Here is a 288,326-nt window from a genome sequence, read left to right as displayed (position 1 = left end):
TTAACACACTTCAGTTCTCCTTGTTGCACGTTCGGCTTTCACTGGAAATATTTCTCAGCCACTGACCTAAGGAGCATTTAAATTTCTTTAAAACACCTTTCGGTGAAGTTACAAACTGCCATTGTGAGTCAATTAAAAACAAATGGGAATGTTGCTGTAACTTTAGAGATTTTACAAGCGGTTAGTTTCGTGATTTAGTACCAACTCAGCTTGTTTGGAACCATAAGCGAGCAGGGACTAAAAAGTGCTTGGTTCCAGAGACCAGGTACCAGAATTGGCTAGTGGAAAAGCAAAAGAGCCATGTCAAATCTAGCTGGGTAGGTTCCATGCAATGGAAAAGTGCCATTAGAGTTCCCTAAATGTCCATTGCTTTTCTTGTCTCCAGAAAGAGAGGTGAATATTATTGATCTGTGTAAAAAAAATTTGGAGAGTGTACCTGTCGCATATTAAGCCAATAAATAGGCACACAATTCATATATAAGTCCAGAGACAGCACAAACACAATTTTACCCAGGAGGACCTTAGTAGTTCATAACGAGCATAAACAGAAATGGGAGGCCACTATATAAGCACCATTGCCAGGATTATTCTTGGTTATATATTTGTGTAAATAATTAGTCAGTTTGCTTGTATATGTGACAATAAACTTAGTAGGCCAATTTTCTTTTTCTTATGGAGAATTAAAAGTGTCCGTAGGTGTGAGTGTATGTGTTTGCGTCACATTGTGAAGGATTGGCACCCCTCCAGGCGTGTGCTCCTGCCTTGCACCCAGTGACTCCGGATAGGCTCTAGACCCACTGTGGCCCTGAACTCAATAAGCAGCTACTGACAATGAATGAATGAATGCATGAATCTAATTTTTTTCAGATGCCATAAACTTGCACAGTACTATGTAACTCAGCCTTTGGATGGCATAGACTGTGTTATGCTTCTTTAAGTTCCCATAATTGAGAGACAAATACACATAGATAAAAATAAAAAGTTTGAATACACTTCAATAAAATGTCAGTTGTGGCCCAGAACTGTTGTTTTCTTTTGCTTTTCTTTGGAGGTATTTTTAAGGCTTTTTAATGTGATTCCTCAGTCCATGCACTTCTTTATATTGTGGTCATTTGAAATTCATGGGTGTGAATTATGGGAATTGAATGCTAATTTTAAATAAACCTGCATGTCCTCCCAATTTGCGAACATTTCATATTGACTTACATATATACTTTCTCCTAAAATATCAGGACTTTACACAGCATTCAAAAATCTGGCAGGAAGTTTTCAGGAAGGTCCATTTTACTTGTAAATTATGTGCATCTGCTCGTGTTTTTACGAAGGTTTCAGGAATGAGGCCCATTGTATTGTGAAAGTTTACCAGCACACTGGACGTTTTTATTTGTTTTTTTATGTTTTGTTTTCTTTTCTTTTCTTTTTTTCTTGAAAAGAAAATGTCATTGTTTTCATCCATTTCTTTTTTTATTTAAGTTATTAAGTTATATATACAGTTTCACATTTTTGAACAAGTTAAATTTCTGTTTTTAAAACTTCAGGATGTGATCAAAATAACTGATATGGTGTCATAGACAGCGTGAGTCATTTAAAAAGATTTAAATGTCATTTTAAATGTGGTCATTTATAAAAATGTGTCTTCAGAAATGTGAAAAAATGACCGGTGACAATAGGTTATTGAAATAAATGAGTTAATCATGATGTTAAATTCAATTTCAACTATTTCTTCTGAGAACAAATTTAATGTGGATGGAGTAAAATTCAACAGAAAAAAGGCTGCTCCCTTACAGGCAGAGCCTTCCTTTCCCTATAGGCATAAAGTAGCCTGACAGGTGTGTCTGACTGATCCATCACCTAGACCCACAAGTTCTTTTGCTGCAAAATGAACTTTCAAATGAATCACACACTCAGCCGAAGATGCACAGGGCCATCGCCACAAATCATCACCCCCTACGTTCACTGTTATGCATCATCCAGCTGCCTTCTGTGCACAGGGTGGCTACTCATTGCTTTGTGCACCTGTTTAACTTGACTTGATTGGATAAATTCGGCAAGGTGAGGCTGAGGTCCCCAGGAGATACCGCTATGCCACTCCTTAAACTTTTTACTTCTTCACACCTCTTTGACTCATCTCTCTCTCGCTCTCTCTGTCTGGCTTTCTCTCCCTGTCTCTATGTCATAATTAAAGTGAGGAAATTTTGGCTCTCACATGGGTGTTGCCAGGGCTGGATGTAGCCTATAACTTGGTCACTCCTAAAATATTTGTCAGATCAACGACCTAACTTCCAGAAGAGGATTTTTGCTCTCACAAAACAGACCAGGGAAGAAGAAATCTTTTTGTAATTGGACCTTTTTTTCTTCAAGGTGAGTACAAATATTCTCTCATTTCATGTTTGTTTGTTGATTTATGATAAATATCTTAATTTGCATTGTTGCAAATGAGTACAATGTGAAAGAATATATCATAAAATATGATATTCAGTTCTACATATTTCAACTGGGGCAGCATTGTGGCGCAGCAGGTAGTGTCGGAGTCACACAGCTCCAGGGACCTGGAGGTTGTGGGTTCAAATCCTGCTCCAGGTGACTGTTTGTGAAGAGTGTGGTGTGTTCTCCCAGTGTCCACGTGGGTTTCCTCCCACAGTCCAAAAACACACGTTGGTAGGTGGATTGGTGACTCAAAAGTGTCCGAAGGTGTGAATGTGTAAGTGTGTGTCGCCCTGTAAAGGACTGGCGCCCCCTCCAGGGTGTGTTCCCGCCTTGCGCCCAGTGATTCTGGGTAGGCTTCGGCCCCACCGTGACCCTGAATTGGATAAGCGATTTCAGACAATGAATGAATATTTAACTTGTCAGAGTATGTGCAAGATCCTGAGCTGGACCCAGCATATGTTTTTAATTAAAAAACAGACATTAAAAACTACTATATCTTTCAGTAATGTAATAAAAATTAAAAAAGTATACATTTACATAGATGATGATGAGAATGATATAAGTTAATGACACTCGTTAATTTTATTTGTAATAAGATTCTAATTTTAACTATATACTACTACTACTACTAATAATATCATTATGTACAGTTTAGAAAGGACCATGACAAGATCCATAGTTGGCTTAAGTAAGTGTCTGTTGTCATGGCAGTAGAGCTGGATTAGTAAACAAGGCTGATGCAGTTATGCATGCTCCATGTTCTCTCACTTCCGTTTCCATGCACAGGTTCCACAACAAGCACTGTAACCTGAGACAGCCAAAGCATGGTAGCCACACCTTTTATCTGTCTGTTTCCCTTTCTGTCTCTTTGCCTCTTTAACTTTCAAGATAGAGTGCAAATATTTTGAATGATAACAGTTTAGATATGCCAGGGTGAGTGTGCATTTCCTACTCGTAGTTACATGTAGGACAGACAAATATAATTTGAAGATTGTTTTGATTGTGAATGATCAAAGATCTGGGTAAAGTGCAATGATGAGAGGAAAAGATTGCTTTATAGATACTCTTCCATTTAATCAATTTTATTTTTTTGGCTCCTATAACTCATTTTGCCATTTTTCTGATATTGGTTCAAATGCAGCCAAAAGCCATGTTATTGACACACAAAATGTACTTGTATATATTTTCACATGGCATCACTAGAGCTGTCGCAGTCACACAGCTCCTGGGACCTGGAGGTTGTGGGTTCGATTCCCGCTCTGGGACTGTCTGTGAGGAGTTGGTGTGTTCTCCCCGTGTCTGCGTGGGTTTCCTCCGGGTGCTCCAATTTTTTCCACAGTCCAAAAACATAGATGTTTGTGTGTGAGTGAATGTGTGTGTGTGTCTGTGTTGCCCTGTGAAGGACTGGCGCCCCCTCCAGGGTGTATTCCCGCCTTGCACCCAATGATTCCAGGTAGGCTCTGGACCCACCGCGACCCTGAACTTGATAAGTGCTTACAGATAATGAATGAATGAATAATCCCTAGAGCTGAGACAGCCTTGTATTTAAATAACTTTCACCTCCCCACACCCTGCCTGTTTCACAGTGGAGGAAAACCCTGTTACACACTCCAAAATATAGAGCCTAATAGTCTCAGACTTTATACCCTGATGTACCCTGGATGTACTAAGAAGACCTGCTGTTGTAAAGTGATTTCACGTCTCGAGTGCTCCATATTATCTTTTTTTCACTAAATCTCTATTCAGTCGCTATCAAATTGGCTTTCACCTCTACCTGAGTTATTTTATTGATGTATCACTTTAACTGGCGATGGTGTTAGGTTACTCACCATTGACTACAAAGTCCGATGTGCTCTAAAGCGGTTATAAGTACGCTATTGTGTTTATTCCAAAGCTACAATAAAGGAAGTTTGAGTCTGGACTGTGATGACACGCTATCATTGTTTATCTACCTAAAGTCACAGGCAGAAATCCGTCTGGTTCCCTTTAATGATCTCACTCTGCTCAGGTAACCGGCGATGAATCACACAGGCCCCGCCTTCCCCGCCCGAGGCGCCACCTGAGAGACAGGTAGACTCAAACCGTGAACTCACACAGGAAATCTGCTTTCTCCGCGGCCGTCGCCATTAGCCTCCCTGATCTAGTGTCCGGAGCGCGTCCGTTCAGAGCGCGCGCGTCCCGTTTCCTTGTGTTTTGAGGCTGACCGAAGCTGTGGCAATGAGCACGGCGTCCGAGGGCCTCTTCTACTCGGCTCTTCAGCCCAACTCGACAGTGAGCACCTACGCAGTGCCGCCCGAGTCTCATCTGAGCCACGGCAGCGTCTCCACGGATGCGGCAGCCCGAGCCAAGCGAGTGCAGGCGCAGGTTGCGCTCAGGCTCGCGGAGAAATCCAACACCATCACGCGCCAGAACGGCGCAACGCAGCAGTACGCGAGCTCAGGTCTGTGCGTGTGTTCATATTTAAACCCTGCCGATATGTGGTTCCAGAGAACTTATGATAGTATGTAAAGTGTCTGTCCAACTTTCTCTTTACTGCTCAGTATAGTCCGTATTCGAGGCACCCGGCTCACAATTTCCTTTGCAGTGGTCTTATTCTGTGTGGGGGTCTGATAAAGTGTGTGGTGTCTGCCTGCTTCCGTCTTTACAGCCTCTCAGCGTAGTTACTTTGCTAACGCTATTTCTGTGAAGAAACCTTTCGAAGTTGAGATGATGAGTTTTTTTCCTTGTTATTCAGCCAGTGCTTGCTCAGATTTATATTCTGTGGCTGGTATGGAATTTGTTGACACGAATGTCTAAGGCTTGTTTTTCAGTTTGTGGTATGTCACAGCCGCTGCATTTTGATGAAAATGAACAGTGCTGTAGCAGCAGAAATGCTATGTATGAAGTAAATGCTTTGCTATTTTAACCGCAGGCCTCCAGTGATGTTTACAATCTTTCCAGCTTATTTGTTGTTTGATTAAAGGATATCTTTTGGGTTTTTTATGGTCTTGTCTATCAAAATGTCTTCCATGTAGTCTTGTTTATGAGAAGGTGTCAGCATGAGATAATATATGAAAATACTCTGAAATTGTAACTTTGTGCTTGTCTTCTGTCCACGTCAAGGTACAAGATGAACAGAAAATATCAGTCACACCCTCAATTAGAGAGAAAACCCTTCTGTGTGAAATGTTGGCCTTGCACAGACATACCCAATCACTTCACAATTTAATGTTTAACAGGTTGCAACCGGCACAGTTCTCCTGTACCCTTAGGTGTTTTCAGACTAGTGAGTGTGAGAGAGAATGTTAGTGAAATCTCTCTATATGTGCGATTGGGTTACCGCTCTTTGTCAACTCTCAAAGGACCCGACCCACACAAACTACTGTGTGAGAGAGGTGAACAAAGTGCTTAGCGAAGCACAATAGAGAAGACCTTCCTTACCATTATAAATGACTATTCCTGGGGCAATTCTAATGTAAAGGAGTGCTACTTTGAAGAATGAATACAGCTTTCTTTAATATAGAATTGGGCTGTTTGATACTTATCACTTATTTAATTATTGGTCAAATAATATAAACAGTTAAATTTTCATTTTTGTTGTATCAGCCTACCCCAGTTCCCCTTTCAATTAACAACAAGCCATATCCATTTTTAGTAGCCCTGCTTACCTGTCCAATCTTGGCAATGGATATGGACAGAAACCTTTTGTTTTCATGCATTTAAATGATAAAATATTGCCCAGTAAACTGAACTAACACTTTATTTTTTGCTTTATTTTTAGTTGATACTTACTAAAAATGCTACATATAAGAGTTGAATAATTAATTACAGAATAATATAATATTGCATTTCTATTTTTTTGGGAATAATGTTTTTATAACCTTAATATTACTAAATAACCACAAGGTCAGATGCTCTAAACTTTCAAATATGGTGTGCACCATACTCTGTGTTAGTAAGCAACATAAAATTCCACTCAGCTCTAACATAGTTAACATTGTGTGAATAGTATTTCAGGATGGTATAGATGGTTCACTGTGAAATTCCTGCAGTTATGAAATGCTGCAACTATTCAAGGGTTAAACCTCTAGTCTTAGCAGCCATGAACCTGTGACCTGCATGCTTCTTGAGCTCAGATTGACAAGTCAGAACAGCCTTGCATTTCTGGGCCCTATAGTCAGCCTAAGAAACAGCACATCTTGAAACTTTTGTTGAAGTCTTATGGTGATACCAGTCTCACATAGATGAAATACCAAAAATGGGTTCCAACTGAGAGAGAAAGAGCTGTGAGATCAGTGTTTAGTTTAGTTGTACAGATCAATGGTGAAGTATATAAAATGGGCAAATGGCATTGAGAACATCAATGCAGCAGGATTTCAATATTTCTACTTAAGTTAGCCTCTTTTATATTCATCCAAGAGCTCATAACCTCAAATTATGCGCTAAAATGAGAAGAGTACAGAAAAATTAAGGTGTGGCAAGGGGTGGAACTTTTTCATTGGGCGTTTTTTGTTTCTGCGTGTTTTGGGCAGGGAAAGGAGGAGTAGTTCAGAGTCATCAAACCGGTTTTCTGTCCCTTTCCCCTCGGCTCCTGTCTGTCACTTTGTTATTAATAACCAAGCCTGTGCCTCACCCAACTAAAAACACACATACATGCGCATAGACTGACTGATGAGACCCTCTGTGCGCAGACATTTTGTTTAACATTGAAATTATGGCTGTTTCACACTAATACTGGAATGGTTAACTTTGCAAGAGAATCATAAGCAGTAAGCATGTGTAGACAAGCAGGCAAATTATCGCTGAGAAAACATCATGTAAATTCAATATGTTTTTTTCAGAGCTCGGAAGTGTAGCCATTTTCACTTGAGCTCTTTTTTTAATTTGTAAGATGGTTAGTTAAATTAACAAATTCTTACACACAGCACCTGCAAATCTGCAACTGCAGTAAATCATTTGAACAACACTTTGCTAAGAGTTGGTCCTAGGGTGTTCTTGGCAATCTTTTAACAGTTCACAGTTTGTTTACTAAAGCAAAGCATCAGTCTTGATCTTTTTATTTATATATTTATTTATTTATTTTTATCTTTAGTGTAATCTCTCCAGCTCTACCGTACATTCATGTTTCATGGCAGCTGAACAAAGCACCTAATACTCTCTTGAGATTCTAGACATAGCACTTGCATGTGAAAACCTGCAGTAGCTTCTGTGGGAATGCTTGAACAGATCTGGTTCAGTGCAGAGGTCTGCCAACCTCAGCGTCCAATTAAAATCACACCAGTGATGAAGCCTGCTGAGGTCAAGATGAATGCATGGCCACAGTAACATCAAGCTCTTGTTTGTCAGTGGAAAACTACATCCACGACTACAGTGGAACATGTTAATAATTTTTTCAAGACAAGATTAATCATATTTAGGATAATGGAGAAGTTAAGTAAAGACAATTTACCAGTTGACTTCCAGTATATGGAAGTTTGTTTATCAATATGTGTACACCATTGGAAAATTCATAGTTTCAATACGGAAACGAATGTGTTCTTTTGTCTTGCAGAGTACGGAGGTTCTTCAACAATGACAAAGTACCAGACCTACAATCCCGGCTTCAGTTCAAAGTCCTACATGTACAATGCCAGCAGACCAATGACGGTAAGAAGTGAATCTTTTTTACTTTACAACATTGATTATATTCTGCCTTTGTTTTTGCCAGGTTTTATGGTAAAATTATGATTAGGCTTAGATGTGTAATGATAGAAATGATCTATGAACCAGCCCCTCCCTAGATTGAGAAATAGTTCATAGTATCTTTGAGAAGTTTGTGAGTGTGTGTGTGTGTGAGAGAGAGAGTCTAGATATTTATGAGCTCGAGGTTGTCAGTGTGTGAGGAGTGATTGGGTGTAGATCAATTGTGATATTTCACAAGTCCACAAAAACTTGAAGCAAACTGACATAGCAGCATATTCCTGTAAAAGCCATTCAATAATGATCTGTTTATTAAATGCTACCTCTGTTTTTGTAACATTATTTATGACATATATTAATAATTCTTTAATGCCAAAGCTTATTCTGTAGTTAATAAGCATGAGGCTTGTAAATAAAATAGGCCATGTTCAGAGTGGCTGTCATTTGTCATTTTCATGAAAACTAGAAGGGCAACATATATTTAACTTTGATATTTTTGCCATTGGTGAGGTTCCTATATTCAGTTCCTATTTGTTCCAGCACTGCAGATTGGAAAAATACTTAAAAATACTTAAAACAAAAATTACAAACAATGCAGTAACCTGAGCATCCATAGCATGACTCCTTTTTCACGCTCCTTAATTTCAATATTATAACCACTATGTCACAACAGTACAATTACATATAAAACATTATGCTGAGTCTGACACCAAGCATGAATTGTAATAAAATTACTGGGGTTGGGGTTTGTTTTTTTGCACAGTTGGTTGATTGTAAAGGGTTGCCAAAGGAGAGATCCACCGATAGACATTGAAGTTTTGATACACTATCTGTGCTGTATTTTAATTTTATGCCCTTATTATTATTATTATTATTTTAATATGGGTTGGTAGTCTTTGAAACAATTTTTATATATAAATTAAGAAATAAATAATATTTAATAACTAATATTTCATTTATTATCAGTGTCACTGTTCTAACACTCTTCAACTCTTGACTAGGCCCAGCGTATGTCCACACACTCCAGCAGCGGCTACTCGTCTCGCTCGGCTGTGGATTTTGGCCCCAGGGCCCAGATGAGCAGAGGAAACAGTGGGGGAATGATGTATAGCCATGACGACAGTACAAGGATGACCATGGGAGGTGGTGGTTACCAGGGTGGCCAGTCTCACCGCCAGCAGTACGCTACAGTAACTCGGACCATGAGTCGTCCTCCAGGCCCTGACCCAGAGACAATGTCTCTGCGCTCCTTGCGCATGCAGTCTTTGCCCCCGCAGCAGCAGCAGCAGGTTGCCATGGCCACGTGGATGACTCAAGATGGTGGTGGCAGTGAGGGCAGCCTGGTGTCAGATAATGAAGCCAACTACTCGCATCAGGACACAACCTACGCTATGAGTAATGGCTACGCGTCCACATACCCTCGACAGACCTTATACTCCACCACCAGCAATGGCTTCAGCTCTGTGGGGGGGGCTGTGCCAAACTCTATGACGCTCCCTATCATGAGTCGCTCCCTGAGTGGCACTCTGGCCCGCAGTGGAGGAGGAGGCGGAGCCATGGATGAAGAGACATATGTCCGGCAGTCCTTCAAAGGCCCCTCACAGCGAACCATCAGCAGAATCACCCAGCGTCAGGGTCGCTACTCTATGTCCACAGGGAGTGTCCAAGGAGGAGGAGGAGGAGGAGGGGGGGGAGGGGGCTTTGTGATTGGTGGTAGCACCATGGACAGAAACCTGAGCATGATGCAGCAAGGCAGACTGTCCCGCGCCGCTTCTATGAGAAGTGTGTTGAGTGTGGGTAAAGGCAAGGACGTGTTTGATGGCATGGATATGGCTGGAAGCATGGGCAACCTCAGTGGGTAAGACATACAAGAAAACACTGCACAGGAAACCACACTGAATTTACTTCAAATGAGTACATGATTTCCACAAGAATAAAATGAAGCAATACTGTTGAACAGAAATCAGTTATCTACGGTAACTTAACCAGAGTGAAAACAAATACATATTATTCCTCTGTTTTTTAATCTGTAACTTCTCCAATTTATTAACAGCCTTATCCACTTATTAGCTGGACTCCCCACTGCCCACATTGCCTGCTGATTTGCGTTCTGAATAATAATGTTCTTGATAATGTTATTAATTTAAAATGAAGGTTGACTATTTGTAAAACTGCGTTTATCATGAAACTTTAACAAAAATGAAAAATGTAGTTAATAGATTCAATATCAAACAACTACAAACAAGCGTAATGCACATCCAGTATTTTGGTATATTCTATATTTTTTATTCTATACTATATCTTATATTCAAACAGATTTGTGAAAACCCTTGAAAAAAACTTACATCTCCAAAAATTGTTAACAGTATAGGAGAAGGAATACATCTTTAGATCATTATATTTTAATTAATTGGTTATAGATTGTTTTTGTGAAATTGTAAATATATGGATTTGGAAATATTTGATTTGGTAGCAACAGGTGTGTTGCGCACACACACATACACACACACACACACACATGCAAACACGCAACCCTGTGTGAAATCCTTACCCATGGTTAACATCAGTAAACATACTAAAAAATGTAATTGACTAGATTCAGCTCCAAACATGATCTCAAACACTGTTTTCTGCTGAACCCATTTTGTTTTTGATGTACAGTCTGATATATCAATGGATTAAGATAAGTAAGTTGCAGGAAAGTTTCAAGGAAGTTTTCTATTTTTTTTTTATTAAAAAATGCGGTACAGACAAATCCAGTAAAACAATTTCCTCAACAAAATGAATTAAAACTATGAAATAAACTACTCCAGGTTTATGAGTCTTTGAGGCGTTGCTGAGCACAGTTTTACTATATTGTCGTTGTCCAATTAAAAGCATGTATCTCCATTTTTGTGGATTTTTTGTTTACTACAGTATTTCTGCACAGTGTGTGAACATTGCATGGTGAATGGATTAATAGAAATGTTCCAAAATAGCAACTTTACAGCTGAAGGAATAGCCTTAACTTTCAATGAAAGTTAATGTAATAGAATTTCTATTAGTCCATTCTTCATGAAACTTTTACACAATGTGAAAGACAGCTGACGTGTTGAAATGCCATATTAAACAAAAACTGACAAAAATGGAGATGTTTTTCATTGGGCAGTGTAGTTACACATTTCTATACTACACACTGTGTTTAACAGTGATTAGTGAATGCAGTATTAATGGAAGGAACTGTTTCATGCTTGTAACAGTTTTAACTGCTGGGAAAAAAATCTTTCTATACTCCAACAAATGCCAAAACTTCCTCGTTCTTGCTGTTGAAAAACAGACTGTTAAAATATGCAGGGTATTTCAGCTTGAAATTAAAACTTCAAAATTTCTAGATGAACCAAAGCACAGAAAAAAAAGACATGAAATGGAAATGGATAAAAAGGAAACAAAAACATAAACTGACCTTTGAACCTGTCTTACAGGTTATTTTTGTGTTTGTCATGCACTTTACAAATTCACTTTCACTGCCCTTACTGCTTTATCAGCAAAAGTTATTTGATGTGGCCCCACCCTGTGCTTGTGAAAAGTGAAGAGTGAAACACACCCAAACCTGTCAAGCCAATTCTCTTTAACACACCCTGGGAAAAAGTTAGCAACTTACACGTTGCAAACGTTAAAGTACAAAAAGAAAGAAAGTATTTATTGCACTCTCAGTTTTTCATTGTCAGACAGTAGTAGATTTACCATGTAGAATGTGCCTGTAGAAACCACTCTTGTCATAGAATGTAATTAATGTAAATGATGAGATAAAAATCATGTTAATTCAAAATCTCTTTTCAGTATTGTGTGATTTTATAAATATTTTATAAACTTTTTGTATCACACAGAATCAATGCCCTGGACATGCCCACTGCTGTGTCCTATCTGGATTCACCTGAGGTAGGAGTGCAGGTTCTGGGCGCTGCCTATATCCAGCATGAATGCTATCACAGCACTGACGCCAAGAAACTGGTAAGATCTGCCGATATCACTGTGAAGTGGAAAAATGGACTGCCTGTGTTCTGCAGAATAATCCTAAGATTATATTTTTTTAGAATGGAACCTTGTAATGATATTACACAAGTCCCTCTTTTTTGTTTGTCTTTCAGGTGAATCAGTTGAAAGGAATAAAACCTCTGGTTCAGTTGTTTAGCAGTGAGAATGATGAAGTGAAGCGTTATGCCACTGGTGCAGCCAGAAATGTCATCTATGAGGACATGGCGAATAAACTGGCCCTGATCGAGGCCGGTGGAATCCCCTTGCTTACAGAGGCCCTAAGAGATACAGATGAGGAGCTCAGAAAGAACATCACTGGTAAGCACCATTGTATAAAGCTGTGGCCTTATTCCTCACTGCAAGTCCACCCTTTTGTCGATTGGATCCCACATTCAATGAATATTTATTAAAAATTAATATTACTACTACTATATATACTACTATTTAATAATAATAATGATAATAATAATAATAATAGTAATACATTTTATTTGTAATGTACTTTAAATTTCAAAGAAATTATATTATCTATTTGCACAGTCTAGATGTTGTTAATGAATATTCCTGAGAACCTCCTCCTTTCTCTAGTCTACACCACCTGACTAATGCACTATTAACAATGAGAGTTAGAACTATGAATAGAGCTTAAACCTTTTCAATATCATAAATAAACGAATTTCACTTTGTTACTTTTTTGAAATGAAAGAATTACATTTTGTATGGAAACACTGTGAACCTCGTATTTGTGATATAAAAAAAAATCAAATCACTGCATCACTACACCAGATAGCCATTCATGATGACGTTATTCAGGCCAGGTGTTTCAGGCTTCGTCAGAGTTGAGCTCATTTCTGTAAATCAGTCTAAAAGTCTAAAAAACAGCCTGTTTAATTCACAGGGACAATATAATGTAGATAAAATAAACAAAGATAAGAGTATTTACACATTATACTTTGGAGTTAAAAGGAAGATTCTGAACAAAATCAGTAAGCCACGGTATGTACATGTGTATTGTCCTTACTGTTCAGTTTCTTGCATCGCAAAGCAGCACAATCACACAGCTGATCTTGAGCTTGACTTGCTATCCGAGCAGTGTTTGCAAAGGCTGGACTGACATTATAGGTGTGGTGAAATAGAACTGCTGATAACAATTATAAAACTTAATCACAACAAAAGAGTGCATTGTTGATTAGGTGCAATCCACAAAGGAGAGGCACTGGATTAGATATCATAGTCCAATCTGCATATCTATGTCTGTTTTTATTGTGTGTGAGTGTGTGTCTGGAAGGCTTGAGCTTTCAGTCTCTGTGTCACTTGCACTGCTACTGAAACAGTCACTGAATTAGCACGATGCATGAAGGTAGTTTGATTTCTTTTATGGGATAAATGAGTTGATACAGGTGTGTGCTTGTTCTCCGGGGCCGTTGGGCGTTGGCCATTTGCGCTGTCTGAACTTGTGTTCCGGACCTATGACAAGTGATGTGTCAATGCTTAGTCTTTAGTCCTCTGTGCGTAAGATGGATGATTGCGTATGATAAAAAAATGTCCAAAGAACCCTTAAAAAAATGTAAAGTTATGAGGAGTGACGGTGATAGGTATTCACGCTTTAACACAAATCAGAGATGTATTGATAAATTGTTTTTACCTATTAATTTCCATTTATCATATCACTCTTATTTGCAAAAATGCTGATAATTTCCCAATCAATTTATTTGCAATAGTAGCTTTTGTAATTACTTTTAATGTAGATTTGTATCACGCTTCTTTACAAACATCTTAAGTTTAACATTTATTATTCCTCACTGTAGGAATTCTGTGGAATCTCTCCTCTAAGGATAATCTAAAAGAGAAGCTGGCGAAGGAGATTCTTCCTAGGCTGACTGAGGATGTACTGATCCCTCTCTCGGGCACTGGAGACAAAGAGATACTTGCGTTCAATTCCTCAGAGTCTGATATCTTCTTCAACACTACTGGTTGCCTCAGGTGCTTTCTTGCCCTCCCACATATACAAAAAAAATGCTAATCCATCTTGTTCTGTCAAATCCTGCAGTATTATAGAAGTACATGTAGGCCTAATCTTTCCAATGTTTAACCAGGTCTTCTTCTCAACCTCCCAAATTCCTCCCCCGTCTCCATTCCTGTCTGTGTGTTTATGCTTAAACCTTATTGCAGCAATATTTATCTGGGAAGTAAAATTACTGAGGTTTCAAATTCTACTATAGTACAGTCAGTAGTGGTTTCTATTTAATGGCTGGAGATATCAAAAAACAAACTCTAATTCTCTGATTTTGTTAGCAGTACACAAGGTATCGAGTGCTCCTTTGAAACAAGCACTGATGCTGACTTGTATTTATTCTACTGATATGTTTTAAAACACTTTTGTTGTAAATATTACTGGGTCTTATAGATTACAAAAATGTTGATGAATCTATGAAAGATTCAGGACCTTTTCTTTGTTTTTGATATTGAAGATTAACTGTTTTTTTTCTCTTTAAAAATGACTCACAAACAGTTTTCCAATCCTTCTATCCTGTTCCCCTACAGGAATCTTAGCTCAATAAATGACAGAACCCGTGAGAAGATGAGGGAAACTCCTGGTCTGGTGGACGCTCTGGTGGGCTACATTGAGAAGTCTCTAGAAGAAAACAACGCCGATGACAAGGTCCGCTCTACATACATTTAATATAAACATATTTTTTGTTACGATTTATTGTTCTGTAATAGCATAACATGTCTTTGATTTAATATGTAAATATTGTAAATATATAATATGTACTCCACATACTGTACAGTTAATAATTTTAAACGGTCAAAGCAGACTGTTTAAGTTATTTTTGTGAATTCATGAGAATATTGTGTTTACACACATTTGGCTTTAGTTTTTCAGCCAAGACTGCTTTTCAAATTCAGCACAATATAAGGAAGCCAATCAGATCTGTCTTTACTTAGTTTAAAGAGGGTAGAAAGTGGTCACGTAAAAATTAATGAGAACTTTTCATGGTTCATAAAACCTACCATCAAACTTTGGGGAAAAAAGTATGACCATGTATGTAGAGTCATGGGGAATATGGAGTACAATGTGTTAATCCAACACCAAAGTGGGAATAAATATTAACTCTCTCTGTCTCTCTTGCTCTTTCTCTGTGTGTTTGTGTGTGTCAGGGAGTGGAGAATTGTATGTGTGTTTTGAGGAACCTGTCTTTTCAGCTGTACAATGAGATTCCTCCCTCAGTCTCCATGCGTTTGGACGGTCCCACTCGAGCTCAGGCCTCATCTCGTGGAGAACCAATTGGCTGTTTCACTCCTCAGAGCAGAAAAGCTAAAGATGTAAGAACCTCCTTCTCTTATTGACCATAACTACTTCACCAGATTCAACCTTTCGTTATTTGACTTTTCATTGTTCAGTTTTTGGCTTGTACTAAACATTACTCTGCTAAAATTGAGTTTATGAATTCAATTACTTGAACTAGTTGGATAACAGTTAAATTCTGAATGCATCACTGTTCTGTATCGTAATTGTACAATGGCAAAATTTTATATATGAGTAATTTTGTTACAAAAGTAATTTTATATTTATATTAAGAACATTGTTATGAAATAAATCATATGAAAGTTTGGAGGGTTTTAATGCAGATTTCACAAATTTCTCTTTCCTGGTGCTCAGAGGCAGGATAAGGATCTGCATACGTTTAGTGAGGTGTCTCGTGCACCGAAGGGCATGGAGTGGCTGTGGCACCCTCAAATTCTAGGGCTGTATAACCGTGTCCTGCAGCGCTGTGAACTCAATCCCAACACCAGAGAGGCTGCTGCTGGAGCCCTGCAGAACATTACAGCTGGAGATAAGCGGGTACCTTTTAGTTCATATATCTATATATATATATATATATAAACAAACAGGACACATTACAGACACCACTTGTTCAATAAAGTAAAAATTTAAAGTGATTGTTACAAAGTAAAAAAACCCTATAGCATGTGTTAATCATATGTTAAATGTGAATATTAACATGAATTTTGGATTCATATTTCATTGTTAATTTCTGATCACTCCTTTTTTTCACACACACACAGTGGGCATCCATCCTGAGCCGCATTGCCTTAGAACAGGAGCGCATGTTGCCTGTGGTTCTAGATCGACTCAGAACAACTAATGATTCAGAACTGAAATCAATCACTGGCTTCCTCAGGAACCTGTCTCGCCACGCCAAAGACAAGAATGACATGGGTGAGATCACTTTCTTTTAGGAGCAAGCGAAATGAAAAAAAAAAAAAAAAGTCTTTCATTATCTCACATACATCAAAGTGCTTTTCTGAGGGTACTGTCTTTAATGGGAGTCTTTAATTGGATTTTGTGTAGTGTGTGAAATAGTATCACTGGATTTATAGTGTCTGATAGCATTTTGCTAAATGTGTAATTACAGCCTCTTTTTGTGTTCACTTATTTTTAATATTATAGTACAGTTAAGATACACCGATCGATCATAACTTTATGACCACCTCGTTTCTACACTCACCGAGTTCTACTGACCGTACAGGAGCACTTCTACAATTCTACAATTACAGACTGTCGTCCATTTGTTGCTTTGTATGTTTTATTTTCCCCTTTTCACCCTGTCCTTCAATGGTCAGGACCACCACAGAGCAGCTATGATTTGGGTGGTGGATCATTCTCAGTGCTGCAGTGACATTGACATAGTGGGGGTGTGTTTGTGTGTGTTGTGCTGGTAGGAGCGGATCAGGCAGAGCAGTGCTGCTGGAGTTTTAAAACAGTTTCAACTCACTGTCTACTCTGTTAGACACACCTACCTCATTGGTCCACCACAGCACTGCTGTGCCTGATCCACTCATACCAGCACATCACACACTTACACACCACCACCACGCCAGTGTCACTCCTGATGACAGTGGAGCTGAGAGAATGGACAGTGAGTGTAGAAACAAAGAGGTGGTAATATTGTTATGTTTGGTTGATGTACATTTTATCAACCTCCAAAATTTTGAAGAGGGGAAGCAGAAGCACTAACAAGAAGGATCGTTTGTATATCATTTCCTCATAGATAATAAATCAGTTAATAACTCTGCAAAGTTTTATGAATTAACAAACTATGAACAAGTTTCAATTAAAAAAATGTATTACTTTTAAGCTTTCATTATTAGACAAAAGTCATGATGTTACAGCACTGATATCCAGTACATTTAACTGTCAACTGACACTATCTCCTCTCTGTCTTCATTTAGCCACTAAAGTGGTAAATAACCTGGTGGAAAAACTGCCAGTGGATGGCCTCCAGAAGGAACCTGGCCCTGAATCTGTTATAAACATCTGCGGTGCCCTTAACAACCTGGTAATCTGCAGTGAGCTGGCAGCACGGGACATTACCTACTTTGATGGTCTGACCAAACTTGTCGGCATCAAGAACTCTCACAATAATGAGTAAGAGCCAAAAGATTCTCTGATTTCTTGTAGAAAGTAATCTAATGAACATTAACATTCTGTCCACAATATTCACAAGGAATTTACTAACGTGGTCCTCTTCTCTTCAGTCCATGGAAAGTGAAGGCATCCAAGGCAGCAGCAACAGTCCTCTGCAACATGTTCCAGTATAAGAAACTACACAAAGAATACAAAAAGGTAACATCTCTCTGATCTGTCAGATTCATTTATTTAGCCATCCCCTAGTTAGCGAGTGAAATATCAGACAAGCAACCTTTTTTTGAACCAAAGTCCCACTAGCACAGCTCCCCTCAAACGAAGCCTGTGACTTCATAAAAAGCACTATCTCTAACAGAAGCCAAGGGCTATAAACCACAAGAGAAGTGGTGATGTTGAGCACTGGTCACTCATGTATTCACGTATTGCTTTTATGTTCTGGGACTGAACTCAACTATGTGCCTTAGCTCAGACAGAGCAGTGGTGTTTTTCTGTTCCTTATTGCTCCTTCCAGCTCTCACTGGAGTCTTATGTCATCCACCAATCCAATGAGCCTTTGTGCTGCTTCAAAACCCTGACGTATTTTGTGAGTCAGAGCAGAGTAGACGCGAGCCAAGCTAAGTAGGTGCCATACAATGGAAAAGTACCATGAGATTATGCTTTGTGTTCTTTGTTAACTGAATTGGTTTGAATAGAGTTGAGATTTTTTTTTCATTTTTAAAGTGAAGAAAAAACATGGAAGATTAATATACACTAAATGACAAATGTCAAAAGACTCCTGCTTGTCCAAAATGTCCTCAGAAATGAAACGTATCAGTAGGTTGTTTGTCGTCACTTACTGATGTTGGATGATGATATGTTTGTCACTCAAGAAAACACAGTTCCACTGCTCCACTGCCCAATGCTGAGTGGCTTAATACCCTTCTTGACTACATTTGACATTGGATACATTGACCTTAAGCTCTTCTGCTTGCCTCTCATTTCATTTTGTGTTTTTCTATGGAGATTACACAAGCCATGCAAGCAGTAATAAACCGGTGTCTACTGTTAAAAATCGTGTTTTGGACATATTTGTTTCAGAATAACTTTCAGGTTACTTGTTTTTGCGTTTATATTTATTTATATATTTTTATATGTGAAATATGCTGTGTAATTTTGAATCAAGTAAATTCAGTGCTTCACATTTTTATTTTCCAGTATGATCCTTAAAAACTGGTTAAACAACACTATGAGCGTCTTTTGTATTTTTAACAGAAACCCTGGTGCATGTTCAAACAGTGGGTGGAAATGGGGGAGTTCCCTAGTTTTTTTCTTTTTTTCTATTTTTTTTTTTTTTCTTCCAAATCCTCTTAAGTTTCTTTCGTAGAATTGGGTTGGAATACTAAAAACTTGCTTGTCATTGGACATTAAGGAATCATTTTGAAAACAAACTATCCGAGTGTAACTGTCAACTCAGAAAGCTCCTCCTTTAAATACTGTGTGTTAATGTGTTTGCTGAGGGACTATGAGCCTGGGGTTATAGTACATCATCTTTAAGCCATGTTCTCCACCCTGCCCTGCAGCTATTTTCCAGCTATAAAACTGACTAGTTTGAAAAAGGACATACACACATAGAAACACACACATACAAACACACTCACTCACACAAACATGCTCACACACCACATACACATACACCTAGATGCATATGGTTCTGTCAGGGCAGGTGGAGGTGGAGCCACACACTTAACTTGTCAGGTGATTTCCTCATGAGCGTGTCCCAACACACCACAGTATGCCTCCATTTCACAAACCTGCCTTTGTTAACACGTAAAAAAATGCAAATGATTTGCAGTTGCTAGGATAGTTCTAACCACATTTACACACTGATTTAATCCTCTCTTTTGATTTTACTGTTTGAATCTTACTGTCTCCATAACACAGCGGAAGGGTTTCTGTGGCTTTTCAGGCTTGTGCTTGGATATTTTTAATTAGCATTCAGAGAATGTTTAATCACAGTCATATGATCATCCTGAAACAATGTTATCGTGGTTGAGTTCTCCACATTTGCATTCCCTGATTACTGTTTGCCTTTGCTCATGGGTCATTTCACTTTTGTGCTTTTTAGAAAGGATACCAGAAAGAAGAATTTACAGACACAGTCATCTGAACAAGGCCGAATGCTGGGAGAATGTAGGGACGTGCATGTGGACAATTTTGTAAGTAAGGACTGACATGATTAAAAAGAAGAGTGTGGAGTTGGACATTTCATAGCTGTCTGTATGCTCTTCGGCTGTGTTTGTGCATGTGTGTGTTCCACCATGGCTGGCTCAGCACAACCGGATCTCGAATATTGAAACAGCACATATCAAATCTAACAATGGAGTTAAACAAACCATCAGACAATACTTGACTTTACTGATGGATGTTGCACCTTGAAACTCCTCTTGACCTCAGTTTTTATTTTCTTATTGGATTTTGGCACAGTAATGATAGCGACACAGCAGCATGGAGACTGGATTTTTGGCTGGACTCACTCTATAAAACACTGTTTCCAATGACGGACACTGGGTCACCTGTCAGTTCAGTGTTTGTGTATTTCTGGATTGTAAAGTTTAAAATGACAATGTTTTTTAGAACTTCAGAAGCGATGATGTTTAGATAAGTGGGCCGTGGGATGTATGTTAGAACTGTGTTAGAAATAGTGTATTACATATATTGCACATAGATTAGAAGGGTATAAAAAATAAAATGCATGTTTGATTCTATTAAAGTGCCTACCATATTTCTGATGTATTCTTATCAGCCTTCAATAATCTAAGCAGAAACTTGCATTGCCTAATTTTACTTAATAACTTTGATTTTGTGATTGATTTGTGTACCTTATTTGTAAAATTGCAGATTAATTTTACCAGCTTGTGTAAATTCTGCTCCAGTGCCTTTCAGAGTTCTAGCTTTAACTATTTTCATAGCACTGTATTATACATAGATAAGGTAATAGTCCTTATGTTAATTTGATTGTAAAGGTTTCTCAGTGGTGCACTGGAAAGCACTGCAAACTCTTAGACCAACAGTATGTAATTATTTTTACATTAGATATATAAGAATACATAAGATGTCTTGCCAAATTGCCTCCCCATCACATGTATTTCTTACATTTCTGAGTAAGACTTTAGACCATATGACTGTACAAGGTGCATTAAATGGGATAACTTGTCCAAAGCTTTTTCACAATGTTTTATATGCACTGTTTTTATCATAAGGTTTGGTTGATTCAAATTGGTGTAGGTTTGTACATTTAACTTTGTATATGCAATAACTAAACATTTTATGCATAATATTGTGTTCATTATAATTATACATATTGTAGCTGTCCAAAAAAATAAAGAAAACACTTTTCTGTATTATTTTTTTTTACTTCTTATATTTGAACATGGCAGCTGTCCTTTACATTTACATTGTGTTAAAAAAGTCATGATGTATGAACCAATACAGTTGCTCCAAAATTAATTCGAATTAATCAGAATTATTGCTAATTTTTGGTAGGGTTTTTTTATTTTTTATTTTTTTTTTGGACAGTGACAATATGCTCTGCTGAGTAAGAGACAAACTGCCTGTTTTATCAAATTCTTCAGCAAGTGCCATCATTACCCCTCTCTGTCTGCATTACTTCTTACTGTACAAAGTGTCATATGTTAAATGCCATGTTAAAGCAAATAAAGGGACGTTTTAAATCACCTATGTTATGGTCTATTTAAACAAAAACAGACGTGCACAGGTAAGGAGTGGCTGAAAGTTTTCTCTTGATAAAGAAGCCTATCATTATCCCTCACTCCCCACTTCATGCCCTGCTGTGTGTGACTCATTGCGCAGCCTTTTTTAAATACTTTCTCTCTGCTCAGACATGACCTTCCCAAACTTTCCCCAATGGCAAACGCGAGGCTAGAGGACATACTGCATACAACAATGGGTAATCAAACTGACCCATTTTTTTGTTAATACTTGTAATTCTGCATTGCTCTACCTATGGCCAGAGGGTAGCACATCTGTGTGCCTTTCACTAAATTGTAGGGTACATATTTTCAGTCTCAAACAGACACATTATTGCTGTCACGGTCCAACAGTCGTCCACAAATTTGTTGTAAATGAAAAATGAGTAAAGATTTATCAATACAGCCTGCAAAGATTGTCGACAGATACCTTTTTAAAACTGCGTGCTTTCACATGTAACAGATTATTTTAATCTAGCATACATTACAATATGTAGCTTTGAACTCACTTTTGCTTTGCTGCCCTCTGTAGGTAGAAAATGGCTGTTACAATTACGTCCTTTACAAAGGGGCTTGAAAATTAGGGCAAATACTGTGAAACCAAGCAGTGCCACGATCACGATGATACCCTAACATGATGAGGGGCCAAAATAATGCAGTTACTCACAAGCTACACCAAATTTTAATAAAAATATACATTTATATTATACATCAGTTATTCCAAAATGTATTGAAATACATAAATATATATTATATATAGTAACCAAACATAAAATATTTCCCAACATAGTGTATTTCATCGTATTGTTTGCATTGTGTGCTGAAATTATAGAGTTAAATATAAGCCAAAATGGACAACTGTGATTCCAAGCCTGGAATATGATACCTGTTGGTTTCTATACAAGTAACAAAAAGGTCCTTGAAATGTTAACAAAATATTGCTTTGTTAGAAGTACTAAGATGTTGTACACAATGCTCCAGAGCTACACACTGACGTCCTGTAAATCCCATTCTCTCTCCACATTTCAAACTTTCTGTATATAACTTCAGAAACATAATCAGATTTTGAGGGAAGGACATGAATCTTGTGTGCTCTGATCAGTCTTCATAAACACCAGCCCTTGTAAATAATGAACTACTCTAGACTAGCTCAGCATTTTTTTTTTCAATGAAAGACTGACTTATGAAATGATTGAGGGTGTCCATTTGGCCCGAGACGCAGTGGAGTGGAGCTTACATATCATCCTCAGTAACCAGACAGTAAAAATCAGTTCGGGCAGCGTAATTCCTGGAGCCCAGATCAGACACATCTATCTCTGCCTCTCTGGCTTCAGCTGCTGGATCAGGGACTGGAGGGAGTACTGGAGCTTTAGAAGGCAGCACCTTGTAGACAGGCAAATGCAAGCCTACAGAAAGTGAAAACAGATACATTTGTTAGTGCGATGTTAAAATGCAGAGGAATCATATCCGAACAAAAGCAGGTAATTATGAAATGTAATGTTTGTTGTTTTTCAACGTTTTGGTTTGCATATTGGATGATGATGGGTCAGTCTGGGTCATGTTCAGACACATTGTACTTCAGCTTCAGTTTCTAATCAGATTCAAAAACAATGGGCCAGGTTTAGTACTTTTAAGGTTTAGTACAAACCTTTTTAGGGCTCAGGTCAGGTTTGGAAAGTTCTCTGTGCTGTATTCTGATTCTAACCAAAAATACAAGTGTGATTAAATCTCTCCAGTGGGCAGTATGCAGTCAACATTAAATAAAATAGCCTCTTCTTTTTTCCGATAAAACCCACAAAACTCTGGAACAATCTGCCAGCTAATGTTCAGGACTCAGTTACTCTGTTATAGCTAGATCTGCCACAGTCACTGGCCACACTTTCAAAACACAATTCCAACTCTCCTCCTTTCTGAGTGAATGACTGCACAGCTGTTCTACCTGACACAGATGGAAGACTAATTCTTGGGGTCTCGTTACCGACCCCAAACCAGTTGCTTACCCACCCTCCATATACTGTTACCAACTCCACTGAAGTTTACATGGACTGTAATTATCAATCATTTAATATGCTACTGTTTTTATTATAGTCATGAATCACCATTATTTGATTATCCATATCATACTACTATGATCATAAAAGCAGATATGAGGATAACAACAGGCCTGTGTGTTGGTACTGTGGCTTTTAAATAACAACCTACAAGTGGGTTTGCTCACAGGAGGATGTGTCCCACTTGTGTGTTTCTTCCTCATGCGGGAGGGAGTTTTTCTTGGATTGGTCACCCCTGCCTTTCTCACCCCAGTGGTTTTTGTTTTAATGTTGTTGATCATTTGTCCTATTACTGGATTTTTGTAAGTTCACTTTAATTATAGCACATCAGGTTAAACAAAAGCTATAAGAATTTGATATGATTTGACTTCAGTGTTCGTACCTAGGTCTCCAGCAGGGTCAGGGTCTAGCCTACAGTCCAGGTAATCCGGCTGCAGGGTGAGCATGGGGTCTTTATCATTTTGCAGCAGAGTCTGGGGGTCTCCAGTTAACTTTGTGCGAAACACTACTTTACGTGGCATTGCCAAGGCCAACTCCTTCCAAAACCCAGACGATGGAGTCTGAGGGAGAGAGAGAATGTGTGTCTGTGCGAGTGTATTTGTGGTTACTGTGGAGAAATGATTCATCTAGGAGCTTGTCATGTGTGTGATGTGAGAGTGGTCTCACCATAGAGTGTGGTCCCCATACCAGAGTGGTAATGCGTGCCTGCTGCTCTCTCAGTTGCTGGATAATATCCAGACTCAAATGCTTCTGCTGAGACTTGAAGATGATGAAGATGGGCTTTCGAGAGAGCTCCAGCAAATGAAACATCCCCTGTCTAACAACATATCAAAACCTCATAGAATAAACATCTCACAGAATCAAAATATCTGAGATGAGCTTTCCAGTCAGTGGATCCACAGCATTCTCCTAGCATACTCCTGCTCCTGATATTTCAATACTTACCTCCTACTCTGGTACTGGCCTGACATGAATCAAAAATTGCCCCCTTCTACACATCATGCCAAAATACAGACTTATGATTGGTCCGTTTGTGTGTCATTCAAATTTCTATTCCTGCAGAAGTAGGTGGTTCTTGAGAGAGTCAGGCAGTTGTCAACACTAATTGATCAGTAACTTTCAAAGACCTGACTATAACACTTTGTCCTGAAAGCTTGGACTCCACCAGCGCAAAGTGTAAATCCAGCCAACACAGCTGCACAGCAATTGACAGAAAAGTACTTAATAACAGATCTAATGTCTAAACATTCAATTATTCATTTATTCATTATCTGTAAGCGCTTATCCAGTTCAGGGTCGCGGTGGGTCCAGAGCCTACCTGGAATCATTGGGCGCAAGGCGGGAATACACCCTGGAGGGTCTTCACAGGTCATGTCTAAACATCAGTTTGAATAATGTGCTAATCTTGCTATAGTTAGCAGCCACTAACTCTGAGGCACTTTAATCAGTAACTCTCAAAGACCTGACTACAACACTTTGTCGTCAAAAGACTTATCACTAACGAACACAGCAACACATCGAGAAAGTGCTACAACATGTTATTACTTACTAGTCCAACAGGAAGAAGGTGTTTGTCTTTTATACTTGTGTTTTTTCTCAGCTCACTCTATTGAGAAAAGTCAATCCAATATTAACTCTTGTATAGCCTCTCTATTACTCTATAATTATCTCCTCCTTGTTTCCCCTTGTTTCTTTTCAGTCTCTGCCACAATGTCCGTACTGATAATTAAAATCTATAGTCTTTTTGTAGCAAGTGTAAGATGTGTGTCTTAAATCTATACGCAGTTCTCACCCTGTGCTGCTGAACTTGCAGGGTCTAGTTTTAGTAGACTCGACCCCAGTGCAACAATGACAGAGGTGCTATTCTCCTATTACAGGTTGGTGGAGCATCACAATCATTTTCAAGCTGTAATTTTAAGGTAAAAATACTACACAGTGTTCCTTAAAGTCTATGTATTTGTATAAACAATGCTGCTCACTGGTGTATGGCACCACCACTCCCTGAGCAAAACCTCACTGCAGTCATATGAGGGTCTGTGTAGCCTTTCTTAACAACACACCAGCTGAGCTCTTTCCTTTCTAACTTTAATTCTTTTGTAATATCCTTCAGAATAAGGCTATGAAAGAACATGTAAAATTTCCTGTACTTGAAACAGTATTACCTTGTGAAACCTCAGAAAACATGCATTACCTGTGTGTTCTTATATGTTATTATCACCAAAACATCAACATACTTGGAATTCTCTTAAGACTTTACAGTGAATGCGCTATTCAGTGAAATATGATCTGACAACATTGTGCTGTGGAAAAACGTTTCAGTAAAGTTTTTAACTTTTAACAGAAATACATTCGCAAGTGGAGTGGAATTAAGTAAACATGCTTAAGTAAATCAAAAAATCATAATTGTGTCAGAGCAGAGAAAATAGTCAAATAAATAGAGCAGGGGTACTTCAAGACCAATGCTGGAAACAATGGTTCTAAGTCAAATCAAAGAACCACACATCCACACTAAATACCACCAAGATTCAAATTCCATTTCAGTCTCTCACTGAAAAAAATTAATTTGGTCACCATTCCTACCTGAAATTGGTGGTGCACCATTCTTGCTCCAAGTACGGCTGTGACAGTACCACAATGAGCCTCCGACACCGACTACTGTCCATCAGCAGCTCTGCAGATGGCTCTGAGGAAACAACCCACGCAGCGGCATTCAAGAGATAAGAAATAAGACAAGAGGAGAAGCCTTGAAATTATTTTAAATAATAAAAATATGCCATTGATACACATACAACCATAACATTAAAGCCACCTCCATGCTTATACACTCATTGGACACTCAAAGATTAGAGTGGATCAGAAACAGCAGTGCTGCTGGAAATTCTAAACACTGTGTCCACTTATTCTCCACTCTGTTAGATGTGCCTACCTTGTAAAGTCAGAGAAAGTAACCCATCTTATTTTGCTCACTTTGTGTTGGCCATCATCTAGTCCTTCATCAGTGGACAAAGGACACTGTTGGCTGGATGATTTTTTGGCTGGTGGACTATACTCAGTCCAGCACTGACAAATATGTTTTAAAACTTGAGCGGTCCTTCTGTGTCTAATCCACTCGTTTCAGCGAACACACACTAACACACCACCACCGTGTCTTTGAGTGTCCACTGAGTGTATAAACATGGAGGTGGCTTTAATCTTATGGTTGGTATGTGTGTCAATGACATATTTTTATATGAATATAGTTGCTACACTCTGATAGTAAAACCAGTCCCTTTAGTCAGTTGTACTTGAATGGCTGTGGCACAAACGCAAGAAGAAAGAAAGGCTTTAAAATTGACCTCCATCATTGATTGTAAGAGGTACTTACCGACTGCAGGGAGAATGTTTGTTTCATTGAGGAGTAACTTGTGTCCGTACTTATTCTCCAGGTGAGGTTTCAAGATGAAATTGACAAACTTTCGATCGTTCTCACTGTTTATGTATGAGATGTAGGCATCATACATTTTGCCATCTGAGTGTAAAAGAAAAGATTAGAGCTTTAAAAGAAAGCCTAAACCTAGGCTATGTGTCTTCATAAAGCAGATACACCACTGATTGTGCAGAATAGTTCAGGACTAGACTTAACTTCACAAACAGGCCTTTAATGAAGCACTGTATAAAAAACATAGCCTTAAAGTAAGAACAAACAGGAAAAAAGAAGCTAGGGTTAGGGTTAGTAAAGTAAATCAACTGAAGCTATACACTAACACTTGCAGAAAATGTCATTGTTACATGTGTACAATAACTTACCATTGATTTCATAGTCACCATATTTGCTTTTATACCAAAGTTTGAAATTGAGGTGGCACTTGGTGTAGATTAAAGTGGCTAAGACCAAAAAAAGCAGCAAAACCACTGACGCAACCACTGCCCCTGTGTGACTTGGGAAATCTGCAGAAAGGACAAAAAGGTTGTGTGTTATTTGTGCTTTTTCGTGTTTGAACATTTCTAGACTTGTTCTATGAGGAAACATTAAAAGTGTTTCACAGTTAGTTATAAAGAGGCTGGCAATGCTGATCTGTAAATAAAGTGTCACCTGATCCAAGAAAACAATGAGCACTGATAGTAAAGTATACTTTGCTGTAGCGTATGTTTGCTCGTATTTGTAAAACATTAACTTTAAGAAGAGTTAAAATAGTCATTTCACTGCACATTGAATACACAGTTCATAACAAATACATAACAATATCATGTCTTATTAGTTGAATGGTGAATTATATGATGTTTATATTTTGTGTTAATGTCTGCTCAACTTTATTTTAACCTAATGGCAAATATATCCAAAGAAAATAATAGATATACAGGCCATTAATACATTTTATACAACAACACAGACATTAAATCAAGTTTACAATGATTTTGATGTTATTTAAAAACAATTCTATTGACACTTTTTGACCTGGATTTTAGATCCTACATTAAATCAATTTTCAACATGGCCACCCTAGAGGAGCCGTTCTATGGACAATAAATTCCATTATGGACTACTAAGTAATGTCATTCTTAATATCTTGTAAAATTAATTGAAAAAATTATGAATGATCACTTTTTTAAATACAGTCGGCTTCTTGTTTTATTGTTTGTTACTTATCACTCCACGTAGCAGGGTAACATTGATAGATATAAAAGAGTAATATAGTTCTTACTGGTCTCCTGAAGGTTGTATGTCACTGTTCCATTCCATATTTCACAAGAGTACAGACCAAAATTAACTTGTTCCTTTAAGTTTACAAACAGAGCACTGCTCACAACTTGGCCATCAGCAACAAGCCTGCAAAGCAATCAGTCAAATTAACTTCTGTCACATAAAATTTCAAGATCAAATCAAATAAGTCCTGATTTTACCAACAATCAGACATATCGTTGATTTCCAGTTAAAATCATGTATCTCCATTTTTGTGAAGTTTTAGTTTACTACGTCATTTGAACACAGCATTTGTCCTTCACATTGTGTGAAAATTTCATGACGAATGGACCAAAAGAAATGCTCCAAGAATGACTGTGTTACATCACCTCTTTTTTACAGCACTCAGGGAATAGTGGGGACAAGTTGCTGTAGCTCTGAAAGTCATATGTTAACACATTTTTTCTTTTCATGGGTGTTTAATTCTTGTAAAATCATACACTGTAATATGCTTGTAATTGTCATTGTCAAACCAAACTTTAAAATTAATTTACAAGTTTAAAAAAAAACTATTTATTTCAAATTATTTTTTAAATAATTTGTGTTGGTCCAATTATCATGAAATGATCACATTTCAAAGAAATATTACGTCTTTTTTGTACGTGGCACTCACCAGTGGGAAGTGTTCAGGCTGTAATCACTGAGGTTGGTCAGAGGTTGTCCATCTTTTCTCCACAGCAGAGTTGGTTCACAGTTGGATTCATTCTTATTGTAGACAATCAGAGCCGTGCAATTTAACTCAACACTGGTGCCCAGGGTACCCCACACCTCCCTCTGATTCACATCAGGCTTAAACTGAGGCGTTTGGCTACAAACAGGCTCTGTGGATGAGATGGAACTATTTAAAGACCACATTAATGTGGACAACATTTTTTATGGTGATTTAATTTTGTCTGGGTGATTGATGGTTTCATATTTGTGATCATTTGTATGTGATTTAAGATGCCTTCTGGTCAGCTTACAAAAACAAAAACTTCAATTAATAACCACTTTGATGTTCAAAAGAATCTAGACAGAAAATTTAAAAATGGTGACGCCAAAAGCACGCTGTAAACAATGAACTACCTTTAGTCTATTAAAGCTGAGTATGATATAGATAGATGATATGGTATATAGGTGCCAGACCTGTGACTCAAAACTGAGAACCAGTGAGTCAGCAAGCTACATGCTTTTCTGTCCATTCCACTTGCTTAAACATCAAAATGCAAAATGTGGGTCATATTTATGCTTATTCAAGACAGGTAGAGGACTGCCTGTGTCCAGTCCATGCAATGATAGTGTAACTGTATTGTTAAATTAAAAATTTAAAAATTTAAAGTAAGACCCAGAGATCAATTCACCTTTTAGATCAGCACCTCAAGCTACCTTTCTTTCCTGTTTTGGCTGAAAAGTGGAGTCATGGCAGTTCTTGACCTGTATATCTCTCCCTAAGGAGTGTGTTGCTAAGGCTTGTCACAGTTCTGTCTGCACAGTTGTGCCCAGAGCCCTAGTGGCATGTCAGCACACCTCCTCAGACATTGATTTTCACTTTGTCCTCTTCTACACTGCATATGACACTTGAGAAGGCATGTAATATGGAAGTTGACTATATCTTTCCCACAGTTAAGACTCTAAATGAATGATAAAAGAGAATGCAAGGCTACTTATGCATTCGTGGCTTTTTGAATCAGAATGTCTGACATAGGAGCTGCCAGATGTGGTGCCATCTGTGTTTCTATGGTCAGTCACACAGGGAGCGTTTTCCATAGTGAGATACCAGACTTTTAATTAAAAAATTATGTAAATGACCTACTTCTGAGTGCAGTGTCACACTAAAACAATGATGTCTTTATAAGTCAAGTCTAGTCTGTGGAATATTCCTGGGATATCTAATCTCAGCAGAACACAATATACGTATTCCCCTTAAAAGGTGGCTGTAATACACATCACCTCTATTTCATACTCCTTAAGCATTCCCTTTCACCACCAAGTAGTTGCATGACTAATTTCAGCAGGGTGCAGATTAATATGAATATGATAATGAAATGATAATATAAATACACATAAATATCAAAAACATTATCCATGATGAAAATGAGTGTGATTTAAACATATTTCAAGATGTTCTTTGAGAAATGCACTCAGGCAGATGGCTGCAAGTGTAGAGAAGGAGCAGAGCACATTTCTTTTGTCCTTTTATTCATGTCTGCTCTTCAGGATAAAGTGGAGGCTTGGCTATGAGCTTGGGTCATCTGTTAGCAGGCGGAAGTTTCTGAAAAACAGTGCATACTCTGTGTCCTGCTGCTCGCTCACATATGACTGATATGAGGTACAAAAGGCACAGACAGCACTTTCCTTCATTATTTGAAATTACCTGCTGCATTATCATTGTTGTATATTCCTAAACCAAATGTATGTTCATGTGGACACAACAGTGATAGCTTTTGTTTTGTCTTTTATGCTGTAAGTATAACATGGCCACATTTACTGTTAGCTTCCTAGTTGTCAATACAGCGTAGTTCATCTACCAACAAAAAAAACCTGAGACCAAAGAAACAGACTCAGATTTTCATATGCTACAATCAACATGACAAATTGTGTTACTACTGCAGAAATGGTTCACTTCTGTGACTGTTTTTACTGTGATCCAGGATCCTCAATATCCAAATAGTATTCTGCATTAACAGAAGTACGAGTGCAGGAGAGATCAGCTGAGGAGGAAAAGAGAGAGTGTTTGCACTGCAAACAAATTCTGAGCATACTATAATTAGGTCCTAATTGTTATCCATGCCATATTTCCAGTTGAGGACTCGGGTGTTTTAGCAAGGACAGGTGCACATGCTTTGCTTTGTAGGAAAATGTAGTAAACCATGAGTTATAATTACATCTAACTCAATTTAAAGTGCCTGCATAATGTAAAATGCATTTTTCTTTGAGAAAAAAGGAGAGCTTGATTTTATATTCAAAACATATTATTGCTCTCCTGTCATTATTTATATGACATGATTTATAACACTTTCTTATTTATTTTTGCTTTTACATGTACCTACAACTTGAAAATGCTTTAAAACAGGATACCTACCATGTTATGCCTGACTTATTCCTGGTTTAAGACATCAGGAAATAGAGCACAGAAAACTGAGAATGGTGAATATGAAAATTACACTCAAAACAGTATTTACATATATTCAAAACAATATGTGGTACTTTTTTCAGTGTGTATGAGCAGAGAGGGGAGAAACAAACAGAAACCATGCCTTTTTGACACAGGATAACACTGAAAGTGACTGATAGTAAATTCCATGACAAAGGTCAGCTCAAACCAGACTGTTAACTTTCTCAGCTACATGGCCACTACAGCATTTAACAAGTGCTAACAACAATAGATGTTAAAAGCTCCTGACACTTTTGACATAACATTCTTGTTATCCAGGTAACCTTGACTATTAAACCATTAGCCCAAGGCTTGTAACTAAATAAACAGTAGACCAATGCACTACAATTAGCATGTAATTAAACTGTAATTGTCAATTTTTTTGCAGTTACTTCACTGACATTACATAAAATCTGTCAGAGTGAACAGAGGAATGTGAATTATTTAGAAACTTAGGAGTGGTGTTGACAGGAATCAGGAATGTGTACAATGCTGTAAATATAAGCGTTCTATTAATTATCATTTGAAATATAAATAAATATATATATATATATATATATATATATATATATATATATATATATATATATATATATATATATATATTAAACTTACACTAAAAATTGTGTAGGCCTTACAATTTAATGTAATAGCTTTGTGTGAAATGGCACTAAACCCCATGAACTGTGGTTCCTGGTATGTTTCTGAATCAGGAAGTTTGCCTGAAATACCATCATCCTGAATGTTTGTATTCTTCTTACCAATGAAAATATGAAAAAAGTCTGAAATTCTGTGCAATCCTCCCTTTAAATACAGTACTTATTACAGTACAACACCGTAAACTCACAGTCTACAGATTTTGTATAGTGCTGTGTTCATTCTCCCATTGCTGCCCGACTGTCAGTTTAAATTCCATTAATCATTAACCAGAGACACCAGCTGTTCACTGGGTCCAAGGGTCGTGCTGGCCTTTCCTTCCTAATAACAACCCGTTTTGTAAAACATTTAAGGAGGCAGAAAATGCGCAGTCTGTATTTATACAGGAGACGTCCCTTCGTTACCTTTCCTCAAATAAACATAACAAGGGCTATCTTTTCGAGTCTTGTCTTCAGTTCGTGTCTACGTGTGAGCTTGTGGTCCCGCTCGTAGATTAGGGGCCACTCGAGTTCAACCCTGCACACTAAACCCGCAAAGAAACGCACAAGACGAAGCAACGTGAATTAGATAAGAGTCTTACCTCCGAACACGACCAAAATGTGGCTCCACAAACACAGGTACAGAAACATCTGACTCTGCCTCATTGCACCTCCACAAACTACAGCCTTGTTCTCGGTAGTTCATTCGGGGCCGACAGGAGAGAGCAGTAACGGGGCAATGATGATGATGATGATGAAGTGAGGAGTACCTGCTCACTGTAATGAAGGTCAGAGCTGATGCTGCTAAACTCCAAGAGCCGGAGCGTGGGTCACGTGACGGACGTAGCTCTCACCTGTTGCGTTGCTTTTCCGCCGGTGTTCACACGAGCCCCGCCTTTTCCCTCACCACGCTCTGATTGGTTATTTGCCCAAATTTTTCACCGTGATTGGCTAATGGTCTTGAATATATGGTGCTGGGATTGGCTGAGGATTTATATTAATTCAGGCTACTAGTATAAACAAAGTTAATTGTTTCTAATGTTATGATAAGAGCTTAATTGTACGTTCTAAGTAAACAGTAAAGCACTCAAAACTTTTTTGCAGCATTGAAAATATTAACAAGTACTCAAGACATCTCCTCTCACCACTATTTAACGACCACAGGGTTTTACTCAGAGTGGAAGCCCTAATAACTATATGCAATGACCCATAATTTGTCAACCCAAAGGCCAGTCTGTACTTTAATTCTTTAATGTTGAATAAAATTATATCTGTCATGTGACTTGATTTTAAGTCTGTGTGCTGACACTGTAATAATGAATAAATCTAAGCCAAACATTTACTAAGAGCCAGAGGTGCAATAAAAACCTGTCTGGTCATATCTAAGTTTGATATAATGTAAATTAAACACACTGAGAGAACAGATAATCTATAATCATAGGCAAATGTAAACTGCTTCTGGTAAAATCACTTGTTTAACCCTCTGGGGTCTAAGGACATATTCTCAATTTTTGAATATCTCCCTTTGGGAATAATCCCTCTGGGAAATTGCTATACAATAGTGGTTGTGCTGTTTTATACCTGCTTAATATGTGATATTTTATTTTAGTTTTAGTGTCCAGATATTTTTGTGTTTCAACATTTGTGCATGAACAAAAATGAATTAAATGGATTAAGCTGAAAAAAGGTTGATGGTGATAAATAAATAAATAAATAAATAAATAAATGTAGAAATGTAGCAATGGATACATTAAACAGATCAATAAATACATCCAAAAATACAGTTAATTTAATTAATCTTGCAATTATTCATGCCAAAAATATATTAATATAGATTGTTATTTGTGCATGTTTAGCTATCCTTAGAATTTTTATGGAGGGCTCTGGTCCTTCATAGGCTCTGGACTTACAGTGACCCTGAACGACTACACAATGCCATAGCGAGTGAAGAGCTTTTTAACGTTAGGAGACAAATATATGGAGAGAGATTAGTCTCAAAATACTTTACAAATGCGTAAATGTTAATCCACAAATTAAACACAAGTCACAAATATGTTTCATTGTTCACAAATGAACACATCCCAATCTGTGTCTCACAGTCTGCAATTTGTACAAATACACCGCTAGGGGGCACTGTTGTTTTCGGACGTGGGGGCCAACTTAATCGGAGAAGCATTTGCGCAGCATTTAATGTGGAAGTTTGAACAAAAATCCCCCAAGCCGCTGAATTCAGCTTCATATCACAGACCGTTAGGAGCGAGATCACTGTGGAACACTTTTGAAGGTGCCCTAAATTTAACGACGTTAAAATCCAGCGGAACTTCCCTAATTTCGCTGCAGACTAGGGTTGTCAAATAAAATACGTTAAAATCATCCCGTATTTGGACTAAAACCGTGTTGCTTATTGGACTGATACGGGACTGATATGTTTCGTAATGTTGAGATTGGATTGTTAAAACGGGTGATTTGTTTCAGACAGATGCTCTTCCTCAGCCGCAGGGAGGGGCAGATACCCCACGGCTCCGAAACAGAATATGCGCTTCTCATAGGTCATCACTTTTATTTAGCCAATCAGCATCCAGAGTTAGCTGTCTATCATTTACTGTGGCAGCCAATGGAGTCATAGTCCCGCCTACAGGGGGTTGTTTCGCTTCGGCCCTGAGAGTAAAAGGTGGCTTGTTCGCCTTCTGGCCACATTTGGATCAGGCTGCATTTGTATTTGGAGCGGGTGAAATGCGAAAGTAAAGCCTCAAAATCCAAAAACCCGCGAGAGGAAATGAACAAATGCACGTCATGGAGAATACGTGAGTGACTTGATCCACAAACGCAGATTCTACAGTTTACAAATAAATTTTAAATTCGAGACTTCGATTTTACAAATATTTGCAATGTAAATTTAAACAAATGTATTTTTTTTCGCACAAAATTGTGATTATATCTATGAAAACCAAAAACATGTATTTATGAATGTAACTGTATTTGTACAAATTGCAGACTGAGAGACACAGATTGGGATGTATTCATTTGTGAATAGTGAAACATATTTGTGACTTGTGTTTTATTTGTGGATTAACATTTATGCATTTATAAAGTATTTTGAGACAAATCTCTCTCCATACAAGTACAACCAGATGAGAACGCTAATAAAGTCACATGACACTGTCAAAACTCTGGAGAGTGAGACCCCTAGTGGTGCTGAGTGGTTGTTGCTGTACTCTGACACAAACTGACAAGAGGTAAAATCCGGTTATTTATTTATTTATTTATTTATTTATTTATTTATTTATTTATTTATTTATCATTATTATGTTCATACATAATGTCCAGTGATTCCTAATTCACTCTGCACTCTGACCACAATGAAGTGATAAGACAAGATGTAGGAATGATTATTCAAAGAGTGAAATTAGTTTTAGATGCTTATAATCATGCTCACCCATCCAAATCACTGAATATTCAAGTAATTAAGAAAAATGGATGAAATGGATTTAGGCAGTAAAGGCTTGTAATTCAGGGGAAATGGTGGCCACACATTAATTTTTGCCTTTCTCTAGTGTAGGTAGATGTTCTAATGAAATGAATACTTTTCTAGCCTTTTAGCTATTAGCGTTATTACATTTTGTGCTCATTCGTGTATGTTAAGTTTTTCTCAAACTGGCAACCTGGCTGAGCTTTACATCTGTGGAGGAGGGCAGACAGCTGTGTGAAGCTAATACACTCCTTATATTTCCCCGTCAGGTTTTCTTTCTCTTGAGTCTCTCATGCTTCAAGATGTGTGTTGCCCTGATCCAGCCCACGCCCCATGCATCCAGTTTGGGCACGCAATGATGCAGATTTAGCTCAGAACATTTTTTGCATTTGATGTATGTATATATATATATATATATATATATATATATATATATATATATATATATATATATATATATATATATATATATATATATATATATATATATATATAATATATATATATATATATAATTTGTATATTCAGCCTTAAATTATTCTACATATATATATATATATATATATATATATATAAATATGTATAAAACATATTGTATACATTATGTTTTGCACTAAATTCTATTCTATTCTACCTTGCTTATATTTTGTATGTTGTGTTTAATTGTAAACTGCTGCAACACGCTCGTTTTGGGGAACAATATACAGTAGTTCAATACAAGTAGCTTATCCTTTACCATTAAAGATGATGGTTTCCTTTGTAACAAGAACTGAGGACGTCTGCCTCGTTGCTGTGGCCTGGACAGACTGTAATAACATATATAGACATTTGACTTATACCTAGCGAAAAAAGGCCAGACTATACACAAATGACACTTGATATAGGGCCAATTTTTATTATAAAAAACATTCTATGACATTCTTAGTCCTGTAACACAAAAGAGTACATTTTCATGTCTTCATTTCTAAAGATTTATACAGTTGAATTCATTTTAAATAGTTTTTGAGTAAAGTATAATTTAATTCAACATTCCAACATTCCATCCTCGTTTGTCATTTAATGGTAACAGTTGTGTAGTATTAGAAACATCTATTGTCATTTAATAAAAAATAAAACAACAAAAAAACATTTATTTAATAATAGTATTAATATATTTTACATCAAAATCACAATCATTAAATCATCTAAACCAAAACATGCTTGTACTTTGGATACATTATTATCCCAGAGAACAGAATAAATAGAAGCATATGCTTTTTCAACACTTTTTCCTTATGGGAAAATGCTCTGATGAATATATTAATTCATTCATTATCTGTAACCGCTTATCCAGTTCAGGGTCGCGGTGCGTCCAGAGCCTACCTGGAATCATTGGGCGCAAGGCAGGAATACACCCTGGAGGGGGCGCCAGTCCTTCACAGGGCAACACACACACACACACATTCACTCACACCTACAGACACTTTTGAGTCGACAATCCACCTACCAACGTGTGTTTTTGGATTGTGGGAGGAAACCGGAGCACCTGGAGGAAACCCACACGGATACAGGGAGAACACACCAACTCCTCACAGACAGTCACCCGGAGCGGGAATCGAACCCACAACCTCCAGGTCCCTGGAGCTGTGTGACTGCGACACTACCTGCTGCGCCCATGGATATATTCTTCTTGTCATTTTCAAACTACTATTTTTTTTAAATAAAAGAAAACTGTTATTTTTATTACTACATAAGTTACCATAAAAGTACAACTATTGATTAGAATGAATAGTCTTTGAATTACAATTAAATGTTACACAAAAACACTTTAAAACTTTTTGTACACCTAAAGTTTCCAGTGCATGAAAAGTATATGAAAATAAACAAGCAATATAAAATGCAAATAAAAACATTCAGTAAACAAATAAAGTACAGCTTAAAGTACAAAATTTAGCATAGAATCAAAATTCATAAATGTGTAAGGAAATAAAAAACAATTGCATTGTCATACTTTTTTTTTATCATGAAATTGGTATTTACATAGTACACATCTGTGAGCATTTGTTCGGTTAACTGTGCACAACACCTAGTGTTTTTCATTCATTCTTCTATTTTTGAAACCTGCCCTCTCTTCTTGGAATTAAGTGTTTGAATGCTTAGATCTCATACTGACACACTGTACAATAGTTTCTTATACTCTTGATGCTTATGCTTTCTCTTAGTCTACTTGGAAATCCCTTTGTACTTTATGTCGTCCTTTTCTTTTTCTTTCAGTTCTGTCAAGAAAAAAAAGTAAATATTAAGTTAAAAGTTAAATATCTATCTAGGTTTATCCATGGTTAAAATCTACAGATCTTGATCCAGAATGTACCTGTATGATAATGTTTCCTTCTAACAAATTAAAGTAGCATAAATCTCTGGTAATGGCCTTCTTCACATAAAGTCTACACTAATAATGAATAATAGAGGTACATAAATTGCAGTTGCAGATTCAGTCACTTACTTCAGCTCCTCCTTCAGTCTGCTGAGTTTGTTTTGTAGCCTGTTATTTTTCACCTCTAAGGGAGAACCAGGTATAAACCACCCTGCTATAAATTTACACATCACCACCACATGCTGCTCAGAAAGGAGAGTACATTTGTTGAGAGAGAGAGAGAGAGAGAAAGAGAGAGAGAAAGAGAGAGAGAGAGAGAGAGAGAGGATAAAGTCAGTTAAAAAAAATCATCCCATAATGATACTACAAGTTTACGTGTGTCTCATTTATACAGAGACTGAGAGCTATCATACCTCAAATAAAATAACAAAGGCAAACCGGATGGCCAGAATGACCCAAAACTGACTGGTCAACGAGTAGTCCACATCACTCCTATAGTCTCTATAGCTACAGAAAAAAAAATTTAAATGTTAATTTATTTTAATATAACTGTTAATGAAAATGCAGTGATTCTTCCACAAATGCTAGTACCAGTACCTGCAGGATGCTACATTCATGCCATTGTGAATCATCTGATGAAGCGTAAAGCCTTTTTCATGAGTCATATTAGCAATGGAAAGTGTACTATTGATATATCCTGCCATACAACTGTGTGAGAGATAAAGGAGAGAGGAAAAGAGTGGGATTATGGAAGTGACATTTCTAAATACATAACAAATGTATATAGTGTCTAGGCCAGATATTTTGCTTACTCGATACCAGTGGCATTAGAGTGGGCACAGGGTCCATAGCGGTAAAGATACACCAAGCGTGGGATAAAATCAGAGGTAATACCAATGACTAGTCCATTAGCAATGACGGCTAACACACCAATGGTTTCAAGTATATCAGTCCAGATACCTAAATATATGAAACACACAATATATAAACTATTGAGTGGTTTATTCTTTAGACTTCTGTGTGTACCATGGACAGTCACATTAGCTCTCACCAATGTCGTTAGCCTTCCTGGGCACGAGCCTCCGCTCCAGATTAACCATCTTTATGGCATCCAGTCTGATCTCAATAATGTTGTTGAGCAAAGCAATCAGTGGAGCCAGAGGGAATGCTGCCACAAAGATGGTGGTAAAACTGAACTGGAGTACTGTGAAGAGATGAAGGAAGGAGAAAAAAAGTGGTAAGATTCCATTGAACAAATTTGCTGAAAACTGAATGTTTCTTTGAAACAGTGTCTGTACCCATTTCTAGGAACTCATTGAAGAGACTGAATTGGTCCACATTTTCAAGGTCATAGTTCCTAAGCAGATCCTTCATTTTACAGTTTTCACAGAGTTCACCTAGTGGATTGGCCGTACACTTCTGTGAACACTTCCGAATCTTTCGCCGCAGCTTTCGGCTCTTCATTCTTTTCCTCCAACCTGTAAACCAACTATGGAAGAAATAGGCCCATAATTTAAAATTCAAGAATAAATACAGCTTTGGGATAGTTGTGAGCAGATTAATAGATTCTGACTTACGGGCCAAAGATCTCAAACACATTGTTGATGATCTGTTTGAGAATCAGGATGATGGCCATCTGAATAAACAGATCTGTCAGACATCCACTAGGGTGGCACTGCAAATAAGACAGATCACTGAAGTACACTGAATAAGTATAGCTCTCTCTAGTGGAACATTTGAGTAGCATATTTAATTGTGATTCCATTTACCAAAGCAAAAAAGTAGGTTTGAATAAACAATTACTAAAATTCAGTTTCAGACTAAATATATGACGTTACCTCTTCTAATCTCCAGATTCCAGCTATCCTAAAATATCCTCCTGGGTGTCCATTTATCCTGGAATATAAAAGCACAGATTCTGTATTTTTTGCGTGAACATCCACTAAGCATAAGCCACAGTGATCATCCCCAATTACCACATACACTTTACCTGCCAAGGAAGAATGCTGTGTAGATGAGAGAGGAGAAGAGTGTGAAGAACTGGAAAATAAACATCTTCACTGTGAAACTCCTTTCAACAGCTGCATGGGAACGTACATTCTCTACAAGAGAGAATAAGGAATTAACTAAAGTGACCTCAGTGACCTCAATAGTGGACATTTTAAAATGCAATTCTTAGTGAAACTGCCATAATCACTTTCCACTAACCTAGTTCACATAGCTTCATGGCCACACAGCGATTGACCTGCACGATGTTATAAGAAAAAATAAATTAGATGTTAGATACCGGAAGGTTGCCAGTTCAATCCCCAGCACCAGCAGGAACATCCATGGCTGAAGTGTCCTTGAGCAAGGCACTGATCCCACAAATGCTCCCAAAGCGCTGGGGATGTCTACCCACTGCTCTGAGTGTGTGTTCACAGCCCATAGTGTGTTTGTGTGTGTTTACTGCCACAGATGCGGAAGATACATTTCATTGTACATTTTATAATGGCAAATAATTGCACATTATAGGATTATTCTTTAAAACATTTTCTTAGAAGGAAGCATGATAATGTATAAAACTGATAAGAAAGTATATCTTACCCGGGTCATGACTGTTATTGTGACATAATGCAGCACAGCTCCCAGCATGAAAGCCACTGTACTGGAGTTCTCAGACAAGAATTTCCAGTTGGTGGGCTTAGCAAACTGGACGCTGGCTATTACCCTGAAAACCACCAGAGCATGCGCCAATCCAATAATTAACAGCAACTGAACAAATGCACAGATAGAAAATATTAAACAATAATGCCGGGTGCAGGAATCTCACAATCTTTACACGCAAAGCCAGCGTTCACTGAAATCTGTTTGGTGCATCATGTCCTAAAGGAGTCCTCACCATGAGTGTCACCAACACCATCACTAGAGTACTGCGCAGGTATGAGTGACTGTGCTTCTTTGATTCACAATTAGGATCATTTACAATCTCCAGAATCAACTCCTCCTGCAATTACACACATGCACATAAACACAGAGAGCCTCTCTGAGCATTTGTATGTATCTGTATGCAGTATGTGATATGCTAAGGAAAACAGAAAGCTGTATTAAAATAGAAAACAGTAAAAAAAACACATTGTGTGATGTTTTCCTGTTTAATATACATTGTTTTATCTTTACTGTAAATTCAAGATTAAAAAAACAATCCAAAAATGGGCACTTAAGCATGTTTATCACTGTGTTACATAGAATTATCAATGCTTTCCCAAACCCAAATGGTGATATCCACCAAAGCATTGCATCATTTTATAATGTGGGCCCAAATACAGTCATTTATGGTTTAAGAACTTATAAAGTACATTATAATTATTAGCATCAGACAAAAATGTACAAAGAAAGGTGTTATATCTTAGTCCTACCTCTTCTTCACACCAGTCAAAAACCTTCCACTCCGAGACATATGATGCCCGATGGCGTTTCCAGAACTCCAGAAACACAGTAGCTAAAAGGTAAGTCAGTGTCAATGTAAACAGATCTGCTGTAGAAAGATTTAAAGTCAGAATAATAAGCAAAACTTACCCCACACTGCCATGAACATGGCAAATGCAACTGTTCCCTCATTGTCGAACAGTATGCTCACCTACATGGAGTGAAACAACACAAACTGTGAAACCTGAGCTCTCAACACTGAGCTTCTGGGAGCTGTGTAACAGTGGCTCCTGTGAAGATGAGTTCCTGATTATAGTGTTTTCTTAAAGTACAGATTTCTTTTTATTTTGCTTTGAACTCTAGGAACCTATATCCATTCTAAAATTTCCTGTGTTGTTTTTACATTATAAGCAGTTCTTTTAAGAAATAACTAGAATTCCATAAACCCTTAGCAAAAAACAATAACCTATTTTTACCAAAATGTTAACCAAAATACTTTGAATTATAGCAATTGTTTACAGTGTACATAGACTGCCAGCACATCACTCTATTAAGGGCAGGATACAATCAAAAGGAACTCATTAAATAGGAGAATACCTTTGCATATAAGCAGGTATCAGACAGCTGCCAGACCTTGCATTTCTCATCACAGAGTGGGCACATGAGAGTGTCTGATTCACACACTTCATGACTGTAAAATACACACACACACAAGGAAACACTTATGTAATTACTCAATGAACTAGAATGCTGTGGAACAAAACAGAGGTATTTCAGCTATGCTGTACCTCTACTGCTGTATCAGGTAGGAGAAGTTATGCAAACTTAATAATCACCGATAATTGCAAAATCAACCAAAGCTCTTATTCAGAGCAGCATTCAAATAGCTGTAATAAATTGTTGTGTTTTTTTCTCAAACCTTCTGTTGTGTCAAATTATGAACATAACAATTCTGTTCTCTTATCAAAACAGCTTAGTTCTGCAAGATGATATGTGGTTGTAATTCCTACCAGCCTTGCTTTCGCGGATTAGTTCAAATAGAGGATATGAAACCTCTGTGGCATTTGCATCTCTGCTGGTGATTCATCACATGAGAGTCTTTGTCAGTCTGAGGGTGTGAACTCTTACAAATGTGGCAGAGTGAGAAAAATTTGCATGTAGCTAAAAACTTGTAGCTACTTACTGGAACCAGTAAGGAGACACTGGTGAACTTGACTCCAGCTAGATTCTATAACTTAACTATAAACACATCTTGGTATTGTAATGTCTGTATTATCAGACTTCTCTGAAGCCAAAATCTTGTTGATAATGTTAGGTCCTAAAATGTTCAATAAATGTACAAACCGAAGGTTACAAAATAGCCACGAAAGAAAAAAAGTGGCATGAATATGACATAGTGGAATTTAAATAAATAATCAGTCACTAAGGCTTATATTAGTGACCATTAAAAAAGACATTTGGTAGGCTTATCTACATTGAACCATTTCATATCAAACCACTCTGTTTTATTTTTCATTTTATTAACTGAATGATGCACAAGTTGCAAGTTATTGAAATGCATTTCTATAAAACAACTGAACACTGATTGCATCTTCCCTACTTCCCATAATTTCCTTATTTACCACATAGCATACAGTGACACAGAAAAGACAGTCTTCAGAGTGCAACGTACAGTCATGTGATTATCAAAATACATTAAAACAAAGTGTAAAATTAAAAAAAAAATTCTCAAATTTCTATCATACACTCTCAGAAAAAATGGTAAAGTGGAGGTACCTTATTGGTTACTAAAGGTACATACAGTTTAAAAGTACCTTTTAAAAGGTACAGTAGTGGTTTTAAAGTCCAGTTGTGTTCCTTAAATGTACATTACATTCTCTTCTCCACAAGTGTTGGTGAATATTTGTAAGATTTCTTTATAGAACTGTGTAAAATAAAAAATAAGAAAACATAATATAAGTCCTGGAGATGAAATTAGGCATATGGAATCAACACAAATATATGGTAGAATATGGTTCAATAATGTTCCCTAACTAAAGGTACTGAAAATGTACATGTAATGGTACCACCGCAGTGCCCACTGTTCTGACCATGTTTTGGCAGCTCAGTATGTTATATAAAATAAAAACAAATTTTAAAAACAGTTTGTTACTATCTGACTACATCCTACATGATCAGTATCACAGAACTCACATTAGAGGGTTGGTTTTGAAGAAGGCCAGGCCATAGAGGAAGACTATGACCCCCAACGCAGCAGCAGGGATCAGCAGAAAAGTGTACCATCCCAGCCACAGGAAATACAGAGCCACCTTTTCCCCAAAGTAGTCTCTGGAAAAGCATACAGAAATGTACTCTCAGCCTGTTTTCATCAGAGTGCATACACTTCACTCAGTGTATTAAGTGTGATTTATGCACTGTACCTTACAGTTGTGATGGGTTGCCCATTAAAACAGGCCGACCATCGAGCCCAACTGCTGCTCAGCTCTTTCTGTTCCAATTTCTAAAATTAAAAATTAAGCAGAACATGAGACCCAACTTCTGCCAAAATGCTGTGCTAAATTGATTTTTTTCTACTCCTCCAGAAACAATGTAGTGAATGTATCATGGAAGGCCTGGAAAACATAGTACTTTCAGGCTGAGTTCAGGCAAGTCACACAGCTTTTTTCAAACACCCCAACACTATTAAAACACACAAAATGCAGTGGGGTGTGTAAAACACATGTGAAAGACACATGAGGTGGGCAGTATTTATATTGCACGTGTTCAGACAACTTGTATGTCCCTCAGGTTTTTGTTAAGCACACTGTGTTGTCACAACAGCAACAGGCCACACATTCATTTCTACTTAGCCCCATGAGTATGTAAGTGAGCTAATGCCTTGAGGTGTTTCACATCTAATATACCTAAACCTATGTTGATGATAATCTTTAAATTAATATTTAAATAATATTTTAGTTTGAAACACTGACTGTCATATTTCTGTCCAGTACAAGGCATTGATTGACAATCTTATATGACATGTGTTTGTGTGCTGTTTGTGTGTGTGTTTAGAAATGGATTGCCTAATATTGCTTTATCATTTTGCCATGACGTAGATTCAAACAGTCAATGCTTATCTCTCTGTCATTACACAAGTCATAGATGCTCCATGACAGTGATTACATTCACATAGAATTGTGAAATGTAAGTTGTTATGAATTCCTAACGTAAAGTTGCAATAGTAACAAAAATAATTGTATTGTATTTTACTAGTAATATTGTGAGTGTGTTCTGTTTGACTACATTTAGATGAAAAGTGTGAGGTTTAGTGCTATAATGCAATGCTAAGGAAATTTCCAAAACAAACTAGACAATTAAAGAAACCGCCTGATAAAATGAATCCTTAAAAGAATGCTGGCCACATAGTGCTGTATGTAACCAGGTTAAATTAATTACACCGTGTTGACAACCGACAAACACACTGGTATTTCAAATGCAATGCAAATGCCAATGTGCATATATAAAACATACAACAAAATGTGTCTTGTTCTCTCCTGCCCCTGCTCTCAATTTTCCTGCTGGTTGTGGGAATCAAACCAGCAACTTTCCAATCCCAAAACTACTTCTCTAACCCTAACACTAGGCCACAGCTGCCCCATAATGATGACTGCAGGCAAATACTCCCAGAAAGCAAATGTCAATTACAAGTGAGCACTTGCTTCATTTTATATTAACACCTTTAAAACTTAAATGCATATTAAAGGATGGCAAGAAGAGTGAAGAATGTTAGTAATAGTAGTATATATATATATATTACCTCATGAAGACAAAACTGAGCCTCGAATACTTTCTTTTTAATGAGATCTGACAGGTACTCTTCCACACCTGAGACTAAGGAAGACACAGGATGTATTAGAGTTGTGTTCTGACAAATGTATTTCTGTCAAATTCAGTTCATTTCCAAAACTTTGGGATAAGGCATAATAACTTAAGAATCTATGAATAAGGCAATAACACAAGAGTCTAAGAATCTAAGAAATTGATCGCATTTAACTGACAAAAGCAGAGATAAAAGCTTCCCAGAATTTTCACTGACATTGTTAGTGTTATTGTTTGTTTAAAGCTGGCAACACTAAAAAAAAGTTGAAATTGGTAAAATAAGGGGATAGCTGATAAAATATAAAATAAAAATATATTTTAAAAACAAAATATTGAAGTTAAACTTTCTGAAACATTTTTCAGTGAGCAAGTGAATATAAAAGGTTTAAAGGAGCATCCACCAGGCTTGGCTTTGCAACTAAAGGTCCTGGCTTCGCAGCTAAAGATATATCATGGCTCAAAATGTCTTGCTATTCGTGAGAGAACTTTCAAAATGTAAATAAGAAACTCTCAGCGCAAGATTGCAAATAATTTAGGTCTTTCTCCATCTGCTACTCATAATATTGTGAAAAGATTCAGGAAATGTCTTTGCAGAGAAAGGTGGAACAAGAGTGTTTGAGTCTTTGAGTCTTCAGATGCTGCTTGGCTAAACATTGTCAGTTGGGCTTAGGAGAACTTTAGAAAACCACAAGTTGGTTTACTGAAAAAATACTGAAAAACTTTTATTTGTGCAATTGCCATTTGTCATTTAATTGCCATTTAAAGACATGTTCAAACGTATTAATAAATTACAGATTTTTTATTTTATTGCCTTATACCAAATGTCCCAAATTTTCTGGAAATGAGGGATGTATTTCAGCACACAGATAACTCAGGCAATACTGAGCAGCAATGACAAGATAATGTTCCAGTCCTTACCATCAGTCTTAATGCTTGTGTGTTCCACTATGAAGTTGACTATTCGTATTCTGCAATAGATCAATCAATCAATCAATCAATCAATCAATCTTTTAATCAATCAAAATTTTGTTTATATAGCGCTTTTTACAACAGATAGTCATCACAAATAACTTTCCGGGTCAAAAACTTCTATGATTAAGCCATGGGCAACAGTGGCAAAGAAAAACTCCTTCACGGGGAAGAAACCTTGGAAGTAACCAAGACTCATAAAGCTGAACCTCCTTTGGTTAACACTTCTGAACACAACATATAACAGAACAGAAATTAAAGAGAACTGATAATCATGAGTCATAAGTAATATGAAGGTAAAGCATTAGTGATGAAGATGTATGGGAAAGAAGAAGGTAGTCTGTGGTTCTGTGGGTTAAAGCAGGTGCAGAGAAGATTTGTGCTTTGCATGACCAAGCATGGTGCTGAAGGTTGGACAAAGTCAAGACCTTGTACAGGGTGAAAAGAGGCAGTCCTGGATCAGGGCATTACCAGGGAGAGCAGCAGGATCAGGACATCTCAAAGCATGAGAGAGTCAGGAGAAATAAGGAGTTTAATGGGTTCACCGTAAAGCAGGAGGGGAATAACCCTGCAGAAAGCATCCAGGGGCCAGGCAAAGTAACACAGCAACAAACAATAAACAAACATGCAGGAGAGAGAGAGAGCATGCAGTGCTTTTTTTTCCCCAAAAAACTAATAAAAAAGCGGGGCGGCACGGTGGCACAGCAGGTAGTGTCGCAGTCACACAGCTCCAGGGACCTGGAGGTTGTGGGTTCGATTCCCGCTCCGGGTGACTGTCTGTGAGGAGTTTGGTGTGTTCTCCCCATGTCCGCGTGGGTTTCCTCCGGGTGCTCCGGTTTCCTCCCACAGTCCAAAAGCACACATTGGTAGATGGATTGGCGACTCAAAAGTGTCCCTAGTTGTGAGTGTGTGAGTGAATGTGTGTGTCTGTGTTGCCCTGTGAAGGACTGGTGCCCCCTCCAGGGTGTATTCCCGCCTTGCGCCCAATGATTCCAGGTAGGCTCTGGACCCCCCGCGACCCTGAACTGGATAAGCACTTACAGATAATGAATGAATTAATTAATAATAAAAAAGATATAACAGCCCTTAACAGTAACAAAAAGGCTATTGCAGAGGTAAGGAGCTTTGTGAGAAAAGCCATTTCCTCTTGAACTGTTTTTCCTAATGCGAGGAACTAAGAGTAAACCGACATCCTGTGAACAAAGTGTACATGATTGGTGATAAGGTATGAGACATTCAGAAAGATACTCTGGGTCTAAATCATTTCAAGATTTCTGAGCAAAGAAGAGTATTATATAATCAATGTGAATTTATTTTATGGGTAGCCAGTGTAGGGATGAGAGAACTGGTGTTTTATTGTCCAATTTTCGAGCTCTTGTGAGCACTCTGGCTGCTGCATTGAAACTAACTGAAGCTTGTGTAGCACTTAAAAATGCATGGATTAGTTTTTCAGCATCATTTAAGGATGAAATAGGACTAATTTTGTCCATACTGCCAATAAAGTGGAAAAGGCGATTTTGAATCTATTGAATATATAGGTGTCAAATGTGACAGTCGAAGCAAAAGCTATGTTTTTAACAAAGGTACTGGGTATTACCATAAAATTATCAAAATTCATAGCCGCATTTCCAAGTGAACATTTCTGTATCTATACCTAGACAGGCTGTTATTTTATGTAGACAAGCAATGTCATTAGGTCTGGCTGATATATACAGTTGGTTGTCGTCAGTAGTGGATCTGAACCCAAACCGTAGCAGCATATAGAGGCTGAATAATAGTGGGCCAAGAACAGACCTTTGTGGAACACCATAAACTTGACGGCCTTCAATTTTTCATATACCATAATGAAAAGTGTGTGTGTGTGTTTGGTGAGTGTCTGTGTGTTAATACCTGGTCGATGGTGGAATGGTACCCTGTTCTTCACAACTCCAGTTATAGGCATCAGACACACAGAGCAGGTATCTGTATGTCTCAAAGATCTCGTTTGGGGCAATAATTCCATAAAAAACTTTATCTTCATCTGGTATTTTCTGCCACATAATTAAAAAACCATACAATAAATATATGCTATTAAATGTTTTAGTAAATAATAATTAATTATTGTTGAGAATATGATGAATTTAAGTATATTGCTGAAATTGCATAGATGCAATATTGCAATGTATGAGTTTTTAAGAGGAAAAGAATTACAGAAACAAAATATAGAGACCCACCTTTAATCATAACACATCATCAATCATGTTAAAAAACTGCAAAATCATTCTTCAATGGAAAAAAATACCTTTACGTCTAAATTCTTTTCTTTTAAAGCACTGATGAAGTCCCTTTGTTTCCTGAAGCTCTCCGTGCCATCATCTTCTGTTTTATGGGCCACCAGAACGTAGTCAAAGGACTGTGAAGTGTTCTGAGTATAAACCCAGCAATAAAGACATGTTTATCTCAGGTCATACGTGGCCTAAAATAGATGTGCTATTCCAGAACCATCACATAAGCAACATTCCATCACATTCAGTTGGTGAGTAATCTGACTGTAAAATCTAATCAGAACGTTTTTTCTTTTACTTAAACACTGTTTAAACACTGACAAAAGATTATCCACCACTTTACAAACTGTAATGCAACAGCTTAAGTGTATATTGCAACATATTCTGACTACACCTTTAACTCACACAGTGGGAAGCTTTCTGTGCTAATGGTTTAAATATGGCTAACATACATGTACTTATTGGAGCAAATCTGATTTTGCAGAGGCAGGATGCTTAATTTATGAAAGGGCAGTCACATCTTTTGAGCACAGTTCAAGATTATTATTTAGTACTAAAATGATAATGACATCAAGAGAAGGCTGCATATATCTGGACATGAATCACATTGGAATAAAACTAGTCCTTATTTCCTTTCATGATATTTTGATAAACTTAAGATTAATGGTGTCCAGGGCACTCTGCAAATTTTAAACTAAATGTAATAATGTTTGATATATTATGATGTATCTTACCAAATGTAGCATAGAGAAGCTCCCATGGCCATTGTCTTTCGTTACTATTCCGATGGCTTCCAACAACTCGATGCTTCCCTGTAAAGGCATCTTTATGAATGCATCTCACAGTACCTCATCATAATACTAACAATCACTAACAATGGCAAACTGACTTCAGGAATCTTAGTGACTAGCCTAACACAATCCAGCCAAGCATTACTAAAGTATTACAACAAAACAAACAGAAACCATTTTTAAACATTGAAAATGACCTTAAATGGTATTTAGTAAGTCAAAATTAATCACTTAAGAATGAAAGGAATGTGCACACCCTGGCAGGTGCCATTAGATGCCTGGCATTAGACATTATATTAAAAGAAACTGTAAAAAAATGTTGCAAACTAATGCTTTTATTAGACAAGCTCCCTTCCCTTAAATCTCAACTTTCAGTTTTATTATATCGCATTGACCTTAAGATTAAACATAAACCAAAACTAAACTGATGCTTCCCTAGTGATTTAGAACTGCTCTCAATTCCACAGAATTAGTATGAATGGCAGCAAGTTATAAGACATGTGATAAGGTCTGTTTCTATGGTGAGAAAGTATTTTTAGATGAGGGAGTTTACATACTTGCAGACTGAAGAGCTAGTTCAAGATGTAACATTAGATGACAAAGAACAATTACACCTGACATATAGTCTACAATAGATTTGAACGTGTTTCACAGGTGTGTCTCAAAATGATTCAATTGATTCGATCCTCTAAAGTACTAAGTTTCCCAATTTTGTCTGGACAAGCCCCCAGTAAACCTAACTGGCAAAAGCATAAGTCTGGACGGTTTGTACACCCGTTAAACCAAACAACAGAACAGCATAGCGATTTACCATAAGCATAAGAGACTTGCAGCTTCCTCCAAAACAATAAAACACCTTCAAATATTACAATAAACTTTAACAGTTTCAAGATGAAATCATAAGTGGATTTTCAGTGAAGATTTCAAACATCCACACATCTATATATTTTAAAAAAAAAAGCATAAGGGATCACACTGATGTCCCCTCGTTAGCACACGGGGCTTTGATTGTCCATTTGGGCAGGAACACCACACTACATCAATAAACCTTGGGCCAGACTCCTAACTGTGTGTTAATCCACCTCTGTAACATGAATAAAACTGTAAGCCATTTCGAATAACAGCATCTGCTTAATGCTGTTCACATATGTTCTTTTCAGTTATCTTAAATCCTCCTCTGAAAACTGAAACTATTTTCAGGGCCTTTGGGGTGGTTCATGGTCACTTAGGCATTTCCTTGTTCCTTATCAAATAATAAAAAAAAAAAAAAGCAATTTTACACAGCCTCGGGTGAACAATCTTGTTACAAGTTCCTGCATTTTCTCAGCTGGAATTGGGCAGAATAAATTCCAGGACATATTTTCAGTGAATTTCAATAAAAGGGTACGGATAGATGAGTAAAACCCCAAAATCTATCAATAATGACCGTCGTAAATAAATAAATTAAATATAAATAAAGAACCTGTTTTGTTTTTTGCCTGTATTACGTCACTGAAACTCAGCTCCGAGCCTGATAACCTTCAGATTTACATTGAGTCTAGTACACGTAAAAATTGCTTTCAATTATTAAGTAACCAGAATAGCTCAAATATTATATTTAATGGACTTTAAATAACACTTTAACAGAATATAACTTTTGTTAATTTAGACTACCATTTGGTAATCTTTTACAGCAAATTGAAGGCATCCAGATTCAGTGTATTTCACTCTGTGTTCTGGTTACTTTAGAGAGTGAGGCGAATCAATGTTAAAGCAGAGCGAGTGTGAATGTGTTGGTCTCTCACCGTTCTCTTATGTCTGAGGGTTTGCCTCGAGCGTGAAGGGACCCCCAGCAGTGAGCTGGACGTTTCTTGCTCCATGAGAGTTACTTCATCCCCTCTTGGAGTTCAGCATTTACTCCGATTCCAGCTCTCAGTAGCATTGAACTCATTAAAAAGTGTCTACTTCCGCGCTGTGTGTGAGGAGGAACTCTGGATGCTCGCTGGTTACTGAGTTGTTCTCAGAGCTGGAATGTCACCTGTTGACTTGTCATTCCTCAGGCATTCGGCACTGAACCTTTTACATATTTGTACTTTAACGGCCTCTTCTACTGAGGAGCAAACTCACTATTTAGCACAGGCAGACGGTGTGTCAGAGAATTAAGAAATAGACTACAATTACAATTTAAAAAATCCAATATATCAGCATAAACTTGATGGGAAAGCGGTAGTGGGTGTCTGCCACAAGATGGCGGCAGAGAGTACATAATTGCAAGGTTTGTTGTATTTTCGGCCGGATTTCTCAGGATTTTCTACCGGAAAGAAAGAGGCAGGATAAAAATAATTTTTAATGTTTTAACGACAAAATAATGAAAACACGTAATGGTTCCACATCTCTGTTGGAGGGACTCTTACAGGAGCGACGATATTTTTTAGCCATTGCCTGAAATATTTTGGTCAATAACTTTTCATCTAATTTTCTTTATGTATTTTCTGATTTTGCTCATTTTGATGTAGGGACTAAGGATATTGGATGTAAAAGTCAGCAAGGCTCATTCAGATTCAGATGTGAAGAGCTGTACAATACTGTGTATATTAACTGTGTTTTTTCCAGAAGAGACGTTAACCGTGACACACGTGTTATTGAGGAAAACAGCAATATAAATATTAAATAAAAATATTAAAATTAATTAACTGATTCATTTTACCCGGAATCATTGGGCGCAAGGCAGGAACACACCCTGCAGGGGGCGCCAGTCCATCGCAGGGCAATATTAAAATATTAAAATTATAATTTATATTGCTGCTTTTTAAAAAAAACATTTTGAAATGTAATATTTCCTCTTAAACAAAAAAATAATAATTTTATTTTAATTATACTGAGGGACAGACTGCTATGTGGAATGACCTGTTACAACCTAATATTTGATGATTACACGATTCTATTTAGTGGTTTTATTTTTAATGATTGGCTAGATCTGTTGTTTTTTAGGTTAAAATGACATACTTTAGCTATTTTATTCCTTTGATGTGCTTGACAAAATATTAATCTCTTTTTGATACATTTGTAGGATTCTGATCCATATTAATGTGCCTTGCATCTTTGTAAGTGTGCACTTGTTTCCCTCAGGAACTTAATTAATTACAAAATGTTATTCACAGCATTACTATAAGGAATGTTTCCCTGAAAGATCTATTTTCCCCTGTTCCCTTTCTCTGTCTACCCAGAATGTTTCTGAAGTCTGTTTCTTTAACTTTGTATTCAAACTATGAGGAACAGCAGTTATAATAGAGATCAAACCATACAAGACTTTCACTCAGAGTTGCGGCCTTTGTAACTGTGATAGTTATAAATTGGGGAACTTTGCAAAATGTAAAGGAAAAGAGATTGCATCAATGCATGAATCATTAAATCCCTATGCTTATGTATGTAGTTATAATAAATGTTGCCACAGAAACATGTGTTTAATAATTTGTGTGAGCAAAACATATCAAAAGTTTGGGGTCTCCTCTTTCATAGCTTTCATTCATAATGCAGCAAATAAATACTTTCTATTGATGACAGTCCTGTACTGCAGGCAGGCAATTTTAACACCTGTTTACTGTTGTAAACTGTTCACAATGTGGATTGGCACTGTTTGGAAAATGTGTTCATGGAAATTTTTGACCATTCCTAATGAAGCCCAATTGTGAGGTCAGAGATGGATGTTGGATGAGAGCCTGGCTCACAGTAAACACTCAAATTCATCCCAAAGGTGTTCTGTTGGGTTCCGGTCAGGAATCTGTGCAGACCGGTTGGGTTCTTCCACACCAAACTCGCTCATCCATGTCCTTATCCATGACCTTGCTTTGTGCACTGGTGCAAAATCATGTTGGAACAGGTAGGGACCATCCCCAAACTGTTCCCACAAATTTGGGTGCATGAAATGATCCAAAATCTCTTGGTATGCTGAAACATCAAGAGTTCCTTTCACTGGAACTAAGGTGCTGAACCTAACTCATGAAGAGCAACACCACACCATAATCCCTCATCCACAAAAACTTTACACTTGGCACAATGCTGTCAGACAAGTGTTGTTCGTCTGGCAACCACCAAAACCAGACTTGCCCATTGGATTGCCAGATGGAGAAGTGTGCTTCCAGTAGCGGCATGCTTTACAAAACTGGCTTTGACGCTTTACGTTGCACTTGGCGATGTAAGGCTTAGATGCAGATGCTCAGCACTTGAAACCAATTCCATGAATCTCTCTAAAAAACAAAGTTTGGAGGTCTGTAACGATTGATTCTGCAAAAAGTTGTTGGCCTCTGTGCACAATGCGCCTCAGCGTCCATTGACTCCACTGTCATTTTACGTGGCCTTTCATTTTGTAGCTGGTTTCCTGTCATTCCCTGTCACTTCCACTTTGTCCCATTATGTTGTTATATTCCATTAACAGTTGACTGGAATTGTTGCACAGGTGACATCCTATCACGGTACCACTCTGGAATTCACTGAGCTCCTGAGTGAGACCCATTCTTTCACAAATATTTGTAGAAGCAGTCTGCATGCTTTCTTTCTTTTTTACATCTGTGGCCATAGAACACCTGATTTCAATGATGTGGGTGGGTGAGGAAATACTTTTGGCAAAATAGTGTATATTGCTCAACACTATCAGTGCCTTCACAAATGTGCATGTCACCCATGCCATGTGCACTAATGCCTCCCTGTATACCATCATGGATGTTGATTTTTGATCTGTATTTGAACCCTCTCTTCTTTAGCCCATAAGATATGACATATATGATTTTTGAAAGAATTTCCATTTTTGATTTGTCAGACCACAAAACATTTTTCTGCTTTACATTAGTCCATTTTGAGCTTGGGCCCCAACGAATGTAGCAGCATTTCTGGACCATGTTTCTATGTGTTTTTATTTTTTCTTGGCCAATATTTTTAGATGCAGCCTCAATTTATTTTTTACAGACAATGGTTTTCAGAAGTGTTTCTGAGCCCATGCAATGATTTTCTAGTCTGATTTTAATGCAGTGCTGTCTAAGTGCCTGATGGCAATCAAATGGCCATAGCCCTTGCAAACAGAGATTTCTCCAGATTCCCTGAATCTTTCAGATCTATTATATATCATAGATGCAGAAATCCCTGTTTTTTGTTATTTTACATTCAGGAGCAATGGTTTTGAATTGTTCAACTATTAGCCATAAAGAACCATTTTTGTTTAAAAATTGTGTGAAGAACCTTTTAAAGGTTTAAATATACATCACTCTGTCTTAAGATTAAAAATGTTAGCAAAATGGTTCTTTATGGAACCAAAAGAGGTTCTTCTATTGCGTCACTCAAAGAACATTTTAAGAATGTAGATAAAATAGTTGCATAACACATTGCATATATATAAGTGTACATTTATGTTCCAACTGCTCTGTTCTGTTCTACTACACAGTTAATGCCCTTTATAATTAAATTTACCTACCCACGACTACACCCATATGTGTCCTTTCCTCTATATGTACGTCTACAGAAGACATGGTCATCAGATTGGAGGGGCTGAGGTTTGGAAAATGAGCACCTATGGGCCTATTTCTGCACTTTTGCCACACCCTTAGCGAAACCATGGTGTAATTACTAGGGTAAAGGGCTGTACTAACCACTTGAAGGGCAGAAAGTATCTATACTGAGCCACACAGACTCCCTGCTTACATTTGTGGCAAAGGGAGAGAAAGAGGAGAGATTTTATCATTTCTAGGAAACTTTAGACCGCTCAGACTCACCTGCTTTTGAACAAAGACTGGAAGGAATATTGTAAATAATATACCAACAATACAAAAAGTTTAATCTGAGTAAATGTAACATTTTAAAGGAAAAATATGTTGATTCAAAATTTCACAGTGTCAACAAACCCCAAAAAGGTTGGGACAAGTAGCAATAAGTGGCTGGAAAAAAGAAATTGAGCATATAACGAACAGCTGGAAGACCAATTAACACTAATTAGGTCAATTGACAACATGATTGGGTTAAAAAGAGCTTCTCAGAGTGTCAGTGTCTCTCTGAAGCCAAGATGGTAAGAGGATCACCAATTCCACCATTGTTGCACAGAAAGATAGTGCAGCAATACCAGAATGGTGTTACCCAGCGTAAAATAGCAAAGACTTTTAAGTTATCATCATCAACCGTGCATAACATCATCAAAGATTCAGAGAATCTGGAACAATTGCTGTGCGTAAGGGTCAAGGCCGTAAAACTCTACTGGATGTTCATGATCTCCGGGCCCTTAAAGATCACTGCACCTCAAACAGGAATGTCACTGTCAAGGAAATAACAGAATGGGCTCAGGAATACTTCCAGAAAGCATTGTCAGTGAACACAATGCACCGTGCCATCCGCTGTTTAGCTGAAACTCCACAGTGCAAAGAGGAAGCCATTTCTAAGCAAGCTCCACAAGCTCAGACGTTTGCACTGGGCCAGGGGTCTTTTAAAATAGAGTGTGGCAAAATGGAAGACTGTTCTGTGGTCAGTTCAGTCACGATTTGAAGTTCTTTATAGAACACTGGGACGCCATGTCATCCGGACCAGAGAGAACAAGGATAACCCAAGTTATTATCAACGCTCCGTTCAGAAGCCTGCATCAGTGATGGTATGGGGTTGCATGTGTGCTTGTGACATGGGCAGCTTGCATGTCTGGAAAGGCACCATTAATGCAGAGAACTATGTTCAGGTTCTAGAACAACATATGCTCCCATCTAGACATCATCTCTTTCAGGGAAGACCTTGCATTTTTCAACAAGATAATGCCAGACCACATTCTGCAGCAATCACAACACCATGGCTACATAGGAGAAGGATCCGGGTACTGAAATGGCCAGCCTGCAGTCCAGATCTTTCACCTATAGAGAACATTTGCGCATCATAAAGAGGAAGGTGTGACAAAGAAGGCCCAAGACGATTGAACAGTTAGAGGCCTGTATTAGACATGAATGGGAGAGCATTCCTATTTCTGAACTTGAGAAACTGGTCTCCTCTGTCCCCAGACGTCTGTTGAGTGTTGTAAGAAGAAGGGGGGATGCCACACAGTGGTAAAAAATGGCCTTGTCCCAAATTTTTTGGGATTTCTTGACGCCATGAAATTTTGAAACAACATATTTTTCCCTTAAATGATACATTCTCTCAGTTTAAACTTTTGATCTGTGATTTGTGTTCTATTCTGAATAAGATATTAGATGTTGGCACCTCCACATCATTGCATTCAGTTTTTTTCACGATTTGTTTAGTGTCCCAACTTTTTTGGAATCCGGTTTGTACTACTGTCCCACTGATTACTGCTATTACTAATATTATAAATAACTCTACCTCTACTACTGCTAGTGCTATTACTGTTGCTACTATTACTAATGATCCGTCTCCTCTTCTTCCTCCTCCTCCTACTACTACTACTATTGCTACTACTAACCCTAACCATAACTCCTACTGATACTGGTAGTAGTTTGAAATAATTTGGTGAAATATATACACAGATGAACCACAACATTAGAGTCACCTCTTTGTATCTACACTCACTGTCCAGTCTCTCAGCTCCACTGACAATACAGGAGACCAGCCAACAATGTCCTGTGTCCACCGATTAAGGACTAGTGGACGACCAACACAAACACAGATAAGCTACTATCTCTGACTTGACAGCTACACGGTGGGCCAATGAGGGATGTGTGTCTAACAGAGTGAACGATGAGTGAACAAAGTATTTATTAACTTCAACAGCACTGCTGTGTCTGATTGACCCCACACAACACCCACTAACACAGCCACCACATCACTGCAGCGCTGAGAATAATCCTACAGCAAAATAATATCTGCTCTCTGGTGGCCCTGTAAGGGGGGCCCATTTAAGAACAGGGCGAAAGGGGCAAAATATACATATATGATACAATATAATAGCCTTATTTTAAATACCTCAGGACAGAATCAAGTGACTGTAGGACCCAAATGCTGAGGGGTGTTTGTTGACATGCCAACGATCTATGGCTAGGCCTATATTTTAATTTTGATGCTTACTTATGCCACAGGGTTTAATTGAGCTATTCGAAAAGTACTTTCACTTCGTGGCTGTATTTGAAGGATCTTTCATATTTCATAGATCTGCCCTATAGAAGCAAACAATTTATCCTACACTGACAGCAACAAATACGATTTTTAAGATACGCTTATCCAGTTCAGGGTCGCGGTGGGTGCAGATCCCAGTTCAAATTAATTAATGAATAAAGCTCAATTAACTGTTTATTGTTTCCTTTGGCAAACTAATGTGAAAATAATACAAAAGCTATTAAAGGACAGATTTACTGTCCAATTTTATAAGAAGTGTGTGTGTGCTGTTAGTTTCCTCCGATATAATATTGCGCCCCTATCTGAGCTCTTCCCCTTTAACAACGGGTGGTGTGTCAGAGAGAGAGAGAGAGAGAGAGAGAGAGAGAGAGAGACCACTACTGGAGAACGCCGAGCTCGAGCTCAGGACTTTTGGGCGGAGGCTTAACGGAGTTCTAGACACACCAACGGCAAACGGTTTTCTTTTCTTTTCTTTTCGCGGTGTATGAGCTCGTGAAACAGCTCAAAGATGACTCGAGGAGCGGGGAAATCTAAAGAAGAGGCTCTAATAGAGATGAGCGAAGCGGGTTCACCGAGTGGCGGTGAGTGTCGGGGAGAACCACTGTATAACGGTGCGTAGTCTCCACAAATTAACTTCGTTCATTCACTATTTAAAACCAAATGTGTCTTTCTGTTCTTCACTAACACGCACATCTCTGCAGTTCTTAAACTTCTTCTGTTATATACATAGGTAACAATGCGGTAAAGTGTACTTTTAAAGTTAACAGACTCCAGGTAAGTTACCACACAGTTTTAAGTTAGATTGAAATTGCTGCTTTTATGATTTATTTAAAAGTCTCACAAATTATAATTTATATGTTTTATAGGCGCCTTTTTTCGTCAGTAATGAAATAAAAAAACGTTTATTTACCATCTACACAATCAACGTAGAGTATTAGTATCCTGTTTAAAAAACAAGGCCATCACATGTAGATGTGGGCAATACATATCTGTGTTAGCCTGGTTCAGATGGCCTACTCATCCACTTCCCCTTTAAAAAGTGACCGCCTCATGATCTGGAATCCTATTTAGGTGAAACCCCTCTCTCTCTCTCTCTCTCTCTCTCTCTCTCTCTCTCTACTTTTTCAGTGGAAATACTTTGTCAGACAGGGCTCTGGCTATATTTCTCCAATTCAGCTTGACTGGGATAGCCCTTATGCACAAACACTGAATCATAACCCTCCACTGCCTGATACATAACAGGGATAAGCCTTTAGCACATATTTTACAGGCCTTCAAATCAAAAGATATGAGTGAAGTTATTAACAGGAGAAGAGTGGCCATAACTGTTCAGTTCTACAACTGGACATAGGGTCTGTTAAGGCCAAAGGCTTTTATTTATAAATAGCTGACCATGTGCTATGGCCCTAACACCTAAACTATGTATAACTCTGTGGGGCAAATATAATTATAGTATGTAAGAAGATCTACGTCTGAATATGCTAAAAAAAAAAGGCTGTAATTAATGAGCACATTGTATATAGATGTTACATTTTTAGGCAGACTAAAAAAAAGGGTTTGAAAAAGATATGACTAGATGTAATAACTTGTGATGTTTCTTGCAGCTGGGTCCACAAACCTCAGACCATTTGAACATTTTATTTATAACAAAGAACATTTATGGAACGTTAGAGGAAATAGACATGTTCAAGATTCTGAACTGTGTCTATGTCAGTACTGAAATTGAAATATTAGAACTTGTATTGACCATGATAAGACTTTATACACACACACACACACACACACACAAAGTTGTCAAAGGCACTTGACAGTGAACTTGCAAGTCGTTTTATACTCACAACCGAGAAGATTAGAAAGGTAAGATGTAAGATACAGTTTTGCAATATAATTAATAATACAAAGTCTTGGCATTGTTTTTTCATCAAAATACATGATAAGCACATCATCAGTTTATCCTCAACATCTCCTGACCATGCACAGATTAACACACTTTAAACTCTGTTATCACTGAGCAGTCTTCATTTACTACAGAGAGTCAGCTCGCAGGGATATTTGTGTTAGTGTGTAGCAGAGTGGTTGCTATGGTGAAGAGAAATACAGACTCGTAGTGATTTCAAACTCACAGGCCAAACCACCCAACTTCTGCACCAATTGTTTCCTGTCTGAGTAGATTTCATTTCCGTTTTTTGCACTTGTAGCGCTGTAGGCATTACAGACCAAAGAAAACCAACCAAACAAAACCTAAGGTTGTTAGTGTAACAGAAAAGCCACCTTGGTTTTTAGCCCCAGTAGAGCTGTCCTCTGGTGGCTCATTCTTTGCAATCTCTCTCTCACCAGTGACCTTTCATGTGTAGGGTGTGTTGTGGATTTATTGGGCATGGAGAATTGCCTTGTTTTGTGGCAGTGATTCTAAAAACATGTGATACTTGAGGCTTTAAATTGTCTATCTACACTGACAAAGATTTGTTATCTGAAGGCTAGTTTTAAAGTTTTATATGTTGGCACCATAAAGGATAAGTGCAAAGTTATTCTTTACTTGTTATCTATGACTTTATAGCTCTACCGCCATTTAAAGTCCAAGAAACCCATGAATCACTAATTAACACAAAGTATTGTCTCATCATGTTATTTCAAGCTATGTTTTTAATCTTTTAAACACATTTTTTGTCAGCTGTGTCTATAAAGTTTAGGAACGATTGTTGTCCTTTAGCTGCACTTGTAAAAGCGAATGGGGTCTCACACTTTGTACAGAGGGCAGTTTTGCTTCCACACAGCTCCAGGTTTCTGGGGTTGTGGAATCAATCCCTGCTCATTTGGATCATTCACCCCATGCCTGCTTGGATGCGATGGCCTGTGAAGTGAAGAATCTTGACCTCACAAAACCCCAAACAAGATGAATCATTTAAAGAAAATTAATGACTGAAAAAAAATCAAATAATTATATATTTATTTATTTATTTATTTATTTATTTATTTATTTAGTCTGTACTAGTTGTATACATTTTTAAATAGATTTTTTTTAACTCTGTTATGTCCCCACTGTGTGTTAATGTAATGTCCCTTTAAAACCTCACTACCACGCTGTAGTCAAGTGATTCTGTCCCTATCTGCCACATGGAAGCAACATGGAGGAGAACCTAAATGCCAAGGCCGACCAAGCAACTTCAGCAGCTTGTACCAAAGACAAACAAAGTGTCTGCACTTTACAAAAACAAAATAATCATTCAATAATCATATTCATGATTGAATGTGGGGACTGGCGCACACTCCAGGGTGTATTCCTGCCTTGCAGCCAGTGATTCTGGGTAGGCCCCGGACTGACCACCACCCTGAATTGGATTGTTACAGACAATGAATAAATGAATGAATAATCATAATCATAGTAAAATGTACAAATAATCCTGATATTGATTTGCACACATATTACCCAGCACTAGTTTATTGTGTACCTATGTATAGTTCACAAATGTCAGCCATAATAAGGGTGTGAAATTTAACATGATAATAATATGTTAATGCACATTTATCAGCACTAATTTTTAAAATTCCATTAACACAGTTCCATAGTTTCTTAAGAGAACCATTCATCGTCCTACCCTGAGACACAGTGCATACCAGAGACCTTCCCTGAAAGATAGAGGGCCATCTACTATAAAAAAAAATAAAAAAGAAAAGGCCTGGCTATGTGTCGACTACCTTTGTTGATTAAGTCTCATAAATATGTTGGTAGGCTATCTGGAAATTCCAGGATATATTTTCACTACATTCTTCCTTTTAAAAATGAAAAATCTTATGAAACAACATGCCATGCCTATAATCAGTTTGCTCTGAGAATGTTTTAATTTTTGGATGTTGTTCATTTAAAATGCTAATCATGTACATTTTAAAATATAACCTATTTGAAATAAGGCAGTATTTTGTATGAGAACTACTGCAGTATATCTCAATAATTCTAATAGCAATGTTACTTGAAATATGAAACAAATGAGTAGTAAATAAAGCAGTGGTCTAAGTGTTAACCCTTTTATTTGGAGATCGCAGAATTAAATCCAAGTGATTCCTCAGCATGAGTCATTTTCACATATAAACTCAGGAGAAACTTCAGAGAATCAGATCTGGAGGTTTTCTGGAGTGGTCCTTTCACACATGTAGTGCATATCAGGTGATTTTCTGTGTCAGATGGGTTTTTTCAAAAACTAGAACTAGAAACAGCTGTGCAGTTTTGTCACTGCAACTCTGTAAATGTGCAAACAGGCAGGATACTACAGAGCCCCTTCTGGGTTCAGGAAGCCGCTATACAAGCTGGGTTGCTTGTATACTATTATTGTTGTGGTTGTTGTTGTTGTTGCTATAATTGCAATGATAAACATTATAAATAGTAGTGTAATGGAATATGTTTATTCAGTGTCTAATGAAGTATTAAATTACTTAAAGTAAAAGTGTTTCTTGAAGGCATGAATATTTATAGAATTAAGCTGGAGTTTCCAGAAGTCCTTTCTTTACACAACCTCACTTTACAAGCACAGGAAATCCATGGGAGGTGCATATGCTCTGTAGCTAAATCTAAAATTATAAAGCTTAGATAAAAATAAGCCTTTCCCCAAACATTTGCTCTGTGGTGCTGCAGCCTTTATACAGATAAAGCTGACCGTGGTCTGTATTTTAATCAAATTAACCTTGGCATGTGTTACTTAATTTTAAAGATTTTTTTGTCAACTACTTTTTTTAGATTATTACCAAGAAATATTTGAATTAAGGTAGAAGACGTTTGACTGGTGTGACTGAAAAAAATGTTGTAATACCAAGGTGGGGCAGGTTTTTTGTTTAAGGAAGGCTATGTTCTTTACACACTGCATAGAAGAAGCAAATTTTCATCGTTATCCAAATATACACATTACTCAAATGCTTTGCTTGGACTAAATATTTACACATATTTCATAAATTACTTCATTGGCATATGTGTTGTATTAAAATTTTAACTCAAATTGATTGAAGTTTTTGAGTCTATAGAGAGAACTGAGCTAAGTTCAAAGCTCCATTGTCAAACCTTTCAGAGGATGGGTTTTGAAGATTATTTTTCTCAATCCATTGTTACAGTGCTAACGTTGCAGAATCTTGAGTTTTTATTGAAGACTGCTAGTTGCATTTAAGAAGGCATGTGGTAGGTTTTGACGGATATTTCTAAACAGCGCACATTAACATTAGCATATCTCACTAAAATCTAAAAGATCATTTTTTCAGTGTTTTGTGTGAAATCATCTGTTATATGCATAACTAGTTTTTGTTATTTTTATGTTGTATGCCTCTGATTCTTGTAGAAGAACTCTGGGCAGATTCTCTGTATGCTCATAGATTCATGGATCATAGGATGTCTGCAGCTCATCATTAAGACAGGTTTTGCCTAGTGTAAATTTAAAATGACAGAAAACATTTCTCCAACAACATTCTCCAATATCATGTTTGAGATAGGAGAAAATAATGTTTTCTGTTTTTTCATTTATGGTTCCTAATTTTTTGTATCTTACCTGCTGTTGGTTTATGCTTCCCATGCAAATGTTGATTCATTTATAAGGTTTGGGCCCGTCATGTTGTGTAGGCCTTTGTTTGTTTTGAAAAGCTGCTGCTTATGTCCGTGTTTGTAAGTTGTGTGACTTAAGGGCATACACATGTACAAAGACCTTTAGTTATACTTACTGGAAAACAGCTAGTTAGTGATGGACGTGTGTGAATGTGAATAATCCCTGTGTTTAACAGGGGTTAATGGTTTGAAAGTGTGCTTAAATGAGAGAACAGCTGCACCATGGCAGTTACATGTGCTGCTCTAATTCTTTACAGAGCTGATAGGAACAAGATAAGTTTTCTCTTCTGTATTAAATGACGTTCTAAATGAGTAAGATACAGGAAATGATTGCCAACTGGATTATTAGTAAAGATGTGTATTGTATTCTAAAGGCTAAATGTTTCACAATGGTTATAGTTAAGAATAAATGTATATGAGAAATGTGGGCAGACCCTGAAATGTGATAGTTTTCATGTATATCTGTACAAATACCAAAACATAAACACTTATACTGAAATTGGGTCTAAATTTGGATTAACATTGCAGTGAAATGTAACATATCAGAAGTGATACAATTCAGTAAAATTAATGAAATGCAAATATTGTAGCTTTTGTGACCAGAATTGCCCTGCTACATACCCACAAACCAAATTTCCACTGGGAGATTCAGAGAGGTCAAATGAGCAAGAAAAACGAACAAATGTTTCAGTCCCTTCAGTCTTTTAACAAGGCATTTGCACTATTTTTATATGTACAAGGAAAAGTTGACATACTAACTGCCTGCAGAGCGAGGTCATTGTCATGAAAATAATTGTACAAGCTCTGTGATTGGTCTACAAGAAACAAAAGGAGATTACACTAAATTTTGATTTATTGTGGTTAGTTTTTTAATATTGGTTTGTTTGTTTATTTTTTGTTTGCTATTTATTATCAATATCATCATTATTGTTGTTGTTGTTATTTTGTTTGTTTGTTTGTTTGCCTCAATGTTGTTTTGTTTTTGGCCCATAATAAATTGTATTTAGGTCTAGATTCAGACCAGACTCCACACCTATTAAGTACCACTAAAGTACAATAAATACATTCTGAAAAATATATTCAAGTATCAGTTTGATGCTGACAATCAAACAATACATTTGGAAATCAGTTATGTGATGATAATTGTTACCCAGCTCTTTTTGATACCTGGGATGGGAAAGGAATACAGGAAATAAAATCTTCCAATAGTGATACGGACACATCTCATTAATTCTGTCAGATAATTTTATTGTTCTTCTGTCTTTCACAGAGGAGAACAATGGTTTCCATTCCAATTTGGATAGTGGGCAAGATGATGCTCAGGTAAGATATGGCACATTCACAAATATGCAACGTATTTCACAGTAAATATGATAACATTTTAGCCCTTTAGATGTAGATTAGATTACATTCAACTTTATTGTCATTACACATGCACAAGGCAATGAAATGTAGTTTAGCATCTAACCAGAGCACAGTAAGCTGTAAGTGCAGAATGTACATATATACAAACATGGGTATACATATACATATACAGACATGGGTATAGTGCTGGTTAATATTGTATTGTAGGCTTTTCACTTATTTCTAGGGAATGCAGAGTGGTTTTGCAGGTAGAGTCACTGTCGCCCAGTTACGGGGATCTGAGGTTGGGGGTTTACCCCAGGCCTCAGATCAATGTCTGTGAGGAGTTTAATGTGCTTTCCCTGTGTCTGTGTGGGTTCCCTCCAGGTGTTCATAGATGCGAGTGTGTGAGTGAATTTGTGAATATTCGGTGTTCTGTGATGGACTGGCACTCAGTCCATGGTGTGAAACTACCTTGTGCCAAGTGATTTTGTTTAGGCTCAGGATCCACCGTGACCCTAATCAAGATAAAGAAGTTAAAGAAAATGAAAGAATGAACATATTACAAATTAAAATAATTACAATGAGTTATAAAATTGTTTAATATCTTACGATAGATAGCAGCATTTTCAGCTGTTAAGAGTGGTATATGAAACATTTATCAATTATGTGAGGTCTAACCTCAAAATGTTTTGTGCATTTTGCTTCTGACCTTGTGTCTTGCAAATGATCCCACATCTGCAATATAAATATTATTTACATATGCAAAATATATTTGCAAGTTATATTTGTAACCAGACAAGCAAGGCATTGTTTACTTTATAGGCGTGGTTAATTATTTATAATGCTGTGCTGAACAGAGTGTTCTATTCTGTGTCAATATCTGTATACACAAATATCTGTAAAAAAAATGTTGACAACAGAAGTACATGAGTCAAACAAAGGAGAATAATTTAATATTCATTATCATAATTTATGCATTTTTTGAAAAGTTAGATTTTTTTTCCTTTTATCATTTAAGGCACAAAATTAGAGACACTTTAGTGGATTTATGCCTGGATCAGACTACACGATATTTTTGTCTATCACGATGTTCACTATGTCAGATTAGCTCTATAAATTTGTGCCGTGTCTTGGTCGGAAGACTGGCAACACTACATGTTTGACAAGGACTGTTCTTCATTTGAGTCATTGTGTGAGTTCGGAGTTTCCTGGGGAGGCGGGTCAAGAAACTGTCAATCATGGCTATAGAAGCACTGTGTTGTTCTATACACGATTGTGGCCCCGTTCATGTGTGTTTCAAAGAGGAGAGAATAGACTGTCTTGGGTTGGGCGGTATAACGATACTACAGTATACCACGATATTTAAAAATGTGGATGGTATCATAAAATTTATGATGTTTGTGGGGTGTGTCAAATTTCGGTTCTGTGTCTTTAAAAGTCGGCTACAACGTTCATGTGCATTTAAGAGACCCACAGGGAGGGGGCGCTGTGGGAGATTAATAACTGCTGATTTCACAGTCTGAAAACTTGTGGAGAAAAGCACAAGCCGCGTAGCCCACCGCAGTTTTAAATTGAGTGCAGAGTTTGGGTTAAAAGAGAAATGATTTAAACTGTAAACAGACATAAATCTCAGAAAATCCTTCACTTGACTTTGTACTCACAGGTATATCACTTTATCCTCTAAATATGTGTTTTGAGCCTCAATTCACTGAAAAATCTGCTGCGATGTGCTAAACCACAATTGCCCATGTTTCTAAACAGTGTACACTGTGTTATTTCGCTTATTTTCAAAATTTTCGGTTCCTTCAGCACTAGTTGCTGAAATTTGTGCTCTCTCAGAAAAGGGTTTTTATCGTCAACACGTGTGTCGGTGTGCACTGTCGGGCTGTGTTTAGCTAAATTCACTCGAATTTCTTCTCACAGATATAAGGCTCAGTGCAGCCTGACAGAGCCCCCCCTTCCCCACGGTATTACTGTATACAGAGATAATATTACGATATGAAAAATCTGGATACCGCCCATCCCTACTGTCTCCTGCCAAAGAGAACCAGTTTTGTTTTTCCACCTGACAGCTGCAGCAGCAGCCTCCCTCTTTCTCTCTTTCTCTGTGTTTATGTATGAGTGTCAAACAGTGCTCTGTCCTCCTATTGGTCATAATCAAGGAACATGCTGTAAATTATAACATGCTAGACTTGGAGCATCCCAGACGACACATCACTGATCTTTGATTATGTCACACTACATGGCCGGTACTCATCCCTGACGCTCATATTCGGTTCAGACACTCTACATTTGTCAGATACAATGAAATTGGGCCTAATTCGTACTAAATTTGTTTATTCTGATCTCAGCATAAATCCTTAACACCTTTATACGAAATTGTAGAGTCCAAACCAGCTTGCACACATGCTTTTGTTTCTGAGTAACCATATCTAAGACAAATCCTGACATATATGACATATTTTAAAATGTGTAATGTTCACTGTTTGTGTATATCTTTATTCTGTATGCAATAGACTTGGAATATACTGATATTCACAATCTTGATTTACAATTTTAAAAATGTAAATAATTGATTTAGTCACCCAGACAGGATAATAAAATAAACTGGCAACAAATCAATAAATAATTCTTAAGGCCAAGAAATGCCACATCTGAGTATTTTCTAGTTTTATTTATATTTGTGTGTGAACAAGAGCTTTTTTTTTAACATTGTTGGTGTGGATGCCTTTTTATAAAGACAGAAGAGAAAAAAAAACATTCTCAAAAATATCCAGCTGTGTGTAGACTGAGCCTGAGTGAAATATCACTGGCCTGGTAATTCAGATCAGTTATCTGGAGTTGCAACTAGATCCTGGTACTTTTGACTGTTCACAATAATAATAAAAACAAATTAAATTTTTAAGGTTTGTGCTTTATGTGTTTTAGTTGTTTGTTGCCCCCCTCAAACATGCTACAATGCTACTAGATACTGAGGCAGTGTAGGGGCAACTAGTCAGGGTATAAGCATTTCATAGCTGGATCAGGAAGGCCCCTTGAGTGTGTTTTGTTTATGGCCACCGGTAGAATATTGAAGCAACAACCATACAAACACACTGATAGAAAACATACTACACAGATTTTGCTTAGTGTCATTCATTTCATTAGAAACATTGTGAAATAGCATTAGCATTGCTGGTATCAGAATGTGGGATCTTTTATCTGTTGCAAGCATGGCATGCTCCATCACGCTCTTCCTTCTCTTTCTCTCTTTCTCTTTCTCTCTCTCTCTCTCTCTCTCTCTCTCACACACACACATTTGACTGTGTTCTTTTTAATTTTCTTTAAATAATTTGCCTTTCCTTAGTTTAACTCAGGATTTCCATACTCCACCTTCCTCTCTCTCTTTAGTCTTCAACAAGTCTACGTTCAGAGTGCTCTAGAACACTGTCGCAAAGCTCCAGTCATTCTTCGGTTTTTATGTGTGAGCAGTGTGAGAAAGAAAACACTGAGCCTGTTCAACATCTTTCCAGTCTTGCAGGGGTAAGAGTGTGTGGGTGTTGTGTTATTCAGTGACCCAGGAATGTGTTTTTAGTTGTGTACTATTCAATATTGGCTTGTCAGAAATGCTAGAAATGGAATAGTTAGATTTTATGCCAGTAAGAAATTGATATACATTTTTACTTTTTTGACCAAAAATTTGATTTAGTCTGTCTGTTTCTCTGTCTCTCCTCTTCACATTTTATAAATATTTCATGAGGAATGGTCCAATAGAAATGTTCCAGTATTACTTGGAATAAAATCTTTTTATTTTTTTATTTTCATAATTTTAGCATTCTCCTATAAAATTAATATTTTGTGAGATACAGGGAGGTTTGGAAATTATTTTAATCTGTCAAAATGCCTAAACTCAGGCTTGCTGTGGTGCCTGTGTAAAACCATGCTGCACAGACAGTGTGCCCTGCTGTATGTGTGTGTATCAACTTCTTTTAACACTTTAATTCCCCACAGATATGGAGGAAGAGAACACTGTTTCTGAAGTATCGCTCAAGGGTACGCCATGGTAAAGAGGGCTGAACCGAGTCTTGCTTGTGGTTTTTTAGAAAGTCGTGCTCTGTTTGTGGCTTGTTTGCATGATAACATTGTGTGTCATGGTGTTTTACATTTACAGAAATGCAATAATGCACAAATCTTCATGTCCTAAGAATTTAAGATGTGTTTAATATGCAACATTGTATTTGCTTCCTTGATAATAAATTATGATTTGATATGACACTTAATATGGGAATGTTGAGATCATCAGCAAGGGTAAATTTCTCCCTTTAAAGCTGTACACACTCAAAAACTGTGTTACTGTGGAGGTACCCTCAAGGGTACATATTTGGTACCTTTAGTTAGGGAACATTATTGTACCTTATTCTATATTAATTGTAGATTTTATAATTATGTTTATTTCATAGACCCAATTTAATTTCCAGGACTTATGCTCTTACATTATACACAGATTTATAATGAAATAATACAGATATTCTTGTATCCTTCTGGAGAAGAAAATGTAATGTAGCTTTAGGGAACACAACTGGACTCTAAAACTACTGCTGTAGCTTTAAAGGAACATTTAAACCTATACCTTTAGTGTTTATACCTTTATACCTTTAGTGACAATAATGTACTTATATCATACCTTTTTCTGAATGATTTTCCAATGGTATCAAATGGCACAGAGACACAACCTAGCATTAGGTCTTATCCCTGCCTGTGAGTCATGGTTAGTTCCTGCTCCCTCAAGCAATTTAGTGAAATCATTTCTACAGGTCTGGAATATGCTGATTTGCGTTTGCAGTTTTATCCCAAATGAGTCAGATCCGGATTTCTCCTCTATCACATAGTTGTCACAGTCAGTTTCTTCTAGATTGCTACCACCATGAGAGGGTGAGGCATAACACATTTTTGCTGCATGAATAACTGTGTCTTCTTGGCAAACATTAAAGTATTGCTTACCATGCTTTGAAGAAAGCACTGCTTATATGTTTGGGAAGCTAGTTTCATCTGTCAACTTAACCAGTGTGACTGTGCCCTGTTGTAATCTTGTGATCATTCTGGGAATCCCTGGGAATTTAATATTTTCAGCCCCATTTTATTTTTTGTTTGATTAATGTTCACAGGATTATTTGTAAAATCTCAGAGTGGTTAAAGTAGCAAAATCAACTATAGCACCAGCCATATGTTATTAGTAATTACATTAGACATTTAAAAATACCAAATATGAATTAAACACCCAGAACTCTTATTATATGTGTTTCAAACAGGGTCATTTTTATCCTAATATTTTAGGAAATACGCTGAAAATCACATTTACAAACTTGGTAAAGCACATGATCCATTCTTGATGTATGTTGCAAGAAAGCTTTTTTTTTTTTTAAATCTGCAGTACTGTATGTTGTCAAGAAACAATATCATGAGCTTAAAGTTATGCAATACTAGCCCATGTTTTGTAACTGGGGAATATTGCGTGAATCAAAGAGGGTGGAATTATCCATCATATATTTTTATTATTTAATAGTGTTGCATGTTGTTATGGAGAGGAATTAGTGCCAAATTGAAAGCAATCACTGCAACAGAACGATGTGAAATGCATTCTTCAAACGTCATTGCTTTTTCACCCTAACTGAAACCGCTTATCCAGTTCAGGGTGGTGGAGGGTCCCCACCCCGAATCATTCCCTGGAGCAGGTGCCAGTCCATCACAGGATGACACACACTCACAGAGCCAATCCATTTCCAATGTGTGTTTTTGGACAGTGAGTGGAGCACCCAGAGGAAACCCACGTGGACACAGGGAGAACACACCAAACTACTCACAGACACAAGCATGGCTTGTACCCACAACTCCCAAACCCTGGAGCTGTGACAGCGACACTACCTGTTGCACAACTTTGCCACCCACACAAGGATTTGCACTATAAAAAATACATGCTGAATTGAATACAATTCACCTCGAAATGTAATCAATGCACAACTGTATTGCTTTACATTGTGAAGTACACCATCTCAATGAAATGCAGTACACGTGAGATTACTTTTAAATGAAAGGCAAATATTCATTACATCGATTTAATGCCACTCTCTCTCTTACCAGAAAAACAATGTGTGATTTGCATTTAACGAAGAAAATGCTGAATTTGTGTCAGAATTGAACACAAACTACCTAAAAAATGCAATCAGCTCAACAGTATTATATTCCACTGTGTGGCGCTGTGAATGTGCCAAAACAATATGCAAAGCACGGGATTGCATTTAGCTAAGGGCAGTGCTGTATTCATGCCACAATGAATAGTAAAGCATGCATGAGCGTAGCCACGAGTGGGGGTGGACCCACCCAAATTGGACTAAGGCCCACCCAGTCAGCCACATTCTCGGACACACTCTCCTTTCCGAATCGTCCACACAGACTCACATTCCCATGAGTGAAATTCAGAGCTAGAGCGTGTGAGGACATGTTTAGGGTGGCCACCTGTGTTTAAAAAGAAATCTCACGAGTATTGCATTTCAATGAGACATTTATTTCTGAAGTATCTCACAATGTAAAGCAATACAGTTGTGCACTGATTAAATTTCGAGGTGCATTGTATTAAATTCTGACACTAATTAAGCATTTCATTTTTAAAATGCAAATCCTTGTGTATTGTTTTTCAGGGAAGAGTTCAAGCGACGTGAAACTATGTAACAGGTTTTGCTTTTCATTTTGGCATGTATTCTGCTTGTTAGTGTGGAAAAGCAATGGTGTATGTGGATTTAATTTCACATTGTTCTATTGCAGTGATTGCTTTTCAATTTGTCACTAATTCCTCTCCATAGTTGTAACCCAACACAACTACAGATTAAACTGTGAATTCATCAGCATTTAAACAGTCTGGGGTCATACAGTTTACAGTAACATTGAAATGGACATTATAAGCTATGTATTTCACATTGTAAGTGCAATCACATACATATCCCCATGGATTAGCATTAAAAAAAAGATTCAGAAATACAACAACATACTTTGTGGGTTACAGATGCAACGACTTGAATACAATGCAGACATTTAAAAGGAGTATTTCAATGTTGTCCAAACATTCTTCCCCTCAGTTAAGCAGGTCATTCTGTTCTGCTGAATATCAGCTTGAATATGATTCGGTCAGTGGCACAAGGCCAAAGTTTGCGACCTGATAATAATGTTAGCCATGCTGATTTTCAATAACAGCACAACCTTGAGTGTGTTATGTCTTTTATACAATAGTTCTACAAACATCATTCAATTAGTAACTGTAATAAGCCATAAGAGACTTTGATTTGTTTATTTGGATTTATTTGGCTCCGTCTTTGGATTGGGACTGGGCTGTTGGTAATCAGCACAAAATATTTTCTTGCACCCTATCTTGCTACTTTCTATAGGTCTACATTACCATAGGCTAATTATTTTGTACTACTCAACTACTCAAGTCCATTATTGTATATAAAAATGTAAACCTACCTGAAGAACTTCTCTTTAAAAAACCCTCGCATGATAATGCAGCTGTCCTCTGTCCTGATACCATAGTGCATTCCTATCTAAAATCCCTGAACATTTTAGGCAGTACATTTCCATTGTATATGTAAAACATTTGGAAATGTTCAGTAGATGTTTACATAAATTATTGTGCCTGTTACCTTTCCCTGACACACCATTCGCAAAGCTCTGACGAAATACAATAATGTGCTCAGGTATGGATTTACCAAAGCCCAGTTAAGGCTGTGAACATAAAACATTTGTTTAATAGCTATTACAACAGATAAAGGTAGGGCATACCACAAAAGTTCTCATGACTGCTGCATCTAAAGACTATTAAAGGTGTTTTAAAATCACTAAAAGACTGCATTAAGACTACATTATTGCATGTAAAGAATAATTAAGCTTTAATGAAGGTACATTTGCCATAAGTTGTGGAGTGCTAAGACACTGAAATGCTTTAAACTGGTTAGATACTGAGCATGTCTGATGAGTGCTGTTGCGGTAATGACCTTGTGTTGCTGTTAGTAATAGGAAACCACCTGCATACAGTTACAGAACTTCTACAGCCTCTGTTGGTTTGTTATCATTTTTGATTGCAGATTGAGGTAATAACAGAAAATAATAACAAGCAACACACATAGTCGGACATACAGAGATACACACACACAGATACTGAAACGTCAGCTTAAATTCTTTACAGAGCTGTACAGTGCAGTGTACATGACCTTTAATTTGGGTCTTGAGGAGAATATACAAGCTTGGCTGCTCTCATCTGAAATAGCCTTGGTATCCACCCATCTTCTGATGATAAGTTAGGCCTCAACATGAAAAAGCATCAGCCAGCATGTTTCATACACAGCAAGTCTCTAATTTGGTTGTACTGCATAATTATTAGGTATCCATTTGTTGGAAAACGTTCTCCTGTGTAGTTTCATGTGTGGCAAGTCATATGATGACTGGGAAAAAGTATTATTATTTTTTAAGACACAAACGTTAATGATAGGACATAATGTCTATGAAGTAATAGTATAACAGGAGAAAGAAATATTTTATTCTTAATTTTGGACCAATTCTATTTGTTCATTCATCAACAAATGTAGAGTTTTTATGTGACAGTGACAATATTTAGGAAGTCGCACTGAAATACTGCAGCTGTGGGTTTTTGTTAGTTGACCAGTGATTTTCTTCATAAGATCTATTTTTAAATATAAACATAGTGATCTCACATGGTGATTTTTTAAAAGCTATTGACTAAGTCTGTAAATTGCTCTGATAAGTGTCTAATAGCAGTATAACATCTAATTTGCAGTATGTAATTATGTGAAATGAGAGGACTGTGGAAAACACCTCATTGCTAGGCTTTACTGCACTGGTAGTTGTACTGTAGTGTAGACAAGCAGAAGAGAGTTAATTTCAGCACAGCTTGTTACAGAGCCTGAGAGTGTGAGAGCACATGCTTTATGCTGGTGGGATGTGCTGTCTTTTCATGTCTGTAAAGTTCTGCCAATATTCAAATTAACATAGCTGATCTAGAATCAGTTATTATAGAAAAAGACTGTTTGGGGCATGACCAAAAACTACTTGGAGCATAACCAAGAGCAGTGATGTCTGTAACGATACAGTAGAGTATGAGATTGCACAACTTGTTTGATGTGATAGAGATTTGGCAGGAAGAGTCAGGAGACTGGAGTTCGGCATTGACTGGAGTTTATTTGCAATACAACTGAGTACAACTGGGTGTTCACAGTCTATCCCAGGATGATCTGAACTTTGGAGATTGGAGGTTCAGAGGTTTCCTCACGTGCATGCAGATAAGCACAGGCACAGCTTGGTCATCAGTTTGTCACCAGTTCAGTCTATAGCCAGTTCATTCTGCAGCCAATCCAGTCTGTGGCTGTTACCAGTCCAGTCTGTTCCCAATACAGTCTGACATCAAATATTTTAGGAAGGCCTTAGATACATTGGAAAAATTGGGGTAGGAAATTGGAGGAAACGAGGAATTTGAGGAGGGGTAAGGGGGTTGATGAAGCTGATCAAAGAAAAAAGCAGATAAGCTAGAGGAGGGAATGGGAAGAATAGGTGTGAGAGGAGGGGCATGTAAGGGGGAATGATTGGAGGGAATGGGGAACGGGATTATGAGGGGGAGAACAAAATGTCACACAAAGATCCAAAAAGACCATCTGAGTTTCTCTCAGATGGTAGTGTCGGCTGTCACTACCCTGCTGAGGAGGAAAGAGGAAAGAGGAAAAAAGGAAAAAACAAGAGGAAAAAACAAACAATAGAGCCCCTTTTTTCAGTTTGCATAGAATAATATAATTTTCAGTGAACCTTAAACATTAAACTGAAGCTGTTGTATTTTCTCAAATGTTTCCCTTACCTTCAGGATGCCTCATCTGGGAGTGTTTTGTCTAGTCTTTAAACTAGAAATCTACAAACAACTACTGCAGTACTGCTGCTGGATAAAAGACATATATACAGCAGATGTTGCAGTCATTGAATTTCTTCATTTTGGCAAGAATGGCACTTTAAAGCAGGTGTATGCCAAATTTTAAAGTCTGATTTCTACATCACACACATAATATCAGTGTTTTCTTTAGACATGTGGTACTGTTTTTTGCCAAATGGCAAATTTTATTAGATTAAATTTCCTTAGTTAACACACATTACAGAATGCTAAGTAGTGTAGGTTAATATTAATCTCAGCAATCCCATCAGTATGGCTCACCGACCAAATGACTGACCTTGTTTGCTTGAATGAATAGTTTTGTTTTATATAATGTATCACTTATTATTCTGTAACAATATGGAGAATATGAGTTAAATGCTTTATTCATGTGGAGATTTGTAAATGTGTGTGTGTGTTTATATATATATATATATATATATATATATATATAGGCTCCACCCCTTCCTCTCCTCCTTCTTTGTATGTTTCTTCTACTGAGATCAGATTAGCAGGGCTGTGTCTGCCCTGCCAGTGTGCTGATGTCATCACTACCAGCCCCCTCTCTGGATATCCTGGGGATGACTGAGCAGGCTCAGTCTTGCTGTACTAACACAATATGGATGAGTAGACTGGAATGCAGCATATTTGTGAATGAGTGTGCGAGTGTGTCTAGTCTGCTGCGGTTTCTAGGAGGGTGATTGTCACTTATAGCTGGGTAAAGAGACAAGGATCCAAATTCATTTAAAATAGATTATCTAATGCAGTGCCTCATGGAGGAGAACAGCATGGAGGAGGTAAATGAGTCTTTGCTCTCTTCTTGTCTTTTCACTAAGAGCCCTGATGGCTACATTACATTGGATAGTATGTGCCTCTAGAGAATGAGATCATAACAGAGACTGGGCTGGCCAAGTTTGGTTAAGAGGCTAAGCACTGCGATGCTAATAGTGCATGCATTACTCAGACAAGAAACTGTGTGTGTGTGTGTTGTGTGCCCTAGGAAGGAATTTGAGAGCTGCTGCCAAATATTTCCAGCAATGAGGGGAAGTCTCTGCCTTTTCATTGTCTTTAGTCTGTAAGAAAACATGGTCCTTTGAAGGAGAGGTCCAGTTAAAAGTGTTAACAGACTTTGACCTTGGCAATATATTTTTTTTGACTTCTTGTGTTTACAACACAAACAAGAGCAGGAGAAAAGGACTAGACTGTGTGTGTTTTTTGAATTGGGCTAGTGGAAAGGCTGGCTGTCTTGCTGTTCTGAGCTACAATTATTTGCTATTTATGGCTCTTGAAAAACAGCTGTAGAACAATACATCTGATCCCACCCATGTGTAGCCAAGGCTTAGAGGACTAGAGATGCTCCAGAGCTTTTGATCCCATGTCATTTACATCAGAACTGCTCTAGGACCAGGGAACTTTTTGAAAGTTGCAGTAAAAGGCTTATTTATGATCAAACGTCTTTTTGGCCTGTACACACTTCCTAACTAGAAGAGGCCCCATTGCTCAGTTTAAACTAATTGGAAACCGTTTGTTTAAAATAAAAAAAATACATGAATATCTTGACCTCAGTGTTAATGCTGAATTAAGTGTGATTGTAAAGAATATAATTTAATAAATTTAAGATGTGAATATAATTGCATTAAATGAATATAATTGCATTAAAATATTATTTGAATTTAATTAAAAAGGCAGTAGATTTGTATTTGGTATGGGTTACAATCTGGATCATTTGGAACAATAAAACTTAAAAAAATAGTAATTTTTGCTACCCTTTATTGTTAGAAAAATGAGAGATGATGCAAGATAATTGTTTTTTCTGACAGTTGATATTTTTTAATGTACATATCTGCTGATGCCTGTATAAATCACCTGTAAGAAAAAAAGCAGCCTTTTAGTTAGTTTGTTTAGGGCACGTGTCAAATGTGTCATTTGATGTGGCCCACAAGAGCTTAAAAGATCTGATTGACTGCAATCTAGTGGCTTAATGTCGTCGCTTCACTGGGAAAATAATCGGCATGAATTGTGGGAAATGGAGTTTATGGTCAATGCACACTTTTAGACTAAATTATTAATTATTCAGCCACTAATTCTACAGCATGCATTGACCTTAAACTACATTTCCCACAATGCATGCTGATTATGTTGCTCACCAAGTGACGGCATACCACCACTAGATTACAGTGTATCCTCTTCGATGTGATTTTTTCAACAAGTGGAATTAAGAAATAGCTACAAATATTGATCCCAAAATGTCCAGGAAAAGAAAAATTGATGCCGATGGAAGACAGTTTCAAGAGAGATGGGAAGGCGAATACATGTTTATGCTTCAAGATGAAAAACCGGTATGTCTTTTGTGTTATGAGGCAGTGGCAGTTGTCAAGGAGTACAATTTACGTCGGCATTTTGATACCAAGCATGGAGCTAAGTATGCCAAAGTTAGCCTTCAAGACAAAGTTTTGAGTTAGTTAATGTCATAACTTGTGTTTGATGATATTTTTCTTTATTCACTTGGATAGTTTGATTGTTGATTGATGGAGTAATATGAGTGTCGTAACCTGACAACAGGATTTATGTTGTTAACAGAGCAACAAGCAAACATATTTTTACCACAGAGTTATTTAATGTTAAGGAGTACTTACATTTGGTTACATTTAGTTACATTTATACTGTCTTAGAGTTATATCTGGCCCTTTGAGGGCAACCATTATGCTGATGAGGACCTCTGTGAAAATGAGTTTGACACCGCTGGTTTAGGGCAAGAAAGTACTACTCTGGTGGCATTTATGTAGATAAAATTGACATCCCCATCTTTAGCTTTACAGGAAAAAGAGGGTTTCACTCTTTGACGTCACGTGGGTCATCTGGTTGTCTCAGTAGCGAGTAAAGATCAGAAATTATTTTGGTAATATAGTTCTGTAAGTTGGCTAAAGTCTTTTGAAAGTCTTTGGAGAACATTACTGTATTTTCTTGCCCATGCTTGCTTCTGAATGCTGTTTTCACTGTTTGTGAGCTTTCTAAATCAGTGTATAGGGCACTGTAGGGATTCTTAAAATTGTGGTTGTCAATAAAATCAACGTGTTGCTTGTTAAGATGTTTATTAAATGCCTCATTTATATAAATCAATTAAAAATGAGGAATTTTGGCTCAAATTCAATGTGTGAGCATGTGTTTGTGCTTGTGTGCAGGTGGATAAACATCAACAGAGTAAGGACTCTGTTTACTTCAGGGATGGTGTACGACGGATAGATTTTGTTCTCTCGTATGCTGAAGACAAAGATAAAGATGGCGACAGAAAACAGGTAAGTGTATATTAATATCTACTGTGTCAGACAAATCTAAGTTACAATGTACTATGCAACACTGAGACTCATGATGGCATGATTCAAATGTTAAATTGTATTATTTTTGGTTCAACATAAATATCAATGGCCAAACCATATATAATAGGTTTAATTAAAAAGGGCCTATATGGTTTTGTTTGGTAACTGATAATACATCTGTTAATATTGCTATAATATTATAATATATTTTTTTTAGTGGCATTGTCAATATTTGAATTTGAGGTCTCTCCCTAATGTGGAGAAACCTTTAATGGTTTGTTCCTTTAGTGTTGGAACAAAGAAAACACCATAGAATAAAAAAACTTGTTAAATGTATCTACACCTAAGATTAGCATATGAATAAAAGGTCATAATTATACACAGGATACAATGTACAGTATCCTATGCCACTCCATTACACAAAGGGCCCAGCTCATTCTCCTCCTACCAGCAACCTACCAGCTATGATTTATCATTGAACATTTAACCACTAAGATTGCTGTGGCTGTTTATGAGACAATCAACAACCGGCTACACCTAACAACCCAAAACACCCACTACATCACTAGCTCTTCACTGGTGTCACCTCCCCTCATCAGTGTTTCACTGAATTAAGCCCACGACACCCACAGAAGGCACAACACTGGAGACCCTTCCCTCTCCAAGCTAGCTTTACAGTAGAAGTCTGGGCAGCACCCCTAAAGTTCATATTGCACCTGCTCACTCCCGCCGTGCAGTCCTTCATATTAAGGGGTGTAGCTACAGGTGGGCCTGGGCCTACTCAAATTGGACCAAGGCCCACCCAGTCAGCCAGAACTAATTCAACCTGGGCATGTGTGCGGAGACTCTCCTTTCAGACTGTCCTGCACAAATGCAAAGATAAATTCACAGCTGGAGCATGAGGGGACGTGTTTAGTGTCGTCAGCCATCTTGTATTTGGACCATAAATGCTGTGTTCTGTTTGGAACGGATATGGGAGGTGTTTTATTTCATATTTTTGAGGTTAGACTAAGACAATGATTTGTTTGAGAGAGACAGAAGTTCTGCAGCTGTCCCTTGGCTGGAGGGAGGGGCAGATAAGCACAGTTCCTAAACAGAGAATGGGCTTCTCATTAGTTGTCACTTTTATTTAGGCAACCAGCAGCCAGAGTTGACTCTCTATCATTTAGTGCTGCAGCCAGTGTAGTCACAGTCCCACTTACAGGGAGTTGTTTTTTCTGTGGTGCTGAGAGCAGCAGGTCAGAGCTAAAGAACAGCTCTGCTTTTAAATAGAACTTAGCCTGGAGAAACTACATTTCATTCTGCCTCGACACATCTGTGATGACAAAAAAGTTGACTGAATTAATTCTTTATCCATAAAAATCACTTTAAGCACAGACATTAAATTCCCTTGCAAATGTGACATGGAGGGGCAGGCATATGAGCATGGGCACACAGTATCACACACATAATATATGTTTACGTTGTCCTGCTTCCACAGTTACTGCACTGGTTAACTGCTCACTCCCTCAAGTGACAATTCAATTTAGTCCCACGCTGCACGATACTGTGACAGGACCTATGAGTCCTGCCGGAGTGCAGACTTCTTGTAATCTTTACAACCCTATTGTACTCTTCTATGTAGATCCACACTGGCCTCTGTGGCGATTAAGGCTGTACCTAGCCCCACTGGCACCGTTGACGCACGCTCAGTGTCACTGGTTCCATGTGAGCTCTATCTGATACATCACCAATGAACACAATAATATGACAACACCCCATTCAACTAACCTGTCCTCCACGTGCCTAAAACACACATCAGCCATTCCACGTTTACCAAGCATTTCCCCAACAAGTCTGTGCCCCCTTTTCTACAACCACTGAATAGATTTTCAGCTACTGCTGCCCATAGTTTTCTGCCCCTAAAGCTGAACTGCACAACTACTGACTTGTGCCTGCCACCCTCTTTGTAACACATCAGCCATCAAATCTATGTACTTTCTTTCAAAAGCTGCATCTACTCTATCCTTAAATGGAATTGTTAACTCTATAAAATGATCAACCTGTTTACTTTCAGAATACAACACCATGTCTGGCCTCAGCGTAGTTAACACAATATAACACAACTATCATTCATTCGTTATCTGTAAGCGCTTATCCAATTCAGGGTCGCAGTGGGTCCAGAGCCTACCTGGAATCATTGGGCGCAAGGCGGGTATACACCCTGGAGGGGGCGCCAGTCCTTCACAGGGCAACACAGACACACACATTCACTCACACACTCACACCTACGGACACTTTTGAGTTGCCAATCCACCTACCAACGCGTGTCTTTGGACTGTGGGAGGAAACCGGAGCACCCGGAGGAAACCCACGCAGACACGGGGAGAACACACCAACTCCTCACAGACAGTCACCCAGAGCGGGGCTTGAACCTGGAGCGGGAATCGAACCCACAACCTCCAGGTCCCTGGAGCTGTGTGACTGCAACACTTTATTTCACAACGTATAAAATAAAAAAGGAAGAATAAGAAAAGTAAGAGGAAATCAACAGGAACCAAACCCACAAAATGCTACAAAAAAGTATTTCTGTTGTTTAGGCTAGTACTTTATATGAGTTAATGAAATGTTTGTGATGAGAGAGCTGTACCTGACTAACAAGCAATGAAATAAGAATATAAATCTAAGGCTATTTTAGCCTCTTTACATCAGTTTCAATATCAAGAATAAATACACTGCAGCTGTTTTGACTCCATTAATCTTTGTTTCACTTCCTCTGGTGACCCATCTGTTCACACACTAGTTTGTAACAGGAGGGGCCTGTGTGTATTCACACATTTCTGTTACACATGAAAACACAGAGAGAGAGAGAGAGAGAGAGAGAGAGAGAGAGAGAGAGAGCCCTTTTTGAACTTTGACATTGCCTTTTCATGTTGTTTCCAGAAAGCTAAAATATTGAAGTCATAAATCTCTTGCTGTTTCCTAGTAGAGCAACTTACAGTAATAGGAACAAACAACAGTGTTTTTCTCAGGTGTAGTTTTGTGTAGCAGCCACCATTGATATTTCAGAGCAAACTGTATGGGTCAGAGAGATTAATTTGTGGTATATACAGGGATATTATCACTGTGCTGCATGCAGGTCGTGATAATATCACAACAAAATGACTTTGCACATCTCATGATTCAGGAGAGAAGAAAAAATTTTGAGGCCAACATGCAGAATGCAGGGCTTGAACTGGAACTTGAGGACAAGTCGGTGAGTAAGAAATGTAATCCTGTTACAGTCTTTTCTGTCACTGATCTGCTTACATAACTTTAAACAGGTACAGACTGAGGCTTTTGCTTTTTCTTGATTTTCAATGAGATCAATATCTACTGTATATTATTGATCACAATAGAGAATGTACAGATTTGTTTGAATAAGGAAAAATAAGGAAATTGATCTGAATTATAAATGTTCGGTTGCCATTGCATTGGGTTTTGGAAACAGATCTCAGATGTTTTCGTCTGGTAGTAAGCAAGATGCCAACTAAAATGCACAAAATCATCAGGCGCATGAAGCTTAAAGAAATTTGTAGAAGTTGTCTGCTCCTAAATCTACTAAATATGTGTGCACTGGCAGGAATCTGAAGATGGAAAGACATTTTTTCTGAAGATCCATGTTCCATGGGAGGTGCTGGCTACCTATGCTGATGTGCTAAAGATTAAAGTGCCTTTCAAAATCAACGATATCCCAGAAAACACAGAGACTCCTGTTAGCTGGCTCTTCACACCATTACGCCTTCCGGATAAAGTGATGCATCCTGAACCAGACTACTTCACTTCACCTTTTGACAAAAGTAAAGATGACTTCTTCCTCATTGAAGACAAGGAGACCTTCTTCCCACCCTCCACACGCAATAGGATAGTAAGGACAGATTTTATAGTTGTAAAATATTTAAATAATTAATCGTATTTCCTGCTCCAGGCATCCTGCCTCATAATTGTAGTCTTATTATTGAATACTATACTATACAACATTTTCCTTGATTCAAATTTTGCTCAAAATATATTAATGTTACACTCCGACTAATCAAATATATTAATATATATGGCTTTTACAGCATGTGCTTAATATTTTGTGCTTAATACTTACTCTAATCACAAGTGTGCACAGAGTAAAGTTGGCATCTCATAAAAGAACATGAATGGTGGATTTGTCCTCACGTCACACATATGTGCAGGTGTACTATATCCTGTCCCGCATCCCATACAGTAAAGAAGACAAGCTCAACAAGGATAAGAGGGGCATTAAACGCTTGTTGAATAATGGCACCTACACTTCAGCCTTCCCACTTCATGATGTAAGTCCCTCCCATATATATATATATATATTATTATTATTTTTTTTTCTTTACAGAGATACAATTATAATAATTGTAAGTCTGTAACCGCTTATCCAGTTCAGGGTTGTGGTGGGTCCAGAGTCTACCCGGAATCACTGAGCGCAAGGCAGGAACACACCCTGGAGGGGATGCCAGTCCTTTACGTGGCAACACATGCATTCACCCATTCACTCACACCTATGGACGCTTTTGAGTCACCAATCCACCTACCAACATGTGTTTTTGGACTGTGGGAGGAAACCGGAGCACCCGGAGGAAACCCACAGAGACACAGGGAGAACGCACCAAACTCCTCACAGACAGTCACCCAAAGCAGGATTTGAACCCACAACCTCTAGGTCCCTGGTGCTGTGTGACTGTGACACTACCTGCTGCGCCGCCATACTGCCCCAGGTTATGTTCAATTAAAAAAAAAAATAACATAATAAAGATTTCTGAGTTTTTGCATGAAAAATGAAGTGTGACAATCCAACTTCTTAAAAGAATTTTGGCAGATTCTCCAAGACACTCTAGACCAAAACTACCATCTAATTTCTTTATAAAACTATATACCTAGGACTAATATTTAAGGACAAAAAAGCAAATGGTCGTTACATATAATACTGACTTTCTTTCGTTTATTAATGTTTACTGCACATTATTGTCTTATTTCTTTCAAGCAATGAAGAATTAATATATATTTAGTCACACCAATCACATTGGCCCTTGTAGATGTAAAATCAGAAATAGCAGCTCCTCTGTTGTTGCAGTTTGTGTTGGACATGAACAGGTCAATTACCATTAATAATCGTCAATATCATATTCACTTGCAGAAGAATAATTTATGTTTCTATCTAGAGGCGACACAGTGGTGCAGCAGGTAGTGTCACAGTCACACAGCTCCAGGGACCTGGAGGTTGAGGGTTCAAGCCCCACTCTGGGTGACTGTCTGTGAGGAGTTTGGTGTGTTCTCTCCGTGTCTGTGTGGGTTTCCTCTGGGTGCTTCGGTTTCCTCCCACAGTCCAAAAACACACGTTGGTAGGTGGATTGGCGACTCAAAAGTGTCCGTAGGCTGAATGTGTTTGTAAAGGACTGGTGCCCTGGTGTGTTGCGCCCAATAATTCCGAATAGGACACACTGCGACCCTGAACTGGATAAGAGTTTATAGATAATGACTGAATGAATGAATGAATGAATTAATTAATTAATGTTTCTATGTATGTATGTTTAGTGCAGGTACTGGACAAAGTCTCGAGCCCCTAACTGTGAGAGTGAGCGGTTTACCCTGTACCGATACTGGGCTCGGTTCTTCCGCTTCTACAAGGAGCAGCCACTCAACCTCATCCGGTGAGAATGACAGGGTTAAAACCATGTGCTCTGATTCACTCATCCAATGTCCTGTCTTGGATCTTACCCTATCTTTTGTCTGTTTTGCAGAAAATACTATGGAGAGAAGATTGGAATCTATTTTGCTTGGCTGGGCTTCTACACTGAGATGCTGTTTTATGCTGCTGTTGTCGGACTGTGCTGCTTCATCTATGGCGCTGCAACCTATGATGACGTCATCTGGACGTGAGTGACAAAGAGAGAGGGAGAGAATTATAGTAAAAATATTTGAATGAAGGAAGCAACAAAAATGAAAATAGTGTAATCTCATGAGTGCTAAGATAGCAGTATAAACTGATGCATTTAAACATATTTTTTGCAGGAAAGAGATCTGTGATGAAAATGTTGGTGGCCAGATTATTATGTGTCCTCTTTGTGATAAGAAATGTGGCTACTGGAAACTCAATAGTACCTGCAATTCCACCTGGGTAAGTAGACTGACTTTAATCCGCTTTTTTTTCCGCCAAATGACCTCCCCCCAAAATGTTACGCACAGTAATCATCTCTTTACTGACACTTTTTTTTACAGCAATCGCATCTCTTTGACAACACGGCAACTGTGTTCTTTGCTATATTCATGGGCATATGGGGTGAGTTCATGTTTGTAAGTTATTCTCCTACAATTTTCTTTTTCCTTGTGTGATGTCTCCCTCTGGTGACAGAAGTACAAATGCTGTGTTTGTTAGAAACTTCATATTTAAAGTCAAGTGCTATCATATGCATGTTTAACAGAATATCACAGCAGGTAAAACTAGTTAATCAGATTTTACAAGACATCATCTGAAAATGGAGGCTAATGATTGGGAACTGCTTTGTTCAGTGACTCTGTTCCTGGAGTTCTGGAAGCGGCGGCAGGCAAGGCTAGAGTATGAGTGGGACTTGGTGGATTTTGAGGAGGAACAACAGAGGCTTCAGCTGAGGCCTGAGTATGAGACCAAGTGCACCAGCAAACGACGCAACCGAGTCACACAGGTAATCACCACAAGAATGCTTTGCCATATTAATGTCAGTGTATATGATGATGATGATTATTACAGTAATATTTGTATTAAGAATTTAACCTGTAATATTTAGAGGAATATTATTAGTAATAATGTTATATGATATTATTCAATTAATTAATCCCTTTATGAAATGTGTTGTTTTATTTTTTGGGGTTTTTGAGAATGAGAGTGGGGGGAAAGTGAGTGAGTGAGTTTTTAGATTAATTTTTTCCATTACACTGAAAACTTACATGTATCATCTATTTAAAAAAAAAAAAAATATATATATATATATATATATATATATATATATATATATATATATATATATATATATGTGGATATATCCGTGTACGTTAGCACATTTATGGCCATTTGTACATAAACTGTAATATAAAGTTTGGTTGATGTAGTATATTTTATTAATGTGGAAGTGGTATTCAATGATGTACAGATGTCGTCCTCTTCTCTGTAGGAGATGGAGTGGGTTATAGACCAGCCAATTGCTGATTTAGTAGGCAAGCTTATCCTGTGTTGGACCACTGTGGTCCTCTCGGTAAGACTTGCATAAGATGAGCACAGATTTTAGGTTTTGAGCGTTTTGTTTTTGGTGTGCATTTGTTTGTCTAAGGCAAGAATTTTGGTGCCCACCGTTTGATAAGCTTCCTACAATGGTTCCGTTTTCTTTTTAAGTGCATTGTGTAAAAACTCTAGAGATCTGCAACATTTAATTGTGAATAAGCAACAGGAGAAGGTATATTTACCTCATAAAGTTAAGAGAGCCCCCTTTTTGCAGCTCTCTATCAGCCCTAACACATGGGTGTTGGTAGTGTTCATGCTAGTCACTAACAGCCTTGTTCCCTGGTTTGCTTGCTTGCTGTGTAGGAGATGGAGCCTTACTTCCCTGTAACAAGCAAGTGTGCTCGCTTGTGCCTGTCCGGGGCTACTGTCTTGTTCTGGGTGAGCATCGGTGCTACTGCTACATGATGTGGAGTGGTACCTCAATTTTTTATCCCACACAAATGAACAAATAACTAAGACCTCACACACATAATAAATAAATAGATAGTATTTGTTTCACAGTATAGTCTTCATCACACTTATAACCAAACACTCTATGTGCATTATTGCTGTCAGGAATTCATACATTAAAAGTATTACCAGAATTCTGTGTGCTGCAGAAAAAGTAAGAGTACCACTTTAGAGTAAGTCTACACTTGGTTTACAGACTTCATTGAAATTCATTAATAATCATTTATAACAATAGATAGTAAGAGCAACAGTGATCTGCTGTTTGCCAAATAGTGAACCCTCATTCACATACACTGTTAAATCTCAGATCTATGTATACGTACCTTACTTTGTCTTCTCCATCAGTCGACATTAAGCTTGGCAGCTTCAACATATATTTGTTAACAAGTTTAACCATTTATTCACCAGGTTTTATTGATTAACCACCAGTAAAATGTCTTTTTTAACCCTGGTGATAATGTGGGGCACCATAACTTATGAAATGAATAAATTCACATTCTAAACTCTCTGCATATTTTTCTTTACCTCAACATTGACATTAAGTTCACTGACACTTTTACTATTAGACAAACAAGAGATCACTGTTTCCCTTTCTATCTCTGTGTTACAAGTGATTATTAATTCTTTTAAGGTGCTTACAACCTAATTAATAACCATGGAATGAAAGTGTAGTCTTGTTTTAAAGTGCTACCAATGTACGCAAATTAAAGGATCAGAAATAATAAATGTTTATGCGTGGGAATGCATGGTTTGAGCCGCATGTTGTATTTAAAGGTTTGTTTGATGATTAAATGTGTTAAAAACATGTTAAATGTGTGCTTAAAGACAGGCCTGTCCCAATAAGGAAATTAATAACTAACGTTTAATTGGCATTTAAAATGGGTGCCATTAGTAGTCTTTATTTTAATATATGCATCTACACCAACCCAAAGTGCAAGTCCAAAGTGCTCAGATTGGCTGTTTTTATTTTTAATTTTTTAATAAATTTTTTTGTGTTTTTACAGTTGATGCTTACTATCTAAACACACATTAATCACTACTGCCCTTAAATGTGTTACAACATCAAGCCATTTTAGAATTTTTGTTGATTTTGGCCACATCCATTACTTCTTTTAAGTGTGTTTTCTGCTTGAATTTATTTACAGATACCTCAGCTATCTGTCTGTTTTTGCATAAATCATTACATCAATCAGCATAAATAACTGCAATAAGACAGTTATGTAACAGTTGTGACAGGCCTTTCTACAGTAAAATAATAATAATGACCCATGCCTAAAGTTTAGTATTAAAATGCCTTTGTATTTTTGCCCTGACTGTTTCTCTTCTTTGGTGTGTGTTGTTTGTTTCCTTATGAAGATCTCTTTAATCATAGCAAGTATAATTGGAGTGATAGCATATCGGCTGGCTGTATTTGCTGCTTTGGCTAGCATCATGAAAGATAGTCCTACAAATAAGCTGGAGGTGGTAGGCTCACTCATCACCCCTCAGCTGGCCACCTCAGTTACTGCCTCCTGCATCAACTTTGTCATCATCATGATACTTAACTTCCTGTATGAACGAGTTGCCATCTGGATTACAGATATGGGTGAGTTAGTCAGGCTCAGTACTCAATGCTGGTGTTTCTTATGGCCATAAATATTAATGCACTGACTAAACTGGTGTACTTTCATGTGCTTGCGCTTGCAGAGGTCCCTAAAACTCACGTTGAGTATGAAAACAAGCTGACTGTCAAGATGTTCCTTTTCCAGTTTGTTAACTACTATTCCTCCTGCTTCTACGTGGCCTTCTTTAAAGGAAAGTTTGTGGGTTATCCTGGAAAGTATTCATACATGTTTAACTGGACAGGGCTGAGGAATGAAGAGGTACGTCTTTTAGGAAAACTCCTTGAGATTTTATTCTGCATTTTCTACTTACTGTGTGATGTTGATAAGCCTATCTCTGTCTCTCTTGCGTGGTGAACCCTGAAGTGTGACCCTGGTGGTTGTCTGATTGAGCTGACCACTCAGCTGGTGATAGTTATGACTGGTAAACAAGTGTGGGGGAACATCCAAGAGGCTCTGCTTCCGTAAGTATTTCCTAACCTGTTTAACAGTTTAAGAAGGAGGGTTTGCGAGGCTGTGTTTGCACCGGATGCCATAAAGGTCTGTGTATGTTTTTGCAGCTGGGTGAAGAACTGGTGGAGCAGTCGGAATGCGCGCAGTCACCCAGAGAGTCTTTACAGTCGCTGGGAGCAAGACTATGACCTGCAGAACTTCAGCCAATTTTGCCTTTTCTATGAGTACCTAGAAATGGGTGAGCTTTACTTGGCATGTGTGATCACACACTTATATATATTTGCTGCCATTATCGCTGCCATATAAACTTTAACATTTATGTTATGTTATTTATTTATTTTCACTATTTGAAATTGCCAGCTGCCTTTTTACATAGTGGAATATTACACAATGAATGAGCCTATAGAACCGGTCAGGAAATTATTTGGAATTTATAAGGAATAACATAGTCACCTTAAGCTCACTTTAAAATTTTAAACATTTTTATGGAGTTACCATTAGTTACTTTTAATTTCTCCCCCATCTCCTATCTTTTTCCTCTAGTGATCCAGTTTGGTTTCATCACACTATTTGTGGCCTCCTTTCCACTGGCTCCACTTTTGGCTCTGATGAATAATATTTTGGAGATTCGTGTGGACTCGTGGAAATTGACTACGCAGTTCCGTAGACCTGTAGCAGCTAAAGCCCACAGCATTGGAGCCTGGGAGGAAATCCTCAATATGATTGCTGTTTTCTCTGTTGTCACCAACGTGAGTTAGATCCCGACTGATCAACCTCCTGTGGTGGATTGATTGTTAATATGAACAATCCCAAAATACAAACCTGATTTGCTTATTTTTTCACTTGCTAGTTTATATGATACAATGTTACCCGAGACTGATATTTTAAACATATTTCTCATTCTATTTTTTTCTGACAATCAGGCATTTATTGTGGCGTTTACCTCTGATATGATTCCTCGCCTTGTGTATCTGTATGCATATCACCCGGGGACTGAGCTTACCATGATGGGCTATATCAACAACAGCCTGTCCGTCTTCAACATCTCACAGATCCCTGATAATAACAGACCTGACCCTGATGAAAATCCTGCGTGGTTCAACAGCACACTGATGAATACCTGCAGGTTTGTTTGTTTGTTTTTGTTACACACTCTCTCACACACGCATATATCATCGCTGTCCAAGCAAAAACATTTTTTGGGCAATTTTTAGTTAACCTCACCTCATCATTTGAATACAGCATCTGTCCTTCACACTGTTAAAAAAATGTCATGATGAATGGACCTATAGAAATGCTCCAAAATTACTTGGAAAATGCTTTATTTCTTCTGTAAAGTTGCAATGTGTTGCAATATATATATAAACAGCCCAACAAAGATGTTTGATTCACGATTTGGCTTTGTGTTCTGTGTAGGTACCGTGATTACCGATATCCTCCAGGCCATGAGCATGAATATTCCCACACCATGCAGTTCTGGCACATCCTAGCGGCCAAAATGGCTTTCATTATCATTATGGAGGTGGGGCATCTCATTGTGTTCATTTCTCTCTCTGTATCTTTATACTTGATAAAAAAGTGTCCAAACTATGCATAGTAATAGCTTTCAACATGTGGCAGTTATAGACGCTTTTTATACTTCAAAGTAATTGTAAAAAATAAACAGATATCACATTATAAAAGGGAAAAGAGGTAGTTGCTCTTTTCTTTTGCTCTCATTCCATCACACATCTTTAACTCTCTTGCATCACTTTGTTTTGCAGCATGTGGTGTTTGTGGTGAAGTTCTTTGTGGCTTGGCTGATTCCGGATGTGCCGTCTGATGTGCAGGCTCGTATAAAGCGTGAGCGTTTCCTGGTGCAGGAGTACTTACACAACTACGAGGTGGAAAAGCTTAAACAACAACTGAATCAGATGGGAAGTGGTGACCAGTGCATCTGTCCAGAAATAGCTGCAACTGTGAAGCATGAGGTGCTGTCAGAATGCCTGACTTAGTCCCAGTCACATTTCACTTCTCCTTGTGTGAAAATGAAAGAAGATCTGTGTCAGGCACTGACCTCAGCCTTATGCACAAAAATCAGTCATGCTTCAAAGCAGAGTAAAATAATCAGATCATGTCTTCAAGTGGACAAGAAATGTAAAGATCCTGCAACCTACATTATGATGATAACATTGAGAGTTCTGAAACATAAGGCCCAGTGCAGCCCGTTTTTTTCAGGATTATGCTTTTTCTGATTTTGGATTCAGTTGTCTCTTTCCTCATCCGTCCAAGTTTGTTTTTCTTAGTTTACAAACCTACTGGTTTATTTCTATTTTATCATATTTTTTATGCCATCTTTGATTGAGTTATTTTCTCAACCATTATTCAGATGAAGACAACATGCCTTATTTGTCTCTTTAGTATGTGTTCATCTCTGCAAAGCAAGAACGGCTAGATATCCATACAGATGCCTATAGTTGTGAGTTATAAGATTAATTTCTTGTTTTAGCATTCATAGTCTTTTCATTTTTACATTTGTTTAGGTATTGTAATCACAGACAATGTAAGAAACTGACCTCCATAAGCTTTCACAAAAAGTTAGCACTAGAATGAAAAACAGTATTTTCACAATCATGACACTGTACAATTCTCACATCACTACAAAGTGCCCTTAGCATGGTACTTCACAAAACTGTCGCTAGAGGCTTTTATTTTCTGTTATGGAAATGGCATCTTTTCCAAATAAGAGTGCATGTGCACCACACGTTTTTTAAATGCGGTGTGTGTGCAGCAAGGTGATGTCACGAGTGCATTCACACTCTCTATTTAAGGAACAGACAGCTCAGTTGAGAACGGTTGAAAGCAATCAGCACCTGAAACCCTGTGAACCAAATGCAGCCAAATCCAACTATTCAAAGCCAAAGTGTTAGTAGAATGAAGAGTAATCAGAGTTTAATGCATGACTGAAAGAGCAGACCGGCCACGCTAATGGCTTTTAATGTGCCTTTGTATGTCTACATGTTTATTCCTGTGGAGGAAAGTCCAGCTGTAGTCATGGGGACTCTGTGAGTGTCTCTTTATCTTTTGTTTTTTTTGCTTTTCTTTTCTGTTCATTTTACGGGTCAGGAGACATAAAAGAAATTGTGTTATGTTTTTTGTCATGCACAAAGCACTTAATGAAGAGGGGTTTGTTCATATGATTAATGTATTTACACTACAGTATCAGTGTTATTATAAAAAAAAATGTCTGTAATCAACAAATCTTGCAGGTCTACCATGTATGGAAAAGACTAGTTCATGTGAAGTACTGTAAATGCTTTACCAAATAATCTGTCTTTAATTTTCTAATCTTTTTTAACACACCTTTTATTGTAGCACAGTAAAAGGGTACAGTGTGTGTCCTTCATACATAGACACCAACATATACTGAAACATGTGACCTTTGCCTTGAAGGAGCAAAAATGCCCTGCCCAGTCAGCTTTTTTTTCTGTTGTTTTTTGAAACATGTCCCATGCCTCTTATATGTCTGTATTTGCCACACAGTCGAATCCCTTGCCATAGAGGCAGATTATAATATATATAATATATAATAATTATATAATAATAATCACACACTTGTCTAATAATATATATAATGCCTTCCCTTATTATCTCATAATCTAAAAGTTGTCTCTCTGTGGTTTTGCTGATACCTGTGACTTTTCATAGATTTTCACTTTCTTTATTTTTGTTTATGAATTTTTATATTGGCCTTTATCAGTTCAGGAATTATGACTGTTAAATATATATTTAAAATCCTGTTTATGCAGTATGTCCTTGTCTAATTTGCTATGCACACATTTCTAAACACTTAGAATGTTTTAAGCCATACGTACTGTTTTCTTATGCATCTGAAGTGGTATAATTCTGGAAGCTGTATACAGTTGTGCTTTACTTCTTGCCTGTGTACTCATACTGTCTGCTGGTCTTGGCCTATAAAATGGACACCGTGGCTCCAGATCAGACCTGATATGTAAAGACAATCAACACCTTTGGGCTAAATTAGTTATGTCGTTACTAGTCCTCTCTTCTATTTTTTTGTTTTTTGTTTTTTTTTTTTTTTTGAACACATACATAGATTTTTTTATAATGCTGTTTGTGAAGCAGCGAAAATGCTGCCTTTGGATTGGAATCTATGAATGGATATAGTTTTAAGCAAAACAGAAGTTTTGGATTAGTTGGATTAGTTTTTTATACTTTCTGATATATTAGTTGGTTTTACTATGTTTCACTGTGCATCACAATCATCCAAATAAATTATTTGCTTAAAGTCTTCAGTCATTGTTATTATTTTTTTTTTTTACACATTTTGGCCCTGAAATATAATGTAAACTAAGAACCTGGAGACTCAGGTTCTTTGAGGCTGTTTCCAGTGGGCGTCATCGGTAGCAGATGGCATGAGGGGGCTGATATTTGCCTTGGTTTATTTACCTGTTAATAAGAATGTGGGAGGGTCAGGAAAGGTGGATACACTCCATTCATTCATCCATCACATAGAGACAGTTATATACAGCAAGAGGGGTATCTGTGCAGAGATGGACAGTAACCACCACATACTGGTAGGTAACTGCAGTTTTTATTCTTGCTTTTTTTGTAGAACATAAACTATAAAAAAATATAGTATTAACACGTACTAAGAAACAAAAATGATACTTTGTGATGACACCAAGAAGAAACATTTTTCCTTAAAACAGTTGTTCTAAAGCTTGATTCAGGAGGATTTAGTTCCAGCTCTCCTAATACCCTGGAGCTCCAGAAATATTTCAATCATGTATGTTAGATTAGGACTGGAGCTAAACTGAAACCTCTCCAGAGTGAGTAGACCACTCTTACTGAATCTGTTTCAGTGATTGCCCCATCTCACACTGGGCCTTATTCTTTCAAACTTTGACAATCAATAAGTTGTGAATAAATGCAGTTCCTAAATAACAACATATTAAATCAGTCACCCTGTGGAGCATGTTGCTACATCTGAGTGAGTGAATAAACAACCAATCTACCAATAACATTATGACCCCCTTGTTTCTACACTCACTGTCCATACTCAGCTCCACTGTCCACAGGAGCACTTTGTATTTCTCCAATAGCAGACTGTAATTTATTTATTTATTTATTATTGTTTTAATTATTTATTTGCTCAATTTCACCATGTTCTTCAAATGTCAGGACCCCCAAGAGTAGGTATGATTTGTGTGGTGGATCATTCTCAGTGCTGCAGTGAACCTGATGAGACAGCAGTGCTCCTCGAGTTTTTAAACACTGTGTCCACTCACTGTACGCTCTGTTTGACACACCTACCTCGTTGTTCCATGTAAAATCAGAGACAGTAGCTCATCTGTTGCTTCAGAATTTGTGTTGGACGTCCTCTAGTCCTTCGTGGAGATTGGACACTGTCGGTTGGATATTTGTGATTGGTGGACTATACTCTGACAGAATGAACAGTGAAGAAACAAGGAGGTCATAATGTTATGGTTAATCTGTACATGAATGAGTGAGCAAATTTCATGAGATGCTTTCATGAGAGTACTCTCAAATATCAGGGCCGTCACTAGAGATTAATGATTGGGTGGGGGGGGGGGGGGCTAAACTTTAACCGGTGGGGTCTGGGGTAATTGCCTCATAGCAGTAAATTTCTTTGATGAGGTATAGATCAAAACAGAGCAAAGACACAAGGATCTAAGATAAAGATAAAAATTAAGTAGAACTAAAGCAGAGCTGTAGTTCTCAGTGATTCAGCTCTTATCTGCTGCTCTCAGCGCCGCCGCGAAACAAACCGCTGTAGAAGGAACTGTGGCTCCATTGGCTGCAGCACTGAACGATGGGCGGCTGACTCTGGCTGCTGATTGGCTAAATAAAAGGTCACGACCAATGAAAAGCGCGTTCTCTGTTTAGGAGCCGAGGAGAATCTGCCCCTCGCTCCGACTGAGAGAGCAAGCTAGGAGTTTCAGTCTGAAACATAAAAGTGTGACCTCAAACATTCGTAACAAAACACGCCCCGTATCGGTGCATCTTTTAATGTCCGAATATGGGACAATTACGTATTTTATGGGAGGGTTGGCAACACTACGTGTACGTATTCTGTCAAGAAAGCAGTACAGACCGTTAGCCAACGGCTAACAGAGAACCGTTGTTGAAAATGGGAGACCTAAAACAGATCTAACGACGTCCATGCATATTATACTTGTCTTCTTGTAGTCTACAGCTTAATATTAATTATATAATTAATTGTTAAATATAAAGGAGTTTCAGTTTGAATGAACTGTTTTTGTAATTTTACTGGAAATAGCAATGTATGTGGATAATTACAGCTATTTAGTGAATCTCATTAGAAGTTGTCATTTCAGAGGCGTACTATGTCAGCTGTTACTGCCTCAGACAGTTGTAAGGTTAAAAAAATGTTTAAGAATATGTTTTCAAAAGTGATAGCATAGCGGGTGTGTTGTGAGAGAAGAGTTAAGAATGAAAGTTGATTAAAATTATGTTTGAGGAGCAACAGATGTGTGCTTTTTAGGAAGTTTTCAGTGGAAAATAGGCAAATTAAAAGAGACTTCCTTTCCTAAGACACATTCAGTGAGAACAAGTGACGTATGGAGCCACCCATTGTGATTCTGTAATGTCGAACCATGAATCTTTGTTTCTCAGAGTGTAGATTGTAATTACAGTCTCTAAAACTGTGCTTCTGGTCAGTGAGCGTGAGTCAAATCCATGATGAAGAAAGAACTAGGAACTAGGCTGCTTTAAGTCTGGGCCTGAACTATCTTGTCTCCTTTTTGTCTGATACAAATGTACACAGATAACCCTTGAGTTTATTGAGCCATCAATAAGTGACTTGTGAGCAAGCTGTGAGTCGCTGTATGTTTTATTTTTATCTCTCTGTTCAGGAGGAGGACCCTCTTCATTATGAAACTCAGTCCTGTAATATGACTGCTCCTGGAGCTGGGGCTATGCGTATGGTCCAGCTCTCCCTGATGCCAGGCTTCTTCCTTGGGGTGCTGGTGGTGGGCCTTCCCCTGAACCTGTTCTCCCTGTGTGTGTTCACCCGCCAGCTGAGCAAGAGCAACCGCAGCATCCTGTTCCTCCACAACCTCGCGACAGCCGACATGTCCTGGCTGTTAGCCTTGCCCTTCCTCGTCCAGTACCACCTGGCTGGCATGCAGTGGTCACTGGGCCTGGTCTTCTGCAAGGGCATCCGTCTTTTCTACCACACCTACTTCTACCTGAGTATCTTCTTTGTGACCTGCCTGAGTGTGGACCGCTACCTGGCGATCGTCCACCCCCTCCGCTCACCTTTGCTCCTCTCTCACCGGCGGGCAGTCATATTGTGCGTGGTTGTTTGGTTGCTGGCCGTCGTCATGAGCCTCCCAGTGGCCCAGCTGACCTACACCTCACAGTGTAACCATGGCAATAGGACCGTGTGTGCCATCTACATCTTCATGGATGACATCAAGCAGAGCTTGTTGTATTCACTATGTTGTTCATGCTTGGGTTTCCTTTTCCCGTTCATCGCATTGAGCTACTGCTACATCCGCAGCGTGTGCCGGCTGCTGGGCCGGGCGGACCCCCGCCTCAGGGGTGTGGCCTGGGAGCTGGGGGTAGCCATGGTGATGTTTGGGCTCTTCTACTTGCCGTATCACATAAGCAGGAACGCAGCCATCATGATGACAGCTCTGGACCTCCAAGACTGGTCAGGGAGGGAGACAGCTGACCTGGTCTTCTCTCTGGAGATGTGTGTATGCAGTCTGGCCTCCTGCACCAACCCTCTGTTCAGCTGCTTCACTGGGAGACCCTTCCGCAGAGAGCTGAGGGCTGCACTTAGCAGATTGAGGAGAAAGCACCGGGTGGACCCTCAAGCACAGGGGAAGAAGAAGGAGAGGAACATTAGTGAGGGCAGTTCAGTTACATCAGCAAAGGCAGCAACTTAGACTAGTCTTCTCATCAAAGTCTTACCTCTCTAAGTTCAGGGAGCGCTCCAGCTGCTGCCACTCAGACTCACTGTGTCTCAGCAGTGACACTGTCTCCCGGGCCGGGTTTTACCAGGATTGCAGCGCCCTCTTGTGGCCTTTCAAAACACAACAATTATTTGTTGTAACAAATGATTGAATTCTGCTTGTGTATTTTTTAGTTTGCTGTTTTTTGTTTCTTTCAGGAATATTTCTTCGTCCGTTCTTTCTTTCTGTTCCCTCTTGTTTAATACCGCTGTCATTTCTTTTTTTCGCTCAGCACCATTTATGTCGTTAATTTTTTTGGTCATTTTTAACACACCCACTGTTTAATCTTTTTGTTCTTTCTTTTAATACATACTTACTTTATTTATTTATTTATTTTACTTTCTTTATTTTTCTTTCTTTCTTTCTTTGTAAATAATTCTTATTTTGCTTTAATTTCTTTCCTGCCTTTGTCTTTCCATCTTTTTTCTTTTGTTAAAAATTCCTTTAATTTTTTTTTTCATTACTATTTTTTTACCATCTATGTTTGTGCATTCTGATGCTGGCATGTGTCATAGAATTTCTTATGTAATTTTTCACTATAATGCATTTAAGAGAGGGAGAAGAGAGAGAGAGAGAGAAAGAGAGAGAGAGAGAGAGAGAGAGAGAGAGAGAGAGAGACAGACAGACAGACAAACAGAGAGGGAGAGAGAATAACACACCCGCTGGCCTTGTTTCCTCCAGTCCTGCTCAGAGGACCCTGGAGACCCTCACTCGGCTGGTTTCCATGGCACCGTGTCTCCTCCGCAGGTTTAAAGCGGACTTTTAACTTAATGAAATCGAAGCGCGTGTGCAGTGAAACAGATGTGCATTGTGCGTGTGGCTGTGATGTGATCTCCGAGTACTGTGCGGCTCCACGCGAGCCTTTTTTTTTAAAGCGCGTAAATGAGAGCGCGCGGCGCGTGCGCGCGTATCGGGAGCGGTGGGGCTTGTGCGCGCTCCCGCGGTCCACGGTGCTGAGTGCGCGCGGCAGGTTCACACTGAGACAGCGGCACGAGAACAGCACTCGGTCCATTCAGCGTCTCAGCACAGCTGCAGCTCTGCCCCCTTCATTTCCAACCTGCGCTCACGCACACAGAGCATGGAGCAGCGCGCGCACACTGAACTCCAGGGAAGTTTAAAGGACGAGTGTGTTTCTGTGAAAGCACACCGCATGTGAGTCTGTGAGCGTGTATGTGTGTGTGTGTGTGAGAGAGAGAGTGAGTGTGAGTGTAGGCGTTTTGTAGAGCACACTCACGAAGGGGATTAAATCATCGAAACGCAGAGGAAAGCCAGCCGGACCGTTTTGAGCTCCAGGAGAATGAGCCCCCACACTCACTGAGACCCGAACCTCAACCTCGTGAGCGTCCACTGTGGAGAGATGGAGACGGTGAAGGAGAAAGTGTTTGCGCCCGGGAAGGCGGGACTGAAGAACCTCGCGGCGAAAACCCTGGGCCACATGCACAGGTACTACTCAACCCCTCACACCCTTCAGCATCTCTCAGAAAACCAACAACACATACTCACTACTACAACCCTTCATATATATATATTCGTTCCTAAATTAATTTTAGACCAATTTCACGTCCTTTTCCATAATAAACGTTGTTGTAAACGGGCTTCATACACAAGAATATCAATCACTGCTATATTTAGCTGCTATACCTCCTTAAATTATTAGATTAAACCAATAAATATGAATTTTCTTCTCCATTAAACGTCGGCTGCTGTTCCTCTCTAAATCTGGCGACTTCAAAATGCACACACACACACATATGTGTGTGTAAATTTGGATGGTTGGGACTTGTGGGAATTGTGAATTCAGAAGGGTTTTTTTTCTTCTGATTTCCGATTTCCTTCCACTTCACCTATTTTCATGTTTTTTTCCCGACGTTTTTCTTTCCTCATTTCCAAGCACCATAATAATAATAATAATAATAATAATAATAACATAGTGGCGATCAGGTCTGGATTGTTCACTCCTCTGGAGCTGGAGGATTTAACGCTTCCCTGCGGATTTAGAAGTGTGTTTTAAATAATGAATGAAATGGAGCGAGTCGTGATACAGCTCACAGTGGCGAGTGTACTCTACTCCTCCGATCAGCAGCAGTGTGAGAGTCAGTAGTGAGAGCTCGCCATCTGTCTGCACTGACACTACACCGAGAAAAAGACCCTCAGTCCCAGTGTGTCGTTAATAAAAAATGTCACTAATAAACTGGAATCATTTCTTTCAGCAGGAACGGTGTGGATGTGTCAGTGTAGTCATCATCTGGATCGAGTGAATCCCAAGCACTGTTTCTTCAGTTTTTTTCAGGAGACACACAAAGACAATTTAATGTCCTCAAGCCCCAACGACGCTCCCAAACACGTTGAAAATATCACAGAGACTCTCAGTGTCCCGCACATCATTACAAATGTGTGTTTAGAGAGGATTTAGTTGTTTGAAACGCCATTTGAACTGTTTCTGAGGGAGGGTCTCTGACTTGTTTGGTGGTCACTGCAACAAAAGATCCTGCGGCCATTCGTTAAAACATTACATAAAACCGCTGAAGGGGTTTGTTCTCTGCTCTTCGCTGCTGTGACCTTCTCGCTGTGAATTAAAGATGTGTTTTAATTATTTTAAAATAATAATTTAAGGTCTTGTCTAATCTCATCTCAACTCTCATCTCTCTGACACTGTCTCTACAGAATTTAAACATGTACAAAATCAATATTTCGTTCATTTTTCATTAGACACACGTTGTAAATGTGTGCTACACTTGGCCTGATTTTTTTATGTTTTATTTTTGGCTGTTTGTCTTTATTACTACACATCACAGTGTAGGTGATATAAACGAATGAAGGAACAAATGCATAAATAATTTGGTGAACAGAGACTCGGTGGTGAGGGGCTAAATATGAGAGATGCTGCAATGCAGAGAAATGTACTGCAACAGCTCGACAGTTCTAAAAAATAAAGCGTGAGGAACTTGAAACCAGACGCTACACATTCCTCTGTTTGATTCGTTATTGATACTGTTCTTTCAGGGTCTGGTTTAAAGTGAAGTAAAGTAACTTCCCTCAACGAAATAATCATTTAAAACACGGCCATCCTGGCACACCCCCAGTGCGGGAAGGACTTGTTCAAGTGAATTATCTTCCCCGTGTCTTTCTTCAGGATGATGGAGAAGAAGCAGACCGAAGGAGAGGAGCTCGAGCTCACGGAGGACGGTCGGCCCGCGGCGCAGAAGAGAAAGCGCCCGCTCCCGGTGGACTGCACATGTTTCGGGCTGCCTCGCCGCTACATCATCGCCATCATGAGCGGCCTGGGCTTCTGCATCTCCTTCGGCATCCGCTGTAACCTCGGAGTGGCCATCGTGGACATGGTCAACAACAGCACCATCCACAAGGGCGGCAAGATCATCATCAAAGAGGTGCACGAGACCCGCTGCCACCTGGAGTTTACGGCTGCTTCATTTGCCCCGCCCATTTGGTTTGCCTTGCCCCGCCCCCACCCCACCCACTGAATCTGCTGTGCACCCAGTGTGGTCTTCCTTATTTCTCATTTTTACTTTCCCTGTCAGTCAATTACCCGTCACGCTGTAACTAATCTGCTCCTCCTCCTTTATTTCTCACCCCTTTAATCCGTGGATTAGTTAAGGATCATATTTGCCCCTTCACTTAGCCCCTTTTTTTCACCTCTCACGCTTTTTGTCTCCCATCTCTAATATATATTCTACACAGCAGGTGAAATTCATAATATGGGTTGTGTTGAGAACTAGTGAAGACCATGAAAAATACAACTACATTTTACTTAAAATGTTTCTTGTAATATTATTGATAATTCGTATCAAAAACATTTTACATACACTTGTGTAATCAACGTTTATAACTGTGTGTGTTTTATAAGAAAGCCAAGTTTAACTGGGACCCGGAGACGGTGGGGATGATCCACGGCTCTTTCTTCTGGGGGTACATCGTCACTCAAATCCCGGGGGGATACATCTCCTCCAGACTAGCGGCCAACAGGTCACTTACTACCCTCCCCTACACACACACACACACAAAAACCACCCCCACCCTGTCACGCTTGTATGTTGACAGACCACGACTCCTACAACTAGCCAATCATAGTGTAAGGAGGCGTGACTCGTTGGAATGCAGGGGGTATGCTGTGATCTATTTACTCGTACCCTTAACAATTGTATTTTAACATTCTAAATTCTAAAAGTGTAAACATAATATATTCTAACGTTTTATAGTCACATCCTAACATTCTGCATATGTATCACGTTTTAACATTCTAAATATTTATCACATCCTAATATTCTGAATATGTATCACATTTTAACATTCGAAATATTTATCACATCTTAACATACCAAACATGTATCACATACTCACATTCTAAATATGTATCACATATAAAAAGTGTATCACATCCTACTGTCCTACAAATACTTCTAAATATTTCACATTAAAATGTTCTAACTAGTCCAGTTTTCCTTTTGCCATTTCAGTAGGTGGGTTTATTTCTGAAATATTATAAGTGCATTTCTGAATCCTCGTTTTGACCATTCTACACACGCGAACGTTAAAAATCGAGTAAAAACGCGTGTGCGCGCGCCTGCCCCGCCTCCTCAGCTTTAATGAGATCCCGCGGGAGGCGCATGCTCGGGGCACGTGGCACCCAACACGGCCGCGCGAGGAAAAGCTCACAAAGAAACGCTCCCTGTAGCTTAATAAAAAACACAGACAGAATACATTATAATACCATACTTGATATATTACAGAATATGACTGGTTTATAAAACCAACAGAGAACCTGATGTAGCTATAACGACATTAGATATTGTCAGTCTAGAAAATCTAAATTAATTAATTTCCCTGCGTTGTGTGCTTGTATCAGAAGACGGATTTTTAATACATTTGACAGCAGCACAGATAATGTATTTAATTGTAGATAATTTAATATTCCAACTGGTATAAAGATTTAAAACTGTGGAAGGGTTTAGCACAAAAATTGTCTGGACACAAGTAGAACTTGAAAATATTCACTTTATATTTATATTTTGAAATATGATTTTCTGATTTATATTATTATCCTGTACCCTAGCCTAATGTCATTTGATCCTGAAAGGCTAGGTGATAAATCATTAATGTATCTGTCTATTTTTTGTTATATGTAATATTTTTATAAGGTTGATGGAGTCTATGTAAACTAATATTTGAATTTGTGAGCCATTTCATTTGGTTGATTATAAAAAAAAATAACCACAACTCTGAGGCACATTATGTGCAGAAAAGGTTTTTGAGGATTCGTATAAATTCTAGATGTATTTAATAAATACATAATTCTTTCTAAAATTTTCTAAGTACAAGATAGAGCTATGTGAGTCAGACAGCTGTGAATTTTTACCTCATACTTGTTATTTAAGCTATATTTGTTTTTGCAGGGTGTTTGGCGCCGCCATCCTACTGACGTCAACACTCAATATGTTCATTCCGTCGGCTGCGCGCGTGCACTACGGCTGCGTCATCTTCGTCAGGATTTTACAGGGTCTCGTAGAGGTACGGTTTGTAAAAATAATGTATTCATCACTGCAACACGAATATTTGTCCAATCACATCTCACCTTAAATTATTCCCCTTGTAGGCCAGTATAATATAGTCCTGAGTTACTTACTTATATCATGTAAAGAATAATTTTTGCATTCCTCAACCTCACTGGTTTAACAAAACTCACATGTTGCCATTGGCTAATTTTGCAATGCACAGATATACCAAGCCACTGGGAATTCTCTCACCATGATGTGTGACTGTATTGTATGTGCTAAAATATAAATACATTATATTTAGCCTCTTAGTTGTAACATTAGCTTTTGAGTTCTTTCTGAATTCGCCAGCTACTGGTAAGAAAAAAATCTAACTGATTCAATTTATCTTCCCTAAAGAGCGTGTAATTTTTCAGGAGTCCTTCCGTATTCAAAATATGCCATCAAATATTGAACTGGAAAATTGATCATTCATGATCAGCTTTCTCTATGTAGGAGAGATGCCAGATATATCTGTGGTTTCATGATTTCATGATTATTTTTTGATACAGTGCCCTCATTAAGCATGTTTTATGCTTCAAAAAATTGCCACCTTATTCCACTGTGCCTCTGTAGATTTGCTGTGGCAAGCTCTATTTCTAAATCCAGAGCTTATGAGAAATGGAACAAAGGGCTGAGAGAGAAAGTGTCTGTATGTGTGTGTGAGAGAGAGAGAGAGAGAGAGAGAGAGAGAGAGAGAGAGAAAGAAAGAGAGAGAGAGAGAGAGAGAAAGAGAGAGACAGAGAAAGAGAGAGAGCAATAACAGCTGTTATTCTCTTACCGAACTGAAGAAGGTCATCGTTCTTTACATCGTTGTCATGTTCAGAGTGAATAAGAGCAGTAGCTGAGTAGCTGTGTTTAATGAAGAAGGTGTGTTGGAGGTTGTGCTGTAACCACAGAATCTCATGTTCTACGTGTATTGATGGATTACAACAAATTAAACCCTTGCCTACCAGATCCTCTCCCCTTCCTAGCCCCAGCAATTTGTGTCCATCAGCGACTGATTGTGTGCAAATTAGTAGCTAATGAAGATTTAATGGGAGCGTTATTGTTTTTGTGGTCTGCTTGGGCTTGCACTGGCCACCATAGATCATTAATCCTTATTTAAAAGGTGATTGGGAGTTTTATTTGTTCTTTGCTTGCTTGCTCATCTATTTATAAATCCTGTCTCACTCCAGGGACGTGCATTAGCATTTGGTCACTATTTCTGAAGTATATTTAGTTTAATGTAGTGTACATTATGTTCAAGACACGTATTTTAAAGGAATACAATATAAAAATTTGCTTTTTTTTTAATCTCCTAAGCACCCCCTACCTGCTGCTGAGTGTAATTCATGTACAGTACTGTAGTTAAATCAAGTCTCATACACATCTCTCTGTTCCTCGCACACTCACTTAAACATGACTTGCACACACTCTCCTCGTCTCTTTCTCACACACCTCTCTTACTCTCTCTTTCCCTTTTACTCACTCACTCACTCATCAAGTGATATTTACAAAAGTAGCGAATGGCTCTGGGGCTCCGGCTGATTTTGAGCTTTGGGAATGTGTGTACTCGAACAAAATAATGGTGAATACATGATAAAACCAAATGTATCGCTCATAATACACACTGGCCCTTGTGTACACTATGTATTATAACAATAGCAACCGACAGTAAAGCACTTCTTTCCAGAATCAATGTCCAATGCTAAAAACTGAACTAATCCGACTAAAGTAATCAGGCGCTACCACTCACACTCGTACATCAGTAACTCTCAAAACAGGATTATAACACTGTCCTCAACAAAGCTTGGGTTCCACCGACACAAAGTGAAACCTCAGTCATTTAATCCACATAGCAACCGGCGAAAAGCACTTATTACCAATATCGGTGTCTAACGCGAAAAAGTGAGCTAATCCAGCTGTAAACCCTGGGGGGGCGACTACTGACGTGAAGACTGACCAATTAAATGTTTACAGAGAAGGTTATCGACCAATAACGGTAGCTCTACAGTCAGACCGTCCAATCAGAAGGTTTTAGGCTACTTCACCCCCCCCCCCCCCTTCTCACTCAAGCGAACCAATCGGAGTAGGGGAGGGCGGGACTAGTTTGTGAACGAAACGCTTCTCAAAATTCTATGTAAACTCTAGAAAAACAAAATCCCGGGCGTTTATGAAATTCCGCCCGTACATTATTTTAAGTCTAAAAAGAGGACATGTCCGGGTAACAGAGGACGTCTGGTCACCCTAAGTAACTTTGTAAAATGTATTATTACCCTTCTGTCAACAAATCACTAGCTAGCACTGCAACAATACTTACTGCTCCAACTTGTGTCCTCATGTCTGTTTCAGCTCACGCTACTGTGTAAATTCAGTCCAGTATTAACTCTTGTATGGCCGCTAATTCTCTCTCTCTCTCTCTCTCTCTTGCTCTCTCTTTCTCATCCTGTCTGTACAGGGAATACAGAGCTAGATTCTTCTTGTAGCTAGGCAACCATCCACCTGTGAGCTATGTGCCATTAAGCGTTACCCAATTCTCGCGAGAGTCCTCCACCATGTGATTTAGAAGTTGCTTAGTGCAGTAAAGCAGCGGAGGACCTGGCGGAGCTGCAACAGAGGCTCTTTTGTCCCTACAATAGCTCTAGCTCTGTGGAACATTATAATAATTTAGAAGCTGTAATTTTAACATAGAAATACTACGTAATGTTCCTTTAATGTGGGATGCTCATTGGTGAATTGATAGTCCCTATATGACGCAGTCTACCTGCTGATCCTTGGATGCAATTTCAATATTTTGTTTTATTTTCAGGGTGTAACCTATCCAGCATGCCATGGTATCTGGAGCAAGTGGGCTCCTCCCTTAGAGAGAAGTCGTTTGGCAACCACTTCATTCTGTGGTAAATATGAAATCTGTTTGGCTTCATGTGCTATATTACAATTCATTTTTATCCTACTCACAATACGCTACTAATAAACCCCTCAGGTTCCTATGCTGGGGCTGTGGTAGCCATGCCTTTGGCTGGAGTACTCGTGCAGTATTCAGGCTGGTCTTCTGTCTTCTATATTTATGGTGAGTTCATTTATAATGAATGTGTTACAGCTGTGATTTAAGCAGGACATGAAATTGGGTTACATGTATTTCAAATGTGATGAAACATGCTAAACTGCATGTGACCCAAAAACCTCAAGCTCTCTTTTTTCTCTGTAGGAAGTTTTGGTATTGTCTGGTACATGTTTTGGATCCTGGTGTCTTATGAGAGTCCAGCAGATCACCCCACTATTTCAGACGAAGAGAGACTCTACATAGAGGAAAGCATCGGTGAGGGAGCTAAACTGCTTGGGGCAGCTGAGGTTGGTCTGCTATTCCCTAAGGAATCACCATAGTCTCTTTTAAAGCAGCTTACTCTGACAGATTTTCAACAATGAACAAGCTGAAAAATAGCTTAGTGTATGAGTACTGTGAGGAGCTAAGTCCCAATAGAGCAATAATGCTATACTTCTGTGAAGATGTTATTTATCTTCAAAAGCCAGAATATGACATCAGATTTAAAACCAGCTTTTAAAAGTATATGTAAAACTTTATTCTTAAAAGTAAAAGTCCCAAAAGTATTTTTTCAATGCACTGAACAAGCATTTTACTACAGGTGAATTAGGGTACAAATAACTATTAAATAAAATAATATTTCTGTACCATATTTTAGGACCACATGTTCAAACAAGAAAACAGCTGAGGTCCTTTACTCTTAGGAATAATTAGAACATTTACTAAATTTAAAACAAAGATAAGATGCTAAATCTTTCTAGATAAGCTCTCATTCTGAACACATTCAAAACATTTCTTTAATGTCCTATGCCATGATTGTTTTTCTTTTTTTTATTTACCTATTTATATATATTTTTTATAGAAATTCAAGACGCCCTGGAGGAAGTTTTTTACATCCATGCCTGTCTATGCAATCATTGTGGCCAACTTCTGCAGGAGCTGGACCTTCTACCTCCTGCTCATCAGCCAGCCTGCATACTTCGAGGAGGTGTTTGGCTTCGAGATCAGTAAAGTGAGTTCAGTCTGTAAGACACAGACAATAATAATGCACTTTTATACAGTACTGTGCCAAGGTCAGAGGCAGATCTTCATGTATTAAAATTCCAGTCAAAGCTGCTAATTGATTTAAAAAAAAAATACATACATTTAACAGGGATTTACACCCCTGTAAACAATGTTGTTTATTATTTGTCCAGTGTCCAGACAGTTAGAAGAGTACAAACTCACCAACTCACCAACACCATGTGGTGGAGCAGAGGAACTGTGCTCTTTACAGTGATTGAGCACTGTCCAATACCTTTAGAATGTGTTGAGGGCTGTTTGTGATTTGATTGCAATCAAGTCATCACAATAATGTTCCTATATCTGGTGTAAAGACTTTCCAGAAAATTAGGGGCTGTTACTCCATCAAAGGAAAGCAAACTACTTATTAATACCCTTCCATTCAGAAGAAATTTAGGATGAGCAGGTGTTGGATATTTTAAGATTGAGATTATCATCGAATGTTTATGTTTACATTGCAATATTGAGCACAGATAAAATGAGATTATAATCCCTCTTGGCATTTATATTCATGAGAAATGCCTGGGTTTATATATTTAAGTTCATACTATGTTTTATTTTAGGAGGCCACTTTCAGAATTGATCATAATCAACAACCAATTCATCATTGCCAACTGCTACCACTGTCACTACTAACAAGTTTAGCTGCTATTATTTGATTGTATTTCCCATGTTACATATTAGGAAATATTATCTCAGAGTGCCAAGCATAAACAAAATCTGACATAGCCATTGATTTCTGTCGACCAGGCTGAGCGAATGTTATAAATCTGATTCGCCTGACTGGAATCTTGAAAAAACAGGATTGATTTTGTTGGTCATAAGTAGCTCAGAGTTACTGCCTAGCATGAAGATTGGAGTCAAGGCTGCTGGAGCTGTTGTGCATTTAATGGCCACTGTCTCACAGAGAGTGGCTGTATTAGGATATCTGTCACGCTTTTCTATTTAAAATGACCTTGATGTTAAATTCTGTCCGTTTCAGTAAAGACTCCTCTAGGTGTCAGGTTTCTCCTAGGAATTCTGCCCTACAGCATTGTTACCAATAATTCATCATGATATTGAAACACACAAGACACATTTGTAAATATAATCTCACACTTATCTAATCTCATGCTGTCCTTTCGTCTACTAAATAACACTTAACAAGTCTACTAATAATGAGTTTAAAATGTGAATTTGACTCATTAAGGACAATTGTGTTCACAGGTTGGTGCTCTATCTGCTCTGCCTCACCTGGTCATGACCATCATAGTGCCCATAGGAGGCCAGCTCGCTGACCATCTGCGCACAAGGAACATCATGACCACCACTACAGTCAGGAAGATCATGAACTGCGGAGGTAAGAGCGATTCTTGTTGGTGCTAGACACCAAGGTGTCTAGGTGTGTGTGCGTGTCTTGATCTTTGACCTTTGTGTTTGTTTTACTATAGGATTTGGGATGGAAGCCACACTGCTGCTCGTTGTTGGTTTCTCCCACAGTAAAGGTGTTGCCATCTCTTTTCTGGTGCTGGCAGTGGGTTTTAGTGGCTTTGCAATATCAGGTAAAATACCCTTTAAAGCGGATTACTCTACTGTTGCTATGAACACATTTTAAATGTATATTTGAACAATACATATCAGTTGTTCTAAAAGTAGCAAGGGTCATGTACAACAGAAAAATCAATAGTTTATTTTTGTAACATTATTTATCACTCTCTATTTTATGACATTAAAAGTTATGAAAATTTATCTTTTCCTGAAAAGACGTGAAATAAAGTGCAGTAAAAAACATGATTTTGCTCAAGTTGTCCTTGATAGTGATATTTTCAGTGACATTTCATTTGCATTCACAGCTGTAATCTAATCAGATCTATTGGGTTTTTCTTTCTTATTTTTCTCTCTCTTTCAGGTTTTAATGTAAATCACCTGGACATTGCTCCCCGGTATGCCAGTATACTGATGGGCATTTCCAATGGTGTTGGTACGCTGTCTGGCATGGTCTGCCCTCTCATAGTGGGTGCTATGACCAAAAACAAGGTGAAGAGAAAAGTTTTATTAAACATTATACTGTGATAGCCTTAATATGATTCAACATAATGCATATTTCATCATTGTAAAGAAATTGTCTTAATAATGCCATTAAAATATTTTGTTGATTTCAAGTAAAAGCTATTGAAAGAAAACAGCTGTAAATAATAAAAGAATATCAGTGGAACCGTGAAAAATATATATGTTAGAATTGGCACAACACTACAAAACTGACACCACTGACACTGTTAATGCACCACTGGTAGTGTGTAATGGTTTACACTGCTCCACAGAACAGGCAAGGGCTCTATTTATTGCTTGGGCAGGAACGCCACACCACCTTTGACAACACTCCTAATGCTAGATTGATTTATAGCTGTATTATGATTTATGTTTTTGCTTTGGATAACAGCATTTATATAAACGTGTTTACATAACTTATCTTTTTCATCACAACCCTCAGAGTCGAGAAGAGTGGCAGAACGTGTTCCTGATCGCCTCTCTGGTGCATTATGGTGGTGTGATATTCTACGGGATTTTTGCATCAGGTGAGAAGCAGCCGTGGGCTGACCCTGAGGAAACCAGCGAGGAGAAGTGTGGCTTCATTGACGAAGACGAGCTCGCTGAAGAGACCGGTGACATCACACTCAGTCATGCTCCACTGGGTGCCCAGGGAGCGTTCGGGGCCCCACCGAAAACATACGGGGCCACAACACAGCTTAACGGAGGATGGGCGGAAGGATGGGAGAAAAAAGAAGAGTACATCCAAGAGGGAGCTGGGCAGGCCTATGCTCGTGGTGGAGATGGATACTCATAAAACACAGGAGAGAATTACACAAAGGAAGAAGGTCACTACAGAGCAGAACAGTTGTAGAAACCCAAAAGGATTGAATGGCTGTGGTGACAGATCAGAAAATGAATCTGCATATACTGGCAAAAGGGAGACACGGTTAAAGGTGGGGGTCTTGTCCAGACAATTGAACAGATTAAACTGGAGGATAATATATAGATTATGGCATTAAAGGTTTAGAAAATATATTTATGGAAGAATAAAATTATAATTCCAAATCTAAGTGAAAGAAAGGAATCAGCACAAATGATTCTAAGCTGAAGTATTAAAAGTAGATTTTTTTAAAAGTTATTTCTAATTGTTCAGTTTAAAATATATGGTTTATCGTGCATCACGTACTATTTAACATTTTGTTATGATTTTGAGATAACAAAAATGATTATACTGGATTTGTAAACTCATGGACTATCTAACAAAGTTTTCCATAATAATAATAATAATAACAATAAGAATGACTAATAATAATAATAATTATTAATAATAATTATAAGGCCTTTCAAAATCTAGGTGTTCTTCATAGTTCTGACATGCACACCAGTGTTTCTGAATGCTATAAAATATAAATATTCAGATGAAGCTGTTTTAACAAAATAGCAATATATATTTTTAAATCTTACAAAATGTTACATAGTATAAGTCTCTATGTTTGCAGAATATCTAAATAGAACTCACTACTGTATATTTGATCTTACACTGGTCTTGTCTGTTTCTTTAGCTTGTTTTATTTGAGTTTATTTTAAGTCGGTACAGTTTTCTTGACAACGCCATGATGATGAGCTAGTACTTTTTGCATCAGTCTCCGGTCAACTGAGCAGTTGTAACAGACATTACATAAATAAGGTGACAGAAATGATGTTACCTAGACGTAGTATTCAATCATAAAATCACCTAAAATGAAGCTATGTACCAGTATAAACCAATATGGTGCACCAAATCCTGGTCCAGTTTTTGGGACCTAACCTTGAATGAGAAAAAAAAGATTTAATGTTTATCTAATACTTATAACGCGAATGTAGTTTGAAATAACACTGAAGCTATTTCAGAAAGACGGTTACGAGAGCACAAATTTCCAGAATGTACTGATGTGAAAGAATGTCTACAAGTCAAAAGGGCAAACATAGCAAGAGAGCTACAAATGTTCAAATGCCGGAAAATTCTTTTGATTAGTGCAATCTTGTATGCATTGTGGCACAAATTCACTAATTCACTGCAGCATTTACTTTAGAGATGTTCTAAAATTCCTGTATTGCCTTCCCAATACAGTGCTGTAACTGAACTGACTCTGAGCCAGTCTTTAAGACACATATTCTGACCATCGTAACAATAGCTGTTTTGCCAACTTCGAAACTATTTTGAATGCACTAGCAAGCATTTCTTCAATGACAGTGATCTCATTCCTTGTGTGTGTGTGTTTTTCTATAGATCTGCTGTTTCTGTGAGGCTGTAGTGAAGTTGGGTCGGTGATCTGTATGCTTATTGTTATACAAAGGCCATGAGTTTTATAGACCGTGCCATATCAAAGAGCTGTTCATTTCTGAAGTGTCAAAAAGAGCATGCTATATGTTGTCGAATGCAAATGTGTGGAAAAAGCCACTGAAACCTTCATCCGAAAGAATTTGTAACTGTAATGTTTTCAACTGTCATCATTCCAAGTTATGTTTCACTTTGTAAAAGGATGGGCTTTTAGTTGAATATGTTTACTTGATATGCTACCCAGCACAAGTCTGAGGTTTAAAAAATATCCTCATTAACTGAAAAAAAATGCACTGCAATAACTCTATGGTAAAGAGTAAATGTCATAGCACATTTAGTATAGTGTGATTCTTATTCATGTCTTACTAGTGATGTAAAGCAGGTAAAAATCCATGTAGGAATATAAAGGAATGGCTTATATCCACCTTTTTACCTTCAGGGGATGGATCCCACAGCATTTTGTGGGAATCCATTTGTCTTTGGAACAAGAGCCATGGTTTCCTTCTCTTTAAAACAGACTAGCTGGTCCATTTGTGGGGCACGAGAAATATCCAAGCCCTCTATATATTGCTTTGGTTGCAGTATGATAGATATATAACTTTCTGCAATCACTTGGAAGCAAGAATGCATTAACATATATGTCATATATTTCAGTAAAGATTTTGAGAATATATATAAAGATAATTAAAACAAACCTATTCCTGGTTCCTTAGATCTATAAATGTTATAATCTTCTATTGCTGTGTCAAAGAGTGACTTATTGATGTTTGGAAAAGTGTTGAACTGTACTGTATAAATGCGCTTTATCATTTTATATCTATATATAAAACCCAAAAAGAAACAGGACTAAAGATTCTTTCTTTTAATTCTTTTCAAGGTTTAAGATGGACCAAATACACAAACACATTTTCTACGTATATGTCGATATTCTTTACAGAATGTATTGGAATTTTTTTGCATGATTTAGTCATTAAACCTCATGGTTCTGATTTGAAACTTTGGTGTTGTCTATACTTTTCAGTCTCTGTTCTGTAACTACAAAGTTTTCACTACGTATAGCTGAGGGTTTTTCTTCCCATCCCTCTTCTAAATGGATTTAATGTTTTGTTTGTTACAACAGTTTATAGATAAAACAGTGTCAACGGCTACTCCCTAGTCACCACACAGGACCTCACTGAGGTTATTGACCTCTGCATCTTGCAAGAAAAGACAAATTACCACAAGCAAATTAGGTTAAAATAAATGTTCAATCAATACCCTTTAAGCACTTTGCAAGAGAGTGCTGAATGTCCTTCGCTTTAAGTTTTAATAGGAAACAGTGGGGTCTATTGATATGCAGCACATCGCCACTGTCTCCATTTTTAAATTTTAGGGGAAATAGCAGCTGCTCTTTGTGTTACATAAATTACCTAAAAATGGTTCAGATTTACTTTGAAAATATTCCAGTAAAAATCAAGAATGTATTTTCATTCTCCTGTAAAGCAGTTTTATAATAAACTATAATCCAAGGTTACTGAACCTTTGTACTGTATATTTTAGTGTATTTATTTATATATTTATTTTGGGCAGGAACAAAAAAAAATACCCTATACTTCTATCAATGATTCACAGTTTCCACACAGATCATTCAAAATGGTCACTACCTTTTACAATTACGCTGTACAACATACTGTGCATTGAGAAAAGAAAAAGAAAAGAAACATTTATTTAACAAATAGAGTCCAGTTAATTTAGCGATATGTGAAATCTGTCACAATATGCATTGCATTTTAGACTTGAATGGCATTTAGCACAAATGCAGTGGCAGAGATTTGGTTAATTGCTGTGAGACTATTATAAATAAACACATACAAACACACACACACACATAACGGAAGCTGGCCCACTCTTGCATGTGTGTTAATGTGACAGCACACACACACATTTGTGTCTTCAGCCAACCTGAACGTGTTTTCCCACAGCTAACCAACCTCAGCAGTCATGCCTATTGCCCTGCTGACATAGCCACCAGCTGATGATGCCACTGGGTGAGTGAGCTCTGTTTAAATGAGCTACCTCAGGTGTTGTGCATGATATAATAACGCTAGTGTACTGCTAGGAGTACTACTTCTTTCACAATAAATAAATAAATAAATATTAACAATACTCTTTTATCTAGTGAAAATATCACATTATGTTTTTGTTTGTTTCCAGAAAATCACCTAAAATCATGTGAAAATGGAAAACGTTAAACTCTAAACTGAATTGTAGTTGTTTGTGTTTGTACGTCTGAGTCTGTGGGTGCTGTGTAACAGATGAGCTGGAGCTGAGCACTGGGGGCAGGTGTTAAGGGGTATACAGGGGTCTCTAGGGAACTGAGCGTTCTAATCAAAATCCAGAATGACTATTTAATGACGTGAGCTCAGCAGGGCTCAGCACGGCCTCAACATGATTATCCTTCTGAGCAACGTCTCCACCCCCCCACAACACCACCACCTTTCTAATAAATCCACAGACTCACACACAGCCCCGCACGTACCAGTATTAACAGAGCTGGAAGCCTCGGAGCACTTACAGCATGGGAGGAAAAAGAAATGCTAATGACACACAACAGGTTCTGGTTTAAAGGAACACTAGGTTGTATTTTTATCTTAAAATTACAGCTTCAAAATTATTCTGATGTTCCACTAACGTGCAATAGAGAACTGTTCCTACTCTGGCCTCAGCACTGCAGAAACAGCACTGTGTAACTTTTGGAAGCGGGCAGGAAACCACACCCCCACTCTGCAATTGTAGGGAGAGACCAGTAGCAAAATGACTAAACCTTACGTGTTCCTTTAAATACTAATCTGGAACATTTCTGTTAGAATCTGATGGCGTTCATCCATAAGAACATTAGTGAAGTCAGGTACTTGCCTCTACATTTAATTGAAAAGGGAACTGCTCCACAGTGCAGTACTCTGGGTTTTTACAGCTGACTCTCAACATTGCGACCATAAACTCATCTGCAGCTTCCCCAGAATGTTTCTTTGGATTTGCTTTAAAACTGTATGCTGCATTTAAAATCACCTTTCCTTCTATACAGTTACTGTTTTCAGATATAGGGTTGTATTGTGTCTATGTGAGCAATAAAGTTTAATGGTGTATTGTCAGTTATCAATGATTCACCACTGTCATTTACTGTAGTACAAGAAGCTAACACCATTTTAGTGCTAAAAATCCTTTAAAAATCCAATGCATTTATGATTCATTTATGAATCATAAATGCATTGCTGATTTATTGGTTATGGAACAGATTATCAATGTACTATACAATGTATTATACTTTGTCAACACTCATTTCCTTTATTTAACTGTTCAACCTCTTTCTGTTTCTATACTTAGCATGAGCATGCTCCTGGAATTATATTTAACCAATGCTAGTTTCAAATGAAATCCCATTTGCACCAAGACAACTGGGGAATTGACACCAAAAATGTCATTAGAATTAAGCTAAAATAAGTGTTAAAAATGGGAGAGTCCTGCTTCATGGTGCTTTTATGCCTACCTCTCTTGGAAATCCAGATCTCTTTGTTCTCGCTGATTGGGGCAAAATGAATATTTCATCACTTATTAACACCTCTCCTGCAAGTGCTAGCTACTTCCACCTTCCCCATTTCTTTCTCACCATCTCAAAATAGTGAAGTCCCTGCAGGAGCAGGAAGCTGTTGGCTCTGACATTGCACATTTCTGTCTCTTGCAGTCTAAGAGACTGGTTTAGCCCACTCTGTGGAGGACGGCTGAGCAATAAATACCCTCAGAGCATTCTCAACCCCTCACTTTTTAGCTACCGAAACGTTGTATTTTAAATCCTAGAACATGGTTTTGATTTAATAAAATCCTTCACATTCTAAAAGAAAATGGTTTGGGATTAACACGTTTCAAATTACTCACTTCACAGTGCGTACAATAGAAACTAAACCAATACTTAATTCATTGTTTTGTAGTGTCACAAAAAACAGTATTTTTTTTCCATATAACTTTTCAGTCTGGAATCAGTTTACCCCATCATTCATTCATTATCTGTAAGCGCTTATCCAATTCAGGGTCGCGGTGGGTCCAGAGCCTACCTGGAATCATTGGGCGCAAGGCGGGAATACACCCTGGAGGGGGCGACAGTCCTTCACAGGGCAACACACATACACACACACATTCACTCACACACACTGACACTTTTGAGTTGCCAATCCACCTACCAACGTGTGTTTTTGGACTGTGGGAGGAAACCGGAGCACCCGGAGGAAACCCATGCGGACACAGGGAGAACACACCAACTCCTCACAGACAGTCACCCGGAGCGGGACTTGAACACACAACCTCCAGGTCCCTGGAGCTGTTTGACTGTGACTCCAATTTCAAACTTCTGTAATTTGGTCATTTTACAGAGCCTAGTAACGTTTTAGCAGTTTAATTCTGGGATGTGAACATGGCATTACTACTGTTTTGAATTCAGAAGTTAGATTACACTTTATATATGCTGAAATATATATATATTAAATATCATACCTACCTTACTCTCATTTTACCCACCTATTGAGCGTTCAGCATTGAGGTTCATGCTCTTCCATGATTGGAGGTATAATGTTTTTAAAGAAAAAAAACAAAAAAAAGGCTAAAAAGCTAGATATATTTTTCTTTCTCCTGAAAAAATTTTAAATGTATCTTAAAAAACATAAAACCATAACTTTTTATTAAAAACGAAATTGTTTAATATGTAGGATATGACCCCTTTTATATGTCAGAATAAACTCAGCTCAGTGCTGAGAAAAATGGTCTATGGTGACACAGATTTGATTAAAGTAATTTGCAGTATTGCTCTGGAGGGTCTCAGGTGTAGCCTAAGCCCTCCTGCCTCTCCCTGTCTAACACTGATCAAGAAGTGAGAGTGTGTGTGTGTGTGTGTGTGTGAGAGAGAGAGAGAGAGAGAGAGAGAGAGAATAGCCACATGTTGAGAAGAGGGTACGCTTCCCTAGGGAAGGGCTCTCTGATTCAGCCCTAACCCATACCAGATGGGATCTGCTGTGTATGTGTGTGTGTGTGTGTGTGTGTGTGTGGGGAGAGAGAGAGAGAGAGAGAGAGAGAGAGAGAGAGAGAGAGAGAGAGAGAGAGAGCAAGCAAGGGGCTTATTTAATGAATACTACACTTCACACTCCCTTTGATTAAATGTGCTTTGGACAAAGCTGCTGGGGGAAGTCTTGAATAAATGGAAGCAAGGCAAAATTACATACAACACAGGCACATTCATCAAGAGACACACACAAACGTTCAGCCTGTGCCTAGTGCCTACTCTCTCAGATATAATTCTACAAGATTATAGAATTCAGATGATATCAATTTGAAATGATGATATAGATATGCACTTGGTGACTTGTGTCTAGACATGCTGTTACATCATTCTCACCTAGCTCAACAGCAGAGATAAAGCAGTGCAACACTCCACCGAGAAGCTTTATCACACTCCCGCACATACACACACATACAGAGAGAGAGAGAGAGAGGATGTGGGTGCCTGCACATAGTGAAGGCAAGAGACAAAGAAAGAGGAGGAGTCTGTTTCTAGTCCAAATGAAACCGGTTTATTGCGGCTAAGAGAGCGAACGAAGGAGGATTGTGAACATCTCAGAGACTGACAGCATCCATGATGTTCACCGTGTTAAAATCTAAGCACAATTCATCTTTGTTTCTTCCTGATGCTTACCTTCATCTCCACAGCTCCCTATGAGCAAGGCTTCCTCCAGTTCCAGGCCGTAGCCTATTTATTTGATTTTTATTCCCCTGAAGTGAATGTCTGCAGCTAAAAATACTTTGATCAACTAGTGAAATATGTGATTATTTTTGGTTTTCTGACATCTTTATATCACTACACTGTATATGCCATTGACTTTAGAGGAAGCCTGGGCCAATCAGTATTCATGAAGTGTGCCCTATTTGTACTTGCCCACCCTTCTATCATGTTTGAGGACCATTTACTAGGTTTTGGGGAAGGTTCCTCTGAAATGAGGTGTTTACTTGTGGTTACTTAGCATTGCAAGGCATGCTGTTAGTGCAAATCAGCAATTCAGTGTGTGTGAATTCATTATCTGTGTGATGTTCCTGCAGTTCTCAGTGTAAAGTTATGCCTATTCTGCTCCCTGTTTCCTATGCTTATATTAGCCCCCTGAAGTAGTGCACTGTCGTGAGTAATGCAGTAAATAGTGAGTAGACAACCATTTCAAATTTGGTTTACATTTTCTCTTCTCTTGGGCTTGGTCACTGCTGTCCATTCATTCATTCATTATCTGTAAGCGCTTATCCAGTTCAGGTTCACGGTGGGTCCAGATCCTACCTGGAATCAATTGGCGCAAGGCGGGAATACACCCTGGAGGGGGCGCCAGTCCTTCACAGAGCGACACACACTCACACATTCACTCAGACCTACGGACACTTTTGAGTCACCAATCCACCTACCAACATGTGTTTTTGGACTGTGGGAGGAAACCGGAGCACCCGGAGGAAACCCACGTGGACACGGTGAGAACACACCATCTCCTCACAGACAGTCACCCGGAGCGGGAATCGAACCCACAACCTCCAGGTCCCTGGAGCTGTGTGACTGCGACACTACCTGCTGCGTCACCGTGCCGCCCCCACTGTTGTCCAGTGTTTATTTATTTATTACAATCACTTCACACAAGGTTAATAATGAAATGTGAGTAACCTGATGTCCCCCTCTAGGAATAGCTTTTTGGACTGAACTGCCAATATCTCACTTGCTTTCAAACCTCAGGCCGTTCCCATTCACTGCTGGTGTGTGGAAGAATAGGACTGGCTCTATGATAATATCCACTGATTTAGTACAGAGCTGTCCAGTGTTTCTGTTCTCTCTGAACCAGCACAATGAGCTGAGCTGAGCTGAGCAGGCTGATGAAACTAACTACAGCTTGAGACAGAAAGAGTGAGAACAGAACCTGCTATTTCAGGTGACATTACAGACACTAGGTGTGTTTATTTATTTCTCTCCCTCTCACACACAGACACACAAACAAGTTCATGACTCACTCTTCTTGCCACTACTGGTTTAAGAAATAATTTGGCACAAAATCAAATTTGCACTATTTTTTTCTTGCACCCAGACACTGTCAATCAGCATGGACATGTTTGGTGTCTGCATTTTGCTTTTAATTGGAGCTAGGGTGCCAATGGAAGCTTCTATATTACCACTGGCAACGACTACCATATATGCCTATTGTTTTGGAAACACTTAAGTCTGAAATGGCATTGTCTCATGTTACTTAAAACATTTTGTTTATTAGGCTTTATTCTTTTCATTTATTAACACGCTCGCACTGAAAAACTGTTCATCTCAGCACTAAATGTGGACAAGTGAGCAGTGCTACTAAAAAAGGAAACTGCTGGAATGTTTTCCATTGTAAACGTTTATTGTAAGTGTTAACACACTTGTTTCATGTCGTTAGTAATTATTTTCCCTAAACCTAAAAACATTGTGGTTTCTGACACTGTATGACACACTATCTAAATTAACAATTCCCAGTAAACAAGGAACGTCCCTGGACGTTAAAAACAGGTCTAAAAGTAGTCTGTCCGTCAAGGACATATTTTAAACGTCAATGGACGTCCAAAATCCATCTTAATAAGTTAGGTAAGTGGTGACCAATCGATAACGTCAGTGGACATCCAAAACGCGTTTTATACAAGTGATTTATTTCGGGACCAATTAATAACATCAATGGACGTCTAAAATACGTCTAATAGTCGTCTTTTCAATGTCTGTGTTTGGACGTCTTTTCAACTTTCATTTTCAACCTTAAGAGAACGTTGATTAGACGGCAGTCATTACGTTATTTCAACGTTGAATCAACGGCTAAATGTTTACTGGGTTAGAGTTTTAAACGATAGGATATAGAAATACTAATAAAGGAAGTAAATCTATTTCAAGTTACTAATAATTCCTTTCTTTAATGGCTTAAGCCGACTTTCTAATTGAACAATTATTTCTAAGTTCACAGCACTATGCAGTAATAACGTAGCAAACTTTGAATTTTTATTTAAGAAAATGCAGTCTGTTCACTAAATTATTTTTTAAATATTACATTTTCCAGGATTCCACTGCCTACATTAGACATACCATGCAGTCTTCTTTCATCTCTCTTGCACTTTCTGTACTTCTATAAATATGATGGTTGTAGAGAAGAGCTGAGATTCTACCTCTTTCTACCCATCTCCAATTGTCTGTCTTTACTCTGTCTCTTCCCCAAAGCACTCCCTGCAGCAACGTGTGAATCTGAGCTGCTGATCTAAGTGAGAACGAGTGATCAGCCAGCTCTAGACATGCAGTGTTGCTGCTAATTACAGAGAAAATTATTTCTTCGCTTTAGGAACAGACATGAGTCACACAGCCTGACTGCTGCTGCGCTTTCTCACTCTAACTTGGCACCATCTGCAAGTCAAATCAAAGAGACGGTTTTGGATCTTTATTAGCTGAGCTTCTCACCTCTGAGAAAGAACATCAACCAGAGAAAGTCAGAGACCACGCCGTCTCCGTTATCCTGCACTGAGCCTTCTATTCTAACTCTGAATGAATAAATGGAGAGATGTACAGAAATAAAAGGGGAAGCTAGTGAATTATTTGGGAGGAATTTTGCTGTTAAACATCCTCATTACCGCCTACACAGAGAGAAACCTTTCACACCTTGAGCTTCCAGATTGAAAGCTTGATGAAAACAACTCTCCTAGTTAAATGAGTAGCAGATGACAGCTGCACACTGCAGTTTGTGTTTGTCTACGGCTCAGTTGTGCTATCCTCCTGTGGGCAGACTGATAGATCCCCTCTCTCCCCTGCTGTAGTGAAACCACTGACCCCTGGCCAGACGCTGCCTCTGTGAGCTGGTTTTTCATCGCAGGCTTAACGAGCCATGCCCTTGTTGGTGTTTCCCCACCTCTTTCTTTATAGAGACACTGCCAAGCATTACGATTCAGTGAAAGGCTCTGAATTATAATGAAGGCTGTGTGATGCAGTGCGATGGGATTTCATTACAGAAAATTATGGTTCCCAGCCATTCACATAGTGTCCGTGTGAGGGGATTTCTGCCTTTACAGTGCATTAAGGCACATGTCTGTTTAAAGGCGTTACATCATGTGTTCAAAAACAATGACTTATATTACTGCGTGAGGTTCATGTGATTAAAATGATATTTGAATAATTCTATACATATTTATGAGTAGTAGGAAAGCCCTCAGGGAAATACCATTGATCAGCGTGTCACAGCCCAGGGGAGTGAAATAGAATTTGGAAAAGCTGATCTTGAACAGAGCTGAGGAAGGTAAAGAAGGAATAGCCATAAGGAAATGCAGAACAGAAGCCAAGCTCAGACCAAACCAGCTGTCAGAATACTGGAAGATGCGAGAAACCCTAGGTCATAGTGCTTTAGATTGAAGGCTAGAAAAGAAGAAAGATGTAATTGTGATAAGTGATAAATCACAAATCTACAGAAAAGACCCTCATGCAGTCAAACTGGAAAAGTGGAGAGAAGATTTACACTCATACGCATAAATATTTACATCGACTGCTTTTGTTAGTCATGATAGATGACTAACAAAAACAATTGTGCCCAGGCATGTGGCCTGAGGTCCTCCAAGGACAGCCTTTCATCAGTATTTTCCTAGTGTATGCATGCTAAATTGTTGTTTGCATTGGCCTGCTGCTGCTGTCTCCCTACATATCTGAGCTGAGAAAACACGTTTCCATGGTTTCCAAGGAGACAAGGACAAGAAAAAGGAGGGAAAAAAAAGCTTCTCATCTGCTGGAGTGTTAGAGATACAGCAAAAACTGGAGAGCTGAGATTTTATGAACAGAATACATTATAACACAACAAGAAGAAAAATATCACTATCTAATGTTTTAGTAGAACCTTAAATGTCCAATATCGTCTATAGCAATGAAGCCAAATGGACCAATCTGTCTGACAGCTAACATGTGTCCAGAGTATTAGTGTGGTGTTTTTTTGGCATCACTGCCACTCAGATTCATGGGGTGCTCCCTAATAAAGTCTAATGAGCTTAATCACTCTCTCGCTGTCACTGCATGGAACAGCAATACAAGACTTGAGCTGAGATAATCCAATGTTTTACAGAGTAAACATCTCTGACGAGGGTGTAGAAACACCCACTTGACATTTTATTATTTAATTTGAAACCTTATTACTCACTGAAGCTGATAACATGCTTCACTTGTGTGAGATTTCATGTTCTTCGTGTTATTAAAGCTCCGGTCTAACTGCGGTTGTTGTCAGGCTCAACTGACCTCATTAATCATTAAATAAGGAACGACCCCATGTAAGGCCTCACTCCCTCTCCTGTCCTAATCTGAGGAGCAGATGAAATCTAGCCGACAATGCACGCGCCAGAGTATCCCCAGAGGACCAATTTGAGAGACACGCTCACACACACACATTCACCATTCAGTCTTTACTTCCCATTTAAGATGGGTTCTGAGGTCTAATGCCAACCGTTGCCAAGGTGATGAGTGATGCCCCCATCTGTCATGCCACCCCCCAATTTCAATTTTCCTCTGCTTAATTCCTTTGTAATGGATGAATGTACATCTTCATTAAGAAATATGGCAAGTGTTGGATTCACAGATGTGGTAGGAGTCCTTTGTTTCTAAGCATTTTAAATTTGATTTGATATATTTGAGAATTGAGAGAATCAACAATGCTTTCACCATCACTGTGGGAAAACGAGCAAGGATCATGTGAACAAAATTATGTTTATTAATTATGCATGTTTATTACCCAGTATGAGGTGGTGTTCTCGGAGCTACAGTGGCATTAAAGCAGTGCTGGAGTCTGTCAGGGTGTGTGTGTAGTTAAAAGACAATGTCTCCCCCTGTCTGTTGAAAGCAAAACCCCTCAATGTGGAACAAATTTCAAGCCAACTGCTTCAAACTACTAACAGAGGAGTGAAGCTACAGGCACAATGGTACATTAGAAATATAATGAATAAACCTGATGTATAAATAACCCTGTGAAACTAAGAGTACCTGAAATTTGGTTTCAGACACTAGTATATTCTGTCATTTGATGTTTTTAAAGCATTAACACACCCTTTCACATGTTGTTCTCTCAAGACAGAGGAAAATCATTACTCCAGCAATTTGACCTGAGCTTCGCACTGTAGCAACGCAAAAAAACTGAGCTGACCCCATTAATTAAAGCTGAAGGAGCAGGTCTGTCCACACACTCAGCCCTCGGACATCAAAATCACCATCCGCCTGTTTGAGCACCACTAGCTCTTTCTTCGTCTCCTCTTTTAATGGAGAGTCCCACAAGGCTTTTAAATGATTCACGAGTGCCTTAAATGTTACAGCACTCTCACACTGTGGCACCCACATGCCACCATTCACATCATACTCCAAAGAGGATGCCCACTTCTTCAAAACATTCCAGTAAAAAAGCCTAAACTTTGGCCACAGCTGGGAGAGTTTGGTGCACAGTTGGACAGGTAAAGAGTGACACATGATGTGGAGCAGGTCGTGATGCCCTTGCAGCCAGTCTAAGAGCATGTCCTGGGCTGTAGTGTTTTCACAAGTGCTGTCTTCTGTCAGAAGAGAGGCTGCGACAACTTCTGAAACAGACTCCAATCCTCCACTGTCCTGAAGGACACGGTCTAGCATTGTCCTGGTGTAAGTTTCATTGCCTGGACGTCCCTGTAGGGCGTTGATCCGCTGTAAAAGCATCAGGCCTTGAGCCTGCGTGCCAATGGCCAGGCCACAGGTTTCCTTTGGGTACAATGAGGGGGAAGAGCCCAAGAGTTTACAAGCTGATTTGCACCCAATTAGACCAGGAAGGTTTAAGTGTGTTTCACTGCCTTGTGTTGTGTCTCCACTGTCCTCAAACAGCCTGAAAAGGGATTCAATGACGGAGTAGGGAGCGGCGGGGTTTGTTAACAGACTGATGAACAACCTGTGCCGACACTGGGCCACGTCGGTCAGACTGACCGGGCGGTATCCTGGTAAAGACTCGGAGAGCCGCTGGGAGGTGAGGCGGACAGCCTCCTCCAGCACCGCGCGGACGGAGGGGTTGGCGTGGAAGCGAGAGTAGACATTTTCACAGTACTTGGCCCACTGAAACGCCCTGTCCATCGTTTGAGGGTCCCACTCCCTGATAAATTCCGTCTGAGAAACGGCCAGTAGCTCCAACGTGCTGCTTAAGTTCTTCACCACGGCCTCCATTCGGCGCCAGAACTTCGACAGTCTCTCTTTCTCTCAGACTAATTCATAGTCCCGAGCATTGGTCAACCGAGGTGACCTTCGTACAAACTACAGTCCCAGAAAGCGCTTCTAAATCCTCAAACTACTTTTAAAAACTGTAGAAACAGTGAAAACTAATCCAGTAAGCGCTTTAGCCGAAGTAATAAGAAACCGGTCCACGAGCAGCAGGTAAACAAACCCATTCCCGCCTCTTGGGGAGCGTCTCAGATTACTTCACACTCCCTACATAGTGCACTTAGTAGCGTTTTCCACTGGTTCTTGCACAAACACCGTACTTAACAAAGAGCCCACTGGGATTAAGACACATATCCCTCTACATGACACACAGGACAGTGTCTGTGTAAAAAGACAAACTCACTTAAATGCACTGTGTAGGGAGTAGGGAGCCACTAAGATTCAGTCTAGGAGCCACGACTGTGGGAGATGTCAAAATAAAAGCATCAGAAAACACATGTTCGGCGGAAAAATTACTCGGACCACTTTCAGAAATTGCTCATAAAACGGTCACTGGCATCATATGTAAAGTTAGAGGACCTACATGTTTTCAACAGACATGCACACTCACGTTGGTGAAAATGTTATTAAAGCATTGTTAATATGTTATTAAAACATTGTTAAAGCTCTCTCTCTCTCTCTCTCTCTCTCTCTCTCTCTCTCTCTCTCTCTCTCTCTCTCTCTCACGTCAAGTTGTCGCTCTGTATGTGCGGTGTTCTGTGCCTCTCTGGAGGAGGCAGGGGGAGTGGAGGAATGAGCGGGAGACTCCTCTACAGGAGCAGCACATCACTTCTTCAGCTTTAGTTCATTCTTCATATCAGTTCTGTCAGAGCCGCTGTGTAGAAGAGAGCCTCCCAGCTGCTGTGCCATGCCAGTGGGACCCCCACGGCTCACCGCTAACGGGGGAGACCTGGAAAGAAAAGCATGAACATAGAGAACCGCAAAGAACAGTGCACAGGTTTCCCAAAGAGCCGGACTATTCGTAGGTGAGTTACGAGAAAAGCGGAGTGTCCAAAACCTCTGCTGTATTATATCGTATATACGACACAAGTGAATGATTTTTAACCCTATGTTTGCTACGAACCTAATATTTAGACGTTTAATATTTCGCGGTTGAGTGCAAATGCTGTGAAAGCTGTGAAATCTGTGGTTTTCTTCAGACTCTGGACAAGTTTGTTAATGTATCAGTGGTCGTCATTTATGATTAGCTGTTTTTTTTCCTCAATTTTCAGTAAATATTTATTTAAGTTTATTCAGCAAGTCTAATTGTTGAGGCAGCTCTAATTAATAATTAAACGTATAGACAATTAAATGTAAATATTTATGTGTATTACACTGTCTTAGTCTTTTTCAGAAACCTTTCTGATCAACATTCAAAGATGTGCATCTGATATTTAAAGGTGCAATAGATGATTTTATTTATTTATTTATTTATTTATTTATTTATTTATTTATTTATTTATTACTGTTACAAATAAACTCTACAATATAAAGTATATGATTAAAAGTGGTTATTTTAGTGACAGAATCAACACAAGTTTGAAAAACTGCACATTTGCCGTCATTGCTGTTGTGGTTCTCCTGCTAGGCTGCTGGAGGTCCCTTTGACCAATGCACTAGTGCATTAGTCAGAATTAGGGATGCACAGCCTTTGGTGGCTAAGTAGTTGAACTATAATAACAGACAGGTACTGTGCCTGAAATGGTCTTCTGCACCTTTAATTATATTCTGCAATTAGTCAATTAGTTGAAACAACTTTTCTAATTCTCTGAGCAGTTTAACACATCTTCAGACTGGGTGGTCAAAACAGTTTTTGCAGTGAGTGTTGAGAGGGAGTTAACCATTTTGGGAATTTTAACAGCTTCTGTGTAATACACCATGCCACACTTGTGGCTTCTCTGTTAAACCGACAAAAATAGATGCCGCTATGAGGAGAATATGAGAACAGCAGTAGCTTTTAAGTAATAAAGTAGTTATAAAAACCAAACAGTCACAATGCGTTGAACACATGTTGTCTCAAAAACAGTTTAATTTTTCTTTTTAATTCAATTACTTCCTTTCATGTCAGCAGTGACATATTGAGCAGTTATTACACTTTTAATAAAGACAATAAAAACAGTAACCCAAGTAAATGTGATTTATTCCAGCCTGCTAAACTCAGAGAAAATATTAGCTGATGTTTGTGTGAGCAAATGCTGAACTCTGAACTCTTCAGTTAGCTCCGTGTTGACACTAGTAGATGCTGTAATTGATATGAAAACAGTAAACAAAGAAACACAATTGTCTTGAATAGAGTGCTTTTCCACTATTTTACCCAGTGTATGTGTGTGTGTGTGTGTGTGTGTGTATTTTCTGAATAATTTGCTAGCCCAAAAGCAGTGAAATAACAGATTGCAGACATCACAGGGCTCTAAACACCAATAAAAGATTAAAAATATATATTCAGTATCTTAAATGTAGAGGTATGTGCAGCATCAGATGGGACATGATGCTGTAACAGATGCAAATGCCATCACAGAATTTGCATCTCCAATTTACAGAGCATATGAAATCGTATTCATGTGTTTATTATGCAAGCATTGAAGCATACCACATTTATGACGAGGTCCATTTGTTTATCTTAAAGCTATCCTACATTCACTTTTCAATGGGGGGGGAAATATTTGTACATTTTAATGACATAATTGTAAAAAGGTAAAATATATAAGCCTGTACTCCAACAATGTGTCATTATGCAAATCATTATATGTTAAAAAATATAACTGCAGTAGAATATGGCATGCTTTCATTCCCTATATAAAGATACAGAATATGTAGCTCTGAGGGCATTGCCCCAGTTATGTGAGGGTACCACCCCACTGACAGTCTGCTACCATTAGTTTCTGAGAGCACAAGTGCTTAGGGAAAACAATGTCCAACCAAGTGATAATTTTGTTTTAGAGAACCAAGACCTTTCAGAGGCAGTTCTCTGAGGAATTCATTGTTTCAGACTATCTATTTAGCCTTTGCATATGTTTAACACCACTGTATGAAAAACCGTTCCAGACACTGATATTTCCTTTGTTTTTTACAGTAGCTTTGGTTCAGTGGGTTTGGAATTCCTGTCTGAGTTTTTTCCAAACAAAGTGCGTTCCATCAGTTTGTTGTTGTGCTAAAATTATTTTACTTTGACAGAAATATCACTTGAATAAACATTTTATGAAATACCCTAAAAGACATCGTGTACAAGTATTTTTGGGGCCACAGTAAAATTGTTTAGTAGGTATTAATATGGGTCAAATCCAAAGGATTTAAATATTATTTTAATGAAGAAAAGCAAAGGTACAGTCTTGTCTCGAGTGAAATGTAAAGGTCCAATGAGGACAGCAGGAGAACACAGTGTGGTTTTGTTCCTATTGGAATGACACAGCATTCAGCTCCTGTATCTGAAACAGTCTTCTGTTGAACAGGAGAGCATACTCTTACAGTTTCCTCTGGCTGAGTTTGTCAAGGTCGGCGCTAGAGGCTGAAGTTAAAGCAAAGGCTACCAAAAACACTGTTAAAGCCTAACACTAATATATGAGAACTTTTTAAACAACTAAAAGTATGATTAGAATATCAATTTGCATTTTTTAAATTCACTGTGTGTACGCTATAAGTTTGTGCTGATTGTTGTTCAGTGGCACAATCTGTTTGCTTTTGTTTACAACTATAAATCCTTTATCCTGGACCTCATTACACACACTGACCTTTGTCCTCAGCTAAAGGTCAGCTGCTCTCTGCAGCATTTAGACCTTCCTTATGGCTTGATTTGTCTGTACATCTGTGTCTGAGGGTATTTTGTGCACATAGTACAGACCTGAAACTGCAGTTTTGTTTAGTTTCTGATTGGTGATAGTGATAGTGGTGATAGTGCAATTGTGTCTTTGAATTCTCATAGGAGTTACACATACAGGTAGGTTTACAGAGGTAGATCTGCTGAGGATTGTTTGGGTATACATACACACTTAATTTTTTTTTTTTTAACTTGGTTTAGATAATACCACTTTCAGAACAATTTTTTTACATCCAACACAGTAACTTTAAAGGAGAAGGATTTTTTCTAAGCTTATAATAAATGTTACATTAGAAAAAAATAATTATTTGGTCAATATCTGTTGATTCACACTTTTTTTTAAAGAATTTTCTTTTTTAAGAAATTTTAACTTTCAAACTGTGTAAAGAAAGTTGGAGATAGCTGATGACCTGAAACTGATCAATTATGCAGATAAATTATTCTCACATTTGCCTAGCTCTGGATGAACCACATTTGGCATCATTTTGTAGCCCCTGACAGGTAGGTATCAAAATATTTAAGTGGGCAAGATGCAGGATATACATTTATATAATACTGGTAATGCTTATTAGATTTTATGTGCTTGACAGGCTGACTTTATTCTGTTTGCTTAAAGCAATGACAGTCCTACCCTGAGACATCCTGCTTTGATAACCATCTTAAGTTTAAATTGTCAACTGTTTGAGCAAACAAGGATGCAGAAGGTGCAGTCATGATCATAAATTAAGCATCTGAAAGTAAGATATATCATTTTGTATATAGTATTAGTAAGCTGATAAGTGTAATTGTTAAGATCAAGGAGGTGATTGTCTATGTGTCTATTCCGTACATTAGGAAATACAGAGATCAGTCCCGTGTCTCAAATAAAAAAAAAAACAGCACACTGTTCTGCCACTTGTTTACCATTTACTTCATTATCTAGTGCTTGGGATTTCCATGAGAGCAGAACAGTCTCAGATGAAACATTGTGCACAGTAATGACAGATTACTGCAGGATACCTCACACTGCTGAACACAACAGAACAAGTCTCTATAGAAACAGGACAAATGTTGAAAAGCACAGACATCTAACTCACTTTTATACTGTTTCTGTTGGACAAGAATCTGGTATATTCAAGATGGTAGCATTTCAAGAGAAGGAAAAAAACCTCCTACTCCTAAAGAGAAGCTGGTATTTTCAGATAATACTAAAAAATTAAGTACAAGTTACAAATATTTGTTCAGACAGAGATGATATGTGTGTGTTGTCTCATATTTATTTGGAACTGCTGTAATGTTAGCCCCTCCCTGTACAGTGTGCAAGCTTTTTTTTCCACACTTTTACTGAAGATACTGTATAGGACCTAGGACAACTTTTATAACTAAAATTGAACTTTTTTTTGCAGTGAGTTTGATGTTAACCACCTAGCCTGCCAGATTACAATTAGAGCATTGACATAATGGTAGCAGCGTAGTAGGTTGTCTTTTTAGCAGTCAGAGAACTAGTTGGGTCTTGTTTCCAATTGAGTGGGCATAGATCCACTCCCATAGCTATGCAGTTGTTTATTACATCTTCTCAGTATTGATTTTAAACTATATCCTGTTGCCTTTAGATTTATCCCTGTTTGAACTTGCTTTAACCCTGAATTAAAAGTGGCCAGAGTTTGGAAAGTGACAGCTTTATCTGACATCTTTAAGGAGATATTGTGTGTAATGATTGATTCTCAGCAACAGAGCAGCTACATGAGCATTGCTGACAGCTGGTTAAAGTAGTGAATTCCACTCAAGCTGTCACTGTCTTCTAGGTGAAGCAGGCCCCTGGGTAGGAGGACTGTATTTGACAGTCATCACATTGTTGCAGAGGCCCTGAATGGCTTGTAACAGAGATCACTGAGACAGCCTTCGTGTTTTCAGGACACACACCTGAATGCCAGGGTGGATCTGACCTGCCAAATTGCCCAGTGTGGTTAGCACTTCAGTTTCAGAGTCCAGTTTCTTATTGAGAGAGATATTTGATAGTGATCTGTTCTTTATTTCTCCCTTTACCTTTTTTTCTTCTTTCTTTGTCTGTCTGTCTGTTACCCAGACACACACTTCATCTCTTTCTCCTTCTCTATCACCCCCCCCCCTCTCTCTCACTCACTCAGACACACACACACACACTCACTCCAACACTCTCTCTCTCTCTCTCTCTCTCTCTCTCTCTCTCTCAGTTATGACCTGTATGAAAGAGGCCCTGTGTATGAGGAGACTGTGAGAGAGGGCAGCGGAGGAAGAATTCCCCTTCAGCTCTAACTGAGTGTGAAGCAAAGGCATAACTTTCAGATGAACATTGGAAGGAATGAACATGACCTACAGTGGGGGCCCAGACACACAGTAAAGAGATGGAAAACACTGATATACAGCTTTTAAAAGTATCCAAAAGTATAACCACAAGAATTCGAACTATAATAGCCTTAACGGCTGGTCAAAAACAGATAGACAACTCCCATCCTATAGAAGCTGGTGTATGTTAACACTCTTGCCCTGCACACAGCAGATGAAGGTTCAGTTCCTGGCTTGGGCAAGAACAGCTGATTACATCAGTGATGGTCCTTAGGCCAAGTCAAATGTATTTGTATAATGCTTTCTACAACCTGATGGTCTTATAAATCAGCTTTACAGAAAATGTGAATTAACACAAAATTGAAGTGAATAACCCCAGATGAGCAAGACAAAGCTGACAGCTGCAAGGAATAACTCCTTCGAAGCAGGAGGAAGAAACTTTGGAAGGAACAAAGACTCACAAAGAGGGGCCCATCCTTCTCTGGTCAAACATATTCTAAACAATAGAGTTTTAATTTAAAACTGCAGGCAGCCTTGGAGTTTGTATACATCATGGTGACCTTTAGTAAAATCTGTGCTAAGTCAGTCTTATCAAATATCCAGGAGCTGCTACATTTGTGAAATATGATGAATAATTGTTAGGTTAGGATGAGAATGTATGTCATAAACTTAATACAGTGATACAGTAGGACATATTAACAAAAAGGTTTAAAGCAATAATTATTATAGCAGTTTTAGAAATAACAATTTAAAAAATAAATTATTTTTAGGTTATATGTCAGAGCTGTAATTATTGGGGATTTGTAAACCCGTATTTGCCCTTGGAAAGGACTATGTTGTAGCATAGGACTGGGCAATTAATCGAAATGTGATCAAAATAGACATTCAGAATTTCTAATTGAGGGCGGCATGGTAGCGCAGCAGGTAGTGTCGCAGTCACACAGCTCCAGGGACCTGGAGGTTGTGGGTTGGATTCCCTCTCCGGGTGACTGTTTGTGAGGAGTTGGTGTGTTCTCCCCGTGTCCGCGTGGGTTTCCTCCGGATGCTCCGGTTTCCTCCCACAGTCCAAAAACACACGCTGGTAGGTGGATTGGCGACTCGAAAGTGTCCGTAGGTGTGAATGTGTGTGTGTGTCTGTGTTGCCCTGTGAAGGACTTGCGCCCCCTCCAGGGTGTATTCCTGCCTTGCGCCCAATGATTCCAGGTAGGCTCTGGACCCACCACGACCCTCAACTGGATAAGCGGTTACAGATAATGAATGAATGAATTTCTAATCAACATAATTTTGTCTATGACGATTATATTAATTATTTTTACTCTGTTATGTCCCCACTGTGTGTTCATGTACTGTCCCTTTAAAACCACACTACCAAGATGTAGTCATGTGATTCTGCCCCTATCTGCCACATGGAGGCAACCTAAATGTCGAGGCCGTTCAAGCGACTCAAGCAGCTCGTACTAAAGAAAAATACAGTGTCTGTGGTTTGGCCGTGCTATGATTTGACTTTAATTAAGACGACACTGAACAAAACACAAGAGAGGAACAAGCTCCCAGCAACATTACACACATATCCCATATTTAATACTGGAGCATATTTACAGAACAAGCCTCGTCACTGAAATGTGAGGGTCAAAATTACAAAAACAAAATAACCGTTCATTAATTGTAATCGTGGTAAAATGTACAATTAATTGTGATATTGATTTGCGCTTATATCGCCCAGCACTATTGTAGCATATGTGAAAGTCCGCTGTACAATAGCAGTGCACCTGCAGTTATTCCATACACAGAAAAATGAACAAACATTTATCTGCCTTACATGTTTCGGAGTGCTCTTTGTCCTGTGCGACTGCTGTGAGCACACAAAGAAACTGAAGGTCACTCAAGCAAACTTGTAGCTAACTCTGAAACTGCTTGTGAGGAGCGGTCTCCAGTTCTGTTTAATCAGAGCGATGTTTGAATTTGCAGAGCACTGCACTGTATTCAGAGGATTCATTGTTGGAGCCAGGCCTGAAATTAAATAAATTTTAGAAAAAGCACATGAAAGTGAGACTGATCCTGGAAAGTGATGAGAGAATTGGGAGTGAAGGCCAAAGCTTATGAAGTGAGAATAGGGGAGTGAGAGGATGATCAGAGGACATAAAGCTGTAGTGATAGCCATGGGAAAGTAAAAATGGTTCTATTGTGCAACAGAGGCCCTTCAGTGAAGCGTGCTTAGAGAGCAATGAAATTTACACTCGGGTCATGACCTCTGTATGACCTTCATGCTGCCTCTCATTTTCAGTTTGAAAGGCAGAACTACTGTTTTTCTACTTGCCAAAGTATGCAAGTAGTTTGTGTAAAAACCCAAATCAGAACAAATGGCCATAGAGCATGTGAGAACATAACTTAGGTCTCTGATTATACAAAACTGTCAGTACTTCTGACTGATTATTTATAACTGACATAAATCTGTTTACACACTTGTTTGAAAAGAATTTATATTATGGATTTCCTTTTTCATTTTTCTGACCTTTGTGTCCCCTGCACACTCTCTGTCTGTCTGTAGGTTGTTAAGGAAGTAGCAGTATGTACCACTCTCTAAGCCCTAAGCAGCAGCTGGCTGGCCCTGGACTCACTGACCTGCAGCAGTACAGCCAGTGGCTGGCCAGCAGACATGAGGCCAGCCTGCTGCCCATGAAGGAGGACCTGGCACTTTGGCTCACCAGCATGCTGGGTAAGTGAGGGCCAATGAGGCCTCTGGATTTGTCATCTGTTGCTCTTTATTTTTCTTGTCAGAAATTGTTAAACTGTGTTCTTGCTATGGTTTGGTAGTTTTTGCTCAGGGATTAATAAATCATGTGTTCAGAGTCTATCAATGGGAACTTGTTAAAGTAATATAATGGCTTACTCTATAAAGAAGCGTAAAATTGTTGTGAATCAGTGTAGAAATTGATGAAGTCCAGATTTATATTTTTAAATGGTGCTAAACTGTGTCCTGGTGCTAACTTTTTTTGAAAAAATGTATAATCATCTTTTGAAAGGGCAAATTGCTCCAGCAGGTTGTGCAGATGTTGGCCAAAGTGATGACCCTGTCATAGCCATTGCAAGAGAAGCTGGACATTCCAAGAGTGAGAAAATTCAAACAACGGCTTATTGTCTGCACAATCATATGCACAAGAAGAAGGATGATACAGAGACTCTGATTCAGTTCAACACTGTTGCTCGCCAAATCTGTGTTAAACGGGGCAAGTTTCAGCAAACATAGTCCTGCCAAATGCAAGATTTTGTATTGAAAGCCCACTTTGCACTGACCAAGCCTCTTATCAGTCTCATATGCTTGACTTACATTAGCTGAGGAGCATGTTGTGTGAATGGTAGAAGACTGGTCAAGAGTTCACTTTAGTGATTAGCGTTGTTTATTTTAGTCAAGTGAGATGGGAAATGTAATGGGTATTGTACTGTGGAAAGACTGAATCCAAATGTGTGAAGAATTTGCATGAGGATGCGTCATGGTTTAAGGGGTGTTTTCTGGCACAGGATTTGGGCCTGTTACTCCTTGGCAAGGTGAATGATAATGGTTATCACAAACTCCTTCCATTCCATGTACATTCCCAGTCAGGCACTGATTTTTATACAGGACAATGTGTTCTTTTCAAACTGCATATCGGTAAAGAATTTCTTTGAAGCTGTAAACATTGAAACACTGAAATTGCCAGACCCAGAGTCCTTAGCTGAACCCGACTGAGAATCTCGAGAAGAAAACTGGTGACAAAGTAATGGCTAAGAAACCTGCTAGAGTTAAATGTGTAAAAGACTGGAAAACAATGGGCCAAAACCAGGGCAATGTGAGAAACTGATGCCCTGCTTGTGCAGATCCACTGGAGGCATTCAAAGAAATACACTACATTTCCTAAAAATTTTTCAAATTTTTGAAAACTTCTTTTTCTTCTGCACTTATTACCATTTTGTAATTACAGCTGCTCTCTTTACATTATTTAATTACTTTACTTTACACTGGGATGAGCAGTTACTTTGAAATTTACTTTGAAAGTTAAGTTTTTCATAAATTTTGATCTCTACTGTATTTGTACAGGCACATGTTCATTGTGAACCATCCTAAAACACATATGCTTTGTAACAATGTCTAGCAGTAGTCAGAAAAAACACTAGATATTTAAGCTGAACACCAAATTAAAAAAGAAATTAAGAAAAAAATCAGACAAGAAATAAAATAATAAAATGCTTTCAGGCCTGTCGTTCATTGCAAAAATCAGTGCAAATCTTTGGGGAGCATTATTCTGTAATGATGGCTTCAGTGTACCTCTGTGTTCTTCTGCCTTTATGAGCAATACACAATATACACAAAAGTTTAAAACCATCACAAGGTCAGCAGTCGTGAGTAGCAGATTAATATTAACAGTCCATATTCCATTTAATTCCATTGGCATATGTTAATACTGTGGGTTTTTTGTGGAACATGGATTATTCCTGTAGCCTCAGACTCCCCTGCATTTGTGTCACTTCTGCTGATAAACAATCCATCATCGGTGTAAGCAGTGTGTCTGAAGGAAAACAAATTGCTATGCAAGTCATGGAGGAAGTCTTTCAATGGAATTCCCATCATTTGCATAGCTTACAGCATGTCCTGCTGCAGCGCTCGTTAAAGGCAGTTTAAGATATTGGATATGTGTGATCATCGCTTAAGCATATGGCATTTCCCTTGAGAATTCCCGATCTTCTAAATGATTTTTCCTCCTACATTCTTGCTGTAATTTAAAGTATTTTTGCACCCTGGTTTCCATAGATTTCCCAGCATTTAGTCAGTGTTTGGACCATACTGAACCCCAGCAGTGATTCAGGAATATTACGCAAATTACCAGAAGAAGAATAGTTGTGTGTCATGATTCTGGCCCAAGCTCACGTGTGTGTGTGTGGAGTAGGACGTTTATGGAATGTCTGGCAATGGTCAGTATGAGCACAGCCAGGCACAAAGCAGAAAAAGTGGCTTTGGTCAGCCTGGAGCCTCAGTGGACCACACAAACATCTCAGCTGCACTGCAAGTGCCTTCTTCAACCTTTACACTCATTAGTGGTGTGTGTGGGAGCCTTTAATGGGATGTGTAGGCAGATATCTGTGCTCAGATGTGTGTTATGTATGAGCATGCCTGGGGAAGCTAAGCTACCACAGGTCAGAGAGCCAGCTGTGTAGAAGTGCCAGATATCCTGTTTATATCTCAGCTGTTCAATGAAAAAAAAAAAAGAAATGTAAATTACAACATTTTATTGCCCATCCTGACAAAGCAATCTACTTTGACTTTACTTGATTCAAACGTGTAAGAAAAAATAATTAAATATGTTTCAGGAACTAAGTTATTACCAAAAGCAAGTAAATGACAGGAGTAGTTTTTTTTATATTTGAATTTATACTAGTACATATGTAGAAGTATGTACATACATACAAATGTACATATTTCAGTCAAGCGAATTCAGGGCTTCATTATGAATGTAAGCCAACATAAAATATGTTAACACTGTTATTGTGATAAATTATATCACTGTATATTTGATTTTTTCCTGTTTCTTTTTTTTTTTTTTTTTGGAATAATTTATATTTTCAGTCTAATTTTACAGTTTTTTATAATACAGTGCCCCAATAGGACCACTGCAGGGCAGGTATTATTTGGGTGGTAGATTATGATCAGCACTGAACTGACACAGATGTGGTGGAGTGTTGCTGTATGTTGTGCTGGTGCAAGTGGATCAGAAACAGTACTGTTGCTGGACTTTTTAAACCACTTACTGCCACTGCTGGATTAAGAATATTCTGCCAACCAAAAATATCCAGCCTAAACCGTCATGGGGTCTGAGTCCTTTGACCACTGATGAAGAACTAGAGAATGACCAACACAAACAGTGCAGCAATAGACAACTTATGTCTGACTTTGCACCAGCAAGTTGTGTGTTTCCAATTTAGTTCACAGTGAGTGGACATTGTGTTTCCAAACTCCAGCAGTACCGCCGTGTCTGATCCATTTGTACCAATGCAACACATGAGTGTCACTGAAGTGCTTGATTATATCCACCACCACAATAAAAAACTGCTCTGTGGTGGTCCTTTATGTGACCGGAAGGACAGGGTGAAAGGGGGATAACAAAGTATGCAGAGTAACAGGTGGACTATGCCCTGTAATTGTAGAACTAAAAAATTGCACATTTATGGTAAATGGAGCTAAAATGGAAAATGACTGTAGAAACAAATAGGTCACTTAGTTTTATGCCTGATCATTGTATATGTCAGGAATGGACTGATGTTTAGATTTCAGAATAGCAGAAATGTAGGTGACACTGGGTTACTGTGTAAATATTCTGCCATTCATATTAATGTATTCTGTGTAGTGTTATAATGGTATTTCAGGTAGTTCACTATTTCTAAATTGTATAATATTTGTGTATCTGAGTCAGCAGATATGTACACAACATATTTCACATACCTGCATTGCCCCATAGTATTAATTTGGATAATAATTTGCCATAATGTCCACTTGTAATTAATACCAACAGTGTAGCTGCATTCATCTACATTGCTGGGGAATTTCAGAAAGTTGAGCAATTTGCTGTGAGTTTTCTTTTTGGGTTATTCAAAGTGTTTTGGTGTGATTTAAATATGTTGATTTTTTGTGTGATTTAGATGCTGTTGCCAGAGATGCTTGCTATTTTGAGCCACAGTGTGGGATGTTGTAGAGTTTATTTTTGCTTCACTTTATGGAGAAGAAGAGAGGAGGGGGAAGGAGAACAGAGGGGGCTTCACAAACTCTCAATCTCTCCCTCCACTGGCCTCGAGTGCCACATTTGGAACTCATTAAAACATCTAAACCCCCTCTACCGCTAATGCGCCCCCCTCTCTTAGAAAAAGAATAGATGAAAAAATATTCTCTTTCCACAGACACCCCAAACCCCCTGCCACCACCTCCTGTTTCAGGGTGATCTAACTGAGAAAGAATGGTCATCTGGAAGCCAGTCAAAAGCAGCAGCCACATGTTGATCAGTGTAGTATGTGTGTGTATGTGTGTGTGTGTGTGTGTGTGTGTGTGTGTGTGTGTGTGTGTGTGTGTGTGTATGGTGTTATCTAGGCTACTATGCAAAAAGCAATCAGCTGTTGTTGCTGGAGCATCAGCATTGCTGTTTGTGCTCATTGCTCCCCAGTGTAACATGTGTTTACTGGTGCTTGGCTCACCATGAATTGCAATTATCTACTGCCTTGTAGTTACACTTTGTTACAGAGCAGTTGTTCCTTTTCACCAATAATCTCAATATCCCATTCCAAAATGATGTCATTTTGTGTATTAACATTTTTTTATGAGCTCTCTTTATACATTAAAATTAAAAGGTATTTTTGTTACCGTGATGTTTTGTCAGTATTCAAATATCAGTCCTTAAACTTATATTGCAGTATGTGTCTTTTATTTTTCATATGGTTTAAAGACCAACAGATGTGTTTAATGAAATAATCAGAAGATAGTAGTTATATGTAACTTCCATGTTCCTCTCTGTGTACTTCTCTTCTACTGGGCTGGCCTCATTCAAAAAGGCATGGATTAAAACTACTTAAAATTTTAGCATGAAGTGCACAATTTGAACTGCTATAGGCCCTTTTTTATCTCAGCAAAGCAGTGAGCATTTGATAAAAAAATTGCTGAGGAAGGCAGAAGAGAACTTTAACCATTTTGAAGCCATGTACATATTATTTGAGAAGGTCTCTCTATGGGATTTTGTTTTTTATCATCCCACTCTCTTCCTCTGTTTCTTTCAGGTGTGGAGATCACTGCAGAGAGTTTCATGGACAGGCTGGATAATGGGTTCCTGTTATGTCAGCTAGCTGAGACGCTGCAGGAGAAGTTCAGACAGAGCAATGGGGAACTGTCGCCACCGGGCAAAGTAACCACCCTCAACTGTTCATTTTCATTCATTTCCATTCATACAGCTTAAAGAACTCCCATTTGGACTCCATTCTCCACAACCATTTAAGGCCATCCCAGAGCAGTCTAGTTTCACAACAGATCACAGAAGCCATGCAGTGCTTGAGTTCAGCCTGTATGCAAACCTTTCTTCTGTAATTGTGATTGTATTATAGAAGAAACAAGGTGGCAACAGGGTGAGCAAAGAATTCCAGACATCCCACACAACTTCCTCTATTTCCTCCTGGGGCATTCCCAGACCAGCTGGGAGATATAATCTCTCCAGCGAGCCCTGGGTCTACCCTGGGGCCTCTGTCCAGTTGGCTGTCCCTGGTATAGCTCCAGCAGGAGGTGTCTGGGGGCATCTTTACCAGATGCCCAAACCACTCTGGCTATTCTTAATAACGAATGAGCAAGGGTCTGTACTCCAAGCTTCTCTTGGATTTCAGAGCTCCTCACCCAATCCCCACTAGAGAAAAAGGTTTTCAGCCAATTGTATCAGTGATATTGTGCTTTCAGTCATTACCCAGTGCTCATGACCGTAGCTGATTGTGGGGAAGTAAATCAACTGGTAAACTGAGAGCTTTGCATTATGGCTCAGCTCCAGTTTCATCCCTGTTATCCAGTATACTGATTGCATTACTGCAGCCACTGCACCTACCCTGTGGTTGATCTCATGAACCCTCTTCTTGTCACTTATGACCCTGAAATACATACGGTGCATCACAGTTCAGAGGCTACATTTTTCAAAGGATGCATTTTAGGCCGATTAAGTCACAGTGGTGCATCTAGACTGTCCTATTTCGGAGGCACCTTCATATGTGGCTGACAAATGCATCTTCTTTTCCATAGAAACAAAGGATGCAAAAGGACTGTCCTTCACTAGCCAAGATATCCCATGTTTCAGAATATTGTGGCGTTAGCAGAGGAGCGAATGGCGTTTTAAGCATACTGTACTTAACATCAAACCATTAATGATACAAATATTAAGAAGAAAAATGTACTCAAATGTTTCCTTTATTTACGGAGCAAGGAGTGACACTGACACTTATCTAAGGGAAATAAACAATGACAAAAGCTGAAGCAAAACACATTAGTGATTTTTTCTGTAAAATAATATTTATAGGAGAGTGCTGTTGAGTTCTGTTCATATCACAAAGCCATCATAGTTCATGGCCTTTCCCTTTTACACTATCACTGACATAAATGATCGCTGTTTATTTTAAAGATTACAGGTATGTGTATTGTGTGTTAAAACTACTGTGAGCAGAACGCGACGGAGAAAAGAGAAACGTAACAGACAGAGTAGAGTGAGAATATTTGGTTGTTAAGTTAATAAAATTCAATAAACTACTCCAAAATCCACTGTCATCATTGGGTATTTGGAAAAAAAAAATTAATGTCTGTACTAATTCTTATTACTATAAAAATTACCAAAAACAAGCATATAAAGCCACATTGGTGTCATAACAGAGAATGCAGTGGGAGAGCATTCAATCAAAAAGACTATATCTGTTTCAAATTATGATTTATTTTATTCTAAACTAAAAATTGTATAAACCTGTAACCAGTATTAAAAATAGGGTATGAAAGAACTTCTTCAGAATTTACATAATCCAACTCTTTTCAGTGGAATCCAATATAATAAAACATCATCTTCAGCTCTAATAAATGGGGACATTATGTTTCTGGCTCCACTTTAAGGCGCAGGAGCTGTCAGGAACTAATTTAGTGACCGTAACCGCATCAAATAGGGAATCCGCCATAGACGGTCCCACTTCAGTTGCCCTTCTAAGGACAGTCAACAGCCTTTGAAAGACAGGCCTTCGTAGACCGTGAAGGATACAGACCCTGAATTGAGACGCATGAGGTAGGTTCTTACCCACTCTCTGGGGAGAGCATGCCATAATTTTCCAGGAGACTACCATCGCTGCAGACTTGGAGGTGTTGGTCTGCATACTGAACACTTCAAGTACAGCTGCAGATTTCTCAAGTGCATGCATAAAGGTCTCTATAAGAAGAAACCCAAAGGACATCTGCAAATAGCATAGATGGCATCTCCTAAAAACCATAACAGAAGCCCTTCTGTCACAGACTATGCATTGCAACCCTGTCCATGAATATCAGCAACAAGAGTGGAGACAAGGCACAAACCTGAGTCCAACGGCCACAGTGAAAAAGACTGACTTACTGTTATGATAATAAACTCAGCACATGCACTGAGAATATAAGGATTGCACTTCTGGAGCACCCCCACTGAATATATTGGGAACCATGTTCCTATGTATTCTCAAGGTCCATAAAAAACAGATTACCTGCAAGAGGGTAAAGCAATTGTTCTTCCTGAATCCAAGGTTTGACTAGCAGATAGACTCTCCTGTTCAGGACACTGTCATAGACTTTCCCAGGGAGGCTGGGAAGTGTGATGTCTCAGTAGTTGGCACTAACTAACTCACAAATGGCCTTTTTTAAAAATGGAGACAACCACCCTGTTTGCCAATCCAGGGATGCAATATTGCAAAGGGGTGTCGGCCATGACAGCCCTCCAACATCCAGGACCTTCAGAAATTTGGGGGGAATCTCATTCACTCCTGGCACCTTGCCACGGTGGAGCTTTCCAACTACTTTAGTGACCTCCTTCAAAGAAATGGGACTTGGCACCCTTGCAGCCTTTAACCCTACTTCCTGCATAGAAGGCACATCCCTTAGATTTAGGAGTTCCTCAAAGTGCTCTTTCCAGTGCCTGACAACATCCTTTGTCAAGTTCAGGGATTTACCGTCTTTGCTGAGTACAGCCTGGACAGTCTCCCTCCTTCCCCTCAAAGATGATGAAGTGTTGTACAGAACCTCTTTAGGCTGCCCAGAAACAATTCTCCATGGCCTATCCAGACTCATCCCACGCTCTGGATTTTGCCTCTGCCTCTGCCATAGTTGCAAATAATTTCACTTGCTAGTGCCAGTCTGCTATATTAGGAGTTCCCTGAGGAAGTCATTCTCAAAAAGCCCCCTCCTTCTGCTTCACAGCCTCCTGCACCTCTAGTGTTTATACATGGGTTTTAGGTGGTCACCACAACAGGCACCAACAAGTGTTGTCCATAGATATATTAAGCCGCTTCCACAATGTAGGTCTTGAAAAGGGTGCATCCAGACTTCTTGCCCCTCACCTCTTCCAGAATGTGTGGGAACTGAGTCCTCTGCCAGTCTTTGCCAGCCAAGCGAAAAATATACATTTGTGCCTACCAGCTCTCTCCAGCAGTTTCCCTCAGGTGAGTATCCCCACACCCGCCTTGCATTCTGCGCAACACCTGAGTAAATGAGACACCATCCTGTATCAAGGAATCCCAGTAACCTTCTTCCAGGGAATGGTACACAATGTTCTTTGGTTTCCTGTTTGATCTTCAGATCTGTCAGAATAGATCACACAAGCCCTTGTACTTTGACAAGGCCCTGGTCCAGATAGTGGAGGGGTGTGAATCTTAGCTAAAGCACAAGTTTCTCATTCTTTACCTTTGTCTTCTCATTGCTCACTAGTAGTTATAGCATCCACATATAGAACTCAGCGTGTCTTTTGTAACATGATAATGGGTTTATGAGGAAAAATGTTTTTTGTGATTATATTTATTAGGAATATTGAATTTGTTTTGCATTCTGAATGCAGAAAGAAGCTACAGAACTCAATTCAATGGATCATTATGGAACCAAATTGGATTATTAAATTGGTCTCACTTCAAATAATCTGTTTTGTCAAGATAATTTTTTTAACAAGTGTGTGGTGGTTACAGTGGCGGATGCTGGTCTTTCAAGGAGGGGAAGCTCAATTTCGGCCTACATCATAAAATGTGTCGGTTTATTTATACGTAAATTCTACCCTCCGTTCCTTTTCAAGAAAATGATCTCTGACCCTGTCGTACCAACAAGGCGCCTTTTCCAGGGACTTGACTAGTGTCCTCTCAATGGCCAGCAGAGCTAGTGCTTTGTGACGGTGGAGGGGCTCAGCAGAAGAAGTCAGTCTCCAAACACAAGCAGCTACAAAAAACCCACCAGAAATAGAAGCTCGATTTGTCACTAGTCGTTTTTAACAAAGAAAATGCCGCTAAGAGTTTTAAGAAAGTCTGGTTCAACGCAGAACAGAATGAAAAAGTAATGCTCCCACGGATCTTTACACCAGAGGATCGCTGATTCGCTCATTTCGCTGTCAATCAAAAGGGATTCAGCTTCAGACAGATCATCCAATCATCATGCAGAAGCTGAGCGTCCGGGCCAGCCGAGGCCAGCCCACTGCCCCATAGACCCCCAGAGACGCTGAGCGTCCGATGGGCGGGACAAAGCCCAGCATTTATCCAATCACATGTCTCGTTTCCCTGCACTTCGCTGCTTCTCCATTGAACTCTGTGGACGCTCAGCATCCACACTGTTTAAATCACTGTGAATCTGCGCGAATGACTGAGAGGAAAGCCGCGTCTTTACCAGTGATAAGAAGCTGATTCTGAACAAAAGTTAATCGCGTTGTAGTGCATATTTATTCAATGACATGTACACACAACAGTATATATTTGATCACTTACTTTTTTACATTTTAGGGGAAGCTGAGCTTCCCTTGCAGTCTTAGAGCAATCGCCACTGGGTGGTTATGAGAACTTTGTAAAAAATGTATTAAGGCAGATCATTTTGGCATAAAAATGCAAGATATTTGTCTAAAATCACCAGCCTCCAAATTCCATATGAGAAAATTACAGGCCTTCTTGTATAGTTACACTCATTAGGTCAAAGAGAATCTGAAACACAGACAAAACATCAATAATCAGAGGATTTGGCATTTTTGTTGTCACTTGTTGTAAATTGTGCACAATCTCCTTATAATCTCCAAAGTATAGCTGCCTTCGAGAAGTACGTAGTTTAACAATACAATGCTGTTCTATTCCACTGAAGTATGTCTTGAAGCACACATAACACATTCTGTGCTTTATTTTATAGTAGTTTATAATGTGTTTCCTTGGATATATGAACTCATTCCAGCACATTCAACAGCACATACACATGGGCTGTTGTAACCCTATACACATGGGCAAGTGTGACATTATATATTCATGCTTTAGTTCTGTGTAAAACCAGGAATTTACTTAAAGGCCAATTTTGATATATCACATGTCAATGTACAGTCCACTGATGGATTTTATAAATCTAACAGTAAGAGTATTGATGGACTCATTGCATATCTTGGATGATTACAGCTTACCTGCTTGAATTATATGGGTTTTTTTTAGCTTAGGTAGACTGGGCTCAATGTAGTGCCAGTTCAGGTGCATGACATTAGACGGTTGTGTGTAGCATTTGGACATTGCTATACAGTGCTCTCTCACACTATGGCTTTTGTCTGAAGTTGTGGCCACTCGCCATCTCCTTCGTAAAACTCGCCATTGTGGGACAGTGAAGTGAAAAATGCTGAGCGTGCTGATTTAAACAGAGCTGGCTAACGATAGCGAGGAGTCGTTAAATGTTTTCCCCCCTGAAAACTCCCCCAGATGGGAAAGGCATTAAGCACAGGAGATTTTTGGTGGTAAATTAAGAAAATATTTCTGCTTTTGTTGGCTGAGCCTCAGCTTCTTGAGAGTCTCAATAATGAGCTTTTTTGCTAGTTATGACTCCCTACAGTTCAGCTAATAGAGCCCCTCAAGAATAACAGAGCAGAAAATCCACACCATAGAGGTCATTACTACACTGAATTATATCACCTTTACCTTTAAAAGACATATCCTATGGCAACCTGTTATCAAAGTTTTATGTTTCTTTAATGATTAGTGTCTGGTTTTATAGGCTAGATGGTGCAAAGACCTATTTCTTTGGGAGAACTCATTAGATTGGCTATAATTTCATAATTTGTTATAGAAAAAAATATGCAGTGGAAAAATCTGTTCCATTGCTCCACAGAGATTTTTAGTTCTCAGAAACATAACCGAGACAGCACAGAGATTAGATTTCAAAGGCATCGTCTTTCAGGCAGTGTAATGATTGGAAGCGATGATTACATGGATACATGTATGACTATGCAGAGCAACAGACTTTCAGAGAGAGGGAGAGAACAGATGTGTGGAAATAGTCATGACTCCTGAGGGACTGAATGATACAAAAATGAAAAAAAATAGAGAAGGAATGTTAGGAGTTTATTGATCACACAGTCAACAGGAGAAAAGCTAAAAGAAAAGAGAAATTACATAAATGTGATCAGTGGAAAAAAAAGAATACGATGACATGCTGTAAGACACTTTACTGATCTCAGATGATAAAGGATCCATAGAAAAGCTGGTGTTTATGGATAAAGTCACAGCACTATAAGCTGTGACCTACAGTTATGACAGAACTTCAGAAGGCACTTGTGTTCATCTGCTCAGTACAGTGCTGCTCTTGTGTCTATTTTGCTTCAGCTCCAACTGTTTATTAAGTAATGACAGATTTAATACTTGCATGTGCCATACATCATTTTCAGTCTGCTCCAGGTGCATTATGCCTTGTTTCTGTCAATATTTATTATGTAGTTAGCAATCTTTTAATAGGATGGCCTGTATTATTTGTAGTTTTAAACATCTGAAAGGTTTAAGTATTCACATTAAGGTGGTACCTTTAATCAGTCTTTCACTTTAAAAAATTCGTATTCCCAAATGAGTACTTCTGTCTCAAAAAATAAAAAAACATTGGCAAGACTTAAACTGATTTCCATTTAATATATTACTCTTAAGGTATTGCAAAACCAACAAATAGAAAAGTGTACATGTGTAGACTGTGTGCATATGCAAAATGTATGTAAAAATAGAAGATCTATCATCTGAACTTGGAGTGAGTGTGCATACTGATGCTGTTGTAGGAGACTGTGGGGGAGACCAGTGTAAGAGTGCTGGAAAAAAAAGGCTGGAGAAAAATCAGACCCATTGTAGACTTCATTCTTCCAGCATGATATCACCATACCTATCTCAGACTCAGACACACATATCCTGTATGAAAGCATATGCTGCATAAATCTCAATGTGTGTGAGTAAGTGGTGTATTAAATGACTTTATATTGTTCCTTCCCATGAGTTGGTACATCTGCATCTAGTCAAGCCTCTATTGCTCCAGCCCTCCGTGTCATGTTCAATATTGATTAGTGAGGAGAAGGTGGGTGTAATCCCTGGCTTTGTAAACAGAGTTGTGAATGACACTAGGGAGAAGATCAGACAGTGATCAGAGCCTGAGAATGAGGGCGAGAACCACGGGGTTACAGGGTGACGTCTGCTTAGATAATGAGAGGGAGAGAGAGAGAGAGGATATGGGAAAGGTGTGGCAGAAGGCATATGGGAGAGGTAGGAGAGGGGATTTCTGACTTTTCTAATGCTCTGCAAATCTAGGTTGAAGCCAGTTTGAACTGAATCCAAGAGAGTCTATAAAAATCTCGCCTAATGAATTGGCCCATGAGAACCAGAAAAATACCCATCATAAATTATGTACACCAGACTTCTAAATTTGAGTACGTTTAAGAGGGAATTGTTCACGGAAAACCACTTATTCATTGCTTATTTCTTAAATAAAAGTGTTTAAAGAAGAATTTGTAATACTTTATCAATCCCCTTGCAGGAATTGGGACTCCACATTAAACGCGTCTATGGCAGTAAAACTACTCACTCACACACGCACACACACACACTCACACTGTGGCTGGCAGGCAGCCATTGTGCTCGGGGAATAGTTGGGGGTTTCAGCGCCTTGCTGTAGGGCACTTCAGCCGCAACTTTTCCTGCTGGGTTCAAACCAAAGCGGCAATTTTCCTATAACCTTTAGGCTGCAACTGTTTTAGAAAGATGCACATATGTACATATGGGAAAGCTGACTGTAAAAAGTAGTAAATATGCTGCCTACTGTGATACCTTATTATGGGATAATTTTAAGGGAGCATTGGATAATTCCTCAGCTGTTGAGGCAGCACAGAGAACTTTTAATTTTGAAAGTCTTTTAAAATTGGCAGGTGTAAACCCCCAGTCAATTAAGTCTGTATATATGAGAATAAACTTGCAGCTTCACAATTTCACAGACAAGAAGAAGTGCCATATCCAACCACAAAACTGAATGATATTTGGGAAGGTTTTCTGCAGTCAAATTCATGACTGACACTAAAACTTATTTTTTCTAGCCAATCCCCAGTCGGAGGATCCCATGTAGAGCGAGTGCTCCTTCGGGATCTTTTTTTGCCCGTGACAACACAGCCAACTTCTTGTCATGGTGTCGAGAGGTGGGCGTTGGAGACACCTGTCTGTTTGAGTCTGAAGGACTGGGTAAGTGAGCAAAATATACTGCTTTACAAATAGGAAGAGTGTTAGCAAACCCACTTTGAAAATAATATAAAGAGTTTCGGGTTTTCACTGTGTAATTTTCATACTTTCCCTTTTTACAGTGGCACATAACCAAGATTTATTTTTGGCAGAAGAAAGAAAGTAATTTGTACTAATGAATAATTGTCATACAAATAATATAAATTGCTGATGAATTGGCTTACTTTTGCATAATATGCAATTACAACAGAAGTGCATTGTAAACACTTGATCATCACATCTAGGAACTTCAGAAAGTAATTGTACTCATCTGCTACATGACTGTGGTAAGGCAATTATGGGAATGCTTTAGATGCTTACATAATCTTACATAAAGTGAATCTGAGCCAGGCGGCACAGTGGTGCAGCAGGTAGTGTCGCAGTCACACAGCTCCAGGGACCTGGAGGTTGTGGTTTCAAGCCCCACTCCGGGTGACTGTCTGTGAGGAGTTTGGTGTGTTCTCCCCGTGTCCACGTGGGTTTCCTCTGGGTGCTCCGGTTTCCTCCCACAGTCCAAAAACATATGTTGGTAGGTGGATTGGCGACTCAAAAGTGTCCATAGGTGTGAGTGTGTGAGTGAATGTGTGTGAGTGTGTGTCGCCCTGTGAAGGACTGGTGCCCTCTCCAGGGTGTGTCCCTGCCTTGCGCCCAGGGATTCCGGGTAGGCTCCGGACACACCGCGACACTGAACTGGATAAGTGGTTACAGAGAATGAATGAATCAGAGTCGATATTAAACATATGTGGGTCAGTGCAGAGGTCTACCCTACTGTCTGCATACAGATACTAAGTTAGACTGATGAACATTTGTAACCTAAAGACAGCAAAAATAAACTAGGAGATTTAGTCTCAGCAGAGCTTTGTAGAATTGCTTTATGTTCATGAGACAGAGATAGCTCTTGTGTTCCACACCCTTTCCACCATGAGGCTCTCCAAACAACAGATTGAACTGGCCACGAGTAAAAGGAAAAGAGAAAGAAAAGCATCTCTTTCTCTTGTGAATGGCTTAATTATGTTTCTCTCTCTCTCACACACACACGTGTGTGTGTGTGTGTGTGTGTGTGTGGACAACGAGAGACATGGAAGGAGATCGTGAGTGAGAAAGTAGGGCACACAAATGGAACTGAATTCTTTAAACTGGAGTTTCACAGTGAAAGCTTTGTCTGAGTAAATGTATGTGTGTATGACCATATATTTTTCTGGTGAAATCCTGTGTTTTTATGAGATGTGAACACTTGGCAGCTTTCATCATTCCTTCTTCACAATAAAATGGTCTGATTAATTCTGTGTGAGGCCACAGGCATCAGGGGGGCTGACCTGTATGAACTGTGCTTTTTATGTTCTAACTTGATAGTGAGCTATTGTTTGAATAAATAATTAAAAGAGAATCACTTTATATTTTAAACTCCATAGAGAAATGAATCTCTTGAAGAAAACAAATTAATGAGAAGAATTATTTGATTGATTAGATTAATCTTATTCCTTCTCTTTTAATTTCCTCTGTTTTCACTGGAATAGCTAAATGCATGGTTGGAGAGCTCAATTATTTCAGGTGGGAGGCACAAAGTTTTAATGCTCGATGTGTTTACTGCATGTTTTTCTGTGTCACATGACCATTAATCACTTATGAGCATGAATCGTGAATCATGGGAAATTAAGTATCTAACAACAAACAGATGTGAACTGTTTAACTATTTGTTTTGGGAGAGCTATAAAATGCATATAAACACAAAATCTGTTCGAGTGTTTTGATCATCACATTTTCATGCCACTTCCAACAATTATTGCAACACACCAGGTCTGATTCACTCTAGATGCAGGATTTCTTAGATTTTGGCAGAATTAGCCATGTGGCTCCTGCCTGGACAGGAGTGAGTCATTTAAAAAAAAAAAAACATACCGCATTCTGTTCGCCTCAATGAAAGTGGCTTTATTGTGTGTTTTAAAGCTATTTAGCCTCATGTGCACTTTCACCCTCACTTTGTGCATACTCACTTGGTTGATCATTTTCATGAATTAGACACCTTCATATTCTGTGTTATTTTGATATGATGTTTTCAAGACTGGAAGATTTGTGTAAAGTAACACTTTATAGAAGGACAGCATTAGGAAGCTTACAAAAGACTTTTATGAAAATTGACATAAACATTTGTAAATGATTTTTTAAAAAAGGGGTCTTAAATACATCTTTTGTCAAATGACATCTGTCACTAGTTGAAACAATTCTTTATAAATGTTTATACAGGTTTATGTGTGTTCACTTGTCAGGTTTATACTGCAGTAGGTGTTATGTTGCTTCATGAGTGTTGTAATCCAGTAAACCGTTCTGATAATTTGTGAACTGCATTATTGCATGTCTTCCAGTTTTACACAAACAGCCCCGTGAGGTGTGCCTCTGTCTCTTGGAGTTGGGGAGGATAGCATCCAGGTAGGGGAAGCAGAGGCATATTCCTCAGCTATTTCATTCACTACTCACTTCTGCACGCCTAGGAGACTTTCTGATGAATGGATTGATGTGTGTTAGGTATAAGGTGGAGCCACCTGGGTTGATAAAGCTGGAGAAAGAAATTGAGCAAGAAGAGAAAGCCCCCGAGCCCCCTCCTTCCCCTCCTTCCCCTATGTCTCCCACCCAAGTCTCTTCCTCCAACAAATGCACCTCATGCAAGAAAAGCACAGGGAAGCTCCTGGATGATGCAGTGAGTATAAGGTCTAATTTATTGTCAATTAAGCAATTGAAAGAAATGTAAAGATATACCACTGGTATAAGACAGTCTATAAATTAAGACAATAATGTCTCCTGAAACAACAGAAAACATGTGCTGAAGAATGGCCCAGGTGTCTAAGTTTTGACCCTGTCATCATCACCCATTAAATCCTCAACAATAATTTTACTGATCTTAGACCCCCACCCCTCACACCCCCTACACACACACACACACACACACATACTTAGCTCAGCACATTACCCGCCTTTCAATGATCATTTGTTAGTGGCAGTTTACATGTTTACATTTATCAAAACAAGCTAATGCTAGTTTGGCAGCAACACCTGATAGATTTATTACTTATGTGGGAATTGCTCATGACTAAAATGAAAAATTTGTGTTGTGTAGGTGTTTTTTGTTTTTTCAATTAAACCTGTTGAATTATTGTCCATGGTAGTGGTATAACCCACTGTAACATTAGTCGTCAAATACACAAGAGTCAGAGTGTGATTGGAACTTCAAGTGTGAGGCATGTAATTAGGAACTGTGTGCTGAATCACATTTCCAAGCATTATACATTCTCCTGACTCCTTAAACCTTGTGTTGCCACTCAGCAACAAACTTTCCATATATCTAAAAACAAACACAATCAATGCCAATGCAGCAGGGTAAGGCCATAAAGAAATTGCCAAGTATTTTCTGCTTAATGTTTCTATAGTGTGGGCAGTTATTTAAAAATGGAACGTTGTGGGAAACAAAGAGGTCTGTGGGTGATGTTAAAGACTGCTCATATGGTGTAAAAAAAATTGAAGATGATCTTTATGTAAGGGTTGTGTGATGGGAACCTTACCTGTGACATCTTTACAACAATTAACATCTGAAGTAATGTTACAGAAATACTAGAAAAGTGAACTCACAATGAGGTCAAAATAGATCTTGGTGGTCACAGTCAGCAAAGGCATGTTTGGAGGGAATAAATTTAACTGTAACTTCCATTTAAAGAAAAACTGCCAGCTGTTAAGCATGGGGCTGGTACAATCATGCTTTAGGTACAGTACCAGTCAAAAGTTTGGACACATCTCATTCAATGTTTTTTATTATTGTCTACATAGTAAATGAATATGGAAGACATTAAAACAATGAAGGAACACATGGAATTTTGTAGTAAATGAAAAAGTGTTAAACAAACCAGAATATGTTTTATAATGTAGATGCTTCAAAGTAGCCACCTTCTGCTTTGATGACAGCTTTGCACACTCTGGGCGTTCTCTCAATCAGCTTCATGAGGTCGTCACCTCGAATGGTTTTCAGTGAACAGCTGTGGCCTCGTCAAGAGTTAATTTGTAGAACTGCTTGCCTACTTAATGCGCTTGAGACCATAACTTGGGTTGTACAGAGGGGCTGGTACACAATTCTTAACAGTGAATAGCCCTATTCCACCAATGACTAATGAGAAGAAGTCTCCAAACTTTTGACTGGTACTATATGTATTGCAGTGCAAGAGTCCTACAGCAAATACTGGACGCAAATATCAAACCATGAGGCTGAAGCTTAAAAGAGAATGGCTTCTACAAGAGGATGATAATTCAAACCATACCTTAACACCAACACTAACTGAAGCTTTTGGAAATCGTCCCCTGACCTAAACCTCATGTGAAAGCCCAAGAATATTCTGGAACTGATTTCTGCAAAGAAAAATACAAAAACAAGAATTAAAATGCTTTTAGCTGCTGCAAATCACATTTTAATATGTGTTTTCTTCCAAATGTAAGTACTAAAATCTTAACTAGAATTGAGACTTGGAACAGGCAACACTGATTATTTGGAGATTTTTGATGTTATGAACAAGTAAGTAAGTGCATTAGGCTGATTTATGTTGGATTACCTACTGACCACGTCTCAATAAAAAGGTAATAAATGTGTCATTTGGTCAAGGCTGGCTCAGCTTTCACATAAAATTGAATATGTGGAAACTCAAACATCTGTGGATGTGTGTGTGTCTTGTGTTTGCTCAGGTAAAGCACATCGCTGAGGATCCTCCCTGTAAGTGTCCTAATAAGTTCTGTGTGGAGCGTCAGTCACAGGGCCGCTACCGTGTTGGGGAGAAGATACTTTTCATTCGAGTACGTACAGGTTTAGTGCAAAGAATTGCTTTTACTTGGAAGAAAATGTACAACTATTTCCTTCAATGTGTGGTAGTCTGAATGCTCTGCATCATCACGTTACTAATTTGTGGTGGTATTTTATCAATACTATACTGACATTATTAACTGCTTGTGAGTCCCAAACATCCTTGGCACTAATAAAACTGTCCTCCCTGACCTCCCATCACTGGTTTATGGATGCCAGTTTGAGAAACACTCAAAGCAGTAGTACACACCACGAGCATCCCACAACCGTAAATACGCTGCCACCTGACAAACTGTGATTAGTGAGGTAGTCCCAGTACCCATGGGAACTCCGTTTCCTGGCAACAGACAACCAGCCCCTACACCCCAGATATTGTGGATGGTTTAGTACAGAATGTTCTCTTTGTGTATGTGTATATGTGTGTATATGAATTGTGGGGAAGGCTGTCATTGTTGTCTTCACCCATAACTTAACAGCAAACGTGGTGACTGCCCTGGAGAGGAGATGAGGGTGGTAATATTGGCCAGGCTTCAGAGCAGGCAAATTGGCTCTATAAATCTTTAATGAATTGGAGCTGAAACAGGGAAGCGTCTGTGAGTAATGACTGTGCTGGATTGCAGCACGTGGCTTATTCTAAGTGTTTTTGATGTAGAAGGGACTTTTGAAATGTAGATGGGAGACTAAATATAGCTCTACTAAAGAAATACTTATCAAGCTGTTGTGATATGAAGATATTTAATAGGCTCCACTAACATTTCTGAGGGAAGGCTCTTAAACACACCCGACTTTCTAGAATGTCTGGCACACTCAGTCATGGTTCTAAATCACATTAGGCAGTTTTTCATTCTGTGCAATCTACGAATCCCCACTAACCTCTAGCAGCTGTAATTAGATCTGCTTAGATTAGAAAGTTTGTACATATTCATAATGAAACAGTGATTCTGTTCTCAGAGGAAGACAAGTTATTGCTTTGCATCAGATCAGGAGTGTAACAATGGCAGTGTACCATGTTCACACACACACACACACACACACACACACACACACACACACACACACACCATTGGCTGAATTTAGCATATGTGAGAGCAACACTGCACTGAGTTAAACCATTAAACCATAGGTTTGTAATTCACTTGCACTTAAAATGTCATTCAGGCCTTAAACAAGGTTTTGACATGTTATTTGAAATGTTAATGTAACAGCTATATGTAATAGTTGCAATATGGTTGGCGTAGCATATTGTATAGGGGGTAACACGGCTACCTTCTACACAAAAGAAGGTTTCAGTTCCTTGCCTGGTTTGTCTGGATAAACATGTCTGCCAAACGCCACAAATATGAATGTAAATTTAGACAATATTCTACAGGCCCACATATTGGTCCCTGTGGACTCCACCTCCAACAGGAATGGACAGAGCAAGTGTATCAGATGAACTTTGTATTAGCACTGCCATCTTATGATCAACGACAGTAACTGCACTAGCATCACTGTCACTGCTTCTGTTAGAATGATCTGCTGGAGATCAGTTATTAGATGTGGGAAAGAAGTAATGGACTGATAAACCGGATCTTTTCTTTTGTTGTCTTCAGGACATCATGTTTTAATTTGTTTTCTGTACACGACCTTATAAGAAACTGGTGTTAAATGACAAAAAATGTTGTGCTCAGAACAAAAATCCACTAGTGCCATCACCATTTCACGCAGTTATCTTTGTGTGTTGCTCAGCAACCAAGGTCAGACAATTCGGAGGTCTTTATAAAAGTCTCAAAGGAAATACGGTCCTCTGCTCCCATTCCAATAATTGATATAACAACAGAAAATCCTATCCTTCAAATGCCTCCTGTTCAAGGACATATTCCTTTTTGTCTCTGAGAGGTCAACGTCTGCCTAGGGTTCCTTTCATTTTTCATGCTACATTCTTCTGTTGCAGACAGCAATTAAAATTCTTGCCTTGTGAACAAATGACAGAAGGTGGTTAGGGAAAGAGCAGCAGAGCTACAAAGCACTTAGTAAAATTAGGAAACAAAACAATATAGGGTCATATTTTAACATTTCAGTTAGATAGAAGCTCATTATAACAGTGATACTAAGCACCCCAGGTGTTCTAGATACGGTCTGATTTTGGTATGATCTGTAGCACGTTCTTAAACATTAATATGTTACATTTTATGTACTATTCTGTTCCACAGCACTACATCTCTCGGCCTTATCAGTTTTCTCACTACAAGACCCAAAGCAATTCTTTTTTAATAAATGAATATCAACTAAAATTTAAAGCATCTAGGTAACCAACTAGCTTCCCTGCTAATTTTAATTTTATGCATTTTGTCAACCTGTTGTCTGAACAATCCATTGTCTCCATTTTCATAGTGACTTAAGGGCTAGTATTACAATTCCATGGTTGCATTCATACTACCTCTTAATAATATATATATATATATATGATCATTGTCAGCACTAAAGAGAGCAGTTCACCTTACTTGCCATTGCTCAGACCCTAATGTGTTGCGTTTGTAGGAGTGGATCACACACTACGTCCACTCAATGTCCAATCTATTAAACATACCTACCTTATTGGTCCACCATGTAGATGTAAAATCAGGACACGTTCGCTCATTTGATGCTGCACTGTGTTGTTAGTCATCCTCTAGTCCTTCAGCAGTGTTCACACAACAAACTCACAAGTGTTAAATCAACACTATTAGTGCTAATGCTGAGTGTTAGAGTGTTAAATTGTAGCACCCTCTGTTCATACATATTCACATCCTCATACATATTCTCAGACCAGTATATCACTTCCATGTGCAGTACTCTGCAAGCTGATCCAAACTGTGTGAAAAGCTGAGGTTTTCAATATTGTGGCCTTCTATTGTTTGCTGCAAAATGTGATTGAAATCTCCTTTCTTCACACAAAGCCTATTATGTCAGTGAGTACAGAGCCTTTGGGCTCGTCTCAACACTGACCTCCCTCTAGCCCCCCTCTCTTATCCTGTTAAGCACTCTATGAATGTTTTATGTTATTATTCCACTACCACCCGCCCCGCAGGGCTGTATGAAAACATCTTAGTATAGAAAAATAGGCTGTATGTTCCATAAGTCCTTCAAAATGGCCCGGTTGCTGCTCTCTGTTTGTTTTCTGCGTCCCCTCTGGGTTTGATTTCTGATAAGTTGTGTATCATAACAGTGTATTGCTCAGTCAGCTCTTTATTTTAGCAGGTTGCCAGACTGAAGGACAAGAATGATAGCTTGTCATTTTCACCCTTTATGAAAGTTTAATCAGGTGGATCGATGGCTGTTTACACTTGTATGCTAATCTAAAGGATGCTAGTATTGACAAAGCTAGATTTACTAGTGACAGAAACACTGTACTGTCAATTTTGTATGAGCTCTGTTATAAAATAATGTGATTTAGTAGTATTCAGGTTCATGTTGATTGAGTGCATTTCAGTTTGTGTCCTTGAGGTAGCAGCCAGGGGATGCTGATGAAAGTATGAGTACAGTTGCTGTGTGAGTATCTTGCAGAGTAATTTATTCCGTTAATTTTTGCTGCTGAATCTATAAGTCCAAATCTACAGTGATGTGCAAATCATTTATTTATTTTCAAATTTATTTCAAATGATGTAACTGAGATATTTTGGTGTTTATTAAATAATATATGCCCATCTTTATTTGATACAAGCAACATGTTCCAAAAGCACTGAAACAGGGCGATAAAGAATAATAGTTTATAAAGAGCATCTCAGAGAGACAGAGACTGGGACTTTGTGGCCAAATAGTGCAACGATTCAAGAATAAATTTCCTCAACTTAAAATAGTATAAACTTGAGGGTCTCTTCTTCCACTGAACATATGTGAATCCAGAGAAATCTCTATATAAAAATGACACAGATTTGGTGCTTCCACCAATACAAAGAAAAATAAATATCCATCCATTATCTGTAACCGCTTATCCAATTTAGGGTCGCGGGGGGTCCAGAGCCTACCTGGAATCATCGGGCGCAAGGCGGGAATACACCCTGGAGGGGACGCCAGTCCTTCACAGGGCAACACAGACACTCACACACTCGGACACTTTCGAGTCACCAATCCACCTGCAACGTGTGTTTTTAGACTGTGGGAGGAAACCGGAGCACCCGGAGGAAACCCACGCGTACACGGGGAGAACACACCAACTCCTCACAGACAGTCACCCGGAGCGGGAATCGAACCCACAACCTCCAGGTTCCTGGAGCTGTGTGACTGCGACACTACCTGCTGCGTCACCCTCTTCTTTGGGCCCAAGCTCATTTTATATGGGCACAGGTGAAGTGTAAAAACATCCAGTGGTCTGACAAATCAAAATTTTTATTTATTTATTTATTTTTCTATTTCATGAATGCTGTTTCTTTCGGGGTAAAGAGGAGAGACACCTTGGCTTGTTATGATCACACAGTTCAAATGTCAGCACCCATGATGGTATGGGGGGGCATTAGTGCTTATGGCATGGCATAATATGGGTGACATGCACATTTGTGAAGGCACTGTTAATGTTAAACAATAAATACAAGTTTGGAGAAACATTTTACTATCCAGACAATCTTTTTCAGTAAGACACTAAGTCCTGGTCCAGTCCGGTCACCCATTGAAAGCAACTGGTGCATTATGAACTGAAAAACACTACACTACTGACAGATAACCGAGCTGCTGAGCAGCTGAAATACTATGAAAAGCAAGAATGGGAAAAGGTACAGCAGTTGATCTCCTCAGTTTGCAAATATTTACAATGTGTTGTTAAAGAAGAGGTGATTCAGCACAGTATTATACATGAACCTGTCCCACCTTTTTCGGAACATGTTACTGTCATCAAATTCAAAATGAGCAAATATAGGGTTTAAATGACTTGTACAAATGACTTGTTGCAAATGGGGTTTGTAAAATCTAACCTGAATTCAGAAACTGTTTTTGTTCATCATACACTGGGATGATTTTCAGATGGTAGCTCATTCTGACTAGATCACACATGGGAGCAGAAATGTACCAAAATGTGCAAAATGGGCTACTTTTACTATATTTTTATAATCCTTCAGATGTTTATTTTTTATCTATAAAAACATCAGTAATTGAATATTCTTCTATATTATTACATCATCATGAATATAACTTCTTCTCACAATTACATTTATTTTTACCAGGTCTAAGAAACTCATATCTACAAGCTGTTAAGAAATAGTGATGGAGAGGAGGGACTATAATATGTAAATGAACGAGAAGGGCGGGGCGTCTGGGGAATGTAGGCATGTGAACAACCATTTCAGAAGAAGTATGGCCTTCGTTTTATTCGTCCTGTGCTTTATTGGATTTGTGGAGAGATTGCTGTGGCACTGGGGAATGTGCCTCAGGGGAGTGGCAGGTGACAGTTAACCAATATTGAGGTGTGAGGAAGTGAGAGGAGGTGCTAAGAGAACAAAAGTGAATTTGGGGACTTAGTGCCGCTGTGCTAGTGTTGAGGAGATTGGGTTTCAAGTGAGTTTTTCAGTTCTCAGCTCACTGATGCTTCATAAATGAAAGCTTGCCTTATAAATGGAGATTGGGTGCATCACAAATGCCATGGTTAACCTTTAAAAAAGGTTTAGAGGAGAAAGAAAAACAACTGTAGCTTTAATATTTGACATTCATGTAATATTTAACCATTTCTTTTGATTCATTTATTGATAAATTTCGACATAATGTAAAGGTTAGCTCAGAGATTCTGATATTAAGAGGGTTATTGTTCCAACAGTAATAATTTGTTAAGGTATTTACACTTAATAAATCATTTGGATGTTTTTATGGTTACTTAGTGATGTATAAAGATGATCCCTACACAGTTTGCTTATGCTTTAATGGTAATGTCACATATTGAATAAATATTAAATATTCCAATTAATCTCTCAGTTTAAAACAGTGTTATACGTCAAACAATGATGGGAGTTTTTAATCACACACAAATTTTTTCAAAAGCTTTGTAAATGACTGTAGGACTGTAAGAATTCTCTCTCCCTGTCTGTAGATGCTGCACAATAAACATGTGATGGTGAGGGTGGGTGGAGGCTGGGAGACTTTTGAGAGTTACCTGCTGAAACACGACCCCTGCCGTATGCTCCAGATCTCCCGTGTGGATGGCAAGACCTCCCCTATCTCCAGCAAGTCCCCCAGCATTAAAGACCTCACACCTGACAGCTACCTGGTGGTGGCAGCCAACTACAAAAGTAAGAAGTAGGGAAGGCCAACGGCAGGAAAGGCATGTAAAGAAATGGGGACAAGGTGGACCTCTCTCCTAATAGCTGTTATATGCCTTAAGACTCTTTGGCTGTTGTTTTGTTTAGCATTTCACCAAAGACTGAGCAGCCTTAGCTTTCCTAAGAAAGCTAGCCTTCATCCATGCAAATCTTGAAGTTGTAGAACCCTCTCATGTATATTTGCTGCAAAAAAAATTTCTCTGGACTAAGTAATTATAATCTGGATTTTAATTTCAGATTAACAGCTTTGTTTGTATACATTATGCATAGACAGCTTGAAATATGAATGGCTTCTTAACTGATTTATTTTTAGCTATATTTGACAGCTCCAAACTACAGGCTGGTAATATTAAGCGAGCATGGACTGGAATCCAAAAAGACAGATTGTTGTACCTCTATTTTATTGTAATATCTCAGAATGCTAGGCAATGACTCGTTGACGATCACTTCTAGCCTGGGACTGCTATGGGATTTGATATATTTAGTGTAGATTATAATGATTGTTTTGGTTTAGGTAGTTCTATTTTCTGATAGCATACTTTTAATATCTTTAGCTGGGATTTATGTATAACTAGTGCCTAAAAATATTGTAATCTACTCTTTTGGATACAGAACTGATCTGAAAGAAACTGCAAGGTGAATGCCAGTTTTAACAATATCCCTAATGGATGTATATACATTTACATTAAATCTTCCATATTAAGCACTATTAATGATAATATATTTTGGTTGTTATGATGCCAAGTTATATATATTATGCAAAGCCTTGTTTCTGGAAGTTGCTTTCTTCATTTCAGGCTATCTTTCTGTTTAGATTCCTGTTAATTAATTTGAAAAGAATGAAAACATAAACGTATTGAACATTGCTCTTCTGCAAGAACAATCATATGTGTCATATAGTGTTAACATAATTCTGTGTGTCCGATCTGGGATAAAATATGTTTTTTTTTCAACTCATTGTATAACCATATAAAAGAATAAATGTACAATATTATCTTACTATTTGTAGTGTCATCATTTGGAGACAACACAATGTCTCTAGATAAATTTAAGAAAAATCCATATAACAATTTCATTTTAAATACTGACTGAGTTGGAGAAGAGCAGAGCCACTTTCACAGTTGTTCTACAGTGACCTCAACTGGCTGAGAGAGAGAGAGAGGGGGAGAGAGAGAGAGAGAGAGAGAGATAGAAAGAACACAGTACTGTACAAACTCAGAGATCAAATTTTCCACAAAATAGTTTGCATTTAAAATGGACATTAAGCCATGGATTTTCAGTTGAGTCATTGATGATCTTAGACAGGATTATCAGCTTGAATAAGGAATGAGGCAGTCCAACATCAGTTGCTAAAACAAGAGTACTGACAAACACAAAAGGCCTGGTAGACAATCAAACCCTCACCATCACAAACAGGCCTTAAAATACTTGTCTTTACTTGTCTATCCTCCCATTGTGAAAGCACAACTAAGTGCTATGGGTCTGAAAAAATATGTAGTTACCTATTAGTCATTACTGAGAAAAGTACATTTGTAAAGTTTAAAAAAAAAAGATGAATTATGGACCGCCACAGAATCTCAACATCAAATAATATGTTTACGATTAACGAATTGTGAGAATGCAAAATACAACCAACTTCTGAGACTGAACTATAGCGAAGTATAAAAATATACATGCAGGTTTTTACTTGAGAAGCTGAAAGCAAATCAGTAGAAATGAATGAAGACAGAAGGCTGATATGTTTGATGTAATGTGGTTTCTTGGTTTTTTACTTACACTAAAAATAAACAATTGAATGACCTTAATTTTGCTTTGAAATTAAACAAACGAAGAGTGGTCTGTGACATTAGTTTATGTCCATGAGTATAAACATTGATTATTTAAACAATAACTCTGAACAAAACTTCAGAATATGAATATGTTAGAAATTTATTCAAACTCTTTAAAAGTTAAAGTGGCACATCATCTTCTTCCCCTTCAGAGGGTCTAAGCATTGACAACTGTAGGACCATTTGGTGATTTTTGAGGAAAAACCCCAAGCTTTAGTTGTATACATGCTTCAAGCTTTCCTGTGAGGAACACGGTTCCATACTGATTGAAAAGCCCATCTCTATTCAGTGACTGGCTTGCAGTTACATAATAAGGCCATTACACAAGTCTGGAGCACTACAGCTCAGCTAGATGAACCAGGAGAACTTTGTACAAACACACAGATGTGAAATAAAACTGAGACATGGCTGCTGGATCATACACGTCTGACCCCTGTCCTACATATGACAAGAAAACCTTAGTGTGCACAGGAATAACCATTCTGTGAACTTCATTTAACACACCTTCAAAAAGTAAAACATACATTTACACTCTGTCTAAGCTTATCAGATAATCAGGATCTTCGGCCTACACTGCTAAAATCAGTCTGTAACGTTAGAAATCTGAACATGCTGTACAAAACAGACAAGAAATAATTTATATTGCACTAACATGCTTCAACCAAACCACTGCAAAACAATTCAACCTATGTCTGAATGTGCAAAACACACTTAAAAATGTCTTAAATTTGTTACAAAATGTGATCCTTACATTATATAAATGTATTTTACAGTTTACATTCAGCAGGATCCATTGCATAAAAAACTGCAAGAGAACATTCTATCTAGTTAAAGTACTATTGATGAGTGAGACACAGGAGCTGTGGAACTGCAGGTTTAGTGACCAAATGCCATGTCTCTCAGTAGTGATATAAACATAAGTGTATTAAAAGCCACAAGTGCCTTTAGCTGTCTCAAGATATTTCATTGTCTAGAACATCTTGGCGTGTTAAAGAAGGCATACCTTGCAAAGAGCTCTGGCCAACCAAGAGGCCTAAAGGGAACCTTGCAGGAAGCTTGGCAAAAAAGCCTAGATTCTACTCTCCTTTGAATAGCTCGCACTTTTAAGAAATTATTTTAAAAAGCAACAAACAAAGAAAAAAAAACCTTCTTGTTTTGATGGACTGGCTGCTCACGCAGGCTGACCCATAAAGCTGACGGACACTAGTTGACTTCCTCTCATCTCGTGTTAGCCAACCTGCCACTGGGTTAAGAGTGAGAGAAGAAACAAAAACATGATGCATCGTATATAGACAGAATATATATTTTCAAAAAGCCTAAAGGATATTGTTGATCAAAATACATTTATCAACATGACTTACTTTTAGCCCCCCGCCTCCCGAAGGTGATGTGCTCATTGCCTGCTTTTCCATCTCCTCTTGTTTCTTCTTTTTCCTTTCAACTGCTTCTGGGTTTTTAATGCCTCTGTATGTGCTCTACAAGCAGAGAAACAGAGGAAGCTACTTACTTCATGTTACTGTTTGTATTGAACACAAGAAAACATTTTCCTGAAAACATTACTTCATACTGTGTCTGTGTAAATAATAACATTTTAAAAACAAAACATTAGGTCATCATAAAGTTTTCCAGTACAACACAATTCCAAACATGTGGGAAGCATTGTAAGCCAGTGTTTGTTATTCAGAGTGTATTGTGCTCATGAGAAGCAAGCTGGGAATGTGTCCATAAACAATCAGTGATTATATATTGTTTGCAAAGAAAAAGCTTGGGAAGTGGGTGTTAAAATATAATTGTTAAAATATAGTATGACAACATATTAGTAGCTCCCTTTTCAGTCTTCTCTACTATGACATTTTGTGACATATGTTGGAAACCTGTCAACCAGGAATAAGTTTACTCTTATCATAACAACAACAAAAAATCCGTCTGGAATGCGCAAATCTGGTCCTGGAGGGTCATTGTCCACAGCATTTTCCTACCCTTATTCTTGTGTGTTTAAACATAAAAACAATAAAACATGCTGGACACTGGACCCTGGACAGCATCTCTGCTGTGTGCAACTAAAATTGAGAAAACTGTATCATTAGAATTGCAGTATCACAGAAGTAGCAAGCTTCATTTCAGCCACTGAGAAGAACTGTTGCAATGTGGGTTCCTCCCCGAAGGCACAGAACCCAAAATGTGAAGACATTAAAAGATGGTGCTCTACTTACCTTGCTGCTTTAGCAGCTCGACGAGCAGCGAGTGTTGATGAAAATCTCTAAAGAGTTCACAGTGTATGGGGGCAAACCAAAATCAATCTCTTAAATTCTCTAAACAGGAAACGTGGTGGATGACAATGACCTAATCAGAACTTCGATTTGAAAATGCAACTGACCAAAGGGGACAAGAGGACTGTGCATGTTTTTTCAGTCCCATCTTATTTGGATTCTTATAACACTTCTACGACAACATGAAATTGAGCACTGAAGCAGTACTGTTTATGGAAGAGGCTACCAACCTGGTCCTTACAGATCCCTGCAATATGCTTCATTTTCGGTCTAACACAGTTTTCAAAAATGATTGGTCAGGTGGGATAGCCCAGCTAATGTTTTTGAGGACTGCTGTGGTAAAAAGTGAATTACAAATCACTGTTTTATAGTCTATGGTGGAGAGCACCAAAAAGAAAATGTATGGTGTTGATGTGCAAGCAACTAAACACCAAATACACAATAAAATATATACCAAAGATGATAATGACTGACCCAGTTAACTACCCCAGCCTGTTACTAAATAACCTCCTCTGTTCAGTTGGGTGATTCACAGAGCAACAAGTCAGACTTCTAGGCTTCAAATGTAAAGAAGAATCCATTACCTCCTTCTGTCTCTTCTCTGCAGCTTCTGCCAACTGTTGTCTTCTGGTTTCCTGTAGCAGAAGTGAGTTTGAAGATGACAAAGTAAAAATATTAGACCTTTGTGACAGCCCATACATTGTTATCCTTTTAGCCCAGTCATTAGTATTTCACTAGGAACTGTGTCAGTAATGTCACTGAAAAAGGCTCATTAATAATTAAGTGATTTAGTCATGCTGAGGGCGGGGGGAGTGTATAATAAGGATGGACTGTTTTAAAAAGTCTTCTGAGCTTGCCAAAGGCAAATTATCAAAGGGAAATTTCCCCAATTTTTTAAAAACATTCTGCCTGGATAAGTAGGTAAGATTTAAAGAAAGCTTATCAGTGAGGTTTGTTTTAAAATGTTCTGTTCTAGCCTGCTGTTTAAAAACTCTTCACAACAGTGGTGACAGGAACCAGGCATCCGAAGCATGCAAATGCCTCTTAAGGCTTCACCACATGTCCTCTACACCAAATGAGTATAAGACAGTGACATGTGAAACAGTGTTGTTTATCTTTTTTTCTTGGTCAACGGCACTGACTTAAAGGTTTTGTCCTTTTATTCATGCAGAGAATTTCATGCAGGGTGTCAAATATATAGAATATAGCCCCCTAAAGAAAACATTTTCAGATTCAGTATTATTTTAAAATCTTTATCTGTAAACACTCAGAAGACAAGTGTAGGTTCTCATTTGTTTAGACATTACTGTATTTTTAATCAGACAATGTGACCCCTGGCTTCAATAACTACCACTGTAAAGAAAGTAATGCCCTGTTTCATATTAAACCAGAATATGATTGTTTACATCCCAAAGACTGAGCAGAGCAGAAGTTTTGAAATGAGTGGAATTCCCCTTTAAATTGGATGTGACATTATTGCTAAGGAACAACACATCGACATAAAAAAGAAGAGGGAACAAAATAAAACATTACCTGTTGACTTGTATGAAACATTAGCGAGTATAAAAGTATGTCAAGCCTTTTTCACCTAACATGACACCAGTTTTTATTAGAAATAAATCAAATTCAAGATCTCTGTAATATAGTTTATACTGATAAACACTCTAGATATCCATGTTTTTTTAAACTTGTAATAATACAGCTCTACAGATCTATTATGCCATTCTTATACAACATATCCTTAATGCGTGTTAGGTTAACATTGACTTAGATGGAATTTAACTCTCTCACTCTCTGATCTGTAATTGCATTAATCTCTAAATCTACAATGACTTTATTTTTTTCTTTTTGGTAAAGGTGCAGTTGCAGATATCTACAATATAATTTTGACTACTAATAGTTATTTTGTAGATATCTAAAGCTAGACCTAGCTATATTTTTAAGATCTGAAGACGCCCAAAAGCATACTAGTCTACTACTAGTCAAAAATAGATTTTTACTGGTCAGAATTTCATTATAAATATGTGAACATGGACATTTTATTAGTCAGACATACTGTAAAATTAGTAAAATGTTTAACTAGTAAAAAGACTAGTCAAAATTACACTAAGTAATTGTATATGTCGTCCTGGCAATGTGACTAGTAGGAATGGCTATATAGGCCTGTTATTACTAGTTAAAAGGTGTAATAGGTATCTACAACTACTAGCTACATTACATTCATCATGATTTTGCATTTTCACAACTACTGAGGCCTGGTATCGCTGGTGTCATTTAGGATAAAATGTGTTGCCGCATAAGATCATATCCATATGTGAGATTTAACGTGAAAAGAGAGTGTTAGACTGTGTCTGAGTGCGACAATCGAACTCACGGGGTCCGGGGTTACAACCACGTCGTCTGCTGCTCCACCCAGGCAGGGCAAACACATCCCCATACTGAAGAGTTTAGACGATACACCACAGCGGCCAGCGGCCAAACAAGTTTAAAACACCAACCAAAGTTAATGCCACTGCTCAGATAATTCACAGAAGCAGCTACTGACTACAGCAACATGAAACCGTTACAGAAAACACACCAGCGAGGCGAAAGCCCAGCTCTAGGTCCGCTATGTCTGCTGCTAGAGGATTAGCCAGCAAAGTAAACAGTGTCTCTAAGTGACTATGGTTGCAACCACTCATTCACTCACAGGCAGCCTCTAACAAACCAGTGTTCGTTAAGATCACCAGCCGGGGACGGGCCGGGCCTCTCGTTACTCTCTTCGTGTCCAAGCGCGTCTCGAGTTTTTAAAACCGCAGCGCGTCGACACCGGGGCTCTGAGCGTCGCTCAAAATAACGGCCGTCACGTGACCAGGGGCACAGGAGCCCTGCTACGTCACTGAAACGCCACCCCTGTTCAAACCTGAGGCGGGTCGGTTCACTGTTATCAGCCATTACATTATTATAGCTGGTTTCTACAGCCTTCATATTTTGTTAGCCACATTTCTCCCTGTTCTTCAATAGTCAGGACTCCCTCAGAGCAAGTAATATTTGTGTGGAGGTTTGACCACGCTTTTCCAAGTGGAGGCTGGCTTGACTCCAGTCATTAAACTCAGTTGCTGAGACCGGTCGAACATAGCTAACACAAACAGGCATTTTTAAGTTTGAAATTCTTTAAAACATATATTTAAAGAACGCACAGAGTAATTGATATCAGGTTCCCCAGTATGAGAAAGGTCCTGACCAGCGAGTTTGGATAATATGGAATATCTGAGAAAATTATTTTTCTGTTGTTACTCTGTTCAATAAATGTAGGCCAATCACTGTACTGGATAGTGCTGTTTTTCCATAATATCATATTGTATTTTATATATATATATATATATATATATATATGGCCCTTATTAAATATAATAATGTTTAACTTAACTCACAACTGTCAGCATGACCCATTGAGCAATAGGGCACACAGGTCAATTAATAGAAAATAAAATTTCAGAGGTATACCAAAGGCCTTATTTTAGACCAGATACATAAAAACCTTTCCAACAGAATAAAGGGGAAATCTGGTTTTAGTTTGATCCGAGCTAATTTCACACCTCAAAACTGACTGGCAACATGTGATCACTGGTGCACACAGGAAAGCAATGCAAAGGAGAAATTTCTGAGGCACACTGAAGGCCTAAATCCTGTCATGCCAAACAAGTAGACTTCCTTACGGAATAGGTCGATTGCTGTCAAGAAAATCAGGATTAAGTGAGGCTCCGAATTGATTTTACACCTCAAAACAGACAGGCAACATGGCACATAGTCAATAATGTACAAAGGTAAATTTCATGTCTCCATTAATCACAAATCTGAATGAACCACGTGTTATTTAGTGCAAGTTTAGCAAAAATGTGCCTTTAATCAAACAGAAACACAATCTGTTGCCATGCTTGGCTTCATAATTAATTTAAGGCATTTGAACATCTTAATAATACATGGGAACGGCCCATGTTATAACAAAATTTGATATAACATTAATATATCACCAAATAAACACTAAATTCTATGTAGAATTTATAGTGAAATAAAGCCTCCCTGAGCAGATAATGAAGTCATACACCCTGTGTGTGCTGTTCTCTGCCCTTTGTTTTCATAGACAGTCTGACCACACGTGTCAGATATTGTCAGATGTCACCTTTAAAAGGCTACTATGTTTTTTGGTATCCTGTGCTCTCCTTACATGTTGCTGAATGTAATTAACATTTACAGTACTGTTATGAAATCAAGTCACACATACACACAAAGAGTGAGCTACTGAGCAAGGGCTATAGACATATGTCATGACCAGCTCTCTGTTCTTTTACTGAGAACAATGTCATTCTCACTTATTACCAGATTCAATGACTTATGCTAAAAAATTCAGTAATTCAGCCTAAGTTAGCAGCCACAAACCCTAAAAGACTTATCATTCATTCATTGTCTGTAGCTGCTATTCCAGTACAGGGTTGAGGTGGGTCCGGAGCCTACACGGAATCACTGGGCAAAAGGCGTTAACACACCTGGGAGGGGGTGCCAGTCCTTCACAGGGCGACACACCAGAAGAGCTGCCAATGGGGGAAAAGTTAGGATGATTGTAAGGGCCTGGCACTGACAGGGGGTCCTTGGAGGGCTAATAATATTATATTAATAGTATTGCCTTGTGTAGGCTTAATTTCACCTGTTAAAATTGGCAAATTAAACATGGTTGTGATTTGCTATAACATTTTTCTCTAATTATTTATCATATTGTCATTTCACCCCCTCTCTTTTTACTGAATGGTGCAGTCTGATTCTGGCAGAGGGGGTCATGTGAAATGTGTATGCTCCGGGAATGCTCAACTCAGCAGTCAGTTGTTCTAAGGTGAATGCTACCTACACAGGTACTTGACCCTGAGCAGGACTGATGGTGGTGGTGAGGTGAACTATGAAGATCAAAATTTGTTACATAGAATTTAAAATATTGTTATACATTCATACTGACACAGTGATGCATGCAAGTTCTCACAACACATGAATATTTTGAGTGTATGAATTTCATACTAAATAGCCTAACAATAGTTCTCATAAAAGAAAAGAAATATCTTAAATATCTGGTGTGAAAGTGACCATGGAATTTTCATATTAAGGTAACAGGCTTTTCAGTCTAAATCTGAATGTTGTGAATTTAACACAAGTTATTATGAGTTTTTCGCCCCGTGATTCTCAGGTGTTATTGTCTAGTTTTTAGAGAACCAGCCTCACAAAGCGGTGAGAGGCATTGTTCTCCCTATTACAGCTCAGAAGGGCATCACAATCATTTTAAGTTGTAATTTAAAATTGTAAAAATACTACATAGTGTTTCTATGTGCAGGACTGAAGGTGGGGAACAACTTATTAAGGCTTGGGAAAGAGATAAAATCTCATTCATACGTTTAACCTTAATAAGACATTGTGTGCATTAAGGTTTCGTTTACAGTTCAAAATGTTATTACAAAGAAGTTAGGGTGACCAGACGTCCTCTTTTACCCGGACATGTTCTCTTTTTTAGACTTAAAAAACTGTCCGGCCGGAATTTCACAAACGTCCGGGATTTTGTTTTTCTAGAGCTTACATAGAACTTTGAGAAGCGTTTCGTTCACAAACTAGTCCCGCCCTCCCCTACTCCGATTGGTTCGCTTGAGTAAGAAGGGGGAGTGGTGAAGTAGCCTAAAATATTCTGATTGGACGGTCTGTCTGTAGAGCTACCGTTATTGGTCGATAACCTTCTCTGTAAACATTTAATTGGTCAGTCTGCACGTCAGTAGTCCTTGTTTACATCAGGCAGAGCTCATGTACCCACCCTCATCTCGAGCAGCTATGCGTAAATGTAATGTTCTCTGATGAATTAAAAAAGAAATTCCCGTGTTTTCTGTAGCAAATAAAGGTGTAAAAGACCTAAAAGCACACATAGTTTCAGCTAAGCATACAACGGGAGCAAGGGGCGTGACCCCCCCCCCCCCCACACACACACCGGAGACGTGTCCTCTTTTTCACCATCTCAGATCTGGTCACCCTAAAGAGGTGCACAAACAGGGCCCCAAATTTCTCAGCCGTAGTCGACAGTAGAGAGCTCCTGTTCTCTCTCTCCAGGTTGTAGTTCTCAGGTCTCTCAGGAGATGGCAGTAGAGCACTTCATCCTGCAGAAGGAGACGCAGAGGAGGCGGCGGCGTAAAAAGGGGGGACTGTGATAAACAAAGCTAACTGTTAAACCTTAATGGTGGGATTTCTGTTTAGACCGTCTGTAATAACACACACTGTCATTCACCGACAACGGTCCTCAATTCCCCCTAGAACCGTGTTCATTTCTCTCCGTCTCTCTTCACTTTTGATAAGGTATGTAACGGTAAACTCTCCTTAGCTTCAGTAGCACCACATTAAACCTGGATTTTATAAAAGGCGAAATAGATGTTGTGCTCTAGTATACATTTATAACCGCTATCCTCTGTATGATATTCCTGCAGCACACTTAAAAAGTTTGATAACAGCTTTAAAAAAATAAAAAAATAGTTATTTTACGACATTACTCTAAGAACCATCCAGCTATAGCACATTTGGTAACACTTTAAATTACAGCCCGCTAATAACTGGGTAAGAACAGAATAAGTACTTGTTAAGTAAGCCGTAAGATCAAATAAGTACTGAGCCTTAAGTCCTGAACCAAATGAGTAAAAAAGCACCATGTGCCTGTAATAAAAGTAGCCGACCATGTCCTTCCCTGTATGTGCACTGTAAATAACTTTAAAGGATCCATAATTACATTCAGAACTACAGTGAATTCAAAATAGTAGCTGCGTTCCCTATTTATAAAAAACGACAGTAATAATCACTTGAATATACTGTCATACTTTTAATTCTATTAAATTTATAATTATGCTGAGAAGTGCAATTTGTTCGGAACATAGTTACGTGCCTTATTTGTAAAGTGTTTGTAAGATACCCAGTAATAACCACATATTTCTAGTATCATACCCTTTACTTACTCAGTACTTATTTCATCTTACATCTTACTTAACAGGTACTTACTCGGTTCATACCCAGTTATTAGCGGGCTGTAATTTAAAGTGTTACCAAAGGTGATATAGCTAGATGATTCTTTGAGTAATGTCATAAAAGAACTATAATTTCATTTTTTTTAAGCTGTAAAATATTCTCCATAATAACATGTCTAATTTACAAATATAATTCTCCAAAGAACTGTCCACTGAAAGATTTTTAGGTAAGCAATATTTTCTTCTAATATCACACAAACCGCTGGTTCATCAGATTTCTCTTTTTTCCTCTCACTCAGAGACCCATGGATGTTATTCAGTGTTTACGGTCTCTGCTGGACCTCCATGTTCAGCTCCAGAAAGCTGTGGCTCTTCAGGGAGAGATCCAGGCACAGTTTCTTACTCAGCTTTTACAGCCAGACAGTGCTAACATGCAGCATCTAACTCTGCCATGTCTGGACTTGAGGGGAGACGACCTGGAGCTTTCTCTGTCTGTGTTCGAAAGGGCACTGGGCAGCAGCAAACTTCCAAAGGAGCAATGGGGGACGCGGCTGGCGCAACTGCTCAGTATGAAGACCATGCATGAAAATGATTATGAACCATCCGACCACCTCAATTATGAAGCTCTGAAAGCAGACGTGAGGAGGCAAGCCTGGGCCTTGGAGCTTCAGAGGTGGAGGGACTTTCATGAAGTCCAGTTTGAACCCCACAGGGGCTTGCAGGAGCTGAAGCTGGGGGTGGAGAAGGCTGCTAAAAAGTGGCTTCAACCTGAAAAATGCAGTTCTGAGGAGGTGGTGAGAAGAGTGACCCTCCAGAAATTCCTCTCTCTATTACCTCCCGATGCCAGAGAGAAGACAAGGAAACAGCAGCCACAGAACATAGAGGAGGCTGCAATCATGGCTTCATGTTTCTTGGAGGATAACGTGGTTGAACACGAACCAGAGAGGGACAGACAGGACTGTAATACACAGCTATGGCCAGGTCATGGACACTCGGGGTAAGCCTGTCAGAATTATCCTAAGTCAACTGTTTGTTTAAAATATCTTGATAATTTCTTAGTGTTACTATCTGTCAATTTAGACCAAACAAAAAGCTGATTCAGAGTTCCCAACAATGTAAACGTTAAACACTTACACTTCTTGGCAAATAGTTGGTAAATTGCACAAAAACAAATTGTTTTTAGACAAGGCACCACTTTTAATTCACAAATTTAAAATGCTCCACATGGGGTGCTCTTCAGTGCTTCTCATGACTGACACTTTGTTCTGTTTGTTCATTGGGCCTAAATGAAATCAGAATCATATTACATGTAAGGGACACTTAATGTTTCTTGTAATTGAGGAGCAAGAATGATTTAGTCTCCCTGCTTTTTATTTATCAGGAGCCTAATAACAGTAGTGCTCATGTCAATGCCCTTCCTTTGTAAAAACGTCCCAATTTATATTCATCCAGTAAAATATTTAAGAATATAATAGTAAATTAATGATTTAATTATTTATGTATATTTGAATGTTTTAGTATAATCCTATGGCTTGACAAGTCAGTTGATCACTAATTTAAATATTGATAGCCCTTTAAGTAGAGGTCATGTAAATTTATTCACAACTGTGTAGCTGCCTAGATAAATGAAGTCAATGTCTAAATGGAACAATGGACCACATTTTTAACGAGCCTTCTATTTCAGAGAGGAGCAAATCCCCTTAAATGAGCTGTGTCTGAAGAGGCGAGATTCAGAAACACTTGTCCATCCTGTTGGCCTCAGTCTGGATGTTAGGGGTGAGGATGAACATTTTGAAGAAGAAGAGTTTTCCGAAGTTGTGTTTAGCCCATCGCTTGATGATTCAAAGCCTGTTCTGAATCCTGAGGAGGTGCAACACTTTACGAATGATTCTAATCAAATTGCGTTCACTGAAACCTGCTATAGTGGGAAATCGGTTACTCCTCCACTCAGGTCAGCCTGCAAGGACCCCACCGCTCAGCCAGACACATCATTGAAAAGTGTGTTTGAGTGTCCAGAGTGTGGTAGTAAGTTCAGGAGGTTTGACTACCTGCAGAGACACAGATGCACTCCTGGGCAAAGCCTGGGCTGTAAGCACTGTGATCTCCGCTTCCCCACTCTCACCCAGTTGACCAAACACCTCCCTGTACACCGGAAAATGTTTCGCTGTCCTGTGTGCAGTAAAACCTTTCGTGACTGCTTCAACCTCCGCCGCCACCAGCGCACACACACAGGTATGACTTGTTCCTATTCACTTCACCCCAAGATTCAAAGTATTGTGTAGCACCTGCATCAAAATGTGTTGTTTTCTGGGTCTAGAATTAAACCCAGGTGACTCTGTATTCACTGACTCTTTAGATAGAGAACTGCTGTATATAATATGCTAATTTATACTACAGTATAGTTTAGTATTAATTTGTCAATTTGAATAAATACTACCTTATAAAATATAGACACTTTTCTCAACATTTTGCTCCTGCAGGTGAACGTCCTCATATCTGCACTGACTGTGGCTCAGCATTTGCTCAGGAGCGAGGTTTACAGGAGCACCGCAACATCCACACCGGCGAGAGACCCTTCCAGTGCCCAGTGTGCATGAAAGGCTTTCGCCACAGCCACACACTCTCCAAACATGTGGTTCTCCACTCGGAAGCAAGGCCTTTCAAATGCACAGACTGTGGCAGGACTTTTAAGATTAAACATAACATGAAGCGACATCAGAGGAAAATGCACCAGAGAAAAACTCAAAAATGGCAGCTGCCGAATACAGCAGTATAAAACACTTACTGCTAAAAAGGCCCAATTAAATTAATGCTTGTGTAACATTTACCCGGTCACTGCGTTCAAAGTAGATTTTGAACTAAGATAAAATGCGTTAGCCCAAAGCAGCTCTATCACAAATATTTTAGAAACTTGCTTAAAACTATTGAAAGAAAAATAAAACAAGTGTCAGCGCACTGTCCTGACCCCGCTGGAGTGAAACATCTAGCTTCAAATGCTGCCCTGCAGAAAGGTATTACGGCGTAAACCCCTGGGAACCCATTTTGAAATGTTGGTTTTTTTTCAGGATATGAATAGTCTGTTATATTGTACCTTCAATGAGCCTTTCAGATTTTTGAGACACTTTGAAAATAAAGAGATAATATCTGCGGAAGGAAGCTAAACGTGTAGTTTTTCCACGGTATGGAAGTTGTGTTCGTATTTCGCCCCCTAGCGGCGACAGAAGGCAACTAGTGCAGCATTTAAGGTGAAAGAGAAAATTCAAATGAATCGATTGCTCATCCTTTGTATCCCGGATCCATCCGTCCATCCATTATCTGTAACCGCTTATCCAATTTAGGGTCGCGGGGGGTCCAGAGCCTACCTGGAATCATCGGGCGCAAGGCGGGAATACACCCTGGAGGGGACGCCAGTCCTTCACAGGGCAACACAGACACACACACATTCACTCACACCTACGGACACTTTCGAGTAGCCAATCCACCTGCAACGTGTGTTTTTGGACTGTGGGAGGAAACCGGAGCACCCGGAGGAAACCCACGCGGACACGGGGAGAACACACCAACTCCTCACAGACAGTCACCCGGAGCGGGAATCGAACCCACAACCTCCAGGCCCCTGGAGCTGTGTGACTGCGACACTACCTGCTGCGCCACCATGCCGCCTTGTATCCCGGATGTGTATCTGAATTTTTTTCGCTCGTATTTTTCCATCTGAATTTCGTCTGTCGAATTTAAGCATCTTTGAAATATATAGTTTGAATTTTTTAAGCTATGATTTTTTATCTGAATTTATTAACCTTGAATAATAACAGTGAAAACGTGTTCTTGAAAATTCACAAGTTCAATTCAAGAGCAATTATATTCAGACGCATAATTTCGAAGCAAAATATTCAGAGGTGAAAATCTGAAGACATAAATTCAAAAGCAACAAAATTCAGACGCATAATTTCAGTGCAAAAAAAAAATAAAAACAGTGCTACAAATTCAAAGGTGGTAATATTTCAAAGTCTGATGAGACAGATTTGCTTCCATATGTATATTTCCATTTCTACCCGCCTGTGCCATTTTACTGTGTATCTTGTGTAAAATGTCGACTGCAGTTCAGAGTAAACACCAGAAATAATTAAAAAAAACAACTGCTCTGTCGTGAGGCTGTGTGTTGCCATGGTAACGTAAACAGCATTCTGTTCTCCAGTGAGCTGTGAGTCACGCTCGGGCATTAGTATTGGGCCACGCCCACACGGTTCTCAGTGAGCTCCGAAGAGCGTAATTTGATCATATTTGAGAATAGATTTATCATATTTCTGTTTTGTTTTTTTATTTAAACTTTGCTGAACATTTAACATAACTCCCAAGTTTAGAATTATACAAATAAAACCCCTCAAAATTTCAAAATGGGTTCCCAGGGGCTTTAAAGCCGCTATGTCTTCTGCGGATTAGCCAGCAGTGTAAACAGTGTGTCTAACTAACTCTATGGCTGCTATCACTAACTCACTCACTCACTCACTCACTCAGACAGCCGCTATGAAAATAAAGTTGTAGTTCAGCAGACCTCTTCTGCACACGACCTGGCATCTCGGAACAGAGTGAACCTCTAAACTGCAGCGAATATCGTCGTATCTGCCGTTGTTAAAGCTGAATTCTCCAAGTCTTAGGAGACGGCACAAACACAATCGCCCTCAGTGGTCAAGACCTGTGACCTGAGCCGAGGAAGACAAACAGCGCCACACAGAGGCACAAGAGAGTAACGTCCACGCCATGGAAAATACTTTTACGATTTGATTGATTTCACTGCTTCTTCATAATTCCCACCCAAGTATGTAGTTGCTATTCCTGTTTTGTTGTTTTTGGACGTACGAACAAATAAACAAGCAAAATATACGTCGACGTTTTCCCCTCTTTTTCACTTTAAAAATGCAAGACTTTGAAGTTCACAGAATATAACGTCAGTCCTCGTTTTGATCCCACAGTTATTGTGAGGCATTCAAACTCCCAAATAAGACGTAACGCTGAACTAAATGATTTTATTTCTGCCGTAAACTAACCAAATATGAAGATTATCGTTCAAAATATTTATATCAATAATCTCATCAGCACAAGTGCATTCTGTGCCTGAATAAAGAGATAAGCAGCGCTCTGGCACGAAAGGGGTGTCTGCTGGAGCATTTCTCAGTTTTCAGGAGGTGCATAGGTAGGTGTGTAGGCTGACTGTCAGGTGAAACTGATTAGTTGCACCATTAAGTAAATCAGTAGGATAAAACCGCTACATAACCCGAAGGAAATGGTAAGCTTTTCCATGGTTTCCATGTATGACTGAAAAAATGGAACTGGGTATACGCATCCAGTACACAACAGCGGAAACTACAAGGCAGAAACAACCTTTAAATCCTGTAAATACCCATTATCTACATTATTATGAGGTCCTTTAACCGTGACACTCACCCACTTCTGAAAATATCTCTATGGATATATCCATTTAAAAACTCTTAAGGGGACGAAATCTGGTTATTTTAGGACACACACAGAGAGAGAGAGAGAGAGCTCTGATTTAAACTCTAATTTAAGTCAGTATTCGGAGTTGACTGCTCTGCTCTCCAGGTTGTAGTTCTCAGGTCTCTCAGGAGATGGCAGTAGAGCACTTCATCCTGCAGAAGGAGACGCAGAGGAGGCGGCGGCGTAAAAAGAGGATACTGTGATAAACAAAGCTAACTGTTAAACCTTAATGGTGGGATTTCTGTTTAGACCGTCTGTAATAACACACACTGTCATTCACCGACAACGGTCCTCAATTCCCCCTAGAACCGTGTTCATTTCTCTCCGTCTCTCTTCACTTTTGATAAGGTATGTAACGGTAAACTCTCCTTAGCTTCAGTAGCACCACATTAAACCTGGATTTTATAAAAGGCGAAATAGATGTTGTGCTCTAGTATACATTTATAACCGCTATCCTCTGTATGATATTCCTCCTGCAGTATACTCTTAAAAAGGTGATATAGCTAGATGATTCTTTGAGTAATGCCACACAAGAACTATAATTTCATTTTTTAAGCTGTAAAATATTCTCCATAATAACATGTCTAATTTACAAATATAATTCTCCAAAGAACTGTCCACTGAAAGATTTTTAGGTAAGCAATATTTTCTTCTAATATCACACAAACCGCTGGTTCATCAGATTTCTCTTTTTTCCTCTCACTCAGAGACCCATGGATGTTATTCAGTGTTTACGGTCTCTGCTGGACCTCCATGTTCAGCTCCAGAAAGCTGTGGCTCTTCAGGGAGAGATCCAGGCACAGTTTCTTACTCAGCTTTTACAGCCAGACAGTGCTAACATGCAGCATCTAACTCTGCCATGTCTGGACTTGAGGGGAGACGACCTGGAGCTTTCTCTGTCTGTGTTCGAAAGGGCACTGGGCAGCAGCAAACTTCCAAAGGAGCAATGGGGGACGCGGCTGGCGCAACTGCTCAGTATGAAGACCATGCATGAAAATGATTATGAACCATCCGACCACCTCAATTATGAAGCTCTGAAAGCAGACGTGAGGAGGCAAGCCTGGGCCTTGGAGCTTCAGAGGTGGAGGGACTTTAATGAAGTCCAGTTTGAACCCCACAGGGGCTTGCAGGAGCTGAAGCTGGGGGTGGAGAAGGCTGCTAAAAAGTGGCTTCAACCTGAAAAGTGCAGCTCTGAGGAGGTGGTGAGAAGAGTGACCCTCCAGAAATTCCTCTCTCTATTACCTCCTGATGCCAGAGAGAAGACAAGGAAACAGCAGCCACAGAACATAGAGGAGGCTGCAATCATGGCTTCATGTTTCTTGGAGGATAACGTGGTTGAATACGAACCAGAGAGGGACAGACAGGACTGTAATACACAGACATGGCCTGATCTTGAACACTCGGGGTAAGACTGACTGTAAGACCATTCACAATTATCCTAACCTGATATTTGATTAAATTCATCTTGATAATTTGAGGGTTACAACCTCTTTTATGTATGCCAAACATAAACGTGACTCAGACTCCCTATAAAAACTAAAACAAAAAACAATACCTCAGTAAGTATTTGGCACTTTCCATAAACATATGATGGACTTATGTATGGGTGCGTGGTTTCATGTGAATTTCAGAGGCCTACGCAAAGTGGAAATTCATCCTTAAACTTGCTAATACAATAAGTCTATTTCTTAGGATGATTTTTTTTCTCCTTATAACTAATATATAATGTAGACCTTGAGACTCTATCAGCATGGCTAGCTCACTGAATGTAGCTCCATCCCTGTGGCCAGGCACCAGGCATCTCTTCTAGTGTAGTCCTGTGGAACTGAGTTTCAGAGTAAAATTCCTTTTTTGAAACCATTTCATGAATGTTAGACTGGCTACAATAAATGTTACTGTATTTTTTTTATATGTGAAATTTAAATGTAACCTATACATGTCCAACAATTGAAACTTCAGTTTGTGTAGCCAGTTCACTGGAGTAAGCAAAAGGGGCCTGGCTTGCTCCAAAATAAATAACGTTTATGTAGAAATCCAAACCTTTTAAAGTGGAAAGGAAGAACCAATTTTAATTAATACTTCCATGAGCCAATTCCAAACGAGTGAATCTTACCTGCTCCAAAAGTTACTGCTAAAATAGCTAGTGTTTTTCACGATACCAAAATTATGACTTTTGATACGATACCTGCCTAAATATCTCAATGCCAATACTGCAATAATACCATCGCAAAAACTTAAAACATTAAGAAAAGTAATGTACTTTCTCTACAAGTTGAGGGCAGTCAGCAGAATTGCTGGTATCCACTTGTTAAGTGTGACGCCACGTGACATTTCACCATTTCTGGGTCCAGTCACGCCTTTGGTCCCGCGTCATACCTTTATAATACATGTTCACTGTTTGAATAAAGCTGAATGTCTCAATCAATTACATGATCTCAGTTCAGAAAAAGGAATAAATTCAACGTAAAAGGAAGCAAACGTGTCTTTGGCAGCACTTTTTGCACATTTGCAGCTGTCTCTCCCGCTCACAGTCAGTCCTGGTGTTCTAACGAGTCGTGCTAACGGCGATTCTCTTCTATAGAAAGTAGCTAAGGTTTGTACAGATGGTCACTGGTGCTGGTCTGTTTTAAGTAACTTGCTAGAGGAAGAGCTAGGCAATTCATCGAAAATTAATCGAAACCGACATTCAGAACTCCTAACGGACATAATCTTGTCTATATCGGTTATATTTATTCTGTTATGACCCCACTGTGGAAGCAACCTAAACGCTGAGGCCGCCCAGGCAGCTAGTACCAAAGAAAAACTCAGTGCTCAAAAAACAAGAGAGGAACAAGTTACCAGCGACTTCAGGAAAAATATCCCTTATTTAATACTGGAGCATATTTACAGTACAAGCCTCGTCACTGAACTGTGAGGGTCTAAAATACAAAAACAAGATAACTGGTGTATATATAGAATCATGTCAGTGCTGCTACTGTTTTAGTATCATGTCTCAATTGTTCTAAATTGATTTTTTTGCATTCACTTCATTGTTTAATGAACCTTTTGATTTAAATTGATTTCAGAGAGGAGCATATCCCCTTAAATGAGCTGTGTCTGAAGAGGCGAGATTCAGAAACACTTGTCCATCCTGTTGGCCTCAGTCTGGATGTTAGGGGTGAGGATGAACATTTTGAAGAAGAAGAGTTTTCCGAAGTTGTGTTTAGCCCATCGCTTGATGATTCAAAGCCTGTTCTGAAAGCTGAAGAGGTGCAACACTGTAATCAAATTGCATTTCCTGATACCTGCTACAGTGAGAAATCAGTTACTCCTCCACTCAGGTCAGTCTGCAAGGACTCTGACAGAACCACTCAGTCAGACACATCATTGAAAAGTGTGTTTGAGTGTCCAGACTGTGGTAGTAAGTTCAAGAGGTTTGACTACCTGCAGAGACACAGATGCACTCCTGGGCAAAGCCTTGGCTGTAAGCACTGTGATCTCCGCTTCCCCACTCTCACCCAGTTGACCAACCACCTCCGCGTCCACCGGAAAATGCTTCACTGTCCTGTGTGCAACAAAACGTTCCGTGACCGCTTCAACCTCCGCAACCACCAGCGCACACACACGGGTATGACTTGTTGCTATTGACCCCACCTCATGAGTCATGAAATGGTTAGCACAAAGTGGTATTTGCTACAGAAAGCCCAGTGTAAACAGAGCAAATTGAATGTTACAGTTTTTAAAGAAATTTGTTGCTCTGGCTTATGATTCTGAGTTCTGGAGTCGATGAAAACTAGTATCAGAATGAAAGTATACTTCAGTTTAAATCTGCAGGGTGGACCATTTATATGGATACACCTTAATAAAATGGGAATGGTTGGTGATATTAACTTCCTGTTTGTGGCACAACATATGGGTAGTATATGGGAGGGGGAAACTTCAAGATGGGTGGTGACCATGGTGGCCATTTTGAAGTCTGCCATTTTGAATCCAACTTTTGTTTTTTTGTTTTTTCAATGGGAAGAGGGTCATGTGACACATCAAATTTAGTGGGAATTTCACAAGAAAAACAATGGGGTTTTAACATAACTTTATTCTTTCATGAGTTATTTACAAATTTCTGACCACTTATAAAATGTGTTCAAAGTGCTGCCCATTGTGTTGGATTGTCAATGCAACCCTCTTCTCCCACTCTTCACATACTGATGGCAACACTGCAGGAGAAATGCTAGCACAGACTTCCAGTATCCGTAGTTTCAAGTGCTACACATCTTGATGGTGTGGTATATGGGGTACAAAGATAGTGAGGCCATTTTTCATCAATGGAAACCTCAAGGCCACTGGATATGCGAAATTGCTACATGATGTGTTTTCCTCTTTATGCACTGAAGCACGTTCCCTGAGTTTTTTCAGCAAGATGGTGCACCGCCACATTATGGGTGTCAGGTCCAAGCATTCCTAGATGAACAGTTTCCTGGAAAGTGGATTGGTCATCGTGGGCCAGTTGAATGGACCCCAAGGTCTCCCGATCTGACCCCCTCAGACTTTTATCTTCAGGGTCATCTGAAGGCAATTGTCTATGCTGTGAAGATATGAGATGTGCAGCACCTGAAACTACAGACTGGAAGTCTGTGCTAGCATTTCTCCTGTGGTGTTGCCGTCAGAAGAGGGTTGCATTGACAATCCAACACAATGGGCAGCACTTTGAACACATTTTATAAGTTGCCAGAAACTTGTAAATAACGCATGAAAGAATAAAGTTACCTTAAAACCAAGCACACCTTTTTCTTGTGAAATTACCAATAAGTTTGATGTCACATGACCTTCTTCCCATTGGAAAAAAACAAAACAAAAGGTGGATCCAAAATGGCCACCATGGTCACCACCCATCTTGAAAAGCCCCCCCCCCCCCCCCCTCACATATACTAATGTGCCACAAACAGGAAGTTAATATCACCAAGCATTCCCATTTTATTAAGGTGTATCCATATAAATGGCCCACCTTGTATTTGACTTTATGTATTCACTGATTGTTTAAGTAGGATATTACTATACATACTAAGATGGCCTTTTCTCAACATTTTGCTCCTGCAGGTGAACGTCCTCATATCTGCACTGACTGTGGCTCAGCATTTGCTCAGGAGCGAGGTTTACAGGAGCACCGCAACATCCACACCGGAGAGAGACCCTTCCAGTGCCCAGTGTGCATGAAAGGCTTTCGCCACAGTCGTACACTCTCCAAACATGTGGTTCTCCACTCGGAAGCAAGGCCTTTCAAATGCACAGACTGTGGCAGGACTTTTAAGATTAAAGATAACTTGAATCAGCATCAGAAGAAAATACATCACAGACAATGGAACTGATCACACATTACACCCAAACATACACACCCCCCCACACACACAAGACAAACACTACAAATTAAAAGACTAAAGTGTACATAATTCCAGTTACATTTGTGAGCTGATTTTAAACTTCTCCAAGTTTGTGGGGAAAGACATGCAGTTTTGGATGCTTTATTTAAATTTGTGTTAAGCCAGGTTCTTGATGTGAGATAGTGCTGATAGGTGTCAAAGCAGGTTTCTTAAAGCTAATAAAATGCATCACGAATGTCATATATAGACAGCTTCTGTTACACAGAACAAAAACACCATCCCATTTTGGTGAGCAATTACATGCATTTCAAATTTTTTCTACATTTATATGGGGGGGGAAAAACTTGGCATGGAACACTTTGACTTCAAGCACTTAAAATGGGTAGTGTTCTTCATAATCCCTGCTTCTGAAGATATAGAGCAAGAGAACAAGAGTGGGAGTTCACAGGGCATATGCTATTCAGTAAATAAGATATTTAGTGAAATAATAATTAAACAAATACTTGAATACAATGGGTTTTTTTTCAGGTAGAATTTGCCCTTTCTTTTTGATACAATACTTGAGCTTGTGAACAATCTGTGGTCGTCATGTGGCGAATGAAACAGATCTGTACTCCAGACAGAGCATTCAGGCACACACACTTTGGGTCTATGGAGCCATGCTGTTGTAGCACTTGCAGAATGAGTACTGGGGCTATCTTGCTGAAATAACCATGGCTTTTCCAAGAAAAAAACAACAAAATAACCAACACTTTGATGGCAGCATATATCATTGCAACATGGATTATGGCATACAATTGAAGTTGAACCCAAGCAAGACTGAGCTGCTGAACATACAGAGAATTACTGGTCCTCAAGACCTCACAGTCTCCTCAAGAACTGTGAACAAGATGAAAGCTGGATCTGAAGCTGCATGCAGCTTTGGTGAAGCTCTAGATGACCAGTTATTGACAGTGTAACTAGTCAACTTCAGTTGTTCTAAGCTCTGTCACGTTACTCCACTGCTGCAGTCCATTCACTGGCTGTATCAGATTTAAGACCCTGATACCTACCTACAAAACAAGAATGTAGTAGCTCGTGTCAATGGTAAAAACCCTGTAAAAATCTGTGCCTCAAGTGCTTTGTGCTCAAGGGTATAAAATTCTAATGCTATTTCTACTGGTGAGGATGTATTCCTTAGAAAAGATGAAAAAGCACATCTGCTAAATGTTGTTAATGTAAAATCCCAAAATATGTTGCATTCATACATATGCAAATGACCAAACTGTTGGTACTGATGCAAACCTATACCAAGACACGGGGTTGCCGTTGCAAAACAGACTGAATGGTCTCTTTTGTCTTTGGCACAGAGAGCTTTGTTAGTTTTCTTGAAAATAAGCAGACATGTGGACTCATCTGATAACCACACTCTTTTCCACTATCTTTTAGGCCATTTAATATGAACTTGGGCCCAGAAAACTGGAGCATAGAAGTTATTAATGGCTTTCACCCTGTGTTAAAAAGTATCAGGTTGCATTATTTTATGCAGTGTTAGATTGTGTTACATGACAGTGGTTTTCTGAAGCTGTAATTAGCCCAAGTGGCTATATTTATCACAATAAGCATGAAATGGGTTTCTCATGAAATGGCTTCTGAGGGCTTGAAGATCTCACACATTCAACAGTGCTTTCTGGTCTTGCCATAAAGAGAAGATTTCTCAGGTGTTCTTGAATAATTTCTCAATATTAAAATCATGGAAGATCTAAGCCCTTTGTTTTTTGCTGAGAAATGTTATTTTTTATTGTTTGCCAATTCTCTTGCAAAGTTAGTCACAAAGTGAAGTAATTCATGTGCTTACATTGAAATATTTCAAAGCAGTGTACCTTGAATTCCTATAAACGTATCACTTTCATTTTGCAAGTATACAATTCTACATTTGTTCAGATTTACAAAATGCAATTAAGTCCATTCCCTAAATATTTGAGAAAATTATGAAATTTCAGGTTTAAGGTGGAATTATGTAGCCTTTTCATGGTTAAAGTTTAAGCTCACTTGTAACTTCAAACTGAGCTGTTTTTGTAGCACTTATGGTTTGTGTTTACTTTCATGCACAGTTAGCAGTCTCCCAAATTTAGAGTTGGTCCCACCTTACGTGATGCATTTGAAACAGCACAAATAAGTCAGTTTTACCCACGTATGGAGCAGAAGTAGAGCAACATCCTCATCTCATTTTATAATTTTCAACATTCTAAGGTCTCTCCACCTTCAAATTGCCTGAGTCAGCACCAGAGAAAGGGAGTCCCAGAGCCAATGTGAGAGGGGCACAATGCCAGAGCTAGAGATGGAGAGAGAGCATTCAGAAACCAGAAATTGAGGGAGTGTGCATCAGAGCATCTCATTGATTGATTGGATCGATGGATCTCATTGAAACCTGGGCGGAGAGGGTTGTACAATGCCATGGCCAAGTCCTCCCCTTCTATCGTCTTATGCTGGAGCATGAATGTCACCTGTTAGTATCTTAGTATATTGACTTAGTATCTCAAAATAATGAGATAGTATCTCGAAATATTGAGATAGCAACTTGCATATTAATGAAAAATAAAAATTGGTGCCTTTTTTTTATTATTTTGTGGCGGAAAACGAGCTTCCATACATTTCCCATTTACTAAGCCAGGGCAGGTGGCACAGCAGGTAGTGTCCCATGTAGAGCGAGTGCTCCTTCGGGATCTTTTTTTGCCCGTGACAACACAGCCAACTTCTTGTCATGGTGTCGAGAGGTGGGCGTTGGAGACACCTGTCTGTTTGAGTCTGAAGGACTGGGTAAGTGAGCAAAATATACTGCTTTACAAATAGGAAGAGTGTTAGCAACCCACTTTGAAAATAATATAAAGAGTTTCTGGTTTTCACTGTGTAATTTTCAGTCTTTCCCTTTTTACAGTGGCACATAACCAAGATTTATTTTTGGCAGAAGAAAGAAAGTAATTTGTACTAATGAATAATTGTCATACAAATAATATAAATTGCTGATGAATTGGCTTACTTTTGCATAATATGCAATTACAACAGAAGTGCATTGTAAACACTTGATCATCACATCTAGGAACTTCAGAAAGTAATTGTACTCATCTGCTACATGACTGTGGTAAGGCAATTATAGCTTTAGATGCTTACATAATCTTACATAAAGTGAATCTGAGCCAGGCGGCACAGTGGTGCAGGAGGTAGTGTCGCAGTCACACATCTCCAGGGGCTTGGAGGTTGTGGGTTTGAGTCCCACTCTGGGTGACTGTCTGTGAGGTGTTTGGTGTGTTCTCCCTGTGCCTGTGTGGGTTTCCTCCCACAGTCCAAAAGCACACGGTGGATTGGTGACTCAAAAGTGTCTGTGTTGCCCTGTGAAGGACTGGCGCCCCCTCCAGGGTGTATTCCCACCTTGCGCCCAATGATTCCAGGTAGGCTCCGGACCCACCGCGACCCTGAACTGGATAAGCGCTTACAGATAATGAATGAATAAGCCAGGGTATGTACAAACACTGAACCTTTTTTCAGAGCTAGCAAATGGTGAGGAAACATTCTCTGAATGAATATATTGTATTAATTTAAATTCAGTGAAATGGTTTGAAAAGCTCATTAATGAAAATGAAAATGTAGTGCTGAGTTTGAAGACGGTGCCACATGCTCTCATTTTCACTTAACCAATATTGGCGTGTGTCGTAAATAAACGGACTTAAATTACTTCTATCAGACGATTTAAAACCACTCCGCCATATATATTATTAACAGCACACTTCAGATCAATAGGAGCATTTCCTGGTCTGCGTAAAGAGTAAAAAATCCCAGTGAAAACTTTAGCTAAACGCTGCTGTAACCCCACCCCCATCGGTGTGTGTGTGTGTGTGTGTGTGTGTGTGTGAATGTGCGTGTGTGAGTGAGTGAAATGAAGCAGCGCTTCACTCCTGCTTTAAGTCAGTGTCCCGCTGTGTGACTGCGATGGAGTCGGAGCTGCAACACATTCCTCCCCAAGCTGTCTCTTACAGCACTGAGGCGGACAGCCGGGAGTCCCCTACTCTCCCTCAACATGGACTGGACTCCACATGCGAGCCACAGCACATCTCCACAACAGCACAAGCTAATGGTAGGTTCTTGAATTGACTTAAGAGCTGGATGTGTCCTTAAACTATGGAAGCCTGTTGAAAAAATTAGTTTTGTAACTGAGAATGTTTTGTAACATCAGCATAATGATTCAGTTCTGTCTCATTACTGTGATATACTAAGTAATAATTATGAGAATGAGTTTCTATTATAACTTTCAAAATGGCTTTTTTAAGCTTGAAAGAGGCTTCTGTATGTATATATGTATAAACTAGAGTGGAGAGATAAAACAATGTGTCTATAGTGCTGTACAGAACTGCCACTTTAATGACGCACTGTAGTCTGTAGCCGTTAACTGCATTTACTGCATTTTATTACTTACTCATTTTATTTATTTAAAGGAATCCTTATAACCACTGTGTAGTATCCTGTGATAACTGTGTGGGTTTACTGTATGATTCTTATGACTCCTGTAGAAATCCTTTTCAATAGACACAGGTGTGTTTTTATTATTGTCCCATGATGCATGTCTTCAATACATACTTTCTGTATACTTTTCAGTTAGGGTGCCCAGGAACATGTGTTCAAAATGGTTCTGAGGGCAGTGCTGCCTTAGAGGCAGAAGAAACATAATTGGCCAACAGACGGGATAAATGTGGATTGGGTGGAGATCTTCAAATACAAATTCAAACGAGATGCACACAAACTACATCTACCCTCCAAGTGGGGTTTACAACCTATGGTGTTTTCCGCACAACGACTTTTGCAGGAGAAAGAGAATAATAATCAGAAAAACCGTAACAAATACAATAGGGTTCAGCACACTGAGTGCTTGAAACTTAAAAACTCAGCTTAGACCGCCAGAAATGTCTTTGGAAGAATATATGTGCAAAATAACTTTCTTTTTTGTTGCTCTACACTTAGTTCTGCTGCAAAATCTCAGTACAGTAAAACCTTGACTTAAGAGTGAATCAACTCACAAATTTTCCAAGATACAAGCCAAGATTTTTTTGCTTCAAGATTTGAGCCGACATCTGAGTTATGAGCAAGTGAGCTTACACCACCCGCCACTAGATAGTCCAGCAAGCATTCAGTTCACTTGGTTATATTGTCGTGCAAGTATCTCTGTCGTATCGCTGATTTTGAAGCATTGTAGCATTGAGTGTGTAGCGAGTAAGTTAAGTTAAACAATAGATCACCAAAAAAGACCTCCTCCGCCGATCTCCTCCACCTCAACCAGCATCTTCTTCTGATCTCCAAGGTAAATACACTTAATAGCACAAGTTTATTTCTTTACATTCTCTTTTATTATGTATTATTCTTTTTTATACCTTTTTGTTATTTATAAATGGCATTTTTATTATTTAAAAACATGTAAAAAAGTGTTGTGTTTTTAGGGGATGGAACGAATTAATAACATTTCAATTGTTGTCCAAATTAAATTTGATATACGAGCAAATTGAGCTACAACCTCGGTCACAGAACGAATTAAACTCGTAAGTGAATGCATTACTGTTTTTTTTTTATTGAATGGAAGATAACATAACTCACTGCCTCAGAGGAAACTGCCTTATGTTATAATGCTCTGCTGCAACTGAGGCAGATTCTGAAGTACATTCCTGCACTTAAGTTATGATTTCTGCCTGTGAAAGACCCACAGAATATTATATAATAATGCTGTGCTGCCTCTGAAGAAGCAGAGCATGTATGTAATTCTGCAGCTTCCTGAAGCAGTGATCATAAATCAAATGTGCAAAGTTTACTTCTTTAGAATGTGCTTCATAAGCAGCTGAATTTTATTGTATAATTTTCTGCAGCTTTCTCTGAGGCAGCAGTCATAACACATACGTGCAGGATAGTACTTCTTCAGAATCTGCCTCAGAGGCAGTAGAGCATTCTGCAGCTCCCCCAGAGGCTCAGAGTTACATAATTCTCAATTTAAGTAAAATAAAATACTGAATATTTTGCAGCACTTCCCAAAAACAACAACAACAATAACTAAGTGTACAGTATACTGCACATTTATTTAATCCTGAGTCACTTCTGGCAGTCAGAGCAAGAGAAGCTGTTGTGGGATGGGTGGGGACACTACAAATGAAAAGTTGGATGAGCAGGTTCCAACAAACATCTTAGCAACTATGTATCAGAGAAGGACATTACCTTTATTAAGTGAAAACTGTAAGACAAATGGTGATCTGATGCTATTGTGTGAATAACCTTAGAGAAACACAGAGCCTCATTGAGCAATGCTGGTGTGGGCCATGGCACTATGCATTAGCATCTCCGCTCCCATAATCCTGTGCTGAATGAAGCTGTTCAGTATTCAGTTATTCCTATCATGGCATTTTATGACTCATGTTCTTGTCATGTCATGAAATTGTGGCCTAATCAACACCTCACAGAAACCTCTCAGCGAATGTCCCAGAGAACAGCCACTAAGCCTCATGACATGGAATGTATCAGATCACAAGTATTTGGAATACATATTCAGAATACAGTATTAAATTAGTTCATTTTTAATCAGTACACAGACTGTTACAAACACAACCATTATTTGAACTCTAGACTTTGCAGTTCCTGTTAATGCCTGAATTTATTGAAAAATTGTAGTATTCCAAAATTGTGGAGATACATTTATTTTTGTTTTTCCCCAAATGTTACTAATATCTTCTGAGATATGAGTATGCTACTTTTGCTAAGTTCATCAGACAGACAGCAGTCCTGCTCAGAAATACAACAGAAAGTCAGACCTATATATAAACATTTATATTTCTAGTGTATTGCACTTTTTTTTTTTTTCCTGGAGCTCCAGTGCTACAAAAAAAAGTTTTTTTTAATGAATTCACTCATTCATTGTGTGTAATCACTCTTTGAATTCAGAGTCCCGGTGGGTCCAGAGGACATGATCAGTGAAGTGTTTCCTAAAACATTTCAGTTATTACTGCTGCATGCTTTCATGATATGAGTTATTAAGAATGTGTTCATTGTGTTTAGAAAAGGGTGCATTTCTATATCTTCCAGGACTTGTGTTATGGTATTTAACAGACAAGAGGAAGTTTGAACAAGAGTGAGCATGTTTCTGTCTGATTCTGTGTGACATCCATCAGAAACATTGTCTGTTTAGTGTAAAAGTCAGGGCTTCTTTACACACACTCCATTAACATAGGATAGTTGGGGCCTGTGTGTATGTGAACGTTACGTCTTCATGATCTATTACTCTGGTGATGATTAAAATCAGTGATAGTAGAAGTAAATAAAACAACTAATTTTACTTTATTTTACGAATAAATGGTGCATATTTTAAACCCTCACTCCAAAAGATGGGATGATGTGTAAAATGCTTGTAAACCAGGATTTTTGAGGTTTTTCTTTCTTCTTTTACTCCTAAAGGAAATGCAATAGTACCACACTTGGAAAACTCAAAGACTTTCAAGTCTTTTGTGTACTGAAGAACTGAAGTTGAGCAACATAATGCGGCCTTTGTTGTTGTATTTTGCATTCTGTATATGTTTTGTCTTTGTCTATCTCTGTTTCACCTTTTTTGGAATAAAAATTGGTAACATAGCTGACAGAAACAGAACCAATTCCAGCATGTAGAATGAAGTTGTGACTCTGAATTTAACCCATCCCTTGCAGTGAGCAAATACAGTCCCGGAGCAGTGGCCAGACACCTCATTGTCTTGGAGCATTTAGGTATCAGGTGCCTTGCTCAAAACGCTTTAGCTGTTGTTGTTAATGGAGGAGAATACGCTGTTGTTCTTGTGGTTCCTGATGCCTCTTGGGATGAAACCAGTGACATTCCTGTCCCAAGCCCATTTCCCTGACCAACAGAACAAATCATCTGTTGGTCAGGTCCTGGAAGAGGATGTGATTAGGGGAATTGTGGACGGAGATGATGTCTATTAAATTATGGATGTGTCAGGCGTTTTGAGAAACCATCGACCGACTTAATGCAGAGGATGAGCTCCAGTGTGACTCTTTATGAGCTTGAGGAGTTTACTCTTTATCTCAGTGTAGAGTTCAGTGAGTCAGACCTATCTTGCACTGTTTATTTAAAGGATTATTTTAATGAGGACCTCTAAGAGAGCATTGTATATTAGGGCCATGACATTTTGACTAATTTTGAAATTGTAATGCAGAGAAATATAGGTCTGTGACGTTGCATTAGTTTGTTGATGTTGGAAGGACAGTGTCTGATTAGAGCTGGACAGGGCCAGATGCAGATGTGGGCATCAGGGACATGCTGTCCACTCTCAGTCAGTTTGACAGGCATGTACATGTCAGCTATTTATGGCTGGCCAGTTCTGATGGCTCAAGCCCAGGGTGGTCATTATAACAAGGCTGAACTGTAAAAAAAAATATCATACTTATGTAATAAAAACATGTTTACTGTTGTGGCCCTGACTAAGGGACTGTTTAATGCTCTGAACTGTGACTGGCATGAAGTATAGAATCTCTCTGCCTCTGTTTGGAAACAAGCAGAAGCCCAGGCTGAGTCACAGAAGGGTCAGAGTGGAGCTAAATTACAGCCTATTTTCACTTACCACAGCTTCTGCTGATGCTGCGCTATCTGAACTTTTTTCATGCTGGGGCTGCCCAGAGGAAATTAATTACATGTGTTCTACATTTTGATGGCTCTTAGTAGATAAATCATCACAGGGATGGATATAAAAAAGGAATGGATGGAATATATATGTCTAAAATTAAAGGAATCAAAAGGATTTTTAAAGAGATACACTATATGAAAGAGTGTGGACACCACTTCATGCATAGTTTAATCTGTAATTGAGGGAATCAATATAATGTTTATTACCCCTTTGCAACAGTAACAGCCTCTTACATTCTGAGAAACAAGTTTTACTAGATGTTAGAACATTTCTGTGAGTATAATGGCATTTGGTCCCAACATCTGGCGGATTTGACCCTGAAGGATGTCGCACTGTCAGATCACTAATGTGTGTTCTTTGATATGTGGGCCTCACCAGTCATCACGGACAGAAGGGTTTGTGTCAAGAAAAGGATTATAAAGGACTGCACAGCTACACTTTTCCTGAGTAAAATGTGCACTACACCATGTTAACAATTCAACTCTGTTGATGATCTGTTGATTAGTTTTAATCCAAAATGAATGTGTCATGGATGTGATTGCGCCAGTTAATGTGAAGGCTATGTCTTGCAAAAGAAAGCACCATGGAGAAACGCTTCTGTTTTTCAAATCCAAAAGAGGGAGTGTCACAAGGCAGAATGCAGATGGTGTAAAACGAGTCTTCATATTCACAAAGAAATCTACAAAGATAGGCTACGTGAATACAACACGACAATATGTAAAACACAACAACCCTATTTCTGTAGCATCATCAACAACAACATTAACAACGACTTACAAACTCACCCATACAAATGGCCCCTGAATTGGTATCAACTGAGAGATATAATGAGTTTGCATTCTTTTTTAACACTAAAATCCAGAATATTAGTCAAGAGATTAGTACATCCATATCCAACAATGTGTCTGTATCCTCTCCATCAAAATGTCAGAGTTCAGTACTGTTAATGAAATTTTAATTGAGACAGTTAGTCATCTCAAACCATCCACTTGCAGTCTTGACACACTACCAACCAAATTTTTAAAGAGTGTGTTTCACACTATAACACCAGACTTACTCCACATTGTAAACACCTCACTCATGGGGGTCTTTCCGAGCTCACTAAAAACTACAGTTGTAAAGCCTCTTCTAAAAAAGAAAAAATTAGAATCATCCCAGATAAGTAACGACAGGCCAATTTCTAATTTACCGTTTATTGGCAAATTTATTGAGAAAAGGCAAATCAGGTTTTCAGGCAAATCACTAGCTTCTTGTCCTTAAACAGCAGCCTAGACAAATTCCATTCCGGGTTCCAGTTTAATCACAGCATTGAGGCTGCTCTAATTAAGGTAATTAATGACATTCGCTTACATACAGAGGCTGGAAATGATCTCTTCTATTACTTCTTGACCTCAGTGCTTCCTTTGATACCTTTGACCATAAGATTCTTATAGATAGACTCACAAACTGGATTGGACTCTCAGGAACAACCCTAAAGTGTTTTTTTTTTTTGCAAGTCAGGAACTAATTTGTAGAAATAGAAAATAATATTTCAGAGAACATGCCAGTGAACTGTGGTGTCCCCCAGGGTTCTATTCATGGTCCACTTTTATTTAATTTATATATGCTTCCTCTTGGCCAGATTTTACAAAACTATGGGCTGTCCTATCACAGTTACGCAGATGATACTCAGATTTATATGGCCCAATGACTCTGGTCCAGTTGACTCATTATACAAGTGCCTTTAACACATCACTAACTGGATGGGACACAACTTTCTGCAGTTGAATAAAGATAAAACAGATATTATTCTATTTGGGAACAGCAATGAGAGACACAGATTGGCTGGACTCGAGAGCTCTCAAATCTAAAGAACTGGCTCGCAACCAGTTTTAGTAGTCATGTTAAAGCGGTTACTAGATCAGCATTTTACCATCTTAAGAACATCAGTAAGATAAGACATTTTCTGACTAAACAAGACCTGGAGAAACTTATCCATGCTTTTATTTCTAGCAGGATTGATTACTGTAATTGTCTCTTAACTGGGCTTACAAAAAAGACCATTAAACAGCTTCAGCTGATTCAAAATGCAGAGTTCTAACTAGGAGCAAAAGAAGAGATCACATCATCCCTCTTCTCAAATACTTACACTGGATACCAGACTGTTACAGATTAGACTTTTTTAGACTAGACATTTACTATGCTGCTTCTAAATGGAACCAACTGACTGAGAACATTAGAAGAGCCCTCACTTTACACACTTTTAAATCAACACTGAAAACATTCCTGTTTGAACAGGCTTACAGCTCAGTTTAAAATACTCTGCACTTTTTATTCTGTAACAGCGTTTTAGTTCTCTACATTTATTGTTTGAATAATTTTTATCATGTTTTCTTTTACTCTTTATATGTATTTCATTTTATTGCACTATTCTAATTGTTTTAATGGACTTTTATGATTTTTATTCTTGCTTTTAATTTAACTGTTTTTTTCTGTAAAGCACTTTGAATTGTTCTTGTACGAAAGGTGCTCTATAAAAAAACTCGCCTTGCCTTGCCTTGCCTTGTCTTGTCTTGCCTTGCCTTGCCTTTCTTTCTCAGGAGGCTGCCCAGGTGTTAGTCCAGTCTGTAGGCATTTCTAGGCTTGACTTGACTACTCCAACTCACTCCTGGCTGGTCTTCCTCTGTGGACCATTCGGCCCCTTCAGCTGATCCAGAATGCAGCTTCATGGATTGTCTTCAATCTTCACCCACGTCACTCCACTGGCTTCCTGTAGCTGCCCGCATCAGATTTAAAACTCTCATGCTTGCCTACAAAGCCAAGAATGGACCAGCCCCTCCCCACCTCATTGCAATGGTCAAGAGTCGGGGCTGCACCTCAAGCCCTCCAAGCTTCAAGTACAGCTCGACTTGACCCGCCACCCGCCAAGACACATTGAAGACTAGTGTCAAAACTCTTCTCAGTCCTGGTGCCCAAATGGTGGAACTTCAACTGGCTGTGCAAACAGCGGACTCTCTCGTGGTCTTCACACACAGACTGAAGACTCCTCGCTTTATGACCCACTTAAGTGTGCACTAATCTAAGTGCACAAAAATCCAAAATCCATCTTAATAAGTTAGTTAATTGGTGACCTATCGATAACGTCAGTGGACGTCCAAAACGCGTTTTATACAAGTAATTTATTTCGGGACCAATAAATAACATCAATGGACGTCCAAAATACATCAGATAGTCGTCTTTTCAATGTCTGTGTTTGGACGTCTTTTCAACTTTCATTTTCAACCTTAAGAGAACGTTGATTACATGGCAGTCATTACGTTATTTCAACGTTGAATCAACGGCTAATTGTTTACTGGGTATGTTTTGTTCTTTCTCAGCACCGGCCCTTGTTCTGGCACTGTCTAAGCTCAAGGGGAGATTGGACTCAAACCTATTTGTAATAGCTAGGATAAACATTCTGTTTGAACGCTAAGCACTTTTCTGAGTCACTCTGGATAAGAGCGTCTGCTAAATGCTGTAAATGTAAATGTAAAGACCTTTAGTGAGGTCAATGGATAATCACACAAAACACTCCAGCTCATCCCAAAGTTGCTGGAAAGAGCTCTGACACCTCATTTTCCTCTAGTCCATGCTTGACCTTGGGCATCATAAGCTCAGATTCATATGCTATTATTATTTTTTTTTTATTTCACACATTTTCTATGAATATTAAACAAGCTGTGTGTGTGCAACTGAACATCTTAAGGAAGATATGTTCATTCATTATAAGTATATTATAAGGGGTGTCTTCAACCTTTAGAAAATATAGTGCATGTGACTGTAAAGTGTTCATTTAAAGAACATCTATAACATTTCAAGGGATCATACAGCCAAGCTATTATCTGTTGAAGGACCCAGACTTAATTATTCTCAGTATGAGTAAAAATGTATGGCTTTTATAATACTGTACTTAAGAAATAAATATGGAGATACATCAGCTCAGAAAACTGAACATTGACAGTGGAGCAGAAAAAAAGCAGAATTCTCAACAGTTGAATATATTTAAATTGATTTGACATGAAGTAAAACACTTTTTTGTTTGTTTCTCCAAGGCAGGTCTCAGCTGATTAGCTGTTAATGAGCCTCCAGAATTCACAAACAATCTGGCCTCGAACTTAGAAGGGCTTTTCATGTGTCTGTGCCAATTGTTTTGTTGCTGGAATTGATATACTCACATAGTTAATATTTCAGCAGGGGCAACAATTGCAGGGCTTTATTAATTCATGGTATCTATGAATGATCAAGGGATTTGTTGCTGAATTAAGGCAGGGTGTCTGCAGAACTCCATTAGTGTCACATAACACCAGCAGGTCCCAAGAACTATTAAACATGTATAGGGCCTGAAAGTGTAGCCTTCCTTTAGAAAATCAGTGACCAATTTAGCTAACCTCTCACCTCTGTGTCATCTCATCTCTTTATCACACAGTCAGTGACATTTTGATATACTTTAGAGCACTGAAACATTTTTTTTAATTAGTAGCTAGGTTTAGTTTGGCAGTTTGAGTATTTCGTCATTTGCATTCGATATACAGGTTCATACTTTATTTTCATTGTTCATATACTATATATACTAATGTGTGTGCACCTGCTGTGAAACATTACATTGCTGCAGTTCTATTGCATCGTAAATGTAAATGTAAATGCATTACTGTCCTAAGCTAGTGGGATTTTATACACCAACCTAACCCTACTTGACAGTTAACAATAAAGTTAATAAAGCTATTACCTATGCCTTCTCTGTTCAGCAGTTTAATATACAAAATTCTCTGACACATTCTGTCCATGTTTTACTTGCTACACTCTCAGAGGTACATTATTGGTCACCAAGGGTACAAACAGTGTACAATAGTGTTTAAAACTCCAGCTGTGTTTCCTAAAGGTACATTACAGGTGAATATTTGTAAGTTTTCATAACTGTGTCAAATATAAAAACATAATATAAGTCCTGTAGTTGAAATGGGGCATATGAAATCAAAACAACTTTAAAATCTACCATTATAATAGAATAAGGTACAATTATGTTCCCTATTTAAAGGTGCATATATGTACCCTTGAGGGTAACACCACAGTGACAGATTTTCTGACAGTGTATTAAACAGGTATTCATTTAGTTTACTTCATAAGGCCATAAACTGACCAGGACATATGTCACTTTTCTTCTCCAGAGTCCTCTGTCTGTCTGCAGGGTCAGTGGACAGTGGACAGCAGTCCCAGTTGTTGTGGCTGTGTGGACCTCAGACACTGCAGCCTGCACCACGCCGCCTGCTATGCATCCACCTTGGCCCTCAGTCCCATACAGCCCACGGTAGCACTGGTTAATGGTGAGCCGACACCAAACTCCATCCAAACATGTACAACTTGACATTGCAATGTAATGCAATTGTAATTTCTACACATTTTTAAAATATAATAAAAACAAACAAACAAACAAACAAAAAACGACTTCCCTCTACAACAGAAATGACTGGCAATTATAAGATGTCTGTATTGGACTGTGACAGTGGATGTGCTGGAAGACTGGGATGGGTCTAACCAGTAAAATCCCCTGACCGCAATCTCAGTTCTTAATTTGGAACAGCAAGTGAAGAGCTGAAACAGACACACACCAGCTGAACCCAGTATATGCTCCCAGTTCATGGATGGCTGCGCTGGAACAGACATCAGGAAACTGGTAATCCTTAGGCAGGTTTTATCCACAAGCATCATCCAAATTGAAGCAATTTCTGATTTCTTTTGGGAGAATGATATTCCATTCCTTGAGTTTTGCCCTTCAAACCTGTTAAAGCTGTTCTGACTGTGGTGGACTGACATCTTAAGACACCCCAGAGAAATGACTGACTCTACTACAATCCAACACTTCTCAGTTACATGCACTGCCTGGTGCCAGAGGATTTGATTTTCCTGTTGTTGCCTCAAGGTGGCAGTATCAGCCCAGTGACAGATCAAAATCACTCACTGCAGCAAAAATCATCTGACCTACATCCCAATACAAACTGCAAGAGCTCAACATTGGGGCAGGAATCACCCATTGAGCTGTTTTTATAAATGCAAGTAGATGGAGGCCATGGTGGTCATGGCTGGGGCAGGGCTCCAGAGGCCGGCTGATTCAGTGGTGGGATAGCAGCCCCGCAGGGGGGCAGCATTGGGCAGAGGAGGTGACCCGCTGTGTTGCGGACAAACAGATGGCCTTTATGTTTTGTGGATGTCACAGGCAGAGAGAGAGAGTGACAGAGATAGCTAACCTAGCACAGTGCTAATAAAGTTAATAGATATAGCATAGATATAGCACCAAAAGGATTGCACAGAATAATAACATGGCACATGCTTGCTGTAGTCTCTCTCTCTCTCCCTCCCTCTCTCTCTCTCTCTCTCTCTCTCTCTCTCTCTCTCTCTCTCTCTCTCACATGCTCTCTTTCACCCCTGTCCATCAATTTAAGCACTCATTCCCTCACTTTCTCAGCCCCCTCCCTCCCTCCCTGTTCTCTCCCCAGTGACGCTGGTATTGGTGGCCGTTTGGTGCAGCAGTGCCCACATGATTTAAAGCTAATGACACATCTGTCTATAAGGACAAGCGAGATTGTGAGTTTATGTTCGTGAGTGTTTACCTGTGTTCACATGTGAGTGTGTGTTCACACGTGCCGTGATTGCTCAGTCCCCTGACATTGAACGCTGTGTGTGTGTGACCTTGCACGTTCCTCTCTGCACACTGTCCAGCCACTAGAGCCAGTTCTAATAATAATCACCTCTGTTGTGTCTATTTATCCTTTCATTATTATGTTAAGTCTGTTTGTTGATATTAATATTAACCAGTTAAAATATTAGGAAAATAAAAAAGATTAATGTGGATTAAAAAACAGTCTAAACTGTCCAGAAAGCTCTTTCCCATGTATCCCTCTATCCTATCAGCTCTCTTTCTCTCTGTCCCTCAGTCTGCTCAGGTTAGATGGTATTAATGCTAGTGAGGCTGGGTCAATGGAAGTGAGTGGTGGGGAGGGAAGAGGGAGGCTTATGAAAGCTGTGTTATTGTAGTCCTTCTTTTATCGCAGCAGTGGGAGTGATTAGTCAGAGAAACATGGCTGTAATATGGTTCATGTGTATTGGGTGAATAAAAGACGTTGACAGATTTACAGTCTAATTTCTCTTGGCTGTTTACCCACTCTGCTCTGCCTCTTTAGCCGTGTCCTCTGCTTTTTCTGCTGGAGAAACCTAGGAGACTGTGGGGTCTACCCTTTTTCTTTTCCTTCTTAGGTTTAATTCAGCAGTTTAAGATGGCTGTCACGGACTGGGTGATGTTCCCAGAGTCGTGAGCTCTGCTGTTTTCTGGTGATAAATCAAACTTTTCTCATCAGCTTTCTTCTCTTCTGCTCACTTCCTCTACTATTTTTTTCTCTCCTGTCTCCCCTTTCTCAGCCTCCTCTCTTCTCTTGTCTCCTGTCTTCTCTTCTTAGTATCATTTCTTTCTCTCATCTTTCTTCTTATCATTTTTGCTACCTTCTTTACTCCTCTCTCTCTATCTATCTATATATCTATCTTCTCTTACTTATTTGTATCTTCCTCCTCTTCCTATCAAAATAACCTCATGTCTTTCATTTCATCACATCACTTCTTTTTCTCCTTCTCTTCTCTCTCCCTCTAACATTTTTTTTTATCTATTCTTTCCCTACATTTTCTCAGATCTCGTGTCCCCACCCCAGCCCAACCACTTTATTTGTCTCACTTTCCCATGTCCTTTTCTGTATTTCTCGTGTATGCTGAAGAACAGGAGCAGGGAGTTGAGGGATCAGCACGGCTGTGAACTGATATGAATGCTCTGATTTTTCCCTCTAGACTGTGTCAAGTTTGTCATATTTCATTGAGTGTGTGTGTGTGTGTGAGAGAGATGTGTTGCATTTGAGTCGAGGTCATGTTGCGGTGGGTCAGCCTCCTGATCTGAGGTTAATACTGTAGCTGTCTCAGAAGAGAAAGGACCTGCCATACACACACGATGCAAACATAGCCGTAAGTCAGAAGCAGCCAAGCGTGTCATTAAAAGAGGAGTCAGCGCTTGTGTGATGTGGCGGTTCCTATCTGCAAATTAGAAGAACGGAGCTGCTGGAAAAATTCCCCTTTCACTGTAGTGTCAGGGAAAAGGCACCCACCATCTACTGTAATACGCTAACAGAAAAAAAGATACTGTGCATGTTTTTGTTAATAAGGGGGGGACCCTTATTAGTACCTTAAATATGTCGCTTTCACCGTGCTGATAGTTAAGTACCTTTTCAGACCAAATGCACCATACTGACTTGCCTTATATCTCACTCATTCGTTCACTCATTCACTCACTTGTTCACTCATGTTTGGCTGGCTGAAGTCTCAAGCCTATTTTGTAGCTTTGCATTGGTAACACTGCATGTCCTTGTTTTCTGAGAGCGTGCAGCAGTGTATGCGTCTCACATCCAAAACTGTGTTTAAAGTGAGATGGCACGTCTGTAGTGCGCACTGTGAAGGCTATGTTTAGCCTGCGTGCATGAGCGTGAGGCTAGGGACTGAGAGAAGCCCTGTTTACACACGGCATTTATCCACAGCTTTAAATCACATTAATCACATAACTCAAAATCAATGTACTCCTTTACTGTTTCTATACAGTTACAGTGATTTCTGCCTCTGCCTGCATTATTTTAAGAGTGGCTGAGAGAAAGAGATTCTGAGTCTGTGACTGATGTAAAGAAAGTGTGTAATGTTGCCCTAAGGACTATGCCATTTTTCCTTGCCTAAATCTCTTACATCTGACACCGCAAGGATTAGTGCTGTGAAGTGAAGAAACTGTGAAGTATTAAACATGCATTTTATAGGACAGAAGATTAGCCAGTAACTATGTCTCTGATGAATCTAACACACACAGACACCCTACAGCTGACATCTGGAAATGTGAGTGTGTCAGTGCTTTAAATTTGTGGAGGGGGGCTAACTTGGACAGGTGTAAGATTATATTTTGTAACTAAAGGTACTGTAGTTATCATCTCTATGAGCATTGTGTTGATATGCTTAGAATCATTGAACACGTGAGTTTTACAGTGGATGGAAAATATTAAGCAGTTGGAAACATTAGGTCCCATGCTGTATATCTCTAGGAGACAGATACTCTGTGAGGAACACTCTGCTCTACAGTGATTCATAAGGCACTGCAACATACTGCTGCGGACTTACAGTCGCCCTCGTTAATTCTCTCCTAACACGGGTCATATACACCGCGAGAGGAGATTGCCCATCTCCAACCAGGACCTCCCTCACACTCCGTTTCTATGGCAACAGTAACGACTGGAGGAGCTCCACGAGCGCAGCCAGGTGTTGGGGCTTTTTTAATCTCACACCCGTTTCCAGACAAACCTCGCCCCCCCCATGCTGGGATTGGCTAATCCGTTCTTTCGATCTGAAGTAGGGGGAGTTTGGACTTAATATCAGTAAGCAACATGTTATTATGTTTTTTCCTACCACCTGTGTTCAGACAAGACCTGTCTACTGCGATGCTCAAACAGAAACAAGGTCGTGTACAGGTACATTTTTGTTCATTTGTAAAGTAAATATATCCACGAAGGTACAGCAGTGATGTAGTGATGTGTGAGTGTCTGTTTCCACTGCCACTCCGGGTGCTCCGGTTTCCTCCCACGGTCCAACAACACACACTGGTAGGTGGATTGGCTACTCAAATAGTGCCCGTAGGTGTGAATGTGTGTGTGTGGGTGTGTGTTGTCCTGTGAAGGATTGGCGCCCCCTCCAGGGTGCGTTCCTGCCTGCGCCTAATGATTCCGGGTAGGTTCCGACCCACTGCAACCCTGAACTGAATAAGCGGTTTCAGACAATGAATGAATGAATGAATAACAAAAGTACCTAATGAAGGAAAAAGTAGTAAATTGGACTGTGAATGGAAAAGTGTTAAAATGTGGTCTTTTGTCTAAAATATCTGTTTAATCACTTTTTAATCACTATTAAGTCCGCCAAGAAAACACTGCAAAACACCCGTAGACCTCCAACTTGGTCATGGTCCACTGACTCCTTGCTATCAGGGGTTGTATAATGATCATAAGGCACAATTTCATGGCTAAAGGAACACTAGGTAAGACTTGTTTTTTATTTATTTATTTATTTATTATTTTTTTGCTTCTTGGCTCCGACTACAGGTGTAGAATGGAAATCAGTTTTACAGCACTGTCCTGAAATCAAGGGGAAGGAGGGGAGTTACCTAGTGTAGTTTTTACATAAATGTTCTTTAAAACTAAACTCTCTTCTCCAGAAGGACCTTTGAATAGGCCTACGTGTTTTCATGGCAGATCTGTTTTAAAAAGAAAAACTTAATAGATGAATATAATTGCTCCATATTTATTTGGATATTATGAATCAAACAAATAATACATTTAAAAAATTCTATTTTTCTGTGCATTAGCACATTAATTTGGATTCTGGAGCCTGCTGACTCATAAGCTGTGAAACAAATGACCCAGTCAGGATTTTGTGTTCTGCCTAAGCCAGAAATCATGGGATAAAGCAAGTTTTTATTTAGTGCTGCCTCTCACATAGAGGGCAGATATTTTAGCGTTGTCTAACTTCAGAATTATTTGGTGCATGGCAGTAAGACACTCTGGACAAGGCACCAGTCCAATACAGTGAACCACACACAAATGTCGACAAATTCACACAGCAGATTCACCTATCTACATGTGATTTTGGACTGTGGGAGGGCTGGAGCATATGGGAGGAACTCACACATACACAGGAAGAATGGTGTCCCCTTGATTACGTGTCCCCTTGCTTTATTAAGATTGTTAGTCCTGTCAGATTTCTCAGTTTAGCCAGATAGCTTAACCCCAAATAACCCCAAACCTGTCCAATAGGAAAAGAGAAGAGGGACATTCCAATTAGAGAGTCTTCAAATTTGGACTTGGAAAAATATGAATATAACAGCCTTTTAGCCATTCTTCTCCACATTTCATTCAGAGTTAATGTGTACCTATTTCATCAATCCACTTCCAGCATTTCACTTCCAGATTGAGACCTGAGACTGGGGATTTGATTTTGCTGGTTCGTCAAACTGTCCCAGGTTTCCACTGTGTTCATGGAAACCAGTCACATTCAAAATAGCACACACATACAGGCTTTAGTGGTCACCCTAGAATGTAGGAGTGTCAGTGTGGTGTCCTGCTTGGACAAGAAACACAATGTGTGTAGTTTTATGTTTATTATTAATGTTAGAAATTGTTTGTGCGCTCGAGAGTGTTTGCTCCCTACCTAAAGGTACTACAGGAGGCAGTACCCTTCATGGCACCTCTAGCTGATGCCCACAATGTTTGGATGATATTTATGGCCATTTATTAATATATTAGAACGTAATGCTGGGATTGGCTACACTGTGCTGGCTGGTTGTTTGTGGAAAGCGTTGGGATTATACATCCAAGCAGTCCAAAGATAGATGGCCCAATGTAAATATAAACTACTGGCCAATCCTTGCGCAAGTGGGCGGGGTTTGCCGGAATACGGGCGGGAATTGAAGAAGTGTAGCTCGGTAGCTGTGTGAGGGAGCAGCAGAAACACCTACGCATCCCGTCCCTAGCCTCCTCTCATGTTCGCTGCCTGGTTTGTAGGAGTGCGGATTTTTTCTCACCTTGAAACTCGGTCGACCGCCACGATGGTTCACCACTCCGGATCCATACAGTCCTTCAAGCAGCAGAAGGGTCTGTATGAGCTGCTTTTCTGCTTCTCTGCGCGTGAGTGCTGTGTGTGTGTGTGTGTGACGGATGCTGGAATGCGTTGGTGAAAGTGTGACTGCGCTGCTTACTTTCAAAAGCCCGTTTGAGCTGTGCGTGTAGGCTGCTGTAGACTCCTAACGGTTTACGCTGTATTGGAATATGGGTCAGATTCATATAAAGTAGTTCATTTAGTTTTTTAGTGAGTGTTGGGCTAATACACTGACAGTGGAAATAGTGATTCTATTAAGGACATCTCCCTGACAGGTACACTGTGACTAGTGCAGTATTTAAAGCTCTAGCTCTAACTGCATGAAACTAACATGAAGAGCTTTTTAATTAATTAAGTCATTTATTTATTCATGGCTGACGGATTGCACTCACTCCATTCGAAACTTTTCAAGCATCTGTGGTGTCCGGATTGCTTTTCTTGATCCTAGAGATTGCCACTGCCATTAATGGGACCAGCAGCCCCCACATTAAGTGGTAATCTTCACATCATGGCACTCTGTTTTGAAATGGCAGCTCTTGAAATGAGTGTTTTTGTGAGCGCGTTTAAATTACAGTGACACCGATTGCAGGGTTTTCACTTGATTTTGCACTTTTGTCCTCTGGACAGAAAACAACTGCAGAAAGCAGCGCTGGTGATATTACAAACATCAGCTCAATGTGGCACCAGTTAACATCCTGGGCTAGTACTCTACCCCTGTACTTAGGCCATACACACTGCAAAAACACAGAAACGTTAAATTATTGCAAGTACATACAATATGTGGAATCACTAATGTTTTAATGGCACAGTACCTTCAAATCCTCACTGCGATTTGTCAGCATTTAGTTTAAAGCCTTCCCAGAATGGTGCACATTGTTACTGTAGCAGCAGAGGCATAAACTGCCTTTTTAATATCCTCCATTTCCGAAGAAGCATTGGAAGAGTTTATAAGAGAAGTTACAGACACTTTGTGATACTTTCTGTCTTTATGAGACAGAAAAGGTCAGTCATACACACACCATAAAGACCGATGTGACTTTGCCTCCTTCTGCAGTTATATGATCTGTTTTCTGTTGCATTCTAGTGCACGCTGGACAGATTCGCAGTGGCCCTCTTATAGAGCCAATGTCTAAGCTGCTGAGCTGAAGCCCTGCCATCCCTCAGATTTCCAGCTCAGAGCAGAGCATCCATCCACGGCACCAGCCAATGCACTTCTCTTCCTCTTCTCTCTGATCCTGCTCAGTGCCACCCTGGCAGTTGGGCTGATTCCCCGGTCCCTGTCGCACTGCATTTGGGACCTGTTTTTATTGTTTATTGATCTCTGGCAGCAGCAGGCACCTCAGGAGCCCTTGCCCTGTGACAGATTTGTGTATTTATAGCGCTACTCGACACCCTCCCACTTTCAGATATCTCTCCTTTACGGCGTCCGGTATTGATGGGCGAGTGCGTGCCCGGCTCTGTGCAGGGCATTAGAGAGCCTCTAATGATCCTGTGGTTAATTATTTAAGGCTTTTCTGAGGCTGAAGGCTGAAGTGCCCTTTTTGAGTGGAGCTGTGGCTGTGGTGGTTCCAGCATTAATGGACAGCAATATGTATTTTGACTGCATGTGCATTAGAGGCTTATCAACAAGGATAATAGAGATTTATATGGAAACAATATTGCTGAGTTACAGGCCCGTTTTGTAGATGTGCAAAGTAATTAGGGCAGTCTTTGGTGTATTTTTGTTCTATCAACTGGCAGAATATTTTAGTAAGCATGTCTTTTGAAGCTGCACTGGACTCTGATTTGAAGGGCAGTGAAACAGAGAGCATTTTATCATTACATCATTATAAGCTAGTGGAGCCAAATGATTACTCTCTTCCACTATGTGTGGAAGAGAGAATGATTAGATGGGATTCCATTACTCTAGTGAACATCTGTCATGTCTGTCCAGAACACAGTGAATTGCACACATTTCTGAGGAATGTCTCTGTAATGACTGAAGCAACCATGATGCATGTTCCGTTCAACACATTGGTATTCCAGGTCTGTGATGACACAAATTACAACCGTACCCCAGCATTTTTCAACCTAATCTTTATCTGCCACAACTGTAGGATACTGTAGAATACTGATTATAATGGACAGTAGACACAGTGATGGAAAACACATTAGTTCATCGAATCATTCATTCATTTATTCATTCATTGTCTGTAAACGCTTATTTAGTTCAGGTGGGTGAAGTGGGTCCAGAGCCTACCAGGAATCATTGGGCGCAAGGCACGAACACACTTTGGAGAGGGTGCCAGTTCTTCACAGGGCAACACCTATGCTCACACATTCACTCACACACTCACACCTACGGACACTTTTGAGTCGCCAATTCACCTGCCAACGTGTGTTTTCGGACCATGGGAAGAAACCAGAGCACCCGGAGGAAACCCACGCGGACACGGGGAGAACACACCAAACTCAGTCTCAGTCACACAGCTCCAGGGACCTGGAAATTGTGGGTTCGATTCCCGCTCTGGGTGACTGTCTGTGAGGAGTTTGGTGTGTTCTCCCTTTGTCTGTGTGGGTTTCCTCCCATGGTCCAAAAACACACGTTGGTAGGTGGATTGGTGACTCAAAAGTGTCCATAGTTGTGAATCTGTGAGTATGTGTCACCCTGTGAAGGAGTTGCGCCCAGTGATTCCGGGTAGGTTCCAGACCCACCGCAACCTTGAATTGGAAAAATGGTTACAGACAATAAACAAAGGAAGTAAGCAAATTAGAAGTGAACATTTTAGAAAACACTCACACAAATGTTATTTATCTCACAGATTAAGAATGAATATTTTAACTCACAAAGCCCTGCAATGGACTGGCGCCCCCTCCAGGGTGTGTTCCCACCTTGCGCCCAGTGATTCTGTGTAGGCACCGTATCCACAGTGCAACAGTAAATTAGATTTATTTACTGTATATTATTTTTAGAAGTTAAAATGTGTGTTATTAATGTTAATTTGTGCAATAGGTATGTGTGTAAACTTGAAGTGTATATATTAACTTCAAAGTATATTAATAACAGAACTGAATACTTATAAAGAAAAAAAATACTTATAAGAAATCAGTGTCTGTCAAAGCAGGTGGCTACATTGGAATCTTATTAAGAGTTTGACATGATGTGTTTTCCAATAGTAAATGATGTTACAGAGACAGGAAATTGGAAGCCGTCACATCTCATGGCTCCTCCTCTCTTCACTTGTTGGGATTCCTACATAATACTCTTGATTTTCATCTGCCTGTACCATCCATATCAGATTAAACAGAAGGGTCAAGTTCACATTTGCTTTTCTCTTATAGGTAGAGTTACTCAGAACACACACACACTATCATATAATCTTACAGCTAAAATGGGATTTTTACACTGTTTACGTTTCTGGGTTTGCTGCAAAGGTGTGTGTGTTTGTGTGTGTGTGTGATTATGTGCAAGAGATAATGAGAGGGAGTGAGTTGGGTGCAGAAAGATGAATCTGAGGAGAGGAAGAGACAAACATGGGATTGGAATTTGTAAAGGAAGAAAATGTGAAGTGTATGTGTGTGTGTGAGAGGGAGAGAGAGAGAGAGAGAGAGAGAGAGAGAGAGAGAGAGAGAGAGAGATGTCATGCTCTTTGATGCTTTCCCTCTGGAAGCATCATGATATGATGTGGGTTGGTCCACTCAAAAACATATTTAGTGCAGGTCCATGCATCCTTTGATAGAGCCCTTACTGAAATATGTAGCAGCCTGTTTTCAGCCTGTTATCACATCACATATCAAAATGTTGCTTTTGCTTCATGACATTTGTGAGAAATGCAGAGATTTCTGTTGATAAGCTAATTCTTTACTAGGCAGGAAACCATTAAATGAATTCCTATGCCTTGCTAATTGGTCTAAAGACGATAGGCAGCTAAGAGATGTTAATTGATGTTTAGGTATTCTATACAGGCATAAGACATTTGGCAGAATTAAGAGATTTCCTCTTAAATTCAGGCTATTCCCAGGGTTTTTGGTGCCTTTTGCTGCAGCAAAACCCTTCATGCATCTGTAAAACCTTTAGACTAGATTATAGAATATTTATGTTAGGATTTGATGGTTTTCAGCCACAGGAATCTTACTGGCTCATCAAGGAAGTGTAGGATGTAGCTTATCTCTTCAGAGAACACAGTTACACCCTTCCATAGCTCAGTGTTTGGGGGATTCATGCCCCTCTAGCTGAAGCTTGGCATAGGACATAGTGACCTTAGGCTCATATGTAGCTGCTCCAGAGCATCTCATTCTGCTGACAGTGCTTTCCTATGAATATTTTGTAAGCTGTGTCTAAATGAAGACATTTGTTAGCAATGGATGAACCTTAAAGATGCTGAAGTCATTAATAAGAAGGGTTTTCTGGATATACTTGGACATGTAGCTCACATCAAAAATGGAAAAGCTGTTGAATAATTTACCAGCTGAAAACATTCTTAGTCATCATATAATAACCAACATCAAACGCTGAGGATATGGGCAGGACAACCAATCAGAAGTGACCTTATGGGAATAAAGGCTGAATTTAAACTGCAACGTTTCCAATATTTCAATACACATCATTCACAGCATCTGTCATTGTCTGACGATCATGACAAGGCACTTTCATCAGATCAGCGCAATCTCTACGATCAAGAAACGCAATCCGGACACCACAAACGCTTGGAAAGTTTCGAATGTGGTGAGTGCAATCCGTCAGCCATGAATAAATAAATGACTTAATTAATTAAAAAAGCTCTTCATGTAAGTTTCATGCAGTTAGAGCTAGAGCTTTAAATACTGCACTAGTCAGAGTGTACCTGTCAGGGAGATGCCCTTAATAGAATCACTATTTCCACTGTATTATTTGGACGTTTTCAGAGGGTTTTATACTGTTTATATCAATATTGGAATTATATTGTATCAACCAAAATTAAGAAATATATTGCGATATAAATTTTGGTTTTATTGTCCAGCCCTATTCTGTTTCATGGGCTCAGTGTGGTTGGTAGCTGTTGTTTAAATTGGTTGATGTGGTTCTGTATATTGTTAGTTTATGATGCCAGTTATGCTTATATGTCTACAATAATGCATCAGTTGAGCAGAGCAGAGCCCTTTATAGCCAAATGCAATGTTTAAGCATATAGCCTTATGTAAAAGGTTTACACGCCTGACAGCATATCAACATATGCTCCTAGGTTCACCCTAGCATGTTTAATCATGTATCAACATATTCTGTGGATTTTCTAGTGAAAATAGGAAAATATGCTGCCTCTAGGTGGAGTTTTAAAAAGACAAAAAGCCTACTGTGTTTAATTTCACACACAGTCTGCACTCTGCATTTTCATTATAACTCACTCTAGCGCTGTTCATTATTCCCTTATATTTTTCTATTTTTAATTATGCTGCTTTATTTCCTTTAACTCTCCTTTAACCTTTTATTACAACACCATTCCCAGAAAAGTTGGGATACTGTGCAAAATGTAAATTCGAAGAGAATGCATATCATTTAAAACCTGTTTTTAATCAAAAACAGCACAAACACTATGACAAAATAGTGTCATAATGACAGCCTCTCTGAGCTTCTCAGAGAGGCTGAGTCTTTTAGAATTAAAGGTGTGAAGGGCTTCATCAGTCCGTGAAAGACTATACAGGCAAATAGTGGAAAGATTTAAATTAACGTTTCTTAACCTAAAATAAAAGATTCAGAGAATCTGGAGAAATCTTTACAGGCAAGAGACCAGACCTAAAACCAACATGCCTGTGATATTCAGGCTCTCAGGTGGCACTTAAAAAAAAAAATCTGTAATAGAAATTGTATGTGCTCAAAAACAGTACTGCCACATCTATAAATGTTAAAACTCCAAAATGCCAAAAAGAAACCAATTATAAACAGAATCCATAAACTGTGACACTTTCTCTAGGCCTGAGCTCATTTAAGATGAATAAGGTGAAGTGGAAAAGTGTCTGACACATCAAAATTTGAAATTTGTTTTGAAAAACAAAGATGCTGCATCCTCTGGGCTAAAGAGTAGAGGGACCATCTGGATTTTTGAAAAACTATCCGTCATCGGGGTGCATTAGTGTGCGTATGATGGGTGACAAAATAGGCGAACATTTTTTCCAAAAATAAAAAACGTTTTTTTTTCCTTAATTTCAAATTTTTTTTCCCCTCCTCTTTCTGTAAAGCGACCTTGGGTATTAGACAGGCGCTATATAAATCTAACTTATTATTATTATTATTATTATTATTATTATTATTATTTAAAAAGCTGTATTTATTTTATTTTTTTTTTACAATTTATTATTTACTATAAAATTTATTCTGTACAATTTTGCACTGCTCTAACTTTTTTGGAAATGGAGCTATAATATCTTTTACTATTTTCTGTTTGTATGTTTCTGTCCTCTCTTTCTTTAAAGAAACAATCTGTAATACTGACATCATGCTTTTAAAATCTGAATTATAAAACAGTTTCAAAACAGTGGAAAGAGCTGTCTGCCCCCCCCCCCCCCCCTCCCCAAATGTGAAGCTCGAGCAGGTTGCCAGTTTGAGGAAAACTGAAGAACAAGCAAGAAACGAGTTGAAGAACTATGGACCGTAATAGATAAGAAGAATGTGCCATAATCAACATATTTACACAAAAAAGTGTTCATAATTTCCCTAAAACATCTACCTACGCAAAAAAAGTGAACATGCGGCCGACATTTCCCTGTATTTACAAGTCTTTAGTGTCCAAATCCACCTGAAGCATTTCAACTAGACAAGGCTGATTTTCCTTTCTACCGTAAATGTCGTTTAGGAGGCAGATCTTATAGACAAATTTAATAGTCAAACATTTTGTTCCTCCTTACATGTCTGTACTTGAATTCTCTGTTCCACCTTAAGAGCTGAAGCTAGCGCTATAGCTTTTGAAACTTTGCGAAGCAACTGTTAATCCACTTTATCAATTTAAATCACACAAACCAATTGTAATATTCAACCAATTATTCACAATTTTTGTATTCAAACACTTAGTTCCGCCTTAAATGGGTCTGCTTAAGAGCCTTCTGCTTTGTTCTCCAGCTTCTTATTGAATACTCATTTCTACCTTAAACAGCTAGCGAAGCTAAAGCTAGCGCTAGGATTTATAAACAAAACTCATTTTGGAGGGTGGGATCATAGGAGCTCCGCACCAGACTGGGCACTTCTCAAGGAGAATATACTGCTTTATCAATGCTGTGAGAGGCAGCAGTGTTTCAGCTTTGACTGTTTCCTTAATCTATGATCACGCACCCTGGACATTTTATGACTAAGTACAGTAAATATCCTACAAAATCCTTTAACACAAAGGTTTTTCTCATTGATGGTAGGTTTAGTGAAGTCTGACTAAAAGGATAAGAGTGATCATCATGACGACAGATTTCCCAAATGATAAATTTTCATGTGAAGTGAGTCAGAGAATGAGATGGCCCCCCACAGAGGGGAGCTGTGATTTTTGTCATTTCCTCAGTCTGAGTGTGTGTGTGTGTGTGTGTCTTGCACAACGCTGCCTCAGCCACAGGCTCGCCACCTGTCCCCTTATGTAACCCACAGATGGGGGGATGAGCAGGGGCTGTTTGGTGGACACACCAGGGAGACTGACTGACTGGTAAAAAAAACATCCAGATTTATTTAAAACTGCCTCAGAGGTCACAGAAGACCAACAAACAAACAATACATTCCATTAAAATACCTGATATATGCCATGTCTTCTGAGAAGAATTAGTTTCTGTGGACATCATAAGTTGAGCCTATCAAAGTATTTATTCAGTGCGGGAAATATGATTTATGATTATAATTGCCAGGCTGCCTTTGCAAATATTAATGACTTCCCTGGTTAAATAATGTTTTTTTTTTCTTTTAATTATAACATGATGCAATTTAATAAGCATATTGTGTATAATATTTTTTGTTAGAGTAATGAATAAGTGTTATGAAGATAAAGAGAGACTTAGACAAAGTTTTATGACTTTTTATATAGTTGCTGCATATACTCCAAGGAACAACTAACCCGCTAAATGGCAGCCCATTATGATGTTATCCAAATGTATTTACTTATTCAATTTTCCCATGTATTTTAAAAACATATTTGACTGCTGTTTTCTAGTCCATTTTATTAGTTTAATAGTTTGCCAACCATGTTAAAAAGTTTGTGTGTTCTGTAAATATCATGATATGTGAGGTAGATTAGGAGGACTGTGCTTGGTTTTGGTTGCAGCAGTGAAGGCCCCCAGTGTGTTAAAAACCTTATTTACCACCGCTTTATCTTTTTCATTGTTTTAATTTGTTCTAGGCTAGGGACTATTATTCCCCACACAAACATAACTAAGCTTTTAGACATGCTGGGAGAATTTATATCCTAAATTAATATGACATGTATTGTACTATATATAGATATTGTTTTCTCTAAATCATAATATTGAGCTGTGCTTATTGCACACTGACCACACTATCAGGTTTTAGACAATACATTTTCATTTCTTCAGGAAAACACATGAGTAAAATCATATCTGAGCTCTCAGAAGTCACAGTAAATTTACCGTATTGCTCACTCCATGTTTCATATATTGCAGACCCAAGGAATTCCAGCTATAGCAGTGGCTCTCAAACATTTTCTGCTATGTCCCCCATTGTAGATGAGAATATTTTCACGCTCCACTGGAATATATTTATACATTCATACAAAACTGCAACTACTTTTAGAATAAACAAAAAAAAGTAACAGTCATTGTTAAACATATTTGCTCCTAATTGCTTCCCTGCACAAAAAATTAAATATAAAACAGCTTCCTGAGAGAAAAAGCCTAAAACCTGTGCATTTTCTCTGCAAAAATGACACATTTAATCCCCGTATGAGCTTGCTTTGAGGTATGCCTTATCATATTTTCTTGTTTTCCCTTGGGAAGTTGTGGCTTGATAAAATTCATCATCTGCAGCACATTTAGCTCTCACAAACTTGTCCATCTTTTGCTAGCAGTGCTCAAACGTGTGTAGCTCATTTGCCTTGCCGTGACACTCCTACAATAGCTCCCCCCACTTTGGGAACCACTGAGCTATAGGGTCAGCAGATAAAAGGTTAGAAATGTTAGAGATCATTTAAATGGGGTGATTTTAGTAAGACTGTCACTGCCTGTGGTTCTGAGTCAAACAGAATGACTTCATGATTCGTGATGTTTAATTCCCGTAGCTGAAATCAATATGATGAGCAACAGTGGTGGGCGAGTGCTGAATCCCTATGGTGCTGTGTGTATGTAAAAGACATTGGCCTTAATTTAATCTGTAGCACCTTAGCTTGATTGCTTGATTCTGCCTGTGGCAAAAGTAATCGTGCATAAAGGAAAATGCAAGGAGAGATTAATAATGACAAAGAGGCTAAAAAGTGGGAGGGGACAAATGTAATCAGGAGATAAGGGGATTGGAGGGGATAGGAGTGTGCTACCAGGAAAGAAAATAAAGACCAAAAAGAGAAGTAATCGTAAAGAAAAAACTTAAATGGTCAAACTTGGTTCAGACTGGTCACTTTCATTGTGGGCTTGGTGTGTTCTCCTCATGTCTGTTTGGGTTTGCTCTTGGTGGTCTGTTCCGTTCCTACAATCCAAATCTACCTTAGTCATCCAGGAGTGTTACACTTTCCCTGTAAACTGTCTCATTTCAGAGTCAAAATCAGGTCTTACAATACAATTCTTCTCATAAATTAGTTTCTCTTTGTACTTTTTATTGATTAAACACATTTTGATAAAAGGCAGGAGGTTTAACCCCAGTATTTGAGGTGGAATGAAGCAAAATGATTGATTTGTTGGTTTTTATCACCTTGTAATGAACTGTGTTGTGGCTATTTAATTTTTGGATGGTTGTTGTTACTGTAAAAGGTCTGTAAATTGACAGTAAAATACGGGCAGCTGTGGTTGTCAGAACTGCACCATAAAATATACAGCTATAATGTTGATATTACAGTCTTCTCTTTCCCCAGCTGTAAATTTTCAATTTAAAACCTCTTTGTTTACAATACATTACTGGGGAAATAAAAGATATACAGTGTTAAATTGAATTGAATGCATAGATTTGCCAACGACTTAACATGAAAATACTCTGACAAATACAATGTTGGACTATGAGACATCGCCATACTGCAAATAGAGCATGTCTCCATTATGCAGCTTTTAAAAGGGTGTAGTGCAGAGAGGAGCCAGGAAACAGGCAGCATTTAGGCTTGGTGTGTGATGAGATTCAGGGGGTGCCACACTCCAGTGCTCAGACACAGGTTGATGGTGAACAACCCTGACCAACACACATCTTGTCACATACCAACAACAGACATGGGAAAATACTCACACATTCACAAAATAATCCACGAAAACACAAAGCCCCAAACACAAAGAAATACATTGAATAAACTCTGAAATACACAGAAAGCTGCTAGGCCTGATGGGAGCTCTTTCATGAGTCACAGTTTTTCCCAATCCCAATCACAGTTTCTTTATTTATATATTTTTGTCTGATATACGTATTTATTATATTTTACAGTTACTGAAAATGCATTCAAACTTTATAGAGTTTACAGACTTTGAAAATATTTCACATAAAATCTACAGATGTTTTTTACAGTGTATGTTAGCTGAAACAGGCAGAGTAATGCTTAAAGAGAAATTTCTAGAGTGGAAATATTGTGAGATTTTGTCACTCATAAAATTTCTCTCAGCCAGCCACATTGCAAGGTCAGAAATAATTGGCGTATCCTATCACACTGCCGGACCCCACAAGTATTAACTAGAATGATGTGAAGTGGATATATTGCAGATTATCATAGAAGTATTATATATCATACAGTGTCTTATAATATTAGTAAAATGTTTTGTTTGAGGAAGTGAAATGTACTTGAGGACGAGAGAGGCTTGTAGATGAGAAGAGGAAGGATGGGCTGTTTTCCAGGCCTATAGCAGGGGACAAAGAGTGAGGATTATCTAATCCCTTCCACTGAAGTAGCAATACGCCAGTGGCAGACTAGTGTAATGCCATGATGAACTCTGCAAAGCTTGGGTGAAGTGCCATCTGCCCATAGCTACATGATCAGCCACTGGTCTCCAGGCAACAGATGACTGACAGCTATCATCAGCCAAGGGCTTTTTAGTACATCAGTAATACAGTGTCAACAATCCCACAGTTGCATATACAGTACTGCTATGCAAAATTTGAAATTACATTTGGCCTTCTATAATAACTAGTGTTATTAAATATAAACATATACAGCTATATAAACATATATAACATATTGGCATGCTATCAGCAAGCCATTAGAGGGTATTTTTAAATGCTTTATTAAATATTTTGAATGCGTGTTTAGTATGAATTTTACAACTATAGTGGTTTCTCAGCCAATCAGACTTGAGGAATAGATCCCACTTTTTGACACAAAATGACAGAAAACATAACAAACCTACACAATGTAATAACAAATAAAATGATGACACATTTGAGTGTGGAAGTGTGTTGGATAGAACGCATTTAATCTAATTCATGTGTAAGGAGCAAAAGGGCCAGAAAACGGTGAGAACGAGAGATAGCTGCATAAGTAGGACTGTATCTAATTACCCCACTATCTTGATGTGTGTCTTCATGCTTCTTCATACTCCCATGCTGTGTGAGATGCTTTTTTTTCAGAGCTTATTATTTATTCGCCACATAGAAGAATAATGTGTTGTTACCTTAGTTAGATCTTGAAACCTAATCTGCCTTTGTCTTTTTTCAGTTTCTCAGTTTAAAGGCTTTTTTTATTATTAATTTATTTGTGCAGAAGCCCCAAATGCAAAAATCTTTTTATTTTTAAAAATGTTAAACATTTTTTAATCTTTTTTCTCTCTGATAAACTGTTTTATTTAGAGTTATTTATGGAGTGTTGATATTAAGTTCATTGATTTTTAATAAATAAGAAAGAAAATATTTCTCAGTTTTAAATACTTGGATGTGTCTAACACTTTCCTGGGCATTACATAAGAATGTACACATACATAGGTTCTGTATAAAGTGTGCAAGATGTATGCTACAATGTCAGATTTTGTCCAGAAAATAAGAAAAGAGCCATAAAAATGATGGAGAACTGCAAGAGTTCTTTGGTAAAGAAAATGGTTCTATTTTCTACTCTCAATCTGAAGAACTCCTTCATGACTCAATAAATCCTTTAATCATGCCAGTGGTTCTTTGAGTGTTCAGGCTTCTGTATAGAACCATTCTCTTTGCTAAAGAACACCTATAGAACCATCATTTTTAAGTGTCTAGATAAGTTTAAGTGTCCAATAATGTCCAGATAAGTAAGATCAGTAATGTCCAGATCAATAAGTTAAATGCCCAGAATAACTACCAATATCCTCAGTATCTTCTATTAACTGGATACAGCTATGTTAACTATATATAAATAACAGTAAGCTGAAGAGGTTCTCTATTTATGGCCCTTAAATGACACATCTAAATGAATTCATTCATTGTCTGAAATGGCTTATCCAGTTCAGGGTGGCAGTGGGTCTGGTTGTACAGTTATAAGCTCTATAACACAATCCAAACATGGCAAAACGTTAAGATTTTAATGTCATTAACAAATATTTTATATAGAATATTGCAAAAAGGCTTACTGTTCATATAACTGAAAGCTGTTTTCAGAAGCTGTTTTCATTTTTTCATAAAGACAGTGCTCACAAAAACAACCAAGAAGTGTCTTGAGAATCCATCAGACTCTTTTTGTTTTCTGGTCAAAGTCCAGATTTAAATTCTACAGAAGATGTTGGGTGTCTCATTAAATACAAACTAACTTAAAAATAATTTTTTGAAGAATACATCAAAGCTAAGTGTAACAATCCTGATTCTACTTTGCCTTGTAGGCAAGGCAGATAAACCTCAAAAAACTGAATATATTCCATTCTAAGACGAGTCCTGGACACATTTACACTTCTACAGCAGGGATTTAGTGAAACCCCAGTCAAGCTCTACCCACAAGTGTCCCACTTTCCTCAGGAAATACACCAGTGATGAATAAAGTTTGAGTTAAATTGACCAAGATAGTTGCAGTTCTAAAAGGAACAGATTTATTCTGCTGCTTGTGCTGGGAAACCTCATGGGCTCACATGTGCCATTCAAAATTGAAGAACTAATTAAAAACTTTTAGAGTGTTATAAAGGCTATTAGTAAAAAAAAAAAAGCAGTAACTGCCCGTAAAATTTTAATTTCAAGCCCTTTTAAGAATTAATCGTTAATTTTAGGCTGTTTCTCACTTTGGTGATTATTAGAAAGTGGGACTGACTTTACTGTATTTGTAAATTGGGTAATGGCCTCTGAGCCCTTCAGATGTGCTTTTTCTGGATCTAGATAAAGACTTTTTAAAGAGATTAATGTGTTTAACCTGATATACCTTAGTTTATCTCACTGAGAAGTAACATCACGTTATTTTACAATTACTCTGGTAATTTATAGTAAATTGCTTACATGTACCTTACATTCACTGGTGTTTAACCATTGTTTTGATGTGTTCATTTTGCTGAGCAAATTAAAAGAAAAGCTTTTTGTCTAAAGCTATGGGATCATTGCTTTGAGGAACCTTTGGAATTTATTTATTTATTTATTATAATATATATTTTTTAGATTACATTTTTTAAAGATTTTAATTAACTGCATTTATCTCATCAGTGGTAATGAACACACAAACACTTAGTAATTCTTTAGCTACAGTCCATGACTTCAAGCAGCACAGTTCCACCATTGCTGGAAGGTTTATGCCTTCTGGATGACACTTGTAATTGGGCATTGTAACCTTAGGCTCATATGCAACTGCTCCTGAGCATCAACTTCTATTACAAGTGCTTTTCTATGGAGATTATACAAGCTGTGTGTGGGCCATTGGGCTCCTAGGTCAGGAGTCCAACAGAATTTTGTGTACCTTATTTGCTGAATTCACCCGTTAGAAAGGGTCAAAATATTCTTTTGAGTATGTGGTATGATTTAAAAACAGATTTTATTTGCGCATATCATGGTTTTCAGAACCAATCATTAATATTTTATAAATGATTCACCATCATTTACTCTATTTAGTCACAGTGTAGAATGGACACTTATATGGGGTCACAAGAAAAAGTGATGTGACAGAGATAAATAGACATGGTTTCCAGCTCTGTATATTGCAATAACATTCTATAGAATACATAGGACATCTCTCTCTCTCTCTCTCTCTCTCTCTCTCTCTCTGGCCTATAAAATGTGTCTGTTAGTAGGGCATCTCAATGTAAGCTCTTGAGTGCTGGTGGCTGTATGTGGAGTGAGAGGATGAATGGATGAATAATACAAAGTCTGGAGGGCAGAAACATGGAGAGGTTATGGCAGAGGAACCCACTGACCTAATTTTCTTCTCACTTATTTCACACTCAATCCATATCCTCAAGGAGGGAAACTTCCAGTGTGCACTCTACACTTGTTTTCCCCCTTAAATAACATGCCAGTTGTTGACATTGCATTTTGGCTTTAGCTTTTGATGCCTTAATATTAAAGCGTAGTGAAGCTCAAGATTAAAAGGCTATCCTTCATTTTTACTCCTGCGAAGATATTTAAATGGGTTAATGTACTAAGAAAGAACAATTGTAATTCATTTCTGCATGACCAATCTGTCTTTTACATTTAGGCTGCTATTATCCTGCACTGAGTTAGGAAATAGTCCTTTTAATTGAAGAATTTGCTTATTTTAAAGGGCACCCATTGTGGACTGAAAAACCCCCAAAAACATTTAAATTGGACACTTAAATTGGATCCAACCACCAGAACCTGACCTTCTGAGTGCTCTAATGGCTGAATGCTGTCAAATACGGTAAAGCCTTCCCAAAACACAGAAGCTGTTAGTGCAGTGAACGGAGAACATACTTCTTATTAATAACACTGACTGAAGAAAACATGTTGGATGAGCAGTTGTACACAAACATTTGTCCATTCAGTTTCTATGGAGATACTTTCTGATTGATGCAGTGTGGATATAGCCACAACTCCACTGAAACAGTTCCACAGAACCCTTAGAGATGTAGATATCAAGACTTCTATGTTTTGTAATAAATCTATTTAATATATTCAGAATTATACTTCAAGATATAAAGATTACAGTCATTTGGAATTGGTACCGTTCTCATTAAAATATGATGTTGCAGCTGTGAATAAGTACTAAACATATGTTCTCTGTTAGGATAATTGTAGTGTCTGCAGGTTTATTTAGTTTGTCTGTAACTGTTATTTTCCTGGTGGCACAGTGGAGCAGCAGGTAGTGTCGCAGTCACACAACTCCAGGGACCTGGAGGTTGTGGGTTCGATTCCTGCTCTGGGTGACTGTCTGTGAGGAGTTGGTGTGTTCTCCCTGTGTCTGCGTGAGTTCCTCCCACAGTCCAAAAACACATGCTGGTAGGTGGATTGGCGACTCAAAAGTGTCTGTAGGTGTCTGTGTTACCCTGAATTGGATAAGCGCTTACAGATAATGAATGAATGTTATTTTCCTCCAGTGATATTCTACATCCTGAAATTTTGTTCCATAATAATTTTACCAGTTGTATTTCTAAGCTACTGTACTGAGAATCTCAGATTCCATGTCTTTCGAATAAAAATCATGTTTCTTTAAGGGTTCTTTAATAACACATTTGTATTTAGAACCCTTAACTAGTGCTGCCCCCCCGATGTCGATGAGTCGGATCATCAGTCGGAGACCCTTCAGTCAACTGAGATTCTTCAGGTCGAGCACTAGAGAGTTTTGTTTGTTTGTTTATTTTTTTAACAGGCACAAACTTACAAAACATGCACAGGGTCACATATTAATGAAGAATTATAACTAATGTGCATAATACATTATTCTTGTAGATCTATCTGGTGACTTGCTAAAAACATCCTTGTGAAAACCTGCTTGTTCACTTACGGGAAGCTGAAGCTGAAAAGCTGAGTAGTAGTAGGGGCAGTAGTAGTAGTACGGGTTGTAGTAGTAGTAGTAGGGGCAGTAGTAGTCTACGGCGTAGGGTTCACCTCAACATGTTGCCTTTGAGGCAAAAGCATAAACTGGGCTTTAGACTAACAATAAAGATGGACTGCTGGAGAAGAAATGCGAATCAATATCCAAATATCCAAAGATCCAATATCCAAAGCTGTCCACAGCAAGTATGACCACTCATCTGCCTTGTGGTTTATATGTCAGTCCAGTCTTTCGTTTTGAGTAAGTTTCATGTGCAGGAATTCAAATGACTGAAGAGAAGACAAAGGTTTGCTGGTTCTTCTTAAATATTTCAGAACATAAATCACATGTGTTTATTTTGTTTATTTTCTTTTTTTACTTCTAAGATTTATTTATACATAAAGATAAATACTGACTCCTAATAAACCTGCAAAAGACAATTTTCAGAGAAAATTTCAGAGTGGTGTCTCCAGTGAATTCTGTTAAAAATCTTCTGGCCTATTTTTGTTTAATCTAAAAATAATTAAATTAACATAATAATTAAAACATTAACAATTATTCCAATATTGAGTAATTTGGTGTGTTAATGTAGTTTTTTAACGAATTTTTATGTTTAAAGCCAAAAGAAATATGTAAATATGCTTTCTTCCTGTTGAATGTCCGTAATTTTGTAACACACAGCGTTGTGAGTTGTTTGAAGTGTCTCAATTGTTTATTCATTTACACATAAATTTTAATGTGGTGGGGGAAAAAATACAGGAGCTTATTTTAAACATAAATACATGTGTGCTTTCTGTCTCATTCCACAAATGCATGGCGTTTAAATTATGTTTCATCATAGGCAGTGTCTCTTCTATCGATGATAGATGTTTAAAAATATATTCAAATGTCTCTGTTCTAGGACAGCCGTACCCTTAACATTCAAAGACCCTTTTGCGGGGTTAAATGTTTCCTAGCATTATAGAGGGGTTCTTCAGACTGATGGAGAATGTGCTATAGATGGTTTTATATAGCACCTGTATGACACCAGAAGCAAGCACACCCTTCAGTTTATTCCAATATCAATCACTGACCTTTTCCTTTGGTGCTGGTAATCACACTGCAGCGTATTAGCATGAGATCATCCACAATGCACAATGATTCATGTTTTTTGATAAACTTGATTTAGATTTTCACATGATACTGGGGTTTAGGGTTGTTGAGATGTGATGTTGTCTGATTGCAGGGAAGCAGAGGGAGGGGAAATGCAGGAATTGAGGATAATGTGATTGTGAAATGATGCTGTGTGGATATATGAGGAGCTGTCAGGGAAATTTGCTGCTTTACCCTGTAATGGGATTACATAATAGTGAGGGAGAGATTGTTTCTCTAACGATTGGCATCCATTCTTCTCTCTCTCTCTCTCTCGCTCTCTCTCTCTCTTTCTGTCCGTCCGTCTGTGGATCTGTTGGAACAGGTTGACTGTCTGGACCTCATACATGGACACATTCCTGTAAACATAACAAACACACACACACACACACACACACACACACACACACACACACACACACACACACACATAATAACCTTCCAATAAGAGAGTCCTTATATCATCATCAACATTTTCATCATCATCATTTTCATAATCAGAACTAAATCCTGCACTATTACCTCTCTCTCTCTCTCACTCATGCACTCACTCATCCTCCCCATATTGTTCATACTTTGTCTCCACACCTCTGGACTCTAGTTATGCAGGATTATGATAACACAATTTGCTTCACTGTCTAACTCTTTCACACACAAACACACACACACACACACACACACACAGTGAGAGAGAGAGAGAGAGAGATAGGATTAGGTTTCTCCTTGATAAACCCATTTTATCCAGCTCTCTGGCCTAAAGCAAGATTAAGAGAAGGATTGCACATTAGATGAATCCTTTATATACTAATGTATTTATGAATATAAACTTACACAGCATTGAATCCACAGGCTCATAGAGCTGTATACATTTGTGAAACTGTTTTCAATGTTTATGCTGTGGACTCTTATTCTTATTCTCAGCTTTATTTTGAGTTTTTTTTAACCTCTTGATGAACCACATAGAATGTATAATACATTATTTGGGCTGTCACTGTTGGTTTTGTTTTAGTAATAATTGTTTTTATTTATTTGTTATTATTACTTTGGTTTTGAAGCCAGAAAATGAACCAAAATTACTGGAAAAAATAAAAGAAGTATGTAAAGAAGTGCACAGAAATGGATGTGTATTACAGGCTCTGAATCCTACTGTAAGAGAAGGAATATAGGGAATTTCATTACCATCATGCAAATTGACTAATCAGTGAGATTTATTGAGAGGGTACATTGCTGGTAATTGAGTTAAATAGAGTAATCACAGCAGCTAATATCATAGCTCTAAACACGCTAGAGGCTATAAAAAGGTAATGTGGGTGAAATAGTCCATTTTTGTGTTTTTCAGATTAATGACTGTACAAATAGTACATTGACAGTGAATGACAGTTGCTTGTTTGGAATAAAAATGGTCTTGTTCCAACGGTATATTCCCATTACTCCCATCATACTCCTACTCTTTCATTATTTCTCTCTTTTTTGGTTTAAAACTCATCCTTCTTTTGCAAAGCCTAATGAAACAGGCAGTAAATCAGAATTACTGGAAAGAAGACTTAGCCTGGTACAAATCTAAAAGTTCTGAAACAGGTTTATATCTCGAAGGTGGTTTAAACTGCAGGTATAGGATGTTTACTGTGGAGCCAAGGGAAGTGTGGAGAAGACACTTCAATATAGGAGATTTATGATGCCATTGTACACAGGCCTATGGTGGATTTCCTCTCCAATTTCCCTCCCATATGATAACATCAATTAAATAATGCCTGTGCAAATACCTTCTGAACAGTGTCCAAGTGCTGTTTACTGAGCTGTAACATTCTGTTTGCCTCTTCTTCTCGACATAGACAACAGTTGAGTAGAAAAGTGCTATTGATTAATGGCACATTGTGTTGGTGAAACTGTAAGAGGTGTGTCAATAGAGCTCTAGTGCCATAAACATACAGTTACACACATTTATCACACACACACACACACACACACACACACACACACATTCCTCACCTTGTGAAATGATGAACAAGAAAAGAATGTCATTGTGGTCTTCATAGACGCCTACACGATTAATTCTTCAGATGTGTTTTATTTTTTACTCGTCCTGGTTTGCCTCTTAGCAACCCTTTCAGTTATATTTCATAATTAAAAAATAGCTCTCAGCCAGCTCACACTCTACACGCTCTACCACTTTCCACTTATATTTACGCATCTCTCTCTCTCTCTCTCTGTCTCTCACTCTCTCTCTCTCTGTCTTTCTCTCTCTCCCCCTCTGACTGTTCCCTGTGTGTGTGTGTATTGGTCTCTCTAGCCCCATCATAAGCTGCAGACTTACCAATGTTTTTTACTGCTTCCCCTCCTTATGTCCTTTTTAAAGGGGGTTTTCATAAGGCTTTCCCAGCCTAAGACTAGAGAGAGAGAGAGAGAGAGAGAGAGAGAGAGTCTGCCTGCATGTGAGAAATGAGAGTAAGATCAATGCAGCTGTTCTCTAGAAGGTCATCATGGGGAGAATTCCACAACAGAAATTAGGTCTGAAAAGAGCTCTGGGTTTGCATTTTCTCTTAGCTCCCTCCATTGTTGTACTAATGACTAAACCATTCTACTGAAGCCACAAGGACACTAATATATTAAGAAACTCAGTCAAAGCATGGGGACTCCTATCTCTATAGCCCTTGTAATTTACCAGTCTGCTAGTCTTTCAGCTGAAGTACAACGTCTTGACTTTCACACTTTGTTGAAATGACCTGGAAACGAAGACTTGTGTAGCTGTGCATTGTGTTATGGAATGATTTTTAATTGCAGGCGAAGCTATTAGCCTGGCATTATTTTTGCCAGATGGGACACCAGCAAGCAGATGCTGCCCATCTTCCTCTAGAGCATTAAGACTCCTCACGAGGGATTTGGTCATGATTGAGAGTTTTCTCACAACATCTTTATCACGGTTTTAAAATAAACAGCCAGGGTTTTTTTTATATGTGATGGGACAGTTAGCAATCAGTGGTTTTGCTTTGAACAAAAAACTGCACAACACTGAATTATTCAGCCAGAGAATAATCTTTCCTGTACTGTGTCTGAAAAGATGCCTCTAGCACTTGCTATTCCATTTAGTTAACACTCTGTGTTCAGTTTAATTAATATATGGGGTCTAGTGCTTTAAATGTGTTATACTTTTTTTAGAATGGCGTGCTGACTCTCGTTTCTTTTTCTCTTGTTTCTTTTTTCTTGTATTTCTAATTCATTTCTTTTTCTGTCCTTTCTTTCCTTCTCTTACATTGTCTCTTCATCTTTCCTTCCTTCTCTTACATTGTCTCTTCATCTTTCCTTCTTTCTCTCTCTCTCTCATTCTCTCTCTCTCTCTCTCTGCAGGTATGCACACCAGTATTAGTGAGATACTGAAGGAAAAGACCCTGAAGCCATCTCGTCGCAGTCTGCCATGTCTGGCTCAGAGTCAGACACATCCTCACAACCTCAATCACTTCCTCTCTGTGCCTCTGAGTCCGGAGCCCAAAGCAAACACCAACACAAATACAAACACAAACACAACCACAACCACAACCAGCCACAGCGTCAGTGCCTCCTGCACACACATCACCGCTAAACCTACAGGTACTAAGCATGAGCACACACACACACACACACACACAAACATATTACACTTCTGCCTTCATTTCATAAAACCTAGACAGATTCCCTCCTCTATTCCCTTATGGAATTTGTGTCTACATTCCACTTTTTTAATGAGTTAATGAATGTTACAAAATGGCCATGATTTATTTGTGCAATAAGTTCACTGTTCAAAACTTGTTTAAACACTTGACAGCTGTCAGGTCCATACTAAAATAATCATTTTTCAAATGTTATAAATGCTATATTAGGACTTTCAGCGATCAATAGTAATTCTACATTATTGCCCACAATACAGTTCTGGCTCGAAAATTAGCTGCTAAATCACCTTCCTGAAATTTATCCTGTCATTACACCAGCAACTGCTCGCAGAGCATCATCAGTAAGTGCTCCTGTTCTGTTATTTCTTCTGTTCCCAGAGGAGCCTCTTTTATAAACACACACACACACACACACACACACACACACAGTGAAAGTGCTGCTGACTGTTTCAAGCACATTTTCATTCCACAGGTGGCAGAGAAAACACTTGTCTGATCTAAATGCTGCTTCATGCTCAGTCTAAAATTAATCTTGCATGATTTTGGTAATACAGAGGTGCGACAAACATACCTAAATTGTCGTATCATAAAAGATGTCATGAAAATGAATACAGTAACTAACACAGAACATTATATATTTTTTTTATTCGTATATACCATTTTTTCTATTACTTCTATGTACCTGTTAGCATTAGCATTATCTGATACTCAAGCCTTCAGTTTCAGCATCAGAAAAGAAAACAGTGATATCATATTTGAATTGTGTTGATTTAATATGAGGTAGTGTTGCAGTCACACAGCTCCAGGGCCCTGGAGGTTGTGGGTTCGATTCCCACTCCGGGTGACTGTCTGTGAGGAGTTGGTGTGTTCTCCCCGTGTCTGCGTGGGTTTCCTCCGGGTGCTCCGGTTTCCTCCCACAGTTCAAAAACACACGTTGGTAGGTGGATTGGTGACTCAAAAGTGTCCGTAGGTGTGAATGTGTGTGTGTGTGTCTGTGTGTGTGTGTGTGTGTGTGTGTGTGTGTCTGTGTGGCCCTGTGAAGGACTGGCGCCCCCTCCAGGGTGTATTCCTGCCTTGTGCCCAATGATTCCAGGTAGGCTCTGGACCCACCGCGACCCTGAATTGGGTAAGTGGTTACAGATAATGAATGAATGAATGAATGATTTAATATGGTTATTCATGTACTCCTAGTATTAGCATTTTGTATATTTTTATATATTTTATCAATTGTGACCTGTCAGTTTATCAGTTACATTTAATGCACAGCCTCAGACAGTGCTATAATCCCTGATATGATAATGTGTTAGATGTATTATCAGTGTTTTATTGTGGGGTTACTATGACAGATTTTGGCCACATGAAAGGATGCTCAGTGTTCAACATTATTATTATTATTAATATTATTATTATTATTATTATTATTATTATTATTATTATTATTATTATTATCTTTCATTTTTATGTTCAAAAACTATTGACATTTTCGACCAAAACCAATTAAAAATAACAATAATCATTTTTTATGTGAACAACAGGCAATTAAAACATCCTTTCTATTAGATGATTTAGTGATATGATGATTATTTCTCAGTTAAATGTATATGTTATTGCATGAGAAGCAAGTGGAGTTGCTTAGTTCATTGGATTATAAAAAGCTGTCATATTTCTTAAAACCTGTTGTATTTCTCGCAGGTTATTCCTTGGGTGAATCATATGATTTGAAATAGATTAGAGCGATTTGTTTTTTTTAGTACAAAAGTATCCCAGAAAATGATTGCACTTTATCAGTGAACCATTGGTTAAATCATTCAAGACCTAGGACTGTTCTAAAAATAGAGCAAGGTATTTAGTTATCTCAGAGCTGACTGCTGGACTGCAGAGTAGAGCATCAGGCCACTCACCTGATACCTTTATAGATGTTTTTGTCTTCTTTCATTCCCTCCAGCTTATGGTTGTAGATTTACCCTCAGAGAAGAACTCTGTTTTGTGTGATTTTAGTCCGTCAGTTAGTGAGTTAACTGCCTTTGTGATTGAAGATTGAGTAATAAGTCACTGCCAAAACAGTATTGCCAGAAGGTGGCGAGAAATCGTGCTCATATGTTTCTGTCAGGATCTTCATTCACAGAACATTTATATTCATTTGAACATTTGCATTCTGCACAGGCAGCCACAATATTCAGAAATTGCTTTTTGTATAACATGAAGCATCCAGTGTATTTACACTATACACCAAACATTTCTGGACACTAGTTTGTCTGAATGTTTTTCTGAAACTAAGGGTATTAGTATGAAGATGTCCCCATTTTGCAGCACCAATAGCTTCTTCTGTTCTAAGGCCTTTCAGGAGACGCTCGAACATTTCTGTGAGGATTGGATGGATTTCAGAACATGCAAGCATTACTAAGGTCAGACACTGATGTTGGATGATTAGTTCTGGATCACAAACACCAGCACAAATCATCATAAGATGTTGGATTGTTTTCCATCATTTCAGAGATCATAGTATCACTGCTCCATAGCCCAGTGCTGGGGCTTAATCTCTAGACCATGCTTGGTGGCCATGGTGATCTGTGCCTTTCTATGGAGCTTGTTCAAGCTGTGTGTACACTTGAATGCCTGTGTTCACAGTGAGTGCACTTTTAAAAAGCTGAATTTATTAATTTGTTCATTCATTCATTGTCTGTAACCACTTATTAAGTTAAGGGTCATGGTAAGGGTACATCTTTCATAATAGTTAAGACAGTAATAAGCCTTACTGAATGGTTAGGTAAAGTCTCAGTAAGGTTAACAAACAAGAACTAGCATTATCTTGCATTCTATTTCGTATTTTGATAAATTTAAACATTATTTATTCACTTAGTAATGCTTATTACAGTCTTATCACTTACTACTACTGTTAATTAATATACCTAATATACTCTTACTGTAAAGAGTTACCATGTATTCTGTTATCTGCTTTGTTGCTTTTAGTGGTTACTGCTGAGGGAATTCTCCTGTTGCACAGAATGAGTTGACTTTTATGCGGCAGGAAGTGCATATTGATGATGTTAGTTAGTGGGAGGAGATAAATCGATTAGACTAGAGTCAATTGTCCTTAGGGTAGTCCGAGGACACTTAATAAAATAGCTGAATGTTGCTGTTCCATCCACACTGCTTAGAGGATGCTGACAGCACTACAAAACATTACTGTGCATTTTTAACCCACACAGTGTTATAAACGACTGAATGATTATAACCTATTTTGAATGTATAAGGATTACTGTAAATCTATTTTACATAACATTCTGTGGAACACCTTGCTGTAGGTCATCATTCCTGAATCTATAAAAGCTGGTTCCAGCAAGAGTCTTAACACTGTCTAGTGTGAAATTGACTAAACTGGCCTTTGACAGCTGATGCTTGTTGTAAGTTTATGTCAGTTGTCATGAAATGCTCACAAATGTGTTAGTAGTCTTATATATGTGTTACTGTGTTACTGATTAGGGTTGGGCGGTATAACAGTACTACCGTATACCACGGTATTTAAAAATGTGGACAGTATCTTAAAATGAGGGCGGAATTTATGACATGTGTGTGGTGTGTCAAATTTCGGTTCTGTGTCTTTAAAAGTCGGCTAAAATGTTAATGTGCATTTAAGACAGAATACCAGTAGCCCACTGCAGTTGTAAGTTTAGCACTGAGTTTGGGTTAAAAGAGAAAGGATTTAAGCTGTAAACAGACATAATTCTCATAAAATCCTTCACTCGACTTTGTGCTCACAGGTATGTGACTTTACTCTCTAAATATGTGTGTTTTGAGCCTCAATTCACTGGAAAATCTGCTGCGATGTGCTAAACCACAAGTGCCCGTTAGCACCAGCTGTGCTTTTAAACAGTGTATACTGACTTATTTCGCTTATTTTCGAAACTTTTCTGTTTCTTCAGCACTATTTACTGAAATTTGCGCTCTCTCAGAAACGTGATTTTATCGTCAGCACGTGTGTCGATGTTCACTGTCCGGCTGTGTTTAGCTAAATTCACTTGAATTTGTACTCAAATATATAAGGCTCAGTGCAGTGTGACAGAGCACCCCCTCCCCACTGTATTACTGTATACCGAGATAATATTTTGAGGCGGTATTACGGTATGAAAAATGTGGATACCACCCATTCCTACTACTGGTGTTTTTAATTTGTTGATTTGCCTCCATTTTTTTTCTGCAGCACAGCCTTTGTACCACCAGCACAATGACCTTCTTCATCATTTGAAGATTGTTATGCCCTTCATCATCTCAGTCTTTTTAGCAGCACTGCATCTCAAGTACACGCATCAAGCCTCTTCTCTCTTCATCCTGATTAGATGCAGGTTGTTAATGGCAGTGAAGATGCAGCTGGATGTTAGGCTCAGCTTTAGATAATGAGCTTTTCTCTGGAGTCCAGACGAGAGATAAGGCCCAAAAATGCGAAATAGGCCAAAGACAGCAGAGGGCAACGATTTGCCTTTGAACTTAAATCAGATCTCGCTCTCTCTCGCTCTCTTTCTCTCTGTGTGTGTGTCCAGTACCAACAAACAAGTGGGCCTAAGGTTAAGGCACTCTGCCAAGTCTTCCTTAAAACTGTAACTTATGACCTGTTAGTAAGGAAGCACAATATACTGTTTGTGAATAGTTATTATCAATATCAATTCTATGTCCTTCAAAAGTCATGATGAAATATGCAAATGTGCCCTGCCAATTGTGGATATGTTTCCAAATTATAGTTCTAGATGATTGACTCTAGGTGTTTTGTTTTATTCAAAGGAAACATTTGTTAGGTGGTTTGCAAAATATAGTCGTAAAGCCAAACCTCACAGTGTGAAGACATGGAAGATGTTTTTACCTTTAAAACATTTGGCAGCATTATTTGATTTGAAGTTTGTTTGAACATTCTTTTAAATAATTTGAAAGTATAATTCAGATTAAATAAAATGAATCATGTATTTAAAAAAGTCCAATTTTGATTTATAACCGAATATTTAGGATTATTAGAGTATTAAATAATCCACATTTGTTATCATGAAAACAAACCAAAAAATTAAGTATATTTTCTATTCATAATTAAAGCAAAGTTGTGTTTTAAATAAATGGAATGCCTGATCTTGTATGCAATATTTCTTTTAACTATGTATTGTGAATTCTCTGTACATTTTCCTCTGTGTCTTTGGTAGATGCAAGGAAGGATCAGTATGTGGAGGAGATGGAGACTGGAGCATATGGGTCCAGAACGGATGAATCTCTGCTCATCCAGCAGAAGCCTCTGTCCAGAGGGAAGCTGGAGGCTCGTACAGATTCTGTTCGGGTACCGCACTATTCTTCTTTCTCTGCTTTATTCTTCCTCTTACACATGCGCACTGTCCACACTACTCAGCAGCACACTTCAGCTCAGTCTGTAGCATGACTAATCATTTCTCTTTCTGTCCGTTATTATAAGAGCACAGAGACCTTAACCATCAGCATTTTCAATAAAGTGAGAACGTAATGTTGAACATATTCTGCTTTGTTGCATGTCTTTGCCCTTGAAAGTAGAACAAGTTAAAATTCTTCAGTAGTTTTGCTGACACTTAAATTGACATGATCAAAGAGTGCTGTGTCATCAATAAAGATCTACCATGTTCAGTTATGTTAAAAGATTTCCTCCTAGGGTTAATGCGTACATTACATTTCAGGGGAATAATTTACCAGTTCCTTCTGGACTTATGTTTCGAGACGGGAAGAAGAGGATCGACTATATCCTGGTGTATAAGAAGTCCAGTCCTCAGGTGGAGAAGAGGTGCACTTTTGAGAGAAACCTGCGGGCAGAAGGACTGATGCTTGAGAAAGAGGTACAGGCAAATATTTCTCATCTCATGACTCCTACTGTATTTCAGTGTTACTTAACATCCAGAAGAAACACCAGGAATTCATATTAATGTCATTTTCAGACAAGTATATATTTAGAAGGACCTTTTATATTTTCTCAGTTTACAGGGGGTGAGTCACAGAGCTATTTGTATTCTGAGAAAATACAAAGTACCAGTGGCCTCCTAGAGTTAGTAACTGTTTATTGTGGAACATGGTTGAAAAGAAACTTCCTGCTGTAGGCAAAGGGCTTTCAGCATTTTTGGAGTCACAGAGACTTCAAAACTATTGTCTGATTTGCAATAAGAAACCATGGGCTGTCTTGCAAGCACAAATGTCAGTTTCATGCAGAAATCCTCACTGTGTGGTGGTGGTGGATGTATATTTTTTTTCAAGAAACTGGGAGTGAGCAGAATAATAGCACCATGCAGACTAACAGATACCTGATGATTTTAGGAGAATAAAATGGCATCCCTTCATCAAGAGGCCGAGTTCAGGTTATGATTATATCTGACAGCAATCCAAAATGTACAAAAATAAAAAACTTGAATTGATCATTGGTCATCCTACTTTCCTGACTATTTACCATAACCTGCTGTGAGCTGAGCATCTATCAGAGAGTTCACGAATGCTTTTATATTGATGTGTTTTTAGTGTAAAGTTAAGGGGAACATCTACGATTGTGGGGAAACACTGTTCTCTGGTTTTGTTTATGTGCAGAAGCTCTGCATTTTTTAAGGTGGAAAAAATAACTGTTGTTAACTTACAAAAATATGTCAATATTACACACTTATAGAATATAGAATATTCTAATCTCAGTGCATGCTTTTTTCAACATTTGGCAGTCTCTACTTTGTCGAAAATCCTCCAAAATGCAGCTTTTCTGCTGTGAATAGATAGAGAGAGACAGAGACAGAGATCCCAGACAGACGCTTTGGTTTTTTACCCATTTTCAGACACTGGGGCTTCGTAAACACAATTGATATTTTGAGCATGCAAACAGACTGGAGAGCAGCAAAAGGTGAGGAAATATCCTCAGAAATGTATTAAAAGTGTTGCTTTGATTAAAATCATGAATGTCGCATTTGACATACATTTAAATAGTCCTGAATGGTAGCTATTGTTAGGATAGGGAAGTAAAATGGATGTAGATGTAGAATAACAAACTTATATAGCCCAATCAATCATATTATGACCACCTCCTTGTGTCTACACTCACTGTCCATGCTCTCAGCTCCACTGACCACAACACCACTTGTAATTCTACAATTACAGACTGTAGTTCATCGGTTGCTCTGAATACTTAGCCTATATTTACCCTGTTTCATTCATTTCAAGAACACGCTATTGCAAAAAAAATTATATTAATATTCACTGTATTATATATGTAATATATATTAAAATTATTAAATGGTTTTATTTATTAATATGTTTTATTTTATTACAAATCATTCAGAGCCACTTCATTGTGCCTAAACGACTCATGTAAAGAACATACGCCATATTATGACTTATTGCATGATATTAATATATCACAATATCACGATATTGACTTTTTAAAATCATTCAAAAAATAATTACAGTATTATTGCGAATGATACAATATGGCACAGCCCTACCCTGCACTATCTGATCCACTCGCATCATCACAACACACACTAACACACCACCACCACGTCAATGTCACTGCAGGGTTGCGAAGGATCCACCACCCAAATCACACCTGTTCTGTGGTGGGCCCTAACCATTGAAGATTGGGGAAAGGAGGCAAATAAATGTGCAGATCAACAGATGTACTACTATATATACTGAGTACAGACTCTTATGCACTGATCTGATTATAGTGCTTTAAACATCTTATTTCTCTTCTGACCCACACTATATTTACAGGTGTAGAAACACCTGCAGAAACTGGGTCTCCTATCTGTGAACTGAATAACAGACTGTACCTTCTCAAGCTGTTCATTTTCTTCACAAAATGTAACTTAGTTTTAAGTTTTGCTGCAGTAGTCAAAATTATTTCAGGGTACTATCCTCTGTTTTTTTCAGGTCATTAAAAGTGGTTTTAAGACAGTTTAAAGCAAAGTGCCTAGCTGGAATCTTCTGGTCCCAAAAGTAGTAAGACAGCAGAGGAAGAAATGCAGGTCGTCAGAACCTCATTTAGATCGGATCTGAGCCAGATAACAAACAAGCGCACAGATTCCACCTGAGTGCTTTCTGATTAAAAATCTGAATTACACCTAGAGGCCACTTCCTGATTTCAGACTGTGTGTACATCTGAGTGTGTGTCAGCATCTATATATGCGTCTGTATCTGTGGTGTGTGTGCGCGCGCGTGTGTGTGTGTGTGTGTGTGTGCGCATGTCTGGTTGTGTGTCTCCTGCAGTGTGTGGGTGTATGTGTGTTTCCCTAGACTGAAATAGAGAAACAGAGACACAGACAGAGCATGACAGAGAGCGAGAATGATCATGAGATATGTGTCAATCGAGTGGGGGATTCTGTTGGGGTGTGTAAGGGAAAAGTGAGGGTGATGATTTCAGATGATTTCTTCAGAGCTTACACACAGATGAAGAGGAAGTGAATGAACTGCAGCAAAATAGCGCTATTTTAATAAAGGGAGTTGGGAATATTTGACAGACATCTACTTCACAAAATATTCATGCTCATGCTCCAGAAAGCTTTTCCATACCTCTGTAAAGGAATTTTAAATAATTGAAGGTCTGCCTGAGGTCAGCACTGTTCCTTCTGCAGAGCTACCAGCTCAACTGACAGGTTTACTGATTATAACAGAGAACAAATGGACTGATTTGAGATTATATTGGTGCAGATGCAAGCAGTTAATACATTATATGGAGAGTATTAAACATTGTATAAATATGCAATGTGCGTACATATTACACCTACAGGAGCTTTAGGTTGGTCCCCTCTTTGGAGTTTTAACAGCTTCCACACTTCTTGGAAGGCTATCTGCAACATTTTTGAATGTGTCTGTGGAACAGTTTGCAGTGTGTTCCAGAAGAGGTTTTGTGAGATCAGATACTGGTTTTGGAAAAGGGGCTAATGGGCTCTGTTCTAGTTCATCCAAAAGCTGTTCAGTGTGATTGAAGTCAGGGCCCTGATTAGGACCAATCAAGTTTTGTCACACCAAACTTTCCAAAACCTGCATTTTATTGACCTTGCTTTGTGCACTGGGGCACAGTCATACTGGAACAGAAATGGGCCTTCCCAAGCTGTTCTCACAAATTTGGACATATACGTTAGGCTAAAATATCTTGTTATGCTGTAGAAATGTTCCCCTTCAATGGAACTAAGGGAACTATAATCTGAATAACAGTCCTATAGGATTCTCCTCCACCAAACTTTACAGCTGGTATATGCAGGTAACAATTTCGTGGCATTCACCAAACCCAAACACATCTATCAGACTGCCAAATAGAGAAGAGTGATTCAACACCCCACAGAACATTTTGCCACTGCTCCAGAATCCAGTGGCTGTGTGCTTTATACCACTCCATTCGACTCTTGTCACTGTGCTTTGTAATATAAGGAAACTCATGCCACAATGCTCCTGGCACACACACATTTTGTTGATGTTAATCCCAGAGGAGGTTTGGATCTGCAAATACTGAGTCAGTAGAGCACTGGCAACGTTTACCCACTGTATGCCTTAGCAGTTGGTGACCCTGCTATGTAACTTTACATGGTCTGCTAGTTTGTGGCTGAGTTGCTGTGGTTTCCAAACATGGCCATTTTTTAATAAAACCACTCACAGTTGATGGTGGAATATCTATTAGGGAAGACAAATCACAAACTGACTTGTTGCATTAGTGGAACCTTCTTACAGTGTCATGCTCAAATTCAGTGAGTTCTTTAAAACAACTCATACTTTCAGAAATGTATACACCTGTGGCAATGGTACTGAACAACTGAATTTAGTGATCAGGATGTGTGTACCAATAATTTTGAACATATAATGTATTTTAAAACAGCAATGTTCCTCTCTCTTTCTTTCTCGCTCTCTTTTAGCCCTCTCTGACCAACAGTGACATCATGTTTGTGAAGATACATGCTCCGTGGGACACGTTGTGTAAATATGCTGAGCAAATGAACATCAGAATGCCTTTCAGGTACCAGTGACTGGTCTTAGATTCCCACCCTGCTCCCTCCTCATTCTCTGTCTCTTTCTTCTCTTGATACTTCTTCTGTATACTTCTACAGAGTATCTCTCTTTCTCGTGTGCCTTTCTCACTCCCAATTTCTCTTGTTTGTATGTCTCACTGTAACTCTTGTAATTCTTTTTGTTTCTCTCTCACTATTTTTTACCCCCTCATTTTCTCTTTCTGTCTTTCACTCCTCATTCCTCTCTGTCACACCCACATCTTGTTCTCATTCTCTCACCTTCTCTCTACCTCTCTCCCCATTACATTTTCTTTCACACTCCCTTTCTCTCATCTTGTTGTTTTATCCTGTTTTCTGGCCCTGTCTGTCTCTTTCACTTTACTTGTCTCTGCTTCTTTCTCCCTCTCCTTCCTATTCTCTCACCTTCCTTGTTTTTTTATGTCTCTCTACCTACACACACACACACACGTAAACCCATCTGTGAAGATACACTCATAGCATGATTTAGTATAAAATGCAATAAAGCAATGTACATTGGAGTAATGCAGACATACAGCCTCCTGAATGCACACCCATTTAATTTGTCTGTTTGTAATCAAATTCTGACCAATTATTAAGGACTGTTGGTGATTCCAGTATACCAAAAAAATGTAATAGATAAACAATTAAAGTGTCAGTAGTGATTACTCTATTACTCTTACTCTATTTTAGTATATTTGAACATGTATTTTCTCATTGTTTATGAGTTTGTTCTCATTACATTTAAAGCATATTTATTTCCTGTTTCATAGAAAAAAGTGCTACTTCTCAGACTGGAAAAAGAAAACCATGGGCAGGTAGGTAAAAGGGCCATGCAACTGACTTCTAGTTATTAAACTGTTATAGGTGATCACTTGTTATACACCACTGGCATACACAATTAAAACATTAAAATGTTGAGTTACACTAACCAAAATCATTGACAGAGCAAAAGACTGACTTTCTTCTGTTAACTTATTATTAGATATATTTTAATTATCAGGAAGCTATCAGCCTTTTTACCACCATATATTTGCAAACAATATTTCTGAAGGTGATTATTTATAATGTTCATACATTCTTCAGTAAAGTGCCACTTACACTAAGAAACAAATTGCTTTGTAAACCCTGAATGAAACAGCTTATTCTCCACAGAGTCCCTGTCACAGAGTCAGCCAGGTTTAAAATATGCTTAGTGCAGAATCTCAAAGTATAAAGTTAAAACACAACATTTTATCCAGAGACCCCATTTCTAAAAAAAAACATTAAGGGTATTTTGTCAAATTTAAAAACATTTATTTGTATTTTGTTCATTCTCGTGGACATTTTTAAATGACAAGATAAAAAGAAATGACTTCCCTTGTTTTACTGACTAACCTGATTTAATTTGTCAATATAATGCCTGCAACAAACACACATTCTTTAATTACATATTTAATCACTCAGGAAGATTTGAGGATGGAATCTCTGCAGAATGAAGCCAGGATTAGTCTTACTGAAATAACCATAGACTTCCTAGGAAAAGACATCCGCATATTGGAAGTGTACAGCTCTCATCACACTGGTGTAGTTTTCTCACACAATTCCCTCTGAAGTCTCATTGCTCATGCTCATAGTGGATTTGCCCTTCATGGTCTGATATCTCTCTGGATTTACTGCATGTTTTTCAGTATACAGTTGGTTTGCAGACCTGAATTGAGAAATGCTATTGTTTTGAACTATTTGAAAATTCTCTCAAGATCTCTCACCTTTGTTTGCAGAGACTGAGCCTTTTGTATATTCTCCTATTATATTGTTTATATTCACCTGCAGTGTGGATTGGAATGTTTCACAATGGTGTAACATGAATATTCTTTTGAATTTTTATTCTTTTTTCACTTCCAATTTTTTGGGTCTGTTGCAGACATCGAATTCAAAAAATTAATTTAGCTGGTCAGTGTAAACTTTGGAAATATTGTCTTTGTGCATTTGTCAGTTAAATAAAGGGTCAAGAGGGTTAATAAATTACAGATTGTATTTCACATAAAATCTGAGTGCTTCCAGAAACATGGTTTGTAAATATTATGGTCATCAGTATGCAGAACTGTGCTGCACATCGACTGTGGAAAGTTTAGTTCAAAGGTCTTTATGTCAGATCATTGCTGTATTTGGGGTCTCTGAGGGCCGGATCTCCTCAGAGTTAATCAGCCTTTTTTGAACTGGATTAAAAGAGATTGTAAACCTGGAGGTCACAGAGAGAACCAACTGCCTAGAGAACACTGTTCAGTGTAAGCGTGTCTGATAGGCTTAGTTCTATACTGTGAAAAGCTGAATTTGGCATTTAATTTCATACTGGTTCCAATTTACTTTCCTATGATTAAGTAGTATGTTGTTAGTATGTTGGTATTTATAAATATATTTGAACTCTAGTTATTTAATTCCTGCCCCAAAATTAAAATTGCAAAAGGCTTTCAGCACTTTTAGAGATGAATCTCTGAATCTATGCCTCACTTTTGTTCACTTTCTGCCTGGCTTTCTTTCGCCCTTCTTTTTCGCCCTTTTTCTTCTTCATCCTCTTTAGTCGTTTTCATCTGCGATGTCGTCAGGTAAAGAGCTGGTTACCAAGGAACCCAATGAAGCTGGATAAAGAGGCATTACCTGACCTGGAGGAGACAGACTGCTATACTGCCCCCTTCAGCCGGGCCAGAATGCACCAGTAAGCCTATCAAATCACTTCAAATCACTTTATTACTATTAGTATTTTTTTGCCTTTACATTTATCACTGAATATTCTGTTACACTTTAAAGAAGTATTTCTGTCCTTGTCTGACATTCTCCACAGAGCTTTATTTAGAGTTTAGATTTTCAGCATGAACCCTTCTTATGTTATATTTTATGTTTGATTATTTCTCACCCAGAGGCCTTTCAAATAGTTGGATACCATTTTAAAACATGTATAATTATAAGGGTAAAAATCCTTTACATGAAGCTATATGATGTATATATGATATAGGATTTTTACGCTTCTATTTATACATTTATACATTGAAACAGTGGAGGTTTAGCAGAGAGCAAATTGTTCATGTAAACTGAATGTAATGTAATGTGTAATGATGAATGAATCGTCCAATTCTATCATTTATCATGTAATTAATGACTTTGTAAAATGATTAGAGTGTATATAAAATATGAGGACAACGACAGGCTCAATATATACACGGCAAAAACTATTATAGGCTTTCAGGGGTTAAAACCATAAGAACTACTCCATCCAATAGCGTACAGAAAAGAGTGTGAAGTATCTCATCCACAGAGGCTTCATATAAGTACCCACTGTCTACCCACTTATCAGAGTGACTAGGTCTTTTTTTAGAACCTGTAATGACATCATTGTTGTGCTGCATCAAAGTGTGAGTATAGTTCTGTTTTTCAATAGATAGATAGACAGAACTATTCCCACACTTTGATGCAGTACTACAATGAAAGTAGATAGATAGATAGATAGATAGATAGATAGATAGATAGATAGATAGATAGATAGATAGATAGATAGATAGATAGATATGTGTGTGTGTGTGAGAGAGAGAGAGAGAGAGAGAGAGAGAGGATTTTACATTATTTCTTACCAATAATTGGATAAAGGAAAACATGAACAGTTCTTGAGCTGTTGATGGGGATGGTTTGTTATGCTGGCTGAAACAGGACAAAAGAATTGACACAGGGTTCAGAATATTGCTTTGAAAATAGGCAGCTATTTTTTAAAACATGATAATTGAAGTTAGTGGCTGTAAATTTATAGAGATTGGTATGTATATCCTCAGTAGCTGATACATACATACATAAATATGTAAATGGGTATTCCTGTCTAACACAGATTAGAAGGGGTGTTTTACAAGGGTTTATTTGTCTATGTACAGAACCAGGCAAACATTTGGAATGACCTTCACATTAATAAATGCTGTTTTCTTCAGTCAAAAATCTAATCGGTGTAGAATGAAATACTAAACAAGACACAATGTATTTTTAATATATCGATGTTCTATATGTCATGTTATGCACGATTATGCATTTTTATGCTAATTGTATTATAAGGGTTCTATTCCTATACCTGTAATTACACATATAAAATACTGATACATATGAGTACTAATTACAAAAGGATTATATATTGAAAATATTGGTTCCAAACTTTTAAAACTATGGTGTAAGATGTGCTTTCGATCAATTTTGTGTGAGCATAGGGTGTGTGTGGGTGTGTAGGGGGTGTGTGGGTGTGTAAGCATGAAATGCAGAAGATGAGAAGAGAAACATGAAATGTGATCTTGCTTTTTTGCCAGCTGTGCTGCCTGAGCAAAATATTGCACTCTCTCTCTCTCTCTCGCTCTCTCTCTCTCTCTCTCTCTCTCTCTCTCTCTCTCAGCAGGTCATTAGTAGACTACGCCATTTATGAAATGTATTGTCCAGCCCTTGCCTCATTAACCTTTGAGTGTTTCATTTACCTTGATATACCACATGCTATGCAATCTTATGAATAGAGGAATGAGATTTTCTCTTAATTTTTATTGTATTTTTCTACATTTAAATAGTCATTCACTAATATATTGTTCTTTGTGTGCAGTTATGCCAGCTGTACTGTAATTGTACTGCCAATTATTGTAATATTAGGACATGTTTCAATATCTTCATGGATTTGGAAAATCCCCATCTGGATGTGGGTTACAGTAATCAGTAGATTAAGGAACATTCAGAGCAGCATAGGAGAAATACAGCACCACAAAAGCTGAACTTTAGAGTTGAAATATGAGCAGGTGAGCTGATATTGCTTCCTTTCTGTTGTAGTTTTACCATCAACAACAGGGACTCCTTCTTCTCCAACTCCACCAGAAGCAGAATAGTGCATCATGTTCTACAGCGCACCAAGTACGAAGACGGAAAGTCCAAGATGGGTGAGCCCGCAGAGATCATTTCCCACAGGCCTGTCTATCAAACATCTATCCCAGCCTGTTCATTAGCCCGCTGCAGTATTTCCCAGTGCTTAGTCAGCATGCCTTTTCTGAAACCCACAGTGTGTTTTCATTTCTCATATCTCTTACACTCATCTGTCTAGAGGTTTATAGCTCGTCAATGAGGAAATATGTCAAGTAGGTCTGGGCCCTGGAGAAGTTACGGATGAGTACCATGAGCCTGATTACAGGCTGGCTGTCATTGGTTTCTTGCCAGTGATAGTCATGTGCTGTCTTGTATATTCCTGTAATATCTAGAGTTATTACATTAAATGACAATTTTAGTTATTGCCACTGCAAGGACTTTCCCAGTAACATGATAGTACCCCACAGGGAGGGTCAGGGCTCATGCTTCTTTGTGAACTTCTTTTTTTTTGTTTCTTCTTTAACTGCTTTGAATGCAGTATCACTGGACAGATCAACATACTTAGAGGAGAATGATATCTGCTCAATTCTGTTATATTATGGAGCAGACAACTACATTGACTAAAGTCATACTGAGTGTTGGGTGGGAAGTACAAGCAGTGGAAGGGTCTCTTAAGTCTGAACTAATTATCTCATGATGAGGCCATCACATTTATTGATTCCCTACATAGAGCAATTTTGTATGGTTTTTCATACACTGTCCTACACTAAGCTCAGTTAAACCAGGTTAATGATGCTTTCTGTATTGATACATGGATGCTTCAGTGCCCTTAAACAAAACAATGCACACAACAGGTTTAAAAATGCTTTATAAATGGTCATTTTACACACCTCTGCTGTTATGCTGACATATTTTCTATCTTCAGTTATTTTTCAAATTCTAGAAGCTGAGACCGACCTTGTTCTTTCACATTTGTTATAGTTGAAAGCTGGATGTAGTTGATCATAATAATTCTAGTACTGTTTGTTAGATCATGTTTTGCTCTCTTTCTGGTTATAGCTGCTTCTTATTTTTTATCTTTTCTTCCCTCATGCCATTCTGATTCTCCTCATTAAAAAAACACCTCCCACACTATTCTTTTCATTTTGGCTTTCTTGTATGTTTGAATCTGATATCATTTTCTGATTAAAATCAGGCCTTGGACAGCACTGAGGGATTTTCATGTTAATATTTTAATGCCAGTGACGCCCTCATTCAATTTTGGACTAGATCAGATTGGCCAAAGGATGATACGTCCTTCATAAATCCACCCTCAAATGCCCCACGCTAGTTCCACACAATGCACAAATTACTATCATCTGAGCCTGGACCTTTTTAAGGAGATCAAATTATGAACACAAACAAGGAGTTTTCCACATCCCCTTCAAGAATATTCTGTCAGATTTCTATGTGCTGAAAAATGTATTACCTTTAAGTCTCCACTTGAGAGCCTGTCATTACAAATCTAGCCATTTTTAAATTAAATTAAACATTACATTATTATATTTAAATTATAAATACACTTTGTCCACTTTTTTTTATTTAAATAAATAAAAAGTACATTGATTTCCAGTTAGGAATCCCTAGTGAACAACCCCACAGTGGACTCCAAACTGTCCCTCTAGTGGCCACTCTTTGTACTGTTTTCTTCAAGTTTATCTCTGCATGTCCCTGCTGGTCATTGCTCTTCATTTCTCCACAGTTCCTCCGCTGTGTTGTCTGTCTCTGCTTAATTATTATGGCCAGCATGAGCGGTTGCTGATTGGTCAGTCAGGCAGTACGTGGGAAGGTGCGTACACTACTATTCTGCTGTGTCTCTGGGCTTCCTGTGCACCCGAGAAGCTCTCCCCAATACTCCCACTTCTTCCCGAACCCTCTCTTCTGCTTCAGCTAACGACCATGAGTCAGAATAAGAGAATCAACAACAGTGAATGTGCCTGCTATTCTCTTTTCCAGCAGAGAGAAATAAATAACACAGATGTGAAAAGCAGCATGACATTTATAGAAGTACAAGGCAAACAAAATGTAACGGCATTGCAAGAATTTGTCTGCAGAGATTCCTTCCCTTACTGTCCATATTTCCATACCTTTTGGTTTGTTTTTCATGCTCTTGTGTTCCCTTCACTTGAATCGTATAATATGATTTAAAATATGATATCAATTCTGAGATCTTATGATAGAAATAGGTGAAATTTACCATCATTCATAAATCAATCATCATTATTACATTACTGTATTAGGATTTCAAAACAAAGCTGAAATCATTTGCTCACAACAGAGGAGATAAATCATGGGGTCAAACTACAGTGCTGAAGAACCACAATTCAAACCAAATCCAGCTCATAAGCTTATTATCAAGCACCACATTTCTGTTACAGGATGTAAAACACTAATTTATACTCTGCAGTAGTTTTCCACAGCTGGAATGTGAAGTTTCACATTGTAAACACTGGCAGTCTTTTACCATGCTGAGCACCGTTAGCATCCTCTCAGGTACTGATACTCTGCTGTATCTGTACAGGGCTACAGTGTCTGTTGATATTTGTTCCAGTCATGTAACACCACAGCTGATTTCACTGATGAAGCTTTCTGCTGTGGTCAAGAGGAGTGCTCATTAGTGAAATCAGGTGCTGTGCAGCACTGGATCATATAGCTCTATGTGATACAAACCATGCTGAGTCTGAGATTTAAATCTCAGATCATTCCCTTCTCCCATGAAGTAAACAGTGCAATTCATTAATATTGCTTCTACATTCCAGTAGTGCATTTCTGGTTAATGAGGTAGTTGTGCAGTTTACAGCTGAATCTAAACAGCGCTATGTTCCATGCGTAATGTGCTGTTTGGCTGTAGAAACTGTTATTTTAAGACCTACACAGTGCAGTACATAGGAAGCCATCTGAGATTCAGCTTGGAAGCTCTTTCAAACACACTGGTTTCTTCCTCAGGAACACTGATGTATTATTCTGTTTCAGACTTGAATGTGGAATTCAGTGTGCAGTCTTTCAGTGAACCATCCTGCCTCTCAATGACGGACCCAATTGAGCCCTTGCAATGAAGAACCATATATGTGAATTATTCATAAACCTTAAACCATAAACACCTAAAACATGAAATACTTGATGCCCTTAATTTAAAATATTGTTCTATTTAAACACAAGCTTGCACTGAAAAATGTTACGAAATGACAAGAAAGAAGTACTAAAATTGGAAATGGCTAATAAATGATTCTTCGTTGCAAGGGATAATTTATATTTGACAGCTCTACAAATTGACTGTCCAAAGAAGAACATGTATCTCCAATACAGTAACTTAATAAATAATAATAATAAAAAATTGTATTTCAAAAAAACTTGAAGCATTTCTATTGGTTCATTCATCATGACGTCTTCAAATGGTGTAGTAAACTAAAAATAATCAAAAATGGAGATACATGTTTTTTCATTAGACAGTGATAAAATAAAGGATTTGGTCACACCTGTTCATAGAAGAAAGGACCTTACTATAAGTTGTCTACTATTTTGAACAACACTGTTGGCTTCAAAATACTAAAATAAGAAATACAGGACTATAGTCTGTCCCTCTTATCCTCTGCACTTTGCTATATTTAAGACTTTGTTAGCCCACTTCCACCCTATTCTTCACTGCTTATTTGTGTCGTGGATCACTGTCCATGTCCAGGTGGTAGTGATATTGTCACTGTCCAATAAAACAGGTCTATTTTGGTTTACTACATCCTACATCATTTGAACACAGCAACTGCCCCTTACACTGTGAGAAATTTCAGGATGCTCCAAAAAACTTCAATACTTTTTACATTAACTAAGGTTTTTTTCCTTCTCCTATAAAGTTACTGTTTTTGGAGATGCAAATTTGTCATTGGACAGCGATGATATATTACACTTTATATTGAAATATCTTTAAATAAATGAAGAGTAAACAGTGAATTCACAGATCTGTCTCTCTGTCATAAGGTATCAATCGATTGCTTGGCAATGGAACGTATGAGGCTGCGTTTCCCCCTCATGAGGTGAGCTCATAATCACTTTTGCAGGGTGCTGTTCTTACACTGTTCTAACATCCTGCTGCTGTCTGTTTATGGACAACTTATTCTAAGCTATTTTCTTTTTCAGGGCAGCTACAAGAGCAGGCACCCAATAAAAACCCATGGGGCTCAGAACCACAGGCACCTACTCTACGAGAGATGGGCTCGCTGGGGAATCTGGTACAAGTACCAGCCTCTGGATCTTATACGGTGAATAATACGCATTACTTCTATCATCATTCTAACCCCTCAAGACTCCTAAACCTTTGTGGCTTTGTTATGGTGAAAATTGAATTTAGCTGAGTGTTATAAACCCACACTCTGGACCCTATTTAAACATCCTGCTGGGAGAAATTGAGTTCATCCTATTCACCTGTAAACCTTAGAAGTCACCAGTGCAATTTCAAACTGAACTATAAAATGAAAGGGCCCATATTGTATATTTTTTTAAATGTATTATTCCCCAGTAGTCCATTTAAGTGCCATAATTGACCATCATTAATTTTCCGGCTCTGATTGGCTACTCTGAATGTATTATGAATAAAACAAAATTGTTGAGCCTGAAACACTTCTTATAATTTTAGCATGAATGTTAGGAGCTAAACTGTTGTAGTTTGAATAAGATATATTACAATAGAGAATGGCTGTGAGGAGTTGGTGTATTCTCCCTGTATCTGCATGGGTTTCCTCCTACAGTCCAAACACACACGCTGGTAGGTGGATTGGCAACTACGTAGTTTCCGTAGGTGTGAGTGTGTGTGTTGTTCTGTGAAGGACTTGCGCCCCCTCCAGGGTGAATGAATGAATAGGGAATGGCATTTCAGTCAAATCTGAGAATTGATTTTTCAAATAAGTAATTGAAAACACTTGGCTGGCTCTGGGTCAAGACCACTGAGCTGCAGATTGAGGCAGTTTTGATTCTGTTCTTCCTCTGTCTGTTCTTTCTTTTTCCTCCTGTAAATGGAGTAATACAAAAACATGAACATTATTTGCAGCTCTCTTCAGTCCATATACAAAATATGTGAGGACAAAAGCCTACTAAAAGTTGCATTTGTAATTGAAAACTAAAATGAATGAATGAATACATAGAAAAACTTATTAAAATTATTTTAAATTCACTGATAAAAATATTGGGCAGCACGGTGGCGCAGCAGGTAGAATTGCAGTCACACAGCTCCAGGGACCTGGAGGTTGTGGGTTCGATTCCCGCTCCGGGTGACTGTCTGTGAAGAGTTGGTGTGTTCTCCCTGTGTCTGTGTGGGTTTCCTCTGGGTGCTCCGGTTTCCTCCCACAGTCCAAAAACACACGTTGGTAGGTGGATTGGTGACTAAAAAAGTTTCCATAGGTGTGAGTGTGTGTGTTGCCAGTGAAAGACTGGTAGGCTCTGGACCCACCGTGACCCTGAACTAGATAAGCGGTTACAGATAATGAATGAATGATACAAATATTACTCTGTTTATGCTCCATTTAAAGTCTGCTGAGATTTTTATTGTTCATTCTCTTTTTCCCTTTTTATTTGTGTGTCTCTGTGTGTGTGCTAGTGGAATTGAGAGAGCTCACCTTGCTTTAGAGTTCGCAGGTAAAAAACTGGGCCAGATTGAAATATCGTTCTTGTTAATCTGCCAACACAGCAACTCTGTTCTTGTGTTTCCTTCAGTGGAAGTCACCCAAAGTTGCCCATATTACATAATCTTTGTGACCTCACATGCTCCAAAATTTTAAGTAGAGAAACACAAGATAGTGGCAGTATGAAAAGTATTTCTGTATATTTTATTATTGCTCCCTCTCTCCCTCTCTCTCTCTCTCTCTCTCTCTCCCCTCAGGAGGTATTTTGGGGAAAAGATTGGTCTGTATTTTGCCTGGCTGGGCTGGTACACAGGAATGTTGATTCCAGCAGCACTGGTTGGTCTTTTTGTCTTCCTTTATGGTCTTTTCACCATGGACTCCAGCCAAGTCAGGTCAGTTTGAAAAGACCCTGTCATCAATCCCTCCATTTACCTAGAAGGAACCCACTTTTATTGAAAAATTGTCCCAAATATATAGTATTACATATTGTATATGTGCTTGATGCACCAGGCTGACTTCAAGGAATTTTTATTAGCCAAAACCGATTCATATTCACCTCTCACCTTCCGTGGAAATCTGCACCCAAACCCACTGCTCAGAATGCAGCTAATTACCAAACATAAGATATCATTTAAATGTTGTTGTTTTTTTTTTGTCTAAATTTAGTCGGTCTGTTATGACCTTTATTTAGCACAAAACTAGACATTGACATTTGGACTGTGTTTGGTCCGTCTGATTTGGACAGATCTTTTTTGAACCACATATTTCAACATTCTTTAGATGTAGAGGGACATCTTTTTCTAGATATCTTTTCATCTTTCCACCACTCAGCATTCTTTAGACATTTTTTTTTCAATTAATTTGGAAAAAACTATGTAGCACAACATATTCCATACAACATCAGCCACAAAGGCCTTCATAAACTAAATGAATATTTAACCAGCCTGATAATTCCATATGCGTGCAAATAAAAAAATCAATATATTCAATATAGCATATCAAATTTCTCTTGAGCATTTGGAATTGAGACAAAAAATCAGACATAATTAGCCACGCTCTATATGGGTTGGAAGATTGACCTTTCCATTCTCCCCATCACTCATTGGCCCCAACACAGTGCCGGCCAAGCATCTGTTAAGTAACATAACAGAACTGGGAAGTTAGTGCTGAGCTGTCCAATGGCAATGTGTTAGTGGCAGTTTGGCCACAAAGGCATATCAACAGCATGATGCCATCTGACAGATGGAACCCATTCAGAGAAAACATACTCAGTGAGAAATCAGTCTATAATATGAGTAAGACTGATTTCTTTAAAGCCTGACACACTGAAAAGTCCCAGAGATGCACATAATATACATTCAGCAATCATAACATTAATACCCCGTGCCTAAAGTTGAGAAAGTTGTCCTTATGCAGTCAAACCCATTGAGACATGGACTCCATGAGACTTATGCTAACATTACTAGCTGCTAACAGTTAGCAGCTACCACCTGCCAGTGGTGTTAATGTTGTGGCTGATTGGTGTATACAACACAATTCCTTGCTAATGAAACAAAACTGTTTTACTTCTACTCTTGAACACTTGGTTTGTGTACAGTAAAGAGATCTGTGAGGCCAACACCACCATCATGTGCCCCATGTGTGAAGTCAACTGCAGCGCCTGGAAACTAAGTGACAGCTGTGTCTATGCAAAGGTACATATTACACCATCTGTTAATCACTTGCTGCACATTCACAGTACAAACAAAATAATGTTAACTCAAAATTGATATTCTTGCATTTGTGGAGAAGGAATGTGCCATGCAGAAACATACAATTTCCAAAAGGATTTCATATTCCATTTAATTGTTGAGCCTTACAGTTTTTATTCATGCAAATGCATTTCCTTTAATCCCATTGAGCAATAGGGGAGACTAAATAGCATTGAGCAGCTTTTGCCTAAATTTCCTAGACTTCCATCTTGTGTTGACCATTGGAATGTACGAAGATAATAAGTTTTGACTTTCGTAACAATATAAAACGTTAAGTAAAAAGTAAGTAATCTGGGAAGAATTCATTATCATTTTATTAAAATCATCCAAATGGTTCATGGATGAGCCTCAGGACTTGTGAGTTTTAGTCACTTTGAGTTATTCTAAAATGATATATGCATTTTCATTCATTTTCAGGTGACTCATCTTTTTGATAATGGAGGCACAGTTTTTTTTGCCATTTTCATGGCAATATGGGGTGAGTTTAGCTTTCTTTCACTCTCATCCTTTCAATCCTGTACTGTTTTTCATTTATTCAGTTTGAGAAAGCAAAGTCACTGTTTGGAGTTTAAATGAAGATGTTGTAAAGCGGCGAAGCAAAGAGTGTGATTTTACACCACAGAGATATTGATTCCAATGCCCAAAAGACTTCAGTACAATCAGCCTTTGCTTTGTACTTGTGTATAATAAGCAGCCAATTCGCTGTGTTCTAGAATCATTTATTTTTTGTTGGTTCAGGTAGATCACTGTGAAGGTATGCTTTACAATGTGATTTTGCAGTTCAACTCCTACAGTTGTAAGAAAACTAAAGCATCATGCTGGAAACCATTATTTGTTTCCAGGAGAAGATTATGAAACACCATTTTGATAGAATCTGCTCACAGTGTGGCTCTCCTCACAGCCAAAAGCTTTAAATTTTGAAAGTGATTAAGCTTTGGTTACTAAACACATAGATTATAAATGTAATTTGCTGCTTGTATAAACGGATAAACCGACAAATAGATCAATGTCAGAGTGTCCTTCTCGTATTGTGTGTTAACATGGGATAATTGTGTACAGCACATAGAATTTAATTGACTGACTAATGTTAATGAAACGCTTCCCAGGAGAGGACACAAAAACAACCTGGAGTGTCAGCAAGCTGTCAGTCAGTATGGGGCTGTGTGTGTAATTTGGTGTGTATCAGAGGAGACCCTTAGGCCACCCCTATTGCAGGACATCCTCTCTCTCTCTCTCTCTCTCTCTCTCTCTCTCTCTCTCTCTGTCTGTCTGTCTGTCTGTCTGTCTCTGTCTTTGAGTTTTGCTGATGTGTATGAACCTATGCCCCCTGGGCTGAGCACTGCAGTGAACATGGCCTGGATCTGTCTCTAACATCAGCCAATGATCATCACCTCTGCTCCATATTGTGCTTGCGTGAATATGTATATGTCCGTGTGTATGTGTATTTATGGATAATTGAATATTAAGGTACTTATGTTCTGTACATGTGGACAGTTGTGTCAAGAAACCGGGACAGCTCCCAGGCCATTCACTCATACAGGCTACCAGCCACCTTGAGACTGAACAAAACACGACATGTAGTCATTTCACAAAGAGCAACCCAATATTCCTTTGACCCTTAAAAACAAGCCCTACAGAAAATAATCTTGTCTCATATAGTATAGATATCAATATATGTAGCACTAGGTTACAGTTATGCTATAGACTTGTGGCTCCCAACACTGTACACCCTTTTGTAATGAGAGAATTAAGCCACTTTAAGGTACACCCATTGATGACATATATATTTAAAGATTCATGGCTCGCTTGAATATGCTCATCTCTATAGAAAAGCATGAAATTAAATATAAAGAGCCAGGAATAATGAGAGGTTAGAAAACAGTCATATAAAAATTCATTAAGACTTTCTTTTTTGACTTGTAAAACCATACAGATTTCATAAGTGTATCCCAGGAGACAAAATACAAAAAATGTAGCATGCAGCTCCTTTAATATATAGCTATGTACTGACATATTGTTCAGCAATTTCTGTGCTCTTACACATTCATTTTCATAAAACAGAATTCTAGAATCCTACAACAGTGGTTGGTAAATGGTCATTTAATTGGAGCGGATAGGTTTAGTGCAGGGAAATCCCCATTTTACACAGGACTCAAGTACACTATATGGCCAAATTTTGTGGAAACTTAATTCAGTGTTTCTTCTGAAATAAAGTTTATCAATAGATAATTTATCCTCCTCTGCTGCAGTAACAGTCAGTAATCTTTTAAAACTAATATGCAGCTGAAACTGCTGTAAGATTAATTCACATTTATATGCAGATATGTTGGTTTAGGTAAATTAACAAAAACACAATGGATTGGAAATATTTTGTATTTCATAGGATCATAAAATATACACTAAGGTTATAGAGAGAATAAGAATACTTGTGTTAAAATATTGTCTTTAGAAAAGTTTTTTTTTTGCTAAACATTCATATTATTTCCAAATTGTTTTGCATCCACTGGCAAAATCCTCTTTTTGAATTTAAATTTGAATTGAAATCAGTTAAAAATGGACACTCTTTAAACTTTGAGAAGTGCTTAAGAAACGTTTTTGTTGTTGTTGGGGTTGTTTGAGTGAACTGGACACTGTTATGTCAAGATTCAGTAAAAGAATTTTGTCAGCCTTTTTTATAAAGAATTTTATAAAGCTCTCTCACTCACTCACACCCCCCCCCTCTCTCTCACTCACTCTCTCACACACTCTCTCCCTCTCCCTCTCTCACTCACTCTCTAACACACTCTCTCCCTCTCCCTCTCTCTCACTCACTCTCTCACACTCTCTTTCTTTCTCCCTCTCTCTCTCTCTCTCTTTTCACTTGCTTGAAACAAAAGTGGGTCAAGCTATATTAAACTACTCATTTAACATTTGGGGAGCGCTACTTCGTAACTCTTCCCACAAACCACATAGATCATGAGGTAGTATTATTTTGATTAGTGAGCTGGACATTTAGTCTTAAGTGTAAAATCCGTTTTTTAGTATTACTTCAGGGGAGGCACGGTACTGTGGCAGTCACACAGCTCCAGGGACATCCAGTTCAAGCCCCACCCCGGGTGTCTGTCTGTGAGGAGTTGGTGTGTCCTCCCCGTGTCCATGTGGGTTTCCTCTGGGTGCTCCGGTTTCCGCCCATGGTCCAAAAACACACGTTGGTAGGTGGATTGACGACTCAAAAGTGTCCATAGGTGTGAGTATGTGTGTTGCCCAGTGAAGGACTGGTGCCCCCTCCAGGGTGTATTCCTGCTTTGCGCCCAATGATTCCAGGTAGGCTCTGGACCCACCGCAACCCTGAACTAGATAAGCGCTTAACGACAATGAATGAATGAAAAAAGTATTGTATCAGTACATGTATCAGCCTTTACTGAAAAAAATGGATAACCTTTTCTGAATTTGTAAACATATTCTCAATTAATTCTCAATAATTAATGACAAACCAGAAAGAGACGGATGGGAGAAATTCTCAGTGCTTTACACACTGACAATATAGCATTTATGTCAATGTGTAGCTCACTGCTATGCTTTTTGCTCCTGCAGCCACCGTCTTCCTTGAATTCTGGAAGAGGAGGAGGGCGGAGCTTACTTATGACTGGGATTTAATTGACTGGGAGGAAGAAGAGGTAAGTCTGGTCTCTGAAGTAGGAACCCAGTTGATTGCTTAGATCCCGGTAGATGCTTTTTCACAAATGCTCAGCATCATTTAAAAATCTCAGCCTGAAACAAACAAGAAAACACTTTCTCTGTCTTTTTCCCACATTTCTAATAAGACATTTAGGAACGTGCTTTGCTGACCTGACTGAAAATAGCCATTAGACATATGTGAATAACTGAAAACATTGTTCGGCCAATATCTGTGCTGTTTGTTGTGTTTCTTATAGTGTAAATCCTGTGTCATGGTGTGTTCTGTGAGTGTGCCTCCTATTGTTCTCATGTTGTGTTTGATGCATGCTGTGCTTTCTGCTGCGAATCTTACACATGAATCATTTACAGACATAGCATGAGTCTTTTTGAGGATGAATGTGTTGGGTGTTGTTTTCATGCCTTGGTGCCTTATGAGCCTTAAAGGTAGTCTCACCAAATATGTTGTCATAATTAACACACTCATATCTTCTGGACATCAGCAGCATCAGAATTCAGACTCATCAACACTGTCCCCTTTCTGCGCAGACCCACCATGGGTCTCAGTGTTGCTGTCTTTCTCCATTCGCCAATTCTAGTCTTGTTGGTTTTTGTAAAATAAAAAAGAATGTGTTTGCTATGTTTGATGGTCATGGTCTGAACCTACCTTTAAGCAAAACATAACATTTATCGTTGGCCAGTAGATAGGCTGCTTTTACAAAAATGCCATGTATTTCATATGGAATACCTCCTCCATTATGTCATCATCTGCACTGCAGCCTTTCCTGGGACAGGTTTAACGAACCCAGCGAAATCAAATGATGATGGCATTCGTCTGTATGTAGATTAGTGCATTTTTTGATATATGTATGCATGCATGTGTTGATAAGGAGGAGCTGAGGCCTCAGTTTGAAGCAAAGTACTCGCGGAAGGAGAGGGTCAACCCCGTTTCAGGCAAACCAGAGCCTTTCCAGCCCTTCACGGACAAACTCAGTCGACTCATGGTCTCTGTGTCCGGGATCTTCTTCATGGTAGGCCAACTTGTGAAGTGTAATTACCTTCACTTACCTTTCTCTGCCACCCGTTTCATTTACAGTCATTCATTATGCCGTCCTACATTGCAGCACTTTTAGACAGAGCTTCTGCATTTAGAAACAAAGTTATATAACAGCCCAGGATCTAGCACACTGTACCACATTATGCCACTTTGCACCTTCTTCCACTTTTTCTAGCACCACCACACTGTAAGATCCCTCCAAGCAATGCTATAATACCACAGATTACTGCTTCCCCCTGGTGAAAGTTAAGGGTAAGTGCATTAGGCTCGAAGTAGGAATGGAGAGAGAATGTTGCCTCCTGGCTTAGTCAAGACAAAAGTTATGTTTAACAAATCATTACGTCATATCCAAACTCCACTTTTCACTAAAACACTTAAAAAAAAAAAAAAGAACACAGACTTTTACATTTCCTAGACATTTCTGTACAAACTGGTCCCGACATGGGCTTAAAGACCCATAACAACAATGGGTAATGCTTTACAGCTAAATGTTCATGAAGCACTTAAAATATGTTCATTAAAAATTTACTCTATTACAGTTACAGATACCGAAACATTTTTATATACATTAAGTAATGTGTATAATAATAATAATAATAATAGTAATAATAATAATAATACATTTTTTTATATAGCCCTTTTCAAGAACTCAAAGACGCTTACAACAGTTAATACATAGAACACATTCAAAGACATACAAAACAGAGCAAATACAGAATACAAAACGTACAATAAAATAACCTAAATTAAATAATCTGTTAATTGATATATACATAATAATAATAATAATACATAATACATTAAATACAAATTATTTGTTTTCAGGGCACATGCATGTGTGATGAACTTTAACTACATTTTTGTATAATTTGTAGAAATACATAAATAACAATTATGCACTGATCCAATCAGGCTTCTGTACGAATACTCCCCAGGAATGCAGTGATCCAGATGAAACCTCACTATGAATTAGACCACAGCCATTCAGTATGAGTTTTAGGGACATATAAGGCCCCATCATTTGGCCAATGGAAAAAAATAAATTTGAGGGAATATCTCATTTGGGGGAGCTACTTGCTCCACACTTCCCTACTTGTAATAACATTCTTTAAACTTAAATTTACTTTAGAGTATACTTAAGACATTTCATTCAGAGATAAGAGTCTTTGTTGTATGTAAGCAACAATTTATACAATTTATTCCCCATCATCATTTTTTTCCATAAGTGTACTCATACTAATGGAAAAATCCCCTCCCTCATTCTCTCTCTCACTCTCTCCCTTTCTCAGATCTCCCTAGTGTTGACAGCAGTATTCGCTGTGGTCGTTTTTCGGCTTATTGCCATGGAGAAGTTTGCCTCTTTCCAGTGGGAGTTTGTTAAGAAGAACTGGCAGTTTGCCACCTCTGGCACCGGAGTCTGCATAAACTTCATGATTATCATGTCCCTCAATGTGGTCAGCATCTGCTTTCTGTACAGTATTCAGAACTTACAGTTAGGAATCAAACTAAAGTGCTTTCCATTCTCTGTGTATGTGCTGGGCCAGATAGTAAATCAGACAGAAAACTGCTCTCAACAGAGATTATTAAAAATTACATGTGCTCTGATTCTATCTATTTTTATGTGTTTTAAACAACTTCTGTAAGACTGCAAAAGTTAATGACAGCCCTTTTTATTTAATCAACTGTATTCATTCATTGTCTGTAACTACTTATCCAGTTCAGGGCCGTGGTGGGTCTGGATCCTACCCAGAATTACTGGGCGCAAGGCAGGAACACACCCTGGAGGGGGCTAATCACTTATATATAAATAGTAAATTAAGTTATTTACACTATATTGCCAAAAGTATTCACACACTCATCCAAATCACAGAATTCAGACGTTCCACAGGTGTATAACACCAAGCACCTAGGCATGCAGACTGCTTCTACCAACATTTGAGGAAGGATGGGTCGCACTCAGGAGCTCAGTGAATTCCAGCATGGTACTATGATAGGAAGTCACCTGTGCCTCCAGTTGTCAAATTTCCACACTACTAAATATTCCACAGCCAACTGACAGAGATATTATAACAAGGTTTATGCAATTGCCCAAACTTTATGTGGCCTTAAGATTAGCTCAAGAACAGTGTGTAGAGAGCTTCATGGAATGGGTTTCCATTGCAGAGCAGCTGCATCCAAACTTTACATCACCAAGAGCGAAGCAAAGTGTTGGATGCAGTGTACTGACCTCAACCTGACAGAACATGTTAGGGATGGATTAGAGCGGAGACTGTGAGCAGGCCTCAGAAATGTGATTCATTTAGAATGGTCAAAAATTTCCATAACCATTTCCACACTCCTAAACCTTGTGGAAAGCCTTCCCAGAAGAGTTGAAGCTGTTATAGCTGCAAAGGGTGGGCTGACATTATATTAAACCCTATGGATTAAGAATTGGGTGTCACTCAAGTTAAGATGTGAGCAAATGCAGACAAGCAAATAATTCTGGCAAATACAGATAATCCACTCGTGTAAAGTGTAGGAAAAGGGAATGTCAAATGTCAAAAATTAAAAATATCAAATATTTCCAGAAGTGAGTTTAAATAAATTTTATAAGATCACTAGAGAAATTAGGACTCTTTACAAATCATGAACATAATAGATCAAGGAACTTGTCCCCATCAGTTAAACAGTGCTTAAAGCATTCATTTTGTAAGAAAAAAATCAAGCAACCCTTTTCCTTCAGGTATTAAAATAAAGCCAGAGGTTAGTCAATCAATCTTTACACTGTGAAAAGATTATGCATCTGAAAGAATGTCAAAAAAACCTTTATTGAGAACAGAACATTTGTAAATGAAACAAAGAATAAGCTCTCAGAAGTGTTCTCAGAACTGAGGACTGAGCCCAGAACATCCATTGAACGTGTTTACTTGGGCATACTAGGATTGTGAGAAGCAGGAAATGCAACCAACTTCTACAGCTGAAATTTGGAGGTGTAGAAAAGCATCAAGTGCTTTGAAGGCAATGGAGGTTGTACAGATGGCAAAATCTCCAGGGCTTTACTCCATCCGTCTGACTTCTCGGGTCATCTCCAAACAGCTTTGTTATGTCAGGGCAGTTGAAATAATATTCTGAGGAATGATTTATGCTTTCAAGATATCACCATTTCTGTAGCTGTAATAAATGCAAAGTATGGACACAATAAATGAGTTTCCCCCAACAGTTAAAAGTAAAAAATAAATAAATAAAAAATAATGCCGAATGGCTATTTTGCCAGAAATAAAAAAAACATGTGAGGTGATCTCTAACATTTGTGCAGAATAGAATATGTTTCTCACATTAAATGATCTTTGTGGAGTCATACTTAACAAATATCAAATGTTAATCTAATGTCCTAACAATGCTTGCCTTATAATGATTTGAGGTGATGTAATTCTCTTTGCTCTGACAGGTTTATGAGAAAGTGGCATATCTGCTTACTAATCTAGGTAAGTTTGCAATACTGTAGTGTTCATGTCTTGCCAGAAACCATAATCTGCCTAAATAATGGATAGTTAATTCACAAGGGGGGGGGGGGGGTGTAGATTCCTGATGGAACTCTGACTCAAATGCTTTGATTTTAACTCTCCCATGTGCAGAGCGGGGTTTCCCTAATGACGTTATTCCAAAAAATGCCAGCATGGGTAACAGCCACAGAGAAAGGTCACAACACTCTGTTTTTTGTTCCAGAACACCCACGGACCGAGTCCGAATGGGAGAACAGCTTTGCCCTCAAGATGTTCCTCTTCCAGTTTGTGAACCTGAACAGCTCCACTTTCTACATAGCATTTTTCCTGGGAAGGTAGTGAAACTTAAAGAGTGATACTGTGAAATTTAAAGGAGACAAGAATTAATTGAATTCATTTTTCTTTATTTTACCTTTAAACACATTAACTGCAATGGGTTTGTTTCAGCAAATAATTTTAATAACAAACTGAATTATTTTATTCTTTATTTTATATATTTATTAGTTTTGATTGTTTTTGTCTGATTGTATCTGTTTTATTTATTGTGGTGGCTAAACAACATTCTCATAATTCAGATGTTGCTGGAATTTTCAATGAAGCCTACTGTTATCGTGAAATATTGTGTACTCCCACTGAGGGTACATTTTCTCTATTCCATTATTGGAAAATAATACTGCAGCAGAGCTAATTAAATTTCAAAGCTAATATGTGTTGTGTGTGTGTGTGTGTGTTTGTTTTTGCAGGTTTGCTGGGAGGCCCGGGGACTATAATAAGCTGTTTAACCGTTGGAGAATGGAGGAGGTGAGTGATGTTGGATTGTGTGGAAATAGCTCTCCACCTCTCTGCTGTTGTTACCGTCCTACGGCACTACCAGCTCCCCCGTATCACTCCACTGCATCACTGTCAGGCCTCCACCCTTTGAAGCCTGCTGGATGTGAATGCTGATGCATGTTATTAAATCAGGCTCCTTGATTATCAGCATAAACTTTAGAGTTCCCATCAGCTCCAGACAATGGGCTGCAGCCCATAATGAGTCCAGCCCAGCTGCATGTGCAGCCTTTGCTTTGGCTAAAGGCAGCTGCCCTGAACATTTACTGGCTTCAAACAGCAGAATGGCTCCACGCGGCCTACTGAACTTTCCAAAAAGCATGAATGTTTATGTTGTTGTCTCAGAAATTAGCAGCCCTGCTGTGAAATATCTGCAACTGATTTTCAGCCCTACTATGTGATGTTTGCTAACGAGACACAGTAGACATGTTTACGCTGTTCATTTTGTGTTGGGTTCTCAGTGTCATCCCAGCGGCTGTCTGATTGATTTGTGCCTGCAAATGGGAGTGATCATGGTCCTGAAGCAAATCTGGAACAACTTCATGGAGCTGGGCTATCCGTGAGTATTGGCTACAGAGGCTTTGTTTATATTACAGGATTTCGTTTATGTTTGTGATCATCTGTTCCATTGTCTTTGCTCTCTGAACTCACCATTTGGTCATCCAGATTTTATGAGGGCGGCTTTTGGTTTCTGTTAAATGAGTCTTCATTTTGCAGTCTTGCAAGGTGATAAATGGGTGGAACTAGTTTCATGTTGGTTTTTAAAAAAAACATAGTTTGTTTTGGCAGATGCTGATAATTCAAAAAGCATGAACCTCAGTAGCAGAAAGTTACTCAGAGTTTGTCCTCATTGTATTGAATCATACCAGGTTTAGACTGAGTTCGTCATTGTAATGTGGCATGGGAAGTGAGGCTGAGCTGTGATAAGACACAAGAAAGGGAGTGTATTTCATTTCCCCGTTCCATGGCCGAGTGGTTTTGCCCAGCACTGCAGAATCAAGGCAAATGTCCGTGTCATCACACAGAGCCGCACTACCTCAGTCCTGCTGAGTGCATGCACTAGAGCCTGCCAGGAACAGAAGATAATAGCTGTGATTAGGAACAAAATTTAAAATAAATGCTACCAATTTCCCAGTTCCACTTTCCCCTGATGGACCCTGGATCCTGATTGTGAATATCATATGTTCTATTTGAGTTTGCAACTGGCCTACTAAACTGTTATTGTCCATGCAATCCAAACCAATGTCTTTAAAGAGTTAAAAATAATCATTATGGAAATTAAAATGGATAAGGCTAAGAGATTTTTTTTGTTATAGACATAATCCAGACCATTTCTTTTAACTCATTTATAGTGAAATATTCACACACGTTAAAGAATAGTTGCTACTTTTATATTATGTCAGGAAATTGAGACAAACACTTTGGTAAATTGTATTGTTTGCACAAATACATACTATGAGGTATATGTATGTAAGCTTTGCCTTTATTGCTTTTGATATCAACTCAGTGCACTCTAGAGTAGCATCTTTTAAATTTATTCCTGAATGGGATTTGCAGTATCAACTGTGTAGACAATAGCTGCATTTAAAACAACAGCACAACAACAAATAATGTTTTGAATATTCTTTTTGCAGCAAGTGTTACTAAATGTTAGATTGTTTTTTTTTATGATAATCAGTTTGAACAGTGACATATTTTGCTACTAAAGCTACTCCAAAATCCAAACTGTGATCTTCAGGCTGCTGCAGAACTGGTGGTCTCGGCGGAAAATGAGACGAGCGGGAGAGCAGAATAATGTGGAAAGCAAAGAGAAGCTGCCTCAGTGGGACAAAGACTGGAATCTGCAGCCTATGAATGCTCATGGACTGGTGGATGAATATCTGGAGATGGGTGAGTGGAGATTCTTGATTAAACATACAAAACAAACTATTAATTGGGATCCCAGTAACAAGATGTGCTTCACGTGTAACCTAACACAGTGAGTATAATATACATGACATGAGCTGTGACTAATAATAATAATAAATCTATGATTTCTTCTCTGTGCAGTTCTCCAGTTTGGTTTCACCACCATCTTCGTGGCAGCATTTCCTCTGGCTCCTCTACTAGCTCTGCTCAATAACATCATCGAGATCAGGCTGGATGCTTACAAGTTTGTGACACAGTGGAGGAGGCCAATGCCGGCCAGAGCTACTGACATTGGTCAGTGTGTTGAGCCCTCCTGTCCAGATTATTATTACTGTACACATTGATAGCTGGCTTGGAGACTAAAAAAGTGTCCCTAGGTGAGAGTGGGAGTGAATGTGTATTCCTGCCTTGTGCCCAGTGATTCTGAGTAGGATCCAGACCCACAGTGACCCTGAACTGGATAAGCGGTTACAGAGCATGAATGAATGTATTCTATTGATTTACTGTGTTGTAACACTCCATGAAAATGTTATATTTCACTGTAATACTAATCCATGTACGTGTAGTCCCTGTTGCTATTTTTAAAAATAATTATGTACATGCATTTCCAATAGTAGTTTTGGCACTGCAATGTATGAACATTAAAAACAAAAGGATCACATATTGGTAACAGCTCACAAATAACCACTTAAATACTGTTGTGAAGAAACACGAGCTTGTCTTATGACAACAGTGATAAGTAAGATTAGAGCTTTAAAAACATTTTGAAACTCACCAGCTGTTGGACATCAGTTGTAGCCTGCTTTGTTTCAGTGTGACACAGCATGGTTTTTACAGTGATAGAGAAGGCCTGGATTTCTGCAGCATGTTTTTGCTTGTTGCCCCATTTAATTGGAATCATTCATGTAGCGATCAGTCCATGTTATTTGCCTCAGTGAACTTCAGAGGAACAACACAGCGAGAGATGAAGACAGACTCAGACACTCAGTCGGCTGGACAGCACAGGGTTGGTCAAGGCCTCGGTTAAATTTCGTTAGGAGGAGGCCTGCTTTCCCTCCTTTGAAGAAAGTTTTATTTCCTACAATTTTCAGTAATTTGTTTTCGATATTTTTCCCAACAATTTCGTTGATGAAGTGAGACTATGTTTACGTCATAAGATGCCGAACATTAATGTCTGTAATGGCAGCAATTATGGTTTGCTTTATTTCCTTTGTGTGCAAGTCTAAGTTGCTTTGTGTGCAAGGTCTATTGATCTGAAACAGCTTTTGCTCAGCGTGTGTGTTGGCTAATCTGAAACACATTGTGCTCTGTTTTTTTATAAATATGTCTCAGGTTCTGCTGTATAATTTGACTGTTTTTACTCATTGTGCAGGTATATGGCATGGTATCCTGGAGGGCATTGGAGTTGTGGCTGTCATTACAAATGCCTTTGTCATTGCCATCACCTCTGACTATATTCCCCGCTTTGTCTACGCCTTCAAATATGGGCCCTGTGTGGACAAGGGCTACCGACATGAAAAGTAAACACAAATCTTTCATCTTATTATTTATAGCCTGTAATGTAACAGACTTCTTTTTCCTAAGGCTTACTGTTCAGTAACAATGTAGAAACAATACAAGCTATTGAATATTATAAAAATATAAAAGAAGGGATGGGTTGATATCTGTTGTTGTGTTTTTGTAAATGATGTAAGGACAGATTGTTGCTTCAGCAAAAGAAAATCTTAAGATTTATTGCACTGGAGTTACTGTTGCGAGGGCCAATCTCGGGACAGCTCAGACATCGTTTGGTTTGGCATGCTGGAGTGACATCATGCTGGGGTTTGATTTTTGAAGCCCTTTGGTGTTGTCAGTTGTTAGCCTGTGAAACTGACAGCTTGTTGCTAAAAAACAGATGATGTAATTTGTAACTGGATAAACACATTAGCTAGAGGAGCTCAATTTCTAGCATAGTGTTTATGATGCATGCAAAATTTGTAATGAGTATTTGAGTTCCTGTATTTCTCTCTCTCTCTCTCTCTCTCTCTCTCTCTCTCTCTCTCTCTCTCTCTCTCTCTCTCTCTCTCTCTCTCTCCCCCCATGTTTAGATGCTTGAGAGGATATATGAATAGTAGCCTGTCTGTGTTTGACATGGGTGAGCCAAAGAATGAAAATCAGACCCGATACTGCAGGTAGATATTTCTCTCTCTCTCTCTCTCTCTCTCTCTCTCTCTCTCTCTGTATATATATATATAGTATGAATTCCCTGACTGTCCTGCTTCACTCTTCAGATACCGGGATTACAGAGCACCTCCTTGGAGCTCAGAGCCCTATGAGTTCACCCTGCAGTTCTGGCACGTGCTTGCTGCCAGATTGGCTTTCATCATAGTCTTTGAGGTTAGGGGCCTGCATTTATTTCTGTGGTCTTTACTGATTAAATTTACTCCTCAAAGCTTAGAAATCTCCACAGGTTAAGTTTCATAATTACATCATACACATGTTTAAACCATTTAAGTAGCTTTGTTTTCAATGTGCAAAGCCTGTTTCATACAGTGCAGTAAAATATGTTCTTTTTTTAGTTTATTGTGTCTCACGCCACAAGTTTGCAAAATCAAACTTGGCCATTTTTGTTTTGGTAGACACAAGCAGTATTGATGATGATTATGTGTGTTGCATGCAAGATATGATGATGACAGGCTTGCAATCCAAGAAAACAACATTCTACTTAAGTCACTGGCACAGGTTGTTATGCAGCTTGCCCAAGTAATTCTCTCGTCACTTATTTGTGGATTACTGGTGAAGGATTTTGATCCAAAGTTTAGAGTTAATTTACTGTATGCTAAACCGGTTTTTCAAGTCTGCTGATCTAAGCTAAATTTCTGTCTTAAACTGCAATTCAGCAACAGTTCTATTAATAGTAAGAAATATGTCATTTTCCAGCATTCTTTATGTGGTCAGTCAACGAAGTTAATATTGTATTTGAAGTTTGCATCTTTAGTTTTGAACATGAGCTGTGAAGCTGCTATACCATGTGGTCAAAGCGGTATATCCAATCAGCATCATGCAAACCTCATGTCTAAAGTCATTATTGATTTGTCTGCCACTGTACGACATTTTCTTATCTGTAAAAATGGCAAACTGATTGCAGTTTATTTTTAACTGAGCAGTCCGTATTAATTGTTTATCATTATTTGTAAATGTTTAAGGAGTATTATTCAGTAAATATGTGTTTATAAGTTGTTCTTCCTATTCCCAGCACCTGGTTTTTGGTATTAAGACCTTCATTGCCCACCTGATTCCGGACATGCCTAAAGATCTTTGTGAGCGCATGCGCAGGGAGAAGTACCTGATGCAGGAGATGATGTATGAAGCTGAGCTGGAGCACCTGCAGAAAGAGAGGAAGAAAAACGGCAAGCGTTATCACCATGAGTGGCCTTAGCTCTGCCTATATATCAGACTGACATTTCATAAACATACACACATCCACACGCAACACAGGTATGTGAGAGCACACACATGCATAAAGACATTAATGCAGACTTCCAGTGGACAACTGTGCAGGAAACACAAAATGCAGCATCTATTTACATTTGCATGTCCATTGTGCCATTTTGACTGGCTAGCTTTACGGACCTATGTGCGGCCCACTCCTGTTTTCTCTGTTGGTGAAACTCGTAAGGGACAGGGGTTGTCCTCTGGAGTGGACAGTCCTGCTCCGCACCAAAGAGGTCCTCCTCTGAGTCACATGACTTAGGGACCCTCCCTTCGTCCTCTCTGCTCCCTCTGGCCATGTGCTGAGATTTTTTTTAGCTGAATGTGGACGCCCTGATTTGGATTTTGGACTTTGACTCTCTCCTGCCCACGTCTGCTCTCTTCTGACCCAGCTTATTCAGCTTTGCACTCTCCACCACCGCATCGTAGTTTTCTAAAGGGAACGGAATACACTCATGCAATTGTTTACTATGCAGACGAAGGGCTTTGGGGTCCTACCTCTAGAAAAGCCCCTTCGTCACTCTTCATGGCTCACTCTCTCTCTCTTTCACATTCTGTTTTCTATATTTCATACTCCTCAGCATTTTCATCTGCCTTTTTTCTCTCTAAGGGTTTCATTTTTTATAACCACCCCCATATATACTTTTTAATTTCCTAGTTTTTATCACTTTCTCATCATCATTTTTCTTTTCTGTCTGTTTCTTCCTCACTGTCTCTCTCTCCATTTCTGTCTGTCTGTGGCAGCTAGTGTCCCGCTTTCCCTCAGATGGTGTGTGAGTCTGTGTTTGATTCTCCTCAGAAAGCTTTGAAAGCTTTGAATGCTTTGACACTGACTGGCTTTATCCCGTCACCTTTCGCCAGCATCTCACACCTGCTCTATATACAAACCTAACTCTTCTGACAATGTGACTACCAAATAACAAAGGAATTGTTTATGCAAAATGACAGCATTGATAAATAAATGTATATCTATAGAATATACAGTATATCATCCTAAAAAAAAGCATGCAGATGTTTTAATTTGTAATTTTCTTTAGGGTAAAGCAGACCTTAAACCTTGGCAGAATGATGGTACTTTTGATTTTCCAGTGTTTTATAGAATTTTCTGAATTTGTTGAATTTATTTATTGTTTTTTATTCTTAATTACCATCTTTCTCTTTTGTATAAAAAAACGTTGTGTCCTTTACCAGATGCCTGGCTTTAAACTGTAAATGGTATGCACATAATGGTGTTTGAGGGCAGCTGTGCTTAGGTGTGTGTTGAATTGTGATTAAGAGCAGTTAGGTCTACGTATGTTATGCTTGCTTGCAGTTGCATATGGACTATTCATTCATGCCTCTATTACAATATGTGGTGAAAAAATGAAAATTTTTCTTTTATACTAATGATAAAATTAGCTTCTTAATAACTGGCATTCTTGGAGCAGAAATGTTCTTGTTAGTTCCTTCTCACACTGAAAATAATTATAAAAATATACTTTGGAAGGCATGTCAAAAGAATACACAACCCCATGGTCATGTAAGGTGAATGGTGTGTGATGTTGTGAGGCTTTTTACTTCCAAAAGAAGAAACTCAGTGAAATACTAGGACAATTTTACGATTGAATAGTGATTTGAAATTTTGTCATTATTTTATTTTAAGGCTCTTTTGACACAAAACATACTTCCAAACCAAAAACAAAAAAGTCCAAAGAGTCCAAACAGAGTACTTAGGCCCCTGTAGGACCTGTAGAGTTTCTGTGTTGAGGAGTGGTTCCTTGTCTTAAGTTTAGTCTTTTCAAATCAATCACTACAAGAGAAAACCCAGAAAACACGGAAGTTGCACAATAACTTAAAATACAGGCACCAATAATTGAGACATATTTTCTAAAATTATGTTTGTTACTTGAACAAAATATACTTCAAATACTTCCAGATATTTTTAAAATGGAAGTAATAAGTCTAAAATCATCACTCAGTTCTGGCCTACATAGGACACATTTTTAAAAAAATGGCATCAAGAAATTGAGAGAAGTAGCACTAAAATATGTTACACAGGCGTAATCAGGACAAATGTTTTTTGTATTTATATATATTTTTGGTTAACTGTCTTATTACTTTATGGAACTATTTATGTATGATACTGTATATTCATTCTGTGATTTCATATGACCTTTGCAATTGCTCTGTGGAAATGTGTGAGAAAGAACATAGTGTGTGTGTGTGTGTGTGTGCGTGCGTGCGCATTTGTGTGCACTTGTATATCTAGTCAATTGAATGCTGCTAGCATGCTTCACACTCTTCTCTACCACAACCCAAGGCAATATATCTGTTGTCCTCAGGCTCCTGTCAATGTTTGCAGGAGATAACATCTTGATATCAAATTTTCTTAGCTAGTAATTAGACCTAATTGCGCTTTTTAACTTAGATATTTTTGCACTTTCTCTTTGCATGGATATTAATACATACCCATATGTCATAGAAAGGACAGAGCACTTTAAAGCATGGCTTATTTCCCTGTACCTCAACAACACAACACAGTGAGATGCTCATCTGGTTTGGGTCTGCACTAAAATATAGCACAAACTCCATACAGCAACACAGCTCCTTAAAAATGTGAAGACAGTCTTTTAATTTCACTTAACTCAGAATCATGACAAAACTGTATATATTTACTTTGTTATATGGTTTCAGAGAAATAACGACTTTATGTATACTTTAGGATTTTGGAGGGGATTACACTTAGTAATGCACTTCTACTGGTGGGGCCTCATGTGTAACATGTTATTCTCTCACTATGATGTGCGTGGTATACAGGCAATCTATGCATGACCTCAGCCATGACAGCTGTGTTCATTCAGAGTTCCTTGAGGAACATGTGTGTGTGTGTGTGTGTGTGTGTGTGTTGGTGCACTTTTACTGTGGAGTCTGCATGGCTCTCATAAGCTTAGTAATGAGAAAAACTGACCAGTGATCAATCAGCAAATAATTATCACATGTTCAATCTGAAAATCCCATCACACATTACTACTGACCTGTCCATGCTCCACTCATGAATGAAGCTGAAACATTAGTTAAATTAATAATAATAATAGTTTTATCTAATCCACAAATACTTAATTGTAATCCACAGTTTTAATATCAGAAATATGTAAGATGTTTTATTACTGTTAAAAACATTCTAGCATCAAAATCCTTAATTAACTTCCTAGAAGTCTTATTTTAGCAAATGAGAATTGTATTACCATGAGTACGAACTGGCTTTTCTCCATTCCTTTTAAAGGACAGTATAATAATTTTTAATAAATAGTGTTTAGATTCTGTATGAATTCAATTTGAAAATAAATTATTTTTCACAAGTCTATCCTAACATTTAAAAATTCAAATGAGTACATATTCTAATGAAACTATTGTTAAAAAGTTAAATTTGTAAAATTTGTTTTAACTAACAAGATTTCAACTTGAACAAAAGATTTGAGAATCAGCAGGTCAACTAGATATACTGTACAAAATAATTGTAAAAGTCTCACAAAATTGTTCAAATGAACTGGAATAAACATGGTTCTGTTTATATGCATCTGTATGTGTTCCAATATAATTCATAATTCCATATTTCTAAGGTAATTGTCAAATTCTACCTCTTTTACTTTTCTAAGGTCATATATTTCGTAGGAACATTTTAGTTTGTTCATATTTAATTATTGTTAGGAAAAAGATTTAAAGCTAAAATTGCTTTCTTTGAAATGTTCCATCCTAACACCAGCCTTATTACACTTCATAAAAGAACTACAGTGGAGTAATTCTATTAAGGTAACAGTTTAGATACATACAATTATGATTTAAGATTACTGTCATTCTCTAAATTTACAAAAACTGAAATGGAAATCTTATTTTGCATTAGAATATCCCTTTAGACTATTTTTCTTGGTAAAAAAAAAACAAATGCTAAGACAATATACATTTGTATGTGGAGCACTGATAGATCAGTTAGCCTATGTCTTCTAAATTATGAAAAGGTAATAGCCTTGTTTATTCACTTGTTTGGCAAGGCTATGTGACGAGGGACTGTCATTCCTTTACACAATGTCCATAACAAATAAGCCTGGCAAATACACACAACAAAAAAATCAGTACAGTAGGTACAGCATGCTATATGCCATAGTGATATGATCAATTCTTCAGATAAGTTTATTCATTGGGGAAAGGAGCACTTGACATCGTACTAAATGTTTCAGTCCGGCACACAAGGCTGAACGTTCAGTTCTTTTCAAAATCAGGTTTTATATAAAAGAAGTGGGTACCGTTCGGTATGTGACATGGTTTAGAGAAAATATTAAGGGAGAGTGTGGTTATAAGAGTTTTTATAGAAAGTCTTATGCAAGAGTGTAATATGCAAAATTGCAATTTTCAGATGGGTAAAGTAGCAATACCTGCTCACTCATTGGCTTACAGATAACATCATTAGACAAATAACAGCCCTTTGACCTCTGATCTCAGCAAATGAGCTGACCATAGTCCAGTTTGAATAGTGTGGAATGTTATAGAACTGCAGACACATTCTGATTTGTACTCAGTACAACGGTGACATAAACAATATCCAACAATGTGCTTTGTTTACACCATCCCTGTTTACATGTAAAAAAAAGTATTAAAATAAAATTGTACAAAAAATTGTAACATAAATTTGGATATCACTCTTTTCTGTAATAAATCATTGATTGTATCTTTTAACTAAAGTGGTTGATGTGCTTTTTGGTTTTGGCCTGTGTAGAATGGTTAAAATACCTTAGTATTAATTTTACACTGATTTAAGAAGCAGTCCATTATTTTAATCAGCATAAATTACCAAACGACATTAATGAAAATGATTATGAACTGGTTCATGTTCCATGTCATCCACATGGTTGAGGCCATGTATACCATAGATTCAGTAAAAAACCGCTAGTAGATCCAGAACACTAGGTGTCCGTGTATGTATAATATTATTCATACTTGAAAAATAAGGAAAGAAGGAAAAACGAAAAAAAAATGACTGATTGTTCCTTTAAAGTTACTGAGTATTTTTTCACTACTTGCAGTTTGGCCTGAACTTATCCAGTTGAATCTGTGGCAAAAGAAGAATTAATGTAACCCTTAAATTGTAAGTCATAACTCTGCTTCTTTCCATTGTATGATATGATTTTATCTTGATCTGGGTGATTCTCCCATGCTGCTCCAAACTCCATATCATTGAAATCCTAAGGGATGAGCATAGAAAGAGTTAGTTTTTGCCAAAATCTACATAGCCACTTCCCAATCTGGTCTCTTCAAACCGTGTAAATCAAGTGTCTCACCACTTTTTCCTCTTCATGATTGACCCCACACCAACAAGAGCGTTTGTATTTCTCTGAGAAGAAGCAGAACAGATCACACACTGGTCGAATCAGTAACGGCTTCAGCTCCTGCGGTTTAGAGGGCCCTGAATACAAAATGTCAATGCAAACAACAATGTTATGTAAAATGTGGAAACATAATACATAATATATGGAGCAATGTGATATCAGTAGTTTGCCAGTATCTGATGTCATGTGTACTGCAGATGTCCAGTTCAGATTTAGCCTTGTGTCTCTGATAAGTGTTTTCATATCATTTTTGGCATGCATTTGATAGGACAAAGCAAATCATTAATATGTGTTTAACCTGCCATCTCCTACCTGTTAGCGCTGTGATTAGCAGACCTCCAATTACTGTGGCTAGAAAACCCACTGTGCTGTAGTACAAATAGGACATGGAGTACCAAGACTTTGCCAGAACAGACCTGGGCATCACACAACATTCACTTTTAAAAATACCTCTGTATTTTTACACAAGGGAATTAAGTTCACTTTATATTAACTAATAGCAGTCATTTTGTTTTTATCATTGTTTCTTGTTCATAACACATTTTCCAGTAGAATATATAGATAGATACTGTGGATCTTTATAGTATATTATTCCACTGTTTTGACATTATTTTTATTTTAAATTTGCCCTTCTACATCTGTACTTATTTCCTGTGAAAAATTTAATTTCAGTTTCTTTCTTATTGCAACAGTAGGCAGTACCTGTCTGAGGTGAGTGGAGGTGTCGGTGTAGCTGTAATGTTCGGTAGAGTACAGTTCACCATGCTCAGATGCAGAGGCTCTGTATAATTAGAGATGGTAGGGTGTATAAAGGCTCCCACGCCTGCCCAGAAGGACATAATAATGCCCAGCAACAGACCTCCAATAGCCCCCTAAAGACAGAACATACACAGTTAGACCTCAGTGAGCTAATGTCTCCATTGACTTCTTTTAACCATTTTCTTTTCACTGATATAAGTGCAAAGTGAATATTGAAAATGGTAACGTCAACATGTCAAAACATCAGGGGTGTAAAAAATGCCTCAATGAATCATGATCTGTCATCTCTCACTCGTAATGATTTTCAAATGGTAGAACTGATAATAATGAATTTATATTGTTTAGAACAGATCTTCCTACATTTTTTATATTCTATGTATTTTATTAAATATAAATTGTGAAACAGTCCGAAATAACTAAAATGAGAAATGTAGAAATGGGGAAAAATTAACATCAAAACAAAATTTTAAATTCACCCTTAAAATATATGTGTGTTTGACAGCGGTAGCAAAGTAAAAATCCAAACCAGGAACTCAAAGCTTCAACCTGAAAGCTTTCACAGCACTTGAAGCTAAATTCCAGGCTGGGATTTTTACTTTCTGGACCTTAATTTGCCAGCTCTAATATTCCACAGAGATATGCACCGTAGGTCTGTACTGACCTTAGAATTTGTGAAAGGGAAGAGGATTCCAAGAGAGAACAGGCCCAGCATTGGTCCTCCGCACATACCATGAATACTGAGAGCAGCCTGTAGCACAGGATAAACAGGAGCAGATACAGAGCGCGGAGTAAGCAGGAATAAGATATTTGATTGTTGTTGATGTTTCAGAAGCTGTAACAATGGTGGTTTTGTTCAGCTTTTTATTCAGTGAAACATTTACTAGGACAGGGGTATTTCATCTAATCCACCAAGGGTTAATATCAGTGCAGGTACCACACAATGAGAGACCACATTAACAATCTAGTATATTATTTGGAATTTAATTTAATTTGGAATTAAGTGTATATACTTTATTTTGTTATAAGGGTGTGTATGTTTATTTTGAAACCATTTATGCCTTCATTAAAGCAAAATGGGTAGCACAAAAAATAATTATAGTAATCCAGAAAGGAATGCAAGACAGAGGTATATTCTTTGATGGTCTCAGAGTTTTGAACTCCAGCCAGGCAAGAGAAATCCATACACAGGGTTTAATTAATTGGTCCTTCTTCAAGAAAGAGTTTATTTAGAAAGAAAACCTGCAACTGTACCAGCTGGATTACATCAGATGCCCTGGTAATAAAAGAATAAAACATGCATTACTGTAAGCGAGACTACTTTTCACCTGCACAATCGCTCCCATGTATGACGCTCCCACTGCCATGCTGGTGCAGGCCACGCCGAATACCACACCTGGAGGTCACACATATAACAGCTGACAGAATACAGCAGCCCGATTGCCTTAACCTGTCTGTGGTATGTAGACATGCTAGATGGATTGTATCATAATAACATTCAGGATTATGTTTTAAAGCCACTTTTCTCTTTGGTAATGTCACCACTAAAAGCAGCGCCCCTGATGTGTTTGTTTTCGAAATGTCACACTTCTCTCTCTTCTGTATCCATAGCCCTGGGCTGCCACAGTGAAGGCCTGTTTACATTTTTCTCTGCTGTTTCAGGTGTTAGCACCGGCTGATCACATATCTGATCTCACAACGTGCCATGAACTACCCAAGAAATATTATGATAAAAGTTCTCACACGCAGATTCACTGTGACACGTTCACTTCTGTCCATTTGCGACTGCTAGACGTCTCCTGGTGGAATAATATTTACACAGGCCCCTCCTAATTGAGGTCATAGTCTCATGTGATCTGTCTCGTGTTTTGATTACTTTTCCAGGGAAGTCTCAGGTTATTTTTAATTCGTACTGTCTGCAACCTATGCCTCACTGTGCTGCTATAACCGCAGTCAGGCACACACGCAGCAGATGAAGGACATAAGGTGCTCTCCATCTTCCTAATTGTTTATGACCCTAGGTTATTTTGGCTATCGTCATACATAACTTTACGCATACTCAGCAGAACCTGGTGAAAGAAGTCATTCTGAAGGGCTGAAGGAGGCTGTATTTACACAGTGCTTTGCTGATCCAGGTAGCAGCTCGGTTGGAAATGTCTCCGCAGCCCTGGCTCACAAAATCCTCGTACGTCACTGTGGCCAGAGCATTGATACTGGCAGCCACTGTGCTGAAAGCCACAAATAGCAGGAATTCATTACTCTTTTCAGGATTTTGATGGCTGTAGAACTGATGGTTCAACTTAAATGGATACATGGAATCATATTTTAACATTCATTTTAACTCATAATAATCTGAGATTGATATAATAGTTGCATAAATAAAAAAAGAATATATATGTAGCAAATAGAGGCAACATTTCCAGAGCTTATATACCTGAGGGTCCCACTGAAAGCACAGGCTACAAACAGCCCAGGCAGGCCTGGAAGACTGCCCAGTATGTCCAATACAAAGTATGGCATGAGCTGTAAAAATGTATATTTTATATACATTTTATATATGTTATATTTATTTATTATATTTCTGCTAATATAAATTTCTGAAGAAATATCCAAACATGTTGTAAAACAGACTAAGTGTGTTACCTGGTCAGGAGCTGACACATAGCCAGCTGTCCAGGGGTCACACTGGGAGTAGAATGTGTACATGATGAGTCCTGAGCCTACAGCACAAAATAAAATCACCCAGAGACCCAGCAGATTCAGATACAGAGCCCTGAGGAAAGAGAGAGAGAGAATGTGTGTGTGTCTGTTTATCTTTTATTACTCAATTTGCTATTCCTTTCATACTGACTAAGCTATACACAGATCAGAACTCACCAGCGCGCATGGCTCTCTGTCTTGCAAGAAATGCACCTCTGAATTGTGGACTGATTCACACCATAGACACCCAGCCACGTGAACATACCCCCTATAGTGATCGTCCAGAATGTGTGACGTCTCAAAGGACTAAGGTCAAAGCTAGAAGAAAAACACAACAATAAAACACTTTTAGTCAAACATGCAATTTTGGAATATATTATTTAACATTTCTATGCTACATAGTTCAAATGCAACATATGATGTGAAGAAAAATGTGGGCACACTGAATGGCAAAAATGTACCGACCATACTTCCAGCTGTAAAAACAAGAGTCAGTGATATGTTAATTCTCTAGAAGCTTTATTTAACTCCAAATACATTAATAATATTTTTCACTGAATAATTGGATTGTATTTATGTCAATATAAACTCATTCAGGAATTAACACCTGCAACACTGTCTGATTGTATACTTCATGATGCCCCATAGATCTGGACTGCAGGTTAATTAGACAGGAACATGCACCCTGCATTTACAAAGCCATGCTGTTTTAATACAAACAGATTGAGACCTGGCAGTGACTTGATTAAATAACCATTAATTTCCCCTGAAAAGATGCCATCTGATAGCATAATATTTACATTACTGACAATTTCTCACATATAGGAGTCACCCATTCTAAGGTCACTGATGCACCCCATATCACGTTGAACAGTCATTTAGGTCCGTAGCATGGAAACCAACATTCAGTTTACATGAAAACAATGACTGGTCTTTTGAACCATCTGAGATGAGCTTGGGCCCAGAAAATCCATTAGAAGTTCTGCCTAGAGTTGACATGTGGCTTTCCTTTTGCATGTAAGAGTTCACAGTGCTTGATGCAATGTTGGACTCTGTGAAGTGACAACAGTTTTTTGAATGACTCCCAAGCCCATGTGGCTGTATTTATCACTGTAGCCTGCCAGTGTCTTATGCAGTGCTATCTGAGGGCTCAAAGGTCATGCTCATTCAACAGTGGTTTCCAGCTTTACTCTACATGGACTGGTACTTTCTCACGATTTCCTAAATTGTTTCAAAACATTAAGTACAGTAAATGATAAAGATCTATGGCAAAAATGTGATGAGCAACGACCTAGCTTCACACGCAGAGATTGAGCCTTTGTTGAATGCTTATTTTATACCTTTTATATTCACCTGCTTACAGTGTAATGTCAGTTTTAGCATACTGATTCTACCTATAATGTTGTCATACCTCCCATCACAAGGTATTCAAATTTTAAATAATAATCCTGCAAAAAACAGATGCCCTTTCAGACAGACAGTTGATTTCTTAAGACGAGGACTTGGTTGATTTGATTAAGTCTGTGATTTATACACAGCTTAATAAGACATACTCAAACACATTTAGTCTCCCTCCAGCCTGTGCTGTCTCCCATACTGTAGAAATTCCTCCACTTTTTTCTGAACCCTGGACCAGCACAGTGAGAAAGCCAGCTACCATCACCACCATCTGGAATGCGTCTGACCACACTACTGCCTTTAGACCTCCCTGCGACGCACACACAAACACACACACACACATGCACAACACATGACATCCTGGCTTAATGTTTATCTACGTAGTACATTAATATTGGGCTCCTCTAATAAAAATGTTTGTACAACATTTGCAAGAATGAGAAGGCACATCTGGTTCTCTTTATTATCATTCTTCAATACACCTTGTACACACTGGAACAAAACATAGTCCTTCAAGTCTAACACGACTGCAGCACATTACAAAGGACTAAAGTGCAGGTACATGATGCAGAGTACAGGGTTCAATGTAGAAATAGTGCAATTGACAACTGTGAAAGGTGATAGAGAAAAATATCTCCATCAGGAACATGCGCTACTTCAGCAAAGAAACATCTGCAAATCCAAGCCACTCACCAATGTGCAGTAGAAGGTACAGACGACACCAGTGGCAATTATGGACCCCCACAGGTTAAACTTTGTCACTAGGAGATAATGACTGGGAATTAGCTATGAGAGTGATGCCCAGGATTTTACTATATATTTACACAAGGAACAGGTGACTTTGACATTTCTGCATAAACGTCTGGTTGTAATTTAATCAAATTAGTAGTTTACCTTGGTTAAGAGCCAGTGCTGGAGCATACACCACTACACCTGTGTACAGAATCTGTCAGGTTTCAAAAAGACAGTTATTATTAGCTTTGTCCTTGAAAAAGTGATTCACTGGATTGAACTTTTCCACAAAAAAAAATATATAACATCAACAAAGTTGTGATTTATTCTCTACTTATTCTTTTGCAGTGATTGGGTCAATGCAGTTTTTTCATTCATCTTAATATTTGAATCAAAATATTTAAATGCAAAACTTTACAGTTTATGTGTTAATTACTGTTTATATCTGAGACTGTTTTTTTTATTTTTACTCACCGTTTGAACCATGTAAATGAGGGTCGCCGCTATGCGGACAGGTTTACAGAAGCGTAGCTCAAGGTACTGTGGGAAAGAAAGAACAGCATCTATTCGAATACACAATTCTCAATGGATGTCAATAGAGCACAGCAGTGCAATTATGCATTTGATATTCTCTCAAAATTACATTCCAGACAAAATGACATTTCAGGCATTCACGTTTTAACCTCATAAGTGCTTGTGATGCCAGAGCGATAGAACACAGGAAGGAAGAGCTCCGCTGTCAAGATGACCACAAACGTATAGGCGATCCCAAAAATAACAAATGAGGCCCCAAAGCGGTACACATCCGATGGAGCTCCAATAACAGTCACTGCTGACATGAAACTGGCAGTCAGGGAGAGTGCCACTGGACCACAACTCATCTGACGGCCCCCGACCAGGAATTCACTGGACGAGGCCTTTTTCCTCTCTTTCACAGCAAAGAAGACTCCGATACCTGAAGAAACCACAAACAGGCAGGCGAACACCACATAGTCCCATGCTTGAAAAGTCCCAACCGAATGATCCTGAGGAGCCATCGTAGATCATTAAGTGTGATCTATGTATGGTATAAACACAGTATCACACTAAACTTTTATGGGCAATGTTAATACACTGACTCTGACTCAAGGAGTCTCAAGGCTTTGTTCATGCCTGAGACACTAGCCCGGTGAATGATTTGAAGGATTATTTCTGACAAGCTGAAAACTGCTGAGGGTATGTGTAAAGGCATGTATCGCATGAGGAGTTACATTAGCTATTAACCATTAGCCATTAGTCTCATCTGAGTTATATATTTTAGTGTGTTTTTCAGTTCTCATTATGGCCAGATCCAGCTCCATGGAATAAACTTGTAAAACCAATGCACTTGCAGCAATACAATACTGTTATTATGAGAAAGACGAATTATATTGAACTCAAGGTTAAATGATCCATGTAACATTATGGTCATTACTTTGTGTGGTTTATTTTTACATTCACCCTCAATCTAATTGGTAATGTTTCTCAGTGACCCTTGTAAATGTTTTCACAAAATGTGTTCTCGCACCTATTCTGCTGATGAAGCAATAACGCTGTGCTGAAGCAGATGTATCCAGTATGTTCTCTCTGTGAGGCTGTTTGAAACGCTGGAATTTCAAACATCAAATTTAACCGAGCAAACATAACTGCCACAGCCACTTTTGAGATTTTTCTGGGCAAATTGCTATTTTTGTGCTCACTTTGCCCTTCAACATGTGAACTGGAACAAATTTGTTGTGGTATTTCCCTAGAGCTGATAACTACACACAGGCCACACGCATACACATGAGACACATCAAAAGAGGGAAGGAGAACCTGAAAGATCCTGATATCACAGAACTTAACTCCTTCCAAGAATGTCAAGGAAATATATTTAATCATTTTTCCACTTTGTTTTGATCTAGCTTTGGCATCAGCATACACAGCTGTGATGAATAACATAAATGCAAATTTTCTAAAGTATTCAGAACTTGTGGAAAAAGAAACTAAAGGCTAGAAAAATGTTTAATTCAAACAAAGAATGTCATTTTCTGTTGCAGAAACAGAAAAGCAGTGCAGGTACACGGTAAGCAGAAGGAACAGAGCTGAACAGAAGCTTAAAAAAATTATAACATGCTAGGGGTGGGCAATATGGCACTAAAATAATATCACAATATTTAAAATTATTATGGAGATAATGATATATTTGGTGATATGAAACAACACTGAAAAATAAGATTTTATTTATTAAAACGTTTTATTTAACTACGAATGTAACAGTTTCAGACGTTCAGAAGAAGCAACAAAAAATCTGTAAACATTTGCTCATTTTGGAAACAGTATCTTATAAGGATTCTGATTTTGTTCTAAAATAAACGATGTAGTAAATAAATCTACACACAGCTAAAGTGCAGAAAATGTAGTGTGTGCCTATAAATAGCAAATGTAAACAGTTATACAAAAAGTAACTATAAAGCTTTACATTAAATAACAACACAAATACAGAATAGTTGCTGTGTTGCGTCAGTGTAGTTTATCTGCTCGGGTTAGAGCTCACTGGCTGTTGAACTCTTCTAACAGCATTCTGATTTTCCTCGTCATCAAACAGATGCTACTGCTTCAGGTGGTGGAACAAATTAGTTGTGTTTCTCCCTTCTGTGTTACAAACATCTTTCATTTCTTACATATTACCATGGTTTATTCTACATCTGATATTTTGTAACCAAACTATCTCCTCACTACTGAAACCACTCCTCTTTTTGGAGCAAATCCTTCAACCTCAGAGATACTTTCCACTGTGTTTGTCACTGTGCCTAAAGATTCATTTAACACAGTAAATTCACAAGCTTCAAAAACAGCCTGTTTTTAATAAAGCAATTTTACAGTGTCACAAGAAGCAATATATTTACATAAAATTAGACAAAATATTAAAATGAACAATTTGTTTCAAATAAAAAAGATATAAATAATATCCAATGTTCAGTTGATTCCCTGCACTTACATTAAGAATAGATTACTCTATCTCTGACTTCTCCACGGTTTATTATTCGGCTGCATGATACCTGAGATATTCTGAGGTAAAGATGAACACTGCAAGACTATTTTGTAAAGGCCACTGCAGCGTTACATAATAAGAAAACACATTTCTTTGGTGTCTTTGTGGCTGCTTGTGCTCAGCTGTATACATTTTGTAGACACCATGTTTGGTTCATGTCCCTTCCACTCTAAAAATATCAAGTCAGTTTCTCAAGAAGGGGTTGTTGTATTAAAGTGTCCTGACTTTGTTTACAACTCAGAGTCTGAAGTACCCAGTGTTTGAGAAATTAATGGAATACAGGCCACCGTACTTAACTAGCCTGAGGTAAATGAGAATGGGAAGTGTGTGTGTGTGTGTGTGTGTGAGAGAGAGAGAGAGAGAGAGAGAGAGAGAGAGAGAGAATGTGTGTTGACGGAGAGGCTGGGAGTTGAGTGGGTGTTTGAACACTGCCACTTCACTCCCCTCTAAGGGAGAGAGAGAGAGAGAGAGAGAGAGAGAGAGACTGAAGCTCGTGAGTGTCTGTGTCTAACCATGGCTGCTGTGCTCTGGCCGCTTCTTGCTGCTCTGCTGTGGTCTCCTTTTTGTTGTGAGGCGGTTTATGACGGTCCTCTTCAGGCGGAGATCTCTAATGGAACTTTCCACCACTTCTACGTGCCCGACGGAGACTACGAGGAGACGGAGGACCCGGAGAGGTGTCAGATGCTGTTCAAGTGGCTGGACCGCAGACCGTGCGGCGCTGAGGAGGACCAGGACACGGTAGTCCGCCACGATTTCATCCTCCTGAAGCAGCAGGTCGAGGACTCGGCGCGGGTGTTGGAGAGCCTCGGCCGGACCATCTCCCACGACCTGGACGGAGAGGACACCTACGGCTCGTACTTGCGGAAGGAGCTCGAGCAGATCTCCGAGGCCTTCTCCGGCGTGGAGAAGTCTCTCCTGGAGCTGGAGGTGAAGTTCAAACAGGGAGAAGACGCCGAGCAGCGGGAAGAGCAGGAGTTTGCCAAAAACTTCGTCAGCCCCGTCCACAGTGTGAGACAGAGCCTTCAGGACACCGTCCTCATCTCCTCGGCACTGAAGGACAAGCACGAGCTCATCTCACTCATCGTGCGCAGCCACGGCACGAGACTCAGCAGACTCAAGCACGAGTACCTAAACCTCTAGCCTCCATCTTACAAACACTGGACCACGCGGTCCTGGGGGCCTTCAGCAGCGCAAGACTTGAAATGGGAATCTGTTTGTGAAGCAAAATTAAAACAGCTTCCAGCGGTGTGTCACCGCAGTTCGGCTCTGGGAGACTTTTCCTGGACGCAAGGAGCAAGTAATGCATGACAGAACTTTTTTTAAACGGATTTTAATGTAATAATTCCCTGAAAATGCTAACATATTAAAGATTTGGTACAGTTTTACGTGTATGACTAAATCAGTATAAATGGTTTAAAAGCTTTAAGGTTATTAATCACTATTAGGTTATGAGCACCTTAAAATAGTTATTAATAATTAATAAGCTGTTCTAACATTCATCAATATAGAAATCGGTTGAATATAGATATTTGATGAGGCTGCAATGTAAAATATTTATTTGGATCATTATTTGGTAAGCAATTTGCTGCAGATCTCTATGTAATATGATTATCATTTCATTGATAACCACTGATAAGCTATTATAAACCATTTATAAGGGTAGTCTTACTGTAAACTGGTAAAAAAAAATATATATGGAGTACAGGAGCTACTACCCTAAAGGCTGGTCCTGCAGTTTGTACTGTAGCTACTGTCCATTTTTGTCTTTGACCGACATAGACCGATAGAGTCTAATAGGTGTAATGGAGTAAGGTTCACGTTATCCATGTGTCTTTTAGTGAGTTTGTACATTCTTATGCTAACAACATCTATGTGTGTCTAATATTGTCTGTCTTAAATGATTTTGCTGTGCTTTATAAAACAAATCTCCATTGTCCAGTTCAAATTCCGGTGTGTTTATTTAATTCAAAGGGATTAGTAAGGACTTTTGTCCCCCAGATTGCTTATTTATGAGTCAGTGGAGGAGCTGAATCAAAGTGGTTTTCAGGAGGCTGGTTCACAGAAGGCATTTCCTGTGCCATGGAACACTAGGTCTTATTTCTCTTCTCCAAACCACCATGTGGAAGAATACTCAAACGCTGAGCAGTGGTATGTAAAGAAAATGACCCATTCATCCCTTTCCCACAGTCTACAGAGATTCTTCTAACAGGCGTCTCCTGTGTGGGATGGTTGCACCTAACCTGCAAACTTGATCCACTGGTATTACCTTCGCTGCTGTGTTCCACCAGGCTCTTAAGCATATCTGTTCACTGGAACGTCTGAGGTTATAGTTTCTTCATTTCAGCTGCTAAGCACAAATAATGGTGTGCATATGGGCCCATGCCTTCCCACACTCCCCTGGGGAAAGACCATAGCCATTCCTGTTAATCTATCCTCTGAGGTTGAGCCTGGAAGCTTGAAAGCCTGAGACGAGTAAATTTGCTAACAGCCTAATGTTAGCAGATCTGGCTTCTATTCAACAGCAGCTTGAGTCTGTCCATCTGGTTCTGGTTTCTGGTTGTTCAACGGAAACATAAAAGAAATATGTTTTGGTTCATTGCTTTCAGCATCAAAGGTGCCTCTTACATGCCTCTCAAATGGGTATCTACAGGAGCTGGAGGCAGCCAAGGCGAATTGATGTGTTGATTTTGGGAGATACAAAAACATTGCTTGCATTTTAACTAATGTACAGCACAGAGTGGTGTCATAATTCTGTCTTCAATTTGACAGACAGAGTAAATCAGCTCCTTTTGCACAACAGCTTAGTCTAAGAGCTAAGACTTACTGCTTTTTAAATCCCTCTAAACAATATTTAATAAATATTTATATATATAACTATATATCCTAAGTTTTCTGTGTGTTTTTCCACTATTATTTATTTGGATTTTATCAGATATTGCTCCATTTCAACAATTTTTTAACTTACCCGTGCCAACTTTGACTCACCACCGGGATATGTGGCACGTATGTTGCACAAGTGGACACTGGCAGTGCAACACAGATCAGGACAGAGAAAGTTAGACTTTTCAAATACAATTATTTAGATTCTAGTAGCCATTTTTGCCAAGCAAAACATTTTCAGAGAATTTCTGAATATAACTAAATAAAATGTGTCCATTATTTTGTTTGACTCAAAACTTTGGTTTGTACTTCCTCTGTTTGTTCTTAGCTGTGTAGCTAAACCTGCTAACTACTAGCAAGCTAGCAGAGTAAAGATATGTATCTAGTTATAAATAATAAATTGGAGTAGTTTGTAACCTAAGGCAAAATGGTTAGTGCAGCATTGCACGCTGACACTGGTGTCTGCTGATTCAGCTCATTCAGATCTTTTGACTCACAACTCAGACCTCAGAATATATGACTCACATTCGGAATAAACATTTTTTATACCTGTGCTACACTTATGTTTGTCTAGGGTGACCAGACCTTCTCTTTTACCCGGACATGTCCTCTTTTTTAGATTTAAAATAATGTACGGGCGGAATTTCACCAACGTCCGGGATTTTGTTTTTCTATAGTTTACATAGAATTTCGAGAAAGCGTTTCGTTCACAAACTAGTCCCGCCCTCCCCTACTCCGATTGGTTCGCTTGAGTGAGAAGGGGACGTGGTGAAGTAGCCTAAAATCTTCTGGTTGGACGGTCTGACTGTAGAGCTACCGTTATTGGTCGATAACCTCTGTAAACATTTTATTGGTCAGTCTGCACGTCAGTAGTCCTTGTTTACGTCAGGCAGAGCTCATGTACCCACCCTCATCTCGAGCAGCTATGCCGGAATGTAAATGTAAGTTCTCGGATGAATTAAAAAAAGAAATTCCCATGTTTTCCCATGTGTAGCAAATAAAGGTGTAAAGGACCTAAAAGCACACATAGGTTCAGCTAAACATACAACGGCAGCGAGAGGCGAGAGCTCACCCCCCCACCCCCCCAAAGACGTGTCCTCTTTTTCATCATCTCAGATCTGGTCGCTCTATGGTTGTCACTATGATGTGGTTAAAAACCCATTGTGTAAATATAAAGTATCTTATACTAATTTAGAGCATTTTAAAGTACTGCTAAAATCAATTCTTTATCTACTCCTTGCACCTCCAAGGGTTCCTCTAACAAGCTTCACTTGATCTACTGCTATATTAGAAGTGCCTTTAAGATGGATTCCCTAGAGCAGAAATGGGATGGACAAGAGAACAAGGGCTTTTTTAAAACCAGTAGTTGTGGTCAGTTTCCTCTAAACCTTATAGCACATATTGCTGCTATTAAGGAGAGATAGAGAAGCCTGTGTGATAGTGTGCATGGCAGGGTCAAAAGTGTGTATTTGTGTGTGAGGTTTAGGGTGTGTATAAAGGGTGAGTGTGAGAGTCTGTCCACATTCCTGGAATCTCCCTTCTGTAAACAAACAGCAGCCGGTGCTCATCATGGCTCCCCTGCTCCTGCTACACAGTCGCTCACAGAACTCGTGTGGACTGTATCAACAAAGGCCTTTGGCTATCTCAAGCCAAACTGCTAATCCTTTTTGTCTTTCCTCACTCAGCCTCCCACTCTCACTCTCGCGATTCCTGAGTAAACTAAGCCCTTTCTAATAAACATTGAAGATCTATGGAAAAGCCACAGAGATTATGTGCTTGCCCAAGAAACAATGACCATCATTCAGAAGAGTATTGTGTTTTGAATATTCAGGGTATCCATTGCTCGTAGAGGAACTGTTAACATGGCGAAATCCCAGTGAAGTGTACAGTGAATGCCAGCAACAATTGGTCATTCTTCTACCCTGTATTGTTCCATGCTCTTTTCATGGTGCTATGATGACTACGTTCCTCTCTATTCTAAACATTATGTTCAGTTTGACAGTCAGTTTAGCTGGACTGCCATGTTTTGTGGAAATATGGGAGAGGAAACATCTTGTGCATGTGAGTGCCACTGAGCCTCTTCCCCGCTTTGACCACATTGCTGCTCAGTACTACAGGGGCCTAGAGGGATAAAGCACAAGTGCATGCTGGGAAAACAGCTGGGACCACATTACTCCTCTAAAAACAGCACAAAGATCAGCCTATGATCATAGATAGCGGTTTATAGGCTGAACATTATGAAGATGTGAAAAAAAAACATGCACTCTATGTTTCAGAAATTGGTGATTGTCATATTAATAATTAAGTAACATCATTTTCAAAATGTACTTTCAAAATGTAGCAATGTTTATGTAGACAGATAGATAAAAGTGGGCTTAGCACATGCAATACACATCACTGCTATGTTATGATCACCAGTTTTATACCAGGTTTAATCTTTAAATATATATACTTATATATAAATATATTCAGTTCATATATATATCATATATAAGTTATTCAGTATAAGCCAGGATTTACAGCATTTATTCTTATTGCTGAAATTTGTTGTTTTCTTGTTACCTGTACAGCCTTTTTTTAATGGAAATTACCTGCCTGAAATTTGGTCATTATTTTTCACTTCATATAAATTAATTGAAACATTTAGCAAAGTCTTAAGGGAACCAAATGGTTTCTTCAATGAAATTACCCCATAGAAAAGTTTTTTTGTGGTATATTTATTTCTGAAGGAAGTAAAAATGTACAAACACAGCTACTGAACACATACGTGGAACAAGAGTGACAGAAAAGAAGAAAGAGCCAGACAAAGAGCTTGATGTGTGAGGGAGTAATTTTACACTATGAGAGAGAGAGAGAGAGAGAGAGAGAGAGAGAGAGAGAACAGGGCAGCTTGATTATGATTTCCTCTTTGACTGCCTCGCCTCAGAGCCTTTCTCCCCCACAGGACCCCAGTCCAAACACAGTCGGCCATACCAGCACAGCCTGCCACAAACCTCATACACACACACACACATGCATACATGCACACTCTCACTGCTCAGCCACAAGTAAATGCCACAGGCCTGGAACAAGGTTACAACATTTTCATGATTCACAAGCAACTATCATTAGCATTCATAGTCATTTTGAACAAAGAGTGTGTGTGTGTGTGTGTGTGTGTGAGAGAGAGAGAGAGAGAGAGAGAGAGAGAGAGAGAGAGAGAGAGAGAGATGGATGCATACATTTCAGCATAAATAAAAATAAAAGGATGGAAATAAAAATATATATTTAGTCATACTGTACTACATTGTTTATACATTGGAACAAATATAAAGAGTTTGGAATTATTATGATTTTTAAGACTTATCAGTGTTAGATAGTGTTATTAGAATCAGTGTTAAATCTGAATATATGTGTAAAGGTAGGTACACTAGGTAATATCACTGAAATTCAGACACAGAAGTTCATTCCTGTCAGAGAGAGAGAGAGAGAGAGAGAGAGAAAGAGAGAGAGACCGACAGACAGACAAAGATTATGGGAGTTGGGGCTCTCAAGTTCTATGGAAGTGGGCTTGCAGCAGAGAAATATGAGCTTTAGTGTGTAGACGTTCCTGTGTATGATGAATGTTGGTAATGAATCTGTGCGCTAGAGCATCAGAGCCAGAAAATGAAAGCAGCCAAAAGGAAATGAGAGAATCTGAATGTGTAAGTGAGAGCCTCCTCATATTAAACAGATTTGAACATGTTTCATGTCATATTTTCACTGATTTATGACCAAAGGAAATGGCCAGGTCATTAGAAAAGGGACTGTAGTGGTTTTCTGAATGGTCCTGGTTTCGGTGTGTTGTATGTTTTTGATAGGAATAAGAAGAATAAGAAAAGCATGTACAAATATTCCTCTGAGAGTTGTCAAAGGGAGTACACTGTGTACAAGAAAAAACTGGTAATATTTATAGAAATTAAAGGACTAGAATCTTGGGCTCTGCTCTTTTTTCTCTTACAAAATTGCCTCATGGGCAACTGTGAAACACCAGAACACCAGAGGTTTATGTTTTGTTGTTGTTGCTGTAACTGGGAGTATGCTGTTGATGCCAAAATAAAACCTCATATCCCCCGAATGGCAAAACTTGAAATGAAAAAATTACTCTGCAGTGGTTCCCAAACTTATTTTGCTGTGCCCCCACTTTATAGATGAGAATATTTTCAAATCCCTGCACACCAACACACACATCTTTTCCCCTCCAAACTTCATTGGAATTTATTTGAAATAATGTAAATCATATAAAACTGCAACTTCTTGCTGAATAACACAAAATAAAGTCACTTTTAAAGGGGAATTTTTTACAAGTGGTATATATGTGCACGGTGGCGCAGGGACCTGGAGGTTGTGGGTTCGATTCCCGCTCCGGGTGACTGTCTGTGAGGAGTTTGGGGTGTGTTCTCCCTGTGTCTGCGTGGGTTTCCTCCAGGTGCTCCTGTTTCCTCCCACGGTCCAAAAACACACATTGGGGACTCAAAAGTGTCTGTAGGTGTCTGTGTTGCCCTGTGAAGGACTGGCGCCCCCTCCAGGGTGTATTCCCACCTTGCGCCCAGTGATTTCAGGTAGGCTCTGGACCCACCGCGTCCCTCAACTGGATAAGCGCTTACCGATAGTGAATGAATATATGTATTCATTTGCCTTAAGTTGTGCCCCACCCTAGGAGGGACATGCGGTTTATTTTGGGAACCACTGCCATAATGTACTTTAATGTAACTAGATTTTATCTAGTTATTTTGTAGGTTAATTTCAGACTTCTCTTTTTATGACATGTAAATAGCCTCCTAGCAAGTCTCAATAGTCTCCAGGAGAGAGACTTGGGCTGTGTTTGAAACAGAAGTTAGAATTTCGAGAAGAAGGTGCTGTAACCTAATTACATCTGGCATATGTGCTGCACTGGTAGCTAATTTAACCTGTAGCAAAGTAATAGACTACAAGCTATCTTTAGCTAATTTTAGTGTATGCTAACATTCAACAACTGTGTATATATAGAGACATGAAAATCTGTGATTAGCGTCTTTCTTTGGTCAGAAAAATAATCATTTAACTTACATTTGTACAGAAACACGTTCACTTTTCTGTTACTTTGGCCATTGCTTTTTTTTTTTTTTTTTTTGTGGACAAGTCCAGCAACCATCCTAATAATAATTATCGGAAATCTAAGGCAGCAAATGACACATCTATTTTCTCAGCACTCTGTCATTCACCAGTTTTTGCTGTTTGTCTTTTGCATGTAATATTTGCCAGGGTCGTTAGTGTTTATTACAGTGGAAATACACTTTTAACAGAAAACATCAAAGAAGCGTACAGGGTGTTCTGTCACACAGAACAAAATGATTCTCGCCTTGGTCTGACCCTTATCCTCATTTTCATGGCCCATTTGCCACATGAAATGAAGGCATTTGAGCAGATCGCTCCCACTTGCCTGGAGAATGCCAAACTAGAACACATGTCAGAATTGTTTTGCATTTTTCTAAAAGCGGCTGAAATCTCTAGTCACTTGATGCGAGTCTGAATCGGGGGAATGTGAGCTTTGATATACACCCTTAAAAATAAAGGTGCTACAAAGGGTTCTTTGAGCAATGCAATAGAAAAAACACCTTAAGAGTGATGGACGTTTGAACATTTAAAAAGTAGTTCAAATTCCCATGTCTGTTAAAAAGTAGTTCTTCTATGCTGTTACTTAAAGAACTGTTTTTAGAACCTTTATTCTTAAAGAATGTAAGAACATCAGTGAAAGAGTAAAATAAATAAATAAATAAATAATAAAAAATTAATATATATATATATATATATATATATATATATATATATATATATATCCTGTAAAATTCTAAAGAAGAAGTGAGGCTTTCTATAATCTTAGCAAATAAGGCTCTTTGACTATGGTACTATGTAGAACTCTTGTAGAGCAAAGTTTGAATAACCATTTACACCAGGCTTTTCACAATAGTGAATATCCATTTCACCAGGAAAAGAAGCAGTCCAGTGTTACATTGAGTATGGTTCTATATGGGACCATCTTTACTACAAAGGCCTTAAGGGTCCATTTTAGAGTGTACTGTATGTTCATGTTTCACTGTTTGAGGTGATGGTACTATCATGTTTCTCCATGTCAGCAATTGTGTTTGGACAATGGTGAGTACAATAAGATGTTGGGCGGTGAGCTCATTGTGATCAGGCCACAAGCTTGTGCAGGGAGCAGTCTGTGGTGAAGTGAAGGCCCTGCAGAGGGGCCTTAACAATGCAATGTTTCAGCTGCTTTCTCATGAGAGCAAAAGTGGAAGTTTTATGAGGAAGAAAGTAAAAAGTGCTGACCGCTAAGCTCCGCCTTCATTGACCACCAACATTCAAGAGCTTGCTCTAAAACAAGCATAACTCTGACCTCATTGTAACCATATTGTCATAAACAGTTTAGTTGCTGTAGTCAATCTTCTCTCCATTATTTGTCATGTATTCTTCTGCAGAATTAACTGATGCCGTAGGAGATTGTTTAATGATTTAAATTTTGCCAACTCTCAGAGTACCACTTTTTTTTTGCATTTAACAATACAAAGAAATCAATCTGAGCTGTCTTTTACAAAAATAAATAAATAAATAAATAAATAAATAAATAAATAAACAAACAAACAAAGCTGATTAAACGATTCAAAGGGGAAATTATGACTTTGTGGTGATCTTTCAAATCCATTGTGGATTCAGTTACAACACAAAAATTACATCTTTAGCGATCACAAAAGTATGACATATGACCATTTTATTACAAAATGAAATTTGGTAAATCATGTCAAAACAAACCATTTCCATTCAAAGCTATAATCCTGCTTTTCAATCCCTCAAGACATTTTTTACAAGCTATTATAAAGTCAGGGGGATGTAGTCACATATTTCATCAGAAAGAAACTGACTTGATGACTAAGTGTTATCTCCACAAGCCCAGCTCATTCTCTCCCAATTGTGCTCTTACTCTCTTCTTTTGCTCTGCCTTAATGTTGCTAAAACCACAAATGAAATAACATATACAGGAAGACACTTGAAATAGTGTTTCTTTTGTTATTTTTTTGTTGTCTTACATTTTTCTTTATCTTTTTTTTTTCTACGGAGCAGGCAATGCCAAAACACGCAACAGTTTATTCAGATAAAAGAGTAATCTGTCTTTTTTATGAGACTCTGAAATCCACTTTGAAATTCTTTGGGGGACTGAAACAAGTAAAACAGAAGACATAAGACAGGAGAGAGATATACAGACCGAGATATATATAGAGAGAATGAGCAGGAAAAAGAGAAAAGACAGATGAGGGTCAGGGAGGGAGAAGAAATAGAGAATGATGAACGGCTAGAAAAGGAGAAACTGGAGATAGAGAGAGAGAAGGTGAGAGCTAAAGAGACAAACAGCGAGAACAAAAGAGAATGAGAAGGGGAAAGAAAGCACCATATGAACAAAAACATCTGGAATAACGGTAAGCCCTATGACAGGCATTGGGAGTAAAGGAGATCTCTGTCTCTTTTGTGCTCTTTCGTAAACTCATCTGCTGCTTTGCAACAAGCACTGAGTTCAGTTTTTTTGTATTGTTCATTTATTTATTTATTTTTTTGTCCCATTCATTTTATTTCTCGGCTGTTCTGACAGTTTCGCAGGGTCCTGGTGCCTCTCTCCAGGGTGTGTGTTCTGCGTTGTGTGTTTGTTCATGTGCTTTGTGGCTAATTTCAGTCAGTCTGTCTTTCTCATGCACATGAGTATACATATAGGTGTGTGTATGGTATATGTGTAAGTGTATGTGTGTGGGTTTATGTAAGTGTGTGTGTGTGTGTGTGTGTGTGTGTGCTTGTTCATTATGTGTCATCCCTTTAGATTTGTCACACCATGCCATTCTCCTGCCGAGGTTTGTGCACAGTGGTGGTCTGTGGGCTATGGAGAGAAGGGGCCAATGTGCAGAGGAAGCCAGCCAGCAGCGTGAGGCCCAGTCCGCCCCAGGCGCTGAACATTGACCAGCCGTAACCATGACTGATGTCCTCGGGCAGACCATACAGGTAACGAGGATACCGGGACAACTCGAAGTTTATACCGGCCACACACGTACACAGAGAGATGATACAGCAGGTCCCTACAAAGACAGAACAAAGGAGAACTGTCTCAAATATCAGGATCCTTATTCAGTTATTACACTGCAAACACATTTCTGTACACTCACATTCTAGCAACTTAGCTCCCAGTAAAGTACTGTCAGTATACTGTTTTCCACCTGTAATCTTCTGGGAAGGTTTAACATTACATAGTGGAACAGTTGCCTTTCCTGCCAAACCCCTAAGTGACTTGTTTTGTGGGTAAATTAAGAGCTAGCCATCTAGAAACTGGCACACTGCAGTGTACAAATTAATCAGGAAAATAACTTGACATTCACACATGACATGGAACAGATTTATTTTTCTGGTCGCCCCATGCAGCAATACTACCAGTAACCACTAGATGACAATAAATGTTTCCCTTTAACTTGGATATAAAGGCGACTTTTACGATTTTAATAAAAAACAAAACAAAACACATTTATAAAATTCTGAGGATGTTTCCTTAGAATTTGCTAATTCACCATTCTGTTTGCGTGCTTGGAACTGGTCGAATGTGTTTACCCTACTGTAATGGGTAAAAAAAAATCAAAGTGTCTCAGTGTGCTATGCTCAACGGCATCTGGTGGGTTTAGACAACAATAGACCTCCTAACGTTAAAACATGAACCATGGAACTGATTCTGATGGAGAGTTCTAACTGCATGAAAATAAACACAGACTGAATTCGCTACAAAACTAAACAACTTAACTATAAATGAGTTTCTGTGGTATTCAAACAATGGAAAAAATCTTACAAAATCTTACAACAGCCACATACAATACATACACATACAATTCCCCTCAAGCATACCATTCCACCTTAAAATTCAAGGAGCTTCTGAACAGTGTTTCCCACAATGTAGACATTGCCTTTAATTATAAATGTCTTCTTTAATACATTATTTTGCCTCTACAGTGCATGAAAAACCAACTGTGGTTATGAAGAGATGAACTGTCGTTTATCTGTCGCCATCCTCAATATCCTGAGAACGATCAGCTTTATAATTAAACATAAAATATTCAGTAAGTTCTTCACTCTGATAATAATTTGGTTCAGTCTTCAGACAACATGATATTTTAGGTGCAGCAGATCCAGAATAGAGAGCATTGGAAATTAGGCTGTTAATATGAAATGAAAGGAATGGAAAGCTTACAATTAAACAACTTGGTAGGTGCAAGAATGTCATAACTTGCAGTTTAAAAATCACATTTCTCACTTGTATTAACAGTGAGCAGCAATGTTGCTCACAAGTTCCTTTTCCATGGAAAGCATGGGCAGTCGTTTCAGGGGTTCCTGTCCCACTACTGTTGCACAATAATGAGCAAACCCTTATAAGGTACTGTCTGAAATTGTTCACTAACCCCCTGAATTCAGTTCCCCATAATAGTAATGTAAGGAATAGTGAATAGGGGCCATTTTAAATATGTCTCGGGTTATGTATGAGGAAAGCATGTTAGAACTAGCCTTCCTGGAACCCAAACAGATTGCACTGCAGGGTCTACATTTCAGACTAAAATGCTTAATTAATGCTTAATCAAAGGATTCTGGGTGATTTTCAACCATATTTTAGTACTGTAGCACAAATTGTCCTCATGGTTTAAAGGGTTAATTGTGAGTCTACACTCTTACAAATGAAGATACAAAAAAGTTTTCTTTAGCAGTAAATAAGTTAGTGATTCTCAAACTGGTCACGAGAAACCTTGATGTTATTCTCTGCACTGGAGCTGTGATCAAGGGCTAGGTTGAGAACTCCATAAAGAATCTTTTGAATGGATGGTTATTTAAAGTAATATTTGGAGCACTCTATAAAGTTGTAAGATTCTACTGATAAAATTATAATGTATGATTACAAATAATTATAAGTTTTTTACAATTAAAATATTTATATTTCTACCTTTTTTCTTGTGGAAAATGTATTTCCCAACATATCCATGCATTACACTCTCAGTTATTACTCATTAAACCTATCTGATATGTGTTCAGGAGACAAAAGCACCATTTAATGTTATCTCTTAATGTTTTAGTTATTTTAAATATATATGTAAATGTGTATGTGTTGTACATGTAACATATACTAAATATGTATTTAAAAGTCCATCTGTTTTTTTCTGTTTGAATACATAATGTAATAAGCTTCGAATTACGTTAATACGTCTATTAAATGCTTCTGAGGCCTATTAACAGACCTAGCATGTCATTCCTTTGTACAAGGGGATTTTGTCTGTTGACCTATGACTCTACAGTGTTCATGTTTGTCCCCCCGGACTGTGCTGCCACCTAGTGGAGCCCTGGAGCAATGGAAACATTACTCACCTCCCATTAGGAAGAGCAGGCCTGCTACGTACTGCATCAGCTCATTGTGCTTACAACAGCCCAACACGCCAATGATCCAGCCAAACAGGATGATGGACACGGCCATGCCTATAAACCCTGCAGTCATCCTTTGCAGATCTACAGTGATAAGGTAACACACACAGAGGACAGTCCTTAGGCATTTACATCACAGATTTTTCTTTTCACAATTCTCATAAGACCATAAAAGGAAAAGATGTTCACTGGATTTTAACCACCCTACAATTCTCCTTCTTCCCAATAGAATTAACCCATTAATATTTCGCACATAGAGGCACTTTTTCAAGTTCAGACAAACTTTTTTTGCAGAACCTTTTTTTTTGTAACTTAATTTAAGTTACATTTCAAATTATATTTATTTTGTCTGTTACACTGTTATATAGACTGGGTGTAGTCTTAGTTAACAGTAGCATGATGACAAATTTAAAAACTTTCCATTAGCTACAAAGTATAGTTCAGAATGGTAGCACAGCATTTATGTGGCAAAACTAAACTCCAACTTCAGTAAATTAAACTGGGTGCAATTTTTGCTTACATTTTATAAACCTGTCCAACCCAGGAGGACTAAATATGAAATAACTACACGGGTGACTGGAGAGATGCCTTTACGCTTCCCTTGTGTTAGAGCAAACAAAACAACATCAAATGCACAGCACTGATTGATTAAAATAACCATATCCTCTATGTTGTTTATATCAGATCAGCACTGTTCTCTCTGAGAGAGAGAAGTGCCATTTCCTCCATTTCTACGGCCCTATTTTTAGATTCCTCAATTGTCTGTGCTCTGGCAGGCATGAAATCAGCTAGGAGGGATGAGTGTGGTGAATAGCTCTGGTTGACTTGAGGAGTGAGCATGCCTCTCCTCACTCAGATGTTCTACTGATTTATGCCACAGCTTTATGTGCCCTTGCCCACGCCATGTCAGAGAGATAACTTACGCAGAGCATGCCACTCGTCCTGTCTTATTGTTTTTGTAATGTTCACTGGGAGATTGCGTGGAATATTTGAGGAGGAGTAATAATATTTCACCGGAGTGCAGCGCTGAAGCAAACCTGTGGATGAAAAGCACAAACACACATATTCAGTCATTAGTATTCATCACAGGCAGATACAGGCCTTCCAGTCAAATGGAAGAGTGTTGATTTCATGCAGCAGTGTCAACAAAGTTTAACTTGACTCTAATCTAACAAGTAGCCTGTTTCAAACATTATTATAAAATATTTAGCATAGTTAAAGATCCACAAATCTTAGAGGAATGTTAAAGCCAGTATTTAATATATTGTTGTTAATGTTATTTTATGTATGTCAGCATCATTATTTTGACAGAATGTACACTTTTATTTATATATTTTTTTTTTCCCACTGTCATAGACATCTCACTACAGACCCCGGAAGGTTTGCAGAAATACATCAGACAACACTTGGTATTTCCTCCCAGAGAAATAGCTTTAACAAACATTACAGTTGTTCTACATCTACATAAGGATTTATTTTTATATATATTTTTAAATTAGGAAGTTTCTCAGTACTACTGTCTCATGTTTACAAACAGATGCACGAATGACGGCCAGAGAGGACCTTTATTATTTCGTTAATTAGTTTAAGACATATCAGTCAGCAATAAGAGCATCGTTAATTCTAAGGATTTTAATTTGTGATCTAGAGCTTAGGAAAATGTAATATTCATTATATATTTATTAATGCCATAATATATTTAGGCAGTCATTCACCAACAGCTTTTACAAAGACTGACTATTCTGGCCTGCCTCCCTTGTTCCAGGCAGCATTCCTGGCCACAGCAGTGGACCTGTATCCAAAGTGCAGTGAATTTGATGCCTATGATAGCCACAGTCCCTGTTAACAGCCCTGATTCCCATGACTGATGCTGAGGTGAGGGTTTCTTGCAGTGGCAGCAGATGAGTGGATGTAGTGGCTTAGCTCAGTGGCTAGCTCTCCAAGCCACTTGCCTCTTCCACATTGTTGGTGGAATTATACTTGGGCCGAACCACCAGAGAAGTGCAGTGAGATTTCTGTGTTTGCATTCTAGGAGGTCAATTAGCACTTGTAGCACTTCCCCCACAATTGCCAAGCCTATCATCATCCTGGTTGGCTCTGTTAGGCTGAGGTGACATTGCTTGTTACCCACAATCTGCTGAGAAGATCCCACTTCTGACACCAGTGTAGTGTCAGTGTCATACAAGGCAAGGACAACACAGCATGTTTAGGCATAATGCTCTTTTACTGAATCAGCAGCCTTGCTTAAAACTCAGGAAAGCCCACAACCCAGCACTTAAACCAACATCCAACATCAGGGTGTGGGGTGGGGGGGGGGGTGATATGGGAAGGCATGGCATAGACGCAAAAGAAAATTCACCTGCCTCATACAGAACAGGTCATAAACATACAAGCCACAAAATACACTGCAGCTAAAATTACTATGACAGTAACAGTATCTCTCTTTATCAGAGATGTGTATTAGGAGTTACTCTTCATGGTCATATCTGAGCTCCCCACCAAACAGCGAGCCTGGGGCACACACTGTGTGTATACTACAGTACACTGTGATGCTGTAGTGCTCTGTGGAAAACCAGAATAGTAAAAGATACTTAGTCTTTTTTAGTCTTAGAATAGTAGCTTATTGTACATGTTAATCACAGTGAGTCTAACAGTTATAATTTCATCAGAACTGTTATTTACACAATACATTCCATACTGTAATGCTACAAAATGCAAACACAAGCTCAGTCAACATTTCTTCTGTAAGAAAGAGTATTAAAAGGGACTTTGGCACCCTCAGCTCTTCAGAGAAGTGTATAGACTAGATTTTGGAACATTTTGTTGAGGATTCGATGGCATTTGTGTACATAAACTTAAGTAAGATCAGGCACATATGTTCTGCATTGGAATCACTGCTCCAGTTATTTAGTTAATCCAAAGTTATTGGATCGTGCTCCATCTCTTCAGAGAATGCAAATCCATACTCCCATTGCCCTGTCTTGGGGGACTTTATACTTGAGCACGGTGACCTTAAATACTTGCGCAGCTACTTAATATATCACACCATTTCATGCTTTCTACTGATAATATAAAAGCCTTGTATACAGAATGGTGCACTTTAAAGTATACAAGTATAGACACTCCTTATAATTGTAAGGGGTGTCAAATAGTATTATGCTTAGTTCTCACTTTTATCTGCTGATGTGAAACTAACAGGTTCCCAGTTTTGCTGCTTTCTGTACTTCACTTAATACTTGTTTAATAAATGAAGAGTATTTTTGCAGTCTAGTGTAGTGTCAAAACTCTTTAAGCAGTCATAGTGTAAGGTCTAATCTTAGAAAGAAAGATAGGTACACAGATCAGCACCTTGGACAGCGCTACAACTTTCACAAGCAGCATACTCTCATGTTTATATTCATATTTCACATGTTGCACTATTCCCCATCACTGTGCATTGCCAGTGGATCAAATCATAAACATGAGTACACATAAGGGGACGAAATCTGCAGCATTCTTTCTATGGGGCTTGAACGAATGGGTTTTTTTACTGTGAAAACTGTAAACTCAGTACTGTGCAAATGTTTTAAGCACCTAATAAAATTAGAAATAGTTAATGTGAATGTTATGTTTCTATATGAGCAAAAGTGTTTATTAAAAACACTACAGCTGTTAATACATTGTAGTGATTCTATGTGTGTTGGAGTGTGTGTAACCGTTTTCATGCATCTCCTCGTGGCAGCCAATATTATTTACAGCTTTCATCCAATATGTAATTTGGTTAATCAATACTTCATTATGCTAAATCAGGAGTGCTGCTGCTGCTGCTGATGGAATTGAACAAATCAAAGATGGCTGGAGGCATCACGGAGCAATCTGGGCCCTAACTTTGTGTTTTTACTGTGTGTTTAAACTTTAATATAGACGTGATATTTACAGTAAATCTGGCATGTTGTGTGTTAATGTCGTGGAATCTGAATTCTAACTGCTTTAGAGATTTCAGGGAAGTCTTGGATTGGTCATTCTTGGAGGAATTTAGCTCCTAAAAATACAACAACATGCTGTAATTGAAGAAAGCAGCAGGCTGTTGTAGTTTACTACAGCAGTTGTTTACGGTGTGCTTGTGGGAGCCTCGTACACCGGAGCTGATTTGCTGAGTCTAAATATGTGGGTGTGAGTTATAGCAGCATTGTTGTGGCGACAAAATCCGTGTTAGTATTGTGTGGATGGAAATGTGCCATGATTTATAGATAATTATTGGTTGTGTACGGGGGGTATGGGGTATATGTGCCTCTTGTTTATATGGATGTCCCATCTAAAGTCCGCTGTATGCATTCTAAAAGAAATGACAGTAAAGCAGAACTGAAGTAAACCACCTAAATGAAGTAAACACCTAGCGTGAGCCGCGGGGCCTGCAGCTGTGGCGTTAGTCTGCTGCTCTCACAGAGTCATGGGGAGGGGGGGGGGACTCACCTTTAAATATGAGGTCCTCGTTGTCCTGGTCGAAGCCCTCTCGGTGGCACTTCCTCCAGAGTCCGGTGGCGGTGGAGTTGTATCTGCGGCTGCAGCGGGACTCCACGGCGGCGGCGGGGGGGAGGGAGTCCCGCTTGTGTCGGAGCAGCGCCGCACCGCCTCCTCCGCCGGCCCTCACTCGCAGCGGCAGGTTGTGGTTGGAGATGTAGATGTAGCCGGGGTCCGTTCTCTTGCTCGCGTACTTCTTGCAGCGCTCGCGGTGCCTGCGCGCGTCCGTCTCGTACCAGTAGTCCGTGCCGATAGCCACAGCCAGCAGCGCGAGCGCACAGAAGGCCAAAAACAGACCGGACGCCGTCAGCAGCCTCATGGTAGCCATCTTCCTCCTCCTCCTCCTCTTCCTCTCCTCTGTGTGGACAGATGCGCTCAGCTCTCGCGCTCCGCCGCAGCTGCAAATCACATCATCTTCATCTTCATCACGGTGCTCCCTCTTCTTCCTCTTCCTCGCCGATAGTGCAGCCGAACCGGGGGCTCATATCATCTCAGACCTGCCATGGAAATCTGGTATCGAAGCCCCGCGCGCCGCTATCGCCGCTAGCCCTGCACAGACATGTTGGGGGCTGCTGTAGCCTACTTCTTTATTTATTTCCGTGCCCCACTCTCCTCCCCTCCTCGCCCGCTGTTTGGAGTCAGCGGCCAATGCGGGGACTGGAGACTGCTGATGAAAGCGCTCGCGATTCGTCCGCGCGCCTTCTGCTGCTAAGCTTGTAGCTTTTAGCTTTAAAGCCTTAAAGTCTCATTAGCAGCACCCCAAAGCTGCAGTCCTCGCCAAAAACAAACAGCAGTACACCACCACTTCATCCTGCTGACTTGCTCAGAGTCTACTCACATTAGATGTTTTTACCCACAGTGACTTTCAGCTTCATTCATGTTACAACTGCCAGATGAACAATGTCTAACTCTGTGTTAGTCTTCTTCCATAATTGGTGCAGTGTGGTGTTCATATCCGAGCTGGGAACTAAACACTAAACACTTCATTTTAATTTAACCTTAATTCAGATATGCCGTGTGGTGTGCTGCAGCTGTTAACTGAACTCAGGTCTGCTGTGTGGTGGGCTGAACCTGTGAACTGAGTGTAGTGTCCTAGAGCTGGGAATTGAACCCTAGCTTTCCATGAGGCAAGCTGGAGCTGGGAATTGAGCCCAAGATGGGAATCTTTTTCGGTCTGGAGATATAGTCTGACATGTGTTGGGCTGGAGTGGGGATTTCTCAGTACTCAGAACTCTAAAAGACTGGACTCAAGTCTGTCTTGTGGTGTGGTGAAGCGGGGAGCTGATTCCTAGACTTACATGTGGTTGGATAGAGCTAGGAATTACACCTTTCTGTCTTGTGGTGGGCTGGAGCTGGATATAAAACCCCAGTCTAGCACGAGGTGGGTTCGAGCTGGGACTTAAACCCTATAGAGTTAGACCTATAAAATAGGCACAGTTGAACAGCTGCAGGGGTGCGCCTGACTAGAAGCAGTTTCTGGATATATCTTTGTACAGAACATGTATGTACATTGTTTTGTGCTGTTAAAAACGATACCCAAAAGAAAAATGATGTTTTTAAACTTGAATGCCGATTACAGGTTCAACATTTAACTTTTATTCATTGGTTTGCGCTGGACTATTACAGTCAAGAAGCGTTGAAGTATTGTGTACTTCTGTCTATTACCAGATGGTGGCGCCAGAGTCAGAACCAGCTAACAAGCATAGCACTGGAGCACATGCAAATCCACCGAAAACATGTTCGGGCTTGGCCAGTGCATGGATGGGAGGTATCCAAGGAAAGATTGGGTGACTGCTGGGGTCTGTGTTGATACCAATTCCCGAGTGCAGTGACAGGGACACTGTATTGATCAAAAGGCGCTATCCTTTGGATGAGACATAAAACTGATTTCCTGACTCCCTGAGGTGACAAAAGCTCCCTGGGCATAGGGCTGGTCCATCGACGTCCTGGTTAAAATGTTCTATTAATGCGTTTCTGTGCAGA

The 288,326-nt window shown here is 38.7% G+C and overlaps 15 protein-coding genes and 1 long non-coding RNA gene across 20 annotated transcripts; 10 read left to right on the top strand and 6 right to left on the bottom strand.

Annotated features, from left to right (window-relative positions):
• The first annotated feature begins 4,495 nt into the window (after nucleotides 1-4,495).
• pkp3a (plakophilin 3a) lies at nucleotides 4,496-21,238 on the top strand. Its single transcript, XM_066669641.1, has 13 exons — nucleotides 4,496-4,867; nucleotides 7,958-8,052; nucleotides 9,087-9,943; nucleotides 11,952-12,075; nucleotides 12,213-12,417; nucleotides 13,908-14,082; nucleotides 14,644-14,761; nucleotides 15,262-15,426; nucleotides 15,764-15,946; nucleotides 16,171-16,324; nucleotides 17,338-17,533; nucleotides 17,644-17,731; nucleotides 19,638-21,238. The coding sequence occupies exons 1-13, from the start codon at nucleotides 4,645-4,647 to the stop codon at nucleotides 19,677-19,679; spliced, it is 2,625 nt and encodes an 874-aa protein (XP_066525738.1). The 5' UTR covers nucleotides 4,496-4,644; the 3' UTR covers nucleotides 19,680-21,238.
• Nucleotides 21,239-22,001: 763 nt separating this feature from the next.
• Nucleotides 22,002-32,652, bottom strand: sigirr (single immunoglobulin and toll-interleukin 1 receptor (TIR) domain). The gene is made up of 9 exons (XM_066668969.1): nucleotides 32,421-32,652; nucleotides 28,664-28,871; nucleotides 28,013-28,137; nucleotides 27,117-27,257; nucleotides 26,695-26,838; nucleotides 25,911-26,013; nucleotides 23,997-24,147; nucleotides 23,713-23,890; nucleotides 22,002-22,685 (listed from the first exon to the last, which is right to left on the bottom strand). The coding sequence occupies exons 1-9, from the start codon at nucleotides 32,482-32,484 to the stop codon at nucleotides 22,513-22,515; spliced, it is 1,287 nt and encodes a 428-aa protein (XP_066525066.1). The 5' UTR covers nucleotides 32,485-32,652; the 3' UTR covers nucleotides 22,002-22,512.
• A 1,866-nt stretch (nucleotides 32,653-34,518) lies between these two features.
• LOC136694310 (uncharacterized) lies at nucleotides 34,519-35,665 on the top strand. Its single transcript, XR_010802177.1, has 3 exons — nucleotides 34,519-34,622; nucleotides 34,941-35,054; nucleotides 35,557-35,665. It is a non-coding gene; the product is annotated as an uncharacterized lncRNA (long non-coding RNA).
• A 511-nt stretch (nucleotides 35,666-36,176) lies between these two features.
• LOC136694831 (anoctamin-9) lies at nucleotides 36,177-50,851 on the bottom strand. The gene is made up of 24 exons (XM_066668659.1): nucleotides 50,715-50,851; nucleotides 48,874-48,951; nucleotides 48,157-48,279; nucleotides 47,766-47,905; nucleotides 45,825-45,874; nucleotides 44,845-44,918; nucleotides 43,469-43,548; nucleotides 43,242-43,376; nucleotides 41,646-41,739; nucleotides 41,199-41,259; nucleotides 41,039-41,121; nucleotides 40,522-40,626; nucleotides 40,227-40,394; nucleotides 39,849-39,885; nucleotides 39,631-39,742; nucleotides 39,479-39,536; nucleotides 39,218-39,315; nucleotides 38,939-39,129; nucleotides 38,692-38,844; nucleotides 38,453-38,600; nucleotides 38,238-38,348; nucleotides 38,054-38,147; nucleotides 37,770-37,882; nucleotides 36,177-37,542 (listed from the first exon to the last, which is right to left on the bottom strand). Exons 1-24 carry the CDS (start codon nucleotides 50,787-50,789, stop codon nucleotides 37,485-37,487), a joined length of 2,439 nt encoding a protein of 812 aa, XP_066524756.1. The 5' UTR covers nucleotides 50,790-50,851; the 3' UTR covers nucleotides 36,177-37,484.
• Nucleotides 50,852-57,390: 6,539 nt separating this feature from the next.
• On the top strand, nucleotides 57,391-91,257 carry ano5a (anoctamin 5a). Of its 2 annotated transcripts, none has more exons than XM_066669519.1 (20): nucleotides 57,391-57,578; nucleotides 63,846-63,898; nucleotides 77,060-77,173; nucleotides 80,361-80,429; nucleotides 80,796-81,080; nucleotides 81,397-81,516; nucleotides 82,769-82,884; nucleotides 82,975-83,109; nucleotides 83,246-83,351; nucleotides 83,453-83,513; nucleotides 83,744-83,895; nucleotides 84,792-84,866; nucleotides 86,295-86,523; nucleotides 86,625-86,800; nucleotides 86,906-87,003; nucleotides 87,100-87,230; nucleotides 87,536-87,741; nucleotides 87,916-88,118; nucleotides 88,409-88,514; nucleotides 88,756-91,257. In XM_066669519.1, the coding sequence occupies exons 1-20, from the start codon at nucleotides 57,506-57,508 to the stop codon at nucleotides 88,984-88,986; spliced, it is 2,739 nt and encodes a 912-aa protein (XP_066525616.1). In that variant the 5' UTR covers nucleotides 57,391-57,505; the 3' UTR covers nucleotides 88,987-91,257. The 2 variants fall into 2 exon arrangements, with proteins under 2 accessions (XP_066525616.1, XP_066525615.1); XM_066669518.1 differs by having other exon boundaries at nucleotides 57,391-57,608.
• Nucleotides 91,258-93,065: 1,808 nt separating this feature from the next.
• On the top strand, nucleotides 93,066-95,040 carry LOC136695445 (cysteinyl leukotriene receptor 2-like). The gene is made up of 2 exons (XM_066669521.1): nucleotides 93,066-93,079; nucleotides 93,892-95,040. Exon 2 carries the CDS (start codon nucleotides 93,931-93,933, stop codon nucleotides 94,930-94,932), a length of 1,002 nt encoding a protein of 333 aa, XP_066525618.1. The 5' UTR covers nucleotides 93,066-93,079; nucleotides 93,892-93,930; the 3' UTR covers nucleotides 94,933-95,040.
• Nucleotides 95,041-95,672: 632 nt separating this feature from the next.
• Nucleotides 95,673-109,954, top strand: slc17a6a (solute carrier family 17 member 6a). Its single transcript, XM_066669520.1, has 12 exons — nucleotides 95,673-96,441; nucleotides 98,132-98,387; nucleotides 98,864-98,982; nucleotides 100,410-100,524; nucleotides 103,339-103,426; nucleotides 103,513-103,599; nucleotides 103,738-103,880; nucleotides 104,435-104,584; nucleotides 105,841-105,973; nucleotides 106,065-106,175; nucleotides 106,523-106,650; nucleotides 107,105-109,954. Exons 1-12 carry the CDS (start codon nucleotides 96,356-96,358, stop codon nucleotides 107,456-107,458), a joined length of 1,770 nt encoding a protein of 589 aa, XP_066525617.1. The 5' UTR covers nucleotides 95,673-96,355; the 3' UTR covers nucleotides 107,459-109,954.
• Nucleotides 109,955-118,952: 8,998 nt separating this feature from the next.
• On the bottom strand, nucleotides 118,953-121,242 carry fancf (FA complementation group F). The gene has a single exon (XM_066669288.1). The coding sequence runs from the start codon at nucleotides 121,209-121,211 to the stop codon at nucleotides 120,189-120,191; it is 1,023 nt and encodes a 340-aa protein (XP_066525385.1). The 5' UTR covers nucleotides 121,212-121,242; the 3' UTR covers nucleotides 118,953-120,188.
• Nucleotides 121,243-121,985: 743 nt separating this feature from the next.
• Nucleotides 121,986-155,711, top strand: LOC136695223 (growth arrest-specific protein 2). 2 transcript variants are annotated; one of them, XM_066669152.1, is made up of 8 exons: nucleotides 121,986-122,230; nucleotides 129,911-130,078; nucleotides 135,154-135,278; nucleotides 143,457-143,598; nucleotides 145,998-146,061; nucleotides 146,158-146,329; nucleotides 148,354-148,461; nucleotides 154,500-155,711. In XM_066669152.1, exons 2-8 carry the CDS (start codon nucleotides 129,931-129,933, stop codon nucleotides 154,707-154,709), a joined length of 969 nt encoding a protein of 322 aa, XP_066525249.1. In that variant the 5' UTR covers nucleotides 121,986-122,230; nucleotides 129,911-129,930; the 3' UTR covers nucleotides 154,710-155,711. The 2 variants fall into 2 exon arrangements, with proteins under 2 accessions (XP_066525249.1, XP_066525250.1); XM_066669153.1 differs by lacking the exon at nucleotides 121,986-122,230 and adding an exon at nucleotides 127,313-127,413.
• A 782-nt stretch (nucleotides 155,712-156,493) lies between these two features.
• On the bottom strand, nucleotides 156,494-161,653 carry svip (small VCP interacting protein). Its single transcript, XM_066668436.1, has 4 exons — nucleotides 161,202-161,653; nucleotides 159,412-159,462; nucleotides 157,919-158,032; nucleotides 156,494-157,800 (listed from the first exon to the last, which is right to left on the bottom strand). The coding sequence occupies exons 1-4, from the start codon at nucleotides 161,262-161,264 to the stop codon at nucleotides 157,786-157,788; spliced, it is 243 nt and encodes an 80-aa protein (XP_066524533.1). The 5' UTR covers nucleotides 161,265-161,653; the 3' UTR covers nucleotides 156,494-157,785.
• Nucleotides 161,654-165,025: 3,372 nt separating this feature from the next.
• LOC136695512 (zinc finger and SCAN domain-containing protein 31-like) lies at nucleotides 165,026-169,130 on the top strand. Its single transcript, XM_066669629.1, has 4 exons — nucleotides 165,026-165,184; nucleotides 166,140-166,837; nucleotides 167,525-168,072; nucleotides 168,321-169,130. The coding sequence occupies exons 2-4, from the start codon at nucleotides 166,146-166,148 to the stop codon at nucleotides 168,614-168,616; spliced, it is 1,536 nt and encodes a 511-aa protein (XP_066525726.1). The 5' UTR covers nucleotides 165,026-165,184; nucleotides 166,140-166,145; the 3' UTR covers nucleotides 168,617-169,130.
• A 1,900-nt stretch (nucleotides 169,131-171,030) lies between these two features.
• LOC136694809 (zinc finger and SCAN domain-containing protein 31-like) lies at nucleotides 171,031-178,372 on the top strand. 3 transcript variants are annotated; one of them, XM_066668612.1, is made up of 4 exons: nucleotides 171,031-171,124; nucleotides 172,041-172,738; nucleotides 174,399-174,940; nucleotides 176,407-178,372. In XM_066668612.1, exons 1-4 carry the CDS (start codon nucleotides 171,122-171,124, stop codon nucleotides 176,673-176,675), a joined length of 1,512 nt encoding a protein of 503 aa, XP_066524709.1. In that variant the 5' UTR covers nucleotides 171,031-171,121; the 3' UTR covers nucleotides 176,676-178,372. The 3 variants fall into 3 exon arrangements, with proteins under 3 accessions (XP_066524709.1, XP_066524708.1, XP_066524710.1); XM_066668611.1 differs by having other exon boundaries at nucleotides 171,112-171,230; XM_066668613.1 differs by lacking the exon at nucleotides 171,031-171,124 and adding an exon at nucleotides 171,326-171,681.
• An 18,598-nt stretch (nucleotides 178,373-196,970) lies between these two features.
• ano3 (anoctamin 3) lies at nucleotides 196,971-255,106 on the top strand. The gene is made up of 26 exons (XM_066667126.1): nucleotides 196,971-197,085; nucleotides 217,543-217,782; nucleotides 223,025-223,155; nucleotides 223,523-223,678; nucleotides 227,720-227,820; nucleotides 228,604-228,648; nucleotides 230,391-230,525; nucleotides 232,649-232,755; nucleotides 236,690-236,745; nucleotides 236,849-236,970; nucleotides 238,584-238,718; nucleotides 239,924-240,020; nucleotides 240,495-240,555; nucleotides 243,651-243,733; nucleotides 244,622-244,762; nucleotides 246,078-246,242; nucleotides 248,216-248,252; nucleotides 248,494-248,605; nucleotides 249,014-249,071; nucleotides 249,560-249,657; nucleotides 250,837-250,988; nucleotides 251,148-251,300; nucleotides 252,379-252,526; nucleotides 253,094-253,177; nucleotides 253,277-253,382; nucleotides 254,242-255,106. The coding sequence occupies exons 1-26, from the start codon at nucleotides 196,974-196,976 to the stop codon at nucleotides 254,422-254,424; spliced, it is 3,018 nt and encodes a 1,005-aa protein (XP_066523223.1). The 5' UTR covers nucleotides 196,971-196,973; the 3' UTR covers nucleotides 254,425-255,106.
• A 4-nt stretch (nucleotides 255,107-255,110) lies between these two features.
• slc5a12 (solute carrier family 5 member 12) lies at nucleotides 255,111-266,460 on the bottom strand. Its single transcript, XM_066667127.1, has 15 exons — nucleotides 266,107-266,460; nucleotides 265,898-265,963; nucleotides 265,586-265,637; nucleotides 265,385-265,452; nucleotides 264,847-265,001; nucleotides 263,471-263,611; nucleotides 263,237-263,366; nucleotides 263,028-263,116; nucleotides 262,709-262,821; nucleotides 261,922-261,989; nucleotides 261,258-261,344; nucleotides 260,540-260,709; nucleotides 260,150-260,253; nucleotides 259,790-259,914; nucleotides 255,111-259,693 (listed from the first exon to the last, which is right to left on the bottom strand). Exons 1-15 carry the CDS (start codon nucleotides 266,458-266,460, stop codon nucleotides 259,547-259,549), a joined length of 1,869 nt encoding a protein of 622 aa, XP_066523224.1. The 3' UTR covers nucleotides 255,111-259,546.
• Nucleotides 266,461-268,903: 2,443 nt separating this feature from the next.
• fibina (fin bud initiation factor a) lies at nucleotides 268,904-271,241 on the top strand. Its single transcript, XM_066667128.1, has one exon. The coding sequence runs from the start codon at nucleotides 268,989-268,991 to the stop codon at nucleotides 269,613-269,615; it is 627 nt and encodes a 208-aa protein (XP_066523225.1). The 5' UTR covers nucleotides 268,904-268,988; the 3' UTR covers nucleotides 269,616-271,241.
• Nucleotides 271,242-278,010: 6,769 nt separating this feature from the next.
• tmem276a (transmembrane protein 276a) lies at nucleotides 278,011-286,918 on the bottom strand. The gene is made up of 4 exons (XM_066669363.1): nucleotides 286,296-286,918; nucleotides 282,767-282,880; nucleotides 281,790-281,927; nucleotides 278,011-279,475 (listed from the first exon to the last, which is right to left on the bottom strand). Exons 1-4 carry the CDS (start codon nucleotides 286,669-286,671, stop codon nucleotides 279,228-279,230), a joined length of 876 nt encoding a protein of 291 aa, XP_066525460.1. The 5' UTR covers nucleotides 286,672-286,918; the 3' UTR covers nucleotides 278,011-279,227.
• Between the last annotated feature and the right edge of the window lie 1,408 nt (nucleotides 286,919-288,326).

This window comes from Hoplias malabaricus, chromosome 4, assembly GCF_029633855.1.
Source record: "Hoplias malabaricus isolate fHopMal1 chromosome 4, fHopMal1.hap1, whole genome shotgun sequence".
NCBI classification, from domain to species: domain Eukaryota; kingdom Metazoa; phylum Chordata; class Actinopteri; order Characiformes; family Erythrinidae; genus Hoplias; species Hoplias malabaricus.
This window is presented reverse-complemented; position numbering and strand designations above follow the sequence as displayed.

Coding starts and splice junctions, on each gene's coding strand:
- fibina (XM_066667128.1), top strand. CDS start 268,989: ATGGCTGCTGTGCTCTGGCCGCTTCTTGCTGCTCTGCTGTGGTCTCCT.
- LOC136694809 (XM_066668611.1), top strand. CDS start 171,150: ATGACTGAAAAAATGGAACTGGGTATACGCATCCAGTACACAACAGCG. Junction 171,231..172,040: donor AGAAACAACCTTTAAATCCT/GTAAATACCCAT, acceptor CCTCTCACTCAG/AGACCCATGGATGTTATTCA. Junction 174,941..176,406: donor CCACCAGCGCACACACACGG/GTATGACTTGTT, acceptor TTGCTCCTGCAG/GTGAACGTCCTCATATCTGC.
- pkp3a (XM_066669641.1), top strand. CDS start 4,645: ATGAGCACGGCGTCCGAGGGCCTCTTCTACTCGGCTCTTCAGCCCAAC. Junction 8,053..9,086: donor ATGCCAGCAGACCAATGACG/GTAAGAAGTGAA, acceptor ACTCTTGACTAG/GCCCAGCGTATGTCCACACA. Junction 14,762..15,261: donor AAAACAACGCCGATGACAAG/GTCCGCTCTACA, acceptor TGTGTGTGTCAG/GGAGTGGAGAATTGTATGTG.
- LOC136695223 (XM_066669152.1), top strand. CDS start 129,931: ATGTACCACTCTCTAAGCCCTAAGCAGCAGCTGGCTGGCCCTGGACTC. Junction 146,062..146,157: donor TTGGGGAGGATAGCATCCAG/GTAGGGGAAGCA, acceptor GATGTGTGTTAG/GTATAAGGTGGAGCCACCTG. Junction 146,330..148,353: donor GGAAGCTCCTGGATGATGCA/GTGAGTATAAGG, acceptor GTGTTTGCTCAG/GTAAAGCACATCGCTGAGGA.
- slc17a6a (XM_066669520.1), top strand. CDS start 96,356: ATGGAGACGGTGAAGGAGAAAGTGTTTGCGCCCGGGAAGGCGGGACTG. Junction 100,525..103,338: donor TTTTACAGGGTCTCGTAGAG/GTACGGTTTGTA, acceptor TTTTATTTTCAG/GGTGTAACCTATCCAGCATG. Junction 105,974..106,064: donor GAAGATCATGAACTGCGGAG/GTAAGAGCGATT, acceptor GTTTTACTATAG/GATTTGGGATGGAAGCCACA.
- ano3 (XM_066667126.1), top strand. CDS start 196,974: ATGTTCGCTGCCTGGTTTGTAGGAGTGCGGATTTTTTCTCACCTTGAA. Junction 238,719..239,923: donor ATGGACTCCAGCCAAGTCAG/GTCAGTTTGAAA, acceptor GTTTGTGTACAG/TAAAGAGATCTGTGAGGCCA. Junction 253,383..254,241: donor CTTTCATCATAGTCTTTGAG/GTTAGGGGCCTG, acceptor TCCTATTCCCAG/CACCTGGTTTTTGGTATTAA.
- tmem276a (XM_066669363.1), bottom strand. CDS start 286,671: ATGGCTACCATGAGGCTGCTGACGGCGTCCGGTCTGTTTTTGGCCTTC. Junction 282,881..286,295: donor CGAGGACCTCATATTTAAAG/GTGAGTCCCCCC, acceptor TTTCATCCACAG/GTTTGCTTCAGCGCTGCACT. Junction 279,476..281,789: donor CCTGCTCTTCCTAATGGGAG/GTGAGTAATGTT, acceptor CTGTCTTTGTAG/GGACCTGCTGTATCATCTCT.
- ano5a (XM_066669518.1), top strand. CDS start 57,506: ATGACTCGAGGAGCGGGGAAATCTAAAGAAGAGGCTCTAATAGAGATG. Junction 83,352..83,452: donor GTACCTGCAATTCCACCTGG/GTAAGTAGACTG, acceptor TTTTTTTTACAG/CAATCGCATCTCTTTGACAA. Junction 86,524..86,624: donor CATCTGGATTACAGATATGG/GTGAGTTAGTCA, acceptor TTGCGCTTGCAG/AGGTCCCTAAAACTCACGTT.
- LOC136694831 (XM_066668659.1), bottom strand. CDS start 50,789: ATGGAGCAAGAAACGTCCAGCTCACTGCTGGGGGTCCCTTCACGCTCG. Junction 48,280..48,873: donor GCTTCTCTATGCTACATTTG/GTAAGATACATC, acceptor GTTTATACTCAG/AACACTTCACAGTCCTTTGA. Junction 38,148..38,237: donor ATGAATGTAGCATCCTGCAG/GTACTGGTACTA, acceptor TTTTTTCTGTAG/CTATAGAGACTATAGGAGTG.
- svip (XM_066668436.1), bottom strand. CDS start 161,264: ATGGGGATGTGTTTGCCCTGCCTGGGTGGAGCAGCAGACGACGTGGTT. Junction 159,463..161,201: donor TGGTTGTAACCCCGGACCCC/GTGAGTTCGATT, acceptor CTTCTGCTACAG/GAAACCAGAAGACAACAGTT. Junction 158,033..159,411: donor CAGAGAAGAGACAGAAGGAG/GTAATGGATTCT, acceptor CTCTGCTTGTAG/AGCACATACAGAGGCATTAA.
- LOC136695512 (XM_066669629.1), top strand. CDS start 166,146: ATGGATGTTATTCAGTGTTTACGGTCTCTGCTGGACCTCCATGTTCAG. Junction 166,838..167,524: donor CCAGGTCATGGACACTCGGG/GTAAGCCTGTCA, acceptor CTTCTATTTCAG/AGAGGAGCAAATCCCCTTAA. Junction 168,073..168,320: donor CCACCAGCGCACACACACAG/GTATGACTTGTT, acceptor TTGCTCCTGCAG/GTGAACGTCCTCATATCTGC.
- fancf (XM_066669288.1), bottom strand. CDS start 121,211: ATGGAGGCCGTGGTGAAGAACTTAAGCAGCACGTTGGAGCTACTGGCC.
- LOC136695445 (XM_066669521.1), top strand. CDS start 93,931: ATGACTGCTCCTGGAGCTGGGGCTATGCGTATGGTCCAGCTCTCCCTG.
- sigirr (XM_066668969.1), bottom strand. CDS start 32,484: ATGAGGCAGAGTCAGATGTTTCTGTACCTGTGTTTGTGGAGCCACATT. Junction 26,014..26,694: donor AAACATTCTCCCTGCAGTCG/GTAAGTACCTCT, acceptor TTGTTTCCTCAG/AGCCATCTGCAGAGCTGCTG. Junction 22,686..23,712: donor TGACCCTGCTGGAGACCTAG/GTACGAACACTG, acceptor CACTTTCTGTAG/GCTTGCATTTGCCTGTCTAC.
- slc5a12 (XM_066667127.1), bottom strand. CDS start 266,460: ATGGCTCCTCAGGATCATTCGGTTGGGACTTTTCAAGCATGGGACTAT. Junction 263,117..263,236: donor ATGTGTCAGCTCCTGACCAG/GTAACACACTTA, acceptor ACATTTTTACAG/CTCATGCCATACTTTGTATT. Junction 261,990..262,708: donor CTGGATCAGCAAAGCACTGT/GTAAATACAGCC, acceptor TGTGACCTCCAG/GTGTGGTATTCGGCGTGGCC.